This window comes from Notamacropus eugenii, chromosome 2, assembly GCF_028372415.1.
Source record: "Notamacropus eugenii isolate mMacEug1 chromosome 2, mMacEug1.pri_v2, whole genome shotgun sequence".
Taxonomy (NCBI): Eukaryota; Metazoa; Chordata; class Mammalia; order Diprotodontia; family Macropodidae; genus Notamacropus; species Notamacropus eugenii.
The window spans coordinates 201,186,428-201,474,785 of NC_092873.1; the positions used below are offsets into that span (position 1 = coordinate 201,186,428).

Here is a 288,358-nt window from a genome sequence, read left to right on the forward strand (position 1 = left end):
TAAATGTTTATTGTATTATTACCAATTCAAATAATTGATCAACCAGAATATCTTATTACCCAACCAGGTGAGATAACAGTTGTTACTGTAAAGGGTACTAATTTTTAAAAATAGTGTGTCTGTGTGCACACACACACAACTGCACATATTATTTGACCCGGGAGAAATTACTCCAGGTCAAAGAAATACATTACTATCCCAGGGATATTTCCCTGGTCAAAGCCATACAATGATATTCCAATTATATATCTATATCTGTATGTAGATATAGAGCATCTATTGTTATTACTGTCTTTCTATCCTGTTTAAATTTGACAGAGTTGCTGGCTGATATTATGTTCCCCAAAGGAAAAGAAAACAGCCAGCTCCTTTCCTAGTTCATTGGGAGACTGGATAGAGTAAAACAGAAAGAAAAATACCCATAGGGTTTTTGGCATACATACACATTGCTTCAGTAAATTGGGGCTTATATGTTGAGATGTTTGAAATACTACATTATGAAGGGTTTGGCTCCTTTGGAGCTGCTTGTTTATAGATTTTCTGTCAGTTGAACAGGAATAGATACTAGAATGAGGATCTTCTCTAATGAGGCTGAAACCCAACACTCACATTATCTACATTAAAAAAAAAATTACTGCTTTTGAGTGGAGCCTTGTTCACAATCTGGAGTAAATGTAATATTTTTCAAAAGATTGAATCACAGAAATTAACTGCAAAGAAATCAACAATAAAAAGTCATATGAAGCACTTATTCTATTTTTAAAATGACCATATTTCTTCATACAGAAATCAAAAGCAAAAACTAAAAGTTTTCTATTTCTATTCCCTTTTTAAAAGAATAATTCAGTTAAAGCAAACTTTTGCAAAATGGTTTATTTTGCTCACACTAACCTGTCTTTAGAATTCATACTATGGTGTGTTGGAAAATGGAAGAAATGATCCAGTTGGCAACAAATACAGTGCATTTAAAAAAATTTGAACAAAATCCACAAATTAAAAACACTAATGAGTTACAATAAAATCTACTGCAACTCTAAGTAGAATGAGGTCAACATGGGATGATAATAGCTCTGTTGATCTTTATTTAGATTACAATGTGAGTGAAGTATTTTAAAAGACATTTTACCAAATAATGATAGACCCGCATCAGAGGAGGCTGTCACAGTTATAAGATTCATCTCGGGTGAACAGACAAACTAGATTAACATAAAATTGGAAAGAAAAAAAAAAGTTGTTTTAATAATTAATTTATTATGGCTTTTTGCAACATGGCAAAATATTACAGCTTAAAGCAGACATCATCTCCTCATAGAGGAGGAAAAATTTTTTTTGCAGTCAAATTAAAATTATAGTAAACAGGTCACCTTAAACCTCAAGACCCACTTATTCAGTTTGGAAGAAGTGACTCAACAGCCTCATAAATTCTAGAGATGGTGAATTTCTTTTTTTTCTTCTTTTTGAGTGGCTCAGTTGGTTGGATGGATCGAAGACGTAATGAAGAATTGAAGTCCAATTACAAATATTTCCCATAAAACATAATGGACTGCAAAACAATTTGTTTAGAACTCAGAAGAACCACACCAATTATAATAAAAGTTTGCAATGTGCCTGGAATAAAAGAAAGGGAACTCTTAAGGTGTGTAGAGAAATTAAAGGAATGCAGCACAACAATGAGTTCAGAATCTTTTTTTATTTGTGATTTTCTTCCACCTCCTGATTATTCTTGCGGAGAACTGGTAGAAGATGAGCCTCAGTGTTAAAAATCCAATGTTCCAGTGGCAGGAGATCATCATCAGAAAACAGCAAATAGAGATATCTGGCAAGAGAAACCCAGTTGTATTAGAACTGTATTAGAGGACTCACATCATGTAGCAAAGAGAACAAATCAATTAATTAAATAAGTCTTTATTAGAGATCTCCAATGAGTCAGGAACTGTGCTAGATATTGTACATAAGGACAAAAATGGAATAGCGTCTGCCCTCCAAGAGTTTACATTCCATTGAGGGTGAAAAATATGTTCATTCTCAAGTAAATACAAAATACATACAAAATAAAGACAAAGAAGCTGAAATGGAGTCAATTGCACTGTTAAAACTCATTGACCTGCAAGATGCCAAAAAAAAAAAAATTAGAAGAAATAAGCAATTGAAGTGATATAAAAAAAAATTTGTATTTTGTATCACCAACATTTTGTATTCATGATGTAAGGAAATAATGAAGGTCATGTAAATGAGTTTAAAAGAGTGTAAAGTTAGAATAAACCTTTGCAGAAATTACAGGATCTCATTCATGTTTTACATACACTAAAAAAATGAGTGGACTAGAAGAAAGATTAAAAAAAATAAAGTATAAATTTCCTTTTTCTTTAAAATGTTGTATTCAGTGATGTACCAAACTGCCAAAAATTTATTGCATAGAGCTGGAAAAAATAATGCAAAAATTCATCTGGAAGAACAAAAGGTCAAGAATATCAAGGAATCAATGAAAAGATTTGAAAGAAGATATTCTAGTAGTACCAAATCTCAAACTGTATTACAAAGTGATAATTAGCAAAAAAAATTTGGCACTGGCTAAGTAATACAGTAGTAAATCAGTGGAATAAGTTAGGTATGCAATACACAGTAATAATCATAATATCCTAGTGTTTGATAAAGGCAAAGATCCAAGCTTTTGGGACAAGTACTCACTATTTGACAAAAACTGTTGGGAAAACTACAAAGCAGTTTGGCAGAAAATAGGTACAGATAGATGTCTCACACCACATATCAAGAGAAAGTCAAAATGGGCAACTGATTTAGACATAAATAGTGGTATCGTAAGCAAATGAGGGGAGCATGGGATAGTTTACCTGTCAGATCTATGGATAAGGGAAGAACTTATGAAAAAACATGAGATAAACAACATTACAGGGTATAAGATGGATAATTTTGATTTACATTAAATTAAAAAGTATTTGTACAAATGAAAAGAATGTGGCCAAGATTAGAGGGAAAACAGAACATTGAGAGTTTTTTTATAGCAAGTTTCTCTAAGAAAGGTCTCATTTATTTAATATACAGCAAACTGACTCAAATTTATAAGAACACAAGTCATTCCCCAAATGATAAATGGTCAAAGGATATGAACAGGCAGTTTTCAGAAGAAGAAATCAAAGCTATCTATAATCATAAGAACAAATGCTCTAAATCACTACTGATTGGAGAAATGCAAATTAAAACAGCTCTGAGGTACCACATCACACCTATCAGGTTGGTTAATATGAGAAAAAAGGAAAATGACAAATGTTAGAGGGGGATATGGAAAAAAATGGGACATGAATACACTGTTGGTGCAGTTGTGAACTTCATTGTGAACTTCAACCATTTTGGAGTGTAATTTGGAAGTATGCCCAAAGGGATATAAAACTGTGCATAACGTTTGACCTAGAAATACCACTACTAGATTTGTATCTCAACGAGATTAAAGAAAAAAGGAAAAGGATGTGTGTGTGTGTGTGTGTGTGTGTGTGTGTGTGTGTGTGTGCGTGTGTGTGTGTGTATGTCTAAAACAAAGCTTCTAGAATATGGAAATTTAGGGGATGCCTATCAACTGGGGAATGGCTGAACAAGTTGTTGCAATGGAATACTATTGTATTATAAGAAATGATGAGTAGGATAGTTTCAGAAAAACCTGGGAAGACTTACATGAACTATGCAAAGTGAGGTAAGCAGAACCATGAGAACATTGTATACAGTGATAGCAATATTGTACAATAATCAGTTCTGAATGACTAAGCTAGATATTTTTTAGCAATACAAGGATCCAAGACATTATTGAAGGATTCCAGAGAAAGAACTGATGGAATCTGAATGTTACATTTTTTTTGTTTTTATTTTTTAAATCTGTTTTTTTTTTTTGCAACATGACTAATAGGGAAATAGGCAGCTAGGTGGTGCAGGGGATAGAGTATAGAACCTGCAGTCAGGTAGACTCATCTTCCTGAGTTCATATCTGTTATTAGATACTAGCTATGTGACCTTGGGCAAGTCACTTAACCCTGTTTGCCTCAGTTTCTTCATCTCTCAAGTGAGCTGGAGAATGAAGTGGCAAGCCACTCCCGAAGCTTTGCCAAGAAAACCCCTAATGTCATCTTGAAGAGTCAGACACCACTGAAAATTACTCAACAAAGATGTTGTTTTGCATGACTATACATGAATAATCTATAGCAAATTGCTTGCCTTTTCAAGGAGGGGTTAGAGGAGGGAGGGAGAAAGAGAATTGGGGACTAAAAACTTTAAAAAATTGTTTTTTACATGCAGTCTTAAAATATAAAATAAAAAAATTAAAACATTGAAGGGCACTTTTCTAGAAGGTGAGGTGTGGTGTTTTTCCCTCTAAAGACTACAGAAATTTATCTGAAATATTAATTTTCCTTGTTTTCCTGATATTGAGATTTGTTTCACTGACTTACACAACCAATGGGTTCAAAGTAAAATTTTCATTTACCATTAACTGAATCTAAAATATTATTTTTTAATTTTAATAATACCATTTTTCTGACAAAGACTTTAGTGCCTGTAAATTGTTGTGGGAAAAGTTCTTCTAGTTGTGATAAAATTTCCAGAAATCTAGTAGATTTTTTTTCCACAGCAAGAAAGAAATATCACCTTCTAGGGAATTCGCAAACACTAATTCATCCTAACGAGGTGTCCAAAAGATAAATGGGTATGATGCTCATACCTTGCCTTTCTATTTCAGATTTCTTCATCTTTTCTTGGGTGTTAGGGTTGATTAAGTGAGAAAGGGAGAGCCTTCTACTCTACTCTTAGGTTTCTTGTACAGAGTTTTGAATTCTGCTTGTCTCTTTCTTGGTTCTATGACTCTTAGTATAGCATCTCTCTCTCTCTCCCAGGGAACCAGAGATGACAGCAGGACTTTGATTAATAACTGGATTTATTTGTCTTGCTGTAAAATAGGGTTACTGGCATTTCAAATACTGTTGGTTGCAGTGAATGATTAAAGGATTACAAGACTTAAAATAAGATGGATTCTCAAATCAAAGGGAAAGATAAAAAAATTGACAATGCTCTCTGGTAAAAAGCTGCTATCTTGCAATCTCTAGAGACCATGCCTCATCTCCTTCTTGCTTTGAGAATTGTAATCAAATCCATGCTACCATTGCTACAAGCAAAGGATTTGACCACCAAAAGCTTTATGGGTCCACTCAATATCTCTGTGACTCTTCAGACCAAAATTCCCTTCTTTGAACACTATTTTCCATATGTTATCTCTTCTTATTGGAACGAATCCTTGAGGTCAAGGACCATCTCACCTTTGTATTTGTGTCCCTAGTGCCCAATAATGGGGTCTGGCAAATAGAGGCATTTATTAAATGTTTTAAAATTGATTGATTCTTTCATTCATTCTCAGGACAAACACAAATATGGATTCTCCTACCTATACTTTCCAGTAATTTAAGTCTCTTAGACAAGAACATGCAGGAATCCACACAGTTTATACAAGCAGTAAGAATAGCACAGAATACTAAAACTGGTATCACAATCTTAAATCCCTGATTCAACTTCAGATTATCATTCTTGAGGAGCACTTAAAGAACTCTCCTATGAATTTTGAATCAGCAGAACCATGCAACTGGTACAATAATAACTGGAGTCAGCACGATTCTGATGTTGTTACTTATATGCTGAACTCCAAGCCAATATTTTTCTTGTCCTTATGTATTGGTTATGAGATGCTGTTTCTTTGCATTTTTGGTATAATTTCCTATCCCCAAATAAATAACAATTTTCCTGTTGGGAAAAGGATGTGCCAACAGGATGGCATGAGTATTCTGGTCTATCTGTCAAGTTAAATTTTTCTTTTTAAATTACCAATTGCCATTATAGTTTGTGAATGAATTTCTTATTTGTTTGGTAAGCTGAAATCAATTCAGTAGAGTGCAATCATTCCTCAGTCAAATGACAGACTGTGGACATGTAGTGACTCCACCAAAACGTATATAGCAATCCTAAGAGGACTCACTCAAAATAGCCACTTGCCTTAGCTCAATTTATTAAAGAAGTTTATCTGACATAGCTGATGTTTCCATTACATTTTATTGGCTAATTTTTTGAGAACAGTTTGGCTCATGTGTGTATATATATGGGCATGTTGTTCTAAATCACTGAAAAGGCTTAATGTGGTTATTCTGGATGGAATTTATCATGTTCTGCAGGTCTATAACTTATAGACTATAACAGGTCTATAACTCTAGAGAAGTCCTTGACTTTTCTAGAAATGGGAAAGCTAAATTACTCTTGGTTGGATTAGTAATTACCAGGTTCAACCAACTAGCCAACTTTGGACTGGGTGTGCTGTAGAACATTAGGTTATGCTGTCTAGATAATGATGATTAGATCTTAGCTCCAGGATATTGCAATCCAGTTTAAGCATTTCTTGTCCATGATGTGCAAAAGCACTAGGAATACATGAATGTGAATAAGAAATGGTCCTCGACCTCAAGAAGCTTATAATTCAACAAAATGAGTAAGGCAGAAACACAAATAAATATGTTAGAGTACGGTAAATGTTATGAGATTAGAGAACAGAAATGTTATCTAGGCCCTGGGAGTTTCATGAAGGAGCTATCACTTGTGTTGAGTCATAAAGACTGGAGACACTTTTAATATGTAGATATAGAGAAAAGTACATTCCATGCCTCAGGGAGTAGTCTGAGCAAAGACAAGGAGGTAGGAAAGATGAGTGAATGATGGGCAACAGCATAAGATAATACTAGAAAGTATGTTTCCAATAGGTTAATGAGGATGGATGATATTTAATGGTACATTTTTTTTAGAACATGGGAAAGAAAAAATCAGAGCTGTGCATTAGGAAGGTTTTTCTGATGCTAGTTTGGAGGACAGACATTGTAGAAAGGGTTACTCTTGAGAAGACTAATACAATAGCATGGATGAGAAATAATGAAGATAAATTTAAATTCCAACATAGATGTTAGAAACAAAAAGAATGTGAGAGATATTCTGAATTTAGAACTGAGGGAACTTTGAAAGTGAAATTGTATATAGGTTCTGAGAAGAGATTATTGATATTCAAAGACCAAATAAATATATTCGAGTAGCCACTGCATACAAGGTACTGTGGCAGAACAAAGTTTAAATGATGCTAAAGGCTCTGCCCTCAAAGAGCAAACGATCTACTAGAAGAAAATACCAACACAAATATTATGAGTATGGGTGACTGGGACAATGCTGATATATTTGGCAGAAATAGGGAAGCTATGGAGAAGAAAACTATTTAGAGAAAGATGATTAATTCTGATTTGAAACAGTGAATCTGAGGTGCCAGTGGAACTTCTAGTGGAAGATATTTAACAAGCAGATGGAAATGCAGGTTTGGAGTTCAAGGGAAGAGGCTAGAAATCTTATTTTTTTTTTAATCATTTGCATAGTGGTAAGATCTAGAACCATGGAAGTAGATGAGATTGAAAAAGAAAGAATACACATACGGAGGAGGGCAGAGAATAGACCCTTCAGGAAAAAGGGGTTTGATTCTGGCATTTAAGAGTCATAAAGAGGAACAAGAATTAGGAAAGAAGACAAGGAAGGAATGGAAAACTGATCACTAGCAAAAATAGAAGATATAAGAGTCAAGAAGGATGAGGAGCTCTGAGGTCAAAGGATATCAACAAGTTGATAATGAAGTTACTAAGAACAAGACTGGCGCGAAAAAGAAGAAAGACTGCCATCACAAAATAATTGATGAATACTGATAGTGTGCCTTGGAGATCAGTATACGACAGTGATGAAGTTGGAGAGTATCCTTAGAACACATTTGGGAAGAGGTTTTTAGTGGAAGGATAAATTCTATAAGGAACCAAAAGCACATCCTTTCTTCCTGGTCTATTAAATTGGGGAGAGGGAGACAAAAGTTGTCATTATGTGACTTGAGAGATACTGTGTTCCAAGGGAAGACCATGTTTCAGTTAATTGAGTTAATTAATTCAGTTAATGTGAGATGGATGGAATGAAAGTAGAAAATATTAAGGATGGTAGAGGGAAATTTTTTTTATCTATACTAGAATAGATCTTCTAAAAGGTACAGTAGAAAGGGATAACATAAGAATAGAAGAGAATCAAGACCAGAAAAGGATAAAGCTCAGCTGGATAGGGTTATTAGGAGGACAGGAAAAAGTGACAGAGGAGTTAATATTTATACCCAAGGTGGTAATTTTGGATGACAGGAATTTATTTAGAAAAGCAGGAGTCTGGGAGGTAGGTTGGAGGGATAGGTTAATGAAAGGGATGAGTAACAAGGAGGAAGAATTAATTAATGAATATGTTTCTGGAATTAATGAACCCTGAGATTCCAAACAGAAGAGTGGTAAGACATAATTTAGGTGGAGCAGTTTTCATGTAGACTAGGGATCCCTGGTGAATTCCTTGGAGCCTAGATCAAAAGTAATGAGGTGGGAAGGAGGAAAGAATGGGCAGAGAAGCTCTAGTATTAACCTCCATAAACTGGATTCTCCAACTGATTCAGACTCCAGACAAAACTCTCAACACATTACACCTTTTTAACAGGAATACAGAATTTTCTAAAAGTCAATTTAAATCCATTTTGTTAAGTTTAAAAGAGCAGCTATTTTTTACCATTAATAAGAAAGCCATACTATTGCAATCATACCTTGCTTTATCTTTCTTAATGATAAATAAGCATCTATAAAGATAACTTGTCAAGCTACCTTATATTAATAAATTAATTTTGGAATGTATTTTACTTACTTTAGGGTCTCTGCCAAGAAGAAACTCTGCTGCACATCATCATAATTTTCTTGCTTTAGATAAACGTCCCTGAGGCCAGAATAGCCTCCATCTACCCGGCAGTGTTTTTCCAGTGCCTACATTTGAAAGGGAAAAAAATATCACTCACATTTAAGCAAATGAACTTTCATTAATTTTTATTATTAGCTTGCCAGTTCCAAATCTAATTACAATTCAAGTGAAATGAGAATCTCTTGTCACCAGGTTTTCAATAAGAATTAAAAAATGCAAACCAAAAAAGCTAAGCAGTCTTAGAAGTTTGGCTTAAAATATGACAATGTATACCATCCTATATAAGACGCATACTTAGGGATTGGTCTATAGATTCAAGGAACATTCTCAGGATGGCGTTTCTCAGGATTAAGGGCACTATCAATGTGTGGATGCATTTTCACTATAGCTAGGTATATAGGACATAGATTTCTTATACAAATAAAAGATATGAAAGAACAAACATTCTGGTTCTGCAGACTTACTTGTTTAGGGGAGTGAGTGTGGTATAATAGGAGAGAGACTGCTGCAGTAGAATTCAGAAGGCCTGAGTTTAAAATCTACCTCTGCTACTTGTAATGTGACACTAAGTCATGTCATTGAAGCCAAATGGGGTTTTGTTGTTGTTTATTCTTTGTTTTCAAAGAGGACCAATGACATTGCTGGGGTGAAGTCTTGACTTGGGTGTGAACTGGGTTTGAGTAAGAGCTGTGAAAAGACATGAGCTTCAACTCTCTCCTCCAGTCAAAATCAAAATCTGGGAGCCAGAAAAAATCAAGACAACTGATGATGGTCCAGGATGCAGTGAGAGACTTTGGCTTTTTAAAATTAAGATCTTTTCCAGGAGGCAATACCCATTCAATGACAAAAGGCTAGGTAAGAATTGAGACCAAAGATAACCCAATATACCATCACAAAAATAGCAATCTAGGAGGGGAAGATTCTGAGTTTCTGAGCAGAATAGAAAATAATTGCTATTTATACTCTAAGTCATCAAAAGCAGCATAGGCTAGGGGCTGAAGCTACTATTGGCCATTCAGTGAAAGTTAGAGAGATTTAGGTTTAAAGGCTAGGCAGGTAGCTCCATTTGAAATATAATGGGTTTGTTTAAAAGTCTGTTTTTTTTCAGAGCTATATTTCAAGAAATCATAAATGAAAACTGCACTGGACAAAAAGTCAATTGTCCAAGTTTTGTAAACCTTAAAGTACCATACAAGTTACTATTAAGTCAACTAAACCTCAGTTTCTCCATGTATAAAATGATTAAAATACTTGAGCTAGCTACCTTATAGGAATGCTGTGAGAAAAGTGATATGCAAGATTAAAAAAGCTACATAAGAGAAGTGAGTCCCAGTTTGACCTTTCAGCCATATCAACAAGTCAAACAGTCCCTCTGGGCTTCAGTTTCCAACTCTGGAAAATAAGGCAATTATATTATCTCTTTTTCTCCAAGTTTTATATATATAATACATATATGCATACACACATATATTCATATATATGTATACATTCATACACACACACATTTTTTTTCTCTCCATAAAGTTCCTTTGTTTTTGAATTGGTCTCTCTATTACGAAGCTCCTAATTTGTGACAATGCCTTAACAATTACCAGTCTTGATTACTAGCTATAACTCTGTTTATCTACGTAGACCAGTCAACAATGTGGGAACAGAAAGGTGATTGTAGATAAGAGATGGAAAGCTTCATCTTTACAGACACGAAGATTCCAGGCCCCCACAAATATCTAAACTAGCAGGATCCATTAGATGAGGTTATAAAAAGCTATAACACTGCAAATCATAAACAGGAAAAGCTGACTAAGACACAGCAGGAACATCTCACACCAATAAACAGAAAGTGCCCTTTGCAAAAAAGTAGCAACTTTTCCAATTTCATACTTAATTTTAGGGATGTGGACTGGACTTGTGATTTTCCAGTTCAGGGAATTTTCTACCAATTTAGGATGGCACTTTTTTGGAAAATATAGTCTTAGAGAAGTGCATAGAGCACTGAGAGATTCAGGAATTTGCTCAGAATCATATAAGCAGAGGCAGGAAATGAACCCAGGTATTCTTGGCTTTGAAGCTAAGTAGAGAGTCTACTACAGCATTCCACTTCTCAATTTAATTTAAGGATAATTTACAATTATATTCTAGTTCCTCTTTTCTCTGAGGTAATCTGCAGATGGCATTTACAATATTAAAAATAGCAAACATTTATATAGCGTTTACTGTGCTAAGTGCTCTACAGCTATTATCTCATGATCTTCACAATAACCCTGGGAGGGAGGCGATAAAATTATTCCTTTTTGCAGATGAGGAAGCTGAGACAAACAGAGGTTGAGAAGATTTGCCTATGGTCACATAGCTACTAGGTTTCTGAGATTAGGTATGAACATTATTATTCATTACTATTATTAGACAATGGGTAAGCAAGCCCTGGGCAGAGAAGATCATAAGGTGGGCCAGTATCCAGAAAAAAGGACTTCAATTTCTGATATGTTCTTGGAACAATGCTTTCTGATGCTTGGAAGAAGCAAAGGTTTTACCGGACAGTTCGATGAGTATTGTAATTGTAATTGTAATTGTAATGTGATCATTACTCAATAGTGCTTGCAGGTGAACTCATCCATGCTTAGAGGTGGAAGATGCAGAGTGAGTGGTGGGGATGTAGCAGCTTATGGGAATGACTATATAGGCCACCAATTGGAGAGAGATGTTAATGTTACAACTATCTAGTTATAATGAAGGCTCTGGAAATAGGAACTTGGAGAATGTAAAATTAGGGTGTGAGACTAAAACTCATTAAGCTTTGCACGAGATACATTACTTTGTGTAGTGACTATGTTTTCTTCCACCCAAAATTTCCTTGTTAAGCAGATATGTTTGTATTTATACAAGGGACTTTAAGCCTGGAATCCAGCATATCATCTTAATTTCACAGTCAAATAAAACATTTTCACTGTACATAGACTGTAACATCAGTAATCTGGTTTTAATTTTTAAAATATGGCAGAAGGACAACACTAAAACATCAGTATTTCCAACTAGAAGGCAGAAAACTTTAAAAATTATAAAAAAATGAAAATTGTATTTTATTTTGAAGGTTTTAGGTCAAGTTATGTTCATTTTCAGTTTGTTCATAATGCTTGTCTTTTATTTCAGATGTGCATGTCCAATCTAATGAGAACAAGGAATCAATAGAACTAGTTATAAGGGGAATAAAAAAGTTCTAATACTGAAGATGATTTGTTTGCAGAAAACTATCCCAGGGAAGAAAGGGTGCCATACCAATGCCAGTTACGGTTGCCAAACACAAAGTTGTTTTTTTTTTTAAACTAAGAGTGAAACTCCTGCTTGAAAAGATCCTGATGCTCCTGATTTGTAAAGAAACACAGGCAGCCATAAATTCTTATTTGGGTTACCCAATACCCTACACAGTGAAGAAATCAGAGAGCCTGAATGGCGTAGAAATAAGGTAGCAAGAACTGCATTTTGAAAGAATGTGGGAGTTGAAGTTGTAGGATATAGGTTCAAATCTCAGTTCTGACACTATCTGTGTGTAGTGTCATGTAGTGTTATGTCACTTTTCTGTGTCTTAGTTCTTTCATCTGTTAAACAAGAGGATTGGACTGGATGACTTCTTAGGTGTCTTCCAGATCTTAATCCATCAGCCTAGGCATTTTTTTATACACTAATGCTAAAGGAGAGAGGAAAAATAACATTGGACTCCTTGCTGAATGAGGTTTGTTACTTTAAAGGGAATCTATAAAGGAAATTAGGATATGTACATATACCACTGAGAAAGATGCCTCAGGCTTAATGGTTTCCTTCTTGAAAATCCTTGGGTGAGTTTAAGCCATCACTTCTACTACTATTGAAACTTAAGGACTAGGAGAGTTTATCAGGTCCGTATCAATCTGAGTGTCAAAGAGCTAAAAGCAGATGTTGGAGGAATAACTGGGGGCATATTCTGAAGAAACCGATGCTTAGGTGTTGCTCTTAACTTTCTTGGGTATTTTGCTAGACTCTGGAGTTTTCGGGGGGTGGGGTGGGCTGGGGTAGAGAAAGCAGCTCAACTTGGCCTCAACTCAGGGGACAATATGCTTTCCTCCTCAGAATAAGCTGATCACTTGAAATCTCAATAATGAAGAATGACTCAGATTTGGATACTCTGCACATTCTTAACTTCCCCTCAGTTGTCTTTTCCCTCTGGTTGAAGGGAAAGGCATTAACTTCTTCCCAAACCCGTCCCAAACCTTCCTGGCAACTCCACTTTTCATCAACAATTCTTCTGGGTTTGCTTTAACTCCATAGAGAACATCGCCCTACCCACAACTTGGTTTTCAGCTTCCTTTTGTGTATTGTCTCCCCCTATTAGACTGTATGGTCTTTGAGTGCAGGGACTCTTGCTTTTTCTTATTTCTCTCAACTCACTTCTCCCTAGTGACTGGAACATAGTAAGTGTTTATTAAATATTTATTGATTTTTTTTAAGTGTGGGGAGAAAGAACACAGAATGTTTACTAAAGATTAAAACAATTTAAAAAACCATTATTTATTGGGAGAAGGGAAAGAGAAGGACATGAACCATGTGAAGAAAGTCCCTGAGAAAAAGAAAGAGAAGTTAGAGTGGACAGTTGGGTCTGGGACAGGTAGTCAGCAGTCACTGGCTCAGGTCATATCTGTCATCTCAACTAAGTCTATGAGAACTGAGCAGAAGGAGGGCACCTTAGGTGCAGAATAAGAAGGAAGGACCAAAAGTTAACCCAGGAGACCTTTGAAAAGAGCAGTTTGGCTAGGTCAGGGGGACATGACCAGGGGGGCCTAGCTTTATGATTCTGGGTAAAGGCCCAAATAACAGATGGTAGATGGAGCAAGAGCTGTCCATTATAAGTGGTTAAGGGATTTGCCTTAGGTAATCCAATCAGGAATAGAGAGTATGGGTGCAGGAGGAAAGAAGAATTAAGTGGCTCAGTGGATAGAGCAGCAGACCTGGAGTCAGGAATATCTGAGTTCAAATGTGACTTCAAGCACTTAATAGCTGTGTGACGGTGGGCAAATCACTTAATCCTTTTTCCCTTAGTTCATCATCTGCCAAATGAGCTGGAGAGGGAAATGGCAAACTCTAGTATCTTTGCTAAGAAAACCCTACACGGGGTCACAAAAAGTTGGACACAATGAAAATGACTGAACAACATCACTGAGCTCTTTAGGAGGGAGGTTAAAGATCTGAAGTGTCGAATAAAAAAGCTTGGGAGACCAAATCGGACGTTTAAAAATTTTTTTTTTATTTAGACAGTCATAGGACACGGTGTTAGATACATGGTCAGCGAATATGTGGAAAGGCATACATGGCCAATACAGGGTATTAGGTCTATAGCCCTTTGGAAAGGTCAATGTAGAATATTTGCACCAGCCTGGTTTCCTACCCCCTGGAACTCAGGGCTGAGAGTTTTGTTAAATGAATTCCCTAGCTAAGAGAACAAGAACTCATATATGTAATAGAATGGGATCAATGGATCAATCTGGAAAGAAGACAAGAGAGAGCTAAAAAAATACATATAGTTCTCTGTAGCTGGCATTTAGGACTAGGGTTAACTCATAAGGCAGCTATAATTTGTGAACCTTCTTTAATTTGCTAAAAATTTCTCTTCTTCAGACATACGACATTACTAGTAGCTAGCAATTATATAATACTTGTAGGTTTGCACATTTGTTATCTCATTTGATCCTCACAACTCTGTAAAGGTACTGTAATTATCTTCATTTTACAGATAAGGAACCTGAGTTGAAAGAGGCCCAAGTCATAGCTAGTTATCACAAATTTAAGAAACTTTGCATGATAGTGAGTTTTACGTAGATAGTGGCAGCAAGCACGCTAAATCCTTGGGTTTGCTGATGGAGAAAGAAAAAGTGGCATCATGCAGGGGTCTTGGGTCACTGGACACTCGACAGATTAAAAAAAATTTTTTTGCACTTCTTCATATGCATGAAAAACTAAGTAGTACCTTAGCTACAGATTAATCAAAGTACAAATAATATAGGGCAAAGGTGTTAAACATGTGGCCCATAAAATTCCCAAGTATGGCTCAGACATGACTAAAATACAACTGGGAAATATTTAACAAAATAAATTGAGGTACAATAAAACATAGATAAATAATGTTAACATATGGTTTTCTAAACCAGAAATCATTATGTATAGTTTAGGGCCCCATGTTTCCATATGAGTTTGACACCATTGGTGTTGAGAGAGTATTTTAAAGTGAAACTGGGGGAAAAAGTAGGTATGGCACCAGGAAAAAGTAGGTATGGCATCAGGAAAGATTCTTAAAGTTCCTTGGTATTTCCTGGCATGTTTATGTTTTAAAAATAGAAATAACAACCTGGAAAAAACTGCATGAATGAGACAGAGTAAAAAAAGCAGAACCATGAGAAGAATGTAGAATGACCATAATAATGTAGGTGAGTAGTGATAATGATGAAAAAAGTCTGTCACTAAATGTTTTTTAAAAATATTCAGAGGAGATTCAGAACAGTTGTAGACAGACAAACAGGGCAGTTGGTGTTATCATGCTAAATGTAACAGATATTTAAAAACAACAACAAAAGAAATTGATTTAATATGTAAGCTTTTTTGTGTTCACTGTTTATGGAAATATTCATGTTTGCCAAATTCACAACAAAAAAAATTACAAAATGCAACATGAATATATAGAAGTTAAAATGAAGACATTACCTCAACAGCTTCCCAGGCCCATTTTCTGTACTTTGGATCATGAGTTAATCTCCACATGTACATATAGGTCTCAATCACTTCAGGTCTCAAGATGTAGTATTTTTCACTCTGCCTTGTAGCAATGGCTTCCACTCCACCATCAAATCTGAAAGCTTCTGGTCCCAGTTTCATTGCTAAAGAACATAAATGAAAACAACAACGGCTAGTTAATACACTGGATTTTAGTTTTACAACTTAAATGATCTCAGAGATTTTCTTGGCTATAATCAAGAAAAAGCAAAATGAAAACTCTGAAACTACTCAGGTACGCACAATTCCATAAATTCCATTCAATACTGACTATGTACCCTAGCTGAAGTTAGTCATAAGTATATTTTAGAAAATGGCAAAAAATCCCTCACAAAACCCAAACCCAATTCACTTTCCACACATTCATTCATCATACGTTTATTGAGTATCCACTATATGCAAGGTACTGTGAAGTATTGTATCCCAGCTAGCTTAACGTCAGATTAGAGCCTGAGAATTCTGACTGACTGTGACCAAAGCAAATTATTTCTATTGCCTGTGTTTCAATTCCCTTCTATCTAAAACGAAGATAGTACTACTGACAGAAGCGGTTGCTTGGCTTCGTGGAAAGAACACTGAACTTGCCATCAGAAAACCTGGATTTGAGGCCAAGTTTTGTCACTGACTAACATACAACTATGGTGCACAAGGCACTTTAAAGACTCAGTTTCCTCACCTGCAAAATAAGTTTAATAATACTTATATTTCCCCCATGGAATTGTTGTGAGGAATATGCTCTGTAGACTATAAAAGCATGATATGAAAGTGAGTTTATGGAGATTAATGGAAGACTGCAATATTTATTAACCCAGTGTCAAATGTGACATGTATAACAATTTTATTAATATTAAAACTTAAAAGATGGGAAAGTATTATATAATTAACTCTTCAGTTATCTCTCTTTTATGCTTAATGGTGTTGACATATTTAGGGAGAATAACTTAGAATCTCCACTGAAATCCTATTCTGATTCTGTGTCATTGTTTGAGAGAGATCTGGGTTCTTCTCAAAGTCTGTTCTCTTCCAGTGAAAAAAAGTATAACCAAAAGCTAAGCTAGAAAGGCTTTCCGTCTGGGTCCAGTATTGTCTGTTGTTCAAGGACCAAAAAGCTAATTTCAGAGAAGCTCATTACCGAGAGTTTACCCTACAAATGAGTTTTCTTTTCTGTCAGAGCAGAGAACAAAGATTGCCTACTAAGGCAGGGAGAGGTTTTGATCAACATTAATGAAGGGAGCGAGTGAGTACATAGATCTAAGAAATCAAACATCTTTGAAGCTCTAAAGTATGAATAACAACACCTAAAAATTCTATTAGTATACTTAAAAACAACAATGAAACAGTTAATATTTCTTATACTTAAGCAAAGCCACATAAGAGGAATTGAAAGAAAGAGAAACATGGTACTTACCAGTACGGTTATATGATTCATAACATGTACGGGCAATTTCAGCACCAAGTTCAATGTGATGCTGTGTTAGCTCTGGAGAAGCACAGGCTGCACCAAGTGCAAACATGCCTCCAGCAAAACAAGTCAGGTGACCCATTTTGTGTTCTAAAAGGCCACCTTTCCACTCTGCAATGTAGGTCAGACCACCACTGGATTTCCGGATTAAATGAGTCTCAATGGCCTAAGGAGGAGATTTCATTTTAAATTTTAAAAAATTTCACTTTAAACCTTTGACCACTTTCCCACTTACATGAATAACTAACAATCTCCAGGATTTAAAAAAAAAAGTACTGATCGGTTACTTTTGGTCCTTATGATTTTTTTTGGATTCCAATGCAGCTATAATATCCAGTTTAGTCAGCAACACATCATAGAGAGTTGTCTGAGGCACACAGAAATTATGACTTGTCCATTATCCTAAAGCTGGCTTGAGAGTCAAAAGCTGGATTTGAACCCAGATTTTCCTGAGTACATACCTAGTCCATTTACAACACCAAACTATTTCTGTGATACTAACAAAAGAATTTTAAAAACATGATCTGAAATTTTATATTACTAGTTTACTTTGTTTACAGTCAAAGGCGGCCAGAATACGGTGGGAATGCAGCCAAAGCTATGAGTTCAATCCTAGTTAATTTTGCTCTGCTCCTCATCTATAGATGGGCTCCATTCCTGATCCCTGAGGTGACCTGATCTCAGTGGTTTTCTAAGGAGACCCATTGATCATAGGGAGGTGTGTGTGTGTGTGTGTGTAGGGGGGAGATGGGACCAATGAAGAATTGCGATGGAGCAGTGCACAACCATCCCCATAGCTAGGAAAAAAAAGAAAAAATACTTAATGGACAGGTCTTCCTAGTGGTAGCTCAGTAGCATCTTCTTTGTATGTGAAATACAGTATGATATCATTACAATGAGAAAAAAGAATTTAGAATGTTTCCATGTATAGTTTTTACATGTAATCATGGTTTTTTTAAAAATAAACTTTGAGTTAAATTTCTTAACAGGAATATTTTGAGTTTAAAAGTAAATTAAATAAACTGTCCTAGCAGGCACTGCTTCTTTTTTGTCTTATATTCCCAGTGTCTAGCACAGTGATTGGCATGGTAGGCATACACATAAATGACCTCTTGAGTGATGGACTCATTTATCTATCCATTTTTTGTTTATTTATTAATTTATCTACTTATGTATTTATTCTGAACTTGACACCCCCCCATGAACATTTCCATATACAAAGAATAGAAAAAGAGCATTCTGTGTGTCAGTCAATAAACACCTATTACATGCCTATTTCATGCCAGACATTATGCTAAACTCTGAGGATTAAAGAGTCAAAAGACAGTTCCTTGTCCTCAAAGAGATTACAGTCCAACGGGGGAAGACAACAAGTAAACAAATATGCATGAACAAACTATATACAGAATGAACAGGAAGGAAATAAGAGAGGAAAAGCACTAGAATTAAAAGATTTTGGGAAAGATTTCCTATAAAAGATGTGATTTTAATGGGAACTTGAAGCCAGGGAAGACAGTAGCTGGATATAAAGAGCATTCCAGGCATGGGGGACATGAATCTTATTATGCATAGTTTTACATTTAAGTATGCACAAAATATACACAAGGGGAGGGGAGGAAATTAACATATGGGATCCGGAAAGACATCACGTAGGAGGTGACATCTGAGTTGGGCTGGGCCTTATAAGGGGAGGAGATGAGGAAGTACATTTCAGTCATGGGGAGCAGACTGGAGCAGCCAGTGCAAAGGCATGGAATGGGAGACAACTGTTCTGTGAGAGGAATAGCGAACAGGCGAGCTTGGCTACAATAGAGAACGCATGAAAGGTGGAATGTATACTAAACCTGGGAGGTTGGAGTTAGGTTGTCAAAAGCTTTAAATGTTGAGATCTTGTATCTGACATGAGTTCATAGGCAGCAATTCCCATGTCCAGAAAGCACCTCCTCACTTCTGTCTTTCATAATTATTATATTCCATTAAGTCTCAGCTCAAAAGCCTACATTCTATGATCCCTTCTGCTCCCCCCCCCCATCAATTTGTTGTTACTTTCTTTTCAAATTACTTTATATTTATTTTTGTCACATAATTCCTTATATTTAAGTTTCATATAGTATCATCAAAATAGACTGTAAGATCTTTGAAGTCAAGGACTTTTTGTTTTTTTGTCTCTGTATTCCTACCTCATGGCAAACTACCTAGAACAAAAGATCAATCATTTGGAGCTGAAGGGGCTAATAGAGGTCATCAAGTTCAATCGCTTCATTTTACAGAGAAGGAAATTGGACATTGAAGAGGCTGAGTGACCTGTCTAAAGTCATACCCATAGTAAGTAAGTATTCAAACACAGGTCTTCTGACTCCCAATTAACAACTTTTCCCATTTATATTTACAGTACTTTTTGTATGTTCAATTGAAATAAGACCTTAGAGAGAGAAAAAGGAAAAAAAGAATCCATGTTCTTAAGGAGGGCAAAATATTGTATAAGAAAAAAATATACACACATATATATGTGTATATGTGCATAGGTGTATGTACACATAAAATTTTTACAACAAAGTGTCTTGAAAGTCAAAAGGGAGAGAGCACATCAGAAGCATGGGCTGAGAGGTAATTAAGAAAGATTTCACAGGGTAGGGAGATTAGAGTTGGGCCTTAAGAATGGATAAGAAACGGGAAAGCAGTGATTGGGTTGAGGATTGGAGAGGTGACATCAGAGATGTTTGGAAGAGCATGAGTAAAAGGCACAGAGCTGGAAGTGTGTGGAGTTGTGCTTCCTGAGTTAGTGTATGGTTAGAAATGAGGAATAATGATGAAATAAGGGTGAAGGAAGGCTGAAACCTGAAAGCGAGGCTAAGAAGCGTGAACATTATTTGGGGAGTCATTGAAGTGGATGGCTGTGATCAGAGCTATGAATTTAGAGAAGTAGACTGGAGGCACGACTTTGCCCATGGTAAGTAGGTAATTAATACTTGTTTAAAAGTGTGAATTGAATTTTTATTTATGGTCATTCAATCAATAAATGCTTATAAAAGACCTATAGTGTTTCAAATATTGTGCTAGGCTCTGGCAACAGACCCCAAAACAAAACACTCTTGGCTCTCTAGGAAATTACATTTAATGACAGGAGACAACACAAACATATATTAAGTGGATCCAAAATATATACAATGTAATTTAGAGGCAGCGACACTTAGAGGAAGGGATCAGGAAATGCCTCATGCAGGAGGAGCTTGAGTTGAGCTTTGGCAACCTAAGAAGAAGTTAGGAGGTAGGGCATTCTACACATGCATAGAGGTATGGAAAGAGAAGATGGAATGTTTTTATAAAGGTGAAGGCTGTTTATTATGTATCTTTGGATCCATTTTCTTCATACTGCATTTAAGTTGATTAAAATGGAATTGAGTTCATAACCAAGACTGGGTAGACACATAGCAAACTTATTCAATATTTCCTATTCCCCAACATTTTTATGTATGCCAAATCATAAGTAAAATCAAAATGGCAGTGACTGAATGAATAATGCTTATGCTCATGAACTGTGGTTATTCCAATTTTATAGTGGGCTTAGTATTACATTAATATTTCATAGTCTCTTGATATAATGGAACATCTTGGTTGTTTACACTGCTCACAGCACAAACTGCAATAAAGTCCTTCAAGCAGAGACTTGTTCATCATCCAAGAAATTATTCTTTCTACATAGCAATATTAATTGCTTCAGCATGGATAGAGAGGCATTCTTGCCCTGTGATAGGTCCTCAATAAAGTCCTATGCTATTTATGTCATGATTCTGATCAAGTTACCAGGTCCCAAATCACATGACACCATATTTAGTTTCACAATGGAATAATTTTGTGTAGCCACAGTATGAATTATTTGGGTCATCCTATCATGAAGGTGATTCTGAGTTCTCCAAGTCTAAGGCAGAAGAACACAAATTGTGCTTTTAGCTAGGTTCACCTAGGGTCTGGCAACAGTCTATGTTGCCTGGGGATCAGCTTAGCCAAATCTGGAAAGGCTCAGCACCTGATGGTTGGCTAACTACATGATTTCTTCTTCTGACCATACTGACAAATGTAACAGGTAAAAATACAAAATGGCCCGTGGTTCTGGGTGGTTCCCTCCCACTTCTGCAGCGAGGATGGGGGGATAGTAGAAAATGGTGGTAAGGGCCTATGAACAAAATACAGCCAAAAAGAGAGACAAATAAATAGTCATTACTGATTCCTCATACATTACGCATAAAAACTATAGGGAATTTATTTCAAATAAACAGATATCGTGTTTTTTTGTGAATGCATACTATTGTCTCCAGGGCAAAGGTTTTTAACCAGGGGTCCCATGTGTCTTGGAATGGGAAAAAAAAATCCCTTTTATCCTGTATCCATTATATGTGTACGTAATTGTTGTGAGCTTCTTGATGGAAGGGACTATTTTGCTTTTATATCCCCAGTGCTTAGCAAAGTTTCTTACACATTTACTAAGCAAATTAGAGACTGACTTCATTACTCTTTGGTTTCCTTTTTAATCCTTTGTATCTTGTTTTATGCATTTAAAATATTATTTTGTGAAGGGATTCATAAGCTTCATCAGACTGCCAAAGGGGTCCATGACACATGAAAAGGCTAAGAACCCTGCTCTAGCATAAAACACAAGCTCTTTTTTTTAACCACTTAATTCTTTCCAATATGCCTCAAGGCTATCTTTTCAGGCACCAATAATCAATCTAATGATTAAGTATGTACTATATGTCTGTGCAAAACAAGTGCTGTGCTATATTGTAGATTTCCTCCCTTCATGTACCCTATAGACCTCCCCATACACCCTATCTACCATCTTTATATCTTAAAATCACCAGCTTCTTTCTAAATTTTGGCTCAATTGCAACCTTCTACAGAGGACTTCCTAATCCTACAGTTATTAAAATCCATCCTCCAGTCCTACCACATGACTTTTTATTTACTCTGTATATAATTTAGATTTATGTATAAACATCATTTCTCTCGAGTAGAATGTAAGCTTCTCAAGGGCAACATATATTTTTGTCTTTGTACCCCTTTGTGCCTAGCCCAGTTCTCCCCATATAAATACTTAATAAATTATCATTGAACGAATGTCGTATTTTAAAATTTCTGAATGTGGTGATTAAGAATAAAGAGTTGTATGTGTTTTCTTTCTGAAGCACCATTCAGTGAATGTTTTCAATAACTGACATAGAGCCATACATGTCATGCCGATAATGCCAGTAAGGTGGCAAGGAAAGATAGTATTCAGAGGACAGCAAGTTTAAGGCTGCAGGAAATGTATCAAAATAAGCAAAACAAAACAAATGGTTGTGGGACCAAGCAATTTGCTAAATTTTCTTTTGAAACTGTGGCTAGTAAAATTCTGGGAAATCTGATCCAATTTCTTTTCCTACACTTGCACTCTGAACACCAGAAAACTCTAAATCTAATTCGTCTAAGGCTAATTCTTTCTATTATATTTTTGCCCAACAGAATTTTAGGTGTATGTCATTTTGACAATGATCACTGTATGCTATAAATGCAATTCGGTACCACTTCTGTTAAGACAATTGCTGCTTTTCAAAAGTAGGAGCTTAATTATCATAGTTTTGCTTCCTAAGTAGAATATCTAATGGACAGAGAACTTGCTTCAACTGTTAAGAGAAACAGGAAATACTTTTGTGTGATTTCTTCTTAACAAGTTTTTCCTGTCAATGAGTTCTCTAAAGACAATGAATTATAAACTATGGGTTACAATTCTGGCAATTTGGAACAAATTTTCCTCTAAAAGAACATTTCATCAGGTGCCTTTATTAGAACATCAACACAACTCAATTTAGAATATTCAAGCAGGCTACCACCAGAATAATTAGAATGTGGCATAAAGGAAACCACAGGAATTGGCAATATGTGAGATTCTGTATCAGTGGTTCCCCAAAGTAATTCACTAATAATAAAGCCTTTAATTAGTAAGGTACGATGGGTTATCTTTTTCTGTTTTTCATTAGTGTCTAAAAGGCAAACATCATTATACAAAGAAAGGTTCTAGATAGTAACTCTCAGGGTCTGTGAACTTTAATGGAAAAAAATTTACATTCTTTTTTTTTTTTTTACTAAGCTCTAAACTGAAATTTATCATTTTTTTCAATTATTTAAAAATGTTATTTTCAGAAGGCACCCATGACACAAAAAGATTACAAACCCCTGTTCTAGATTAAAATCTGGCACCTTAAAACTTCAAGAAGAGAAGGACCAGGACAATCTTCATGGTCATGTAGCTGGATCCTGTGTTCATTAGGTCTTTGGTAAATCTTGATGAATGATTTCTTGTGATACAGATTCTAACTCTAGTCCTGCAGGTTCAAACTTGTTCTTGGACCAAAAAGTTGCTTTTTTCTGGTTAATCTAAGATGAGCTCAGTTATTCATTAGGCTTGGGATATAACCACCAAACTGGATGCTCTTGTTTTATTTTTATAAAGTTATGCTGTATCTGGCACATGGTAGGTGCTTAATAAAAATGTTTACTGACTAACTAACATATCAGAAAGTTGACAGCCAATCCATATAATTAACTCACAAGGGCAAGTTTTAGTGACACCAGATTGGATCATGTAGACACTTAACCGTGTTTTCTCACTAGGCTGCTTAGAGACAGTGTTAAAACAATGGCTACTCAGTCTTAATTATGTATTCAGTTTTACTTTAGTCAAATTACCACTTTTCCCCTACAAAGTTTCTCCCTTTGAATTTTAAAATTATTCAAGGCTTGAGGAATTCATACTCAACTGATCAATATTTATATAGTACCTAAAAGATGCCTAGCACCATTTTACTGCATTAGGAATAATAAACATATTCAAAATTGTGATAATTACTGACATGATAACCATTTTGTGATTATAACCTAGGAATAGTTAACATTTTGATAGAGTTTTATTAGAGCTCAGGGTCTGCAAAGTCTTTCCATACATAACTTCATTTGATGTGGGTAACTTTACAAGTTGTAAGATAAGTCTTACTCACTTTATACAATAGATAAATCCTTTAGTTATATGTGAATTCTTATTTTTTTGTAAATTAAATGATTTCCCTTTTGACTTTATAATTCCAAGACCATTAGATCATTTCTTATTTATTTTTGTATTTCCTACAAAGCCACTTAAAGACCATTGAAAAAGCCAGCAAACATTCCCTAAATGCATGTTAAGTTGAATTTTCAATTGATCTTTAATTGGCAGTGATTCCTTGTAGTTTAGCTTTAAACTTCCCTGGCCATCTCTATTGGCCTCAGGGAAGGAGACTCACATTCACTTCCATCTGTGAACAAGAATTTAAATGCAATAAGAATCTCTCTTTCTAAAGAGTCTGAAGGTGAATCCTTTTATAAAATCATGCTTTTCTAATGTAAACAAATTTGCCTTTATCAATTTGAAAAAATTTAGATTTTTATATACAGATTTTCTTCAAGTGGCAAAGTACTTGCTAGCTTTCAAAATGGACGTAGCTATCACTCTTAAACTTTTTAGACAGTCATTAGATTAATCTTCAATCTTAGAGGACTTTATCCATTCAGTGAACATAGGATCAAAATTCAGTTTCTTCTGAATTTTAATTGCGGCTTGGTAATAGAAAAAACCTTTTATCCATAAAACAAGACTATCTCTATGTCCAGGCATGCAAATTTTAGTTGAGATTTGAAATGTACTAAAAATCTTAACTGTTCTAAGACTAAATATTTTAAATATTATTATTCTAGTTATAAATTGACCTCTACTTCAATGACAACATTCTGTAACTCACAAGTATATAATTTTACTTTTTAAAAGAGCAGGTTTAGCAGAAACATTAGAGGTTAGAATTGTATGGCAAGATGATTTAAACACCGGGCTTACCTGAACGGCTGCAAAATACATTTTCTTAGCTTCTAAATCTGTCTTGTCTGACATTAGCCATGCCTTCAGCAAATATTCATAAAAGCTATCTCCTAGTCCTCCAACTGACACATGATCTGAAAAGACAGGGAAGTAAAGAATTTTATAGTGATGCAAATTTCAATTCAGGAAATATACCACAAGTTGTCAGGAACAAGAATACCAGATCCTACATGAATATTCTAAGATGAAAAACTGTGACTGTCAACTAACACAATATATTATTATCAGAACTGTAACTCATTACCATGATGTTTTTCTAAATGCAAACTTGGAGCTAGCAGCAACTTAAAAACAATCTTGTTCTTAGTACTCTATATGAAAAAAAAAAAATAACCAGCATCTCCTCAGCCTATTCCCAAATTAAATTTGTGCCTGCTAAAAAAAAATCTGAGTCACACCTAAAGTCCATAGTTTAGGGTGTCCTTTGGGAAGGGAATTTCTGCTGCCATTGCTTAACTTGTGGAAATAAAACAACCAATATTGCTGTCCTTTTTCTGCAGGTAAACCCTTATTTCAAATGTATTTAATTGTTCTATACTATGTTTTAGTGGATTCTTCCTACAAGAATGAATGAGGATTTGTCATCAAGAGAAGGATTACTGGTAGGCTGTTCTACTTCCATAGCTAGGTGGCACAGTGGATAGAGAACTGAGCAGGAAGAGCAGAGTTTAAATCCAACCTCAGACACTTACTAGCTGACTGAGCATACCCTGTTTGCCTCAATTTCCTCCCCTGTAAAATGAGCTGGAGAAGGAAATGGCAAACTACTCCAACAGCTCCAGGTTACCTATGGGGGAAACTTTTACTATTTATAAAAACAAATGTTTTGGTTGTTGACTTGAAACTCATTCTTTTACTATTAGTTTTGTCTGTTCCCCCACTATAAAAATTATCCATTTAAGTATCACCCTTGCAATAAATAGGTATACTGATCAGCTGAGGATAACTTAACTTTGAAATATTAAAACATTTTATTAAATCTTTCCTGTGAAATGCTCTGCTTCTTGACTGGAGGAGCTGGTTATATGGAACAAGTAAATGAATATTAAAGTGCCATTACCCAAGTTACCAAAACTTATAATCAACTTTATGTAAGGACCATGTCTACAAAAATGAAAATATGACTTCTGGGGAAGACTTATATTTTCACTTAGTCGAAAGATAGTTTTGGTGACTGAGAATCCAAAATAGTGTTAAATTTTTAGAAGTCTGTTTTCAATACTGGAAGATTTGTTTCTGAATAATAGCTTGAACTGACCTTTAAAGTTTACTAAATTAATCACCATAGAAATCCCTGACATTTGCAAACTAAACAGCCTAACCACAATCTCATCAATAATAAGTCCTGCTATTATAAACATTATTTTAAGAGACAAATCCAATTGATGCACGTTAAAGCAAATCACAGTCCAGTTACTGTCAGAACAACAAGAACCAAATGAATTTACAGGAACAATGGCTGTGGTCCAGTTCTGTACTTCCTGAGCACAGCAATGGTAGTTAAAAACTACCAAGTCAGAAGCTTGACTTTTTTCACTCTTGGAGTAATGCTCCTGAGACTACTACAACCTAGTCTGAGCATTACTTATAGTAATAGTAAGTATTGCTCATGCGCGTGCGCGCACACACGCATACACACACACAAAATATAAACACATAGCAAGTATCTTGATATGCAAGAACAGAAAAAAGGATTATATATGAAATTTAATCTCTACCATGTGCCATTTAAAAAAAGTTTATCACTCAACACAATAGTATCAACTATGTTCTGCTTGTCTACCATGTGACTTTTTTTATGTTCTCCTCTGTATTGTCATTGATTTTTATTAAAACTTTTGTTTTTACATTTTCCCCCTTGTATCTCTCCTTTATGTCCCCTCCCATAGAGCTACTCCTTATAACCAAAAACAAAAGAGGAAGAAAAGAAGTAAATGTTCCGCCAAACCAATCAATCAATGTACTGAAAGTGCTCACCTGATGCATTTAGGGATTAAAACAAAAAAGGAGTGGCTATATGATCTGAAGAGAGAAATCCCTTAAATCATTTTGGAAATTACCATGGTTAGTTTCTCCTTCTCGTTCAACCATGAACATCCTTATATTTGTAGAGAATTAATCACAGTGATAGAAACAGGAAAAAGTAAGAGGCTGTCTTTTTGGTAATTCAATAAACTGTAGAATCTTCTTCTATTCTGCATTTGGTTGATTGTTTTTGTAGACAATGTTTCTGTGTAAACATATTAGTGGACTTAGAAGATAACTCACTGATCCTATCAATGAGAAAGGATTGCCTATTTCTAGAAGGAACATCAATTTTTATGCCCAAATTCACTAAATTGGTACTCTAAGAGCGTGAAAGTTAATGTCCTTCACAGAATGGAGTAATTTATTCTTTCCTGATAGGATCAGGCTCCATAAAATTACTCTTAAGCATGGGGTGAGTATTTGAGGATAGGGGTTCCTAATACCTCAGAGAAAAGACTGTGATTGAAATGGATTTTTAAAAAGAGATAATATAATATTTTCATCTTTCTACTTCTGCTTGATTTATGTAGACTCTTTGTAGTCCTAAATATATTTGCCAACTGTTTTATTCTTTAAAAATTTTGGGGGGTATATTTTAAAATATAGTCAATGGATACTTTTTAATTAATTTACTTACTTGGTTATCTATTTAAGTTAGCAGAAATACACTGCTCTGAAGTTAATATTGTTAATATAACTCATCATGAATACTATGTATTTCTCTTTAGTTATTGGTGAAAGAACAGTCTGTTCCCATGTTATTAAAAAAAATGAGCAAATAAATGTAGTAAGATAGATTTACACACAAGAAAAGGGGAAGGGACCTGTGTATTCCATTTTCAATTCATATTCTTCTGTATGTCAGATTCTCTAATGAAGAGTATTCATTATGTCAGACAAGAGAGTGACAATTATTCTGTCAATAGGTATAGAGCCTCTTATCGTGGGCATCAAAGGCAAGAAATTAATCTAGAATATTAGTGACAGGCACTTAGTGATATCTCAGAATAACGAAAAAAGAAAAGGAGGAAAATGCTAAAAAAAGTAGAAATAAAACTCATAAGAAAACAAACCAAGGAGACAGAATAAATATTTAATAAACTAAGGAATACTGCAAAAAGACAACCTCCTTCACAAAATCCTTAATAACTAAGCATGAAGCACATTCATCCTTTATTTCATTTTGTTCATGGGAAATCCAACCTACTAAGGTTGTGATCTGAATTTTTTTTTAATGAGGGGGAGGGAAAGGAGCAGAGCTCAAAGGAAGTTAATAATATAAAGGGAAGAGAAAAATCAGTCCCTTCTGATTGACCTCTCCTTTTCTGAAACCTGAAATTTGCATAACAGCATTGACCATTAATTATTAAACATTAAAAATTCAGGAAGTGGGCATATAACTTTATAACTTGGCTTTTCCTTTTTCATAAGGTAATATGAATTTTAAAAATCCCATTTAGACTACAAGGTTCATAAACATCCAAATCTGTGGCTTCTCCACATTCCTCTGAACATTTTAACCATTTACAGGCTTTTTCTATCACCCACTTTCTAGATCTACCCATGTTAGTCATAGTAGGAGATAAAAATAATTACAAAAATACATGTTTTTGACTTACGTTGACCCCACTGTCCACTACTGGGATTTAGATAGTTGGGGTAAAGGCCTTGTGGTTTATCCAGTGTGTTCAGAACATTTCGAATTCCAAACACCTAAAACAGAAGATAAAAATTTTAGAATGCCTGAGCTTTGGAGATGGAAGAGATTTTATAGATCATAGGGAAACTAAGATCTCAAGAGATAAAATGACTTGCCCAAAGGGCAAGGCTGAGCCTCTCCTGACTTACCATCTAGTGCTTTTTCCAGTACTCAGGTTTTTATTTAAAAGTAAATTGAACTTTTGCATTTTTTTAGGGAAAAAAATCATTTAAGTAGCATAGAATAACAAAGATTAAGCCTTTGGTTCCTTCTTATTTATCAATTCAAATGTCTTAATGACAACATTGTTCCAAAAAAAAGTTAACTATCAATTTTTTTTGCATGGTTCTTATTCCTATTACAAAGAAGACTTTATTGTGGTACTTTTTTTTTTTTTTGAGAAAAGAAGATACTAATAAGCAATTGAGCTGAAACAGCCAGTTTATTTATTAGCAAGGGCAATAACTATCATATCATCTAACATTGACTTAGAATCTCCACATAAATCAACTGTGAGCTTTACACTTCAAGGTTAATGAAAGACTAGGTTTTCTATCATATGCCAACTTAATACAAAGTCCTTTCATAGATGCAATTGTCTCAGGGCAGACAGCACAATCATCTGTACTCTATGAAACTAACAACATCATGTTATATATAATAAACTGTAATGTGTGCAGCTATTTTCCCTCATGAAATTACTGTGCACAGTCTGTGTATTAATTTAATTTATTTTCTCCTAAACAAACATACATTCCTTAAGAGCAGGGACTGTTTTATTTTTGTTTTTATATATTTAGAAAACAGCAAACAGAAGGGGTGTGTGTGTGTGTGTGTGTGTGTGTGTGTGTGTGTGTGTGTGTGTGTGTGTGTTTGTGTGTGTGTGTGTAATATTGATGACTCATTCTATAGTCACTAAAACTCTCATATAATTTTCTAATGTTTGTTTAACTATGGTTCTGTCATTTTGTGGTCATAAAGCCAATTTTTTAAAAACTCAAATGAAAGATTTTTATTGAACATATTGAGGGTGCTTGACTTGGAACCAGGTAGAAGCTCAAATTTAGTTTCAAACACTTAACTGACTGTGTGACCCTGGGAAAGTCATTTAACCTCTGTTGGCATTAGGTCCCTCAATCGTAAAATAAGGATAATAGTAGCACCTACCTCACAGGGTTGTTGTGAGGATCAGATAAGATAAATATTAACAAAAACACCTGGCACAGTGCCTCGCTCAAAGTAGGTACGGTAAAAGTGAATATTTTATTCCTTCTCTCCCCTTATTAGATTCAGCCCGATGTACTAGGCTTTCAAAATCTTTCTGGATCTTTAATTTGTTGTCCAGTATATTTTAATCACCCTCCAGACTCCCAACTTTGTGTCATCTGAAAAATCTGCCATCTGAAAACTGAGGTATTGCCCTTTTCTCAGTTCAAAACAGTGTCAGGCACTGTGCTAAAGGCTAAGGTTATAAAGAAAAACAAGACAGTCATTATTTTCAAAAAGTTTACATCCTACTGGAAGTTACTGCTGTAATACCTCTCCCACTGAGTCTACAAAAGCTGTGGGATATCATTGACTTGTGGACCAGAAATCATATCTAACCAGTCTTTCAGGAATCAAGGGTGTATAGGTCATATGGGTCAGGTGACCCAAATTCATGAAGAAGAATTTCTTACTACCTCATTATTTAAATGAGATATCAACTTCCTTTGGACAATTTTTGTTCTGTCCCTTCCAGTTCAAAGGTAATTCTTGTCAGAGAAAACAGAAAATGCAAGGCATTTTGCTGTACAAATGGCAAAATTTACATATGGCATAATCATCAGAATCTGGCTTTAGAGTTGGGAAACCTGAGTTCAAATTCTGATTTTGACACAATGGCTACGTGACTTCTTGCAATATCCCAAGAAGGCTTCAACCATTACCTTCATTTTATCAGAGACTAAGCCTCCATTCTTGGCTTTCAATGGTGGCACAGGCCTGTTGGACTAGGGAGTCAGGAAGACCCAAGTTCAAATCCTAACTCAGACACTTAATAGGTGTGTGAACCTGAGCAAGTCAGTTAATCTCTCAGCCTCCCTTTCCTTATCTGTAAAGTGGGAATTATTCAAAGGATTATTGTGAAGATGAACTGAGACACTACATGCAAAGCACTTTACAAACCTTAAAGAACTATATAAATGCTAGTTATCCCAATGATGATTTCCTAAAGTCTCTTACCATTCCTTCTTTTTATTCCTTCCACATTCCGGGTCTCCTTTTTAATATATCTTCTCAAATTGCAATGCAAGCTTCTTGAAGGAGTGATATGTCTATCTATCTGTCCGTCCGTCCGTCCATCTGTCCATCCATCCATCCATCCGTCGATCCATTGATCCATCGATCCATCCATCCATCCATCCATCCATCCATCCATCCATCCATCCATCCATCCATCTATCCATCCTCCCATCCCCACAGATAAGTTTTTTAACCTCTCTGAGTCTCAGTTCCCTTCATGGTAAAATAAAATAGGGATACAAAAATACACACCACACATAACCTACCACACAAAATTGTTGTGAGAAAAACTCTTTGAAAGCCATGTGAAAGTAGTTTATTATTATTTTTCTATACTACATTATTACTTTTCAAATGGCTTTTATGTTCTTTTCCTTTCCACACACACCCTGCTCCCACTCCCAGATCTCCATAATAATTTTATGACGTATATGGGGAATTTTTATTATCCTCATTTGACAGATGAGGAAATTGTAGTAGAAAAGCTAAGTGATTTGCCTCAGGTCACATAGGTAATTAGAGGCAGATCCAGTCTTCTGATTCTTGGAACAATACTCTTCCTAGAATTTCACTATCTAGGAATCACTAATCTTGATTCTAGGAAACAGGACGTCTTAACTAAAATCTAGTCCCATAGCAAACACCTGGTAGACATATCTACCTAGATGTCTCCCATTTCATGCTCAATATGTTAAAAATAGAATACATTTCTCCCAGTTTCCTGTTCCAAACTTATTCTTCTTCCAAAAAATCCCTATTTGTTTTTTTTAACAGTTTTTATAGATATCTTTAAAAAAATATCACATAGATTTCCATCTTTATCCCTCTTCTCTTTCCTTGCCAGACAGCTATCTGTTATAATCAAAAATTTCCCTTTTCTTTTGAGGTTACCACTGTACTTTCAGTGACCCAGGTTTGCAAATTTAGGGCCATCTGCAACTCATCCCCCCACATTCAATCAGTTGTTGTTGTTGTGTTCATCCTTTGTTGCCAAAGAAGACCATGCCATCAGAAAAATAATGACATGACTCGCACTTGACTTTGCTTTGATTGAGGGAGGGCTGTGCAGGTCACCAGCCTCACTTCTCCTCCAGAGCCATCTGAATCCAGTGACTAGATACTCATCAGGATGACTGAAGATGATCCAGGATGCCCTGGGAGATCAGTTGTAAAACCTCCTTAGATCTACCTTCACAGAATCTCTTTCATCCAACTCCTATCTATTCACAACACCATTACTCCTATTCAAGTCTTCATCATACCACCACCTGGCCTACTAAAGTAACCTCCAAATTGGTCTTCACGCTTCTAGTCTTTGCCCTTTCCAATGCATCTTCTACATAGCTGGCAAAATAATTTTCTTGGGGTACAGTTCTAGCTCCCTCACTCCCCTTCTCCAAAATCTCGAGTGGCTGTTCACTCCCTGTAGGATAAAATGAAACTCTTTACTCTGGCATTTGAAATCCTTTGCTAGCTAGTTCCAACCCATCTTTCTAGCCTTATTTTTTATTACTTGCCCTGACACTCACTCTACAGGCTCAGCCAAAATGACTTACTTGCTATTTCTCAAACTCAACACTATCTCCTATCTGTGCTTTGCACAAATTGACCTCTAGACCTTGAATATCTTCCCTCCTCACCGTCTCCTTTTAATGACTCCCTAATATCCTTCAAGTTCAGCTCAGATGCCAATCTGTACACTCAAGCTGTAAATGCTCTGTCCTTATTCAAATGACCATGTATATAGATACTTGTGGGATTTGGACCCAGGGCGTATTATCTTGAAGCCTAGAGCTTGGTTTATTATACCATGCTGTCTCCTCCCTCAAATTACAGTTAATTCAGCAGGGTAACTGGTCAAAGTTGTACTGGCAGGACAGGACAGGTTATTTGGTAAGCCTCTAAATCCATTCTCTTAACTCTTCTTGCTCTAGGGAAGAGGTCTTAATCTTTTTTTGTGTTGCAAACCCTTTCACAGTCTGCTGAAACCTACAGAACTCATCTCAGAATGATGTTTTTGATGCATAAAATAAAATGTACAGGATTACAAAGGAAACTAAATGTTACCAAATTAAGCAATGTAACTTTTTTTCCCATGCAAATTTATGGATCCCCTGAGATCTCCCCATGCTGGAGGTCTGTGGGCCCCACGTTAAGAGTCCTTGCTCTGAGAGGTTTGCTGGTGTTATGCAAGAGAAGCAGAAGTCCAAGATCTTTGGAAAATTCTTGTGCTTCCCAAAGAAACAAAAAAAACTTCTCACAAGAAACTGAGGGCTGAGCAACCAAAAATATCATATTGGTGAGTGCTAATTAAGTAATTCCTATTTATTTCCAAAATGTGTGTCTCTGCTTTGTGGAAATCAAAAGAATCACAGAATTTCAGAGTTACAAGGGACCTTGGTGACTGTCCAGTCCAAGCCATACCCAAAAGGCATCCTGACAACAATATACCTGACAAACACCCAGATCTGAGAGATGGAGTATCTTATTCTTGGAACAACCAGAGGGCCACAGTGACTGGAACAAAGAATACATGGCGGGTAGTAAGGTATAAGACAAAATTTGGAAATGTAATGGAGGATAGGGATGTGGGGAAGAGTTTATGAAGATCTTTGAATGCTAAAAGGAAGATTTTGTATTTGATTCTGGAGATCACAGATAGGCTTCCCTTGTCCAGTTTAGACATCCTCAGTTTTTTTAGTCCATCATCATTGTGCAGGACATAAACTTTTTTTTTTAAAGAACAGGATACATAACAATGCCCAAAATTCTAGGAAAAATTTGTTTCTAGAGTTTGTTGCTTTTGAAAGACAGGTTTTGCTGGGGATTCTCACCTTTTCAGCAAAGACTGGATTCCCAGATAAATGGCTCAAATGTACAAACTCCAAATGTAAGGTTCCAAATTCTGCCAGAATACTGCTTCCTCCAGATGCCCAAGGCCAATTTCGACCAATTCCACTAAAGAAAGAGAAGGAAGGAAGGGCATTTTAGGAACTACTAATTCCAGTATTCACGATTCTAGTAAAGCTAAAAGAAGTTGAATTAATTTATTCAGTTATCTATAAATGTGCAAATACACAAACATTTGGGATATGCTTTAACATGGTTATTAGCAGGATGTAGAGTGACATTTTCTTTACTTGTCATCTACAAGTCACATCAGAGCTTTATCTCCTTTCTCAAAGATAAAACATAGCCAGTGGGGCTAATAAAATCCGACAGCGTAGTCTAATCCTCATTGTTAGTGAGCCAGCAACTCATTTAGAAGGTGCAGGTGGTTCTTCTCTTGTGATGTGATGTCTAAAACCAAGCAGAGTTTTTAAAAATTTTAATTAAATTTAGGTTGCTTTTGGCCCAAACATGAAGTGGAACTTTAGAGACAAGATTGAAAAAGAAGAACTTTGTGGTTGGCTGAATTTCAAAGCTCGGTAATTTGACATGAGCCTATTACCACAAGAAAAGCTTCTTGTCAGATCAAGGTACGTTTTTCAAATACTAACTTCTTGTGTTGTTTTGTTTCCAACATTAGCCTCCCCCCCATTTCTTCTTAACAACCATTTTGCTTTTTGTAGTTTCTCAGTTCCTGGGTGATTGAGTTTATTCACAATAATCCAGACAATATCACCTACATGACTTGTGTGCAAACATGTATACGTGTGTATAAATATATACATAATTTGAGGCAAAAGCTTTTTGAAGTCAAAAGCTAAGGAATAAAAACATCAGTGATTATCATGTCACTCATGTTTTACTCCCCAAGCAGGAATTAAAAGGACATTAAAAAAAAAAAGTCAGCGAATTTTTGTTTTAGAGACATTGTCAAAATCTTTGGGAATTTCAATATATGCCTAACTACCATAAATAAAGAATGGACACATCTGAATGTATCTTAACAGGATTATATATAATTCCTTTGAGTGTTTGAGTGATTATAAAACAATTGTGTTGGGCATTTATTTTAAGGTTTACTTTTCAAAATGTAGCTATCAAAAAGTTCAGGTAGCTAGGTGATGCAGTAGATAAAAGTGCCAGGCCTACAGCCAGGAAGATTCATTTTCCCAAGTTCAAACCTAGCCTGAGACACTAGCTGACTGACCCTGGGCAAATCACTTAACCCTGCCTGCTTCAGTTTCCTACTCTGTAAAATGAGCTGGATAAGGAAATGGCAAACCACTCCAGTATCTCTGCCAAGAAAACCCCAGATGGGGTCATGAAGAATTAGGCATAACTAAACAACTAAAAATAAAAATGTCCACATTTTATTAATACACCAAAATTGTTTATGAAAAGTAATTAAGAGGAACTTTATAAGATAGCATGATGATATAAAATGAGTGTAAACAGATAAAAGTTAAAAATCATCAATTTGCTTATCTAGAAGATAATTAAATTTTTAAAAATCTGACCTTTGGGGGGGGGGGGGTTGTTTTTGATGCTATTTAACCTTTTGCCCATTTCACTGCTTGTTACCATATGCTACTGGGCCTCAGTTTACATGTCTCTAAAACCAGGGAACAAAACTAGATAACTTCAAAGGTTCCTACTAGTTTTCAATCCTAGTCCTAGAAAATGATTCTATTCCAGAAATGTTATAGTTTAAGCATTTAAACAACCTATGTTTGTCTTTTGTAACAGTGAATGAATAAGAAAGTTAACTTATTTCTGCTCATTTTAGAGTAGTTATTTCTATCCCTGTATCAATAATAAGTGAAGCTGGTCTTTACTTTGTTTTCATCTACATAGATATAACTCTCATATCCTTACCACACATTTCTGTTAAACCCCATCCAAATAATCTTTCCTTCTATTTTTCCACTTTACATTAGGCTAAAATCACAAATATCTAAATGTCTAGAGGAAAGTAATTCAATAATTCACTCCCCACTCCCCCAAACAGATCTAAATGCAAATCAAACAAAAAGTAAAGAAAATCACAAATATCTGCTTCCCAGAAAGTAATTCAATATTTTGCCCTCCCCCTCCAAAAAAATCCAAATATCAATCAAGCAACAAGTACAGAGGTAAAAAAGGGCAGAATTCTATATATTATATTTTAATCTATTTTAGGTTCATTCCTTAATTTCAATTAGGTGCTGGAAACACGGGTCAATTCTTATTATCATGGCTGACTCACATAATAGAAGAATCTAAATGGGGACTTGCAAATTGTATTGACATATGACAAATGTCACAATATAATTAAGCAGAGGGGATTATAAAATGTCATTTCTTGATAATACTCATTATTTCTTATTTACCTTTACTCTCCCTTTTTTTCTACCAAGCAGACTACAGCCTAGCAGGAAGCCCTTTCTAACCGAAATATTTAAATTTCTCCAACCTGACAAGCTATTAGATCAAATTCATCAAGCTTTATAGGAACAAATTTCAGACTGGAGGCTCATGTTACATTTAGTAAAGTGGTAAAGAGTGTTTTAAGCGAGGAGGCAGAGTACATAAGCAGTACAACTTTCTAACACTTTATGAATCTGTGTTTCTCAGTGTGATTTCACAAATTTACTTGAAGTACAGGGAATCCCTAGATCATATAGATCCAGAAAGGGAATAAGGTCAGTGACTGGTACAGAGAACCCTCTACCAATGCAGGCTGGCACCTTCTCTGCCAACTGCTGTCTCTGAGATGTTAATGTCTTGTCTAAGGTCACAAAGCATGCCTCAGGATAGCACTGAGGCTGGCTCTCTATCCACTACCATGTGAAATACTCATATAAAAGTGCAACTAAGAAAATATACACTAAAGTCCAACATAAATGATGTTTATATTATTCAGGGTATCAGTTTCTCTCCAATATTATGAATATTAAATCTTTAAAAATCACTTAATTATACTAAGAGGAAGTGGGGCACAGTGGGTAGAACTAGCCGCAGATTCAGCAAATTTGGACTTACTAACACACTAGTTGTGTGATCCTGTGCAAATTGCATTAGAAGGAGTTTCCCCACAAAGAGTTCCCTATATATCAATGAAATCATAGGTCTAGACCAAAAGAAAAAAGAAACCCTAAAATAATTTCCATTTTTTGGCAGGGCATGGGGGGGCATGTATCTTCGTGTCATATCTCTTTAGTTAGTTCGTTAATGAAATTCTATTATATGGTTTCCTATTTTCTCTGGGGGGCAGCTAAGTGGTGCAGCGGATGGAATGCCAGGATTGGAGTCAGGAAGACTCATCTTCTTGAGTTTGAGCTCAGCCTCAGACATTTAGTAGCTATGTGACCTTGGGCAAGTCACTTAACCCTGTCTGTCTCTGTTTCTTCATTTGTAAAATGAACCAGGGAAGGAAATGGCAAACCACTCCAGTATCTCTGCCAAGAAACCCCAAATGGGGTCATGAAGAGTCAGACATGACTGAAAAATGACTGAACAACTATTTTCTCCAGTAGCAAATACAAAATGCTCTCTTTAGCACTGGAAATCTGTCCTACTCTAGCCTCCTCCAGATTTCTTACACTTTACTTCCTGACACGTACTCTGATTCAGCAACACTGGCTTCCTTGCTGTCCCAAGAACAAGACACTCCTATCTCTCAAGCTCTGGGCTTTCTCTCTGGCCATGCCTGGAAGGCTCTCCATCCTCTGCTCTCAGACTGCTGACTTCCTTGGCTTCCTTTAAGTCCCAACGAAAATCTCACTTTCTATAGGAAGCCTTCCCCAATGATTGATTCCAAAGCTTTTGCTCTGCTAATTATTTATCCTGTGTATAGTTTGCTCCGTATACATTTGTTTGCATGTTGTCTGAAAGGTAGGGGCTATCTTTTGCCTCTTTTTGCATTCCCAGTACTTAGCACAGAGAAGGCACTTAATAAATTTTATTAATTATTTGTCAGGTGCCATACTAATAGCTCTCTTTCGGCTTATTTGAAAAAGAAGGAAAAGAAGGATATTTTTTCATTCCTTTTAAGAGATCTATGCATTAATGATATTTAAGATGAGCTTAATTAAGGTCACGATTCCAGGATACTGCTTACTAACAGCAATACTGCTGAGGAGAACAGAGCAGAGCTTATAATTCATACTGTTATAATTATAATGGTTGGGCTTATCATTACAGCCTTAATTTTTGCACGTAGGTACAGTACAATCCAGCAGTTAGCTAAAAAGCAACACTTTTGAAACAACACAGTTGTCCCACCACAAAAATGGAAGCAAAGGGAATGGGCAAGGAAGTATTTCGAGTTCTTCCTTGTACTTGACTACAGTGTCCTTGGTCAGAGAAAGAGGCAGTAATGGTGACTAAGTGTGCCCCACTGGTCTAAGCTACATAAGCAATGTTTTTTTTCCTAAAGCTGTGAGGGGCTGGTAGATCCCTAAGGACTCATTACATGGCTGTGGTTTTAATTAGAAAAAAGCCAAGCAGGTTTCTCTTCTTGTTTTATTAGTAGTGAGATTCATCCCTGGCTTTCTTGCAGTTGGCACAAAGGGAAGCCTTTCTCATCTGTAAAATGAGGGTAATTGGCATCAATAATCTTTGTGGTCTTCTTTTAGTTTGAAATTCAAAAGTTCTATCTATATCCAAGGACATGGGAGAAAAAAAAAACCCACCAGGTCTACAAATTCTGCCTTTCTCTATTCTCTGGAATTCCATACAGAGAGATAGATCATGGACATTGAAGTGATGTTCTGGGATAAACAGAAATTGGTGTTGTTTAGTCATTTCTGTCACGCCTGCCTCTTCATGACCCCATTTGGAGTTTTCTTAGCAAAGATACTGAAATAGTTTGCCATTTCTTTCTCCTTTTACAGATGAGAAAACTGAGGCAAACAGGGTTACACAACTACTAAGTATCTGAGGCCAGATTGGAACTCAGGAAGATAGTCTTCCAGACTCCAGGCCTGGCACTCTATCCACTGCACCAACTAGCTACAGGGGAATGCTCTATGCCCTGGAGCTGGGGTTCCTGGGGGTCCTGCCACATCCAAGACAAAGCACTGTAATTATATGGAATTCTAAGGGAAACATGGATAGTTTTTTCAAAGGGAACTTCAGAGTTACCTAACTACAAGTTTTTGTTTATTGCTTTTATCTGTTCTGAAAAATCAAAATTTGACATAGGCAGTTGTGATATATCTAGGATATCTTTCTTGTAAAGGATAGCTTTATTGTACTGGACATCTTACAAACACTTAGCATGCTTTTGGAAAATATTTTGACAAAAGAATAATGCTTTTACGTGAAGCCCATTTATACGTACTTCCTCTCACAAGCTTTATAAACAAACTTGTTAAGTGGTTGTTCCTAAGGCACTGGACTTTGACCTCCTTTCTTAGGCTTTCCCTCCCACCTGGAATGCTTTCCTTCTTGACCTTGGCCTACTTCCTTTATTGCCAAGTAGAGGCCTTCCCTGATCTCCCCAGTTGTGAATACTTCCTCTTTCAATTCTCAAATTCTTTTGTTTTTATTTTGTTGTAAACTTAGTTCAACTCCTTTATTTTACAGATTCGATTGGAACCCAGGTTTGTCTAGCACTACTTCCATTATATCATGTTTTTCCTCATGTTGCTGTTCCACCTCACCCCATGGTAAGATGCAAGTTCCTTGTGTGCAGACACTGTCTGGTATTTATTTGTCTTTGTATCCCCAATGCTTCACATGATATCTGGCCTTAATAAATGATTCGTGAATTTTCACAAATACATATTAATGTAAACAATAATATAAAATAAGTATATTTTGTATGAAATATAATATAACAATAAACAATATAATAATATAAAATAGTATATTACTTTTCATATACATGATCTCTTGACCACAGCATCAACCCTGGGAGGTACAGGATGTTATTTCCCCCATGTTAAAGGTGACCAAATTGAGGCAAGATGCCCTGTCCAAAGTCAGACATAGAATCAGAACTAGATAGAGCTGGGCTTGAATTCTAGCTCTGTCACTATTCTCATGTGTAAAGTGAACATGTTGAATTACATAATCTCTATAAGATTATTTATAATTCCCTACTTCTATTTAAGGGCAGTTAATTGGTGAATTGGATAGAATGCTGGGCCTGGAGTCAGGAAAACATCTTCCTGAGTTCCAATCTGGTCTCTCAAACTTACTAGCTGTTGGAACCTGGGCAAGTCATTTAACCCTGTTTGCCTCAGTTTCCTCATCTGTAAAGTGAGTTGGAGAAGAAAATGGCAAAATTGCTCCAGTACCTTTGCCAAGAAAATCCCAAATGGGGTCACAAAGAATTGGACATGATTGAAATGACTAAAGAATAGCAAGAAAATTTCTGCTTAAAGTTACACCTTGACTTTTTACTCACTCCCACTCCATATGGCCAATCAGTTGCTAAATTTTGTCATTTCTACATCTACAACATTTCTCATACTGTATCCTGTTTTCTACTCACTCAGCCACCACCTTCAGGTCCTCATTACCTTTCACCAGAAATATTGCAATAGCTTCTTAATTGGTCTCCCTGCCTCAAGTGCTTCCCCATTCTCCACCCAGATGCCAAAGTGATTTTCCTTAAACAAAAGTTTGACTACATCATTCCCCTACTCAATAAAGTTCAGTGGCTCTCTAGTACCTGGAAGATAAAATTTAAGTTCAGTTTCCTTTTTGAAGTTTGTCACAATCTAGCCTCACCCTACATTTTATCTCTTCTCATATTATACAATCCAACCAAATTGGCCTTCTCAGGGCTTTTCACATATGGCACCCCCTTTGCCATCTCTGTGCTGTTGCGTTGGCCATGTGCCCCTCTGTCCTGCCCCAGCCTAGAATAATCTACCTCTGTCTCTGACTCACTTCAGCCTCACAGACTACAGCTCTCTTTCTTCAAGGTGCAGTTCAAACGCTGGTGCCCCCTCCCCTCAAATAACTCATATTGATTTTGTATTGATTCTATATAAATGTACATGTTTCTTTTGCTAGAAAATAAGCTCCTTCTGAGGAGGGGTTGTTTACTTTTTTGTATTTGTATCCCCTAATACAGTGTCTGGCACATGGGAGGTACTTCTTCAATGCTTGTGGATTGATGCATGAGTTCCTATAAATCCTATACATAGAAATAGCCTATATACAATGTTGCAGGTTTCAGAGCTAAGAAAGCTAAAGGCCGAAGACACTAAATATCTCACTCAAGGCCTTACAAGTAGTAAGTAGCATCACTGGGATTTGAATCTGGGTCTTCTGACTCAAAATGCAGTCAAAAAGACTCAAAATATGCAACCTCCCCAAGATCTTTGTTGCAAGATCAAATTCTAAGAACATGAGGCCTTCAAAGGAAGATTCTATTGACTATTTTCAAAAGGCATGCATTCTACCTCAAATGAGGTCAATGTGGGAATATTTCCATAAACAGCAATATATATCATCTAGGTAGCTGTCAAGAGTTTTGTTTAAAGAATCTGGAAAAGAACCTAAAACTTTCTTGTCATCCTATATTCACCCACCCACTCTCCAGTTCTGCCATTTTTCACTGAAGGATTTTGTGGCTTTTTTTAAAAATCATAAATGTTTTCTACATTTCTTTGGTTTTATGTATCACCAAACTGAGGGCAATGACTGGTTGGTACTGACAACACATATAATGAAATAAAAATAACTTACTGTCAGATTTTGACACTGACAAAAAGATACTGTCTTAAAAAAGAGTGAGCTGGTGAGTCTTTGACTAACAGCATGCATACCACTTTGTCTCCTTAATTACAGCATCCATTGCTTATCTGTATAATTAGCAATGTGAAAACTTGGCTTGGGGATAATAGGGTAGACATACTGTTTGGACTCCTGAGAACAGAAACGGAATTAAGAGCAGTGGGTAGAAATGAGAGGCAGAAAGATTTTGGCTTAATGTTAACAAAAATATCCTAACAATTAAGAGGTGTCTGAAAATAGAATGGGCACAAAGTTCTTTAACAACAGGAGTCATTCAAGCTGATGCTGGACCAGTTACGATGCTGTAGACTGGATTCACTTCAGATGGGGATTAGATTAGATCTTCTGACGTCAAAAGGCTTGGCATACTATTAGTAACACATTATCATATATTTATATTCCAATAAAAGGAAGGATGCACAATTAGTTGCTGACCTCTGAATGTATATAAGCAGGCATTACATATTTTCTCCAGTCTGGAGAATGTTTAACAGATCATGAGGAATTTAATTATGGAATTAATAGTCATTTTATTAGCTTCATGGTCCCATGGACACTGGTAATTCCTTTCTTTCCCTTTAGAGTTCACCAGTGACTAATGTACATGAGAGTTGTCCTAAAGGTTGTTTTGAATACTCTCAATTGACAAATTATAAATAATATACCTAACTTTACTTTGGTGACAGTACTAGTTGCCAAGTATAAAGACACCTAAAATGCTATGGGTGAAGAATTTTTAAATGAGACATGCTATTTAAAAAGTAATCTGACTAACACATAAATACTGCATTACAAAAGAATAATGGACTTGATTAGAAATTATTTTCATTTTACTGCTCACCAATTCTTAAAAAAGGGAAATCATTTAATAATGAATTCCCTCTCCTCCCTACGAGTTCTTGACTAAATAAAAGATCAGTAAATAAACTTCTTTCAGGTTTAGAGTCCAGACTATACTATGTTCTGGAAATCCATAAAGGAATCTGGTTTAAAACAGAAAAATTGTATATATGCATAATAGACTAAACTCTTGCTTATCTACACAATAGATGAGAAGCACATTTATATACTTCCAAAGAGCAGTTAAGCCAAAGTTCTTTATTGTTTTAGAATGCAACAGGGAGGAATTAGAAACCTTATGAATAACAGTTCTATGAATTCTTTTCTTAAGGACAATGAAATAACACACTTTCTTCTTTGTTGATATGCATTTAATAAATTCAGTTGCAATTAAACAGTTTTTGTTTTTCCACAACTAGATGATTTCTAAAGTCCCTTTTTTAAATTTCTAAGATTTTACATCTTAATTTCCTAAAACCAGTATTTCATAAAAGGAGAGACTCAGCAAGTATTTTCAAAATTAGTGCCTTTAATCAACAAAAAAATACCTGTATTAAATAATTAGCATTTGGAAAATGTGGAAATAGAAGCATAATTAGTTAATTAATAAAAAAGTTCTTCACTGTGGGCATTTGTTGAACTTCAGATTTTTGCATCATCTACATACATATGTTTGACTAAATCTTCTTTAAAGATTTAGGTTTATGAGTTATTTCAGCCTAAAGTAGAGGACTACTGGTTGAAATAATTAGAGAAGTTTCATAGAGGGTGTAGCATTTGAGCTGAACCTTGAAAAATGGAGTAGGATTTTGACAGGTAGAACTTTTTTTGGTGAGAGGAGAGGGCAATGGGCAGGGTTAGGGATTTTATGAGTAAGAACATCACAAGCTCAGATGTGGAGGTGAGAAAACATAAGGTATGTCCAAGAATATCACTGTTGTTCTGGAACTTAAGAGGTATACTATGAACTATCGTTAGAAAAGCATATTGATAATGGAATGCATTGAATGTAGTCAATGGGAAACTACTGAAAGTTTCTGAGTATGAAAGTGGCATGAACAAAGATTAACTGGGCAGTGAATACTGAATAATCTAGCACAGGCAGAGTACACAGGCATTGGGGAGATCAATACTCCTAAATATTATTCAAAATTTAATACTTTGAACATAAAACTAAGTTATATTAACCTTAATTTACTAAGAATATTATAGTTGAGCATGGTCAGGAAGACTGGCTTCTCAGTGATCAGGATCTATGAATAACCAAGATCCTAAAAAATAATGATTTCTCTTTTAGGATTTAATAAGAATCTACCCATCCAAAAGAAGCCAGGAATGAATTAAAAACCATAGGTTACATTTCACAATAGTAGATATTTTGAGCTGGGTCCCTTAAAATAAAAGGAACAAATGCAGCACAAGATGGTATAATTTACTTGTGATAAGAATTAGTGGGCTCTGGGACACTTCCAGCAAATATGGGAGAAAAGCCACAACAGCTTTCCTTACTACATGTCCTTGACTTTTATTTTGTGGCTGGTGGCTGACTACTCAGTTCTGTAAAACTATAACTGGCAGCTAAAAACTCTAAAAATTGATGATGGGGAAGGGGAATAGTAAAAATAAAGGAAGGAGAGAATGTGAAACATCCAACCTATAATGACAGGCATGTGTACTCTTCTTAAAAGAAAAGTATGATGTGTTATTATAATTACTTATTAAGCAAAGAATCATTCAACTGAACAAGAAAAGCTAAAATCCTCTAAGTCCCCACCCACCATTCATAGATCCATAACTTAACAAGATCAAAAGAATTTCAAATATCCTTAAGTCCAATGTCAACATTTTAAAGATTAATAGGAAACTGAGAGGTCAAGTGGAAAGTATAACATGTACTTCTAATCTGGTTAGTACCAATGAAATAGGACCCATTGTAAAATTCATCATTCATTGCCTCTGCCATGTAAACTAGTTTTCTTCCCTTAAAAAGGCAATGAAACCCTCCTTATGCCTTAACTGGTCTAGGGAACTAAGGCTCAAATTGTGGGCATATCTTTCTTATCATGTAAAATCCCAATGAATGATAATTAGCACTCCTCCCTTGCTACATATTATTGTTACATACACCCTTCTGACTGGAAGGCCAAAAAGTACAAGGACAAGGTGACATATGCCCAACTGAACCAACATTGTATCTTTTCTGGTAGTCCAATAATTTTAAAATGATCTCTTCTGGATCCATTTTTCAGGTCAGTTGTTTTTCCAATGAGATATTTCACACGGTCTTCCATTTTTTCATTCTTTTGGTTCTGCTTCATAATTTCTTGATTTCTCATAAAGTTATTAGTTTCCACTTGCTCCATTCTAATTTATAAGGAATTATTTTCTTCTGTGAGCTTTTGTATCTCGTTTTCCACTTGGCCCATTCTGCTTTTTGAGGCATTCTTCTCCTCATTGGCTTTTTGAACTTCTTTTGCCACTTGGGTTAGTCTATTTTTAAGTATTTTGTGTTTTAAGTATTTTGTGTGTGTTGTTTTTGGTTTTCTTTAGCATGCTATTGACTCATTTTTTCATGATTTTCTTGTATCACTTTCATTTCTCTTCCCAATTTTTCCTTTACTTCTCTTACTTGATTTTTATAATCCTTTTTGAGCTCTTCCATGGCCTGAGACCAATTCATATTTTTCTTGAAGGCTCTGACTTTGTTGTCTTCTGGTTATATGTTTTGATCTTCCTTGTCACCAAAGTAAGATTCTATAGTCCAATTATTTTCCTGCTGTTTGCTCATTTTCCCAGACAATTTCTTGACTTATGAGCTCTTTGTTAAGGTAGTACTCTGCTTCCAGTGTGGAGGGTGTACTGTTCCAAGGTTTAGGGGTTGTGTGCAGCTCTTTTCATAGATACATCTTGGGACCTGTAAATTTTCAGTTTTTCCAAAGTGCTATCATCAAAGGAGAGGTGTTTACTCCTCTCCTGACTTGTGTGTGACCACAAGCACTCTTCTGCCTTGGAACTGTGAGGAGGATTCACTCTCCACTACCACCACAAGCTCCCCGACACCACGCTCCTCCTTGCCCCAGGACTTTGACCCAGATCCAAGCAGGATAAAGCAAGAGAATCCTGCCTCAGTGCTAGCAAAAAGTTCCCTGCAATCCACCTCTGATCAGCTGCTCAATCCCCCCTTTGTTTGTGAGCCAAGAGGTCTGGAAGCAGCTACTGCTGCCAGTGCCTCCACCACCTGGGGGCTGGGGCTGGACCACACTCCTCTCTCACACAGTTCTGACAGACCTTTCCTACTGACCTTCTAAGTTGTCTTTGGTGTTTGTGGATTGAGAACTCTGGAAACTGCCACAACTGCCAATGATTCAGCCCCCTGAGGCCTTTTCCACCTCGGAGGTGCTGGCGTGGACCTCATTGTATTGTGTTCTTTCAGACTGGTGCAACAGACCTTTCCTGTCAACCTTCCAGGGTGTCTTGGGCTGGAAATTTGTTTCACTCTGTCATTTTGTGGGTTCTATAGTTCTAGAATTTGTCTAGAGTAATTTTTTACAGCTATTTGGAGGGGCTTAGGGGAGAGCTCAAACAAGTCCCTGCTTTTACTCTGCCATCTGTATCTTTTATGAATATCATTTCCAAGTTCCTGCTGAGTAAGCAATTTTTGCTAAATATTATATGGTCTCTGAGTATTTCATTTTGCTCTGATCTTAAACCTGAATCACTGGACTGGCCTGACTTTAGGCCTAGTACAGAACAAACAACTCGCTCAAGATCACATAGCTAATAAATAGCAGAGTTAAGACTTAAACGCTGATCTCTCAATTCTGAGCATAGGGCTCTTTTCATCATATCAGATTTCCTTCTCAATTTCTCAGTAGCATCCTTAAATAGAACATTTTCAATATTAAAGGAATAAAAGTACTTCATAGTATGTTGCTTTGTCATATCTTCTATGTGGTTGTTTAACCTTTTAGAGAATTATTTCCTTCATTTTTCTCAACTGAGTTGTGGGTAGTTGAGAGGTCTGCCTAGCATAGTAAATAATAAATATTTAAGCTGATATAGACATAAAGGGAGTCACTTGATATGTGCCTCTCAATCTCATGCCAATTTAGTTCATAATGAATTCATATCTGACATTTTGGTTTAATGGGGCACACACAAATAAGAGGTTAACAGCCACTCCACAGCCTTCAAAATTATACCAGGTAGGTAAAAAAGTTCATCATATATCCTTCCAAAACAAATTGTTCTACAATATTTAGAAAACATCCTAAAAATGCTAATTTATTTACAGTCAAAATAATTTAATAAAGTTGGTCACAGAAACAGTCTACTGGCTGCTTTTCTTATAATGGGCAATAGCCTCTAATCTGTCAAGAATACTCTTGTTACTGATAATATAATAAACATTCAATTTGTCTCAAAATTAAACTTTTAACATTTTTAAAACAAAATGTGAACAATCAACAATGTGTAATTAACATGCAAACAACACTCAGCAGCCTACTAATGCTGACATTAACAAAAATAATACTTTCAAATCTCCTAACTGCTCCAACTTTGTTAGAATTGAGTACTAAACCCCTTGAGAAAATGCTGAGATTAAATGACTGTAAAGGCAAAAATATCATTTGTGGTTTCTAATTCAGGCTAATATTTTAGATCAATATCAGTGCTTTGTATCAATTCTAACAGTGTTCAAAGGCAAAATGTATGCTTGCCAAAAGGACTACTTTATGGAGAACTTGCATGGCACATGGTGGCCAGAAGAAACGATACAAGAAACGATCAAAGTCTCTCTCAAGAACTTTGGATTTGACTGTGCAACATGAGAGACACTGGCACAGGACCGCTCAGCCTGGCGTGTCCACATCAGAAAGGGTGCTGTGCTCTTTGAGCAAAGCAGAATTGAGATAGCACAAAGTAAACGCAGGATGTGCAAATTTGAGATATCCACCCCAAATATTCAAACAGACTATCTGTGCCCAACCTGTGGTAGAGCTTTCTGAGCTCATACTGGTCTGATCAGCCACAGTTGGACACACTGAAATTTCACTTCACAATGGGGATGTCATTTTGGTCCTCTTTGAAGACTAAGGACAACAACCAATGAACCAACCAACCAACCAATGGTGGAAAGAGCAAGACCATACTTTGAGATAAAGAATTATGAGTATTCTTCTTTTCAAAGAATAAAGAAGTGACTTCCTTCTGGCCAAAAAGAAAGATCTCGTTCCCAGCTGTACCTGAATCCATCCAACTGTCATAGGACCACAGAGGTATAGATTTAAAGATACAAGGGAACTTATCCCCATATAAAATCTCTGAATCTGAGATCCACAGAGGTAAAGTTATTTGTCCATGGGTTACACAGATTGTAAATGGCAGAACCAGGATTCTTCTGACTACAAATCCAGTACTCTTTCCTGTAGATCATGTTGCCCCCTTGAACTAAAGGTTATTTAATACTGTCATTGCTGTCAAATAGCCAACAAACATTCTCTAGCAACTTGAGCTTGAGTATCTGAATGTTCATCAAGAGTCAAGGATTGGACTTCAACTGGGATCCTGAACTGACGTATTCTGTGAATTAAGGGTGACTCAGAGCAATAAGGAATCCTGGTTGATTGAGTTACTTGATCATTCAAATAATATCAGAATAAGGGTTAAAGGACACAATCATTCTTCTTCCTGTGGTAGAGTCTGTCCCTGGACAGACTCAGAGGCACCTGACCTGGAGATAAGGAATACAAGAGTAAGAGTCAGCCTTTCCAGAAGTCAGTTGTTCCATTCTCAGATAGGATAGTCATGAAATGGATCTGGTCTATAAGATGTCAATGTTATCAACTGGTGTTTTCTGGTGTTCTCTAATTTGGAGCTGCATCAGAAAAAAATGTCCTTATTCTAGTTTCGATAAACTTCTAAAAGAGTGTAGTCAGAAAGTTTGGGTAAAACTGGCTTTTATATTCATCTAACAGACGTTTTCTGGACAATGTATTGCCACTTCACTGTTAAGACTATTTGACAGTAGCTATATTAGCTATACACTGTCCAGACTCTTTGTCCTGGACATGCCCAAAATTCAGCATTAAAGACAAGCTAACTTCAAGCTAACTAAAGAAGCTAACTTCACTTGGGATAGTACTTAGGCAAGAAAACTGCAATGTGTGCTGGTAATTCAAAAAGTCAACATTAGAGTTTTTATAGCATCTAGTGACTTTCCATTTATCCTACAACTTTCTGAGTTTTTACAGAGATTTATATAGTTGCTTTTGTGATGGTTGCAGGGCTCATTGATTTTAAAAGTTTCTGAGACCCCTTGTGTAGTTATTTAGACTTGGATTCATTTATTAACTAACTACAAAGCATTGTTAACTCCAGGCTAATGAATCTGTTAAGTTATATACTTATTAAATATTACTTTTCTGCCCCACCCATTAAAATTTTTTAAAATTTATTTTGAAGTCTTACTGGTATGTTTTGTTTTTATTTTACATTTGCAGATTATTCACACTTTATGGGAAGTCTCTTGTAAAAAAGTAAAACAGTTAAGTAAAACTAATAATACAGTGACCACATCTAAACGTATATGCATTTTCATATACTTTTGAATAGCTTGTTTTTCTTCCCTTAAGAACTGTCTATTCATATACTTAGACCATTTATCAATTAGGGAATTATTCTTAACCTTATAAATTTATAATTAAAAGGGTTACCCATCCCTTGTAATGTAAATTATTATTAGTCCTTGCTGCTGAGGGGAAGCATTTTCTTCCTTCCCTGTGGGTTATGTTCTAGAATCTAGAGAATGGTGCTTGCTGGAAGGGTTACCTCCACATGAGTAGGTGGCTACTATTCTTATGTGTTAGTTGCACTTATATCCTAAGGGATCATTTCCTTATTTTTTGTCAATAATAGGAGCAATACTAGGCACTCTACTATCTTTCAATCCACTTTATGCTTGAGAAAACAAAGTAGCTTATAACTACCTCAAGTTAGTTCTGCCTTTAGTAAAGACCTCATTCTTAACCTGTATTAATATACTCTCAGCCATCCTACTTATTTTTCTTTTCATTAGGTAGAAAAGAAAGAAAATGGTGACATTATGATCAGAAGCTCCGGACCTGAGTTCTAGTTCTAAAATATATTAGCTGTGTAATTTCAGACAAGTCCCTCTAACTTCCCTGAGCTGCAATTCCTTCAGATATGTAATATGGATAATACTTGCACTACCAAGAGGGGCAACTGAGATGGAAGAGCTATTGTAAGCTTAAAAATGTTATAAATCAATTGTCACTTATTATCATCAGCTAAGTATACAAAGTCTCAGTTTTTCTAACAAAGCTGATTTAATAAAGTTTGCTATGAACAAGATTATTAAATGCATGTTAAAGTAAATGTGAAATATTCAGAAAGGATTATTTTATGATGAATTAGGCAAGTGCTAGGATTTCCCCCCTTTTTTCTCCTCCCTCCCCCACATTACTTTGGAACCCAAATTTTCTTTTAATAAATGTTAAGGACTGAATGTTAAATTCTGGCTAAAACTAGGATCTGATCAGAAATCTCTCCCCTAGCTTGGTCTTTAAATACTACTGTGTGGAATAAAAAAATCAATATTATTTTATGTTATAGTCGAAATGATTTAGTGGAGAAAGAACTGATCTTGAAGCCAGGAAGACCTTGGTTCAATCAAGTCTTAACTTTAACACCTATAAGCTTAGTGCTCTAGGCAAGTTGCAGAGAAGGGCTAACCTGAACTGGAAGAGGGAGTTTGCTTGGGAGTGCCCTAGACCAATGTGATCATAGGTCTACTACCAATGTTGGAAGAATGAAATTGGGCATTAGAAGAACTGGATTCAAATCTTGGGTCTTTTATCTACTGGTTGCAACTTTGGGCAAATCGCAATTTCCCTAGACTTTCATTTCATCTGTAAACTGAAGGGATGGAACTGGAAATTCCTTTGAAGTTCTACATTCTTTCACAATAGGATGATCAAACAAATTAAGTATTTTCCAGGTGTTCCTAATACTTTCATCCCCTCCATGATCACTACCACACACAAAACTGTACCTCAACAACATGGAAACTTGGCTTTACAGAAAATTTAAATTAGGGGTAAACTACAGTTATCATATGATTCCTTTAAGGAGAAAAAACTTGGGAAATATAAAATAATGCTTTATTTAGGAGTTTTTACGAACACATTTAATGCGTAAAAACAATCTATCTCTAGTCTTAATCTCTATGTCTCATAAAGTTTCCTGAAAATGAAATTTTATTCTACAAAGCAGCAACATTTAGAAAATGCAGGCAAAAGAAAAAACATCCAGTTTTTCTGACCTCTGACACAGATATATTCTAAGAGAAAGGGAATGACTCAAAAAGCTCAAGTCAGAGACCAGCTTTTGCTTGCACTGATTCGTCACGTCCAGATTCCTTTAGGGTATTCTCAATGCCTGAAGCTTCCCTAAGGCCTCAAGCTGCTGGATCATCTTGTACAGGAATAAGAGAACATGAACAGGCAAGATTTTAATACACTCTCTCTCTCTCTGTCTCTTTTCCCCTCCCCACTCCCTCCCTCCCTTCCTCTTTGTCTCTCCTACCCCCTTCCAAATCTTCTGGATAGCTCCCTAAAAAATAACTTTCCATAAAATGGTACCCCCTCAAAAAAAATCTCCCCTGAGGGATCCCTGGAATCCCTTGATAGTGAAAGTGGTGGTGGAGTCCTTCCACATCCTGTCTAGGTTTTAAACAATATCTTCTCTTTTCAACTAGGGCAGATTTCCAAGGGAGGCTAAGGATCAAAAGATCTCATGCTAACAAGGTTGTTTGATCCCTTAACTGTGTGGGCTAAAAGCTTTTTCATTACAAATGTCCAAACTCCTTCCAGCCCCAGAGTTTTAAAGAGGCACTGTTTCCTTAATAAATCAAATGAAAGACATTCAGTACATTTTAGAAGTTATTTAGATGTTCACTTTGATTTCTAAACTCAGAGATTATTATATTCAGCTACATGCTAAATAAATCAAATTGTATAACTAAATTAAACTTGTTGACTATTGATATTAATTCTTGAAGTTACCCGGAAGATCACTGTGTGATCATTACTTATTGATTGATCATTGGAATATTAGTGCCTTGATAATTTGACTGAAGAAAATTATGCCCTTAGTATCAGTAAAAACAAAATAAACTGACGTAATTACTTGCAATCCTACTAATATTTCACCTCTGAGTTTTGTTGAATAAAATGATTACACAACAAAAATGTCACAGGAGTGCAGAATTTCATATAAGGTCAAATCAGTTACCTCTAAGTACAGATATCAAATATCTTTACATTAGTATTAGCAGAGTTTGAGGTAATTAGTCTTTCAATTGGTAGCTAAACATGGATGACCAAAGTTTTGTGGTTATAAAAGAAACCTCTGGTCTTAAGAAAGGTTTTGACTCCAGAAATGAGAAAATGGATTTTCTCTATTTTTGGACAAAATATATAGGTAACTGAGAATGTAAAAAGATATTAAGAATTTAAACACACATGTAGAATCAGGAGATATTAAAACCTTATAAAATATAGAGAACAAATTGAAATATGAAGATGATTTGAAAATCTGCTTGTAATAATTCATTTAAATATTTATAAATGCCTATTGTGTGACAAGAATTGTACCAGGTGCTGACAGAAAGACTCTCTGCCTTCCCAGAGTTTACATTCTACTCATACAATAAGCTGCAATAAATTGAAATGAGGTATCACATGTAGAATGGTCCATGTTTAATAGAGGAGGAATTTCTTAAAGCCTTAGAAATTAAGATCCAGGACCAAAAATTCATTCAATTTAATAAGGCTGTAAATGGTAATATGTGCTTTCAATCAAGAATGGGTGGGAATTTAGTACTAGTTCTGTCCTTATGGTGGTATATGTGTATTTCCTTTTTGTCTTAGTAACTCAGAGAAATATACCTTCAGTTTCACAAGTTTGATTAAAAAATGATGCTGAAAAGCTGGATCTTAACCACAAAGTCAAATGTTTACAAAAATAATGAAATTTTGAACAGAATGAGAAGGAAATAAGATTTTTGAGGCATGTGACTTAGGCAACAAAAAGCTAACTGAAAATAGAACTGAAATACTTTTACAGGTAGGGAATAATTTGGAAGAAATACTAGAATAACAAGGAAAATGCTGCTGAATGTTTTCAAAGTGATTACTATGGAAAGTTCTTCTAGAAGATATGCATCATTTTATTAGATATGAAACTGAAGTGGTTTAAGTGAAATTCTTTGTACCATTTATTTTTCTAATATGTCATAACATTTAAAAATAAAAAAAAATTTTCTCTAAGAGTCCATTATTTTTATTCACTCATCTCATCGATAATGTTTTAGTATAACATAAATGATTTAGGTCTATAATAGAGCTAAAATTTTAGCACCGACTACAAAAACCTAGAAGATAAAAGAGAATAAACTATTTTTTCATGAAGTTTTGATATCAAATAGATTAAAATACAGAATTGGAAAAATGAAACAAAAAAAAGTGTGCAACTCATTAGAGCTAAATGATTTAGTGGAGAGTCCTGGTCTGGAATCAGGAAGACCTGAGTTGAAATCTGGACTCAGACACTTATTACATGTGTGTCCCTGGGCAAGTTACTTAATCTTTGTTTGTCTCAATTTCCTCATCTATAAAATGAGGATAATTATAGCACCTGCCTCCCAGCATTTCTGGAAGGATCAAATGAAATAACAATTGGAAAGTGCTTAGCATGGTGACTGGCACATAGGTGCTTTATAAATTTCAGTGACTGTTATTATTCTTATTATTATAGTTAGTGTCAATATTTTAAAATATAAAAAAACCCAGTAATTGGACTAGTAGGCTGGTCATGTTATGAATACCATGTATGAATTATAAATCTTTTTAAATATGAGATTTATACTAAAATTAATTTGAAATATTTAAGTAGTACAGTAAACATTTTCCCAGTACAGTGCTTTAATCATCTGGCTAAACTTGATTTTGTGTGCATTTTAACTAAAATTCTTTTAGTTTTAGAAGACTATATGAGTCCAGAATTGAAACAGAAAACAGACTTGATTGCCTTTGGGAAGTAAGGCATGATCTCAAGCTGCTTCCTGTTTTGAAAGGGCATTAAAAAAAAACACTAGAACTGTACACAAGAAGTAGTAAAAAAAATGCCATTTTGGAGATGTACACTTGGAAAAGAAGGTAGACTGGTTACACAGCTAGAGCAAAGGATGCCATGCACAGTCCTGGTACCTTGGAAGTACACAAGAAGTGTCATAAATGACATCAAGTATATGTATAACCATAAAAGGAGGTGATATAGTAAGAAGTTAACAGATGGCAAACCTGAGTGTTATACCAGTGCCCATAAAATGTTAAAAGACCTATTGGAAGGCCTCCAATAAGTTAGGTAGTGCATCTGTGGAGATGTTTATAGAAGGGTATAGACACAAATCACCACAAGATGACAGGACAAGGATAGCTTATAACTTGTATAAATGGAGGTAGTATTGATGTTCGAGCATTAATTGATGATATCACAGATCACCAAAGCACTGAGATAGAAAGTTGTAATAATTCCTCTATATCTCATTTTGTATGGGTTTTAACTAGCTTTATTTTAGGACTTAGACACAATGATTTATATGTAATTGGAAACACCTGACTGGCAACACATCTAGCCTTTTAAAAAAATTCCATTAATATTTACAGATGGCTTTTTAGTCTAATCTTTGAAACAATTAGGGACTTCACTCTCGCCCTAAGATTTTACTGTCCTTTTTATGTAATTATTTTTTTTTTCACATTCTTACTCTAGAGAAAGGTACACAGAAAGAACTGGGAAGGACTTTCAATCAATCTAACCTATTCATTTTACAAAAAGGCATAGACAGGTGAAGTGACTTAACCAAAGTCATTTTGTTAGTTAGGAACATAGCCTGACTTCGTGATTTCTATTTTTGCCCACTACACATTCCCTGGCCTTAACAACTTATAGTCTAATTTAAACTTAATTGGGTAAAAAATGGAAAGCCATTAAAGGTTTTTGGACAGGAAAAGAGGAAGAGGATGGTGAGAAAAGGAGTCTAGAAATAAGCCTATGAAGAAAGATGAAAGAAAATAATATTATTTAGAATAGAAAAAAAAGGTTCAGCAGCAAGTAGGTTACTGTATTAATAATATAGCTCCTTCCCCTGCTTCCTAGTATTGACTGATTTGAGACAATTTCTCTACAAGGAAAATGATCCCAAGTTCAAATTTATTTTATCTGTAAGCCATTAAGAGAGCTTAACAAAGCCTTGAAGAGGTTATATAATAACCTACAGTGTGAGAAATGCATTTGAAATTTTTTAGAAGCTTGTTCGTTTCAAAATAAGCAAATGCTGATGGGTGCATTGTTAATATGCAATACAACTCCATATTGTACTTTACAGAAAATATAATGATGATAAAATATTCAATGATGAAGGAAGAAGAATCAAATAAGAGGGGGTATTTTTTGATTAAAAATAAATATATTTCAAGAACTCTATTATAAAAAATTTAATGCAGCAGAAGCCACAAATGGACAGACTGAAGCAAATTTCCAGTCCAGGACAATCTGGATCAACAGGATCAACAGGAAGGGTCTATTCCATGGGCTGGGATCAGAGCACAGTTTGGCATGGACAGAACTGGAGTAGGCCTTAGGGAACTGAACTGCTGGCAGCTGCTGTTGTTTCCAGAACAATGATGAATTTATATATATGTGTGTGTGTGCGCGCACACACACATACATATAATAATTGGCTGTTAAATGCTAAGATCAGTGGTGCATACTACATAGCCTTTGATGACTTCTAAATATTTTTAAAAACTAAAATCCATGAAAACTTTTTATTTCGCTTGCTATATTACAACTGAACATAGTAACCACCTAAATTGCCAAAACAACACATCATTTTATAGGACAATTTCCCCTCCCTCAAATCACACCAAGAAAAATTAGGCACAAAAAGATTCCTTTATTTCTAAAGTATTTTAGCAGAATATTTAATGATAGAATTGGAAATTTATCACATTTCCTATGATTTTGATTTTTGGTAAGATAATAATAACCAGAATTTATATACTCCTTTAATGATTGCAAAGTACTTTTCATTTGATTCTCACAACAATCTTTGGATGTAGATTCTATTACACTATTTCATTTTACAGATGAGGAAACTGAGGCTGAGAGACATTAATTGACTTGCCCAGTGTTACACAGTTAGTAAGTGTCAAGAGGCAGCATTCAAACTCAATACTTCTTGATTCCAAGTCCAACACTATGCACTGTGACACCCAGCAGCCTATATGATGCTCAGAGGTTTCATTTCAAAGAATTTTGAAGAATCTAAAAATTAGGCCATATTAAGCGGCTCATGGTCTTGTAGGAATAATGACTTTGAATAAAACCTAGTTTAAATTACTCTAGAGCAGGGGGCTCAGTCTGGGATATGGGATATATAGATTCCCAAGAGGTCTGAATGTGTGTGTTTGTCCTTCGCTGACAAAGAAGATCATGCCATCAGAGAAATGATGACATGACTTGCACTTGACTTTGTTTTTTGAGTGAAGGAGGGCTGTGGAGGTCACCAGCCTCACTTCTCCTCCAGAACCATTTGAATCCAGTGACTAGATATTCATCAGGATGACTGGAGATGATCCAGGATGAGGCAATTGGGGTTAAGTGACTTGCCCAAGGTCACACAGCTAGTGCGTGTCAAGCATCTGAGGTGAGATTTGAACTCAGGTCCTTCTGACTCTTGCACTGGTGCTCTATCCACTGCACCACCTAACTGCCCCCCCCCATAACTGCCCCCCCCCAAGGGGTGTGAATAAATTTTAGGGAGTCTCTTATATATCTTCATTTTTTTTTTTTTTTACAAACTCCTGAATCTCCTTTAATTATGCATTTTAAAACAAACATTATTTACATTTTTTGCACAAGAGGATGGTCTAGAGATTTCATCAGACTGCCAAAGGGGCAGTCTATGACACACAAAAAGGTATATAGTAGGAGGTATGGCATGGTGATCATGGAAGGTTTTGAATTACAGAATTTAAGTATTGCTCAAAATGCAACACTAAGACTAGAACACTGTAAAAATATAGTATTGTATAGTTAAGTTTAAACACATTATTCTCAATAGACTTTATCAGATCATCAAAGAAGTCTATGACACAAAAAAAGGCTAAGAACCTCTGTCCTAGAGACTTGTAAAAAGTCCTATTACCAAAAATTTTATTCTTAATGACAAATGACTTCTTCATTGTATAAATATCATTTTTCAACACCTTTCCTAATACACTAATACTGAAAAATTGAGTTCTACAAATAGAATGAAAGTACTAAGGCATAACAAGAACTAATTCAAGAATAATTAAGCATGTAAGTGAATAATTTACATCTTAGGTTGACATAAGTTAAAGTTGTCAGCTTTAGCTTTTCTGCTAACTTTTGCAGAAAAAAATTTCCCCCACAACATTCACTTTCTTCTAGGATCACAAGGAAAATAAATTCATTTACTTATGAAAGAATTTGTAATCTAAAAATTAATTAATCCATGATTTAAAGTAATTTTAAAAGGTTATTTCTAATCATGTACTTTACAGAAGTTATAGTTTGTGCTTACTATATAAATTCTATTTGCTGAATCTTTTTTTCCAATATAAATGTCAAAATATCAAGTAAATTTAGTAAAAGACAGATGTGAGATTGACATTTCTTGAAGATGAAGATTTTTGTTTACTCATAGCAACTGCAAAACAAGCAATTAATCCACATCAGCTAATGGTATTTTGCCTAAGGGCCTCAAAACACTGAGCAGAATCAATGACCTTTCAGGATAAGGGAGTACAATAGAGACTAAGTATATCTGAAAGTAGGTTTCTCTTTGAAACAAATAAAAGTATTAATTACCAAGGCAACTATAACAGCTCAAACCTCTTTTAATTACTTTGACCCAATCATTCCTTTATTTGGTCTAGATCAAGGAACTTAAGGTGGAAGTCTGTGAACTTAAAAAAATACCTTTCAGTATAACTGGTTTCCTTTGTAATTCTATGTATTTTATGCACTTAAAAATATAATTCTGGGTGGAGCCAAGATGTTGGTGTAAAAGCAGGGACTTGCTAGAGCTCTCCTCCCAACCCCCTCGAAAAACAAAAATGACTCTAAATAAATTCTAGTGCAGCAGAAGCCACAAAAGGACAGACTGAAGCAAATTTCCAGCCCAAGACAATCTGAAAGATTGACAGGAAGCGTCTATCCCACTGGACTGGAATCAGAGCACAGTCTGGCATGGACAAAGCTGGAGCAGGCCTTAGGGAGCTGCTGTTGTTTCCAGACTTCTCAACCCACAAATGCCAAAGACAGCTTCGAAGGTCAGTGGGAAGGGTCTCTCAACTGGCAGTGAGAAGAGCATGGTCAGGCCCCAGCCTCATCCCCAGCCCCAGGATGGTGGCAGCCACATTCTCCAGAAGCACAAGCTGCTTCTGGAGCCCTACATTTAACAAAGAGCTCAAAAGTCAAGTAATTGGCTATGAAAATGAGCAAATGGGCGGAAAATAAACAGACTACAGATTCTTGGTGAAGAAGTATTTTCTTATGTCATTGGTGATGAGGAAGATCAAAAAACACAACCAGAAGAAATTGACAAAGTTAAAGTTTGTACATATGAATTCTCCAAGAAAAATATGAATTGGTCTCAGGCCACGGATGAACTCAAAAAGGATTTTGGAAATCAAGTAAGAGACGTAGAGGAAAAATTGGAAAGATAAATAAGAATGATGCAAGAAAATAAGAAAAACAAGTCAACAGATTGCTAAATAAAACCCCCCAAAATGTCGAAGAAAATAACACCTTTAAAATTAGACTAACCCAAATGGCAAAAGAGGTCCAAAAAGCCAATGAGGAGAAGAATGCATCAAAAAGGAGAATGGGCAAAATGGAAAAAACAGGTACAAAAGTTCACTGAAGACAATAATTCCTTCAAAATTAGAATGGAGCAAATGGAAGCTAATGACTTTATGAGAAATCAAGAAATTATAAAACAAAATCAAAAGAATGAAAAAATAGAAGAAAATGTGAAATATCTCATTGGAAGAACAACTGATCCAGAAAATAGATCCAGGAGACATAATTTAAAAATTATTAGACAACCTGAAAGCCATGATTAAAAAAAGAACCTAGGCATCATCTTTCAAGAAATTATCAAGGAAAACTGCCCTTATCTTTTGGAACCAGAGGGTAAAATAGAAATAGAAAGAATTTACCAATCATCTCCTAAATGAGATCCCAAAAGTAAAACACCTAGGAGTACTGTAGTCAAATTCCAGAGTTCCCAGGTCAAGGAGAAAATATTACAAGAAGTCAGAAGGAAACAATTTGAGTATTGTGGAAATACAATCAGGATAAGACAAGATTTAGCACTTCTACACTGAGGGATAGAAGGGCTTGGAATATGATATTCCAGAGGTCAAAGAAGGTAGGATTAAAAACACGAATCACCTACCCAGCAAAACTGAGTATAATACTTCAAAGAAAAAAATGGAACTTCAATGATATAGAGGACTTCCAAGCACTCTTACTGAAAAGACCAGAGCTGAATAGAAAATCTGACTTTCAAATACAAGAATCAAGAGAAGCATGAAAAGGTAAACAGGAAAGAAAAACCATAAGGGACTTATTAAAGTTGAACTGTATACATTCCTACATGAAAAGATGATATTTGTAACTCATGAGACCTTTCTCAGTATTAGGATGGTTGGAGGGAATATACGTGTGCGTGTATGTATGTATGTATGTATGTATGTATATACATATATATGTATATGTATGTGTGTGTGTATATATATATATACATATATATGTATGTAGAGAGAGACAAAGAGAAAGAGTGTACAGAGTGAGCTGAATATGAAGGGATGATATCTTAAAAAAAAAAATTAAGTGTTGAAAGGAATTAACCAGGAAAGAGAAAGGGAGAGGTAGAATGTAGTAAATCATCTCACATAAAAGAGGCAAGAAAGAGGTTTTACAACAGAGGGGAAGAAGAGAGGGAATAAGTGAACTTTTCTTACATTGGATTTGGCTTCAGGAGGGAATAACATATACACTCAATTGGGCACAGAAGTTTATCTTACCCCACATGAATGCAGGAGGGAAGGGGATAAGAAAGGAAGGATAATAGAGGGAATGGCAGATTGAGGTAAGAGGTAATTGGAACTAAACACTTGGTAGAGGAACAGGTCAAAGGTGAGAATAGAATAAATGGAGGGCGGGACAGGATAGAGGGAAATATAATTAGTCTTTCACAACATGACTTATGGAAGTGTTTTGTATGACTACATATGTATAATCTATATCAAATTGCTTGTCTTCTCAATGAGGGTGGATGAGAAGGGGGGAAGGGAGAAAATGTGGAACTCAAAGTTTTAAAAATGAATGTTAAAAATTATTTTTTCATGCAACTAGGAAATACAGGTAATGGGGGTATAGAAATTTATCTTGCCCTACAGGAAAATAGAAGGGAAGGGGATAAGAGGAGGGGTGAGTGATAGAAGGGAAGGTAGACTGGAGGAAAGGGTAATCAGAATACAAGCTGTCCTTGGGGTGGGGGAAGGGAAGAGATGGGGAGAAAATTTGAAATTCAAAATTTTGTGGAAGTGAATGTTGAAAACTGAAAATAAATTTTAAAAAATATGATTCTGAAGAAGGGTATAGACTCTTCAAAGGGTCCAGTACATAAAAAAGTTAAGAACAACTATGGTAGATTGGAATAACCAACTTTGCTGTTTTTATCAGCATTCACAGATATTTTTTATTTTTTAAATTTTTTAAAATTTTATTTTACTTTTAAATTTAATTTTTCTATATTTTTATTTTATTTTTCTATGTTTTCTAGATCTCTTGATCCACTTCATAATAAAACTAATAATCTAAAGATGCAAAGCCTTGTATTATATTAACTCATTAACCATAATATCATTAGTGAATGATTTAAAAAGATACTGGCATAGAAAACTGACATAAAGAATTTCTTTGCAAGGATTTAAGTAGCAATCATATTATCTCTATAAAAACCAAATTTAAAATCCTCTTGCAGCACAACTAGAAAAATGTATGTATAATCAATATTATTAGTATTTAAGACCAATCTGAAATGAATTAGAATCTATCTTATGTTACCATATAATACCATCACTGTAAAGGGTCAGAGGATAAAATATAAAATCAGGGTTTTCCCAGATTGTAGAGATGAATAGCATTTTGAAATTTGCTTTATAACATATGTATATATTTCCTGAGGCCTGAGCTCCTAAACATGTGTAGAGGAAGTACTAACAGTACTATGCACAGTGGTAATAATTATTCTTCTCCACTCAAAGTTAAAAACATGAATTTAAATGTCTGGAGTAATAAACAATTTCTGGATGGTTCGGATCTTGTTTTCACTATTCTCCAAAATTCAATTTCTCATTTCAGTACCCATTTTAGGGTTTTCCAATAACTTTAAAATAACCCTTCAGCTGTGCTGTTTCATTATGTACTTTCCTCTGGTGTCCCAGATGCTGACAGTTGCTATTAGGATTCTATTACTGTTTCACTACTTTGTGGCTGACCGTTTATTATAGAGGGAATACATTGACAAGGACTTTGAGAATTACAGACACGTGCATACACACTGTGCAGAACATATAAATATTCTTCACTCCAAAATCTATTATTCCTCAAGGCCAAGGCCAGCTTTATGTGTAGACTAAACAGGCAACTGCCTATAGAGTATGAATTCAAGGGTGCTAGGTGGGTCTCCTCTCAATATCTCTTCTAAGGTCTGTCATGATGCCTAAAATCCCACCATTACAGATGCATTCCTTTCAGTTTTCAAGAATACCATTAAAATTAAAATGCACCTAAGTGGATTATATATTAAACCCTTTTCTATTAGCCCCAGGGCAAGAATTAGGGGAGGAGACACTAGACTCAGGTAGGATACAGAAAGGGAGCAATGGGAGGGCACTAAAGATAAACTTTACGTACTTCCCAAAAGTCTGTAGGCCTGGAATAAGGCCTTCTAAAATAATGTGCTTTATAGATTTAGGAGTATGTAGGGTACCCTAAAGTTAATCTATTGACCTGAAGTCTCTGAAAGAACCAGTCTAATGTATAAGACCGATTAAAATGCAGCATCTACAATTTATGGAAACCATCACAGTCAAGTGAGAAATTGATTTTCAAGTTTTCATATGTTGGGATTTATTTTTCCTCATATTTTTGTTATGTACTTAAGCACAGTACCTGGGACACAAAATCATGGGACCACAGACTTAAGTAAGGGACCTCAGAGGTCATTAAGTTCAACCCCTTTATTGTGCAGCTGAAGAAAACGAGACAAACAAGTTAAGTAGTCTGCCCAAAATCACACAGTTAGGAAATATCTGAGGCAGAATTTGCACCTAAATCTTTCTGACTCAAAGTCCAGTGCCAAATACATTATTCCATGCATCTCTCAAGGCACTTAAGAAATTCTTATTGATTGACTTGTCTGGTTGGCTAGATACTAGAATCACAGAAAGTTATTTTCTATCCTTTAAAATGGTTTTTTAGAGAAAGTTTTCATGCCTTTCTAAACAGCACTTTCATCCAATAAAGAAGTATGGTTAAGTTAAACAAAGCAATATACTAACAAATTCTGGCAATACATAATGTGCCATTCTAAACAATATTTCTCCTCTGAGGGAACAGAGTGTCATTATAAGTCCCCTGAAATCAAAACTGATCACTGCATTAATCTGAATTCTAATGTCTTTTTGTGTGATATTCCTTGAAATTATGGTGATCAGTGTATCTCATTGTCTTGGTTCTATTTATTTCGCTCTGTATCAGCAATACCATCAAACTGTGGTCCTGGGACACCTTTACACTTAAAAATTATTAAAGACTACTAAACTTTTGTCTAGGTGGATTATGTTTATCAATATTTACCATATTGGAAACTAAATAAATAATATATATTAATTAAAATAACAATAAGCCTATTACATGTTAACATAATTAACATTTTAAATGAAAAAATAACTATATTATCCAAAACAAAAAAATTACTCAGAAGAGGGGCATTACTTTACATATTTTTACAAATCTCTGTATTGATGCTCAAAAGAAGACACCTGAATTCCCATATCTATTTCTGCTTTCTGTCTGTTGTGATGTTATTACACTGAAGTATATGAAGAACATCCACACATGTATGTAATTGAAAAGGAGTAGAAGTATCTTAAGAGAAAAATAACATTTTAGTATTATTATGAAAATTGTTTGGATGTTTTAGACCTATGATAAAGGTCTCAGGGACCCACAGGAGTCTTTGGATTGCATTTTTGAGAACTGAATTGAAAAACATGCTCCCCATTTTTTCTAAATTCCTCAAATTCATAATTTCTAATGGCATAAAAGCATTCTACTATACCCACACATGATGTTTCTTTTCTTTCCTTCACTGCTATATCTAAAGTGCTACAATGAATAGTTTGGTATATATGGAACTTTTCCCTCTGTCTTTGACATCCTTAATGTATATACTTCAGAGTAGAATGGATGGGTCCAAGGTGATGGCTAACTTACTTATAAAGAAACTATTTAGTTACTAGCTACAAAGTGTAAGACAAAGAGAATTATAAAGAATGAACAAGAACTACGAAATCCAATACTCTAAAATTACATTTTGAATTAATCAAATGTAATCATAACTAGTTTTATGCAATCATTAGGGAAAGTAGAATTTTAAGGAAACATTCTAAGTATTTTTACAGTATCCTCAGAATGAATTATACCATTTCTAAGATGAACTTAACCTATATTTAACCTACTTTTATATTAGGAAGGCAAAAATACATTTCTGCTTTAATTATGGAAAAATGCTAGTTGATAAAGCCATTATAGTAATTGCATTGGTTGTGTTTATTAATTTGTCACAATTAAGTCAATAAGAGCTTTACTAATGTCCTATTACTTGATTAGTTTTGAAAGTGATTATCTTAAGAACTCTACTTAATTGGAAGACTCTCAATTTGCAAGGTACATTAAACTCTCAGTAGCATCTTAAGATTATTCAGCATATGCAGGTCAATTACCAGTAATCACTGTTTTGTACAAATGTTCCATAAAAAAAAAACAAAACTACAGTATGACACTGACAAAAAGGAAAGGGGAGTTTTAATTAATATCGCTAAATTCCAATTGACATTTTCAGGATAAAAGAGCATCTCTAACATTTTTACATATGAAGCCTTCCTGAAACTGGTACTGTTGCTAAAAATCGAGCAAAGAGAAGCCAACAGCTCTCCACCTTACAGATGATGATAATTTGTCATGATTGCTAAAGCACCAAATTGTACTGCCTGTACTCATGCCCAGCTGCACATTAATTTCCAGATTAGTAAATTACAATTAATTCTCTTAGCATTGCTCTGTCACTTTTCTTCTAGTTAATAAAAGAGACCATAATCAATCACTGTTAATTCCATTTTGCAGAAAATATCTACAATAGACATTATTTCCAAATATGAATCATCACCAGCTGGAAATTCATTCACACATTGACAAGAATGATGACTTTTTTGGCATTGGTTGTAATATAAATGAAGTTTCTATTACTGTTTCATATCAACTTCCCAATTCTAATGTTCTCTGAGGCAAGGAGACTACACATACAAATTATATTCATAAGGTAACTTAAGAGCTGGGTTAATTATTATTCAGTCACCTATTGTAATAACTTCAGGCACTTTGTCAAGCTTTATTAATAAACTTTTACTATAAGAAATATTTGAAAAATTTGCTACATATTTGTAGCTTATTACCTTTTATGATAATTTTTTTCAATGGTAATAAAACTAAATAAATGATGCTTGGACTTTACTGTGGTTAAAAGACATTGCTATAACCACAGCATTCAATGTCATCTTTTTTATTATTTAATATTTTATTTTTCCCCAATTACATGTAAAAAGAATTTTAATGCTTTTTTTCAACTTTTGAGTTCCAAATTCTCTCCTTCCCTCCCTTCACCCCCATCACCATTAAGAAAGCAAGCAATTTGAAATAAGTTACATATGTGTAGTCTTCCAAAACACATTTCTATGTAAGTCATTCTGCGAAAGAAAATAGACATAAAAATCCCAAGAAAAATAAAGAAAAAATATCTTTGATTTGCATTTAGGCTCTTTCTATGAGTTCTTTCTCTGGAGATGGCAAGCACCTTCCATCATAAATCCTAACAAATTGTCTTGTATCACTGCACTGCTGAGATTAGCTGTTATTCGTAGTACATCATCATACAATATTGTTGTTAATGCGCACAGTGTTCTCCTGGTTCTGCTCATTTCACTTTGCATCAGTTCATGTGAGTCTTTCCATGTTTCTCTGTGAGCATTCTGTTCATCATTTCTTAAAGCCCAATAGTAATCCATCACAATCATATACAACAACTTGTTCAACCACTTCTCAATTGATGGACATCACCTCAATTTCCAATCTCTGCCACCACTAAAAGAACTGTTATAAATATTTTTGTACATATAGCTCCTTTTCCTTTTTGTTTTTTTCTCTTTGGGACACAGACCTAGTAGTGGCATTCCTTGATCAAAGAGTATGCATGGTTTTATAGCCCTTTTGGCATAATTCCAAATTGCCCTCCAGAATGGATGGCAGAACGGATGAATCAATATACAACTTCTCCAATAGTACATTAGTGCTTTAATTTTCCCACATTCCCTCCAAAATTTGTCATTTTCCTTCTGTGTCATATTACCCAAACTGACAGATACAAGGTAGTAGCTCAGAGTTGTTTTCATAAGCATTTCTCTCCTCAATAGTGATTTAGAGCATTTTTTATGACTACAGATAGCTTTAATTACTTTGTTTGAAAACAATCTGTTCATATTCTTTGACCATTTATGAACTGAGGAATGGTTCTTTAACTTGACTCAGTTTTCCATATTTTTGAGAAATAAAGTCCTTATGAGAGAAACTCATTGTAAACATTTTTTTCACAGTAATGATTACCAACTATATATTTCCCTCCATCCTATTCTCCCCGTTTATCCTACTCTCTCCTTTTATCCTGTCCATTCTCAAAAGTGTTTTGCTTCTGACTTTTCCTTCTCCCCAATTGCCTTCTCTTCTATCAGCTATACCCCCTTCCTCTAATCCCCTTCCCTTCCTGCTTTCCTGTATGGTAAGATATATTTCTATACCTAACTGAGTGTGTGTATTATTCCCTCCTTGAGCCAATTCTGATGAGATTAGGGTTCATGTGCTCTCCTCCCCACTTCCCCATTTTTCCTCTCCACTGTAAGCTCTCTTCTGGCCCTCTTTCATGTCAGCTAATTTATCCTATTCTATTTCTCCCTTTCCCAGTGAATTCTTCTTTCTCATTCCTTAATTTAAATTTTTTTAAAATACTCATACCATCACATCCAACTCCCACCTCTGCTTTCTGTCCATGTATGCCGCTTCCAACCGTCCTAATGAGAGAATTCTTAGGAATTCTATTTTCCTATATAGAAATACAACAGTTTGACCTTATCGAATCCCTTATGATTTCTCTTCCCTGTTTACCTTTTTATGATTCTTTTGTATCTTGTATCTGAAAGTCAAAATTCCTGTTCAGCCTTGATCTTTCCATCAGGAATGCTTGAAAATCCTCTTATTTCATTGAATGCCCATTTCTCCCTCTGAAGGATTATACCTGGTTTTTCTACATAGGTGATTCTTGGTTGTAATACTAGCTCTTTTGCCCTCCAGAATATTATATTCCATGCTCTCCAATCCTTAATGTAGAAGGTACTAAATCTTGTGTTATCTTGACTGTTGCTCTATGACACATGAATTGTTTCTTTTTGGCTGCTTGATTTGGAAGGTCTGGAATTTGGCTATAATATTCCTGGGGCTTTTCATTTTGGGATCTCCTTCAGGAGGTGATTGGTGGATTATATCAATTTCTGTCTTCCCCTCTGGTTCCAGAATATCAGGGCAGTTTTCCTTGATAATTTCTTGAAAGATGATGTATAGGCTCCTTTTTTTGAATTCTTACATTATCTCTCCTAGATTTATTTTCCTAAAATATTTCATATTGTCTTCTATTTTTTCATTCTTTTGATTGTGTTTGATTGTTTCATGATATTTCATAAAGTTACTGGCTTCCATATGCCCAATTCTAACTCTATTTTCTTCAGTAAGCTTTTGTACCTCCTTTTCCATTCAGTCAATTCTACTTTTTAAGGAGTTCTTTTCAGTGAATTTTTGTATATCTTTTTCCATTTCACCAATTCTGATTTTCAAGGTATTTTCTTCATTGAATTTTTGTGCCTCTTTTACCATTTGGCCTATTCTGGTTTATAAGGTGTTATTTTCTTCAGTATTTTTTGTAGCTCTTTCACCAAACTGTTGGCTCTCTTTTCTTGCATCACTCTCATTTCCCTTCCTAATTTTTCCTCTACTTGATTTTTCAAATCCTTTTTGAGCTCCTTCATGACTTGAGATCAATTCATAATTTGCTTTGAGGCCTTAGATGCAGAAATTTTGACTGTTATTTTCTGAGTGTGTTTTGGTCTTCCTTGTTACCATGGTAACTTTCTATAGCTGGAAATTTGTTGTTGTTTGCACATTTTCCAATCTATTTTCTGACTTTTAATTCTATCCTAACAAGGGGCTCTGCTTTCCAAGTGGAGGGAGCACTGTCCTACGTTTCAGGAATTTTGTGAAGCTTTTCTCAGAGGTAATTCTGGGGATCTGGTGGCCCTTCCATGGTGGAATAATCTAGGGCACAGTGTGGTTATTACTTTCCTATACTATGTACTAGTTTGTGAGTGACTACAAGCACTCTCTTCAACACTGGAACTATGAACAGGGTCCCTGCTCCCATATGGCAGCAAGCTCTGCTGTGCTAATGTTCCTCCTTGCATTGGGACAAACTGCAACCCAAATCCAAGTATTGGCAATCCAAGAGCATCCTGTTGCTGGTGCCAGCCAAGGGACCCCTGTAAATCTCCTTCTGACTCATTGTCTGACCTGTGGGCTGAGAGGTTTGGAAAGTGCCACTGGTTCAGTGGTTTCCAAGGCCTACTCCTGGTTTGCTGGGGCTGCATTCTTCTCTCACCCTGGTGCAAGAGACCTTTCCTGCTGATGTTCTAAGTTGCTTTGGGCTAGAAAAATGTTTCATTCTGTCTTTTTGTCTAGAAATTGTTCAGTCATTATTTAAACATATCTGGAGGGGCTTGGAAAGAGCCCAGGTGAGTCCCTGCCTTTACTCTATCATCTTGGTTACTCAGGAAGTTTTGTCTCAATGTAATCTTTTATATTCTTTTTGATATCTAACTTCTTGGTTTTAGCACTCAAATCACATTTATTCATTTGGTAGGAGCCACATAGTGGGCTCAAATACTTCTGTAAGAGTAGGTAAATATTCATATTTCTTAAATGTTTGGAAAAGGGGAAAAAGAGAGATAGAAATCACGCAAATATTCAATAGGAAAATACTCGTCATGGTCAATGTGTTCTTTTTGTCTATCTGTGCTTTTGAAAATGACATGGCTAAGCTGTATAGTTCATCCAGAAATCTTGGTTGACTGTTTGGATATTTAAACCAATTGGACAGTCAATATAAGTCCATTCATTTCATGCACCAAAGTACGGTCTGACATGTAATCACTGATGAAAAGTGGAGTTTGCAAGGATGATTGCTGGCACATTAAAAGTCTGTGGAAGCCAAGACTCAGAAAAGATGACTGTCATTGCTGATCCATGAGGTTGCTGGAGTGTATGCTTTGACTTGTTCCAAGCCTGAACTCTACATATAGGATAAATTGAGTATTGAGTCAAACTGCCAAAATCCATTAGCTTTTCAAAGCTGTAATATGATCTAGATTTTTTAAAAAAAATCTTGAATTATTTTTTCTTAAAATTCTGAGAGGAAATCTTCCTTTCTTGTTTAAGACAGGTTAGATGGCATCATTTTGGAAGGGCCCTTCCAATTCTCAAATTCTATGATTCTAAGTGGAAATTTCATAAATAGCCTACTGTATATTTCTGTCCTAATTCTCTTTGTGACAAAGAGAAGTCTCTTTGCAACACCTGGACTATTTGGGGGCCTGGCCTGGATACAGTTTGATAATGAGTGAAGAACTTCCACTTTATAAGCTTTAAGTAATTTTTAAGGGACTCACATAGACTTCTAAGACAACAAAATAAAAAATGGAATTGGCTAAACTTCTAGAAGGAGATTGCTCCTTATTTACACGTTATTGCAAGTTAAGACAAATAAAGTACACTACACTATCTCAAGGGTGCTTGCAACAAACATTCCTCAGTTGTGAATTGCAAACTAAGAGGTTTAATTAAGTCTGTTGCCCACTTTCCTAAACTTACTTGGAGCAGGGGGCTATGACTAACAGTGCAAGCAAACTCGGCAGTTATAGCTAGCTAGCATCTTCTAGCTATGTTTGGGTAGATATGGTTTCTTCCATCTATCACTGTGGCTTAGACTGCACTACAGTCGAGTGGAAATATTACAGGTTCCTTTAGCTTCCTCAAGTTCCAAACTCACAACATGTGAGTGATTGCAAAGTTTCCTTTGTTTGGAGTTGTTTTTATGTCAGACTTCATGAAAGGAGGCTGTAAAGTTTAAGTGCATACCGGTTTGCCACTCTTATTGTCCTACTTACAACAATTGATTCTGTTTAGCACATTATAGTTACTATGCCTGACACTGACTGTCATCTGAAGCTTCTTGAGGGGATTAAATGATCTCAAATGATGCCTCATTTCCCTCCTATTACTCCACTAGGAGTGATAACCACCATCTTTCTTTGTTTCTTCATTTGCTACTTCAGGTATGTGACCAGGTCATCAGTTCCTAACAATGAAGCCATTGTGACTGAAGTCAGTGTTTCATTTAGAAAGCTCTCCAGTATAAGAGTTACACTGAAGTGTTCATTAAAAATGTACCTGTTTGCCTCTGCATTGAGATGGACTTCAATTAGTTTCCATTCTTCCAAGATGAAAATAAAAGTTAGAGAAAATAAAATACCCAAGAAGTCATAAAATCTTAAAGGGTAATTAATGGTTGAAATTACTTGCTTTCAAAAGTAGTAGTAGACTGTTTAGTTAAAATTAAGTGGAAATTTTATATAATTATTTGGATATCAATAGTATTAGCGGCTTGACAAAAGTGATTTAGGATTAGGTATACTAGGACAAACAGAACTATACTGACATGGATTGTGGAGTTGTCTGCTATTTTGTGCAGTGAGAAGTAGTAGAACTGAATAAGCATTGGTGGGCTCAGTCAATTTCTAATAGAATTAAGGATTATCACATTCCCAACTGTTACATGAAAGTATTTTTTTCTATAATTAAAGACTGAGAGATCATCAATGCATAAGGAAATATTTTCACAAGCAGCCTAGAAGAAGAAAGCTTTCTAACAACTAAATCTCAAAGCAGAATGTACACTTTGGGGATATAGAGGCACTGATACAAAACCATATAGAGGATATGGCACATGGTAGATTCCCTAGGAGATTAGGGTCATGGTATATCCACTTAACGTTTCTAGGGAATATTGACTTGCTCCAGGTTCAAGAATACACACGCCAAAGTTCTGCTTTTGAAAAAGATTAAGACTTTGTTGTCTTTCTTTAGGCTGAAACCCCATAGGCTGAATGATCCTAATCTCTGTAACTGTAATAATGTATCCTTGAAAATTAAACTTTAAGATGCTCCATGAAAGGGATTTAATTAAATGTTAATAATGATGCTGGAATTCTAAGCTTAGAATCCATATCTTGTTATGAATAATTGCTGTTCATTCTTCATTTTTGAAGAGGACAAATGGTGATGTCTTGACTTGAGGATGAATTACATTTAAGCGAGACAGAGCTGCACAAAACTGTCAACCTCACTTTCTCTTTCAGAATCACTGAAATCCAGTGGCAAGACAAAAGTCAGGATGACTGGTGATGATGCACGACACAACGGGCAACTTTGGGGTCCTCAAAGTCTAAGTCCTAAGGACTCCATAGCACCTGCTTCAGCTGCCTTCATGGATGTTGCATTGTTTTTATACACCTATTCACCTGGAAGAAGTCTTCTCATCCTTGGGAAGTCTAGACATCCCCCTAACTCAACAATGGGTTTGAAATGTGTCAGTTGCCTCAGCTGAGATGGTTTAGTGGAGTGTGGCCACTGTGTATGCTAGATTCTTGGAGCCACCACTGAAAGCTGGGTGGTATAGCAAAGGAGGATGAGCAGCCCTGAAAAGGGTTCAGCAAGCTTTGTACGAATAATTATTACAACAATAAAGGAAACATGTCACGGTGAAAAGTTGGCATCAGAATCAAGAAGACTTCAGTTCAGGTCTTGCCATATGCTGGTGATATGATTCTGGGAAAAATCACTTAACCTATCAGTACTCTAGGAAGTACCAGTTCAATTTAATTCACTCCAAAGCTCCTTTGAATAAAAATATCATTCATTTTACAGAGGAATAGACCCAAGCCCAGGTGATTCTGGACCTGAATACGTCTAATCTTGAGGGAGGGAGGGCTGTGCAAGGGCACCAGCCTCACTTTGCCCTCCAGAGCCTTCTAGATCCAGTAGCCAGATATCAGTCAGGATGACTGGAGATGGCCCAGGATGCAATGAGAGACCCTGTCCCTTTTAGGCTAAGGACTTTTCAGGTACTCACTTAGAGTAAGGTAATGCTCATTCAGTGAACAGACATCTTTAAGAAGTGAGTCAAGAGATGAACCCTTTAATTAGGAAAAAACAATCAAGCTGGGAGGAGAAGACCCTCAGGGTTGCTCTTCCAAAGAGAAACAGTTACCACTAACATTCACTCTAAGCCAGGAGGTTCCAAAATATAGCCATTAAGTGGAGCTTAGGCAGGGACCTATTGTGGTCCAATCTATGAGCTTCAAAGTGAACTGGGTTTAAGGTTTGGAGAAAGACAGACAGAAAGAAAGACAGAAAGACAAAAAGGAAGGAAGGAAGGAAGGAAAAAAGAAAGAAAGGGAGGGAGGGAGGGAGGAAGGAAGGAAGAAAGAAAGAAAAATCTAGTTAGTAAACCCCAAGTTAACTAGGCACTTTCTGGTCATCAAAATTTACCTTTCTTTGGAGAGGACAAGAAGAAGGAGATGACGACCTCAATTACTCAGCTGGCTGGGTCCCCATTCATGCAGCTTGGTCTACTCACAGGTTGTGTTTGTCCTTTGTTTTGGAACAGGACCATGACATCAGGAAAATGATGACATAACTTGCAGCTGAAAAGGGCCAAGGTCTCTCATTGCATCCTGGGCCACCTCCAGTCATTCTGATGAATATCAGGCCACTGGATCCAGATGGCTCAGGAGGAGAAAGTGAGGTTGGTGACCTTGCCCAGTCCTCCTTCACTTGGATCAAAGTCAACTGCAATTCATGTCATCATTTCCCTGATGTCATGGTCCCTTCGAAAATGAAAGACAAACACAAGTCTAGTCACAGCAATAAAGAAAAATGGTTAATATCTTTTTCATATTGCAAAACTATTGAAAATAATAGCACTAGTATATTTTGTAAATTTAGGTTGGACCAAATAAAGACAGACAGGTCATTTATCTTCTTTGTGCCTCAGTTTTCTCATATGCACAACAGGGATGAGATTCTTTGCTAGAGAAGCCCACTTCAATCTAGTAAGTGATCACTCAACAACACTAGGACAGTGAGAAATCCAAGAAACTTTCTTAAAATCTCATTAATTGAACTATTCCCCAAGGAAAAATCTTCCCCTTGAAGAAAAATGCTAGCTATAGAACATCTCCACTTAAATCCCCATTTCATTTAAAGTAAAGCCTTTTGCACTTTAATTACAATCAGAACCTTAATGTCCGGAGCAGAAGTATATTTAATGACACAGTTTAAACTTGGTTGGATGATTAGAGTAGCCAGTAAATAAAGTTACTTTTAAAAGTGGGAGATTAAAATCCAGTTGAAGGAGTTGTGCATAATTCATCAGCCTTGCAGACTAGCCAGTGTTTGAAATGGAAATTAGTCATTTACTAGCACATTCCATGAGCTGGACCAATAGGCAGCAAATATCAGAAAACTATTCAGCAAACTTAATAGAGCCACCAGGCATCTGTCAGTTCAGAACAATCCATAAAGAGAAACAAAGGACAGAGTGTTGTATTGAGAAGCCCAGCCTATTTATCAAGAAAAGACAGAGCAATAATTAGGAGAGCCCAAACACTATGTTGTATGATACACATGAATAATGGGAAAGTTAACTATAGTATTTTAAATTGAGGACTCACTTTGGGAAAATCAAAGCCTAATAAGTCTACTCTATCTAGGCTTGAATCATATCGGGAAATAGGGAAATGATGAAATACTTAATTCACAACTCAGGAAGGTGATTTTTCTTCTCTAGGAAGGGTAAAAAAGTCATATTGGACTTCTCACTGATAGCAATAACAAGATCAAACCTCAAATGTTGGCATTTTCACTTAAACAAAGAAAATGTGTTCTATCAAAAATGAATCTATTAGCAAGTCACTGACTTTTTTTAACTAAAGAGATTTTTATATTTCTTATTCATCTTTACTCTGTAAATCTTATGAGCAATGAATATCATTCTAGCCATGTATTGTGCCTACCTGCCTACTATGCTACAGGTTATGTGATCAAGTCATTGATAAATAGTAAGCTATTAATAATGCCAGGCCTAGAGATGATAGTTTATTATAGATACAGATATAAAACTAATTTTATAATATTTTTTCAAAAACAGATTTGGAGTCTGAGGTTTCCAATATGGCCTGCGGCTCCTTGTATTTCATTCAATTGAACTCAACAATAGTCACGAAGTGCAAGCCGTGTACACAGAAAGACACTAGAGACTCCTAATTCTACTGGGGAAAAACAACAGGTACACAGAGTAATGTAATGTGAGGAGAGAACACTATCTACTGGAGGGGGTGGAAGGTAGGAATTAGGGAAGGCTACATGGAGAAGCTGGCATCAAAACTGAACCTTGAAGGAAGGTGAGGTATCTAAGAAGGAAGATGAAGGAATGCCCTTTGAGAAACAGATGAAGTTGATTAGGAAAGAGGAACTATTGACCAGGAAGCAGTTTGTTTGGAACAGAAAACTTATTTTTTAGTTAAAAAATTTATTTGACATTTTATTTTTACATCACCTTAATTCTATCCTTTCCTCCTCTCCTAATATCATACATATCATCACTTGGAACAAAGACTAAAAAAGAAAGAAAATCAGCAGGTCAGCAAAATGAACTAATATATCAACAAATTATGATATTCCTAACACCTAAATACGATATTCCACAAGCATTCCTTCCATCTCCCTTCAAACAACGGAAGTAGGTATAATTTTCAATGCTTCCCCAAGAACAAATTTGTTTCTTATGTTGACACATTGCAGAACTGAAAATTATTTCATTAAGATTGGCAAAGTAAGATGGAGTCACATCATCTTCATGTTGTACAAATATTGAGATTCAGTTTATATTTGACTCCGGATACCTAACTCTCCATAATTTGGGAATAATGTTTTCTCCCAATTATATCACAGGCATCACTTTCAATTCAATTCAACAAGCATTTGTTAAGTACTTGCTACATATACGAAATAGGCAGCTAGGTGGCACGGTGGATAGAGTGCTGGCCCTATGGTAAGGAATACCTGAGTTTAAATCTGGCCTCAGAAATTCACTAGCTGTTTTTCCTTGGGAAAGTTACTTAACCCTGTTTGCCTCAGTTTCCTCATCTGTAAAAATGAGCTGGAAAAAGAAATGGCAAACCACTCCAGTATCATTGCCACAAACATCTCAAATGGTGTCATGAAGAATCAGAAATGACCGAAACAACCAAATGACAGCAATCTATAAGAAACTGTCTTACAGTAAGTAGGGATCTGACCTGAAAAGGCAAAAACTAGCAAACAAACCATTTGTAGAACCCAAGGAACTTGAAAAATGCTTATGGAATACAAAGACACGCACAAATATAAAGTATATATGGAGCGATTTTGGGGGGGAGGGGAGGACACCAATAATTGGGTTTAGAAAAGGCGGAATCAAGAAAGCTCTTATGTAGAAGGGAGTGGTTAAGTTGAACCTGGAAAGGAGCTACATCTATAAGTGGAAATGTGTAAAAAAATGCATTTCAGGCATAGAGGACAGCTTGCAAAAATACATGGTGGCTGGAGATAGAATATCCTGTAGGCCAAGTAGGACAGACCACAAAGTGCAGGAGAGGGAAACAATGTGAAACAAATCTGGAAAGATATCCTGGAGCTGGGCAGTGAGGGTTCTAACTTCCAGTGGGGGGGGTTTTAAATTTTATCCTAGAGGCAGTAGGAAACCACTGAAAATTCTTGGACAGAGGAGTGACAATTCATGCTTTACATAGATAAGCGGAGGATGAACTAGAGAGGGTAGTGACCAAAAGCAGGCCAAGCAATTCAGAGGCCACTGCAATGGTTCAGGCCAAGAGATGACAAAGTTTTGAATTAGGGTAATTAATATATCAATGAAGAAAAGGGATGGGTGCAAGCAATTTTAAAGTAGTAAACTTGTTAAGACCTGGAAATGATTGGGGGATAGGGAAGAAAGAAGGCTGCATTCCTGGTTGATTTAGAAGGATGGTAGTACCCTCAACAGAAATAGAGAAGTTGGGAGGATAAGAGAGCTTTGGAGAAAAGACAGAGGTTCATTTTAGACATACTGAATTTGAGATACCTATTTCCAGGTGGATGTGTCTAGCAGATTAGTGATGCAGTACTGGTACACATTGAAAAGTCACCTAAATACAGATAACTGAATCCAAGGAGGCTTTCTCTGGGAATGTGCCTGTGAAAACGGATAAATGTTATGGAGCAATAGTTCTGGGGGATGCTATTATCTGAATTGTTAATTTCACACAACACATATTATATTGCTATTTATCTTATGTCTTTGCTGATGGGCAATGTGGTACAATGGAACACTGGCATAGAAGTGAGAACAGAGTTTTTAGTTCTGACTATGTCATTAACTAGCCATATGGCCATGAAGAACACTATCACTCTAGGCCTCAGTTTGTTCATCTGTAAAATGAAGCCAATTGAACTGTTGCTTATGCTTGTATAAGCAAAGGCTTTAGAGTGTTTCCCTCACAACAGCCCAGTAAGATTACAAATTTTTACCTTCACAAGTATAAGTTCCTTAAAGGCAGGGTCTATGTCTTATACCATATTCATTTGACTAATAGTAATGAAATACCTACTTTGCAAGTCACTGCATTTAGGATCTGGGCTAAAAGAAAGAAAAATATGACTTGGTCATTAGAGTAATCAAGACTTGTCAATTCACACGATTTAGGATGACAGATTTAGAGAGCTGGAAGGGTACTTTGAAGTTATCCTGTCTAATCTACTCAAATTATAGGTAAGGAAACTGAAGCTAAGGGAAATTAAATGACTCATCACACAGGTATTTAGTGGCAGAGGAGAGATTGAAGTTCAGGGGCCCTGACTGAATCCATTACTTGCTTCTACTGCACCATGCTCCTTCCTTTCTTCTACAGCAGGGCCATAGCCCTATCTCAGATCTTTGAATGATCTCATTCATGTATTTTCCTCATACATAAAATACCACTGACCTCACAGGAGTGTTATGAGAAAAGCACTTTATGAGCCCTGAAGTATAAAACATGTAAAATAAAAGGGGTTGGACAAGATCTTAGATCCCTTTCAGTTCTAAAGCAAAAACACTGCATGCCAACCACCCTAGACCCCCAGATGATGAAATTACAATCATCCTTATGGATTTTACTGTTAAGAATGGGCATGTAGAGTTGTCACAAACATCCTGTGTTGACACTATTATTTCTGTTCTAGTATTAGGAATTTAGTATTTAGTGAAACCATTGCCTTCCTTGGTAAGTTAAAATGTTCCAGCTACAGATTTACTGCTTTCAATATTTTCCCATATTAACTTTTCTTTTGGCAAAAAGAGCATTTGTTATTTATCATATTATTTAAGAAGATAAATGAGTTTCATGGTCAGAAGTAGAGTACTCTAGATGTGAATATCTCAATGGCTGAGGGGAAAGGAATTTTGTTAGATATATATTACAATTAAATTTACCATTGACTGCTATGTGATTTGGATGTCACTTTATTTAAGCAAAAAGGAGTGGAACAAAAGATGGAAAATTTATCAAAATTAATAATAGCTACCACCTGAGCTCTCCCAATTTCCCCTCCAAGCAACTCTAAAATAACACCTCAAAGAGAATTCTAGAGCAACAGAAGAAACAAAAGGTAAAGCAACAAAATAATTTTCTAGCCCAAGATAACTTAAATTGGCAGGAAACGTCTGTTTCACTGAGGATGGGATGGGGGGGGAAAATAGTTGGATCTGCAAAGCCTGGCAAGCTACTAGCAGGTCTTGGGGGCAGCAGCATAAGCTTTGGGAGTTCTCAGTTCACAGATGGTAAAGGGGAGATCAGAAAACTGATCAGACAGTCCCAGGGTGAAGAGGGATGCTAGCATGCTACTGCTTCTGATCGCAGCAACTGGGGACTCTGATCACAGTTTCAAGGTGAAGAGTACAGGGTAGTAGGGGCCCTGGTTTCAGGTCCAAGGCAGAAAGGAGCACTAACACTTGTGACTGCAGGAGAGTAGGAACCCAAGACATAATATCAGGTCATAAGGAACAAAAGCACTTATAGATGCAGGGGAGCAGGGACTCTGGTCACAGTTTCTGGGTGAGGAAGAGTACTTATGCTTGCTCACAGACTAGAGCACAGGCCAGGCAAATAGTGACCAGACCTCTTCTTAGACTGCACCACCTTGGAAGAACTGAAAACTTAAAGAACTAGCTCTGAAAACACAGTACATCATCAAACATTGAAAATAATTTTATTTGCATTATGATCTGAAAAGGGTGGATTTAATATTTCTGCTTACCACCCCCCCCATTCATCTAAATTAACTGATACCACCCTTCTCCTTAAAGGATTAATAAACTAATGAAAAGGAGGAGATTCCTTTGTTTAACCAGAAGGAAGGGGAATGATTCCATTGTTGATTTTTTTCTATTTGCAAGGTTTCTGTGCTCTAATATCTGGTCATTTTTGTGAAAGTGCCATGTACAACTGAACAAAAGGTATACTCCTTTCTATTCCCATTCAGTTTTCTCCAGAATTCTATCAGAGTTAACTTTTCTAAAACTCTTATTCATTTCCTTAACTTCTTTCTTGTTTATTTTATGGTTAGATCCTTTCCATTTTATCTGGATCCCTTCCCTCCAAAGTAAGTACACACAAGAACAAACCAAAACATCTTGCAGGAGCATGTTTATAGCTAGGTAAGCACTAAAATCAAGTGTGGTCAACATGATGTACATGATGTACAGACAGAGAAAAGTTTGGAAACATGGAGGTTAATATTGTCTGTTGCTATGAAAAAGCAAGAGATCTGAAGAGGTCATACTATATTTTACATTTTTTTAAAATGAGGGGGTTTGTTCGAAGGGGGTCAATGGATAATAGCAAGTTTTTTCACGAGCCTCTTTCATGCTTACATAGTGTAACCTCTGAGCATAGTTCCAAATAGCTTTCTAGAATGACTGAACCAATTCAGTAATTCAAGCTGTAATAACAGTGCATTAGTGTTCTTGTTTTTCTGCAGCTTCTTCAACAACTGTAACTGGTTTTTTCCTCTTTCTATCTTTTCCAGTCTAATGGGTGTGAGATAGAACCTCAAAATTGCTTTAATTGTTATTTCTCTGTTAGTGATTTGGAGTATTTTTCCATGTACAGTATAATCTTTGAAGTTCAATTTAATATCATAGAGTTCAGAGATTTAGAGGTGAAAGGGGCCATCCAGTCTAACTTTTTCATTTTACAGATGAGGAATCTGAGGCCCAGGGAGATTAAGTGACTAGACCTAAGGACATACAGGTGGTAAATAATAAAGGCAGAACTAGAATTCCAAAGGTAGTGCCCCTTCCAGTAACATGCAGTCTCTCAGGATCCCTTGCTGGAGATGGAGAAGGGTTGCAGATGTGCTGTTTGAGCCAGCACAGCAGACATTTTAGGACTTCCCCTCTCAAGCGAAGAACAAGTCCTGATATATCATGTTATGAAATTCTTGATACAGCAGCACTTCAGTTAAAGGGGATTCAACTGCATGAACCACTAGGCCGGTATAGGTAGACTACAGTATATTATTTCTTTCAACCCATCAATATGTGAAAAAAGACTATCTGAAGGAAAACTCAACTGAGTGATAATCAATATCCTTTATGTCTGAAGAAAAGCAGATTCTTGCATGAAATATTTAGGATGAAACATATGTTCTGAAGAAATCTATGTTAAAATTTAATGTGCATCAAAACAGCCTATTTAAAAAAAGCTTTGATTTGATGCTTTTAAACGGACAATGCTGATAAATTTATGCAGGTACATTTTTGTGTATACATGTACATACATATATATGCTATTATTGTAAAAGCAAGACCACAGGTATAAGGCTACACATTGCTTTCATATTTTGTTGGAATGGGGTTAGCTGGGAAAGCTAAGAGAAAAAGGTTAATCAAATGACTGCTCAAACAACCAGAGATAATCAAATTACTCCCAACAGGAATAACGAGAAGTAGGGTTCCTTAGGTCTTCAGTCCAGGCCTCCTTAGAGCTTGCTTACAGACTGAATAACCAACACTCCCCACCTTTTTCATGGGCAGAATTACTTTCCTTCTAGAGTGAGGGGACAGAGCAACCAGAAAAGCTGTATCAACTCAAGAATCTATTCAACCTTGGAGGTTTTCATGGGCTTGTGAACTAATCCTTTCTCCTAGGTTCAGCTGCAGACTGGATGGTCTCAAGGGAACCTTCTAAAACATAAGCTGCTCGAAGACTGATATCCATCTACTGGCAAGAATGTTTTCATTGTGTAATACATTCTGTCATGCAGCTTAAATTCATGACAAAATGTTCTAGGTCCACTGATAAGTGGATACAGAACCTTTTCTGTTGAGCAAAACAATGACAATATGATGTTTCTTTGTAAATATAGAAACTATTCCTCTGACCTAATGTTCACAAGGCACATACTTAAAATTGATTTTCTCATAGTGCTTAGAAAACAATGACCTCTATTTGCTGGTCTTAATTGTGACCAATGACAAATATTTGTGAGATGGCTAAGCAGAATAGTAAAGCTAATCAGCCTGTAAAAGGTTAGAGTATAAACCCCCAAACTATATCCAAATGAATTAATCACCCCCGGACTCAATAAGTCATCCTCCTATTAATGTGACTATGTAAATTAAAAATTTTACCTCTTCAAATTCAGTAATGCCCAAGGTATTCCAGAGGGAGTATGAAATGCAGGAAGTAATTTTTCTCCAAGTTCCACTGCTTTCCTTCGAAATATCTGAAAAGTTAAAACAGTTCAATAAACTATAAGTCAAAGTAAAATGATAAAATGTACCATACTACTGGGCCTTAATTAAAACTTAAAAAAGAAAAGGGAAGTAGAAAAGCATCTAGATATTCTTTGTGGTCCTCCACAAAAAGTCCTACTCTGATGCTTGCTTCACTAAGATACGGTGAAGATTCTGGTTGCTTGTTGGCTGTTAGTAGATCTAAATCCTGCAACCCTAGAACAGTAAAAGTCTGTATGTTTGTCATTCAAAGAATACCCTAAACACCATAGCTAAATCTGAAGAGGTCCATTATTCAAGGGCTGTCCACCAATTTTTTTCATCCACAGCAACTCATGAAGTCTCTTCACTAGGGCATGGAAATTATGAACTGAATGATGGACAGAACACTATGAGGTATGAAATCCTAGATCCTAGAAGTCTTATAGAATGGTTATATCCAGAAATCAGTTCCATCTATGCATTCTTGTTTTCCCTTCTTCTTTTGAAAGGGAGTGGGACTGAAGCCTAGAGGATAATCAAAGAAGAGCAGTAAGAACTTGGCCAGTTTTTCAGGGACTCATCAAGGAACCTGGCAAAGCAATTTTCCATGTCTTTCCCCATAAGCAGGGGTAACTGGGTTCCTGTTTTCTAATCATATTCTATTCTTTCCTTTTTCAATCAATTCTGTAGTTAACAAAGTTGGCAATGTGGCTTGTAGATTAAAGAACATGGTGTTTCCAGAATCCCATTCCTGTGAAATCTAGCTCACATTTTATAAGTGGGAATCAAAAGGAAAACAGAGACTTTCTGACAGAGTCCTACCTGTATGTAAAGTAATAAACACATTAACAGTTGTCTGAGCACTTTTTGTAATATCAAAGAAATAAAAATAAAGCAAATGTACATCAACTAAGGAACAGATAGATGAATTTTGGCGCATGAACACTATAGAATATACTACTGTATGAAATGCTGAATAAGATTACAGAGAAACAGAGGTAAAACTTAAAAGGATTGATACAAAGAAATAATAAGGATCAGGAAAACAATATTCATTACAACTACTACAATATAAATTGAAAGAATAACAATAACAAAACTGAACACAGTTATTATAAAGATCAAGCCTAGGCTCAAAGAAAAGATGTAAAATGACCAAGTCTTTTTGCTTTACAAAGGTGGGGATATGAGTGTGGAAGACTGCATAGGCTGTCAAGTTCAGATGATGTTTTGGTTAGGTTTGTGAAACTGCTTTGTCCCATCCTCCCTCCCCCGATCCTCAACTCTTCTTTATTCTTTGTTAGAAGGTATGGCTGCCTATCTGGGAAAGGAAGAGAGGAGGGAAATAAATATAAAAGAATATTTTATATATAAAATTTAAAAACAGAAAAACAGAATCAAGACCAGTTGTCTGACTGGTCTTGAATTACACCTTAAATCTCCTTCAACCTAGAAAACGTCCTCAATATTCTGATGGTGACTTGCTGACTATCCTCTCTGGCAAATGTACAGGGGGATGGTAAGGAGGAAGGCTGGCTTGGGCATTGCGAGGTTGCTCACTGGTTAGGTAACTTTGACTAAGTCCCTTCACTTCTCTTGGCCTTCCTTTCTTCTGCTGCAAAGTGAGAAGGGTGAACTAGAATTTAGGGGTAGAGAATCTGCTGGCTCGAGGCCACATGTGGCCTTCTAGATCCTTGGGTGATGCATTTTGACTGAGTCTGAGTTTAACAGAAGAAATCTTTTTATTAAGAGGATTTCTTCTGTGAAGCTTGAGTAGAATCTAATGGGCCAGAATTCACCTAGATTGCTTCCCCAAGATTGCTTCCCCAGTTGGGTGGGGTCAAAACCAAGTTGAGGAGAAGTTAAAATTCAGTCTCATTATCAGTTCTATTCTTCAGAGACTGATTTGACCTAGTAGAGAATGAGCAAATAAATAAGAAGGGGGAAGAAAACCTGGATCTCCCCAATATCAACAATTTGTTATTTAATAATCATTTCTCTCAGTATATATGTATACCTTGATCCAACACTGCTCTCTTTCACCTTCAACATTTCATGACTAATTCTAGAAGAGGGAAGTATCTGGAAAAATCTATTGCCCCCTTCCCTCCTAGGAGTCAAAGTCAGAAACTTGTCCAATAATAACTGATTTATTTTTTGCTTCTCTAGTCCTTGCTCAAATTAAAGTTCAAATACTATTTTAAAAAAACAGCTGAAATATGAGCACAAATATATATAAATTCAAATTTACACATGACTTCTAAAAAGTACCCCCCATTTTTCTTCATCCTTGAAAGTCATCTCCCTAGGAATCTGCAACACTATATCATCTCCATCTATTTCTTCTTTGTGCCCTTTATAGGCTTCCCCTTTCTGTTACCACTCTCTATTAATGGGCATTTGCCAAATCATTGGATCATAGGATAAAACCATAAGGCTAAGTAGTGAAATGTCTATTCTTTTTTTACTTACTCTCTCACCCTTAGAGAGATGATCCATTTCATTTCACATTTCTAATTTAGTACCCCACCTGACTTCTACTTTAATTCAAACAAACATTAAATGCCTACTATGCATGAAGTGCTAGAGTGGTTACTAGGGATACAAAGACAAAATAAACACAGCTTCTGTACTCAAAAAGTTAATATAACAGAGTCTATAATCAAAGAGGTTCAAATCTCCACCAGGCTATATTGAACAAATACACTTGATTTTTTTTTTAACCATCATAACATCTCTCACCTATGTTGCTTTCCCTTCCCTGTTTTCCACCCTGTTGTGGGCACTCATCATCTCATGACTGTAATATTGCAATAGTTTACTGATCTCTCTGTCACAAGACTCTCCCTATTTTAGTTCATCCTCCACTAAGCTGTCAAAGTGATATGACCAGGTCTGACCAGTTTGCTCTCCTACTCAATAAACTCCAGTGATTTCCTATTATTTCTAGCGCCAAATATAAAATCCTCTGCTTGACATTTAAAGCCCTTTATAACCTGGCTCCATCCTACCTTTCCAGTCTTTTTACACCTGACAACCCACTGTGTATTCTGTGATCAGTGACACTGACCTCCTTGCTCTTCCTTGGACAAGACACTCCATCTTCTGACCCTGGACATATTTACTGGCTATCCCTCCATACCTGGGATGTTCTCCCTCTTCATTTGTCTTCTGGTTTTCTTCAAGTCTCAGCTAAAATCCCCCCTTGCACCTTACAGGGAGTTTTTTCCAATTTCCTTTAATTCTACTTCCACCCATCTATTGATGATTTCCAATTTATCCTGGACATACCTTGTTTGTACATAGTTGTTTGCATGTTCTCTCCCCTATTAGACCATGTAGTCCTTGTGAGTAGGGACTATCTTTTACCTTTCTCTGTATCCCTACTGATTAGCACAATTCCTGAAACACATTGGCTACTTGACTAACGTTTAGTGACTCATACCTCACTTCATACTTTTCCCCTTTAACTTCACTGACCTAGTCAACAACTGTTCCATTCTCTCAGTCAAGCAGGCTTGAAATCTCTGAATAAGTTTTAACTAATCCTTCTCCATCATTCCCTGTTTCCAATCATTCATCAAGGCTACTCACTTTTCCTTGGAAATAACTGTGGTAATACATTATTTGCTTTGCAATTTCATTGTCACAGCTTCCGGTCAAGTGTCCCAAACCTACACCTAGCTCAATCTGTTCTATTACTATTTGCTTTTACTTCTACCAGGGTGAAAGGCTTTAGCTCCTCCCTGATCTATTCAAATATTAACTATCCTTTAGGGCCCAGGAGAACTTCAACTACTACTGAGCATCATTTCTAACTTCTGCCTCTTAAAAAACTTTACTTCCTCCAAACTCAGCTCATGTGCCATCTCCTAGAGGAGTCCTTTCCTGCTTCTCATAAATGCAAGTAAAACACCTTCACCCTCCTCCCCTATTTTCTTGTATTTATTTTACATTTATTTTATGGAAGAAAAAAATGCCAAACTTATTGGGTGACTAAAATGGCATCTCTCATATCTATGTCTTATATTTACTCTGGGAAGGGTTTTCTGGACAACCATCCGACAGACTTTTTAGAATCATCAGTTGCATTTGAGGTTGGACCTCTCATTTGTATTCCAAGTTAAGTCCAGTAATTAGATTTCTATGTCAGAACGATACTCTACTGGTTCACTTAAACATAGCAGAAGACTGCATATTGGCTATGTAATCCAAACCCTATTCTGCTATTCAGCTCCAATGTCACCATCATCGTCGCTGACATTTATGTAATGCTTACTATGTGCCAGGCACTGCCCTAAGGGCTTTATATTATCTTATTTTAATCCTCCCAGCAACCCAGTGAGGTGTGTTATTATGATCCTCATTTTACAGGTGAGGAAACTGAGGCTATAAGAGGCTAAATCATTAGTCCAGGGTCACACAACTAGTAAGGGTCTAAGCCCAGATTTGAACTCAAGTTTTTTTTTCTCTTTACTCTGGTTCCTCAGCTTATTTAACATACAATCTGTGGACCTGCTAGTAGGTGAGATTCCACTCTAGAAAACCCTGGTTAAGAAATTCCTCAACAACTTACATATATAGTAAAGTCATTCCCACTCACAGAGTATAAATTCCTTGAAGGCAGGGTTTGGTTCACTTTCATCTTTGCATCCCCAACAACTAGCTTTGTGTTCAGCATTGGTGAGACACTTAACAAAAGCCTACCGATTCATTTCTGGGAGAACTAGTAGTAAATTGGTCCACTCAATTCAACAATTGACTACTGCTTTGTAGTACTCATCTCTGCCCCCAAACTTTAGATTTCTATGCCTTAATTAACTTGGAGTAATTAATCAGTTGCTAAATGTCTCTACCGATTTATCTAACAAGTCATAAATGGTTGCTTCACATTTTTATCCAAAGGCATTGCATCAGTTGTACAGTCCAGTACAGAATGAGCTTTTGGACCTTGGCATTACCAACCACTCTACAACCATAGCATTATCATCTTATGTAGACTAGTTGTTCAATGAGTGTACTGAATTTATTTCCCACTGCTTTAGGCTTCTTACCTACAGTGGTCAATATTTCTTCTGTCTCCATTGCATAGTATAACTGTTACAATACCTTTGGATGAAAATGTTAAGCAACCATTTATAACTTACTAGATGAATCAACAGATGTAAAGTTGACCCACTTTTGGTCCTTAACTTTTGGTTTGGGAGGTAACATGCATACTATACAGAGGGTACCCAGAAAGGACTTTCTTTTTCTTATTTGTATTCCCAGCACTTAGCCAGGCATATAGTAGGCACTTGGTATTCAATTTATATCCTGGTTTTTGACACATATCAACTCTGTCACCAAAAGCTTAATGTAACCTCTCAGTGCCTCAAAAACCTCTATAGGACTTTAAGCTCCAGATGAGTTCTTAATCTGCCTTGGTGAAAGGAATTTCTGTACCAGGAGTTCCCTACATTGATGAAATCATAGGTTTGGAGCAACAGAAAAGTTAACTTTATTACTGCTTCAAGAGAGTAATACTGTCCCTGTTTCAGCAGAGTGAACAGAGATGATTTCCCACAGGGAACAACCTAAATTCTCTAAGAGATGAATATTTTTCAACCTAAAGGGGAAAATATTTAACATATTTCCAAATTATTCTACTATACTTAGTGCTATGAAGGTAATCAGGGAGACGAGAAATATACCATAAATGTGCATATAGAATAATACAGCCAGGACTAACACATATGACATAATGTACAGAATTACAAAGTTCATATTACAAATAGTGCACTAACCTGTATGCAGGCCTGTTTTTTACTTTCAGCTGGCAAGCTAGAGAAACTAGTGCTCAAATTCAAATGCCTGATCTCCTGGCCAAATACATTAAAATGCTTTACAAATATGAGCACAGCTGTGTGAAGCATTATACACTTTGCCATCGGACTCTTCTTCTATCAATTTGTGAGGCAAATGACTATTTTTGGTGGGGGACAAAGGTAGAGATAAGGGTAATCAGGGGAACATGGAAGGACAAACAAATGGTAGAGAAATACAGCTTTTTAATGCCTTTATAATAACTCTTAGATGTCTGTAGACCTGTAGTAGCAACAAGATTGTAAGTGATAGGTAGGTATAAACCATTGTTTTAGTATCTCAGATTGAATTTAATTATCTTCAAAAATATTTAATTTCCTCCCAGAGGCTTTGTATAAGGAAGAATAGCTGACTCCATACACAATCCAAATCAGAAGTACCTTCTAATCAAAAAGTGAAAAATATGATGAAATAACCCCCGTAATAATTTTCCAGGCATATCTTAGGATCATTTAATAAGGGGCCTCATATGAATTGATGTTCTTGAAATTGCATCCATAAGTTATCCTTAAATAACAGAATGAGGAATATGGAGGCAAAAGCACTGGATTTGGACCTGAATTTGAATCCCAGTGCACAACTTAGTATTTGTATGACCTTGGAGAACTTATTTCTCATTTGTGAAATGGGAGGACAGAAACAGATGATCTCTCTAGTCTTGTCCAGTCTCTAAGTTCTATGACCCTATAAATATTGTTTCTAACTTTTACTGGTATTTTTTATGTCTTTTAAGAATTGTTCACATTTAAAAATCCATCAAATGAAATACATCTAGCTCTTCACATTATGTTCACAGATAGAACTAGACAAGGCACTAAATAAGACATACTGCTGTCTTTGATTTACGCAATTGCTGCTCTCAGGAGACCTATGAATAAATATTTAAATGCTGGAGCAAGGAGTAAGAAAAGGAGAAATGGACAAGGACACTTGTTTTAAACAGAAATTTTTTCAGTACAAGTGACATACGTTTTAAGTTTGAATGGATCATCAGATACCAAAGTTTCTGTTGAATTGGTCATTCTGATCATATAGCCAATATATGTCCAAAGGTAAGACTTGATCCCAAATTATCCTGGCTCCAAGACCAGTTCTCTACTCACTATGTCTTACTGCCTCTCCACAAAAACTATAGATTATTAACATAAAACTTGGCTATGATAGAAGGTGCCTGCTTTTATTTTAAATTATATTCAATATTGTTTTTCTTCAAGTTTTAGCCATGATTTTACTTATTATGCTGTACCTAAAGTTGGCGGAACCATTCATTCACTGTGTGTTTATCAATGGCTAAGAGGATGAATTCCCCTAAATATTATATGTGACACATAAACATTTACAATAAAAGTTTCACATGCTGAAAATTTAGTACTGGAGAGAAATGATTCATATGTCAACACAAGTTAAGTAATAATAAGTGTATCAATTTAAACTAACTCTTAAAGTGTAAATCATAATGGTTCTGCAGCCTGTGGCTCATTGGCTGGCATTAACTTGATTGATGGTATCTTTAAAAATTTCCATTTAAAAATAAGAGGATTTTAAGTATCATATTATCCAAATGTCACATTACATAACTAACACTGCATCTGTTTTCAATACGTGAGCCTTTTGCTCTTCTATGGGACCATAAACATCAATAAACGAATGCCTTGTTTTGTTAAGAATCAGCACTAGATTACTAAGATATTACACAATTACACACTCTTCTTATTAGGGAAGAGTTTCTAAAAGTACTAATCAAATGGAAAAAATAAATTAAGAAGATTTTTCTTTGTTTCTAATCCAAATACACACACTGATGAACCAATACTGAAAAGAACCTATCCATTTCCCTTTTTGAGGGCAATGCTAAAGCTGCTAAGTATCTGATAATTTAAATGCTTGCAAAGATATTCCACAAACACATTTCAATATAACTTAAACATGTTTTCCAGAGAAAAGTCTTTTCTAGACTTATGATCTTATTCTTGTATATCTACCTAAACAACCAACATTAGCAGTTTGCCTTAAAATTATAGGACCTGAAAGGTTATTTAGTTCAACCCCTTAATCTTACAGAAGAGGAAACTGAGGCATAGTAAGGTTCAATGGTTTACTGAAAATTACTGCAGTAGTGGCAGTGCTGGGATTTGAAACCTGGTTCCCTAACTCCCATTGTACCACAGTGCCTTTCCTTCTCAGCTTCTTCAGGTAAAGCTATAAAAAATTTTAAAAAGAAAACTGCACCATTTTACAAATACTTAGGAAATAACTGTATGGCAACTTTTTAAAAACACCATCTGTCTACTAAAAGAAATAAATGAGTATATGGCACTCTTTTCAGATATTAGATATATGATCCTGGGAAAGTCACTTAACCTCTGTTTGTCTCAACTTTCTCATCTGTAAAATGGGTACAAGACCACTTATTTCCAAGGTTATTGTGAAGATCAAATGAGATATCTGTAAATCACTTTGCCAATCTTAAAGTGCTATGTAATGTTATTTATAATATTAATATCAGAAATTAAGCAGGTTTGGCTCCTGCTCTCTACACTCTTAAATTCTAAAATGGGAAAAAAAAATGCATTCATATAGAGAAGACAACCATAGATATAGGTATGTGCATTAAAGGAAGCATTGGTAAAGATTTCTGAAGTGAGCATAAGGCCTTAGAAAACTTCCCTAGCTTCAGACTTTGGACAAGTCACTTTGCCTAGGCAATTTTGGTTTCTTTTTCTGTAAAATGGGGACAATAATCCTGCATACTTTCAAAGGAATATGATTTAGAAGCCTTTAAAACTATTTTAAGTGTTATCATGTGTTGGCAGGACATCAAAATACAAAGAAGTTAGATGTGCCAACCTTCAGTGCCCTGAATTATTATTTAGTGTCATTCAAAACCAAGTGAAAAGTGGACACCCATTGACAAGGGCCTTATTAAGAAAAGAGACTTCCACATAATAGTGAAAAAATACTGGAGTGGTTTGCCATTTCCTTTTCCAACTCATTTTACAGATGAGGAAATTAAGGCAAACAGGGTTAAGTGACTTGCCCAGGGTCACACAGTTATTCGGTGTCTGAGGCTGGATTTGAACTCAGGTGCTCTATCCACTGTGCTATTTAGTTGTCCGCAGTACATTCACATTGATTGCCTTTTATAAATGCCAGCTAGGTGGCACAATGGCTAGAGCACTAGGCTTAGAATCAAGAAGACTCATCTTCCTGAGTTCAAACCCAGCTCCAGACACTTACTGGCTGTATGACTCTGGGCAAATCACTTAACCCTGTTCACCTCAGTTCCTCATCTTTAGTATCTTTGCCAAGAAAACCCCAAATGGGGTCAGGAAGAGTCAGACATGACTGAAACAACTGAACAGCAACAAATACTCTACGATTAACTCAGAAGAGAGTTCCCTGGGTAGCCACGTTGACTTCTTTCTTTACATGCTTCCCCACTTTCTTCTTTCAGTGAGGTAATTTGTGATGATACAAATAGAATTTCTTTTTTAGAGCCTCAAAGTCTTCCTGAGGCCACTGGATTATAAACAAATCCTCTCTGAATTCTTTCTTTACTTTTCTAAGGTTTAGGCTATGTTTTACTTGCTACCAGGACCTCTAAACTGCTGTAACTGTTTCCTCCTAAGATCTTTTCTTTTCCACCCCTTATCAGTTATTCCTTTTGGGTCAAAATTAAATCTAGATTAGTAGTTTCATTCTGAGAAGAAATTGTCAGTAAGGCAAATTACAAATGTATCAGATGCTCTGCTTTTAGTGGAATGAGACTTTCAGCAGATGGGCAGACATTTGGAAGTTATCCATCATGACTATAGCTTGCCCTGTGCCAGTTTTGTGATCTCCATTAGAAAAGAATCATCCATATCTCTAGGCAGTTTATTCTATATACCCACAACAACAGGATTTCTATTTTTCTCTCCTTTTATTTCAGGAAATACTCTATACCACATTTCTGCTTTCAACCTTGTGAATTACCATTACAGTTTAGAGAGGCCTTATAATGCTACTCCTTTATTAGCTCTTGCTCAATCTGGGCAATTTATCCTTCCCACAATTAATCTTCTTGAGACACAGACATGCCCATTTCATTTACCTGTGTAGAAATCTTCAGCGGCTCTCTATTACATCTAGGATAAAATATAAACTGTTCATAAAACAAGAAATTATTGCATTCCAGTCACCAGTCCCATTTCAGTGAAATCTCTGAGATATTCAAGTCTTTTAACATTTCAGATTCATTATTCATACTCTGTATGTTATTCTATGTATACTTCTGAAGAAATTATTGTTGCTCCTGACCCTTTCACTCATTCATTCATTCACCAAATATTTTCTACATGCCTAATATGTATAAGATAACCTGCTAGGCTCGGTGGAGGATAGAAAGATAAGTGAGATATTGTCCCTGTCCTCAAGGAGTTAATAAATCATTTATTCATTCATGCAACAATAATTTATCAAGCACCTAATATGTACAATATACTGCACCTTGAATAATGTAAGACACATTGTAATTTGTGAATTTTGCTTGGAATACAAAGACAAAAATAGACTCTACTTTCAAGAACCTTTTGTTCTGCAGAAGGAAACAACAGGCATACAAAAAATATAAATAGGTAGGAAGCAATATAAGCTGGGGACTGGGGTGGCGGTGGTCTTCTAACATCTTGGTGGATCATGAAAGGACTTATGTAGGGGGTGATACTTGACCCAAGCATATATTATATGAGTTCCTAACATGATTTGTGAAGTTACTGTCAGCCTCATTTCGGATAATTTCCAATAGTGACATCCTCAAATCCCTTTGGTTGTAACTGCATGGGTACATAGGCTAAATTCAACAGGGATGCAAAGGGTGTGGGGCCAAATACTGTGGCATATAGTTTTGCCATCTTCATTTCTGGGTGATGCTATTACACAAGGGAATAAGATGTCATTTTTTAACGAAAGCTTTTATGAAAGATAATACGAAGATAAGCAACTGAGATTTTGAGAGTTTTAGAGGAAGTTAGTTGGTTGTTTTTTTGTTTTCAGCGAGGACCAATGACATCACACTCTTGACCTGAGTGTGAAATGGATTTCGGTGAAGCAGAGTTGCACAAAGTCATCAGCCTCACTGTCTCTTCCAGTCATCAAAGTCCAGTGGCAAGACAAACGTTAAGATGACCAGTGATGGCCTGGGATGCAGTAGATGAACTTGGCATCTTTGATGTCTGCTTCAAAAGGTCACAGGAACAAATCATTTTCATCTGCTGTTCCACTGAGGGAAGTCTTCACATGCTTGGGGTAAACATCCCCCCAAATCACTGACAGATTTGAGGCCCATCAGTTACCTTCAACCTGGTTTAGCCTGTCTGCTGAGATGCTTTTTTGTTTTTTATTTTTAACAAGGGTGTGGCTTGAAGGCAGAGATGAAAGATGAATGCCAGGCAGACACTAAAGGTGGATAAGCAGCGCCCAAAAGGATTTGGAAAGCTCTCACACCAGAGGTGCCACTCATCCTTGAACATCTCATACACCAGAGTAAATGTACTGACTCCAGTCAGTAAACATTTATAAGTACCTACTATAAGCCAGGCACTAGGCTAAGAGTTATGGATATAAAAAGGCAAAAGACAGTTTTTTCCTCTAAAGGAGGTCACAGTCAAATGAAGGAGAAAGTATGCAAAATAAAAAGCTCTATAGTAATAATAATAGCTTGCATTTATATAGCACCTTAAGGATTATACTGTGCTTTACTATTTTTTTTTCATTTTATGCTCACAGCAAATCAGGTAGGTAGGTGGTATTATTATCTCCATTTTAAAGATGAGGAAACTGAGACAGAGACAGATTAAGTGACTTATTGAAGTAGGGGTGTCGGACAGCTAACAATTCAATGAGCTACCTAGTTGGTTTTCCTTATACATAAGAAAAATCAGTGATAATCAACAGAGGAAAAAGACACTAGAATTAAGGAGAATCAGGAAAAAGGCATTCGGGAGAAAGTGGATTAGCTGAGACTTGATGTAACACAGGAAAGCCAGGAGACAGAAATAAGGACAGAGATCAGGAAGTGAGTATGGGTGAAACCCTCATACTATTTTCTATACAACCTAGGTAAATGGTACATATATAACAATAACAACATGGTAGGGAAAATGACCAGAACCAAGAACATGGAAAGTTTTAGGACACAGTTGATTTTGTTTTGTTAAAGATTAGGAGGTGGTACCAATTCCAAAGTGCAAGTAACATGAACAAAACATGTTTAAAAGCAGCCCTCCCTCCCCTAAAAAAAGAAAGTATTTAAAAATAAAAGCAAAGTTTAATTGCCATTGAAAAATTCAAATTCTTCTACAAAATCAGAATGTGCTTATTCTTGCAGTGATGAATCAGGAAATATTTTTTCTCAGAATCCATTGATTGTAAAGCACTGCGCTAAGTGTTGACAACATCCTACTAGCCCCTCTTTCTTAATATGTTAGATATTAATGCTAGATATTAGATCTAATTAGTTCTTAAAAGTCCCATCTAAATTTTATATTCTTGGTTCCACAAATAATGTAACCTTCTCTCAAAAGTAATTAATAATGAAAAATTCAGAAAAATCAATCACATATAGACATTTTAAAACCTAGAATACACTTCCCAGAAAATATTCTAAGCATTATTCTGTATCCATGTACTTTAGGTTGTCTTACTGAAGGTTTGTTTTGAATATAACTCTTTGGAATGGAGAAATCCTCTTACTATTAACAGTATGAAGCTTTTTAAACTGCTTTTGATAATCCAAAGTCCATAGAGCTTGATTTGAGACTGCTGAATGGATTTTAGCCCCATCTGTTTTCTTAAGCTCTGTGCCCTCTCATTTGCATATTTACTGGGAATAATATTGACTTCCACCTAACTTTTAATAGATATAGTGGTAAATAAACAAGCTTTTAAAGGGGAGATCTATAGATAGACCATAATGAAGGAAATTCAATTATCACAAAGTAAGGTAATTTTCTTCATGAAACAGATGTTGAAAAGAAAATTTTTTTAAAGGTGACTTTGAAGATTTTACAAGCTAGTAAACTACTCATTTGAATACGATGACTTAAGAGACACCTTAACTCACCTGCTGGTCGCTCAGCAACTCAAAAAAATTCAGGGAGCTAAATTCACATACTACTGGTATTTAAGAAGGAGCTGACTGAAAAATGAGACCCAGAAAAAAAAAAACACAACAGTTGACAGGGAAGCAATTATGGGAATTTAATAGTTCTGAGATTGAAACTCAAGCTTGTGTACACAAGAATATTTAAGTACAGGCATACCCTGCCTAATCTTGTTAATAGTTCTCAACAAAGAATAGTTAGCTCTTAAGAAACAAAGATAGAAATGGGAGGGCAGGCTGACTGAATTGAGGTTTTGGGGGTTTAGCTGCTAGCTCGGATGATCATTCCCCATCTAATTTCTATCTTGGTCAAGCTACCAGAAGATTACATGACAGGAAACTGTTATATAGAGAATACCTAAATAAAAATCTTGATATAAAATTCTGCAATATTTCTCAATAAACTGAAGAAAAAAATGACAAAAGGGATAACATATTAACACTAATTCAGTGTGTTTGTTACAAAAATGTTGCTATTCTTTCTAGTAGCTATATCCACTTGGAGAGGAGAGCATGCATTCCTGAGATTGCATTTTAAAGTAGACTGCTACAACACAAAATCATGGTTGTGAAAAGAGATTAATTAATAAGATGCTGGAACCTCTGAGGCCATCTAGTCCATCCCCATCATTTATAGATGAAAAAGCTAAGAACGAGGGAAGTGACTTGTCCAAGATTACAGTCAGTGGCAGAACCAGGACTTAAGCTTCTATTGCTTTAACTTGCAAGTTAGTGATCTAGCAACGACTGTTCCACAGGACATTATCCTCATCTGCTTGAATAGTGAAGGGACCACCAAAGGCATAGGTAAGGGTATCAGGAAGTAAAGCCATGCCATTACTACATAGGCAGTGACAGAGCTGGTGGCGCAGCAAAAAGTGATGTCTCAGACTGCCTATGATACAGGTACAACAAGTCTTATTATTTGAAGTGGTTCTTTATAGACCACAGCGATAGGGTAACACCACAGTAAAGATCGGGGAGCATGTCATATTACTGGCACATCCTATTTACTTAGCTAGATGGAGAAGGATCACAACCGTTTGCCTCTCTGTGGGAACTAGAACATGAAATGGTTCAAATCAGCACAGACTGGAAAAAGAACTTTCTAGTCTAAAACTTGAGTAGTATCCCCCTGGTATTTCAAATGAGGGGCAGGGGAGGGGAGGGCAAGGAGCAATGACAAGGGTTTCTCCCAGCAATTCAAAATAGTTGCTCTTGCCACAGATAAACTGACGGTTATCTGTATTTGACCCACCTTTGTTCACATTCTGTTAACTGACATGTTGTCTCTACCTTCTTATTTAGCCTTTCTGCTTCTTGATCTGACTCTCTGCTAAAATCTCTCTCCCTTCTCAGGAGATTGGCTGATTCTGAATATTTTGTCCTCTAGTTCCTGATACTGGAAAGCCTTGTTCCATCATCCCACTGGTACAATTGTCATCTGTCCTCTTCTCATATACTCTGGGGTCAGTTAATCTTCAGTAGAGGGTAGTTGGAGCCAAGTGGTAGAACAGAGTAATTAAATTTAATTATTTAAATAATCCACTGTTCATTTCTGATGTTGCTGCTAGGTTTTATGATATATAGTTAGAACCTAAGCTTTCTTCCTTTTCTATTCTAAGTGAAGAAAATAGAAAAAGTAAATAATAGGTATCTATATGCCAAGTTTTTATTCAGAGTCTGCAATAACTCATTAAAGTGGTGTCAACATTTGCCAGATTTATGAGCAATTCCTAAGTGCTTTTTGGACTTCTCTAATTACATAAAAGCATACCAATTCTATTGTTATAACTACAATTCATGTCTGTTAATACAACTATAATATTTTAGGTTCATTTTGACTGATGACTTATCACTTTTATTTTTTTTTAATATTCCCTTATTGGAAAATGTTTCAAGAACGGAAAGGATTATCATGCAGAGACTCTGTTACTTTTTTTTTCACATGGGACTGGGAATTTCTATATCATTTGGTGCTCTCATTCTCCACGAGTTTGACTTTAACTTGAAAGAACTGAATGCAGACCTTAGTAAGGACAATATATGATCTCAACTGCACATCTGCATAGGACCAAGAACCTTTTACACTGCACCTGACACTAAGATCATTCTGAAATGGAAAGAGATGAAAACTAATAGGACATCAAGGAACTTAATATTCTAATGGCTTTACTGTCTATGTTCTCAGAGGAATAAAAAGCACTGTGGTTAACCAAAAAGGAAGAAGAAAAAGGGAAGGAGAAAATAGGGAGGAAAGCAACAAGGACAATTCAACAAGCACAACAATAAATAATAAAAGAAACTAGCAGAGACCAAAATCAGATGTTCATAGGATGAGGTGCTTTTGTCCCATCTGTAGAGAGTTACTCTCTGGAGATGATTTTATATCCTACTACCTTTATCTAGCTACAGAAGGCAGGCATTTTATCCACCTGTGCAACATTCCATAGCCCATTAAATATAAAACAGAAGCATGATAGTACTTGTCCTAGCACTGTTTCTATCCAAACCCTGATGAGAACTAGTAGTAGTATTAACACCTCACATGTATAGCGTACCATAGTCACAAAATGCCTTCTTATACATTATTTTAGTTTCTGTGCTTCTTGCAACATAAGAACATTTTGGGGAAAAGACAGAAAAGTTCTTCTCATTAACAGAGGGGTGGGAGGGCCAGGATTGTGGACCATCCTTTACGTTCTAAGACTCAGCCACTTTGTTGCTCCATTTTACATAACTGTTTTTCTTTTTTGTTTTTGTTATATAGTTTATAATAGTGTATGTAGAGGAATTAGGAAATTATTCTGATGTAAAAAAAAAGCCATCAATAAGACATTAAAAGAAAAAGTCAGGAAAGACTTGATCACTTTTAAAAAACTAAATCATGCATTTTCAATCACAATTTGCCGTTATTAATGAATACAGAAATACTTTTGAGGATTTGAGGAGTTCTGGGTTTTTGATAGAAATAACATCGTTTTGCTTTGTTTTTTGGGACCTAGCGGTGGAGGATTATGAGTTTTTAAAATCGTTTCTGGGTCATTGTATTTGGAATAAGGTGTGAAGAGAAATGCAGATAAAACAAAAATGGAGAAAAATGATGTTCAAGATACCAGTGGCACTAGCATCAACTCACCTAATAAAGTACTTTAATGCAAAACCAAAGAGATGACTCTTGAGGAATCCACAGTTCCCCACTGGAGAGAGAACCTACCATTTCCATTTGCAAACTAAGGAGTATATTCCTCTCTGCTGGTACTCACATGAGAAAAATAGTAGGGTAGAGATAAGGTTCTGTGATGAAAGGAACCCTGGACTGTGATCCAAAAGACTTGGACTCCATTCTCAGATCTGTGCCATTATGGGAACTTGGGCAAGCCAATCAGTTGTTTTAAATTTCCCATATATCTCCTCCCTCATCTGTTTCCTGAATGCATGTACATAACCCTAATACAGAACCTGTGAGAATATATTGAGATAATACAAGTAAAGGCCCCAGACTGGATTCTATGTACTTCTGTTAGGTGAATTTATGTTAGGTTAATCAAGGTTGAAAATCATGCAAATTTGATTTTCATTTCCTATATTAGAAAAGATAGATGTTTAAAGTTCAATTTAAATGATCAGTCAACTATCATCTCAGACCATTAAACAACACTGTTTTTAATAAAATTATTTTGTTTGTTGCTCAAATAAATGAATATATGTAATTGAATACTGTGCTGTATTTTGGTTTTTCAGATCAACTGCAACAACTTGCATGTAACAAGTACATTCAAGAAAATTAAATTAGAAAGCCCCTAATAACTAGCTGTCACATTAAGTCATAGATCAAAATAAAATTCAAAATATTAGTGTAAGTAATCTCAAATCGTAAGTCATGGATATGTGGTCTAAAGAAGTCATTAAAATAAAAATGAGCATAGGCATGTGGAATACATCTACTTCAGATCAGGTAACAAACAGTACCCATCTCTCCTCTTATATCTGGACTGTTCAATTTTTCTCTTTCCTTTATCCTTGACCTTTTTCTATCAGAAATACAGATAAAAGAACATGAAAGAAGAATGAGTTAGAAAAAAGTGAAGTTGGCACTCCTAATGAGTGTTCTTTGAGGATGGAGGAACAGTAGTTAGTCCCAGAACAGAAGTCATTATGGAGGTGGTGACAATAGGTATATATGTGTGTAGTATGTGGAATCTGAGGAGTGAAAAAAAAATAAACACACCTCTTTTCTTGGATCTGGTTCATGCAAAGCATGTACCCTGAAGCCTAAATAGTATTGGATGCTCTTAGAGAATAATATACACTGCAGGTTTTATAAGATTTATTTCCTCAAAATATGTGAATAGGGGTGATATCCAAGGAATAGAAAGCCATTTTGGGAAACAGTAGCTAGGATACTGGATCCTGGCCCAGAATTTGCTAATCAAGTATAATTCATATCTCATTCCTTTACCCTTCCTACTGAAGTTAGGAAGGTAAATTTCATTTATCTAAGAGCTTAGAGTAGTTGCTACTCCCCATATGTTTCTGACATGACCAGACCCATTATCTCCTTATTTGAGGATTTTGATCTCTCTGATCACTACCCTCAAAGCACTAAATCAGATCCCAAATCAGATGAAGGAGTGATCTGATCATATGTATAAATGAATTGTGGAATTCCAGTCAGGTCCATTAGCATCTTATTACTAGGAACTCTGGAGATCAAGTTTTCTTATGGGTGACAAAAATTTTCAGTAATTTTCAAACCAAATGGAAATAGAGAATCCATGTTTACACAGATAAATATAGATCATAATCCCCTAGTTATGGTGTATGATTTTTGTCATTTTAAATGATGAGAAATGATAGTGATTTTTATATCAGTGAAATAAAGGTGTTTTAAAATCTATTCCATGTGTTCCTATATTCCTTTTCAATTGTGATTAGTTACACTTACAAATAATTATGGAATATCAATATGTTGCAGTTTTAGGTCATTAGCCATGGAAATTTAATTCCAAATACCACCAGCATTACAGTTTCCAATCATCATCTTTTACCAAACTAAACCTTTTTTAATTAAAATACTAAATACTGAGCAAATCATGTTCTCTGTATAGAAAAATTTCAATAATAAATAGAAAAAGCTTTTTGCTAACCTTGCTAAATAGGGTTATTTGTTTAAAGCATGTATTAGGATTACTCTAAGCTCCAAGACATTGTAGTGACAGACATTAATATAAAATGCAATAAGGAAATATTTAAGAAATTGTAGTGATAGACATTAATATAAAATACAATAAGGAAATATTTAACACCATTAATAGGATGCTATACAAATTATAGCCTTCCAAATGATCAATTAGCATACATTTGTCATTTAATATGCCTAAAAAGCTTCAGTAAGACTGTTTCCCCAAAATGACTATGGGAAAAACAAATTAAATGATATCATCCTTTTTCAAATTTAGCTTTTACACCTTTTCTTTCATGCAGAGAATTTTACAAGAACTGTAACAAGTAATTTCAAATATGTAATCCTATTTTAAAGATTTACAAAACAATCTCATTTTTAGTTTTGATTTAATATTTTCATAAACTCATCTTTAACATATGCCACAGACATGACAATGTGACAGACTGACAAAATTTGACAAAGCTCACAAATGACAAAATCTAGTAATTGCCACAAAAAAGGTTAATAGAAAAGCAATCTGAGGGGATTTCTGTAATGGAGATTAAAAAAAAAAATCACTGGAGGTTCAGAAGGCTATCTTGAAACCCATTTCTCTGTTGCTTAATTGTACATTTAAGTACAAATGACTCAACTAAAATGGAAAAAAATGAAACTAAAACAGTAGTAGGCAAGTACCAGGTGAGGATTGGGGCTGGAGAAAAGGAAATGCAGCTGGGAAGGAATGATGTTGGCCTAGAATCATGCCAGCCTTCCTTACCCTCCCTCTTTCAGATAATGGATTTATTTCTCATTCCTCTAGAATAGATTAATGGCACCTGCATATGTAAATATATAATTATTCCTCCCAATTAGGTTTCCATATTTAAAAAAAAAGGTTCTACAAATACACACACGTTCTAGTCGCAAAACTACTGAACCTGGGATTTGAGAAAAGAGCCTAGCAGTCCTGTCAGATCAATTCCTCTCTGTAACATCCCACAAGTAGTCATCCAGATTTTGCTTAAACATTGGAACTCACTATCAGATACAGAGGCAGCTGGGTGGTCTAGTAGATAGTGTTGGACTTGGAGTCAGGAAACCTGAGTTCAAATTGTGCCTCAAATCCTTACTAGTTTTGTGACCCTGGGACAATCATTTAACCCTCTCAGTTTCTCAGTTTCCTCATCTGTAAAGTGGAGATAATAGGGTTGTTATGGGGACTCGATAAGATATGTAAAGCACTTTGCAAACTGTAAAGCATGATATAAATGCTGTTATAATAAATACAAATGACATTAATATCCAGAATAATTTATTAGCATTATTCAGTTTTTTGACATGTTTAAATTGTCATAAAGATTTTCATTATATCAAATCAAAATCTGCCTCTCTAGTCCTAGTTTTTCCCTCTAGGACTATACAGAATAACTATCTTTTTCATACAACAGACCTTCACATACTTAAGACTAACTATCGAGTCCCTCTTTCCCAATGTCCAGACTTCACTTTTCTGGGCTAATGAAACAAGTATTTTTAATTTTTTAAAACCATTTCTCATGGCATGATTTTGAGTACCATCATCATTCTGGTTTCCCTCTGGGTATGTGTCATACAGGACTAAGCATAATTCTCTAAATGTGGACTGATCAGTTCAGATTACAGGTAGGACAATCATTTCTATGTTGTGTACAAAGTACTTTTATTAATTTAATTAATTCAAGTCAACTAAATCTTCAGATCTTTTCCACATGAAATTCTAATTGTCTTCTTTCTTCATAAATCTTGTGTTTATACCCTTAATTTCCAAAATCTGCATACAGAACTTTATAATTATTAAATGTCATCTTATTGATATAGGTATGCAAATGTAATTCTTTTGCTTATACATGGATAATGAGAACCTGTTTTTCTTCTACTTATACCAAGATAAAAAACTTGCAAGCTATGGAAAAAGACAACTCCTCATCATTATTTCCTAATTAGTATCCCCTCCATTCAGGGTACAGAGAGGAATGCTAGATAGTCACTGAAGATTATTTGCTAGAAGTACTATGGCTTCTGTAGAAAGGAAAGCCAGAACCATTGGGAAGCAACTTAAATATTCCTTTGCAAAAGTAACGCCCAAGCCAGATAAAATAGGAAGAACTCTTTAAGCAGAAATTTTTCAATACAAAACAATGTATTATTTTTATAGGTATGAATTTTTTAAAAATTAGCTTGTTAGGAATACAATTCATCAACTTCAGCAAAAAGAAAGGAAAACGAACAAAACGTAAAGTTGCAGGGGTCAAGAAATGTTTTAAATTGAGGAGGGAGATTATTATTAGGAAATAATTTTTTACTCATAAAATGGATAGGCTAGTGTCCAATTATTGTGCTTCTTGCTTTGTTGAACAACAGAGACACTTGTTACTGTTCTAGCTCTGATGAATAATTTCTCTCTCAACACTGGAGAAAATGTTTAGCTTTCCATTTTATTTGTCATGTGACATGGAACCCTCAATTTTTGTAAATAACCAGGTCACTGTAACAATCTTGACAAAAATATTTTATATAAAATCAGTGGAACTCAAGGGATACTTGCTTATGAGTTCTGAAGGACCTATGAATCTCATTTTTTTAACCAAATCTCATTTTTTAACCGAAAAAAGGGATAGACTCACCAAACACAACTTAATAGGAAAAAAAGTAACAAAAGGGAAAATCATGCCTAAGGAATTCATTAGAGCTCTTTGAGGTAATCAGTAGGCAAGTATATATCTACGCAAATCTTAAAAATGCCTCTCTGAGAGGGTTCTACAACAAAAGGCCATGGCAAAAATTGAACCACTGTTGAATATGGCAATATAAAGGATAGAGTTACTAAGGGATCAGTACTGGGATCCATTTGATTTAGAATCTTTCTAAGTGATCTGGAAAGCAATGAAGAGCTAAACCCTTCACTATAAGCCCTTAATTTCTGTAAAGCTAGGATTACATGTTTTACATTATTTGGTCATCATTATAAAGGTAACTCAAACCAAAAAAAATAATATATTGATTGAAACTGGCATACCCTAAGCAAACATGGTTAAAAGAAAATCTCTCTTTTCTGGGGACTTTTAACAGAGGGAAAATGTAAACTTTAGGAAAATAGTTTATTAGGATTCCAGTTTTATAGCAATAGTAATAAACATTATACTGACAGCACTGAATTAAACAACAATAGACAGAACCTTTCAAAGGCAGGAAAAGAGAGATGTTATTTCAGGTTGCAGTGTAATAAATGGAGAATTGTACTCTCACCATCGGTTCCATTCTTTACATTCCTTCCAATCAATTCCTTTACTTATCTGAACTGGAGCTTCAGGCCAGAAGGCACTTCTAAGGCTTAGCTCCTTTGAGCACTAAAGCCTGCCCACTAAGGAATGCTGAGTGAGGACTATATGTTGATAAATAAGGTGCCAATTAGATGCACCTGGTGACGCAGTGGATAGGACATTCAGCTTGGAGTCAGGAAGACCTGAGTATAAATCTGGCCTCAAACACTTACAAGCTGCATAGCTGCATTATCCTGGGTAAGTCACTTAACCTCTGTCTGCCTTGGGTTTTCTCAACAATAACCTGCAAACAATGCTGTGAGAGCTAAATGAGATTATATCTACAAAAGGTATTTACCACAGTGCCCTGAACACAGAAGACACTATATAAACATTTATTTCTTTTCCTATCATTCTCCCAAAAACTCACTAACAATTTGTATTGTTACCTCTTTCTTCCTAAGCACCACCTTCTTCCCCTGGTTATATGTATCAAACATTTCTAAGAAATAAGAGCACATGATAAGAAATTCCATGCAAATTGGTGCAACTGTGTTTCATACAGAGGAAATGGAATGGGTTACCATAAAACATACAAAGTGTAGAAAAATGCAAATCACAGTAAATGTAATTTATTCCATTTTACTGCAACTTGAACTGTTTTGTCCTCTCTCTTTTTCTTTTCCTCTCTCTTTACCCCTTCCATATTTACACACACACACACTCACACACACACACACACACACACACACACACACACACACTTACTCTTCTTTATCTTACCTCTTCTCCAGTGAGATAGTAAGCTGAGAGAAGTCCACCAACAAAACGTATATTCACTTCAAAAACTGAAATTTCAGCATTCTAAGGGAAAAAATACACAAATTTAAACAAAGAAAACTATACAGCTTTGTTATTTGCTTTGTCCTGGCATGACAGCTACTAATGATTTTTTTTATATGGGATAATATAAAAATAATTTACAAGTCTATTGCTCTGAAGGTGAAAAAATCTACTTAAATGAATCAAAATACAATATTTTTAAAAGTCCCAAATCACATTATTTCCAATAGCAATCTATCTTATGAAATACATCTGTTGATGATACTTCTCTGTTAAGGAGATTTAACAGAGCCAGCAATTTTACTTTCCATTTTGTACATTTCCCTAAATCAGTTGCTTACTTTTTATTTAGAAAAGCCTCTTTCAAATTCAGAAGCCTGAGATTTTGGCTCCAGGATCAGAATTATTCTAATATTCTATTCATATAAAATTAAGCAACTTTTCTCCACCATTCTTTATCCATTTAACAATCTGCTTACGTTTTTAAGTATTGTCTACTAATTCTAATGGAAGTTCAAACTTTTCATTAAAAGAAAAAACAACTTTAGTTAACTTTTCTTAAGACTTGCTAACCTTAACTTATAAGCATAGGGTTTTTTTTCTCTATTACTATCTGTCACTTTTCTTTGCATATACTGACAGGCAGGTTCATATATAAGAAAACATACAGGTAGATGTCAAACTCATTGAGATTAGCAATATGTTCCCAAAAAAACAACAGAAATAATTTTTAAATATATTCAACAACTAAGTAATTATAAAAAGAAATTTCTAAATTTATATAGAGGAGAGATCTATCAGGTCAGAGTTAAGCAAAAGAATTATGGAATAAGGCTCTCTAGTAGACTTTATTTAATGGTTTTATCATTTGCAATGAAGACTACTTAGAATCTGATTAAGAGTATAATATATAAGAATAATTTTTCTTTAAGGTGTATCATGGGTTAAGAACCCATATGAATAGTTTGTGAAAGCTTTTAATATTATGAAATTCTACATAGAAAAAGAAGCTGCAATGAATTTGTGTTTGTTCTTCTAAATATATGATTTTAATGAACATTTTAAACTATTTTAGTAGAAGACGTTTAGCATTCCTGTGCATAATATGAGAGCATGCCATTGAATAATGATGCTTAGAGAACCGCCTAATTCTGTAGCTCATTTTCATACTCCCAGTACAAAGTAGCCAGACAAAAAGTAGGCTTTCAATACTGAATTTATGAATATGTACTATAAAAAAATTCTGGACTAAAACTACAAAATTTAAAATTTGGTTTGTCTCTACTTTTAAAAATCCAAAAGCTGGGACAATACATAAGTTCTAAAGATTCTATTACACACACAGATGTTATGAATGTATGTGTGACTGATTTCCTATCTAGAAATCAGAACTTTTTTCCCTCCAGATCAGGAAAGAAAAATAAAATTCCCTTTTCTTCTGATAAAATTAGAGTGCCTCTGTCTGATTTCAGGTTGGAGAACCTGTTTTCTCCTGACTTTATAAATGAAGGAAAAGATGACCTTATCTAAAAATCACTTGGTTAATATGTCAGTGGCAGACCCTGGAACTGAAAATAGGAAAGTAGTAACCAGCTCTTTAAAGTGAACTAGGGTCTATTAGATAAATTAAAGAACTAAATATAGCCCTAGAAAAGGAAACTCCAATTCCTAGAAGAAAAAAAAAATTTACTTCTTTCCAAAAACAAGATTCAAGAGGGATTGCCCTAGTTACTTGCCTTTCTCTTTTGGTCCCATGAAGCAAACGAAAAAGGGGAAAGATTATGGAGATTGATGAGGAAATTCATAAAATATTTTTAGAGAAAAGGTCCTTGGAATCCAGATTAAGATCTGGATGTAACTTGAGGGATCATAAATAATCCAGAATAATATTCTAGAATACTCCAGCATGGAAGAAGGCACACGTAAAGTGGGAAGACAGCTGAATTTGGTGTCAGAGAACCTGGATTTTAATGTCATATCTATCACTTACCTACCTCTGAGATCTTTCTGTCTCAGTTTCCTTGTTTAGAAAGTGAAAGAGGTGCACAGGTTGGACAAGATTCTAATCTTATTTATGATCCACCCTCTGCATTTATGGATGGGAAAACTAAGATAATTAAAATGATTTGTCTAAAGTCATTTCCCTAGGTAGTGGAATATAATATAGATGTCTTCAACCTGACATATAGGGAAAGAATGCTAAATCTGGTGACAGGAGAGTTGGGCTCATTCCACTATACTGCTCTAAGAACTGCTCTTTGTTATTGTTCCACTCTGGTAGATTTCCCACTGGTAGATTTTCCTAGTGTGGAAATTCCCTCCACTGGTTTAGGTCAGCAAATGTAATTACAATTTTAGAAAGCTGTCTGAGAGGAGACTGACTTGCCATGGTTGGCTAGATATCATGGGTCAGAGCCAGATCATGAACTCAGGTTTCCCTCACTCCCAGAGTTGACTCACAATTCACTATGACACTGTGCCTCTCAAGAACTAACTAAATTAATTAATTAAAATTAATAAAAACTTACTAATAAAACTAAGAAAAAATATCAAACAAAACCTTAGTAAGAATAATGTAAATTTTCTGACAGCATCCAAATTAGCAAAAAAAATAAAATTAACAGAAATTTGTAAACCTGAGTTCTAACTGACTGATACAAAATGACACCAAATCCTCCAAAAGGGAAGCAACATATAAGTTTTGGTGTCATAATGAAATATATAGCCTTAGTTTTCAATTGAGATTTTCCTTTCCTGAATATTATTTTTTAGAAATAATATATATTTAGTATTGTACATTATTAGCACAACATTCATAATTACAAGATGCTTCTTTAATCACTCTATCACAGATGATGAAATAGACCCTCAAAGGTTAAATAACTTACCCAAAGTCACAACAGTAAGTGTTAGACTCAGGACTTCTGATTCCAAACTCAGTGATCTTTCTCTTATTCTGTGAAATGTTAGTAAATATCTAAATGTTTCAAGTAAATACAGTGATTTGTCCCAGTGAAATAAATGCAAGTAATTTGAGACAGTTGTGCTAATTCTTTGAAGCAACTGTACAAACCCCTATACTTATTTAAACTTATTACCAGAATACTTCAAATCATATGATCTGTTATTTTATCACTGTAGGTTATGATACAGATCATAACCTAAATATTTAGCAGGAAATCATAACCACTTTCCACTATATAGGAAAGAATACAGGTTTGGAGTCAGAAGACTTGAATTCTGATCATGTCACTAGTTGCACGACCATGAGTCAGTCACCTGACTTTTCTGAGCCTCAGCTTCTTTATCTGTAAAATGAGGTGTTTTTTTTTTTTTTTAAAAGCAGCAGCAAGACTGCTGTAGAAAGAATACTTTGTAAGCTTTAAAGTGCAATAAAAATGGAAGTTGTAATTGTGAATTGCTGGAGTTTAAAGTAAACACTCACCAGATGATCACTTTTTTGGTGATGAGTCTGTCTACAAGTCATATTGGTCCACCATATAACTGGCGGGTTGGTAGGCCTGTTTTCAGAGCCTTTTAGTTAGGTAGGACATGCCATAGCTGGCACTCTATGAACATAATCTTTGAATATCCCCATGTGCATCTATGAGTCAAAATAATTTTTATTATCCTCACAAATCTAATATAGCAACCAAAGCACTCTGTAGGATGTACAAAATCACAAACATGGCCATCAGTTGCTTGGAGAATTTACTAAACCAAAAACTTTTTATTGATAGGCAATAGCATAAACAAGTAATTTTAGGAATGAAATCTTCCTTTTCTCTACACTATAGCAATTTTATCTAAATGTCTATTTTCTGTTCAACCACATAATTTTTAGTTATCCTTTATACAGAAATAACTAAATCACTAAGAGTTGTGATGCCTTTAAATAACTACAGATCCTCTGTTATTTCTCCATGTTGGCACAATAGTGTATCAGATCAATATCATGCTGAATAATTATCTCAAAGTCCATAAAGAAAGAAGATTTGTATTCATGTTTCTTTACTTCACTAAATCTGTGACTTAATTGATATGAGTACTCATTCCATTGATGGATATAGAAATCCATCCACAGCTTTCATATTCTGCATAATTCTTGCCTTTGTTTTCCTGCTAGTTAGTCCCTAGAGGATCTAGTCAAGGTACAAGGTATAAGGCTTATTTCATTCTGGGGAAAGCAATGTAGCTCTCAGGCTGTGTATCTACAGCCTCACTATCTCTTCGAATCATGTGTCCACATTTCCCTTACACTCAAATTATTCAGTCGATATTTATTAGGCACCTACTATGTGCCTGGCACTGTACTAAATGCTGAGGTTACAAAAAGAGGCAAAAGACAATCCCTGCACTCAAGGAACTCACAATCTAATGGGGAGACAGCAAACAGACTAATTTGTACAAATAGCCTACATAACAGGCTAATTAGAAAATAATTAACAGAAGGAAGGGATTAGAAAGACTTTCAGTAAAAGGTGGGTTTCTAGTTAGGACTTAAAGGAAGCCAAGGAAGTTAGTAGGCAAAGATGAGGAAGAAGAGCATTCCAGGAATAGGGGAGGGTCAGAGAAAATGCCCGGAGCTGCGACATGGGAGTATTCTGTCTGTGGAAAAGCCAGGCCATTGTCAGTAGATTGTAGAGTATATGGTGGGAGAGTAAGTTGTAAGAAGACTGGAAAAGTGGGAAGGTCCTACCTAATGAATGGCTTTGAATGTCAAGGAGAGGACTTTGTATTTGATCCTGGAGGTGATAGGGAACCACCAGAGTTTACTGAGTAGGGAAGTGACATAGTTGGACTTGTGAGGGGAACCACTTTAGTAGTTTAATGGTTTGGGGGGATGGACTTGAGGAAGGTACTACCATTTTGCCTAGGACATATTAAATGTCTGTTGATTAACTGACTGCTTTCAGATGTGCAAAAAATATAAAACCACTAGTAGTGTATTTGTGTCTCTTTTTAAAGGATGGATTTTTATGTTGGAGAAGAGCTTATAATTATTAAAAAGCACCAGGCAGTTTCTCACATGCAATCTAGCTTACTTTTTCTTCCTATAATTTGTTCATGTGCAATGTCTGTTTAGATATATAAATGTACTAACTCAATAGACCGGCCACTAAACTACATATCATAATCTGGACAACGGGCATTTTTAGCCATTTGTCCTTTATATGATCGGACTGGTAGGCTAATCTTTTTTTAAAGTAACCATAGTTCTCACTGAAGAGGCCCTATATTGTTCTGGAATTCAAAAACAATATTTATTTCATTTTGCACACCTTTTCCTCTCCTATAATTGTACAGTTATATATACTCATCTCTTTATATGTAACCTCAGTGCTTAAAACTGTTTCCTAACATTTCCTTTCAACAACTTAAAAGGCTTTGAATAAATAATTTAATGTTACTATTCCAGTTAAACTAAAATTTAATTCAACATTTATTATATCCACTTATGCACAAAATTTAGTCATTCAAATATTGCCTTTATACTATAAATAAATGGTGATACGGTGGCACAATGGTTAGAGCATTAGACTTGGAATCAGGAAGACTCCAGTTCAAATCTTGCCTCAGACATTTCCTAGTTGTGTGACCTTGGACAAGATGCTTAACCTCCATCAGTTTCAATTTTCTTATCTGTAAAGTGGGGTTAATAGCACTTTCCTCTCAGGGTTCTTGTAAATGTCAAAGGAGATAATATTTGCAAAGTGCTTTGAAAACCTTAAGGTGGTATATTGTTATTATTACTATTATTTATATCCATAAGGAAAACTAGCATAATGTATTTTGGAGGAAAGGCATTAAAGGAAAGGAGGAAGAATTCAACAAAAATCATAATGGTAACATCCAAACAACTGTAGGATTTTTCTTATTATTAATATACAGTTAAGAAGGAGGCATAGTGGTAATACAGAGTTCTGAGTCTAGAATCAGGAAGATTTGGATTCGAATCTAGGCCCTTGGACTTATTGACTTGTGGTCTGGGACAAAACACTTAACCTTTGCACCTCAAACAACTCCTTAGGTGAGAAGTAGCAGAGAAGTACCCACATCTGCACTGATAAAGTCACAAGACTTTTCAAGTAATCGTGGGTAATATGCCTTATTAAAAATGCCCTACCTTAACACATGGGAGAGCTAGGACAGAATTTTCCAGCCTAAACTGTACTGTGGAGAATTTAAATTTGGCTACAGATTCATGAATAGGGATTAGAAGCAAAGGAAAGAGAAGTGGAGATAAGTAAAGGACTGAGTTTAGGGGGCACAGAACAGGGAGAATGTTTATGTAAATTTATTGGTTTTAAGAAACAAACAACTTTGGTAGAAAAAGTTTTGTGGATCATTAAAAAATGTTTCTAGACTAGTCAATGAAGTAATATTATATCCCCATACAGGTTTGTTAAGATGAATTAATCTCTAATTAGTAAAATGTATGAAGAAAATATTTTAGAGCAAACATTTTTGGAATCTCCCCTCTACCTCCACTATAAGATAGTTGTGCCAAACTATGGTGACAAAAAACAAATTACAAGGAATCAAGTGAATCAAAGTGTTTGGTTTTACCTTCTTTTCCTTCCCCCTTTCAGTGAGTAGTCACCCTATGGTGCTTAGTAGGGGAAGAGTTTGGGTTGGCATAATAAATACTGAAATGGCTAATAAAAAAGGTCTTCAGTCTGAGGTTAGCTCAAAGTGTATTGAATTGGATGTTAGAATATTTAACTAGCATTTGTTAAGCACCTATTACTATTACTTTTCATCTAATGTTGGATCTTAGGAGTAGAAGAGTATGTAGTAGGAAAAGTTATAAATAACAAACAATAATAAATAATAACCAATAAATTCAAAGAGATAGCACAGAATAGTGAAAATAACTCAGGACTGCCTCAGGCAAATCAGCTGTCCCTCTGAGCTTCAGTTTCCTCATTTGTAAGATGGGGGAAGGAAGTGGAATGAGATGTTCTATGACTTCTTCCAGCTCTAAGACCTATGTTCCTAGGAATAAATTTTCTAAAATAGCACTGTCCTCACCATCACCATCACCATCACCATCACCATCACCATCATCATCACCACCACCACCACCACCACCACCACCACCACCACCACCACCATCACATCACCATCACCATCACCATCATCATCACTACTAGCATTTATAAAGCACCTTAAGGTTTGCAAAGTGCTTCACATCTCATCTATTTTGATCACTCAAATGTTCAAAAACATTAAACAGCTTTCTACTGCCTACAAAGTAAGGTCTAAACCCAGCCTGATAGATAACCTTTTCCACAATCTGGTTCCAATCTACTTTTCCAACCTTATGGGGTATCTTCAGGGACACCATTTCAATGTTCCTTTCATTGTTCTTTTTCCATACTATTGCTCATAACAGTCAGAAATGTGTACACTATTTTCCTCAATCATCTCTCTCTCCCTTTCACTGCTAAATTTCTCATCTACATCCATTGCCTCTGTTTTATTACTTTCACCTCCTCCTCAACCCACAGCAATTTGTGTTCTTTCTTCAACACTCTATGGAAATTAGTTTCTCAGAGATCATCTATAGATTCCTTATTACCAAATCCAACATGTTTTTGAAGTTCTCAACCTACTTAACCTCCCTGTATCATCTGCTGACCACTACAAAGAATCATGGAGTTCTAGAATTGAAAAAGATGTCAATAGTCATTTAGCCCAATTCATATCCAAAAAAAAATCTCCACAATACCAACTAGGTGGTACCCTCAGACATGTACTAGCTGTGTGGCCTTAGGCAAGTCACTTAATCCTGTCTCCCTCAGTTCCTCATCTGTAAAATGAGCTGGAGAAGGAAATGGTAAATCAGTTTGGTATCTTTGCCAAGAAAACCACAAATGGGGTCATGATATGTTAGATGCTACTGAAATGACTAAACTACAACAACTATACCATACTTTTTGGTTCCTCCAACCTCTGCTTGAGGACATCCATTATCTTCCAAGGCAGACTAATCTTCTTTGGAGAGCTCTTTTAGGAAGTTTTTCCTGACATTAAGTCTAAATGAGGTAGCTAGGTGGGACAGTGGATAGTGTGAGACTCTGAACAAGGAAGACCTGAGTCCATATACTGCATCAGACAATGACTGTATGACAATGGGCAAGTTGCTTAACCTTTTATAATCTGGTTTCATCAGCTATAGCACCCACCTACCTCACAGGGGTGTTGTGAGAATCAATTGTGATAATATGTTGACAGGCCAGAGAAAGAGAACAAGTCTAACCTTTCTTCCACATGACAATCATTCACACACTTGACGACAAGTACCATGTTGCCCCTGAATCTTCTCTTCTAAAGGATGGACACACCCAGTCCTTTCCACTGAGCATCAGATGTCATGTATATAAGGCCCTTACAACAACATCCTCTCTTCTTCTGGACAGTTCCCAGCTTACCAATCATTCTTAAACTATGGTTTGCAGAAATGAATATAATACTCCTAGATGTATGGTCTGATTAGGACAGAGTACACAAGAAACATAGCCTTCGTAATGCAGCTTGAAAGCTGCAATTGCTTCTTTTGTGGCCATATCATACCACTGACCTACTGAACTTGTGGTTCACTAAAATTCCTAGATCTTTCTCAGACTATCTAACAATGCTATACAACCACTATTCCCTATGAAAATCATTTTTTAAACTCAATTGCAAAGTTCTATACTCATTCTTAACTGAATTTTCTCTTAATAGATTCAGCATGCAGATAGAAAACTGTCCTCGGAACCAAGAATACCTAGACTCAAGTCCTGACATACTGGCTAAAAGACTCTGGGCCACTCACTTAATCTCTTTGTGGTCTGGACAGTTCTCTAAGAATGTGATCTGCAGAGAAGGTGCACCTTTGTCTACTATTGATAAAGAGAGTGTTTTCCTCAAGGGTTTTCTATACCCATGAAACCAAAGTTCCAGTCCTTATCCCTATCTGTATCTTTAGATTTAGCCTAATGCTCTGGCCTGTCAAGAACTTTTTGATTCTAGCTCTACCATTCAGTATGCGAGCTTATAATTCCCAGCTCTGAGTTATCTGAAAGTGGATATGCATGCCACACAAGCCTTTATTTAAGTTAGGATTAAAAATGTTAAACAACTCTGGGCAATTTATGGACTTCTGGTTAAGACTGCTGGGTTAAAGGTCATATAGGACCCATTCTCCCAATCTATCATCCCAGCAATGATAAAGAAGATCAGATTGAACAATGACCAACGAGATCAGATTGAACAACAACCAAGGAATCTAAAAAGAAATATCAGTAAGCATCTTCAACCAACTCAGGACTGCACAAGAAAAGATAACCAGAAGTTGTGGACATTGAAACCGGGGTAGGAAACCAGAAATACACCAATGGTGAAGCCTAATTCATTGCCCTGAGGAATGGAAGAACAAAAAGCATTCCTCTGGTCCAGCATCTTGATTAAGGAAGTCCTAAGGGGCACAGACAACCCAGTGCCCTTATGAAATAAGCCCTAGGGAGGAGAGAAGACCACTCAGAATTTGCCTGGGAAGTCCTAGAGCAGTTGAAAATGGCTACATTCCATGGAAGCCCAAGGAGGACTAAAGTCACAGCAGTTCGACACAAAAGACCATGCAACACCTTGATCAAAGAAGATCCAAGGAAGACAGACTACTGCAGTACCCTAAGCAGATAGAGTCAATTGCAGAGTTCTGATTGGGGATGATGAAACCTGCCAACATTCTGAGCACACGCACAACAAGGGAAAAGGAAGTTGGTGGCATCAACTCAGGAAAGAGTGGTCAGAAAAAATAGAGCATGATAATCTCATCTAAGACTGCAGGAGGTGGCAGAGCCTGGTCCTAGAACAAAATTCCAAATGAGAAAATGAGTCTGGAATATAAATAAATAAAAGAAGGCATCCAAAATAATGGAAATATTAGTCAACAACTGCCCATGAAAATGAAAAAATGCCATAGAAGAGAGTAACTCTACAACAATTATAAGGAGAACCTTGCAAGGGGAAAAAATGATTTAGCCAAAGGAATATAAGAGTACTTATAAGAGTACAAGCAAGAGATAAGAAATGAAATAATATCTCTTGAGCAAAAATTAATAGGACAATAAAATACTTCAGAACAGAAGGTAAAAAATCTTATACAAATAAGTGGCAGACTTCCTAAAAACTAAACCAGACCAAAAAGAAATAAATAATTTCACAAGACAATAAGAAATATGAGAATAAGAAAAAAACTGAAAAAAATACAAGAAAATGTAGGGTATTCAGCATCAAAAACAACAGACCCAGAAAAAAAAATTTGAACAGAGACATTTTAAGAATCATCAGATACGTTAAAAACCATGTCCAACTCCATCTCCCATTAAATTTTTCAAAAACTTATGAAAATTGCCCAGATTTATTAGAAACCAGAGAACAATGTGGCTATAGGAAGGATTCACTCAAAGAAACTCTAAAATGAAAAGTCCTAGAAGAGCTGTAATCAAATAATTTCAGGTCAAATAAAAAATATGGCAAGCAGCTAGAAAGAATAAAAACAGATCTGACTGAGTAAAAACTTTGAAATGAAAACAGAGAAGTCATGAGAAACATAGGAAAGTAATGCATTTCACTAACTGAAAAGAAGAAAATTGTCCTTCAGAATCCTAATGACTTCAAGTGAAAAAGTGAACTAAATAAGAAATTGAGGGATTGAGGGCAGTTTTCCTTTTTAAGGAGGTAGTCTTGAGAGACAAAAAAGAGAAGGAAAAAGACAGAGAAGAAATGAGGAAAAGGAGGAATTACTATTCCTCACAGTTGGACTGTATAAGAAGATTACATTAAAATAGATGGAATAGGAGATCTTTGGGTATCACATGTACTTCAGTCACAGCTAAGTCAGAAAAAGGAGGGTTGAAAACATACAGATAGCCATACCTCCACTCATCTCCACCACCTACCCTCATACCCATATGCATAAGGTTTGGTTTATAAAACATTCAACTAAACAGGAAAATAGGCAGAGAAAGAGGAGATTTTAAGAGGGATGAGAATAATGACAAGCAAAATAAACTTTATCTTTAGGAGAGTGGATTGAAAGGATGGGATTACGGGAAGCAAAGAAAGCATAAGAACCAATGATGAGGAATAAGTGAGAAAAAGAGTAGGAGAAATAAGGTGGAAGCACACTGCTTTAATCAAAGATCACTAGTGTTGATCACAATCCTTTCCTTTTACCACCTTCTCTAATATAAAGGTAGGGGGAAATATGATGTAGGAAATAATTAGCAATCAGAAATATAAATGTGAATGGGATGAACTCACTCAGAAAATAGAAAACGAAAGAGGATAATGGAATGAATTAGAAAGTAGGGCCCCAAAATAAGCTGCTTACCAAAAAAAATCACACTTGAAACTTAACAATTTACAAAGAATTAAACTGAGGAACTGGAGATGAATTTATATTTCAGGGGAACTAATATAAGCCAAGATAAAATCATAATCTCAGACAAGGCAACAGTAAAAGTAAACTTGTTTAAAAGAGAAAAACAGAGAAATTACATTATATTTAAAGGCTCCTGCTGCCAATGAAATAATAAAAATACATAATCTCAAATGGCATATCATCTAAATTCATAAACGAAAAGCTAATTAAATTAAACGTAGAAACAGACAGCAACTTGATAACAGTTAGGGACTACAATGTACAATTAAGGGCTGAATAGAACATGCTAGCTTTCCAGTGATTAATGAATGGGAATAAAAAGGGATATAAATATTGCAGCTAAGCATAGAATCTTTATAAAAATTGACTATATACTAAGGCAAATCAACCTCATACCTAAATGCAGAAAATCAGAAATATTAAACACACAAAAAATCAACAAAGGGCTTTTGAACAAAGGATTTATAAATTATGTGGAGATGAGAATTAAATCCTAAAAAATCAACTGATCAAAGAACAAGTCATAGAAACAATACATAATTTCATCAAAGAAAATAACAACATTGAGACAACATACCAAAACTTTTGGAATGCAGCCAAAGTAGTCCTGACAGGAAAATTAATCTCTAAACACCAATATTCACAACAGAGAGAAAGAAGAGATCAATGATTGAGCATGAAACTAAAACAAACTACAAAAGCAACAAATCAAAAATCTCTAACAGAAGAAGTTTGAAAATCAAAGAAAACAATAAAGTTGAAATAAAAACCATTGAATTGAGAAATAAAACTAGGAGTTAGTTTTCTAAAAAATTTTTAAAAAATAGCTAAATGTTGTGAATCCAATGTAAAAAGAGAAAACCAAATTATCAGTATCAAAAATAAAAATCAGCATTCACAACAAATAAAGGAAACTATTAGAATCTATTTGCCAACAAAACAGCAAATGAAATGGGTTAGTATTTAAAAAAAAATAAAGTGCCCAGAATAGTACAAAAAGAGAATTTAAATAACTCAATCTCAGAAAAAAAAAGTGAATAAGTTATGAATGAATTCCCATTTTTTTTTAAAAAAAGGACCTGATATATATATATATATATATATATATATATATATATATATATATATATATATATATATATATATACAAGTGAATTCTAAGTAACATTCAGAGAACAATTAATTCTAATACTATAGGAACTATTTGCAAAAATAGAAAAAGAAAGGATCCTACCAATCTCCTTTTATGATACAAATATGGTCTTGATACCTAAACCAGGGAGAGACAAAGAGAGAAAGAAAACCATATACCAATATCCCTAATGAATACCAATGCAGAAATATTGAATAAAACTTGGATTAATACTGATATTGCATGATTGGTTTCACAATAAGAAAAATATAAACATAACAGACCATATTAATAACAAAAACAATAAAAATCCCAAGATTGTATCTGCAGATGAAAAAGAAGCCCTTTTGTCAAAATACAATATCCATTACCAAGAAAAACATTAAAAGCATAGGAATAAAATGAACCTTTTAAAATGTGAAAATAGTATCTCTCTAAAACTAAGACTGAGCATTACATGCAGTGGAAAAAGCATAAGTCTTTGCAATAAAAGGGATAAAGTAAGAATTTTCATTATCACCATTACTATTTGATATAGTTCTATAAAAGCTTACAAAACAAGTAAGACAAAAAAAAGAAACTGAGGGAATAAGCATGCTAAAAGAGGAAAGAAAATGATCACGGTATTCTTAGAGAATCTTGGAGATTCAACTAAGAAATTAATTAGAATGAACAGATTCAGCAAAGCAGCAGGATGTAAAATGAACCCAGAGAAATCTTCATCCTTTCAGTATATTACCAACATAAATCAACAAGAAAAGCTAGAAAAAGAAATTGCATTCATTGACTACCGAATGAATACAATTGGTAGGTCTAACTACTGAAACATACACAAGATTTCTATGGCTACATCTACAAAGCACTCTTTACAGAAATAAAGATATGCCTAAATAATTGAAAACATTATTAACTGATCATGGTTGTGCTAGGCTAACATAATAAAAATGACAATACTATCTAAATTAATTTACTCCATAACAATCAAACTACCAAAGGATTACTCTGTAGATAGAATTTTTTTTTTTTAAAAATCCACCTGGAAGAGCAAAAGATCAGAATTTCAAGAGCCACAATTTTAAAGAGTGGAAACGAAGCAGACTTAACACTCCCAGATTTCAAACTGTACTGCCGTACTGTGGTTATCAAAATAATTTAGTACTGGTTAAAAAAAGAGAAAAGGTAATCACTGGGACAAATTAAGAACAATATTTAGAAGTAAATAGATATAGTGGAATAGTGTTTTATAAAACCAAAGATGACCTCCACTGGTGGAAAAACTCACTAGTTGACAAAACTGCTGGGAAAACTGGGAAGCTGCCTGGTAGAATTTAAGGTTAGATCAACTTTTTACACCATCTTGGAATGGCTTAGTGAATATGGCACTGCACCTTAAGTCAGGAACCTGTGAATCTGAATCCTGCCTCAGATACTGACAAGTTATGTGACCTTCACGATCTTCAAGGTTCTGTTCTTGTTCATCTTTTCTTCTTTCCATGTATTCTCTCCCTTGGAAATCCCATTCATTTCCTCAGCTTCAACTATCTCCCCTATGCAAATAACTCCCAAGTATTTATCTAGCCGTGACTTGGCTAGTCTCCCAAGTGATTCTTTGACTCTTCTTCCTTATCTATTTCTCATAATTAAGTTTTCACCAATTTTTATTGATTCTGTTCCAATATCATTTCTCAAATCCATTACCATCTTTCTATTCAACCATTATAAGACTTCAGTACAGGTTCTCATTATCACCTGCCTGAACTATTTCAATAATCTCCTAACTGGTCTTTCTACCTCCATTCTTATCCCTCCAATCTATGTTTCATTCTACTGATGTACTTATCTTCCTGATATATCTATTTAGCCATACAACTCTCTCCTTTGGTAAAAAAATCTTCAGTGGCTTCCAACTGCCTAACAAGTAAAGGGTAGACTTTTTTGTCAGGCATTCAGGTCTTCCACAATCTGACAACATACTATATTTCTAGCTTTATCTCATCATAAATATTTTAACCTAACTGATCCCCAAACATTTCCATGTCAGGCAGTAAGATATAATGAATAGAAGAGGAAGTAAGAAAAGTTCCAAATCCAAATCTAATCTCAGATAAATTTATGATCAAGGGTACGTCATTTAATTTCTCTGGGTTTCTAAATGAGGCAGTCTGACATGATGGTCTCACAGTACCTTCCAGATCTAAATCTATAATTCCATTATACTTTGCTTATGCTTTTCCCCGTGCCTGGAATTTCCTCTTTTTCCCACTTCACTGAACTTTTAAAGCCTAACTCATGTTCTTGCCCACCTGAGGGCTTTCCTTTGCTAATCATATCAGCTGTCTTCCTCCTTATACCTCACACGATACTTTGCTCTACAGCTCTCTTGGAGAGATCATACCTTGAGAGCAGGGACTTTTATTTCCTAGCATCTTGCCCAATACTCCTTCAGAAACAGATGCTTAGTAAGCATTTGTTGAATGAACAAATTGATAAATGCTTGGAGAGGCAGCATGGCAATAGGGGAAAGACTGTAGGGTAATTCTAAAATTAGGAAACAGGTCCTAGTTCTGAATTCTTAGTTACTCTATGTGACCTTGGGGAAGTTATTTAACTTGATCCTCAGTTTTCCAAAGAATAAAATGGGGTTAATAATAGATTTCTATCTACCTCACAAGGTTATTGTGAAGGATAAATGAAATACATAATGTATGCTTTGTAACTGTAAAACCTTTGATCTGATAAAATATCATATATGGACGAGATGCTATAATTAAATAAGTCCTATTCTTCCTTCAAGACCTAAGTCAAATCTCACTTCCTTAGTAAACCTTTCCTTCCTGATCATCCCAATCTGAAATAATCTCTCCCTTTTTCTTATAACCCCATGATACTTTATGATATCTTTTCCATTGTTATCCTGATTTTTGTGTTTGTCTTTTAATGTCAAATTCCTAGGTTAGGGCATGTTTTCACATAGACCAGAGATTTTTTGTACCATGGACTCCCTTGGGCAATCTGGTAAAATCCAAGCACATTCAACAGCCATTTACGTAGTACTTTAAGGCTTATACCATGTTTTACATGTCATCTCATCTGATCCTCTCAACAATTTTGGTCATATTAGTACTATTATATTCCCATTTTATAGATGAAGAGACTGGGGCTGAGACGTTGAGTGATTTGCTTAGGGTCACACAACTAGTCAATAGGCAGGATATGGACACAGGTCTTCCTGCTTCCGAGACCAGACTTCTATCCACTATGCCACTTAGCGGTCTCATGCTACGTAAACTCCTATATTACAAAGATGACTGAAAGAAATTATTTCTCTCTTGTATTTAATAACTAACTGTTGGATCAGAACTAAGTTTTTTCTCCTTTTCTACTTCCTCCTCTAGAAATCAACCAATGTGGGAAATCTTTCTTAAAGATTTACCCAGGTCAAGATCTAATCACACAGTAAAAGAAGTTTTAAGTTGGGACTGAGATGATTCCTTCTCATCGTGGGAAAAATGTTGATTCACCTTTTGTCAGACAGGCGATATGGAAATTAATAGGTCTCTGACCAAGATTTGGGTGATTCAAGTCCTATATCCCAAGATTTCCATTTTAATAATATAGCTCAACCCCTCATAACAGTCATTCTCCTTAATCAATCAGAGTTGATTGCCACTCTCAGGAACATACTTCCAAGGGCATATAAACTGTGAGCCCTCTGCCATGAGGGGTCTTTGGTTTAAAAGAGATAGTCAAATGACCATCCTTTTATTAATAAACATGTTGGAATTATTAATAAAATGATTAAGTTACCAAGAAATTATGTCAAGTTTTTTAAATGCCACATAACCAGTTATATTATAATATCATTATCAAACTATTGAAAACAAAAAGCCCATGGGCCCCAGGTTAAGAACTTCTGATCTACATTGTAAAGTTTCTGAGGACAGGGCAGTGTCATATTAATTTTTATTCTTTATACTGTATAATATGTAGTGTCTTGTATGTAGCAAGAACTCAAAAAATAACTACTGATTCATTTTTCTATGAAAGGGACGGATGGAGAAAGCTGAAAGAGGAACTCACAGTTATTGAGGGCATAAACCTTGAAAAGCTATTATGAATAGAGAGACAGATTGGGAATAGGAACACAGACATGAAAGGGAAGCTAGTTAATCATAATTAACATTAACCACTATACTTAGCCTCAATTGACCATTCTCTAGTACAGAATTCATTATAGCACAGACCTTGAATCTGTCCTCCAATTTCGGATTTCACTGATGAAAGATGCTGTAAAACTATCTCACCTACTCCCAGGTACAAATCATTCTTATGAATTTAAGTACCTCTAGAAGTCATTTGAACTATGTCCTATTGATAATGCAAATATAGTCTGCTTATTATGTGGAAACAAGACTCCTCTTCTCCAGCTACTAATTTCTCTGTTCTTATAATTTCCCCTTCTTTGAACTGGATTGATGACTTGGAAACCTCTCTTGGAATTAATAGGAGGATGTTCAATTGCCAGGACAAATTTTAATTATTGAGAAGAAGTTTTTGTTCCTAATCTTTCAGAACAAAGTTTGCATTCAATTTAGAATACACATTATGTTCTTTCTGCATTTCATGTGAGCCTTCTGGTTAACCAGGAGAATTGACTGTGAAACCATCTCTCCTACTCCCAGGTACAAATTATTCCTAGGATTTTAAGCAATTTTTGAAGTTATTTGAACTTTGTACTAATGATAATGCAAAAAGTTTGGTTATTACTGTATAACTGAATCTCAATGAATTTTAGTTATTGGCAGCATAAACCAATGAAGAGCATTTATTATATGCATTTACTTTATCTATGAGAAACTAAATTTGCCAAAACAATCCTTCTTGTTCAAATGTCCCTTTACAGTAAAAAAAATAGACAAATTCAATTATATTCTAATACAATTCCCATTTTTATTTCTGCTAAAAATTTTAACATTTGCAAACCAAAAAGAAAAGTGTTTGTCTATGTAATAACAAATTTTCATTAAAAAAACCACATTTATATCTCGCTTCTTATGCCTGTTTTTAATAAAGAAATCTTATTCTTTTGGATAAAAATTCATTTTTAACATAATCTATATTTTTGGGGGTGGAGGAGATGGAAATCACACTGTAAGAGTATTTGAAGTTTTAACAACAAACAGTATTTCAGTTGTAATAAAAAAGATCTAGAAAATGCTACTTAACTTTGAACTAGCTTTATAAATTAAGGGGGAAATTCAGGATTAACTTGTTTGGAAAGTACTTATACATTACAGCAGAAAAAAGAAACAACAAAACTATTATCTATCCCGCTGAAAAGTTATTCAAAAGGGAACCTCACAAGTTTGTTACAGACCAAACAAATATGCTTTCGTTCGTTCACAATTTCTCAAACATATGAAGAGGTAGCTATACTAGCAGGTAGAGTAGTGGTAACTGCCTTCCAATATAATCTGGCAAGGGCCTTTGCCGTCTCTCCAAGGCCTAATACCATGTCAGGAGGCCAGGTCACTTTGCTTCCTCTCTGGCCAGTGTGGTTTTCCCTCTAAATTAGGGAATCAAAGGGCAAGTACCATCTTCATAAGAATGCCCTCAAAGCTAGATAAAACTACATTCAAGTAAACATCACAATACAGTAATTACTCCCCCCCTCCCCCCCCCAACTATTCTTCATTATCTTGTTTCTGGAAGCTGGAAGCTGCTATGTGTATTGGAGTAAATTACGTAGCAGATTTGGGGAATATTTTAATAATGATGACAGTTAGCATTTGTATATGGCTTTAATTTTTACAAAGCATTTTGCATATGATCTCATTGCTATCCTCCAACAGTCCTGTACAATAAGAGCTATTATTAGCTCTGTTTTAGAGGCAAGGAAATTGAGGCTGAGAGGTCTTGATTTACTCAGGGTCACATGGCTGGTAAGTGATTAGAAGGGGTTTTGAACATAGGACTTCCTCACTTTGAGTGCAGCACTGTATTCACTGCACTATCTAGCTACACTTATGACCAGCTTAGTCTTTAATAAGGAAATTATATATTATGGGTAAAAGAAAGTCTTTTGATTTTATTTCATGGTTATTTTCATTAGGCTAATTTCTTAGATATGATTTGACTTTAATACTTCTAGTTTCAGTTGCGATTTTATTTCATCAGTGCTAAAATTTTGATCTACTGGTGTTACTTTCGTTTCATCTTTTTTCTCCCTTGGTAAAGGCAAAGTTTAGTTTATTTATGAATGTAATATACTTAGTTTACCCCAAAGTATGCATAAGTCTGGGGGAAGTAGGGAAGGAAGGCTCAGAACTGCAACTTTCCTATTTGAGAATGGACCAATTTGAGAAAGATTATATTATAAGAACTGCACTATGATTTGTTACTGCTAGGGTGTAGTATAACACCGTAGCTACTTTACTGCAAAATATCAGCTCATGTTTTAAGGGTAGAATTAACAAATAATTATGCTAACTTGTATTTAACTTACCACATTAAAATCTAAATTTTTTTCAACCCATTCTTTTGCCTCCTTGAATTCATCTTTCATTTCCATTATAAAGAGAGTATCTAGGGCGTCTACTATTGTTGCTCCTTGGATGTTGCCTGAAAATAAGAGAAAATTATTTATTTAATAAAGTGTGGTTTACAGATACAGCTAACAATCTGACTGTGCCTTCAAAATAAAAGTCTCTTTAGTCAACAACACCCATTCAGATCAGTTAGTGACTAATATTAACAACATAATGAAATCCTTTCAAGTGAATAGATGTTAATTTTGAATTAAAAAACTCTAATGCTTCATGATCACATTTTAAAATTCTCTTATACTACCAAAGTATATGTGTATGTATAGATATGCACATATATACATACATATATATATACATATATATATACATATACATATATATATATATATACACATACATACATGTATAGGTCACATACCAAAATTGAAACAATAGCATATATAACAAGATAGAATTGGAAACATGCTTACCATTTTACCATATGTAAAATAAAATAAACTTCTCCAAATTTACTTTCTGATTTGTCTACACTAAACAAATATTGGCCCTCAAACAAATTCAAATTATATAATTAAAAACCAAAAGAAATTGTATGAAACCATACTGGTACATTATAATATGCATTCTGAGTATAATTTGACCTAAATTGCATAGTGTTAGATGGTAAGATCACAAATCTGGAGCTGGAAGCAAACTCATTTAGTCTAACCTCCTTCATTTTACAGATGAGAAAACTGAGACCCATGGGGCTGTCACATATCGTATTGGATTTGAGCAACACAGGTTTTTAACTCCAAAAGCAGATTTCTTTCCATTTTAAAGGACTGAATTCTGAACCAACTTCTTCATCTTACAGATGAAATTGAGTCCCAGACAGCTTAAATGACCTACCCAAGGTCTCTGAGGTACTAAGTGGGAGAAACAATTCTGATTCCAAATCCAGTACTCCCTCCCCGCACCCCCATTCACCCTGCTCTGAGACACAAGTACTAAAGCAAAATGAGATTTATTCAATAGAGAATAAATGAACCAATTTGGGAATGAGGAAAAAAAAGAATTAACCTATTTCTACCTCTTGTGCCTTGAACAAGGTCAGTACATTCATTCCCATGTAAACTTTGTAAAAAAATAGAACGTAGTCCATGCTCAAATAATTGCGCCAATAGATTAGAACACAGCAGAGAAAATCAACAATAGTTTCCCAGTAATACAATATCATTTCCAAGAAGTATAAAATGGTACACATTTTATGCAAAAATGACCCTTAATACTGATTATCAGGAATTGCTTATTTATGAAGAATTATGTCAGATTAGAAAAAGAACAAGTATTTTTATTCTACAGTGTAATGGAAAAGAGACTACAAATTCTTATTCTAATGCAGGGCCCAAAGTATGGATCATCAGTATTCTGGAGAACCAAGAGCTGCATTTATCAATGTTAGACTCCAAATGGGAATTCACAGGTAAACCTTCACAAAGCAAATACCAAGAAATTAGTACAAGAAAATGCTAATCGTACAATTTAAAGCCTTCCACATCCAGAGAAAGAACTATGGAATTTGATCACAGAATGAAGCAGATCATTTTCTTTTGTATTATGTTTTGGTTTGTTTTATGATTTCTCCCATTCATTTTAATTCTTCTGTGCAACATGACTAAGGTGAAAATGTATTTAATAGGAATGTATGAGTAGAACCTAAATAAAATTGCATGCCATCTCAGGGAGGGAGTGGAGAGGTAGGGGGGAAGGAGGGGAAGGGAGGGGAAAAAAAATCTAAGCTATATGGAAGTGATTGTACAACACTGTAAACAAATAAAATAATAAAAAAAATTAAAAATGTTTCACAACCAAAAATTCACTGATCAATTTTAAATCTAATCTAAAGGAAAAAAGCAATTGGCAGAACACCTTTGATGAAATACACCTTAAAGCCTAATTTTTTGCATTTTGCCAATTTTATTTTAAAATATGACTGGGGGGGTATACTGGTACAAAAAGAAAAATAGCTTCAAAACAGGAATTTATCAACTACCAGTTTTACTGAAATATCAATTATAAAGTGGTTAAGGCCTTTTAAAGTAATGTTTTGATTTTCTAGTTTCAATTCAAATGCAAATATCTGGTCTCTGCTTTGCAGTACTGGCTGACGAGAGAAATTTTTGTGGTAAGAAATACCATTACTTCTTTTCATTTTTAGGAAGCATTTAGAAAATTTAAGTACATTAAATTTAGCTGAGGTGTTAGTGGTAGCTACTAGCAATCATAGTAATAATAAGCAATTCATATGGCACTTTGAGGTTTGTAAAGCACTTTACAAAAATCATGTTATTTTATCCTCATAGCAATCCTGGGAGGTAGGTGCTATTATTTATGTCCATTTTACAGATAAGGAAACAGGCACATAAGGACTAAATAACTTTCTCAGAGTCACACAACCAGTAAGAATCTGAGGCCAAACGGTGTTTTGTCCACTCTGAAACTAGCTGCCTCATGTTATCATTCTTAAAATTGTCTTAATGAAATGACCAGATTTCTTTCCCACAGAAGAGGCTTGGACACAGAAGGAAAAAGTAGCTTGTCATGGGTTTATGCTGATGCTGATGGAAGTCTGAAATTAGAATCCATTTTTAAGTATATGTCTCTATGTAGAGGGAGATATTTTAATCTGTGTACGTATTATGGGAATCAAAGTTGGCACAATGGAACAGTCAGTTTGGAGTCAGATGTCCTTGGTTCTAAAACCCTACTATGGTACTCTCTGCTACCTTTGTGATTCTGGGTGTGTGCACCTATTTAGGCCTTAATTTTCATCTGTAAAATGAAAGGGTTGGACTAGATGATTTCTTAAATCCCACCTGGCTCTAAAGCTAATGAACCATCCCCCCAGTAGAGTGAGGTTAGAATCCCTATCTTAACTAACTTTGAGGATCTCAGGTTCTTAGCATAAAGCTTTGCACACAGTATGCAAATAATAAATGTAAAACTGGTCTGAAATTGTTGTTACACTCTAACTGGTTGAGAATAACCTTGAGGAGAAAAAGCTACTAAAAAGTTTCATGATTTTGAAATTATTTAACTGTGCTCTAAAAAGCTATTTTGAAAGTCAATTCTCGGAACAACCTACAGTTATGCAGATAATCATTTCCTAAGAATCTACATAGTAAAGAGCTTGTTGTTTTTCCCATTTCTGTTAGGTAAAGGAGTCTCTTAACATAATTTTGCTATTCTCTGATTAAAGTTAAGAACAGCTTCACAGAAACAATAATAAAATATATAACGACTGTAAAAACTAAAATTTTACAGTGTTTTATAACAAGTAAGGCTAAGGTATTAGGATAGTCACCCTACATGTCCAACCTTAATTTGAAGATAAAGTGATAAGTACTGTGGGAGAATTGTATTTTCTTTCCTCAAATTAAATTATTACTATTATTAAAAACAGTAAGTTATCTTGCATATTCTACAATATACTTTCACAGAGCAAAGCTAAAGCTATTTCATGTCTATGCAAATTAAATAAGTAGGGGAAAAGTATAATGTTTCTCAGGATCAATAAATATCTAAATAAATAAATATTCCTCATTACAAAATTAGAAAGAAACAAAAAGATCTTTTGAATAAGGAACTTGGTAAAATGCAACCAATTTTAAGCTTAGTAAAAGACCAAAGTAGTATTAGAAATTTTAGATTCTTAAAAATTATTCAATAAGTAAAAAAAATATTCAAAGAAATAATATTCTTAAGCAATCAAAATTTTTCATTTTGACAAATTTCTATACAAACCAACTTGGGAAAGAGATATGTTAAAAGCTCAGGGACAAATCATTTAGGGTTCCAATTTAATTGAATCTGTAAGCATTATAATTTGAGTATGTTAAAGCCCTAAGATGATCAGGAACAATCAAACATTTCAGTAGTGAACTGAGTTCAGTAACACTGAGTAAAGTATTATGCCCTTTTATCATGATGATCTTTGAGACATTTATTCCAGTAATATATCTTAGGGCACAGATCAATGACATTCCCAACTCTCGGTGCTACTAATAAGATTAAGTAATATTAATTCCAATAAAGCCTATGGCAGAAGCTAAAAAGAAAAAAGAAGGGGAAAGAAAAGAGAATGTGTATGAAAAATAAAGAGCAAAAGAGGAGGAAAAGAAAGATAGATGAAAAACAAAATGACAAAGGATAATGAATGGGAAAGATCCAAGAGAAATGACTTCAGGTGTTCAGTGACACCAAAACCACAGATCTTGGATATGATGGAATACATAATGGAAATTAAGAGCCTTCACAGAGGAAAGCTTATAAGCCTACTTTGTAAATCAATTCGCTGTCGTATCTCCTTCCTAGACTCTAAGATTCTCTAAGATAAGGGACTCTCATCTAAACTTTGCACTGCCTTGGGTTTATCGTTATTGACTTTAAATTTCCCGTCATGGAAAGAACAGTAGATTTCCAGTCAGAGTACTCAGATCTGCTGCTTACCACATGTGACATTGGACAATTCATGTAACCAGTCCACACTTAAGTTTCTTCATTTGGAAAATGAGGGGGTTGGACTGAGATGTATTTGACCCCTAAATTCTATGACCCTGAGTACTTTGATTTCCATTAGGTGTAAAAGAAAATCTTTTTAAAAAATGAGTGTTAAAAAAGTACTGCAGTACATATGTTATTTAGTTGTTGAGTGGTAGAGAGATATTGGTGTGGTTTGCCATTTCCTTCTCCAGCTTGTTTTACAGATGAGGAAACCGAAGCAAACAGGGATAATGACTTACCCCATGTCACACAACTTTTAAGTGTCTAAGGCCAGATTTGAACTCACAAAGATGAGTCTTCCTGACTCCTGATTTGACACTCTATCCACTACACCACCAGACTGTCCCACAGTATTACATATATACATACATATATAGAGATATGTATATACATACATATAACATATGTATTATATGTTATATATATTTATGATACATAAATATGTATTTATATTTGTAATACATATATATCTATTTATAATACATATATTGATATAAATATATGTAATATATATATATATGAGAGATCACACAGTAATATCCTGGTAAACTGTGATGAATAGATTTGAATGATAACACAAAATGAATTAATTGGGCTATACAAGGCTTCATTTGAAAATACATAATACACAGTCTATTGTTGGCTTGTGTGTTCCTTTGTGTTAATTTCATTGTAAGTCAAACACTATGACAATATGTATGCACACTTTGTAAAAACTCATGTAAAATAGGTTTTCAAACATAAACTGATGATCTATTTTATAAATAATCCTTAAAAAAACCAAAGTAGTACTTCAACAAAAGAATTTGGATGGTTTGTCTCTCAAAATTAATTACGTTAATAAAGAATTGTGACCTGTTTAAAGTTCTATAAGATTTGATTCTCTGCTGACTAAAGAAATTTTCCTTTGTCCATCAAGGGACCATGCAAAGAGCCACTGCCTACTTGGAGGCTAATTTGATTTTAGATTAAAAAGGAACATACTCAACTTCCAGAGACCCTGTATTTTGAATGAATTGTATATTCAATTTCCTGGTTTAAGAAACCAAAGAATAACCCACCCCTCAAACCCACCACCTCAAGGCCTTTATCCTTTTTTCTCCCCAGAGTTCTCTTGGGAAGTAAACAAGGAAAAGTAGCTCTGGAGAATGAGGGAAGAAATAAGGGAGAAGGGGAAAGGGAGAAGAGATGATCACCTTAGCATAAAATAAATACTACAATACCATCTGATCATGTTTTCAGAGCACAAACCATAGGGGACCACATTTACTTCATAGTACAACTAAAATTTATGGAGAAACATAAGTATAACAATCCTCAATCTCTTCTGTTGATGCTAGACAGAACAAGGTCAATTGGTGCATCTAGGAATTGAACCTATTACCTTGGCCACATAATCAGGTAGCCTAGTCTAGTGGAAAGACTAGACAGAAGTCTCTCAATTGTCTATCACTAGCTGGATACTCTTGAGTGAATCACTTAAATCTATGCTTTAACTTCTTAATCCATGAACTAGCAATAATTATTATTTACTTCCCTATAAGAATGAAATTAAATAAAGCATATGAAAGTCCTTAGAAAATGTAAAGGTGCTACATAAATGTAACATGAGTAAGGTAAATAACTGAGGCCTACTTTCTCTTGCAATACAGAAGCTAATAATAGGTAGAAACATATAAGACAACATAAACACATCTGATCGGCTACATCGACTATTCATGTAAGATAAAGCCACCTCTTATGGTCAAATTAGACATAGCTACTAATACCACTGCCAACAAACTTTATTAACTTAATATATCTATAATAAATTTTGAATCCTTACTTATGTTTGTTATCAGTAACCCTATAGGTGTACAGAATTACAGGTAATGTTGAGTTGAGGAAGAGTCACTATCTAAGTACCAAAGTACATACTACTTACCAAATAAACTACTTGAATGTCCTTTTTTTGATATAGGTTTCAGTTCATTTAATCCCCAGGCATAAAGTTTATAATTATTCCAAGCATGTTTCATCATCTGAGGGAGAAGAAAAATGAAAACAGGGTTATAATTCATACTTAATAGTTTTTTTTAATATATATGCAATTTTGCCATTTATTGTATATCAAAAAGTGAGTAAATAATTAAGTAAAAATTCACTCCTTAAACATATAATGAGATACTTCCAGGTTTCCAATGTTTACTAAAAGAATCTCACCACCATGAATAAAAACTATAGCTTTTTCTTTAGTCTTTTTAGTTTAAACTCCTCTGATCTTTTTGCCATCCTCATCCATCCTTTCTGGCAGTCTCAGAGGAAGAGTTAGTTGACTCTCTACTTTCCCAAAAGTAAATCCTCTACCAACCTCTTCTATAACCAGGTGTGCCAATCATATTACCTTTCCTTCATATTTCTCATGCACATAAAATCTCTCATTCTGAGTCCTTTCTTTAAACCTCAAAATGTATCTTCAATTCTTAATTATCTCACCAGTATCAAGGAGAAAGGGAAACTTCCCTTGATCCTATGAATATCTCAAGTCATCATCCCATTTCTTTTCTCTGCCTCTCTCAAAAATTTCTGTTCTGAAAAATAATATTCTGAACTCACTGTCTCTACTTTTTAAAAAATCACCCACTCAGTCCTTAACCACTTGTAATTTGACCTACAAATCTACTGTTCCACTGGAACTCTCCAAGATAATATTGAGCTCCCTATCAGCAAGTAAAATCCCTTTTTTTCTGACTTCATCCTCTTTGACCCTTCTAGTCTGGTCTAATTGTCTATTCTGTCTCCTTGTTTTTCTCTCTGATCACTCTCTTCTTTCTCTTCTCTTTGGCTTCTGAGTATGGGTATTCCCCAAGGAGCTTATTGTTTATATTATTAGCTACAAGAACCTATATTTCCATCTCAATGTTGCATTAGCACCTCAAACTCAATATGTTTAAAACTGAACTCATCATCTTTCCCCCTAAACTTGTCCCTCTCCCTGCTTTCTCAATTTTAGTTCACAGCACCACCACATTCCCATTTTCCTAATAATATGGTCATCTTTGACTGTTCCCTCTTTTCTCCCCCTAAAGATCCAGTTGCTAAATTCTATCATTTCTACTTCTCCCCTTCTTCCTCTTTCCCCCGTCCTACTATGATCACCATACTCAAGGCCTTCATTTCTTCCTACTTAGACTACTAAAATGTTTCCCTAAATGGTCTTCCTGCCTAAAGTAGCCCTAGCTTTCTTCAATCCATCTCTCACCTTGCTATCCCAGTAATCTTTTTAAATGACCACTAAAATCACATTAGTCCTTTATTTAAAAAAATAATGACCAACCTACCACGGCTCTCAATTGCCTTCTGAATAAAGTATAAACTCCTGAATGTTATTCAGTGCTCTCCATAAGTGAGTTCTAACCTACATGTCCAAGCTCAGATCTAACTTGTTTGGCATCATTTTATGCTATCTCTTTATGTATTTATGCATTCCAAGCAAACAAAACTACTCTTTGCCTTCATTTCCAACCTGCTCTCTTATCTCCACCCTCTGTGATCTCCTCCCAAGAAAGAAAGCTTTGAAGATTAAATTTACCTCTTGTACCCTTCTAACAGATCCAAGAACTACCAGTGGCAATGGCCAGACTCAGAAAAGTTACCGATAAAGTACCTGTTTTAGTCTTCCCGTACATTCAAACATTCAAGTGAGAACAGAGCTAGGTCCCAATTAATGCAAATAACTGATCCTCTTAAGTTGTTGCATTATCTGAATTTGTACTACTGGAAGTTATAATCATTCAAAATATAGCAATTGGTTCAACCCCAATGGAAATATTCAATGAAAAAATTTAAAAATAAGAATAAAGACTTAATTAAATAATATTGAGCTCTGAAGGGGAGAGCCCCCAGAACTATCTAATCTCAAACATCAGTCTATTATAGATAATTTCACTACTAGAATGAATCCAAAACTCCAAAAAAGGAATTATTAAACTAGTAATATGCCCCTGAATATCCTCAAAATGGATTCAGACAACAGGAAAAGTCTGAGCTTCATTTATTTCATTATGCAGGAAAACAAACTGCCATACAAATCTGCCACAGCTAAATTCAAAAGCAGTTCGACAAAAAAAAGGCAAAAGAATTTAATGTAGAGACAAGTGTTCTTTTAAAGTAAGTTGAAGGAGAAAAATAGCAATTAGGTCTCAATTTCTACTCCTGCCAGAACACCTTCTATCTTCCCACTTTCCTTTTGGCAATGGAGAGGCTAAGTTCTGAAGACCAGCTGTACTTCCATACTCTGACTCCTCTCTACTACTTTTGTTTCAGGAAATTGAGTGGAAAGTGATCTTTAAAATAAAGAAGCAAAGTACAGGGTGGGGTAAGAGAATCAATTTTGCTTACATAATGCTAGAGTTTTGAATATGATGCATCTCCAACTCTTCAAATTTTATTTAAAGCTCTGAAAGCTAAAGCAAGGAAAAATGTCAAGGTTTAAAAAGCCTGACAGTGCTTTCTATTACATTTTATCAGAAATCATTCAAATGTCATAAAAAATTAACTTTTCAAGAATATCAGGTAAAAACTTCCAAACAAAACATTCTTTGGGGATCATACTATCAACATTCTTCCTTTCAATCTTTTTCATGCTAGATATAAACACACACGAAATAACAACCTAAGGAATTTATTACTACTCCTCCAAACTCTCACTTATCAATTATGTCTATTTCCAGTGTGATGTGAGCACAAAATGAAACCTGACCAACACCACTACTCTAATCTCAAGCATCAGCCTATTATAGATAATTTTGCCACTAGAATGCAATATCTCCAACTTAAGGGATTATCAAACTTACATTATGACCCTGAATATTACAAGTAAATGGATTTCAGCAACAGGAAGTCTGAGCTTCATTTCTTTCTTTCTTCATGAATAAAAATTGCCATATAAATCTGCCCCAGCTAAATTCAAAAGCAATCCAACAACAAAAAAGTCAAAAGAATTTCCTCACATTTTAACTATTACAACTCTATGAGTATGAGAAAAATTGAGACTGATTTATGTTCTAAATGCCAATATCCACCATGAACACCTTCTAATACCTCAACTTCCTCAACTTTCAAATGATTCCACTTCAGGCATCTATAAAAGCCCTACCAAACTATAAACCTCTGAGGACCCTGAAATCCTTCTCTCATCTAATTGCAAAGTTGAAAGGAACTTTGGAGGTCATCTCTTTTAACTCCCTTATTTTAAAGATGATACCCTTCAGGCGTAAAGTAACTCTCCCAAGGACATATAGCATGTAGTAATGGAATCAAAGCTGGAATGCATGTAAGAAATGGAACTATGGGACCAAGTCCTATGCTCTTTCTTTCCCTTATGTCATATTGTCTTCTTCTATTGGGTCATTGATGGTGCAATGAATAAAGTGATGGTCCTGGAGTCAAGAAAACCTTGGTTCAAATTCAGCCTTAGTATTTATTAGGTGTATGGCACCCTGGACAAAAAAGTCATTTAATTTCCATCAGCTTCAGTTTCCTCAACCGGGAAACATAACAGCATCTATCCCAAGGTTGTTGTGAGGATCAAATGAAATGTTTGTAAAGTACTCAGCACAGTGTCTGACACACGGTAAGTGCTATGCAAATGCTATTACTATTAATAGCTTTCTACCAGTCTTGCTTCTTATGCCTACTGAGCCATTTGTTCTTGGTTCTCATCTCAACCTGTAATCCCTCAGTTCTTCTTCAGTCTCCCATCCCTCACCCCCATTCTACCCTTACCCATGCCCCTATCCAGCCACCTCAGCAAAACTTCCTTCAGTGAAACAAGGTAAGCTCCCTGGGGGCCGGAATTGTTTCATTTATCTCTTTGTATCTAGCATTTAGCACAGGACTTAGCAAATATCTGGTGCATACCATAGTAGATTATTGAAAAATGCTTGTTAATCTATTTAGACTGATTTTAAAATCTTTTGTGCCCCTGTCTTTATGTTCGATCTGCCTTTCCAGTCCTCAAAACTAGGCAAACTGTACAATTCACTCTTTACTATTTTCTGGTTTACAATGACAACAATTTTTTAAAAATTCAATTGTATAAAGAGAATTTTTTTAGAATAGAACATTAAAGTCTTTTGCTTTAGACTGAGCTCAGTACATTATGTTCTAATGCAAAATAACTGTCAGTGATGGGGGACCCAAGGAAATACATCATTCTATTAAGAAATAATAAGATGAGAAGGCTCTGGGCTTTCCAAATTGTTGGTGTTCTCTTTGACCACAGAAACCAAGATAGGTACTGCCATCTGCATTTCTATTTCCTTTGGAAGGAATTGTTGTTTCAGTTACATCTGACTCTTCATAACCCCATTTGGGGTTTTGTTGGCAAAGACACTGAAGTGGTCTGACATTTCCTTCTCCAGTTCTTTTTACAGATGAGGAAGCTAAGGCAAACAGTTAAGTGACTTGACTTACCTAGAGTCCCATAGCCAGTAAGTATCTGAGGCCAGACTGGAACTCAGGAAGATCAGTCTTCCTGATTTGAGGCCTAGGACTCTATTCACCATGCAGACTCAAATCATTAATAAATTTAGTTACTTTTATGCTTTGAAAGAGTTAGGCCAATACTTTAAATCCTCCAATGGATCTGTTTCTTGTGGATCTGAATATCCCTTCTAACAATGCAGATAACAACCCATCCATGTCTAGTTATTATGATAAATTCTTTGTCCATGTTCTCCCACAAGTGGCCCACTCAACATGCCAGAAACTTTCCTCAATTTCTATTACAGTCTTGGTTTTTACCAAGGGAGTACTTGGGTTGTCCACATTTCAACTGTTGCCCTCACCACATGAATATATTTTTACGATTACATCTTTTACTCCTGTTCTAGTTCAAAGTTCCTCATTGATTATGCAGTTATCCTTCTGCACTGTAACTTTCCCCACTGTGGCTTTGATATATCATGGGTTGGCATAAGAAATTAAATGGGATTTTTTGGGGGAATTTTGTGGAAGCTGCAGATGATATTCAAAGGCCTGTTGCACATGACAGAGAAAAAGTATAGGAACTCAGAAACGCAGAAAATACACGTATAGTATTGTATAATGTAAATTATTTTATCTTTCAACACCATAATAATTCAGACTTCTTCTATACAATGAAAAGAGTGCCAAAAAAATTCATGTGGATTTTCCAGATCAAAGGGGCATCACATTCCTAACCCTCAAAATATGGAAGGGATAACTATATTATAGCCAGTTCACACTAACCATGTGACTCTCTTCTGTGTTCCGAATTATAACTATTTTTAATTCTTGAGATACTTCCTTCAATTGAAGAATCACTGCATTCTTTAATATCACTTTTAAATAATGCAAATATTTTCAGAGAAAAATGCAGTAGTTTAAAAGGGTAATTAACTTAGAAATTTTTAAGTACTTAGAAATTTTCTTAAATATACCAGGAATTTATATTTTTTTAGAAGTAAAAATGGAGTCTTCTAACTACATAAAAAAAGCAACTGATTAAAAAATGTTTTGAAGGAGGAAAGAGATATGAGTTCTATTACTTAATTTTAAGCACAACTAATTTCTAAATATTCGACTATTATATAAAAGTTAGGTTTGATTTTAAAATGAGTTTACATTTATTAAAGAATAAACAGTTTCTATGAGAAAATTGAAATTTTATTTTACTTATTATGGTGTATTATCACTTTACTCAGAGAAGATGTGAAATCCTCAAGTGGCTTATATAACAAGGTGTTACGGAATATTATGGAATTTGTCTAAATTCTTGATTACTTGTAATGGAATGTCTATATGCTGTATTGCCAGAACTGGTTTCACATAGACACTATTAAAATGAAGAGTCAGCGCATACCCTATATTTTCAGCATACTTTTATCAGTTATAAGTTGATAAAAGATTACTATATTTTAATAAATTCACTATTTCATACCAGCTATAACTCTGCTTATAGAATACTGAGCTTGTTCTACAGTAGGTTAAATTAAATTATTAATAGGTTCCTATACTCATTATGTTTGCAATACTACTTTGGATGGATACAGGGACAGACACACACACACACACACGAGCGCGCATGCGCCTCTCTTCTGAACACTCAAGGGCTGTTGCTTCCCCCCCCCACTTCAGTATTTTGAGAAGCTACTATAAATACGATGGCGCTTTCTAAAACATGCTCTGCCAGAGCAAAAGCTGGGGTCCTGTAATCGACCCCTACACAACTTTATCATAGAAAGTATCCGAAATATCTCTTTATAGCACAGTGACACTTCAAACTTATCCTCTCTTTCAATTCTTACAGCATTTATCATTTATCCTATTGGCTTGATACACACAGACTTTTGCTATCTCTTCCACTGTTGTCTGAGATTTTATTTCATTGGAACACAGAATATCAGAACTGGAAGGGCCCTAGTCAAAATCTCTTCTAATTTATAGACAAAGAAATTGAAGTTTACAAAAATTAGGTGATTAGCTCAAGGTCACACACTGGTACCCACATCCTTTTGCTCTAATTATAGGACTGATTCCACTGTACCATGACCTTTTTTGTGTAGTTTACAAAACAACTGTTTTATATATTGTTTTTCCAAATATAATGTATGCTTCTTGAAGGAGAGCATTGTGTCTGAAACTTCTTTTTGTATTTCACACAGTCCTTCACACATGGTGGACTTGTAATAGATACTAGCTGGATTCACTTTAATTTTATTATTATTCAGTTGTTTTCAGTTGTGTGTGACTCTGTGACCCTATTTGAGGTTTCCTTGGCAAAGACATTGGAGTGGTTTGCCATTTCCTTCTTCAGTTCATTTTACAAATGAGGCAAACAGTTAGGTGACTTGACTTGACTTGCCCAGGGGCACACAGCTAGTGTCTGAGGCCAGATTTGAACTCAGGAAGATCAGTCTTCACAAACTCCAGGTTTGGCATTTACTGTGCCACCTTGCTGCCCTCACTTTAACACATTTATTACTTTAATACATTTTAATACTTGTAAAGTATTAAGGTATTTTTAGTACTTTAGCACATTTATTAACCACCTTATACGTACAAAGGACCTTTCTAGGTGCTAGTGATTCAAAGACAAAGACAAAAACAAAACGAAATAATTCTTGCCCTTAAGGAGTTCACATTCTACTAAGCGGATAAAACATGTATAACAATGCATGAATAAAAGTAAAGCTTTTTGAAGAATGAGAGCTTTATTAAACACCTTGGGGAAAGAGAGAGAGGGTATTAGGAAAGGCAAAATAGAAAAGTGACATGTCTGCTAAGTCGTGAAGGAAGAGAAGAATTCAAATACAGATGAAGCAGAAGTGCATTTGAGGTGGGGGGAATGCATTATGTGACTTCATGGAAGAAGGATATGGCTTGTGAAGCTTATGGAGCAGTCAGAGTTTAGCTGGAAGGGTAAATGTATGAAGATGTAAAACAAGCCTGAAAAGGTAAACTGTTGTTTACCAAATTGTGCAGGGCCTTAAATGTCAGCCTAAAGAATTTATAGTTTATCTTAGAGGGAATAGGAAATGGTTTATGAATGGTGGGGTGGGGGGAGGCAAGTGTATTTTTGGGAGATTACAGTAGAGGGTGGATGGCAGAGAACAGTGATTGGAAACTGAAAAACCAAGTAAGAAGCTTTTATAATAGTCCAAATAAAGGGTGATGATGGCCATGTTGAGTAGAAATAGGCATTTATTAAGCCCCTACTACATGATAGGCACTGTGGAAAGCATTTTATAAATGTTACTTCATCGGATGCTCACAATAACCCTGTGAGGTAGATACATCTCACAGTTGAAGAAAATGAGGCAAACAGAGGTTGCACCCAGGGTCACAACACAAATGTATATGATACTACATTTCAACTCAGGTCTTCCTGACTCTCAATCATCTATTCCCTCCACTGTGCCACCTAGCTCATCATCTAAAGAATTTTGTTGAGGTAGAACTGATAGATATCAGTCACTAATTGGATATGGGTGGTAAGGAAGCCAGAGTCAAGGAGGCCACCAAGATTACAAACTTGAGTTACTGGGAAGATGGCACTGCTCTCAACAGAAAAAAATTGGGAAATTTAAAAGAGATTTAAAGATGATGTTTTAAATTATTAATCAATTTGATAAGCATATATTAAGTTCCTACTACATGTGAACACACTGATAGAGAACGCACAGAGGAAATGAAAAAAAAAAACAATCCCCACATTCAGGGAGTTTGCATAGTAAAAAGGAGAGAGAATTTAAAAACAGATAAATACAAATACCATATATTTTTGACGAGGGAGAGAGTACTATCAATCAGAGAGATTAGGGAAGGCTTCTGGTCAAGAGGTTCTACCTGGGCTAAGTCTTGAAGGAAGCTAAGGATTTTTAAGGGCAGAGGGGAGGAGGGGCCACAGCCTGGGGAAAGGCAGAGAAATAGGAAATGAAATGCTGAGCTCAGGGAAAGCAAGTAGAATAGAGAATGCATGAGGGAGAATAATATGAACTACAGAGAGGAAGGCAGGAGTCTATAATATGAAAGGCTTTATATGCCAAGCTAAGGAGTTGATATTTTATCCCACAAGTGATAGTGACATGTTGAAGATTCTGGAGCATATGAGTGACAATAGTCAGACCTGTAATTTAGAACAATTATTTTGGCAGTTGTGTGGAGGATGGATTAGACAAGGGGGAAAAGTGGAAATGGAATCCAATTAGAAGGCTATTGCCATAAGTGTATCTGAAAAGGTGATAGGGACCTGAAATAGGGTAGAGGCCTTGTAAATAGCAAAAATGGGAGAATTGTCATGAAAACTGAGAAGACACTTGGTTTATGTATTTATTATGTATACGTCACATCCCCTTACTTGAATGTGACTCTATGAGAGCTGAGACCTTATCTTAGATAACTTTTATGTCATCCTTCCCTCACTCCCTCACACTTGAGAAAATGAGATTAAATTTTGATATAATAAGGTCAATGTGACTTGAGGCTTAGCAGGAATTAAAATGGTGGTCCCTATTGCGGATACTATGAAATTTGGTTTATCCTAAAAAAGAAAAGTTTATTTCATTACAGGCCAATATCACCATGTTTATCAAGTGTCACTTTTCAGAACAATCATCAATTTTTCACCTTCTCTTCCTTAAACCATCCATTTTAAGGTTTATGATAAAATAACATGAAGTCAAATTGTTTGTTTTCCATTATTTCTAATTCTTTGTGAATTGGTCTTTATGCTTTTAATAAAAAAATGTGATTTGAAAGGGATTTGTTTTCAGGTTTGTCAATACAAATAAGAAACTAATACTTTTTATTTGTAGTTTTATTGTTTCTTGTTATTAGGTTTTACAAAGAAATAGTATGTAAAGAAAACAGTAGTCAGTGAGAGAACTGACTTGAATTTTACAAAACTGAGAATAAGCCAAGAATATTTATTTTGTTAACATGGTTTCTTTAAAACAAAACCAAACCAGTCTTGGGGTAACTCTATGGGGTTGCAGATGCAAAGGGGTTTTTGTCAGGTAAAAGTATTTCCTTTCAAATTAAAATGGAAAAATCACAGTTTTTAACTAAATTATGAATTACAATTTTAAAGTTTTATTATATGACAGAATTTTAAAAATATGTTGGTTTATAAAATGTATAATTATATAGATGAAAATAGATTTTTAAAAGTAGGGTTATTATTGATGCTATTAGGGCAGCTATGTGGTGTGGTAGATAGAGAGCCAGCCTGGAGTCTGGAAGATCTGTGCTCAAATCAAACCTCAGAGTCTAGGAGTCTAGACTGAAGTCTCGAGGTCACATATGGCCTTCTATGTCCTTGGGTGCAGCCTTTTGACTGACTCCAAGTTTTACAGAGCAAATCCTTTTATTAAGGGGATTTGTTCTGTGAAGCACTTGAGGACCTACAGGGTCATATGTGGCCTCAGGACCACAGGTTCCCTACCCCTGGGGGCTGTGTGACCCTGGATAAGTCACTTTACCCTATCTGTTTCAGTTTTCTAGTCCATAAAATGAACTAGAGAAGGAAATGGCAAACCACTCTAGTATCTTAGTCAAGAAAACACCAAATGGGGTCATGAAGAGTTGAATACAACTGACTTGACTGAACACCAAAATGTTTAATTAATTGCTGATAATAAGTACTATTGTTCTTTATTATAATGCCTGGCAAATTATTCATATGAATATTTGAACCATCTTTAAAAAATGATCTTAATTGAAGCTATCTACCTTTAAACTTCATTAGTTGAGTATATCTGAATAGACTGCATGATGAAAGTAGCTAAGTGGCTTTCAAAATGTGACCCAGTTTGTTTTTTTTTACCCCCTTTATCACAATGGATTAGAAAGTAACCTCTATTTTAGTTGAACAAATACTGGGTTTGGAGAGGATCTGAGTTAAACACTGGCTCTATTAATTACTTACTATGTGTGAGACTGCGCAAATCATTTAAGCTCTCCTAGTTTAAGTTTCTTCACCTATAAAATAAATGAGTTGGAGTACATGGTCTCTAAATTAACTTCTAGTTATAAATTTTATGATTCTTTAACTCTTCAAATATGATACTAGCAATGAAGTGTCATAAATGGACATTTTCTTATGATAAGCCAGGTGAGAGAAGTAATAATATAAATAAAAAGTTATCTTTAATTTACTCTGAATATTCGTTTCTTATACTCACACACAAATATGATGGTTTTCAGAAGAAATTAAATATACAAATATATTTTAATTACATATATACCTATATTATATATATATATATATATATATATCAAATGACTATTATTTTCTATTTCCAATTATGTAAATTTCTTTATTTTGGGTTACCAAAAAAAAAAATCCAAATTTTTTGAATGAATGGTTGATGTTTAATAGTTCATGTTTTAGAAATATGACAAATAAAAATTTCAAGCAATCTTCTTTTTTCTTGAAAATGATATTGGTAGGAGATAGAAAGTAAACTATTCAGGCAGAAAAGCAGAACTTAATTCTGACCATAATTGTCTTTTTGATGCCTTAGAGTGAGGGAAAGGTGGAGGAAGGGGGAACATATAATATCATGTAGATGTGTAAAAAAAGATTTGTGCTATATATGATGCTTATTTTAAGACCTCAAATTTCCTTCTCTCACTCTCCTTTCTACTAATTTATAAAGATATAAAATTTTCTTCAGTTAGATATTCTGTAAGGATGTCTTCTAATCTTTAGTCTTGACTTTATAGAAGTTGGACTTTTGTTGCCAACAGAACACCCTAATAACTTAGCCTTGTTGGCTATTGTAAAAGACATATTGCTCAATATAACATTTAAAATTTCTATGGTACTCTTGCTCAGTACTCTAAATTGATCCCAAACTGGCAACATCATACTTTTTACTAAACCATCTAAAAAATATTCCTGCATTGATTTTTTCATGGTTCTCTCTACTAAAATTTCATTAGATCTCTGTCATTTTATTATCCCTGGTAAACTCAATTATTGTAAACTGTATGTGAAATATCTTTTTTAGAAGTAATAAGTTATACTTAGCATTCACAAATTATATTTCAATACTTCAACAGACCCACGGTTTCATCAGTATATATACTCTTCTACTGATCAAGACTGCAACTCCTTGAAGGAGTTCACAGAGGAATAAGTCCTAGCTCTATCACTGCTTGTGTGACCTTGGGCAAGTCATTTACCTCTCTGTGCTTCAGTCTCCTCATATGTCAAATGTGGGCTGTGGGCTTTATGGTCTCTGAGTTTCCTTTCAGCTCAAATCTATGATACTATGATTCATTGTTAGCAGTGTTTGTGAATTTCTGTGGCTTAAAAAAATTGTCCATTGGAGATCAACCCTCTGGTGATAGGTTTCTCTGAACTTGGACATGCTCAATCTACCTAACAATCACAAAATTATTTTACAAGACCTGTTCTGCAAAACTTTTCATTTTGGGAAGACCTGTTGGAGATTGTATCTATTGGCATGGCCTTTTAGAACCTGGGATCAATGCTATGCTATAATAAAACATTACTAAAGCCATCAGCCACACACCTTACAAGTCATTTTATGGATTTATAATTATAGGCATGCTTTACTAACTATAATTTATCTATATTGGACTTGCAAATGTATCTCTAGTTTTCTAATAGACACATGAAATCAGTTTAGGCTTGATTTTTATTTCCAAAGAGAAATAATTTGTGTTGTCATTTCTAGCCATCTTAGGTAACTAATATACAAAAATTTTTTAAAATGCTAAATTTAGTCACAGCTAGAGCATGGAGTAGCTAGGTGGCATGGTGGACAGTGTCACAGCCCAACCTAGAGTCAGGAAGACCTGAGTTCAAATGTGACTTAGTAAGTACCAACTGTGTGACCCTGATAACTCACCTAATCCATTTGCTTCGGTTTCCTCAATTGCAAAATGAGGATTATAACAGCACCTACCTTCCAAAATTTTTGTGAGAATCAAATGCTGACATATGCATGCGAGCACTATATAGATGTTAGCTATTATTATTATGATTATTATAATTTTGACATATGCATGCGAGCACTATATAGATGTTAGCTATTATTATTATGATTATTATAATTTATGGTACATTTCTATATTGTGTCAGTTTCACTAATTACCTTCATTTTTCTTTGTGGTATGGAGGAAAAAGAGCTAAGCTTGATGCCACAGGACCTTGGTTTGAATCTAATTTTATTATCCATAAAATCTTTGGCAAGTCACTTACCTGCTTTAGACCTCAGTTTCCTCATCTGTAAAATGAGTAGCTTGAACTAGATGACCACTAATGTCTCTTTCAACTCTAAATCTATGACCCTATGCCCTAATTATGTCATGGCTCACCACCAAATCTGGAAGAAGGCAAAACATTGAAACTCTTAAAAAATATGATAGCAAAACTTCCCTCAACCCAGTTGTCAAATCCTATAATGTTCACTTCTATCCTGACTCATTGATCTCCTATTCCCTACAACACCATCCAGACTTTCACTGCCACCTGCCTAGACTATTTGAATCATTCTTTTGTTACTCTAGCTCATCGTTCATAAATACCGCTGGATTAAATTTTTTTAAGATACTATTCTGATTATGTCACTCTTCTAATTCACAGTCTCTCCCATTCCCTATAGAATAAAGTCCAAATTCCTTAGCTTGGCATTCAAAATCCTCTGCAATCTGGTGTCACCATATCCTTAGGCTATAGCCTTCACAAAATCCATATGGGACTATTCTCTATGCTCCACACTTATATTACACCATCTCTCTGCCTTTGTCCATGCTGCTTTCTCTCTGCTTGGAATGCCCTCTCTTCTCATTCTCCATCCCTGACTGTTGAAATTATTCTTATCCCATAATACCTTTGAAGTAAGCCTTAATTATCACATCTTCCATGAATCCTTCACTGGCCATCTCAGTCTTTATAAATCAGAAAGCACTTGGGGGGAAAAGCACTTGGCTTATATGTCTTATATTTTATTATTATATCCTACTTTGCTATTCTATCTCATGTAACCTTGGCATGTACCTTTCTATATTCCTTGGCATTCCCCCTCACCACATGGACCTAACATAGTACTCTGCACACAAGAAACATGTATTACATGTTCACTGCAATTTGTGAAAGATAGTACTATCTGCTTTATAGATGAGGGGGAAAGCATCAAAAGCTTCCCTGGGCGGGGAGGGGGAGCAGGGCACATAGTATGTGACCTGACTTAGTTCTTTTGACTCCAATTCCATTATTGCTTCCATTGATTTACTCTAGGCCTCCTAGTACAGTTGAAGCACTTGACAGAGTTCCACTCATTCATTAATATGGACCACCTATTTATCATTCACAGCAGTTATGCATCCTCCCCAAATCTCACAGTTAAAAATACTTTTGTGTATAAAAAATAATTTCCTTAGTCTCATTTATAAGACATGATACCATCCCATTATGTCTAGGATATTCATTTGTCCTGGCTTCCATAGTATTATTTTAAGTTTAGGCCTTAATGATTTATGACATTACAACTCCTTCAAGTAGATCTTACCTTTTGTGCCTTACGTGAAGTGCCTAAGAAGCCCTATTTTTGTTTACTGAAGTGACTGTTTTATAAACAATACAATATTAGTGGATGTTATTTCCTCTTCCTCTTCCCTTGGTCATTCCATGGCTCATGAATACTCTTGCCAGATGGAAAGCAGGTAAAGGGGAATTAGTTCATTTTGTTACATAGTTAATTTAGGGAAGCAATGACATGGAGAGTGTAAAATAGCAGCCAATACCACCAACATTTGTTTCAATTTGTCTGGTACCATATGCTATAAATGGTTCTGGGAGAAAGGATTTTGACTTTCATAATTCTGTTTTAAACAAGAAGTTACTGTTAAAAATGAATTTGCTTTCTTTGATCACAGCTGACTGGAAAGGGTAGTTGGGAAGCATGCTAAAGTGGCTGTGTGAAGCTAGCCTTGAAGTACAAATTTTATGTAAGGAGATGGAAACTTGTAGCAAAATTGAAACTCAATAATCTCCTCTGGATTTCATTTATCCATTTCCCTCATTGCCTTTTAAGTGTTTCAATAGAGTAACAGGTAAAAGGTTTTCTTTGTAAAGTTTAAAATTCTATCTCTTGATATGGAGGGAGGGGGCAGGTAACAGAAATAAATTAAGACATCTGAATTGAAATGTAGTTATGAATTACTGACTTTTGAATACCAATTACTTATTATCTCTTTATTCTGAGTAGTAAACACACAGATTTAGGTTCAATGTAAAGAACAACTTTCTAAAAATAAAAGCTATTCAAAAGTGGAACATCCTGCCTTAGGAGGAAGTAGACTACGAATTCCTAGAATTTTTTAAGCAAAAAGCTGGATGATCACTTGTCAAGTATGCTACAGAAGAGATTTCTATTCAGGCATCAGTAGAAGTAAATGATCTTGGAAGCAACTTCTAATTTCAAGATCTTGTGATTTTATAATTCTTAAAATGGGGGGAAAAAATCACAAAAGGGATATGGTGGAAACCAATAGAAGCTAATTTTCCACCTATACCTACATGACAGAGAGCCAAGAATAATGAGTAAAAACAGTAATTTAATAAAAACTAAAATAAAATTTCTCTGTAATGATGAAAAATGCTTCCCTTCCACTAGCAGAAAGGTGTTGGACATGGGTAGGGGAGGACACATTTGGTCACTTTGTCAGTTGCCCTTCCTTAACTGGTTTTCTTTGTTACAAGAAAGAGTTTAATGGAGAGTATATCAGGTAATAACTGATGCAAAAAGCAAAAGGAATAAAACATATTTGAAAATTTCCCTATGCTGACTAATTTTTTCTTCTTATGGTAGTTAAGCTTTTGGACCCTCCTCCCTTTTTAAAAAGAACAGGCAGTTCCAGCAATGAGCCAAGAGAGGGGGAAGAGTCCAACCTTCCTGTTGGCAATTACAGTAGACCTCATTTTTGTTCTTTCAGAAAAAAAGGATTCCTATCACCTAACCATCATTTGTTTCAGTCAGACAAGTCTTCACCATCCCTCAGATGGCATATTAATCTTTGCCTGCTCTTTCTTCTACTTACATAAAATACTATTTCCCTTCTTTTCACCTACCCCAAACTCTTTTCATGTCTTGCTGAACTCCTAGCTTCTTCATGAAAACTTTCCCAACTATGGCAGTCTGCAGTGCTCTTTCTCTTCCAAACACCTGAAACACATGTAGTTTGAACCACACCATCTAATATTTAGGTATATCCCAGATTATAACGTTTTCTAATTATAGGTTTCGTCTTCTCCAACCAGATCAAAAGTTCTTGGAAATGGTACAATGTCTTATAATTTTCTTGTATCCCTTGACAGTGATGGACATGTGTTAGGTGCAAAATAAACACCTCTTAATTAAGGAAGGCTTCTCAGGGAGCTTTGGTTACTTATTTCACTTGTCAATAGCAGGATGAAATTTTTATCGAGTGGCCTAAGCACTTACATTCCTCTATGTGTTTTACTTACGAAGTTTTTTTTCCTTTTCATTACAAGCAACTTATATACATATTTCAGTACTTCAAAGAAATGATTTCATTGATGTTTATATCTCTCCTCTAGGGGAATTCAAACATTTCATACAACATTGACTTCTATAACTTGGTACATTCGGAAGTTTCAGTGGCCAAAAAATCCTGTGAACCCTTCCACATTTAACTAAGCTGGTCTTTGGAAAACTGTCCAGTAATGGGCCCCTACCAGCTTGACTGTATCTATCAGATCTTGTGCTCTGCTGGAACTCCATACCTCTAATAACCCAGGTTGAACTCCATGCCAGTAAGAGGTATTATAGTAGGATTTTAGTAGAAGATTTTGTAAAGGAAAAGACTGGATGTACTTGTTGTAGCCATCTATTCAATGACGCAAATTTCATAAAATCTGTGACTATATTACTATGGACAAAAGAAGGCCTTGTTTTAGTGTGATGTGTGATAAGCAATTAAGTAACTAGATTGGTGACTTTTTTTTCACAGGTAATGAGTATTCTACGGGTCTTACACTCAACCAGAGATATAGTTCCATCAAATGTCTGGAAAACTGAAGTCCTGAAACACTGCTATAGCATGCCTCTGTATCATTCTCATGACGTTTACCAAACTTATCCATTGCCTCTTTCTGTGCAGGTGGTCTCTAGTATACTTTGAGGACAACATGGTTCTGCTTCTATTATCCTTCATCTATGTGCTCTTCACCATTCTTCTCCTATTAGGTCCCTAGATTTTTCTCACACAAGTTCAGATTCTCAATACAAAAGGCTATTCTGAGGTCTCCTTAATACTTTTTTAACTATGCCATTTATTGTTTTTTTAAAAAAATTTTTTTATTACAAACTTAATCCTCAATAAGGCATATATCCTTCTAGAAAAGGTGTTCTTAACTTGGGGTTGCATGAACTTGAAATACATGTGTGTGTTTGTAATTATTTCAACACAGTCAATTTCCTTTGTAATTCTATGTATTTTATTTTGTGCATTTAAAAAAATTCTCAAAAGGGATCCATAGACATCATCAGATGACCAAAGGAGTCCATGACACAAAAATGGCTAAGAATCCCTGTTCTAGAACCATATTCTATTCAGGCTTTATTTATCCCAACAAGAATCAGTGAAGTCAAATATGCTACTCTGCACTTGAATTTCTAGTTCATCTTGCTTCTTACCAGTATTGTGTGCGCTTGTATATATACTCTAAACCTACAGGTTTTAATATTATATCTTTCTTAAAGAGCTTGTCACATGTGGACTTGGTATCTTTACTGAAAGTTCTCTTCTAACACTGTAGTTACTTTCTATGGTATCTAGCTAGGTAGCTTTACATACATAATTTTCTCCCTTCCCCTTGCTTTTCAGTTTAAAGCCCTTTTTGACAGATTTGTAAGACTCCAAGCAGATATGTTCTTCCTCCCATTAAGTATATTCTACTGCTGGCCAAAACCTGTTATTCCTACATTGTATATTTGTTTGCTCATTTTTCCTGCCTCCTTCTAGATTTTTTTTTTCTAAAGGTTGGTCTCTGCTCACTTCTAAAGATGGGAGAAGGGAATGTGTCTGAGCTTCTATCTTTTATACCATTTTGCTGCTTCCACAGCTCACACTGGGGGCCCATATGTTTTTGGTGCTCTCAAAGTGGGGTGTTCTGGGGAAACATCTATTCACTACTCTCCCACTCTGTGCTCTGCAAGTTCCTGACCCAGGTTTGGGTCTATTGAGTTCTGTGTGGTTAAGTTTCTATAGATTGCTACTGGACTCAGTCACTATTAGCCTGATGGAGTGTTCTGCAGGTCCAGAGTGAATGAACGACTATCTCCTTCCTTGGTTTTGGTCTCCTGCCCTGGTTTATTCCACTGAAGGCTTATGTGTGGGCCTAAATGTTAGAACTGAGCCCCCACTCTATTCTTGGGCTCAGAGGCACCCAGTTATGTGTCTGAAACTTGTTCCTTGATCCTCACATAGGTAGGTTATCTGCTCCCTCATCTCCACCTCATAACTGTGACCTGGGACTGGATAATGGGTAACAGAACTTCCAGATGGTACTTATTTCTGCTTCCAAGGAGACAAGGGTCCCCTAGGATTTCTTTCTGCCCAGTGTTTTCTGCCCTGGTGTTCAGTCCCTGTACCTTCCGTGGGTATTTTCATTCTGCCATCTTGATTCTACTCCATCATTCCCATATTTTAAACTGTGGTCCCAAAATCCAAATCCCATTCTCAGACATCATCTTGATAACTAGCTATCCACTTAGAAAACCTTTGTCTGTGATAGACAGCAGTGAAGAAAACACTTAGGTTTTCTAGGTCTATACCTTCCTGGCCAGGAATTTATAATTGCTAGTGATGGTTTTTTTTTCTAGATTTCTTCTGGCAAAATTTTTTGTGCCCACATAAATCACTAAAAGTGGGCAGATAATCCACAAATTTTTCTCATTAAAGTTGTCAAGTAGTCAATTATATTCAGGATTTAAGAATGTTAAAATTATTATGGGAAGATGCCAGAGAGGTAGAATGTTGTAACAAGAAAAAAAACCCCACTGGATATGAGGTCAGAGAACCTAAACTGGAATCCTGGCCCTGTCACTTACCAATTGTGTAACCTTGGGCAAATCATTTAATATTTCATGGCTTTAATTTCATCATCTGTAAAATTGAGGCTGAGTGACTACTCAGCCTTTAATGTCCCTTCCAACTCAAAATATAACATGATGGCTAGCCTTTAGCACTTGTGTAAACTGTGCCTGTTGTGAGGCCTCTTCAGCTCCTTTGATCTTGGCAATATCACTAACAGGGCATCTAGGTGGATAGAACACTAGTTCTGGAATCAGGAAGACTTATTTTCCTGAGTTCAAATCCAGCCTCAAACACTTCCTAGTTGTATGACCCTGGGCAAGTCACTTAACCCTGTATGCCTCAGTTTCCTCATCTATAAAATGAGCCAGAAAAGGAAAAGGCAAACCACTACAGTATCCTTGCCAAGAAAACCCCAAGCTGGGTCACAAAGAGTTGGACACTATTGAAATGACTGAACAACAACAATTATTGACAGATAATAAAACTAAAAGAAAAAAACTAAAAGGTAAAGAGTGGTATTCTTGTCTTACCTAGTTCCTGTAGGAATATTTTCCCAGTGGGTATTAGCATAGGGGAAGGAAGGAATTTCTATCATGGACATAGTTGGGCAAGACTGTCTTCATCCAAATATGTAGACCTTTAGGCATCATGCAGATTGGCTTGAGGGACATAACTTTCTGTTCATATAATGGAGTTAGAGTCACAACTTTTCAACCCATTACTTTTGCTGGCAGGGCTTCAAACTCGGATAGGAAAAAGCAGGTAAAAGCTGAATCCCTCGTCACATATCCTTAATTTAAGAGATAATCTATTCTTTCTCCTGGAAAAAAAATTGTTCCCCCCCACTTTATACTTTAGACAAAAAATTTTTTTTCACAATATTCTTAGAAATCTTTGATTACTAGGTTTTAAAATAAGACACTTGAGCAAGATTCAGTTAAAATATACAGAAAGACTTAACTAGTTTCTGTTAGGCAAATTAATTTTTTATGTAGTTGACCAATGAAGCAACTAAGTCCTGAGTGTTACTGCTATTGACAGAAGAGATTCTCTATTCTAACAGCATGAGATCAGTGGAAATGAGCTGGACTTTCTCCAAATAGTTGAAGGGTGCCAATTACATTTAGAGCTAATCCTTGGTAATCACAGTGTTTGGGATAAAGTAGTTATTACTATTGTACCAGTTCCAGAGATGGTTACAAACACAAACTTGTGAAGCTTAACAAAATATTTTTAAAAATGCAACTATGTTGTAACGTGCCTTTCTCAGTTTCCAGCCCTAATTGGAAATGCACAGCAGATATGATTCATATCTAAAGTTCTTCAGTGCCTGCATTTAAATGAAGTTTCTGATAGTTTTACTTCATATCTGCATAAAAAATTGCAAGATGCTGGTGTATAAAGTAGTCCCAATGGAAAACTAAAACAATTATAATTCCTCATAGCAATTAACTTTCTTTCCCTTTGTCTAAACTTGTTTAAAGCTTCCATTTTGCGAGAAAAAATTAGTGCATGATGGGGAAGAAAGGCAGGGGAAGATATTTTTTACTTATGTATACCACTATCAATCTGATATTGTCAAGAATATTAAAGTTTTAAACCTTAAAAAAACCATGCTTTTTCTATGAATTATGTCAATGATCATCATATGAAACTCCTAATCAAAACTATCAAATTATGATTTTTGTGCCTCCATAGTCATAAATCCAGTCAGAATCTATGATTCTCTGACTTATGCCATACAAAGTAAATAAGCTCTCCTTCAAAGGAGGTCCCTCAATTACACACTACCCTTCATTTTTGACACCCACCAAGACATATTTACAGAAAACCATGGGAGTGCAAAGGATAGAGTAACCATGGCATAAAAATCTCACCTTCAGGATCACTCATGTTATTAAGTCTGGCCACATGTTGCTGCCATCCTTTTCTATTTTATGAAACACCTAAAGTTGGTGGTTGTGAAAGTGGAACTAAGCAAGATTGACTTCATAGTCAGATAGATCAGATAGATCAAAAATGAAATTCAACTAGCTATTTTTATAATAATTTTCTTTGAGGGTATATTTTATATTTGTCTCTCTTACTTGCCTGTCCATGAAAGGTGGACACAAGCTGTTAGATGAGCCACTCATACTGTATCTTTATTTAAGAAAGTCAAGAAATGAGAGGCACAGAGATGACAGAGTCAGAATTGACACTATCCCTCCATGAACAAATCATGAAAACAATATCCACTTTAAGAATTGTATTTCTTTCATACCACCACTTTATATGCCACCACTTCATATGATTGTACACATTTGCGCAAATATACATATATGCCAATAAGGGTGATGAAGGGATACATTCAGCTTAACAGTTTGAAATAAGAGGATGAGGAGGTGCACAAAGGAAACTGCTACATAAAGAATGTCATCAATGGCTATCATCCTTACTAGTTGCTTTTGATGTAGAAAGGCTCAGTATTCTTCTAAGCTTATGCCCCAGAATATATCTCAAACCCAAAGGGATGTTCTAGAGACTCTGGAACTAGAAAGGGAATACTGTTTTTCCTTCCACATTGCAACTTTATCCATCAAGGTTCAATCTATCATAGGTTGGCAAAAGAAATTAAATGGGAATTTTTGGAGAGTTTTGTGAAAGCTGCAGATGACACACAAAGGCCAGCAGATGACACATACAAAGTTTAGAAAATCAGAAATGCATAAAACATATGTATAGTATTGTATAATATAAACATATTTTTATCTTTTAATACCATAATATTTCAGACTTCTGCTCTGCTATGAAGGGAGGGCCAAAAAATTTTCTACAGATTTTCTAGATTGAGGGGGTGCTGTATTCCTCTACCCCCACAAAGTGGAAGGTATAACTGTATAGTTGTTTTTATTTATTATTACCATTATTCTATCCCAGATAAGGGAAAAAATGATTTCAAGTAGTACAAGTGCTGAGATACATTAAATAAAATCCCATCAACTTTAGAAATCAAAATCAGGATGCCCCATTGCTTTTTAGAGTTTTTCATTAAAATATTTCTATTGTTCTTTTTAAGACCCTAAACTAAAAGCCAGAGATTCAAGAAACAAGCGGCAGCTTACACTACCTAAGCAAAGATATATAAGGAAGCAAAACAACTTAGCTAAAGTAAAATATTTGTTTCTACACTGCTAAGAAGAAAAATGGGAAAAATTTTCTAACTCCTAAAATCAGTTTCCTTATGATCCCTAGGCCAAAGTTGAAGCAGGACTCCTTAAAAAAATCCATCATTATAAAAATAAAATATTTGTCATCGCTGAACTATATCTAGTAAACATTAAACACATTTCATTTTTTTAAGTGTAATTAGATTTTTTGCTACTCTTTGCTTCATTGAGTCTTTACAAACTGTGAGAATGTAAGTTTTCCCCCACTGACACAAGTATATATGTGCATTAGTGCTTAAAAGTGTGTTATGAAACATTAATTTCTCATTTTCAGTGGAATTCATGATAAAAATAAGCTTAAAAGTCCATGAATTTAGATGTAACCTGCTAAAATCCATTAGGGCAAAAGCAAACCAGAACTATTTTTTTCCTCTGAGATGTGTACAATGGAAGAGAGAAAGCACAAAGAACAAGCTTTTAGGCATCAACATTTATTCCATGTGAATGTTACACTTATTCAATTCAACATCTCATCATATCATCATATACATAATCCTAGGCCAGCTGATATCTCTCATGATTCCCACTATGATATGCAAGTCTTCTGTCCTACCTGTGCCACTGTGGCCCCCAGGGCATAAAAAATCCCAGGTAATAAGCATGTTCACTAAAGTTTAGCCCATATCTTTCACCATGCTTTCAACCTACTGTGTCTGATAGGTCAAAGGGGCATGGAGGAATACAACCCAATAATAGTTAAATGAATGATAGGTGTAGAGAAGTAAGCAGGACAATCTTAGGCAAAATTTCAAAAATATATATCTAGTGTCCTCCTTAATTACTTTTTATCTTCCTCAACCTTTTTGTAGTCCATCCTTTTCCCACCTACCTTTCCCTTCCTTTGCCAGCTGTCCCCAGAAGTCCAGTGTCCTAATACTGTCCTCTAGATATCTGATCCAACTGGTATTCTATTTAGACCTACCTGTCAGCAAGAATATCATGCTCCAAAATCAGGTTCCATCTCTTTCTCTCTAAAAAAGGTTCATACCTTTAATACTAGGTTGGAAGGTAATTAAATTAAATCAATCTGCCTCTCTTCTCTCTAAGCTTTCCATACACTTATTGTTAGATAGGAAAGCAATTTGGTTAAATCAATCCACATTAAATTTAAATAATTGAAGGCCATACTCAACACATTGTTAGTCCAAAAGAATAGAGTTCTACTTGGTAAGATGGAAAAAAGATTCTTGAAATTAAGAGAGGCAGCATTTCCATAAGTCACACCACTCAATCTACTCTGAACTCTTTATGAAGCAGGAAAGAAAAAGGAATTATATATAGTTGACAGTCCCCTTTCTCTATTAGTGAACTCCATTAGACCTGTGGAACTTGCCTCTTAAAAGCTGAGACCTTCAGCAGCACTGAATAAATCAAAAGTGAAACAGGTAAAATTTCTCTTTGGGACTGTCAGCTTTCACTGACATTTATGCTTAATTACCATGCAAATCAACAATGGGTATACCTATTTAACAAATGTACATTAAATTAATTTGATTAAAAGTTTTATTTGGTCACAACAATAAACAATAAGCTTTGTTAAAGTTGTTTAATTTTAATATGTCATTTAGTACAGTTTTAATATCTGTTGTTAATTTAGCACAATAAAAAAATTAGATGGAATCTTGGTCACTCCTTCCTTCTAACTGAAAACTAATACTTTGTGGAGTATTAAAGTAGTAATTAATGGAAACAACCATTTACCATGTAAGCTACCACTGTGTTTTTAACTATTGAGTGGTTATCATATTTTTTTGATCTGGACCCTGTCCAAGAAGCTCTTTAGTGTTCTAGGTCTTGAAGCACAATGTCATCCATAAACAGGAGTATTTGGAAGATGTCATCAACTTTACAAAAAATTCCTTTTCAATTTATTCACTGTGCTTTATCTGTTCCATAATAGTGGTAGACACATACAGTGATCACATCTCCTTGATTTATGCCTTAACTGATATTAATGATAGATATAAGAAAAGCCAAGTGTGTAAAAAATGCCTGTTGTTCAGATGATGCTAAATGGAACTTGTCCATCAATGTGTATGTATAGAAATATGTCAACATATGTATGTTTGTGTACATGTACATAGGTGCATTTGTATATGTATATATGTATGCTATATCTGTCTTGATGTATATCTACATATATACATATACACATGTACACACACACACATATACTACTCTGGGCAAAGATTAGGGACTGAATTAAACAGGATAAAGAAAACTGGATTGCCTTTGATAATTTGTACAACTTCTTTAATAACCTCAAACTTCTTTCAGCAACAAACATCCACTCAAAAAAAAAAAACCCAAACCCAGTACTTTAACAGCTGGTGGACGGTACCTGCGAGTTGTGCAATGTTAGTCTCCAAAAAAAAACCCTAAAAATTACCATCACTCAAATGGCAATGGAGAAGAGAATGGTATGAACAAAATTTAACAGAGTAGAGCATGGATCTATGAAGAAGATTGCCTCTGATTGCCTGACAAAAATCGATCCACCAGATCCCTTGGAGAAGGAAATGGCAAGCCACTTCAATATCTTTGCCAAGAAAACCCCAAATGGGATCATGAAGGGTTGGACACGATTGAGAAATGACTGAAAATGGTATTCTCACCATCAGAAGAAAGCAAGGAGTCTTCCTCACAGCTCCTCCCCCATCCCCACTCCCTCAGCACGCTAAGTAGACTCTGTGGTAAATTTATGGGAGGACATGAGCAACAGTTACAGTCTGGGCGAGCTGACTGATAGGTTTCATTCTGTATTTCTGCAAGCATGTTGCACATGAGTGATCCAATTTTGTGTTCTCCATTAAAAGTTGATAATAATAGTAGCTAACATTTACATAGTCCTTACTATGTGCCTAGCACTCTGCTAAGCACTTTACAATTATTACAACCACCCTAGGAGGTTTACAGTTGAGTAAACTGGGACAGAAATTAAATGACCTGTCCAGGGCCACACTGCCAGTATATGTCTGAGGTCACATTTGAACTCAGGTCTTCCTGACTTCAGGCTTAGCACTCTATCCACTGCACCAGGTAGCTGCAATAGGAAACTTAATTTTAGGTAAAATCATCTAATGCTCAGCTATTTGATTTGTCTATTATCATCTAACTGATTTGATACATTTTTGTTACCTTACTGAGCTTTTAGCTAAAGAATTTAAAGTACCCCATATCATGGGACTTAATACTTCTTGGACTGGGGATAAACTAAACTAGGAAAAAGAACTTGACTATAGGCTACATTGTTTCAAAGATTTGAGGTAGGTTCTCAAATAAATCTTTATGAGCAAAGGAATCAACAGACTAGAGACAAAAATGATACTATTGCTTCTACTTGCAAAGAAATTTAGAATGTAGACTTTCCAGAGCATGCTGCTAAAGAGATTACAATTGTACTTCTGAGCCTCAAAATGTTAATGTTACATAGAGGAAAACCAACCAATTTGTATTCTTGGCTTGACCTAGATAAAATGAAAGTGCTATAGGTCATGAGAAGAGACTGCTGGAACTCAAGGTATCTATCCATCTTGATGCCTCATTAATAATAGCATCTTATTTTTATATCAAGGATAGATCATTACTATCTTCTCTGGTGGGGCCAATCTTCCACACATTCTACACCTACATTCTACGTCATCCAGCAGACAAACATGTTTGTCAAAGCCTATGCTGCTTTAATATTAAACTGATGAAAATAAAAGCCTTCCCTTCCACTCTTAGAATTCATTGATTCCAAGATCATTACGATACCCAACATTTTACATGAAGAGTCAAAAGTGAAAAATAGTCAGTATACGACCTCAAATGCATTAAAAATGGTTAAAATGCACCAAAAATAGTTAAAAGGAGGTATTTAAATATAAAACCTTCAGAATGAATGAACAGATCACAATTATTTCCAGGTGCTTCTAAATATATAGCAATGAAACAGTAAGGCAAAATAATTCACTCCACTTCTACCAGAGATCTTAAATGGGTTCTAAAGTACTTCCTTATATAAAATGATACATATTACTTAGTACCTAAAAGAGCCATATCAGGTGGGTGTGATGAAGATTGTACTAAACATCCCAGAATGACTGGACCCTGAAAGTGAGTGCACATTGGGAGAAATTCCCATACCTCCATTTTCTATGAGACTGTATGCCTGAAATACTTGTTGAACGTTTCCTTAGGTGATAAAGGCAACAATAGAGAAGAAAAGAAGTCACCATGAGACCTGAATGAAGCACATCCAGGACTACAATGGTGTTGTCACAAAGTCCAAGACTACTGTTCTTGAATCCCCACAGGACAAAAGGGTTAGGCACTCAGGCTACAGTAAGTTGACAAAACCAGCACAGACTCTGAGAAGAGATCCAAGTACTCTGTTGAAGCTGGCCAACCTTCATTCAGTGTGACAAGGAGGGAACACTATTCCTAGCATACTATTATTGGAATTGGGAAGGAAGGTAGGGATGTTGAAATGTTTGTTTTAAAAACTGGTTTGCGACTGAGTGTCAATAAGTATTTTATTATTTCAATACATGATTCCACCATTATCTGTTAGTAAGGAACAAATTCAATTCAACTGACCTTCAGAAGTTCCCAGGAAACTGGGGAGGAAGGGAATCAGATGAGATGAGTTATGATTACCACCCATAAAACATCTTCACATTGAGTTCTTAATCCATATGAATCTAGAGCCAAGTCATATGTGGGTTACATTGGAAGACAAACAAGATCTTTTAAAACAAAACTAACAGAGAAGGGCATAGTACTGTATGTACACTACTACCCAGAGATATACAAGAATAACGCCCACAACACTGGAATTCATGGCAAGTCAATTACACTTTATCAAGCAAAATTTTATGAAAAGATTTTTGAAGGTTTCCAAAATGAGCAGGGAAGGTTTATTTATCAAAACTCAGAGGCAAGCCATTTTAGGTAGCTAATGAGATTTGAAAGAGCATGAAAATGTGGTCATTGTTGTTGTCTCCATTGTGAGATTTTAATGTAAGTCTCTAAGCCATAAAAATTCACAAATTCCTGACACAAGTAGTTTTTCTATAACTCATTTAATCATTTTTTCTTGGAAAAATTAAAGTTTTCATGGTACAGTTTGATAGAACATGAGATTTGAAGTCAGGAAGACCTCAGTTCAAATTCTGGTCCTTCCACTTGCTAGTTATGTGACCCTAAGCAAAAGACATTTAACCTTTGCGACTCAATTTTCTTATCTGTAAAACAAAGTAATTTAATATGGCCTCTTATGTGCCTTCCTGCTCTAAATTTATGATTCTAGGAAATAGTCAAAATATGCAAGAATGCTGATATGAAACTACTTCTTCAGTAATAGTCTTGCAGCTGTTGCTTTCTTAGCAGACTTGATAGTTGCCTGTGCTCAGAGCCAGGATTAGAAATCAAGTTGCTCCAAACTCAAAGTTTAATAGTCTTCCTACAGTTCCATAACACAGTAGAAAGATATTGTAACATATTCTGAAAAGCTGACTTGCTGGGCAGTCAGTCTGATATAATTTTATTTTGTCAGTCTTCCAAATATGGCACAAGCTCACTTTTGTCTAACTTGAATGGATCAGAAAACTACCGATGCATTTCTTTGCTTTTTCTTTCAGACATTTACAGTACTGTTGCAAGAATAAGTTAAATAATTCATTCTTAAGTAAAAGACTGTGAAATTTTTTTTTTTTAAGCTGAGAACATCTGGGTATTAATTTCTCATCACAAATTATAAAATTTCATGGTTGGAATGGTCTTTTCTCAAGAAATGAAAACTAGAGAACTCCAGGAAGTCTTTAACTTAGAGCAATTCAAGATTACCTCTTCAGTATACTTTGAATACCTAAGGCACATACAAACGAACCTTCTTTATTGTGCCAACTCCCTCATGTGCTCCAAATAACAACCTTGGCCTTAGAGCTCTCTTTCCTTCCCCATAGTCCCTTGGCTCTCTTCTAACTGTCTCTCTTCTGAGGGTCCTCTGTCTAATGGAGATAAGGTTAAGCTAAGGTTCTTGAAACTTGAAGGAAACAAGGAAGGTAGGGGTTGGAGGAAGGTAACCAGACTAGGGTAGAATATCCTGCGACTATAAAGTAAGGAAGTCAGATTTATTGTGTGACTAGTATATCATCTGAAAGAAATTCCAGAAAAGTAATTTCAGAACATTTTGAACAAATATATAGGGGCATCTTGCCAAGGGTATAATTCTGATGGACAGCCCTTATTTGAAAGTAAAACAAGGGCAAAGAAGAATGTCAAATCAATATAAAATGTTATTTAATATAACAACATTTATTTATACAAAGTCTGTATAAACATACACATAAGTTTGTTTACAAAAATCAGTCACTTAGTCACATGGTTCATTCTGCACTTTAAAATCACTGATAAAAGAAAAATAGTGTTCTAGGGGTGGCTACAGACCTCTATTGTAAAGTTCAAAATACAAGACTTGTTGAAAATGATGGAAAGACTTGATCTTGTGGATTTAGGTTCAAATTGTGCTGTGTCTTTGTGTTGGAATACCATTTAGCTAAAGTTTTGAGGCATTTTCATATTGTTAAGCAACAAGACAGTAGAGGAATTGAGGCATGAAAAACTTTAGTGCAAATATGGTGGGGTCACGCATTTTAAAAATAGGTATGTTTTTCATAATATCAAGATGCAAGGTAGTATCTAGTGCTGATTACATGGAAGCTCAAGAAAGCAGAAAGACTATTAAAAAGTCAGCAAGATAAACATGATCTCTAAAGCCTTTGCTAACTAGAGGAAAATTTTCAATGACAGAAGGGCAGCAAAAGAAATATTCCAAATAAGATTCTCAGAAAGCTACAGTATTCCTATCTTCCCCAAAGTTTCTTCTGATTGGGCAAGTGTTCCCAAAGAAACTTTGGAATTCCATACCATGCTGAAGTGTGGTGTCCTTCACCTTCCAATTTGTTACAATAAAAATGAACAGAATAACAAAATAAAATGACATTTAATATAATAATGAGTACTGTTATATGAAATATTTCATATCATTATTTTCTTGCATTGCTCAATATCTTTACAGAGAAATGGAGATAAATGCACTTTAGAAAGCTCTATATTAAATAGCTGTATCATTTGTAATTGATTAAATGTTTGTTTATTTGTATCATTAAATGTTTTATATCCAGTATCATTTATATTAGTTAAATGTCTGCTTATCACACTTTCCATTGTAACACTTCCTATGGCAAACCAAGTTTGGCTTACTTTTGTTTTGGTCTCTTTTCCCAGCAATCTAATCTGGTGTGAGGGCTTGATAACTGGTATGAAATCCTAATGATACTCATGTGGATATACTTTTAATTTAAATAATTTAGAACTGTGAAATATGGCAAAAATGTTGCTTTAAGTTTCTTTTTGAATGCAAAAGGGGTTGCTTTCCTAAAGGGTACTGGGGGAAGTGAGTAAAGATGAAGCTAAAGCAGGTAACACCCTCCTGAAATATTCTTCTCTCCTCTCCCATTTAAAAAAAAATCAAGATACATTTTTCCCATGCCTCAAATTTCTGATACTACTTATGGCTGAAGAATACTATAATAATAGATTTAGAGCTGGAAGAGGAAGTCATGTAGTCCAACACTCTCATTTTAGAGATAAGGAAAGGGAGAGCCAAATGACTTGGCCAAAGTCACACGTGTACTAAGTATTAGATGTAGGATTAGAACCCAGGTCCTCTGATGAGACAGCAGCTAGGTGGTGCAGTGGATAAATTGCTGGACATGGTGTCAGGAAAACTTATCTTCCTGAGTTAAAATATAGCCTCAAACACTTACTAGCTGTGTGACCCTGAGGAAGTCCCTTACCCCTGTTTGCCTCTTTTTCCTCATCTGTAAATGAACTGGGGAAGGAAACAGCAAACCATTCCAGTACCTTTGCCAAGAAAATACTGAATGAGTTCATGAAGACATGACTAAAACAACTGAACAACCACTACCACCTCTGATGGAAAAGTCAGTTTTTTTTCCACTGTACCATGATGATTCTGTTTCTAAACAATGATCTTAGGTTTTAATATAGGGTTTGATCTACTTCCCTTCTTATCCGTCCTTTTCCTGTGAATTTGGAATGAAAAAGATTATTCTAGGCATTCTTAATCTGACATCTCTAATCTTGAGGATTTTAAAATAAATGTTTTGATATTTGCATTTCAACAGAATTGGTTTCCTTTGTAATCCTTGGTATTTTATTTTGTGCATTTAAAAACATTATTGTGAGAAGCACCCCATAAGCTTCACAGTGCCAAAGGAGTACACAGAATGAAAATAAATTTAACAACTCTTGGATTAGAATGATGATGGGGAGCAATCCAAGATAAAATGCCTCAAAGATTACTAAAGATTGCCAAAGTGCAATGGGAAATAAATATCTAGATGTTAACATAATTTGACACATTAGAAAGAAAATATTAGGCAAAAGATTATGTGAATAAACTCCAAAATTCTGCTTTCTGCTCAAATGTAAAACAAGATTTTTAAAAAAAGAGCAGTAGTTGGCGTGACTATGTTGTGAGACAAAATAAAAAGGAATTCTTACTTTATTGGGGAAAGAAATAAGGAGCTCAGATTTAGTTGAGAGGCTTAGCCTGATATGTTAAGTACTTCCTTTTATTTGACCTAAACTTGTATGCTTAAGGCATCAAGATAGTTCCAGCACAATAATTCATAGCTTAGTAGAACTACTGGGAACAGTCTTTGATGCTTTAAACACACAGACTGAGGAAAAATTAAAATGACTTTATATATCAGGTTAAACTTTTGGAAGTTGCTGCCTCAAGGACAAGCATAGTAAACTGTACAGAGTGCTAGATCAAGAGGGGAGGAAGGAAAGAATTAGACATTTATTAAATATCAGTAGATGTTTATTAGTAGATGCACAAAGTATTGTGCAGGGCACTGTGCTAAATGCTTTTTTATAAGTATTTTCTTAATCCTCACAATAACCCTGACAGGCAGATGTTGTTATTATCTCCATTTTACAGGTGGGGAAACTGAGGCAAACAGCAGTTAAATGACTTGCTCAGAGTCACACAGCTAGTATCTATGGCCAGATTTGAACTCAGGTCTTCCTCCATCTCAGTGCAAAGCTCTGTCCACTTTGCCACCTGGGATCAAATCTGATCTCTTACAACTTACTACCTATAAGACTTTGGACAAGTCACAACTTCAGTTCTCCCACCTAAAAATTAGGGAAGTTTAGCCAGTTGGCTTTGAGGTCACTTTCAACTCTACGCCTATGATCCTTTCAGTTCTAATTAATACCCTATTCAGAGACCAGGGAAAAGTAAAGAATGAAAAGGACAACTGCTGCTTCAACACTAGTAGACAAAAATGGAATTAGATCCATTCATTATGAATGGCTAATGACAATGATGTGAGTTATCAACAGGTTAATGGATAAATTTCTTTAAAGTTTTTTAGAAAGTCATTTAACAAGGGAAGGGAATCTGTTGTTGAAAAAAATCGGGAAGTGTTACAGTTATGTTTAAGGAAAACGACTCTAATATGTCTAATTTTTTTGTGCCACTTTTTAATTTTTTCTGAAGACAGTGCACTTGACAGTGACATAGATAAGCAAAGCAGTCTAACTTTGAAAGTATAGCAATAATCTCCTTCCTTTGCTGGTCTGATTTACTACATTTATATCAGTTCTTAAAAGCACTGGGTGCAAAATACTTCTATGTCCAGAAGAACTGGCAATACTGGTGATAGAAAAACTAGGAATCATCTAGATATTATTTTTCAAGTTACCTTAGAGGAATTCTGCTCAGCAATCATGTAAATAACCAACATCTCCTCTGGAAGTCCTGTATGACTGTGAGTGTGTGTGTGTGTGTGTGTGTGTGTGTGTGTGTGTGTGTGTGTGTGCATGTTTGTCTTGCGCCAGGTAGGACACAGAAACTTAACTGCCTGGATCCAATAGACATCTGGAATTTATGTCCAAGAGTCTTCTAACAGAGAATATATAGCTCAGATGTAACCAGTCTGAGAGTAATTACAGTCAACTCTTCATTACTCAGAAGCCCATAATCTAATTTGTGAGTTATCCATAATCCTTACTTCCCTTGTTACCTTTCTGCTGCTTTCCTTGTAGATATTAACACCTGCATATGTTAGCAGGCAAAATAAAAATGTCAATAAGACTTTTTTTTAAAGCTATAAAAAGAAGAGAAAACTGGTGCCTGAAATATAAGGTTTCCAAAATGCTGTGGACTTCATTCAGTTTTGAAATCATAGACAATTCAAAGTTGGCTATGAGTAATTGTGTTTAAGGAGAAATTACCCATTTCCTTTGCAAACAATAATACATAAATCCAGAAGTCTTTCTAGTAAGGAATCTCATATCTCTATAGACTGACAATACTTTGCAAAATCATGGCTCACCCAATTCTTCAAAAGTTCCTTAAGTACTTCTGGGTGAAAGGATAGTTTTTAATTTCATTTACCTTAGAAAGAGCAAGAATGCAATTCTCCAAATCACAGGTGGGTGGAGAACTATAACCACAGTAGCAAAAAGCAGACATAGCCACACAGTTGTACTAAACAGAATAATATTAAAGAAGCATTAACAAGATACAGCAAACACTAAGAAAATCCTTTAATTTGAAATTATAGATTTACATCTCTGCAACTTACTATATTACACACTGTGCTTTACTGTGGATTAGTGCCATATACCAAATCCAGATATTTGTTCTCGTGATTTAATGCATGTTAGATAGAATTTTAGAGATTTTAAAAATCAAAAACTTCTTTTGAATTGATTGTTTTTGACAACGAGAAAAAAACGTCAAATTTTACAAAGCTAAATTCAAAACAGTTATCTTTAGGGCAGCAGTAGAATTTCCCATAGGAGAGAGAAAAAACCCCCAAATTCTCACCAGGCCTAATCAGTTACAGGTCTAAAACATATTGTGTTAATTAATGTTCTCAGTTTTCAAAAATTTTTGGTTTTAAATCTAATCTGCAAAGAATTTTTTAAAAACCTTGGTATTACCGAGTGAGAGACATATACCTTTGAAATTCAGTGATATAGTGAGTGGGAATTTAAATATCATTGCTCCATTTAAGATTAATTCAAGTAAAATATTCTTCAGGTCTTCTGACCATCTAAAATTGAAACATTCTGACACTAGAAACAAACTTATCAGAAATTTATATAGTTCTTCATTTTCAAGTCTCTATCTCCAGGTATAAACTAAATTGCTTACAAAAAAATATTAAGAACAGATGTAACATGAATTACAGACAAATTTTAAACTCGATTTTCTAGTTCTCTCCAATTATATTTTGAAATGTGCAGTGAATCACATATGGAAACTGTTCAAATCTGCAGCACTTTTATTAATTATCAAATTGACAGAACGCGTGTCAAGTGACATCTCAGCTTGATCTTGTAATAAAAGCAACACATGAGTGGTAACTAGACTAGCTTTATAAATCTGACTAAAACATTTTAGCTTTGTCTTCTCACCCCTGCCATTAGTATTTCCTTCTCCCCTTCCATGTTTTCCAGAGCTCCTTTCTTCAAACCCTCCCAAACAAAAGAACACCTTCAGATTACTAAGGAATATTACAAGATCAGCATTAAGTAGCATATGCTAATAATAATCAGAAACTTTTGAAAACCTACTTCTATATACTTCTTAAAGGGCTGAGTATCCCTTGTGTAGGAATTGCTACAAAAAGGTAAAAGGACTTCTATTTCCTTAATAGGAGAAGCAAGGATAGTAGCAAAAGTAATAGGAAGGAAAGGACACAGTGGTAAATGTGAGCCAGAAGGGTAAGATGGTAACTAAATAGGCCATGTGTCTCTTTCCTTACATAAAATGACCTTGTATGATCCAACTTGCTATCTGATTCTCCTCTTCCACAAAATTCCTTACTTGTTAATCCTATCCAGTATCTGGACTCTTAATCATAATAGCTAAAATATCTCATGAGTAAGTAGCTTGATAAATTGGTAATGAGTAAATTGTTTGTTCTCCTCAGAAATATTCTGAAATTTATTTTGGTTTTAACTCATCAAGTAACATTTATATATTGAGCACCAACCATAGTGCTAGGTTCTCTTTATTATTCAGTTGTTTCAACCATTTTTGACTCTTTGTTATCCTATTTGGGACTTTCTTGGCAAAGATACTGGAGTGGTTTGCCATTTCCTTCTTCGGTTCATTTTAGAGATGAGGAAACTAAGGCAAACAGGGTTAAGTGACTTTCCCAAAGTCACATAGCCAGTCAGTGTCTGAGGCAGGATTTAAACTCAGGAAGATGAATCTTCCTGACTCCAGGCCCAAAAAGTTTTCAACTTCGCCACCTAGCAGCCCTGAGTTCTCTGGGGGGTTGTTAATGGTTGGCAGGAGAAGATAAGTGCTACTTATAAGATACATACATATATAAACAAAATAGAAGAAATATGTTGTTTAAAGGACTGACACATGGCATAAACAGTGATACTGGATTTCAGGATTTAGAAGTCTCTAAGGGCTGGTGACATCAAGAAAAATGTCATGAGAAAAGGCAGCATATGACATGATCCTTAAAAGAGGGACAAAATTTTACCAGGTGAAAGAATAGCAAGGCATTAGAGGTCTGATTGACAGGCATGCAGGAGACATGGGGGTGGAGACTAATGTGAGCAAAATGAAAACTCAAAACACAAAGCACAAATGTAAGGGACAGTGAAGAGGCCCATTTCACAAAAATGTAGTGGGAAAACACTGGGAGATAATTTGACTAAATGTTTTGACACCTACATTATGAAGGGCCTTGAATGAAAGGCTGAGGAGTTTGAACCTTATTCTATAAGCAACAGATCATGACTGAAGGCTGTGGAGTGGGTAAATGACCTAAGGAAAATGACATTTCAGGAAAATTAACTCAGTAGCCATGTACCGAATAAAATAGAGCAGATAGCAAAAAACTATCTGTAGGGTTTGTATTTTTCAATATTATATAAGGTTGAATATTCTTGGGTATGTTATTGACACTGTTTATGGAAAATAACACTTCCATGAAATCTAGTATTAAACTAGAAATCAGAACAACTTTTTTCTTCTAGTTTAAGATAATACAACTTTCTACAAGAGAAATTATTTTTAGCCACTGTGTACTCCAATAGAAAATGTTATACCATCTGTATTTATCTGCTTTTTGGAGATATTGTAAGAATGATAATGGCTATGAATTTTTACCTTTTCTGTAAGTTCTGAAAGACTCATATTCTGTAAGTTCCTGATTGCTAAAATGTCAATATAACAGAAAGCATGATGAATCTTGACAAATGCATTCCACAATATCATACCACATCACAGACTAAAGGGATTTATTTATGCACTAACTCTAGAGTAACAAAAACAATACACTGATTCCAACATAACTAGGCACAACAGTACTATAACAGATCCAAAAAACATCTTCCAATATAATGACCTTAGAAAATGATACATTTATTTCACCAGTGTTGCCACTGCTCAAAACCTTTGTGCACACCTTCTCTGAAGTTACTTTTACAGTTAGTTTTACAAGTCACACTTCTCATCATGTAAACACTCATCATTTTTAGCTAAAGATGATATTGCCCAACTTGAATACACCTCTTATTCACCAAATTTGGCTTTGAAGGACTTCTGATATTTCAAAATATCTACCTTCAAAAGATAAAGATTTTTACCATTGAAATTTTTTTTTAAAGGATTACAGGCTTTAAGGTACATGGTATTTTTTCTTCAAACGATAAAAATCAGTGGTGTAGGGAAAGGATTCTCAGTTTTTCAATCTATAATCTACTTTATAAGACCATTCACTTGCAATAGCACAAGATTTCTTCAACTTCTTTTGTGTTATAGATCCCTTTGGCATTCTGGTGAAGCCTATGGATTCCCCACAATAATGTTTAAATGAAATACACACTTCCACACATTTATATAGGTAGGATTACAAAAGAAACCAAAGGTAAGTGAAAAATAAAGATATAATATTTTTTCTCATTCAAGTTCACGTACCCTCCTTGAAATCTATTTGCATATACCAGATTAAGGATCCCTGTCATGATTTAAATCACTATCTTTGAATCCTAGCCTTTCCTTTTTTGCTTCAAAATTACAAGGAGGAATTCCATGAAGGTATTCAACACTAGAGGCATCCTTGGAATAAAAGATTTCTTTGAAGGACATTTATTGTTGAACAAATATTTTATTGTTAATTTTAAAATTCATTCAACAAATATGAAGTAAATCCTATTACAAGGGATTGTGTTAGGCACAGTGGGGGATGCAACACTATCCCACCCTGCCCTTTACCACCATAAATCACAGTCTATCAAAGACTATGAGAAGACAGAAAACACAAGAAATTATTTATTTTAGAAACTAGAGATCAAGAGAAGTGGTTCTTGTTTAAAGCAGTTTTATTACTTGTTAAATATTTAGCAAATGACATTTGTTCTTTGACTTGCCATAGTTCCTTTTAACAAGAGCCAATAAATCACCTGCATAGTCAGTACAAATTACTTTAATTTTTGAGGTCTTTAAGGGACATTAAAAGATTAAGTAATCGCTAGGAAGATTAAATAATTAAGACTAACAAAAGATTCTTCAATAATTCATTAAGTATATGCCAATTATAAAGTGAAGGTGATTACAGAGAGCTGGCCTCAAAGCCACAAAGACCTTGGTTCAAGTTCTGCCTCTGACATATACTTGCCGTATGATTTCTGGGTAAGTCAACTTTTCAGTGCCATTGGAAGAACAAGTGCTGACCTATTGTTAGTAAAGGAAGTTTTCTTACTTGGGAGTTCCCTAAACTATGAAATCAAAATCTAGTCCCCTATCTCAATTGTAAAATACCTTTTTCAATGTGTGCAGTAGTAAAGATACATCTTTACACATACGCTACAAAATTTACTGACCCAAGAAGATAAACCTATAAGAGTGCATTACAAAAGTATTTCTAATTATGAGATTAAAGCCAACAGTTTACTAGATATAGGATGTTTTGAACCTCACTACTTGGCTAGTAAAATACCTCTCAAAAATTACTATCACCTCAAATCACCATTTATAAAAATAATATACCAATTTCTTATCAACAGTTATTTATGATCATAAGGCAGTCTTCTAAGCCAAATTTAAATAGTGTTGGCAGACTTTTACAAACTAACCAAGGTTCAAGTATAAATAAACTTTGAAATATGTAGCTATGTACTATCTGAAGCAGCATGAATGAAAATACCCGCTTTTTAAAAGAAAGTTGCACAAAATCCCAACTTCATAAATGAAAGTCATTTTTTTCCTTCATGTTAACAAAACAAAAATCTTCCCAGATCTCAGTTAATCTCAATTCCTAACATTAAAAAAATGTTATTATTCATTGTATTGGTCTCAGCCCTTCCAACATGAAGAAAATCATCTTTGCAGTGAAATGTCCACTCTCTTCTAAGTAAATTTTCCTTGGTACTCATCTGTTTTACAGATTTGTACTTTCTAACACTATTTAAATTACCCTTTCTGAATTCTATCTTATATAACTTTTTCCACACCCAGAACTACTATCTAAAGTGTTTACAGAGGCAATTTTAAGCAGAATCTACATTGTCTTCAGGAATATCAGAATAGACCAAAATCTGCGGCCATTTTGACTAGAATGCTATCTTCTCTTACAGACTTCAACTCCAACACAGGCTGCAGATTGAGTTCTGGATAGCAAACTGTTATAATTATGTAATTTTTACTAATGTGAACAAAATTATTTTATCTGGTTTTATTTTCCCATCCTTTTTGGTAAGCCTCCAGAGGTCATTTCAGGTTAAAATGTCCTTCGATCAATCTTTGTCCAATTTTTTTTAAAGATTAAAATAAAAAGCTTAATAAGCTATTTTAGCTAAAACAATCAAACAAACAAACTTTCAAGCCTTGTTAGTCAGCATGAGAACAGTCACCACCAGGGTAAATGGGTGTGTTCAGCAGAATGGTATATCTAAGGTAAAAACATATTTATAGCAGGAAAAAAAAGGATTGAACCTTTTATCAGAGCACTGAAGGTATCATGAGAATGGATGAGTTGAAAGTGTATACAGTAGAATAACTATAAAGATACTTTATATCCTCTAGGAAAAAGTTAGCTACTTGTACAATAATACCTCTGAGACTGAGTCATTATGAATATCTGAGGCTACACTCCTTTAAAGATCAAAACTTTTTAAACTAAACATTCTAGAAAGAACTGTCATTATTTTGGACATCTACTGTATAGTGTTTTAATACAGTGATGTCCTCAAAGCTTATTGAGATAGGTAGGACTATTTGACTCCCCTACACTGCCTTCAGACTGCACTGCTTTTTGATTCCTGGCATCTGCTTTTGAAAAAGTTTTTTCCTGTTTCCTCCCTTAGTGTTAAGATGTCAGCTTTTCTTTTTTGCTACTTTCATCATGCCTACTTATATCAATTCTAAAGGCTCAGAAACCAGATGAGTAACCTTGTTAGCAGGTTGTGTTAAATAAGAATAAATAAGTTGTAAATGGCTATTCTTTCAAAAAGATCCATGAACTTTAGTTCTACAGATTATGAAAACTATTTTGGTTGCTTAGGATCTCCATTCTCAACCCCTTTTTAATAAGTTTGCTTCCTAGTTCTTGGTTGCATTCTATAAGGGTGACTTACCAGAGAGTGAATAGGTTCATGACAGGTAAGGTATTACTATAATCAGACAACAAAAGAAGGAACAAAGTAGGAGTAACTAGGTAAATGTTTGCATAACACATACACTGACCTAAGAATTCGGCAGGAATAAAATAGGTAATCATAGGAACACAGTTGGAAAGGACTTCAAAGGACATCTGGTCCAATCTCGTCATTTTATCATTGAGCGAACTGAGGCTCATGGAGATCAAATGATTTAACCAAACAAGAAAGTGAAGTCCATAAATAAAAAATGTGGTCTTCTGTTCTAGGAAAATTTGATTTGAAAAGTAATATGCTATTGATCCACCTCTATATAACCTATATAAATGGCACTGGCACAAGCAGTCCCCAATTTTTACTCACCCCTTTTAAACTGCCTTCCTGAACCAATCACTTGTCAACATACACATGCCATTGAACCCCAAACACCACCCCCCTAGTCACAGTACAGTTGTACCTCTCTTACAGCTTCATAAACCCCCTTTGGAGAGTCATTTTTTTGTGGTTTCCTTCCCTCTGCAAGGTTGATCTTAGTATTTGTAATGTTAATGAGAGTTAAAGATCTTTCTCACTCATTAATGGACCTGCCCATTAAGGGAAGCTTCATTAGAGGAGATTTGTTTTGTAGGAAGGCCCACCTTTTGTTCATTTCTAATGAAGTACTGGGTCTCAAGGGTCATGATGCTTTCTGGCTCTGAAAAGTGTATACATACTCTGAGGTGAGATTTTGTTTTGGGGCTTACTCACTGGAAATGTTTGTTTGGTAAAATGAGACTCTGGGTAGCTGCTAAGGGCCTCCCCGCTCCCCCTCTTCAAAAATCCAGATCTGGGTGCTTCTCTTAATGGTCAGACAGTTGGATCTGTCTGTTGATCTATGATGTATGTATTGTTTGTGGTCAGACAGTTGGAAGCCCTGTCTGTTGGTCTTTACTTCTCTGAAGTTCAGGGTGTTGACTTTTCCCTCTGAACTAAGTGAATGATACATATGTGCATTCGCATTTTACAGATGAGGAAACAGAGCCTCAGGGAGGCTAAGTGATTTGTTTAAAGTCACACAGATACCAACATCAGAGGTGGGATCTGAAACCAGGTTTTCTAACTATAAGGCCATACTTTTTTTTTAACAGTCTATGCTGCAATTCCACTGAATAACAAAATTAGAATTTTCACAAATACTTTAACATCACATGCAAAATATATACCACCTTCATTTAAGTTTCCCATAATTTTTAATCTACTTTCTTCCTCATCCCCCAAATACAAGTTCCTAGAACACGGAGGCCTCTTTCATTTCAGACTTCCCATCTCTGTCACTTGACATAGTGCTTGCATATAGTATATCACTCAAATGATTCCACCATTGAACTTCTAATTCTTAGACTTAAATTAGAGTCACATTTTAAAATGTAAGTACTTGGATAAAACCCCTCCTCTAAGGAAGCTCTATAGATTGGAAAATTCTGCATCATTCAGAGAAAGTGAGTTTATTTCCAAGTGGAATACTGCATGTTTCAAGAAGGTAACAATAAAATGCTGCAACACAGCACTTACTAGCTCCTCTTGAATCGACCTTCATTCTCTATGGCTCTTCATTTTGCCAGAAGTGGCTTTCAAGGATTAGGAGTCATACCCATGTTCAAAGAGAGGCAGAAGCATGAGTTTTTAACTCAGATATATGCTGCGTTACAGTAGAAAGACAGCTGGTTAAAATTTACTACATGTGTGATCTTAGGCAAGTCATTTAAACTCTGAGGGTCCCTGTTTCCTTATCTCCAACATAAGGGATACTGAATTACTTGGCCACTGTGTGTACTGGGCAATTATAAATTAAATGGCGTAATGTTTGTAAAGCACTTTATAAATGCTTGTTCCCTTCATCTACATACTGTCTAACCTAGATCTGTGGTGTTAAGATTTAACTTCTACGATTAACTGATCATACTGTTTTGATCCTAAAAAAATACAACTTGATAAAAAAATTATTAAAAAATTGAAAAAAATCAAACTCTAATATATATTACATACAAACTAAGAAACATTCTCATAAAGTGAATTGATCTTATGCCCTAACAAAATTCTAAACCCTGAAATCAAATTCTTAATTCTCCTTTAAAATAATCTTCGAGTTTTATAGCTATTTGGTTATCATGCCATTTACAGTTTATCATCAAAACCATTTTGATGTAACCCTTATTGGTGAATGGTGCTATGCTAGGCACTATATAAAACAAGTTAAATAGAAAGCCTTCTAAGAGATGACAGCTTTTTAAAACAGAGTACTAGTAATAAAACTATGTTACTGGTATAAAGTATCACAGCCTGCTTTTATATTAAATTTATTAACAGTTAAATAGGTGCGTCTTGGCAACAAGACCAAAAGCTTCAGATCAGTCCTCCCTTTATATACTTTAAAAGAGATCATTCTTGCATCTAAAGGCTTCTCATCATCAACAAATAACTAACTGCATTGAGGGTACAGACATGAACTTGTTTATGTCTCATACATAATCTAAGATGCTGGGCACCGAATACTAAAAAATGCAGAAAGGATGAAGAGAAAAGTCAAAGCAGAGATTCATTAGTTCTATGTCAAAGTATCAGTGAGAGTAGCAGAAAGAGAACAAAAGTTTGAAAGGTTTAAGTTTAGCCATCTAACCAGAAAAGCCAAATTTTTCTTTCCTTCTTTTTTACACACATTATTGGTTTCAATTTAACATGGCTTTTTTAGTTTATCAAGAAATACTTTACCCTTGGACATCTGGCTGAACAAGATTAGTTGGGGTGCCAAGATCTAGTTCTTGATACTTGTCTCTAAATATTGAAGACCTACTGTTTATTCCTATAAACTATTTTACAACATGAAATAAGATTAAAATAAAATCCCACAAATTTATTCAGAAATGGTATGTAGGCACTAAAAAGCATGTAGGCACTGAAGTGTTAAGGGAATAACTGCACTGATCCATTTCAAGAGAAATTCTCTTTTTAGGGCTAATTAAGACCTTATGATTGAAAAAAATAAGAACAGGAATTCAACTGAGCAAAGAAGAACATGCATAACTTTCAATATGATCCAGTAAAGCTGCACCTGGCCCTGACCCATTTTTTTTCTGCTGTAACAACACCCTTTCAGCAGCACTGAATAGCTATTATTGACATTTAAATGTCTATAAGCACATGATTGCTGACAGCACTATTTCAGCCCTTACCAACTGGAAGCTTACTTTCTAAAGAGTATCTTCAAACTTACGATCATGTAATACACACACACACACACACACACACAAAATATTTTGTGGATAGTTCCAGCTTGTTTTTTTATTTGTTATTATTAGGGTTTTTTCCTTCCATTTTTTTTCTTTGGAAGACTATGGAGGAGAGTTGTTTTCAGAAATGGTTGAATCCATTCTTCCTAGTTGTATCATTCTGCATGGTCAGGATAGTAATTAAGTGTCACTGAATAAGTGGTCAGTAAGATCTAAGGAGGAGACTAAGTATACAGTGTTCTAAGAAGAAATAGAGTCCATAATAAGGCAAAAGAAACCAAGAGCAGGTTTACTTGACTTGCCAACAGCTTTAATAAAATTCATTTATTATAAGCTGTACAAATAAATCACATGACAAATGGACTTATTGTAGCTGCAGGATGGAGGCAGCTCAGTTAGATACCTCACCTCTTCACCACCTCCTCAAATTCAGTTTTGATTCCCTGTGAAAAAATAAATAGTGCAAGCTTGCTTGCTCGCTCACTCTTGCGCTCTCTCTCAATCTCTCTCCCCCCTCTTCTGTCTCTCTCAACTTTTCTTATTATACTTGAGTTAATTTTTATGGAAAAATCTCCATTCTTTCTCCCACACCTCAACTTTAGATGTGTGTAAGAAAATAAATCTTTGGAAATAATTAGAATTAAAGGCTTTTATGATAATTTTAAAGCACTTTGATTCTCCAAAAAGAGGGGCAAGGGCAGGAACCAAAAACTCATTTAGCCTGGGGAAGTTTAAAACTATACTTCAAAAGCACACCTTTGAAGAGGGTAAGCCAAATAGAAGAAATTGAAAAGGTGCCACCACATAGTAAAAAGCACTACTGGGATTCATACATAGATTCTAGGACTGAGTCTATCCTTAACTTACTATTCTAAGTTTGGGCAATAATGTCTCTGTGCCTCAGTTTTGTGATTTGTAAAATGAAGCAGTCTAACTGGACTTTAGGATTTGGAGTTGGAAAGGGTTTTAGAAATGAGCTCTAAGGTTTGGTCCGGATGAAAAATTCTATAGTTCTATTTTGGAGGAATATCACTGGAAAGAATCAGTAATAAAACATTTCTCTTGATCATGAACATCCATCCACCTTACAGAATTTTAGTTATTCAGTACAGAATTTACTAAAAAAAATGTAAATGCAAAGGAATTTAGAAAATCCCCCTTTATGACAGAGATTCGACCTTGTATTGTTGTAGATGCAAACTTGTTGCATAATACTTGGCTTCCTCCCCTAAGAATACATCAGAACCGTCAAAGGGCTCCAAGTATGTATTTTTGTAAACATTCAAATAATGACTACACAGGCAATCTCTTCAAGTCTTAAAGTTGTACTTTCAGTTAATATGCACAGGATGCCACCTGGCACAACACTGCCACATCACTGAAGGTTGCAGTGTTTGTCAGTTGGCTGTTGAAACAGGAGGCTCCACTTGACAAACCCTTCAAGGCTACAACTAAGCTTATCTGGCTCGTTTTTTGCACTTCCACTATTTGGGGGGGGGGGAGGGAATACCCTGTTCTCCTTCATATCTATTCACTTTATAATAGCCTAAAGGAAGCTTACCTACTCATCTAGGTTTTTTTATTTTTTATTTTTATGTTTTGGTATCTTCGCTCATATTCATCAAAGAACGTAAAAGATTAAACCTCTGACCTAAACTGGCCCGGTTGTACCATGTTTTCAGGTTACCAAACACAGTCATTTCCAGGAAATTCCTTACGTTGTTACTTCACCTGGGAGAGTGGGAAGAATGAATCTTCCCCTTCCTCAATAGATTTCAGCCTTTCATTCAGCTTAAGAGTTTGAAATGACTGCTGGTTTCCCTTGGGAAAAAATAACAGACTATCCAAGAATTGAATCTCCTTTATGGCATCTCTACCCGATCACTCACCTCTTTGATCTTTGCCCTCTTCTGACGGATTTCTGGGTCGGTGGGCTCCCGTCCTAGAGCCCCGATGGGAGGGCGGAAGTCTAGGTGAGGCAGTCCACCGGCATTCCCTTTATTGAGCAGTTTGTCTTGGAGAACTTGCTCCTTCTCCTGGAGAATATCTCTCTGAATCTCCTCGGGCAACTTCTGCAGGGTCTCCTTGGCCTCTCTCAAGGCTCTCTCGTGGTCTTCTCGAATCTTGGCCAAATTGTCCGCAGCAGCTGCGGCCGCGGCAGCAGCCGCTGCCCTCTCACCTTCGCTCCCCTCTTCCCCCTTGCCCTCCGCATTGAAGCCGCCCAAGCCAAGCCCCTGCTTGTGGTCGGAAGCTGGCTGGAGAGCCGAGTTGGAGTGGAAGAAGACCCCACTGAGCAGCTTCGAAGAATCGGGCAGGAAGAAGATCGCCCCAAAGCAGAGCGTGATGAAGGCGCTGAACACCAGCAGCAAGACGAACTTCTCGGTCAGACGGAAAGCACCCGGCCCGGCTACCTTCCTGATGCCCAAGCCGCCACTACCGCCGCCGCCCCCACCTCCCAGCCCACCCCCGGGGGGGCTGCTGAATAGGGGCAACAGGCCCCCCATCGGCATCTCTCCGCGAGACCCTGGGGACGCTCGGTGGCCCTGCTCTCCTCGGCGTGCAGCCCCAAACTTCACCCCTCTGCAGCCCGGCTGTCAGGGGCTCCGGGTCCAAGTCCCTGGCATCCAGAGCCTGATAATGTTCCCGCTGGGCTGTAGATCCTCAACCGGTGGGGAGCAGAGTGGGGGAAACAACTTCCCCGCCCCCTCTCTTCTTTCCGGAGGGGGTCTCCAGGGAAGCTCTTACTGCCCACCCACACTGCACAGGAGGCTCCTCTGATTGCAGCTGCTGCAAGGAGAGAAAGCAGAAAAGGAGAATTATTTGGATAAAGTTTCCGGTGGGTCCCCGCCCCACTGGGGCCCCCACCTCCTGGCAAGGCTCCGGGTGCCGCCCTCGCTGCCCCCTCCTCGGTGCTGAGGTGGAGTTTTTAGGTCCTACACCTTGGACTCGGTGTCCTGCACACACCTGGGTGGCAGCAGGGGCTGGGATGAGACCGGACACCTTCCCCCCACAGCAGGCACAGCCAACTCTAAAGCTTAGAGGGGCGCGGCCAAGGGCTAGTCAACTTCGGCCGCGCACCGTGCTCATCATTCCTGCTGCCCCCACAGCGGTGTCGGCGGCGGCTGCAGCGGCTGCTGCTTTGGCTGTCCTGGCCGCCGCTCTCCTGGGCGGGCTGGCAGGCGCTCCTGTGAGCCGTAACGCACGCTGGCTATTCCTCGGCTGCCGGGTTTCCACTAAAGCAACTCCCGGGCTCAGGGCTATCGGAAATGAGGGCGGTGACGCGCCGCCGAGAGTGGCAGCTCTTCCCGGCCAATCCCCCGCCGCCCGGGGCCCGGTGGAGGGCGCACGGACACAACGAAGGGAGGGGCAGGGCGGGGCTGGGCCACAGGAGGGAGCCCCGCGCCAAGGTGGGAGGGGGCGAGGGGAAAAAGGGGCGGGGAATTTACGGGAAGCTCGGCCTCCTGGGGGCTGGAGGCTGGGGGTCTACGGGGCGCGGCGGAACCCCAGGGGGAGGGGAGAGGAAACACCGGCGACCTCGTGGTGGGAAGGGGGAAGAGCTGGGGGCTCGAGGAGCTGGGCAGTGCAGGGTAGTGAGGAGTGGGTAGCTCGGGATATGCAAAGGAAGGGAGGGAAGGAGAGAGGAAGGGTGCTGTTTGTTTATACAAAGTACTAGGCTTGGCCATCTGGTGACCCTGGAGGTTAAATAAGCACCCAAGGCAGTGAGCCCTAATCAGACGGGGCAGGAGTCAAGGTCCGGGAGTTGATCCTTACTGGCCTTGGCGCTGGGATTTTCTTGCACAGTTTTTCCGCAAGTTCACCCTGTTGAGGCCCCCGAGGGAGGTGGGCACAGTTACCTACATACCATTTGGTGGCCCCTGTACCGAGGCTGGGCGCCTGTGCCTCGGCTGAGGGGAAGGGAGTTGTCCTGTGGGGGGCAATGGAGTCAGTGTGGGAGAGGGAGTTCGTACTTTAATAATGATTCAAAGTTAGTTTCATTCAATTAATTACCCTTTTTAAAAAGAAACACTGAGGAGGTCCAGTACAAAGTGCTTCGGTACTAGATGTACCTACAGTGTCCCCTCCTTTCCCCCAGTAGAAGAATATTTTAGGGTTTTTCTTTTCCAAAGGAAGAGCGTGCTTGCAGCTTACAAATTTCCGAGCTGTCTTGGTAGTCTCCTTACATCGTTTTCCCATTTACAGTAGAAAAGCTCCGTGGTTGTTGACTTTTCACTTTTAAAAAAGTAGAAGTTATTTTTCTCCTCTAAGATTCCAAAATTCATTTAGCCCGTTCGAGTTAACAAACATGGTCAAATTTTCCACACGAAAGGAAGTTAACAGTGCCCTAGTTAAAAGCAATAAATGAGATACTTGGGTTGAAACTTTTTTAAAAAAATCTTTAACTTTAGAGTAGGTTCGATGAAGAAAGAATACAGAGGTTGATTCATGACAATCATTTCCTAAAATGTGGTCTTCATTTCCCTGATCTTGAACAAATGGCCAGATTATTAGTAACAGAAAATTTTCACACCTCCTCATTTTTGAAAGCAAGCAACTTTGTAGCTAAACCACCCTGCCCAGGAAATAAACAATTTTATTCTTGTTACTGTTACTTTCTGTTTGTCCTCAGACCAAAGTAAATGCCGGCATTTTTGAAGATGCCTAAAAATTCAGTAGTTTTGACAATGATCAAATATGAGAAATTTAAAAATTGAAGCTGAAAGTGTAATTAATTGTAGGATTGATATCTGGTATTAACTTGTTTTATCTTATTTTTAGAACCTAATTGTGTTCCATTGTAGACTAATTTTATTTCCTTTGAGTTACACGTTCTCTTTAAGGTAGGAAATCATTGTTTGGGAAGGTATACTCTAAGTCTATGGCATTCTGATACCTGCTATGAAATTCTACATCCAGAAGAGTGCAGTATGCCCAAACAGGGTAATATTGTTCAAGAGGGATAAAAAAAGAGAAAAAAACAAATTTTTTTTTGTTAAAAAAATTAGAATTAGTCACTAAAAGACAAATATTGTTTTGAGCAATTCTTATGAAACACTGGTGCCCTGAAAAGTTTGTTTCATGGTGCTTCCAACATCAGTTTGCCAATTCATTTATCTTCTACACTGTCATAAAATATAGTATACTGCTTACCCTGGAATGCAATGTCTGTAAACAGTATTTTGGGATGTCATTCATTATCTTAGCAATTTTTAGAAGGAACTTCAAAATGCTAAAAATTTTATTTATTATCAAATAAGATTTTCTCTCAAATCCATCCTGAAGTTGAGAAAAGATGCCAAGTCTTAACTATTTCTACTAGTATTTAAATTACTGCTGTTATGCAAAGAACATGAGGTATTATTTCATGTAGTACTGCAGTGTGTAGAGCGGGCATTAAAATTCATTGTAAAGTGTAGAAAAGATTCAGGAATGACAGTTTTTCTATCAATCTGAATTTTTATTTAAGAAAATATTTATATATATATATATGTCACTTGATCCTCTTTGCCTCAATGTCCTCATCTGTAAAATGATCTAGAGAGGGAAATGGCTAACCACTCCAGTGTCCTCACGAAGAAAACCTCATCTGGGGTCATGAAGAGTTGGAGACAACTTAAGACAACTGAACATATGTACAATTTAAAGTACTGACTGTATTCAGCCGAGTTCACCTTTATGTTGTGTTTTTAAAACTTCTAAAAATTATATGTAACACTTTTTCAAAGATAGAACATTCTGGCTTCATTGGCTTGTTAGAAAATAAATTAGTATGAATAGTTGTATACTAGGCTTTGGCATTGTCAGAGGTGATATAAAAGGGAGAAACCAACAGGACGATAACATTTGGGGAAGATATTTGGAAAGATACTTCCTCAGCTACTGAATCAAATCCAGTTATAGATTTATAGAAACTTATGTTTTACCTCAGACAGACTTTTTGTTTTGGAGGAAACTGAGGACCTAAGAAGTTAAATGACTTAGCTACCATCACATGACTTACTAGCAGCAGAGCTCAAATCCCCTTACCCAAAGGTATGAAGGAGTTTTGGAAAATACCATTCACTTGTCAAAACAAGTAGTTTATACTATTCGAGGCAAGTGGAAAGGAATAACCGCCAGTGTAACCTCCTTGGAAGATTTTAGGATTTAGAGCCAAAGTAAATTTTAGAGATCCTCAAGTCCAATACCTCTCATTTTGCAGATTAGGTAACTGAGTCCCAGAAAGGGTAAGTGACTTTCCCAAGGTCATATAGGTTTTACCTTTCAGAATTAGACTTTAAACCCAGTTCATTAAACTACAAATCCAGTTCTTATCTATATCACATTGCTTCTTCGGGTTCCTAAAAATGCTTGTACAGTTTCTCTATTTAAAAAAGAGTCTGGATAGGGAAAGGAAATGTGTTCATTCATTCACAAAGCTAGGTACATTTAAAGGATTTATTCAGATGAAAAAACTATTAACAGATTTCTCCAAGTTTTTCTTAATTCTTTAATGATTTAGATCACCTAGTGTCATAATGGAAGCTTATATTTATAAAGCATCAAGTACTTTTCTTACAACAACCCTAAGAGGTAGAAATTGAAAGAATCATTGCCCCCATTTTATAGATAGGGAAACTGAAGCTATGGGAGCAGAAGTTATTTGTCTAAGATCCACAGAGTTAGGAAATGGCAGAACTCAGACTCAAAGTTAAGTCTTTTGATTCCAAGTCTATTGCTTTTTCCATCATATTTAACATTAATAAACTGATTTAACTTATGGTCTGCAAGTTTTACATGAACAAAACAAAATATAACAATGATTATATGTGTATATATATGTATACATATATGTAGCTTTCTTTTTCTAGTACTTGGGCAATTATTTTGATAGCAATGATATATGGATTGCTTCAAGGCAGATTTTGAATAAAATTTTCAAAAAACTGAAGGAAAATTTTCGTTACATTACATGTTTTCAGATAACCCTCCATGTAAAAGCTGATCCTAAAATGGTGGGGTAGACTTTATTTTTTAAACAAAATTTTTACTGATGTCTCTTTTTAAAAATATCACCCAAAATTCCCCTAGAATCTCTCCCCATTTTTACCCCCTCCCTGAGAACCATCCTATATAACAAAACCTTTTTTTAAAGAATATAAAATTTTTGGGGAATGTTTAGAAATGGTTCATTTCTCAATATCATAACTAATCTAAATGATTAAACATGGTTAAAACACATAGATCATTAACTATTGCATTAAAGATTCAAAAACTGAGGTAGCGTAGGATCTTTTCACAGCAGTCTCTCTAAAGTATGTCCTCAAATTTCAGGTCTATACCATGATATGAATTGCTTTCAAAATTTAATTTCCAAAAATTACAATACCTAAATACTTCACATTAGAGCACTGTGAAGAGCAATTTTGATTTTGTGTAGAAAACATGTCTGTGTAGAACAAAATTTTAAGTCTCTAAGTATAAAAATAAATTTCAAGCCAAAATGTTATTGACTTTTGCTTAAGTCTTATTAATAAGTTCACAAACATCCACAGTCAAACTGAAAACTTTTATATAATACTAGTAATGTTTGCATTCAGATAAATGTCTTAGCATTATTGGCCATTCCTTCTCCCCTCCTCTGGAAACATATTTATGTGGAACAGATTCAGTAACAGATTTAATATTTAGTACTCTATCTGATATGGTCTGATGTAGACCAAGAAAAGCCTGATCAGTGTTTTTTCTGTTCCAGACATCCTTCTGCTAAAAGATCTGCTTTTATTTGGATAATAATTTCATCATTACCCCAGTCCTCAATTTAAAAGTGAATTGTGTTTCAAAATTTCATTTTTTAATTCAGCTATTTAGATTTCTTTACATATTTATTTCTCTGAAGAATGGTGGTTAAGTTCCTAGGCTACCCCACAAAATTTTATTTGTGATAATGAAAAATGACATTAAAAATGGAACCTTGTGTAGTGGAAAAAATGTTGGAGTTGAGGTCAGGAAAGATATGATTTCAAATCCTTCCCCTATCACTTGCTAGTTGTGTAAACCTCAGTAAATCATTTAAATTCCTTCATCTTATTTTCTTCATCTGTTACACAAGAAGTAAAACCTACGGTACTTATCTCACAGAGTTATTCTGTAGTTCAAAAAAATCATGCATGGAAAACAATTTGCATGCTTTAAAGTGTCTTTAAATGTTAGTTATCATTATTAGTTATCATTACTCATTAATTAGTAAGTGAACAAATTGAACAAAATAAGATTATAGCCATTATGAAGGCATGGGGTGAGAGATAGAATGCTATATAGGAATAATGGCAAAAAGGCCAATTTGACTGGACAATAGTGTGTGGGAAGAGGCATAGAGTGTGGTAAGGTTTGGAAAGTTAGAGTCTGTGTTTGATCCTAGGGGATAATAGGGACATAGATTCTTATAGGGATTCTAAAGAGGAAAGCTGGCTATTGGAGGTTGTGGACCCACAGAACTAAAAGGGCCTTTAGAAAAAAATTGAAAAGAAAAGAACTGATAAACAGATGTATAGAGTGATTGTGTATACACACACACACACACACACATGTGCAAATATTTGTATGTAATGGTAGCCATGGAGGGGGGAGGGAAAAATTTACATGATAACTTTGTTATATAATTAAAAGGAATAGAAAGTTGTACACAATAGATTTGTAGTTTCACGCATAATTATTATTATTCTGTGTTATGGGGAAGTTCATTTCATTCTATACATTTTAAACTAAATAAAAACTTAAAAAAATTCTAAACCAACTTCATCTGACGGGTAAAGAAACATCCAGAGAGATTTCCTAGGGTTACAGTGCTCATTAATAGCAAAGCCAGGATAAAACACAAACAAATATCCTGGTTTCTGATCCAATGCTTTTGCTTCTACACCATGAGTCTTGGTGGTACTGGTTCCTTGTCATGCCTAGTCTCACTTGAGATTTATACCTTTATTTTTCATTGATGCTGGTCTTTCCCTGGCACTACTCCCACTTGCCAAGCTTGATTAGCTGGGGGAGGGATTTAGTCTAAAAAATGAAAGATATGGGGGAGGCAGAGGTTTTCTTGAGGTAATAAGGAGAGCTAGAAGAAAAAAGCAAGAACCAAGAGGTTAAGGGGATATGTATGGGTAATTTTAAGAAAAAAATTACCCAAAGTATGGTTAATTGAGCTATAAAAGAGGAAAATGGGTGACTATGGAGTTTAAACTATATCAGTCATATGGAAGGAGAAAAACGGTACTTTCAATGAAAAGCACAGTAGGTCTGGGAAGCAGCCTAACACACAGGAACAACTTTGCAACCTTTTTACTTGGAATCTTCCCAGGGGCACTCCTACCCTGACAGATTTGAAGCAATTGTTAGGATGGGGTTCAGACTGATGGCATGAGCTTTTTCACTAGAGTCTGCAGTGATTTAGACAGGGTATTTAGGAAAGTTAAGGGAAAAGGAGAGGCAGTACCATTCAGGAGATATAGAAATGATGTCAAGGGCAGAAGTTCTCATTTCCAGGTTGACTTTTTTCTTTCATGCTTGTAGGATGATTCTAGGCAAATTACTTAACTTCCCATTGCCTCTAGTGATTCTCTAAGACTAGATGATTCTGATCTGTGGGAGAGTAAATTTCACAGGGGGATCTCCCTAACTGGTGAAAGGACAGGTCTGATTTTGTTTGTTTTTTTAAAGGGGAAGGTAAAAAGCCAGACTATCCTTGATCAGATCAGCTTGACTCTGGGGAATGTATGAGTAGAGTACAGACAGTACTCAGGTGAGGTTGCATGTGCAGTGGGATAGTGTGAGAGAAACATTTTAGGCACTGGATATGTTCCTGTTCTGTAGGGTTAGATGTACTCTCCAGGTTACCTTCCCTTTAAGAACAGTGCCAGAGGAGAAGTGGCATTCATATTCCTGAGGTATTACATATATATTTCTATCTGCAATAGACTGTTGTTTGGGAACCAGGACATCTGCACCTGGAGAAAGGGACAGTGATGAATGAAGGAAAACAAATTTAAGTCTTACTATATTATACATCTTTGCTAAGCCTTGGTGTACAAATACAAAAGTAAAGACAGACTGGATCTGCAGGAGTTCACTCTCTAATGGGAAGCAAAAACACCTACAGGGAAAGTGGTGGCTAAGGATGGGGCATTTTTGTTTGGTAGAAGAGGTTTACAAATCAAGTTTTCCTAACCCAGAGGGTTACTTATGTGCTGCGATCTAATAAAAACTTTTCGTTACTAAAAGAAAAATTTCCCTTCACTAGCATTAATATATTTATTAAACTTTTAAGAAGGGAATTAAGTGTTTCCCCCCTCCCTCAAAGAATAATTCTGTTACAGTCTCTACCAAAATATACGAAAATATAGCCCTCTAAATGTGCTATCAGACACCCATGTTTAGTCTATATTCATCACAACCAATTCTCTTTGAGTCATCTCCATGCTTATGTAGTTTGGACATGCCACCCTCTTCCTCCATCCAGGTTCCCTCTTTGAATGGACTTGTGCTTGCTCTTCCATACTAGAAGTTTGAGGTGATTTCTACTAATTGAAACCCACCTACTGAGTGACACTTTCCTATCAATGCACACAATACTTTGAGGAAGAGTGGGCACAAAGCTACAGAAAGCAAGTTTTGATGCACATGATTAGGGAAACCCATGTGTCTGATGCAACTCACATCTCTAGACTCTAGGCCTTGATGTCCTCTATCGTTTTAGGGAACAATCTGTACCATGTGTCACCTGCTGGGTGAAACTGCTCCTTTTTTGACTTCTGATGTCTCAGCTTCTATAAGCAGATTCACTTGTCAGCTTCCGCTTTTTAAATCCTTGGCTTTTCCTCCTCTACCACAAATTAGAGCTTTCTCACATGTAGTGACCTATCTCTATGTTAGTTTGAGAAACCGAAAATCCACATTTCTGTCAGCTTTGATACAATATATAATTTTCCCATAGTCCTCAAACAGTTCTTTGATTTAGTTGCTCAGCAATAAACTTCAAAGTCCTAAAAACAATCTTAGGTAAATTAGCTTCTAGGAAGCAAAGCACTTTAAAGTCTTCTTTACCACCAGTCAGTAAATACCTTTTCCTGTAAGGATCCACTTCACTTAGGTCTTCTCAGAATTACCTGTTTATTTCTTCAAGACACTTTTATCTGAGGGACAACTTTTTTTTCATGGTCCTCTCAGAATTATTTCCTCAAGCTGATTTTCTTTGTATTTTTCACATAAATGTCCCATTTCTGATACTTTCAGTAAACAAAAGTGCTCACACAAGAAAGTAGTGTTACCTAACACCCCAAATCCCAAGTTGCTTGATAAATCATATCAAATATGTACCATTCAGCATATTTTTATAACATACTATCTTGGAATTTTTTCCCAGGGGAAAAATTCATGGAAATCACAAAAAAGGAAAAAGTACTAGAGGAGCTGTCAGACCATTATATTTCTGTGTTCTTCCCATGTTCCAATTCCCTGGAATTGTTCACTTTGTAAGAACAGTAGAAGCTTGTTTATCTCAAGATTAAAGGAACAACCCTAACAATGTGATTTAGTTTCTATAGTTTAAACATGTTACCTAATTGCACCTGCCATAGAATTGAAAATATTGGAAAACTTCCAGCTGCAAATGTATTTCTTCTACTTTCCTCTCAATATTTCTGTTTGCACTGCTTTCTCAGTTGTGCTAGCACCTTCTTCTCTCCATTCTGTCTCTCCCCACTAAAAACCATTTGTTATTATCAAAAACCTAGTATGTTATTTTTTTTTAAAAAATCATATTTGATGTGTTACAAAAGTTCTATAACCTAATTTAAATTTTTGTAAAGGAAAATGAAACCAAACAAGCATTTTTTCTCATTTAAAAGAAATCCATAGCAGCATAATATGTAGATTCCAAATATATTACCAAACAAATACGTTGTCTACATTGTATATTTAAAAAATTTTCCTAAACATTCTGGCAGAAGTATGTAAAGAAGTTACCTAAACAAGACTACAAGACAATGTGAAGGAGTTTCCTAAGCATAATAGAGTGTGTACTATGGTTAGTCACTGCTCAAACTGAAGAAGTTCTTTTGTTGACTGAGTTGAATCATAGGATGTTAGCCATGGGTCAAAGGCAACTGACAGGGAAACAAGGAGCATCTTGGCATCAAATGGTTAAAGTATAAGCCATACCTTTTGTGGGTTTTAAAAGCAAGAGTTGGCTCTGAAGAGAATATATGAGCTTTCCTTTCTGCCATTTGCTTCTTGGAGAGTATAACAAGGTAGGAAGAAGGGGATTTCTCTCTCCTCTTTCTTCCACTGATAATGCCCTCTTAGTAGCAGAGGCATATAGCAACATCCAATGGAGAGGACACAAGTTGCAGAGTGATGTTGGCAGAAAGGGTTAAAAGTCTGCTACCTGAAACATTTATCTTATTTGGGAGATGGAGGCCATATGTTAAAGACTCTTGTTAGTCTTATGGTTCTGTGTTTTGTTTTGCTTTTTGAAAATGTGTCTTCCTATGTCACCCCAGCTGGAAGTATAGCTGCCACTCATGGGCCCAGTCTTATTAATGATCTTGGGGTCTCACCATATTACTGCTGGACTTACTGTACACATCAGATTTGTTTTAACCCTTCTGTAGCTAAGAACTCCCTAGCTTAAGCAGTCCACCAACTCATATTCACCTAGTAGCAGGGATTATAGGCATAGGCCACCATGTCCTACTTTGGTTCTTTTTGAAAGAACCTAGCAGTATCTTAGACCAGAATACTGGGATTTAAGCTGAGGCCAAAGTTGGAAACAGTGAAGACCACAAACTTCAGGGTCATGTGTCCCACCTAGCAGACAGAGAAGCTCCCATAGGGAGCAGTTTAAGGATCAGGCAGTTAGGAGGCACAGTGGATACGGTGCTGAGCCTGGAGTCAGCAAGAAATGAGTTCAAAGCCAAATTCAGATTCCTACTGGCTGGGTGATCTTGGGTAAGTCATTTAACCTCTGATTGCTATACTTTCCTCATCTGTAAAAATGGAGATAGTAATGGCACCTACCTTCCAGGATAGTTGTGAGAATCTAATGTGATAATGCTTGTAAAGTACTTAACACAGTGCCTGGCAGATAGTAGGTGCTGTATATATGTTGACTATCATTATTATTACGCAAGAAGTCATTAGATTACTGGTGTTATACAGTTCTGCCCATGTCACCTCTCTACTCAGTAAACTCTAGTGACTTCCTATTATCTTCAAGATAAAATATGAAATCCTTTGGTATTTAAAGCTCTTTTCAATCTGGCCCCTTTTTATCATTTTTCCATTAAAACTACTTTATTCCCTCTTGTGTACTTTCTAGTGATGCTTAACTGCCTTTCTTTGGTCACACACAACCTTGAACCTCCCAACTCCTTGCCTTTGCCCCGGCTTTCCCACAGTCCTAAAATCCTCTCTCTCTGCATTTTGGTTTCCTTACAAATTCACCTCAAATTTCATCTTCTACAGCAGGCCTTTCCTGGAACCCCCAGATGCTTGTGCCTCCCCAGAGAATAACTTCTGTCTACTGTGCATACACAATATACACAGTCTTGCTGTGTTTACTTCACTTTGCATCAGTTCATACAAATCTTCCTAGGTTTTCCAGAAAATTTTTCCTTCGTAATTTCTCATAATGTATTTGATGACATTTATATATCATTGTTCCCCAGTTCCCAAACTGATAGGCACCCCCTTGGTCTCTAATTCTTTGCTATCATAAAAAGAGCTGCTATAAATATTTATCTATAAATGTTATATATAGTAACATATATGACAATATAACACACATATCTATATATCATTATACACACACACACACACACACATATACACACACATTCTCTTCTACTTTCTTTGACAGCTTTGGATTAAAGACCCAATAGTAGTATTACTGGATAGAAGGTTTTATAGCTTTATAACTTTGGGGGCATAGTTACAAACTTATTTCCAGAATGACTGGACAGTTTTACCAATTTATCAACTAATGTATCTCTTTTACCACCAACACATCAGCATTTGTAATTTTCCTTCCCCCTTCTAGGGAGACTTTCCAGTCCAAGGGATATGAGGTGGTAATAGAGTTGTTTTCATTTCACTTTCTCTATTATCAGTGATTTGGGACTTATTTTCATATCACTATTGATAGCTTTGATTTCTTCCTCTGAAAACTGCCTGTTCATATCCTTTGGCCATTTATAATTGGGGAACGCATCTTATTTTAATACATTTTAATCAATTCTCTATATATCTTAGAAATCTTTTTATCAGAGAAATTTTGGCAAAGATTCCCCACTCACCATTTACTTATTTCTTTTCTAGTTATAACTGCATTGGTTTTATTTGTGCAAAACCTTTTAAATTTTATGTCAATAGAAGTATCCATTTTATCTTCTGTGATCCTTTCTCTTTCTTGTTTGGTCATGAACTCTTACCTTATTCATAGATCTCACAAATAATTTCTTCCTTGCTCCTTAACTTGCTTATAATTTTACCCTTTGTTCTAAGTCATTTACCTGTTTCCTTGATAAATGGTATGAGATGTTGATATATGTCTAATTTCTGCCATACAGGTTTCCAGTTTCCCTAATAGTTTTTTTGGTCAAATGATGAGTTATTTCCCAATAGCTGGGACTTTGGGTTTGTCAAACACTAGGCTACTGTCTTTGTTTGCTTCTATGTATTGCATAATTAATCTGTTCCACTAATCAATAAATTTCTCTACCATTGGCAAATTATTTTTGATGATTACTGCTAGAAAAAATAGTTAGAGATCTAATACTACTAGGCCCCCTTCCTTCTCACTGTTTTTTTCGTTAATTTCTTTGAGATTGTTGACATTTTTTCCCCCTGATGAAATTCAGTATAATTTTTTGCACTATAAAGTAATCCTTAGAATTGTATTATCCCCTCCATGATCCTATTGTCTTTCTTTTGACTTGTATTTATGTCATACTTTAGACAGTGCCTAGAACATAGTAAGTACTTAATAAATAATTGCTATCTGTCTCGCTGCCAATCAGACCATCAACTTCTTAGGATAAAGGTCCAAATTAGTAAAAGGCTACAATAACAATAATTTAAAAATATATGGCATACAGTTGAAATAACTTAATCTTTACCTATTTAAAATGGTTGATAAGGAAAAAAGGATAATACACACCAAAATATATAAACTCTGATCATTATAGTTTTGTTCTTATGTTTTACTAGTATAATGCAATTGCCACAATGAGGATTCCAAGATCACCAGAAAGTGCCGTAGTCAACAAATGTTAGACTTACAGTGAGAGATGGTGTTCAAAGTTAATATTGGTTAAGAATATAAACTTGTTTGTGAGATTTTAAGAATGAGGATGATGGATGATTATGAGCAGTTTTTCCTCATAAAGCAGAGAAAAGCAGTGAAGGGCAAATTCTGTTTAAAGAAATCTTGGGGAAAGTAAAACCAAAATGGAGGAGTAAAGGTGGGGACTCACCTGAGCTCTCCCAAATTCTTCTCCAAGTAACTTTAAAATAATGATCCCAAACAAAGTTAGGAGCAGCAGAGCTAACAAAAGGATGAGATGAAACAATTTTCCAGTCCAAGACAACTTATAAGGTCTGTAAGAAAGTTCTGTTTCACTGGGGAGAGAGTGGATGGCAACCAAGCACAGGTCAAGCCCTAGGAAGCCAGCAACAGGCCTTTGGAATGGCTCCTGGGGCTTTCAGGCAATAGAGAGTAAGGAAGTCAGACAACTGAACAGAAAGAGATTACAGGGGACTCTTGACTGGCACTTGATGCAAGACTCTCCTGCATTGCCTATACTTGGTTTCAGGTTGTAATCTTAGGGTGAGAAGGAGCACTAGAGAGCAGGGACCTTGGTCATAGTTCCAGGGTAGAAAAGAGTAACTGGTTGCTCATAGACAAGAGTGCAGAACAGGACAGCAGTGATCACAGCCATCCTTAAATCATGCCACCTAGGAAGAATTGAAAATTTACAGAACCTCTACCCCTCTGAACTATCTCAGAAAATAGAAACACCAAAAAACTTGATCCTTGGGACAGTGCCCCTTTCACCCCAGGAGCAGGACCTAACTTTCATAAAGTTAAGTGTCAAGAAATAGTCTTGGAAAATGGGCAAGCAACAACAACAACAACAAAAACCTAACCAGAGAAAATTATTGTGGTGATGGGGAAGATCAACACAAACTCAGAGGACAGTAAAGTCAAAATTGATACATCAAAAGCATCAAAGAAAAGTGTGAATTGGTCTCAGACCCAAAACAGAATTCCTGGAATAGCTCAAAAATGATTTTTAAAAACAAATAAGAGAGGGAAAAAATTGAGAAAAGAAATGAGAGTGATGCAAAAAAATAATGAGAAAAGATTCAATAGCTTAGTAAAGGAGGCACCAAAGAATACTGAAGAAAAGAACATCTTGAAAAACAGAATAAGCCAAATGATAAAAGAGGCACAAAAATCCACTGAAGAAAAGAATTCCTTAAAAAGAAGAAATGACTAAATGGAAAAAGATACACAAAAATTCACTGATGAAAAGAACTTAAAAAGTAGAATTGGCCAAATGAAAAGATAGGCACAAAAGTTAACTGAAGAAAATAATTCCTTAAAAAGTAGAATTGGGTGAGTGGAAGCTAATGACTCCATGGGACATCAAGAAACAAACAAACAAAAAAGTCAAAAGAAGGAAAAAAATTGAATAAAATGTGAAATATTACATTAAAAATACAACCAACCTGGAAAATAGGTTGAAGAGAGATTTGAGAACTATTGGACTATCTGAAAGTTATGATTTTTAAAAAAAAAATCCTTAAGACATTTAATACCTTTGGTGGTTGGTTTTTTCAAACAGACAGAAAGCTGACATGATTATGTACAGTTCACCAAAGGGAAATGAACACAGTAACATAGCTAAGGGTTGCAAATATGTCCCAATCTTCAAATAAATCTTGCAATATGACTGGTCTTGTGCTATGAATGGATGTGAATAGGGAGATAAGCCATCTACTTCAAGAAGGTTCAGATGATATTTCACCTGGGAGTGAGAGCTATGATTATTTTTTTAAAAGAGCCTAGTTCTCATATTTAAAGAAGTTTTCATGGAAAATTGCTCTGATAGTCTACAACTAGAGAGTAAATTAGAATTTGAAATAATCTACTCATCACCTCTTAAAATATATCACCAAATGAAAACTCCCAGGAATATTATAGCTAAATTCCAGGGCTCCCAGCTAAAGGAGAAAATATTGCAAGCAGGTGGAAAAAACAATTCAAATATTGTGGAATCACCCTTTGAATAACATAAGATTTAACAGTTTCTACATTAAAGGCTCAGAGGGCTTGGAATATGATATTCCATGGGTCAAAGGAGCTAGGATTACAATCAAGAATTCCCTATCCAAGAAAACAGTCTAATCCTTCAGAGTGAAAAAAAGTTTGAATATTTAATGAAATAGAGGACTTGCAAGCATTCCTGATGAAAAGACTACAGTTGAATAGAAAATTTGATGTTCAATACAAGACTTAAAAGAAGCATAAAAAGGTAAACACAAAAAAGGAAAATCATAAGAGATTTAATAAGGTTAAGCTGTTTATATCCCTGTATGGGAAAATGATACTTATAATTCCAGTGAACTTTATCACTATTAGGGCAAGAAGAAGGAGTGTCCATTGACAAAAGGCATGGGTGTGAGTTAACTGAAATGAGATGATATCCACATAAGTAAAACTAAGGGATGAGAAAGAAGGATACATTGGGAGAAAGAGGAAGGGAAAGGTGGAATAAGGGTAAATTGTTTCACATAAAAGAGGTGCAAAAGAGTTTTGACAGTGGAAAAGTGTTTGTGGGATGGTGGCAGGCAATGCTTAAACCTTACACTCATTGGAATTGGCTCAAAAAGGGAATAACGTTCACTTGGTTGAGTAAAAAGTCTATCTTGTTCTACAAGGAAGTAAGAGGAGAGAGGGATAAAGGCAGGTGCTGTTAAAAAAGAGCAGATTAGGAGAGGTTGTAACCAGAAGCAAAACATTTTCGAGGAGGGACAGTGAAAGGAGAGAGAAAGATAAGGGCAAAATTAGGATGGACAAAAATTCACAGTAATCATAACTATGAATGTTAATGGAATTAACTCACCCACAAAATGGAAGTGGATAGCAAAATGTATTTAAAAAACACAATCCTACAATATATAGTATTGTTTACAAGAAGCACACTCAAAACAGAGAAACACACACAGAGTAAAGGTAAGGGGCTGGCACAGAATCTATTATGCTTCAGATGAAGTAAAAGAAAAGCAAGGGCAACAATCATGATTTCAACAAAGCAAAAAAAAAATAGATCTAATTAAAAGAGAAAAGCAGGGAAGCCACATTTTGCTAAACACACCGTAGACAATGGAGTAATATTAATACTCAACCTATATGCACTAAATGGTATAGTATTCAAATTCTTAAAGGAAAAGTTAAATGAGTTACAGGAGGAAATAGTAAAACTATACTAGTGTATAGATGAATCAAAGCTAGATGAATCTAACAAAAAAAAACAAGAAAAATTAAGGAGATGAACATAATTTTTAAAAATTTAGATATGATAGGTCTCTGGAAAAAAATGAATGGGAATAGAAAAGAATATATCTTTTTCTAAGTGATATATGGCACTTACAGAAAAACTGACCATATATTACAGCATAAAACCTCACAACCAAATGCAGCTAAGCAAAAATATTAACTATATCCTTTTCACATTCAATAAAGGGCCATGCAGATATAGATTAAATACTAGTTAGAAAGTAAATGATTTAATCCCAAAGAATGGGTCAAAGAACAAATCACAGAAACAATGAATAATTTCATTAATAAGAATGACATCAACGAGAGAACATACTAAAATTATGTGATGCTGCCTGTGTAGTACTCAGGGGAAAATTTATATCTCTAAGCACATATCAATAAAACAGAGAAAGCGCAGATCAATAAATTGGGCATGCAACTAAGAAAACTAGATGAAGAACAAATGAAAAATCGCCAATTTAAAACCATCAGCAAACATTACCTGTAATGGGGATAAGCCAGAGGGCTTCAGGGACAGGGGTGAAGCAAGGATGTCCATTATCACCTCTATTGGTGGAGTTGTGAACTGACCCAACCACTACAAACTATATAATTGAACTATGCCCAAAGGGCTATAAAACTGTGCATACCCTTTGACCCAACAATAACCACTACTAGGTCTATATCATAAAGAGATCAAAGATGAAGAAAAAGGACCTGTATGTACAAATATATTTTGCAGTAGCAACGAATTGGAAATGGAGAGGATGCTCATCAATAGGGGAATGGCTGAACAAGTTGTGGTATATGGTTGTGATAGAATACAATTGCATTACAAGAAATGATGAGCAGTATGCTTTCAGAAAAACCTGGAAAGACTTACATGAACCGATGCACAGTGAGGTTAGCAGAACTGGGAGAACGTTATGCACAATAACAACTATATTGTACGATGATTGACAGTGAATAATTTAGCTATTCTCAGTAATACAAGAATCCAAGACAATTCCAAAGGATTTATGATGACAAATGTTATCTACCTTCAGAAAAAAAACCAAACTGATGAGTCTAAATGCAGATAGAAGCATACTTTTTTTTAAAAAAAAACTTTCTTTTTCTTGCCTTTTTTGGTCTGTTTTTTTTTTTTCACAATATGACTAAGATGGAAATTTGTTTTGCAAGACTGCACATGTATAACCTTCTCAACGAGGGAGCAGTGAAGGGAAAGGGAAAAGGAGAGAATTTGGAATTCAAATTTTTAAAAACAAAAGTTTAAATTATCTTTACATGTAATTGGAAAAATAAAATATATAAAAAAACAGGAAATCATGACAAGATATCCAAGTATTAAAGTCATCATGAGAATATTTAAGGATAGAAACTGAAGAAGAAAAAATGGGGAAAAAATCTGTAAAGATTTTTAAAATATAACAAAATTTTTTTTCACTGGCAAGGATAATAGAGCTTCCACACTTAAACTCTAACAGTCCTAGAAGTACTTAGAGAGACACAGAAATAGCACTAACAAAGAATAATGATAGGAAAAACAGTTGGGTTGGATAATATGTACCAAGAGGAAAATTGTATTGGAGTCAAAACAATTGTGAGGACATTCAAAGAACGATCTATGTGTAGGAGGAAAGGTTAACAAGGACATGAAAGAAATATTTTGAACCTTATTCATTTACTTTCTCCTTGTGGAAGGATCAGAATTCCCTCCATTTCCTTACGGTAGGGTTAAGTTTTCCTTAAAATGCAACAAAGCTCTTCCAAGGACGGTTTGGTTCTTTTCTCTTCCTTGATTAAATTTGATCATATAAGGTCATAAAAGTTCCATCCACATGGAGTTAAGGCCCCTCCAACTTGGTTGATATCTGAAGACTACCCAAGTCACTATGCTCAGCTGAACAAACTCATTTCCATATGAAGATGAGGGAGGCTGTCAACTATAGAAGCTAAGGAGCCACTGTAACATCTTTGTTCTGTCATGGCAAAGTAAATCTCCTTTTGTTAATAGTTTAATGACAAGAGCATATCATTTCATCTCAAAATTAAAACTGAATTAATAGGTTGATGGTGTCAAAAAATACAGAAGTATTTTGAGATTGATCTATATTCAAGTTGGGGATATCCTAGTGAAGGTATTAATGGGGAACAGAAAAGCTTTTACAAGTAATGTTCTTCAATGGATCATATCTCTACCATTTATATTTGACTGAAAGATATAGTTAATGGGAGAGCTGATGTTTTTATTGTATGTTGATAACAAAAAAAAATTTGATTTGGAGGAAAAGAATGCTTTTTAAAAGGTTTTCTTCCAACAATGTATCTGTCATCCCTATATCAAAACCATTCAATATGTATTGAAAGATATACTAATGGAAATTAGGACCCTCTGATCCTAATCATCAAATGAGGCAAAAAGTAAAGTTGTTCATCACCATGATGGAGGAGATCCAGCACAGAGACCAAGGTGCAAAGGTTCCCTGTAGATGGGAAGATTCTCCAGATGTTCTTATTTGTATTTGATGTTATACTCTTTGCACCAAGCTTTAGAGCCTTCTAATAAAACATAACCATTCAAAAGAGTTTGACCCATCCATCTATACAGGAATGACCAGGTAGATGATAAATGTCTATTGAGCAGATCATGACATGCAGTGGTAAGTCAGTCAGTAAGCATTTGCTAAGTACCTATTATCTTGAAGGCACTATGCTAAGCACTGGAAATAGGAGCTACATATGGGATGAACAGGAAATAATCAGCAGAGGGAAGGTACCAGGGATTGGGAAAGGTTTCTTGTAATAGGTGCTATTTTATCTAGGCCTTGAAGGAAGCCAGGAAGTGAAAAGGTAGAGAGGAGAAGGGAGAGAAATTCAGGGATATGGGACAACTGGAGAAAATGCCTGAAGCCAAGAGGAGTGTCTTGTTTGGGGAACAACAAAGAGGTCAGTGTCAGTGGATCAAAAAATACATATGGAATTTAAGGTGTAAGAAGACTGGAAAGGTATATGTGGGGAGGTATGGAGAATTATGTTGTAAAGGGCTTTGAATGCCAGTCAGGGGATTTTATATTTAGTGCTGGAGGTGATAAGTAGCCACTGGAGTTTACTGAGTGTGTGTATGTGTGTGTGCACATGTGTGCACACATGTGCACAAGTATGTGCGTGACATGGTTGGATCTATGCTTTAGGAAAATTCCTTTGGTGGCTGAATGGAGGATGGACTGAAGTAGGAAGACTTGTGGCAGGCAGACCAACTGGCAGGCTACGAAATAGTTGAGGCATGAGGAGATGAAGGCCTGTGCTAGGGTGGTGGCATTTCAGAGGAGAGAAAGGGGCATGTTTGAGAGATGTTGGAGGGTGATAAACAGTGAGGATTTGAGAGTGATACTTAGGTTTTGAGCTTGGGGGACTGGAAGAATGGTGATACCCTTGACAGTCATAGGGAAGTTTGTAAGGAGGAGAAAGATAATGAGTTCAGTTCTGGACGTGCTGAGTTTAAGGTGAATATACAGCAGGAGATGTGTAGTTCTGAGGTCAGTAGAGAGGTTAGGGCTGGATAAGTAGATATATAATTATCAGGATAGACATGACAATTAATTGCAGGAGCTGGTGAGATCACCAAATAAAGTATCACAGAGGAAGAAGTTAAGAAGATCTAAAACAGATTTGGACATTTGTAGGCATGATGTAGGTTATTGTTGCTGCTAGTCCTTCATTCCCAAAAGGACCAATGACATCAACAGAGTGATGACTTGCAAGTGAATTAGACCTAAGTGAGGCTGGGCTGTGCAAAGTCAGCAGCCTCACTCTTTCCTCCAGTCATTGGTGTCCAGTGGCAAGACATGGGTCAGGACGATTGGTGATGGCCCCAGAAGGAGTGGGAGACCTTGCCTTTTCATGCTAAGGTCTTTCCCAGGTCTCAGTTTGTCTGATGTCAGTGATTAAAGGCTGGGTAAGAATTGAGGTAAAAGGTTTAGTTTTCCTTCACAAAAGAATCAGTCTGGAAAGGGAAGACCCCAAGAATTTCTGGCCAGAATAGTTGCTCTTTATGCTCACTCTGAGCCACAAAACCCAATTAGCAAGTGAAGCTTAGATTGGGACCTATTATTGGCCAATCAGTCAATTTTTAAGGCATAGTCAAGTAGTCCATTTGAATCATAATCAGTTTCATCGAAGTCTGGTGTGGACCAAGACCCAGTGAAGGAGTCTAAAATGGAGTGGTCAGATAGGAAGAGTACCAGGAGAGAGTGGTGTCCTGAAAATGTAAAGAGAAGAGAGTATAAGGAGTGTTGAGGTTTCATGATGTGTTGTGGTGGAACCTTCTCAAAGAATTCAGTCAGACCACCTCTAATTCAAGTACAGGCATTTGTTGAGAATGATGCCTTTCATGAAGCCGGCTAAGTTCCAAGAGGAACCAGCAACTTCAGAGAAAACAAGATGGATTTTTATAGGGTAGAGATGCAATTACATAACAGAAGTTTACATAGAATATAGGAATATGATTAATATTAAGAAGGAAGGAGGAGTTTCATAAGGGACTAGGTAATGGAGGAGGTTTGGTTTGGTGGTTAACCATTCTGGTCATGCTGCCCTCCAATTAGTTATCTATTGTGGTCCTGTCTTGGGCTAGATGGATGATGTGATTGTGATTGACTACAAGAACACACCTGTTTGTGGGGGTCATGGCTGGGTAGAGGTAGTGGCTGGGTTCCCATGTCTGCTGTTTCTGTGAGAACTATGAGTTTCAGGGACACACCTGTTGTTCTATGAGCAGTGAGGCAATATGAAGAAGTCATGACATTGGTGGGGTGGGGAAGAGGAAGGAGGAAGGGACTACGTAGGTACAGAAGACCTGTAATGAAGTTAGACTACTGGGGCTAAGGGCAGCTCTGTTAGGACTCGATCAAGAAAAAAGGGGTGATTTTTTGATCAGAGGCTACAGAGAGGTCAAGAAGGATGAAGACTGAGAAAAGTCCATTAAATCTGCCAATTAGGAGATTATTGGTAATTCTGGAGAAAGCAGACTCACTTATGGTAAGGTTGGAAACTACAATGTATAGAAGAGAATGAGAAGAGAGAATGCAGAGGGACTTATTGTAGTCAGCTTTCCCAAGGAAAATAGGCACAAAGGGCAGAAGAAGTAAATGGGATGATAGCAGGAATGGAAGGATGATCTGAGGGTTTTTTTGAGGATAGGGAAGATGCAGGCATGTTTGTAGGCAGTAAGGAAGCAACTACTAGACAAGGAGAGATCGAATAAAAGTGAAAGTTGGGATGATAGAGGGGACAGTCTGCTAGAGCAGACAGGATGGAATGGTGTTGTTTGTGTAGTTAGAGGAGTTTGCTTTGGTAAAGGGAAGGGTTACTTCATAAGAGACAGGGTGGAAGGAGGAGATAGTTGCAGTAGATATCTGAGTGATACCATATGAGGAGAAGTGACAAAGAGGAAGCTCTATCAGAGGTTCCCAAACTTACTTGGCCTACACCATGTTTTCAAAAAAATTACTCAAGGTTAATACTCAAGTTTAGCCCTTATTTTTATTCAATGCCCCCCTAGTAGCACCTGAGGCTACTACCAACTCCCTTAACCTGCCCATCCTCTCTCATAGTTCCAGCACCCTCCAGGAAATCTAACCTTTTTTTTTTTTGGTAAAATATGAAGCAAGGTTCTAAGTTGAGGTGGGGAAAGGGAAGCCATGAGAGGTTTGGGAGACTGTGAAGTATGGGATAGTAAGTTGAAAAGGTCAGCGTAGAAAGATTACCTAGTAGAGGTGAAGATTTGTTGAGGTTATATAACATAAATTCATAGTGGATTGACCCATTTAGAACAGTTGTATAATTTTCTTGACCTTAATTCATTAGAATATGTGTAAGAGCAAAGGCAGTGAGTGGTGGGAAGGGTATAAGACTGAGGCTTGGCAGGGCACAATTGATGATACAATAAAGGGACTCAAGAAGAAGTTTAGAGTCGAACTGGTTACCAAGGGCCAAGATAGGGGAAAGGAGGAGATAATAGTCAGTGCAGGGGTGATGGACTGGGAGAGAATTGAGAGAATGATGGAATGTTGGCCCTATATGGACAAAAAGTAAGGTTAGTTATGGGAAGGCAGAAGACAGGTAGAAAGCCATTAGATTGAAAACAGATAAGAGAATTTCAGAGTTTTAGAGCATAGAAATGGTGCTTTTGTGGGTGATGGCAAGATCAAGAGTATGACCATCTTTGTGTGTGATTTAGGTGGGATGAAGGAGTAGGTCAGTGGGAAATGAGTAGGTTTAGAAACTGGGAGATTAGGGTGATTGAGGGAGTATCAATAAATATGTTAAGTCCCCTAGTATTAGGGTAAGTGTTGAGGAAGAGATTATGAGCCAGGTACTAAATTCCTTGAGGAAGGAAAGGGGGCAGGAGACTTGAAGGTCTGTAGATAACAACTGGGTAGAAGGTATAGACTGTGTGGATCTCAAAGAAGAGATTATTGAATGATGGTGGCAGGGGGACAATGTCAGTGGAGAACAAGAAGTATGCCAATACTCCTAACTCAACCAGTGTGTGGAGGAGAATTCGAGTGAAAGAGCAGTCAGTGCTGAAATTATTGTTTGTTGTTCATCCTTTGCTCTTCAAGGAGAGGACCAATGACAGCATGGTGATGGCTTGACTTGCAAGTGAATTGGATTTAAATGAGGCAGAACTGTGCAGAGTACTGAATAGAGTGACCCTGGAGGCTGGGGCATGGAATAGGGGAGGGAGGAAAACTAGATCTCAGTAATTGCCAGAAAAATGGAAGGGTGGGAAAGTAAAAGATTTAAAATGAAAGCAAGCTTGTTTCCTATAATACAAGTGGGATTGATAACCTATCAGTTTGTATGTCTGAGACAGACAATACAAATGAATGAGTTTGGCCCAAAGTTAAACAGGAGGATGGGAAAACGGCCTGACTGAAAGAACCTGTAACTCTTTTAATGACTCCAAGCTTCTCAAGGAAACAAAGGTAACTTTTAAATGCCATTATTCTACCACTGTTACTATATGTCTGCAAGACATGGAGCTGCATGATCTCTGAAGAATTGAAAGATGAATAAGTACAGAGATAATGAATGTAAAAGATATCCTCAGGCAAATGCATGATAGGAAGAACAGATGGGCAAAGGAGAGAGATTACAAATGAATAGCTAAAGCACTCCACTGGTATCATCTTGATAGTAGAAGAAATCTTGGAAGGTCTCCAGCATGTTTTGTAGACCCTCGGTGGTAAACAAATGGGAGAATATATTTGCACGGGATGAGTAGGAATATAGAGTAATTTGCACCATTTGAGGAAATATCCAAATATGAAATCATAAATCTACATGAGTATTTCAGAATTCTTTTGTTTTCTAATATTGGAAACCCCTTCCCCCCAAACTAAACGCCTGTTTGACAGCAAAAAAAAAAAAATGTTAACTTGGATAATCATTAAGATCCATTTCTTACTTTTGATCTCAGAATGTAGAAGGGGAAAAATGTTCTTTCTCCTTTCTCTTATTCTACTTCCCTTTCCCTTGTCAGATTTGGAAAGATGATTTTGCTATGTTGATTCTGTAACAAAATCTAATCTTCAAATACTGGTATTTTTTCTCCTTGTACTAATGTTTTTCATTTGCCTCCTTTGTAGTTTTTGCCTTTTTTTTTTTGGTTGGCAGTTACCTTTCCCCCTCCACTTAGGATAAATTGACTCATAAGGCTTCTAGATCCTTTGAAGATGGTTTTAAAAATATTAAGCCACTTCCCAAGTAACAATCTTTGCTGCTAAACTCTAAAAAGCAATTTTTGATCTTTCCCCTATATGATCTATTAAGATAGTTTGACCAGTCATGTGAACAGTTTACCCCACTTCCTTATAACACCCTCCTCTGTTTCCGTAAGACTTACTGTTTACATATCACCTTTAGCAAACAGAGAATTTGGAAATCTTGAAATGGAAGGATGAAGTTTTCTATTTTGAGTAGTTTGTAATCTCATTTATGTGGAAACTGGAAACAATGGAAAAAATGAGTCAGAATATAATGATAATTGAAGTGATTCTGTACTATTTTCATCCCTTTATTTTCTTTTCTTAGCATCAGCAAAAGAATGAAAAATGTCTGGCATTCTTGTAGTAAGAACTTTTTTTTTTATTACACTTCTGTAAACCAAAAATCTGCTTTTCTAGGGAGGTCAGTTTGAAGGTGTTGTTTGTTTATTAATGAAATAAAGCCTAGCAACTTCAATGAAAGTATTAGCGTAATCGACATTGTTTGGGAAAGTATTCAGATGTTGGACATTAATTTTATGGCATTAACCTCTGTTATTGTGTTCTGTGCTATTCTCTGCAATCTTTTACCAGGTGGTTGGGGGTGGGGATAGAGTTTTTTTTCTCCATAGGAAGCTAACTTTTCCATCCGGGATCAAAGCATGACCTTGATCTCATTAATCAAATACTCTGACCTTGGCCTGATTAGCATGATGCTTTATGCAACTGCTGCTAAAGAGCACAAATATGAGATTATATATGGCTTTATGAAAAAAAACAAACACTGCTTCACAGGAACACTGAGCCACTGAAGTCTTAAGAATAATAATAGCTGTCATTTCAGAGAACCTTGCATACAGCCTCTTACTCTAACATTCCCTTTTTTCCTCACTACATGCCTTTCTCCTTTTTCCAACTTCCAACCTTCCTTTCCCACAGAATGGGATTAGTTTCCCTTAAACCTTTAGTTGCTTATATGCATAGGATCCTCAGAAGAGGAAATATTTTCTTTTGGAAAGTTTTGGAATTTGGAAAATTTCTTTTGGAAATTTTATATTAGAAATCCTGTCTCTGCAAGATACTTTATATTTTTGTGATGTTGGACAAATCACCTTACCTTGTTGATCCTCAGCTTTCTCATCTGTTAAATGAGGAGTTTGGACTGGATGACCCCCAAGTTCCCTTCTAATTCAAAATTTATGATCTTATATTTAGGTCTATTGGCTTTGTTAATACTGCTCTGGAGGTTATTATTTGTTCCACTTAAATTCCCTTGTGTGCTTTCTGTAACAGCTTCTGTATGTATATCTATATCTAATAGCCATCTATATAGAAGGTAGACAGTGCTAAGGAAAAGATGACTATTACTACCAACAACATTTCAACAGTTTTGCATTCTTTCTTTTTGCTTTCCTTTCTGTGTAATTTTTTCTCTCTTTTTCTCCATTTTATTTCCCCTTTCTATCGTAGTGTTTGAAAGTGCTATATCATTGAGAGTTTTGTATACACTGGAAAATTCTCTAAGACCATTATATCCTTCAAATAAATCACTTGCCATAAAGAAATCTATACATGCTTTCGCATTCAGAAGTATGGATTGAGTCGAAGTCTTGTTGCCAGTGGTGTTGGGTTTATATTCTCCCTTGAGTAAGAGGAAGCTACTTTGTAGCCTTCACTTTCCATAATGTAGAATGGATAGCAGAAATAACAATGGATTCTGAGTCAGAAGGACCTACATGGGTATGAATCCCACTTGTGACACTTGCTAATTATTTGCCCATGCCTTGGTTTTCTCATCTATAAAATGGAGGATAATCAGAACATCAAATTCCTCAAAGGACTGTTGTGGAGATCAAATGAAATAATGTATGTAAAAGCCCTTTCTATACCTTCAAGTGTTATTTGATTGTTATCTATTACTAGTCAAGTCACTTAACTGTTTACCTCAGTTTTCTCATATGCACATTGAGCTACAGAAGGAAATGGCAAACCGCTCCAATATCTTTGCCAAGAAAACCCCAAATGGGGTCATGGAGAGTTGGACACAATGACAACAATTCAACAACCATCACAATGCTCTTTCTCTTCTCTCTCTATATTTATCTTTTAAAAGGTGGTGCACACTTGTTATCCTAGCTCCTGGGGTAGTTGAGGATGGTGAATCTCTTGAGCCCTTGGGTTCTGAGATGCAGTGGACTAAGGCCAGAGCTTCTTAAACTTTTTCCACTGGTGACCCCTTTTCCCTTTTAGGGAGCTTTTGTTGGCATTACATGGCCTGAGAACATGTGCAGCGCAAAGTGCACATACTTTGTTTTCAGAACCAAGGCTGAAGTGAAGTTGCACCATACAACATGGGCAAGCACTGCCAAAACACCTTGGGTTCATTACATATTTGATTTTTAATTAATTTTTGGTTGCTCCACATGTAAAAACCTTTTACTATTGCCAAATTTTTCTTTACTCCGTATGGGGTCAAGACCCATAGTTTAAGAAGTACTAGCTAAGCTGATCAATCAAGGTGTCTACACTAAATTTGGTGTCAATATGATGAGTCTCCAGGAGAGAGGTTACCAGGTTGCCCAGGTCAGAAGTGGTGCAGATCAATGCTCCTGTGCTGATAATAGTGGGATTAGACCCAAGGGCTGCTGTACTTCTGGCCTGGTTGAGGTGAGCAAACCCAGTAGAATGGGGCCCAGGGCAAGTCAACTTATTAACCCTAAATGCAAGGTTGCTCACCTGTACTTCATCACTGTCTCCAGTATCTTATTGTCCTGTAAGATCAAATCAGTTCTAAGACTCTCACTTCCTCAATTCCTCCTGCCCCTTGGGCCTCTTTCTCTGATTGGAGAGAGGGGAAGGTGGATTAAAGGGAGGGTAGGACAGATGCCTTGTCCTTTCCCATCTGGCTTCAGGACTGTTCCTTGCCTCTGCACCAGGTGCCCTCCTTCTCCTTCTCCCTTTCCTCTTCAGCTTCTTCTTATGTATCATCTTCCTCCATTAGATTATGGGACAGGGATTGTCTTTTGTCTTTCTTTGTGAGCTTGACGTGGTAGATGCTTAATAAATGTTTATTGATTCACTGTCAGAGAGGCAAGTGTAAAAGAAGCAACTCAGTAGCATGTTACCTTGCCTAGTGAGAGTAAATGGTGACTTTAACCTCTGACACTATTCAAGAGTTACTTGAAATGAATGGCTATTATAATTCCCTACTCAGAATATGAATGGAGTCAGGAAGTTTTTATTCACTTATTAAGCAAATTAATTTCTTGATTTGTCCTATCCTGCTCCAAGAGTCTGGCTAAACTGAGAGGTGGTTTTACCTAAGGGTGGAACTGGGAAATATTGGAATGCCGTGTTTGCTGTTACTAGTATCCTCTTGATTTTTACAATGCTTTTACTAATGTAAGTAAACTGTCATTTAACCATGACTTTAGGTATGAATGAGTGAAATAACATTGGATTTGGAAAGAATAGGGTGGCTTGGTGGGTTGGGGTTGAGCTTATGAACTTCATATGCTTTGTAAGGGGTCTTTTTCCTGGCTAGTTCCAAGAAATTACATGAAATATAGACAAACAACTAAGAACCTTGAATCATTTTGTGTACTATTATATCTTTGGTTAAAAGTAAGTAGGTTAATTCACAAAACACAACACTAATCAGTTTTATGTGATTCTATGTTAAGATTAATTTCTTCAAGAAACATTTCCTGAGCACAGCACTGTGTTTAGGGACTGAAGAGGAATACAAAAGATGAATGTCAGAACTGTTGTCCTCAAATAGGTTGATATATAAGAGAGTATGTCAGGCTTAGATCCCAAGATGTTTGTCCACATGAGATTTATCTTGAACAAACTCAGATATCTGGCCATTTTATATATTAAATGTACTGACCTTGATGTTAGTACACCTATCCTGTCATTGAAGAGGTAGCTATAGAAGTGCAAAAGAATAAAATGTTGTTTTCACTTTGGTTTTGCTTTGCATTAGTTCCACATTAAATAAGGCCCTGGCAATCCATTTTGTGTTGTTTACTTCAGTAGGAAGCAGGCTGAATGTTTATTCAACTTAGTTGTAATTTCCAAATGATCCTAAATCTTCCATAGATAGGTATAATTTTAACTTAAATTCTCGATCAGGGTGGTCACTGAGTATTTGTTGAATGAATGATTAAGAACTTGGTAAAGATAGACTATCTATAAAACAAAATTGGATTAAAATAACAGAACATGTAAGAGTGGGGTCCAAACCTCCTCATCCTTTTTAGCCATATTTATTTACCAGAGGCAGCCAGTAAAACAGTAGATAGAGCACTGGGTCTACTATCAAGAATCCTGAGATCAAATTTGACCTCAGACATTCCAGTTTATCTAAGGACTTTTTGTAGTTAGTTGAAGGTCTTTGATTTATTGAACAGAAGTATGCAGGCCTTATTTACAGTTCTGATTTGATTTATTCAATCAAGATTGAATGGTCTCCCTTAATAAACACATTAAGCCTAAATGGGTAAGGTGACAATCTCATAACACAAATATGTATTAGAAAGGAAAGTCATAATTTCTAACACATCAGTGACATTTTTATCCATCAAAGGCATCCTGAAAATGTAGAAAGAAGGTAGGGTTTGAAGTCAGGAAAGACTTGAGTTCAAATTTTGGCTTAAACAGTTACAAGCTCCTTGACCATAAGAAAATTATTCAACATCTCTCTACCTCACTCTCTTCATCCCTATCTCACAAGGAAGTTATAAAGAAAGCACTTTGTAAACCTTAACTTTTGTTAACTTATGAAGATATTAGCTATTATTTTTATTTATGTCTTCAGATCACTCCTGAGAACCATAAAATAGAATTTTGTCATATATTTGAATTCAGAGCTAAATTGAAACAATTCAATTTTAATATGGTTGGACAAGAAAAAGAAAACATATCCAAGATCTAACTTTTCCCAGTTCTTCCCCTTAGACAATAAGTATTGGTGGTCAGAATTTAATTTGGTCAGATATTATAATGATTCTTTCTCCCACTTTTGATCTGCATAAAAGGAAACTGAAAAGTGCACTAACAGCAAACTTTAACTTTAGTTACAGTAACAATAACTGACTGTAGTGAGTTGGTGACTTGTAATAGTTTTTAAAAAATTTTTTTATAGAACATAACAATTTCAGTAGACAATTGGATATCTGCCTGAATACTTGTTGAGACTATCCTCCACTTGTTATATTTTCCAGGAGGTAAGGAAGGAATCTTAAACCTTATTCTAATACTCCACTGTGATATAGAGGTCACTTGGGGTTCTTGAAGTCTGTTCCAGCAAAAGCACAAGTTCTGCTGAAAAAGCTGCAAGTGTAGTTTGGTGAAAGATGAGGTATCTGTTTTCTGAGGATTAGGGCAGTTTAGTTTGTACAAACTCTTCATCAAATTGCCCACAGAGTATTGACTTTTTCTGCAACTCTTAAAGCCTTTCTACTAGATGTTAGAGAGGTTGTGATGTATTTCAGAGGAAAGAGTGCCCACATGGATATGATCAGGGATCTTAATGTTTTGATAGAAGGAAGAGGACAATAGTAACCTAGCATCCTGAAATTCTGCTTAGTCACCTGGCATCATGATTTTTTTGCTAGGTCTTTGTTTAGCAACCCTAGCTTTCAGTTTTTTCCAGTAATAAGGTCACCAGAAACATGATGGATAGCTGAAATCAAAACAAAGCCCCAAGACCTTATTTTTATCATTACCTTCAGTCTCTTTCGAATAGACTCTTTTCTAGAACTATTGTTATGCTGAATATTGAACTGATTTAGTTCCATATCCTTTTGGTTCCCCTGTCCATTCTCTTTGGCCAAAAGGAGAAGATGATCAAGAAGAAGAAAAGGAAGATTAATAAAATAGATGCAAGAAAATCCACAAACGAATGATCTCCCTTCAAATAATCACAAAATTTTCATTTGATCATTTGAGTCCTAACATTCATGGATGAATATGAAACCCAAGTTCTTTAATTTTGTTTGGAGTTTCTCTGCTTTTGTAATTGAGTCTCATGGCATACTGTACAAACATTATTTAGTTGTATTGTCTGTTTCCTGGGTGAAGTGTCATGAAAAAAAGCCACGAAATACATACATACAGAAAGACTGATCGTCATTCTTAATCTAATCTAGTAGCAATCTATTTTCATGTTTAATGAATACATTGGAATTTGAGGGGTTTTTTCTAAACTCTAAAATGTAGGAATGTGACCTGGTATTCTCTTATTTATTTTCTCTTGTTATTGACTTTTCTGGTGAATGTGATTCCCTCTCCTTGTGTCCCAGACTGGTCTCCAGATTTTTTTCCCCTTCTTGATTCAACACAACATAGTTGCTTTCCTAGTATCAGGTTCTGGTGAATGCAAATATAATGGATGGATGATTTTGCTGAGAAATGAATTGCACTTAAAAGCTATTAAAAATGCATTCTACATTTGCTAACTATAACTTTTCATCCATTGTCTGGAAAATTACATATTAAAATACCTATGATCTAGGTTTTTTTTTATCTTGGTAACCTTAACCTGAAAATTAGTTGTAATTAAATTGACAAACATTTATTGTAAGAGAAAGATCATTACTGACAGAAAGAAATGAGGGGTCAGTTCATGCAGAAGGTAGCATTTAAATTGCATTTTATTTTTAAAATAGCATTTTAGTTTTTCAATTATATGTAAAAACAATTTTTAGCATCAATTTTTATAAAATTTTGAATTTGAAATATTTCTTCTTCCTCCTCCTTTCCTCTTCCTAGAATGGTAAACATTTTGATATAGTTTATATTATGTTGAATTGCACTTTAGAAGATGGATATGACTTCAAAGGTCAGTCAGTAAGTCAATAAATATTTATTAAGCACCTACTGTGTGGAGACACTGTGCTAAGTAAGCACTGAAGAATACAAATACAAATTTGAAAAGATAGCCTCTGCACCCCTTCCCCCCCAAACCTTACAAATTTAAGAGTGGATGGGTGGGAGATAGTACACAAAAAGATGAAAAGTCAGAGGTTGAATGGGAGGAACTGGGAGAAACTGGAGTCCTAGAGCTCATGGTCCTCCAGTCAGAGGGTCCAATCAGAGGGCTAGAGGGTAGATAATAAGATTATTTCTCAGTGACAGTTTCCTGGGAAGGAAGCCATGATGGTATATTAGAAAGCACCCTAACAAACACAGGATGGCCTGCTAGCACAGATTCTTTGATCTGCTTTTAAAGGAAAGATTGCTCAAAAAGGGGTTAACAATCCTACTTCTAATTATATTCACTAGTTCAGAGAAAACATCAGCACCCTGAACTTAGAGAAAATACAATCAGAGAAAACAGCACAAAGACCAACAGACAGAGCTCCAACTGTCTGAGTAAAGTGTTATACACTTTATATACATCATACTGGATAGAGGGACGAGTTCAGAGGGCTCTGAACATACGACTACTCAGAGTCTTGACCAGGAAATCAAAAGATCTTTCTCAGAAGTGAACTTCCAAAGCAAAATACCAACCTCCCAGTATATATAATTTTCAACTAATAGGCTCAAAAGGCATTACAATCCATGTGACTCAGCATAACTCTGAATTATCAGGGTTCAAAGGAGATTACTCTTTCAGATGTTTTCAATGAACCTGGGAAAGTGAACTCCAGAAAGAAAACAATAACAACCACAAAATCCCACTTTTGCTTGTGCTTACAGATGAAGAAGCACAGAAAAGTTCATAAATACAGTAGTGAGTGAAGAAAGGGGAGAAAATGGTGGGAAAGTGTGAAGAAAGAGAGGGGAACCACATTTCGGTCATACTGAATCATGAGAGCAAAGGCATAAGATAGAAAATTCAAGGTGTTTTTGGAAAGTAGAAAGTGGTTCAGTTTGACTAGACTATAGAGTGCATTAAGGCTAAAAAGGTAGAGTGGTAGCATTTTACCATTGTGTAAGACATTAAATGACAGTCAAATGAGAAGGCTATAGGACCTCACTGAAGATTTTTGAGTGGGGGAATGAAATGAGTACCTCTATGCATACATAAATTATTCTGACATTTACATGATTGACAGATAGAAGCATGGAAGACTGTTGGGAGAGTTTAGGTGGGTAATATTAAGGGCATGTATTGAGGTGGTGGCAGAAGGAAAAAAGAGAGGATGGATATGAGAGATATTTCAGAGGTAGAATTGAAAGTTCTTAGCAACTGATTAGATATGGAAAGTGAAGGAGAATTATAGATCCTAAAATTTTGGAAGTGGAACATTGTTGTAACCTAGGTGTTATTCTCCAGTCTTTACTGTTTTTCATCTCCTTATCCATCTGTTGCCAAGGCCTATTGATTTTACCTTTGCAACATCTCTCAAATATACCCCTCCTTTCCCCCTCTGATACTGCCCCTATCCTTGTGCAAGGCCTTCATCTTTCCACAAATGGACTATTGCAATAATCTGCCACAAAACTCTTTCTACTGTAGTCTATGTTCCATTCATCTGCCAAAGTGATACTTCTAAAGTGTAAATCCAACCACATTATTCCCCTACTTAATACACTATAGTGGTTCTCTATTACCTCCAGTATCAAGAATAAAATCCTCTAATTCTCATTCAAAGTCTTTTGTAACCTAACCTCCCTTTTCCCCTATGTATACCTTTCTAGTCTTCTTATACCTTATGCCTCTCTGTAATCCAGGAACAGTGACTTCTTACTGTTTCTTGAATAGGACACCTCATTTCCCTGCTCTGGGTATTTTCTGTGACTGTCTCTTATGCCTTGAATGCTTTCCTCCTCATCTCTGCCTCCTGATTTCCTAGTGTCCAAGTCCAAGTTAAAATCCCACTCTCCACCAGAAGTCTTTCCTAATCCCTCTTAATTCTAGGGTCTCTTCTCTGTTAATTATTTCCTATTCATCCTCTATATATCTTGATAATGCATAGTTGTTTTCATGTTGTGTTCCCAAATTAGATTTTGAGCTCCTTGTGGACAGGGATTGACTTTTGCCTTTCTTTGTACCTCAGTGCTTAGTATATTTCCTGATACACAGCCAGTGCTTAATAAGTACTTATTGATTGACTGGAAGGGACCTCAGAGACCGTCTAGTACATCTCAGTCATTTTACAAAGGAGAAAATTAAGGTCCAGGGAGATAAAGTGAACTGTCCAAGGTCACAAAAATAGTTAAGTGGTAGTGGAAGGATTTTAAGTCTGATCCTTTGACTCCAGAGACAGTACATCAGTTTTCCAGTGAAGAGTCAATTATAATATCAATCTTTTAAACCTAATAAGCTGCCAAATCATCTACAATCAGTCAGCCTTTAGGGGAGGTAACGGTTGAAGAAATGGGAATGTTTAAGATTGTCAAATGATGGTGTAGAGAAAGAGAAGGCCAAGGATGTAACCTTAATGAACACTTGCCTTTAGGGATAGAGGAGAATATAAGACAGAGAAGGAAGGACTAGAGATGTAGGAGAACCAGGGGAATGTGGTACCTCTGAAATCAAGGGAAGAAAATTATGTAGTAATAAGGAATAGTCAATAGTGTCAAATGTTGACAAGAGGTCAGGGAATATGAGGACCCAGAAGAAGAAATGAGGAAGGGAGGAAAGGAGGGAAGCAGAGAGAGAGACAAAAGAGAGAGCAAGAGTGAGAGAGCATGATAGAGAGAGAAAGAGAGACAGTGAGAGTGAGAGAGAGAGAGAGCGAGAGCGAGAGCGAGAGAGAGAGAGAGAGAAAGAGAGAGAGAGAGAGAGAGAGAGAGAGGGAGATCACAGACTTTTAAAGCAAAGACCTAGAGGATCCTAGAAATGGAGGCAACGACTCAGGGATACTTTTTTTGTTACCATAAAAGTAAGTTCTCTGATTCCGTGATCTTGATAGTAGGTGAAATCCTATTACAGTATGTCAATGTGAATTTTAAATGAAAATAGTCAATACAGCAAAATTGAGATCTTTAATCAGGGCGAGTGAGATACAGTTCAGGGTGCCACACAGCAAATGCTGGGATACCAGTGGGGGTGGGGAGATGCTAGGAATAATGTTTATATTGAGTACTAAGGGAGAGAGAATGGCTAGGCTCCTGGTGGGGGAAGTTAGGCATCTCAGAGTGTCACAAAATAACATGCTTTAGGTAACGAGCAAAAGTCCATAAAGAAAGCTTGGGAATATCTGGAGAGAAAAGTTTGGGAGATCTACAAAGTAATTAGAGGCTGGAAGTGATGAAATCTGGTCATTCTCAAGCAATTCATTGGCCTAGGAAAGTAAGCCAGGGCACTCTCAGTCAGTTCTTAGTCAACTGTGTTTGTCAAATATTTCCCTTTAGAAATTATTATAGTACTTTGAATAGGATGATAACATAAATAAAACTTTATTCAGAGAAGCCAATAATAGCCACAAGAGTTAAAAAGAAATTTCAAAGAGTTGCAACAATGTTAAATTTCAACTATGCCAAGATAATGAGAAAAAAGGATTCCTACAAAGAATACTGAGTTTTGAGGAGTGGTAGAGAGGATTTAGGGAAATCTTGCTTAGGATACCTTAAAGTTTTTTGGTTAAGCAATATAAAGTTATCAATTATTAACTATTGGGGATAGAAATCTTGTGGAGACAGGAAATGATTTAGAAAAGTTGCTGTGGAAAATATCATTGTGATTAATTTTAAAAATATCATACCAGTCATGATTGGATGCTTTCTACTTTTAGTATTTTGTAGTAGTGTGGGGTAAATATTTTTCCTATATAAACTTCATTATCTTTAATAAATATACCTCATCAATATATTTCAGTGCACTAAGCATTTAAATAACAATGCTAAGCACTGAGGACACAAAGAAAGGCAAAAATGGTTCCTTCCCTAACACAACTCACTTTCTAATGCGGAAGACAAACATGAAAATAGCTAGGTACGTAGAAGACATATACACAGTAAATAGAAAGTAGTCAAAGAGGGGAAGGGATCAGCAGCTGGAGGAGCTAAGAAAGGCCTCCTACAGAATGCTGGATTTGAGCTAAGTCTTAAATGAAGCCAAGAAACTAAGAGATAGAAGTGAGAAAGGAGAATTCCAGGCTTGAAAGTCTCTGGAGGAGTGTTAAGTGTAGAACAAGTAGAAAGGTACAAAGAGGCCAGGTTGCGAAGAGATTTTAAAAGTCAAATGGAGAACTTTATATTTGACCTTTGAAGTAATAGAGAACTTCTGAGTTTATTGAGAGTGGGGCCATGGTTAGACCTATATTTTAGGAAATCATTTTAGAAGCTAAGTGGATTGGAGTGGGGAGACACGTCAAAGAGATCCATTAGAAGACTATCGAAATCGTCCAGGCAACATATGAAGAAGGCCTAAACTAGGGTGGCAACTGTTGTAGTAAAGAGAAAGGATGGACAATTATCCCTTCCACATCTCAATTTTCCCCATTGTGATTTTGATATACTGTAGGTCAGCATAAGAAATTAAATGGGAATTTTTTGGGAGTTTTGTGGAAGCTGCAGACAACATGTGAAAGCCAGCAGATGACACAGAAAAAGTTTAGAAATTCAGAAATGCATAAAATATATGTATAGCATTGTATAATATAGCCTATAACCAAATACTTAACCCAAACTTTATAAGGTACTGTAAACATACCATAAAAGAAAAAGAAAAATATCTGGTATAAAAAAAATTTTTAGACATATTTACCATATTGTATGTGTGGGAAATGCCCCTAACTCCCAAGATGTGGAAGGGATAATTGTATACAAGAGATCTTGAGAAGGTGATAATGACAAGATATTGGATGAATGACAAGAATGAGAGTAAAGCAGTGAATATGGCATTTAGGTTACTGGGAAGATGATGGTACCCTTGATAATAATAGGAAGTTTGAAGGAACAGGGGAATGCTAAGTTTCAGGCACCTGTGGGACATCCAGTTTGATATATTTAAAAGATGGTTGGTAGAACCAGAGCACAGGAGAAAGCCTGAGGCCAGGGAATCATTTGCATAGAGATAATAATTGAACTCCTGAAAACCAATGTGATCACCAGGTGAGATAGTATAACTGTAAAAGACAAGTGGGCCAAAGACAGAGCCTGAGTGATCATGCATAGTTAATTTGCATGACATAGATGAAGGGTGGTTTGAATAATTGGGAAGTTAATGTATTTGAGGAAGTCTCAATATGTATACTGAAGTCCTCTAATTTGAAGGATAGAATTATGGTAGAAAGATTATAAGCCAGGCAATAAACTAATTAAGAAGAAGGAAAGAATGTCGTGGGGGAAAGGGATAAGGAGTTGATAATCTGGTTTGGGAGATAGATTTGGGTAGCATGAACCTCAAAGGAAAAGAGTTTGCTAAGTGTTGGTGATAAAACTGGAGTCTGGAAGAGGGAATGGAGAATAAGGAGTATTCAGACTCTCCCCACCTCCATCAGTGAATCGGAGTTATGGATGAAAGAGCAACTGATGCTGAAGAATATAGGGATGGAAGCAGTGCCATTAGAAGGAATCCAGGTCTTAGTGAGTTCCATAAAATGGCAGAGAAACAAAGAGATCTGAGATGAAATGAAATTTGTTATTTATGGAGCAGAAATTCTAGAGTGGAAGTAGTAGGCAGATTTGGACAAAGACATTGAGGGGATAGAAATGAGAGGATTAGGAATAAGGGAGTGGACAGTTGGGAATGAGTACCAGGTTTTCTGCACTGGTAGCCAGGGGTTCAAACTCACTGGGACTGGGAGAATATAAAGGTGTGGGAGTATATTAACCACTGAGATGTGAATCAGGCAGTGTATCTGTGGTTGAAGAGAGATCAATTGAGAGGAGGCAGGTAAATTGATGGTTCAAGAGCCTAGTTAAATTTCCTGGAGCTAAGATCCAAGGAAAGTAACAGATTCTTATACAAGGCAGTAGCCTAGGTCCACCTGAAGAGGAAAATCTTGTTTGCTTGCTAATTTTTGAAACTGGGCTAACTTGATAATTAGTTTTTCATGGCCTACTTTTTGTAAATTAGGAAGATTTTTTAAAAACTCAAATCATCAAGAGAAATCTAACTTATGGTTGGTTTATTTCTGTTTACAAAACTATAAAATGGATTTGCTTTGCCTTCCTAACTGATCTATGGACTTCCTATTATTACATAATACTTTGAAACTCACAACTATCCTGACCTAGTACAGGGATGTAAATATTCCACCCTCCTTTAATTTGATTGGTTGGCAAGGTTGCACCCCATTCCAATCACACATAGTCACCCTGCCACCTTCAAATTACTGAATCTGCCAGTCAGTCACTGTAGACATTGCAAAACTGATTAAATTGTTCTAGAGAGACTTTGGATGACTAGGGACTATTGATGAACATTTATAACTTTGCTGAGTATTGTAAAAATTAATTATTATTGTCCTATAGAATTTGTTAGATATACTTATAACAGGTAATGGAAACACAGTTGATTTGTTAGGATTGTTCTGTCTGAGAGTTTTTGACTGATGTATCAAAATTGATAGGGGCCTACATACTTTTGATAAGCCAGATAATTTGGCTTTTAATTTCTTTTTTTTTGTATGTATACTTCTTTAGTCTCCAATAGCTGAAAGAATAAAATATTACACTGGCTACTTAAGGTGGGAAAGACCAGGCCATATAATAGGCTAGAAGAAAAGAAAGACTAAATGGCTATTTTGAGAATAATGGCACCGCTACCACAGAGTTCTAATTCTAGCCCTAACTTGGTGCTAATGCAAAGGCAGTAAGGGTGGATATAGCAACGAGATCACACACACACACGTGCATGCACACACATACACACACATGCAGACACACACATGCACACATACACACACATACACACACGTGTATACATAATCTTCAGAGAAACTTATAGTAATAGACTTAGAGTCAAAAAGTAAAAATAAAACTGCTAGAGACCCTGAAACACACTTAACACATGGCACAATTTTATCTATGTTTGACCTTGTATTTAGTCATAACCAGTTTAAGGTAACTTGAGTTTGTCCTAGTTAATTGAAACTTAGAGGCAATTTAAAGCACTTAAATTAATTGGAGAAAAAAATGGATTTTGCAAGAAGCTCTCTGATGGTAATCACTTCTTCCCTAGGTACTTTCTGTGCCCCAACTGAGTTCACTTCTCTTCCCCAAATGAATTTGTCTTAAAGAGTTGATTCAAGAGTCCAGTGTGTGATGCTTGTCTCAGAGCTAAGAAAACATGCTCTACCTGTACTGATGCTTTTCTTTCTAGTTGTGGAATGAATCAACAGGTTGCAGCATTTTCCTAATGTACAAACTATTATAAGGCCTTCAGGGTATTCTGATCTCAGATTTCCATTGGGGGAAAAATCCTCCTTGCCTACACACTGAGGCTAATGACCTAGAAAAAAGATCTGGCCTTAGGTATCATTGGTGCTGCTACAGTATATCTGACATGATTTTGCTACCTAAGTGCTAGGCAGTTGAAGTGTCAGTTTGCTAAAAGAGAAAACTTTTTCCTCTTTCCTTGAAAAAAGAAAGTACTATTACATTGGCCCCAGTGCTTTTCTCTCTACCTAACTTAGTCTTTATTGAAGGGGAAAAGTATTTAGGGAAGGTAGATAGGTACGGGGTGGCTTCTGTATCTTCTGGGCCTGAGTGTCCCCTTATTACAAGGGAGAGAAGAAACCTTTCGTACATATGTTTGTATATGCACATACATACATATACATACAAATAATATATGTACAAATACATATGTTCATGTATTTTGTTGAGCATTTGGACATTCTAAATACCATTAGGATCTTTAGAACTAAATATATAATGCTGTAGGTTAAAAAACGTATTGAAATAACAGAGTTCCTGAATCACATTTATCTAATATGGGTACTTCTTTGTCTTGTCTAAAACAAATGATTGAATATGGAATTAATATCTGTAGAAATTTATCCACAGTATCAAGTCCTATGTTAATTTTATCTCCAGCTTCATAGGAACATAGATTTAGACCTGAAAGGAGCAGTAGAGCGAATCTATTCCAACCCTACTATTTTATGGTAAGGGAAATTAAATTCCATAGAGATTGTGACTCATTCAAGATTATACAGATAGCAAGGGGTAGAACCAGGAGTTGAATCCATGTCCGCAGACTCCAAATCTACTTCTTTTTCCATTTCAGACACTTTCTACCCTTTTATAATGAGTCAGCATGAGGTATTGTTTCCTATCAGTAAGGAATAGACAACTGATTTACTACACAGGATACAGGAAAGACTTGTGAATTTCCACTTTACAGGGGAAAAAGAAATTAAAGTTAAATAAACAAATTCCATCAGACCTGTGCTTGTGTGACAACTGTTAGAAATTTAAATTTAAATGAATGCATCCTTTAGAGCTAGAAAAAACTTTGATAAAATTTCAAAAACAAAACTTAAGCTTTAAATCACTTTCATTCAATTTGTTAGAATATTTAGTAAACCTGGTTAACATTAACTTACAATATTGGTGTTCTCTTTTCTGGAAACTAGCCTTAAGGTAAACATATTGGTTGTGCCAATAAAATGCCAGCTTAGTGTTAACCCTATTAACAACCTGTCTGGCAGCTGTTTGTCTCCCTTTTGTGACTGCGGGATAGGCTGCCAGGAAGTCAAATCTTGCTAACTCTTTCCCTGTGGAGGAAGCCCAATGTATTAGAAAAGAATGTAGTTTCCAAAATAAAGCATTTGAACAACATGAAAAGGTTCAGGGAGGCAATGGCTAGGAGACTAGATCATATTTTGTTAGGTTTTGTGAAAAAGAAGCTGGGACATAAATTTAAACTATGGTCCCTCAAGTCAAATATTTTATGGTCTTTCCTCTGACCTACAATTCTCAGAAATGCCCTAGTCATACATCCTGGCCAAGTCCATAAGTACTGTATGGACAGCTTCAGTGACAGATGTGCCTATGATTAGAAACTTTTTTTTGGTAGATCATCTAACCCTGTGTAATGAATGACAAGACAAGGATTGAAAAGGAAAAAAAGGTGAACATAGAAGTTTGTAAGCATTTTTTAAAACCACTCAAGGTAAGAGGGAAGTGGAACTTCTAGGACCATGTTTCTACTGGTAACTAGAAGTAGTAGGGGCCTGAGGTGGGAATGGTGGGTTTAATGGGAAAGCGCCTCATCCACTGACTCTTTTTTTCTTTCACCTGTTCTGTAACTAATGTTTCAGTCCTGTTCTTGACTTTTATGAAAAAGAAACCAATTATTATGTGGCTGACAAAACATTCCTGGTCAGAAAAGAAAAAAATATGGAATTGATATCAATAATAATTTCCTGAGGAGCTAGAACTAAGGATTGCCCTTGGCTAGCAATATGCTTCTTCCTCTTCCATCTCATTTGACTTTGAGGTCTTCTGGTGCAATAGAGGAGAAAGAAAGTCATGGCAATTTGACAAATGGAATGGATCTAAGTGCTATGAGTTGCATGGTTTTGAGAATATTAAATCTGACCCTGTAACCTTTCTTTGACTCTTTTTCTCTCCTCTCACTTCCCTTTGGTTTGCCCTTGGAGCCTCTTCTAAGCACTCTCCTCTTTCTCTCATGTTTTCTTCTAATTTTCTTTTAATGAGAGGCATCATAGAGTAGGGAACAGAGAAACAGTGGAAAAGACCTGAGTTCAAACTCTGCCTCTGATATATATTGGTTGTGAAAACTTGGGCAAGTCACTTAACCTCTTGGTATCCTAGGAAACTCTCTCAGACTATGAGTTGCAGAAAAGATGCACTTTCTATCTCTCCTTCATTGGTAGAGGGAGTTATCTCATTTAGAATTCCCTATACCAATGAAATCATAAGTCTAGTTGTTATCTTTTTGTTAATGTAGGAGGTTGTAGGGCTCTCCTGTAAACTTTCTTTTGGAAGGATTAACATCTTGCCAAGGTTAAGTTTTTGGTAACAATTTTGACAAAATTAACCTCCCCCAAAACACCCTTTGTTCTGATGTGGATATCTATTAGATGAGGCATAAATTCACCTTGTCCTAGATCAAGACTACTTAACCTTTTTGTTTATTTGCTTGCCTGTTTATATTATGGGCCCCATCCATGGTTTTTAAGTGTATAAAATACAGTACATAGATTTACCTAGGAAAGTAATTATATGTATGCATGTGTGTGTATATATGTATATATATAAACACATACCATATGGTGGTGATTGTGGTTGTTGTCCTTCGTTTTCAAAGAAGACCAAAATGACATTACTATGCTAGAGTCAAGGGGGTCTGACTGTGGGTGATCAGACCAATATGAGCTCAGAATGCCCTAGCACAGGCCAGGCACAAATAATCCATGTGGACATTTAGGGTGGATTCTCTAAATTTGTGTTTCCTTTGAGCTGTTTCAATTTTGCTTTGCTCCTAGAGCAAAGTGTCAGTGTCTCCCGTGTGTATACACACACATACACACACACACATATACACAGAGTGTTCTTAAACTGGGGTCAGTGAACTTGTTTTTTTAAAATGTGTGTAATATACATATATGTATACATATGCATACTATATGCAAAGATATAGATAGTATGTGTGTGTGTGTGTGTGCGTGTGTGTGTGATTTTTAGGTATGAAGTGTTTTTTGTTCCCCTCTGTCTCCTACTGAATATGACTCTTTGGGGTTTTTAAAAAATTCTCTCTCGTCCATCTCTTGCCTCCTTTTTTTCTTTTCCACTGCTCTTTTTCTGTGTACTGTAGCCCATAGACTACACCTAAAAGATGCTAAATATCAAAATGAAAATCAACAGGTTTGATTTTTAAAATTCAGATTATTTCTGTACAATAAGCCTAGATGTTAGTTTATAGAGAACTAACTGACTTTAGAGGAAGAAAGACCTTGTTTCAAGTGCTACCTCTGCCATGCTAGCCATATGACCTCAGAAAAATCAACTTTAAGTGCTGCACTTCTCGAAGTCTATAAGTAACAGAAAAAATACTAAACAGCATTTGGCAAAGTGCCTAAGCTAGATCTTGTTACACTGAGGGAAAAAATAAAATGATATATTTTTAAATAATATATAATATAATAAATATATAATTAATAATATATAATAAAATAATAATAAAAATAGTAATAACAACTAATTTTTACATAGTGCTTTAAGTTTTGCAGAGTGCTTTACATGTATTACCTAATTTGATAGTCAGGAGAAAACAATTATATTGAAATATATTTATGTGTGTGTATGTACCCCCCCAAAACAGTGTTCGTAACAGGGGTCTGTGAACTTGTTTTTGCAATGTGTGTACATGCATGTATAACCTGTATCAGATTGCTTGCCATCTTAAGGAGGAAGAAAAAAATTGAAACTTAAAATTTTATAAAAATGAATGGTGAAAACTATCTTTGTGTATAATTAGAAAAAATAAAATACCATTTACCAAAAAAAAGCAAATTTCTTGAGAGAAGGAGATATTTTGTGTTTTGTCACAGTACCTGACACTAAGGAGGTGCTTAATAAATGTTTGTTGATTTGTTGGGGAAAAAAGTGTGTGTATTTATATATACATACACACATAACATACATACATATATACATATACATGTGCACACACACACATGCACTATATCCCTACCTGTTTGCCTTTGAGGTAGGTGCTATTATTATCTCTTCTTTACAGATGAGGAAACTGAGGCACAGAGAGATTTAAGTTATCTACACAGGAATACATGTCTAGTAAGTGGTTGAAGAAAGATTTGAATCTGAGGCTTTCTTTCATCAAGTTCACTACTCTAGTCACCATATAAAGTTGACTCTTTAATTCTTCCATTTTCATCTGCTTGTTTATCAGGGAGGTACAGGTTTTTTATTTAGTCGGGTCTAAAGTATCATTTAGATGACTTTTTTTGTCATATCTCAAGAAGGAAAAAAAGAACCTCTCTTTGGGAAAAAATATGTAAATGATAATAGATGACCATATTTATAATGAAAATTGCACAGCAACATGTTTGGAAATGTGCCCAAGTCAGAGTATCAGATATTTGTGAATTCCACTTTCTTTGCCCTGGTATATAATTCAAATATTTAATAAGCATTTATGAAGTGACTATTTTGTAACTAGCATTCTAAATGTTAAGGGTAAAAAGACTGAAAGTGAGCTTAAATTCTATAATACAGGCTAGAACAATTTCTTATTTATTGTTGTTATATTTCAATTTATCTTACATGATTTTGATTAGTAAGTTTCCCTAATTTGTAAACTCAGGAGATGGACCAGCACAAAAACATTTCCCTGAAAAGAAGTAATTTTGTTTTGTTTTCTTTCTATTATTTTCATTCCAAATTTAGCAAAATTGTATTCAGTGAATATTTTTTCCACATGGTTGTTGATAGCTTCTGTTTTTCCTTCTGAGAACTGTTTATTCATATCCTTTGATCATTTATCCACTGGAGAATGGCTCTTGTTCTTTAAATTTGAATCGGTTCCTCATATGCCTTGATATGAGACCTTTATCAGAGAAATCTGCTTTGAAGATTTTTTTTCCTCCTAATTAATTTTTTAAATAGAGTCTTTATAAGTAAACTTAATCCATAATCAGTTGGTAAGTGCATTGTTATATGCCAGTCATTGTGCTAGGTTTTGGTGATACAGTGACAAAAAAGTAACTTTTTTTTGGCCCTCAATGACTGGGATACTTTCTATCAGGAGAAACATGTACATATTGAATATGTACAACACATATAAGTGGTTGTTGTTTGTTGTTAGTCATCCTTTGTTTTTGAAGGGGATCAGTGACATGATGGATGATGTATTGATTTGTGCATGAATTGGATTTAAGTGTGGCAGAGTTGTACAGTCATCAGCCTCACTCTCTCTTCCAGTATCACTGAAGTTCAATGGCATGACAAAAGTCAAGATTCCTGGCAGTAGTCTGGCATGCAGTGGATGATCTTGGTGTCTTTGTTGTCTGACTAGGCTCTAAGTATCCCAAAGTAACTGCTTTGGCCATCTTCATAGCCGTTGGAACACCTACTCCCCCTGGGGGAAGTCTTCACATGCTTGGGATAGACAACCCCTTAACTCACCAAGCTATACTACATTTGAGGTCTGTTGATTAGCCACAACCCTGGTTTGACCTGTCTGTCAAGATAGTTTTAATTGGGTGTGGTTACTGTGCATACTATAGCTTCTTGGAGTCACAGGTGAGAATTGAGTGAGAAGGTGGATATATGTGACATATATAAACAAAGAAAATAAAAGGTAATATGGAGGTAGACAGTAGCAGAAGGAAGAAGCAGGAAAAAAAATCATGCAAAAGGAGAAACTTGAATTAAGTTTTGAAGAGAACTACAGACTCTAAGAGAAAGAATTAAGGAGGCACTGCATTCCAGACATGGCAGACAGGCGTATTAAGGTTTGGAGAGGATGTATGGCATGTTTGCCTGAGGAACAGCAAGGATAGTTTGACTAGAATATAGACTACTTAAAAGTAATTTTTCAAAGCTTTCAGACAACTCCTCCCACCACCCTCACTCCCTTTATGTTCAGAATTGATCTCAAAGGCAAAAATCACAAGTGCAAATTTCTGTATGCCAAGCTGTGTTAAAGAACTATAATCTGATCCAGGTGATAATGGTGTCCCAATTCTTCTCTTTGGCATTTAAAACCTTAGGAATATGGAGAGTGTGGGCTGTGTCTTCCAGTAAACCCAAGCACATCCAGCCTATGTTCTATGTTTGCTTATGTTTGAAGTCTTTTGAAATTTGTCTTCAGCCTACCTTTGCAGTAATTAGATGTTACTCCCCTACACGCATTCTTTGTTTTGACCACACTGGTCTGGCTGTTTCTCATCCATTGCATTCTGCACTACATTCCATTTCCTGTCACCATGCTCATGACTAGAATATACTCCTTTCTCATCTCTGCCTCTTAGGATTCCTAGGAGCCTTTATAGATCTGCTCAAACATTGTCTCCTATGTCAGGCTTTTCCTGATCTTCCCAACTGTTAATACCTCAACCACTCAAATTAACTTGTATTTACTTTGTATATGCTTCTATGTATAATTATGGTTACCTCCATAGAGTGTAAGTTCCTTAAGGGCAGGGATTGTTTAATTTTTGTATTTGTATCTCTATTGCCTTGTATAGTGTCAAAGTACACAGTAGGCACTTGGTAGATGCTTGTTGATTGATAGATTCAGAGACAGGTTTTTATTCTTCAAACTTTTCCTGATTACATGAATAATAGTGATAGTACCAACTCCATAAGTATTAAGCATAGACCACCAAATGACAATTTTTCATTGATGAATGCAATTGACCTCTAACCAGTGAGCTATTGGGAAAGATTCCATATGGCTCTAGAAATCTTCAAACTAATACTATCTCTTCAGTGGATATGGGATGTTTGATGTCTTGGCTTTGAAATTTCGTTCTTCCATGCTAGATCAAAGCTCATTCTTTCTACCTTAGGGATTCTTGCAAAATGTGTGCTTGGAGAATAGCAGTATCTTTAATGAATGAAATGGTCAACAATTCTGTGATATTTTATCTGGTATAATTTGTTTATGTCTCTAATAAAATATTTGTGATATTTTATCTGTTAGTGAACAAATGTGATGAGGTTGTTTGTAATTATGTTACCAAATCAGTTATTGTCATGTTTGGTGGCGCTTTTTTTTTTTGCCTTTTTACATAGCTAGTATCTTTTGAGTCAAATTGTTGTTGTTCAGTCATTTCAGTCATGGCTGACTTTTCATGGCTCCGTTTGAGGTTTTCTTGGCAGAGATACTGGTGTGGTTTGCCATTTTCTTCTCTAGCTCATTTTATAGATGAGGAAACTGAGGCAAACAGGGTTAAATAACTTGTCCAGGGTCACATAGCTAGTAAATATCTGAGGCTGGATTTGAACTCAGGTCTTCTTGGTTCCAAGTCCAGCGCTCTATCCATTGTTTCACCTAGCTGCCTTTGAGTCGACTATATCTATACAAATTTCAAAAGCCTCTGAGTTAGGGTATTTCATTACTATTCAAATGTCTGAGTTTAACTTTCAATACCTTTGGCAGCAGAGATAGCTGCCATGCTTTCATTCTGCCTTTTAAAACTGCATTTAAAAAAATTGTCCTTGTCCTAGAAACTTGTTCCTGTTTTGTTTTGGTTTTTCTTTTGGGGGCCTGGGGCTAGGAATGGAACACATAAACAATTTTTGCCCTGGAACCAAACAATCAATCAACCGGTCAATAAACAAGCACTTAAAGTTATTTTTATTAAATTAGAAAATATTTATTTGCCCTCTTCCACAATCTCCCTTCCCATTCGGGGAAAAAGGAAACAAAAGACTTATAAGAAATATGCACGGTCAGGCAAATCAAATTCCTGCAGTGGCCATTTAAAAGTTGTCTTATTCTGTCTTTATCCATTACCTTTCTGTGAGGAGGTGGGTAGCATTCTTTATCCCTTGTCCTCTGGAATCATGTTGGTTTTTGCACTGATCTTAGTCTTTCAAAGTTAAACAAACACTTAGAATCTACTTATGTGTTAAGCACTGTACTAGATGAGGAAGATACAAGGACAATGAAGCAACTAGTTTCCTAATTTCCCTTCTTGATCTGTAAAATGGAAAAAATAACACCTGAATTTGGAGCCCCCCTCGAGTGTTGTTGTGAGGATCAAATGAGGTAATGTAGGTTAAGTGCATTGCAAAACTTAAAATATTGAATAGATTTGTTATATTCCCCTTCTCTAACCTTGAATGTTGTGTGACACATTAAATTCTTCCACTAAAAACTGGGCCTTAAGTAGCATAGAATCCTGCCTTGATTGCCAAAGTCACCCTTAAGTACAATTATGAAATGAGCTTGGATTGCCGCTTCAGTCCTTTCTGTTGTGCTTACCTCAGCAATCTTTCTAGTGGCTTTATGCTGTCTCCTTGATTTCTCAGAACTTTCCACTTCAATGTTCCAGGCAGCACGCATATTCTGATAATATTCTTCCTCTTTCCCATTGTGAAAATTCCTATTTTGACTAAGTCCTGATGCCAGATGGTGAGTGGAAGAGGAGAGCTACTAGGCAACTCAATCGTAGTCAGATGTGCTAATGACTAAGAGGAAACTTATTATCCTCAAGGATATTTGTCATTTAAAGGAAGACCCTTGGAGAGGGTAACACCCAAATTAATTCATCTGACCTGAAGATATTTCAAGCTTGTATGGATGAGATTTTTAGTGTGTTTGTAGTTCTGGTACTAATCAAATCACTCTACACAGGAACATGTTTACAGTATGATCTACGGAGGCAAAATGGTTTAGTGTAATCAGTATGTAACTTGAAGTCTAGAAGACTTGGGCATAAATATTTGCTTTGACACTTCTAGCTGTACGGCTCAGAGCAAGTAACTTAACCTCTCTAAGCATCAGTGTCTCTCTTAATCACCCTAATCATCTTTAAAGTGTAATGGCAGCACCTACCTTTGCTGGGTGGTTATGAGGATCAAATGAGATAATGTTTGATAAGTAGTATGTAAATGTCAAATATTAGTCACCTGTGAACAAGGCTTTTCCAGTCCATGTTTGTGTTTGTACATATGAATGAAATTAATTATTTTACCTAATTCAAACTGAATGTGTTCCTTATTGAAGTTATAATCTTGCTCCTACTGTCAACAGCATGACCGTTCAGCCCATCCTTCTTGTTGAAAACCTTTTGTTAGTTTTGATTATTCCCTCTTTCTTATCTTCTGAATCCAATTGGTTGTCAAGTCTTGTGGCTTTTACTACCTCAAAATCTCTTGCAATGTTCTCTACCTTGTATTCCCACTGCCACCACCCTACTCAGATACTACTAAATAAGGCTGTTTAGACCACTGCAATGGCCTCCTAACCAGTTTTCCAGCTTCTCTTTTCTCCTTACTTCTATTACATTTCTGATAACCAATGCCAATTGACCAACAAGGAGCTGTCAGAGAAGTGTGTGTTCGAAGAGGAGTTAGGATAGTAACTTAATGAGAAAGAACTAGTGTGTTCCATTAGTACGCAGGCAATGTGAAAAGATCTCAGAGAAGGTCTCTGAGGTTATTGAGTACTATAAGACTTACCTGAGTACCAGATAAAAATCATAGAACTAGAGCATGAAGGAACTTCAAAGGTCATCTAGTCCAACTTCTTTATTCTACAGATGAGTAAATTAAGGCCAGTTAAGTGACTGATCCATGGTGACACAGATAATAAGTGTTTGAAGCCAGATCCTCTGAGTCCAGAGGCAATGCTTTTTCTATAGTATTATATTGCCTCTGTTAAATGGGTCAAGAAGGCATGTATGCAGAGGTGTGCCAGAGCCTCCTTGCACTGGCTTAGGAAAGATTGTTAAATTTTCACTCTGAACATGTATACTTCAGAAATCAGTAAATGCTACAAATCAAGATTTTGTTGATTGTGGAGACATAAGAAAGTGATGAAGAAAATGTTAGTAATGCCAATAAAACTTAAAAATGTGTTATCCTTTATTCCTCCCTCCCCCAGAAAGCCTATAGTTAAACATGGGTCATTATCTGCACCATTTTAGGGAAACCTATATGAATCACTTCACAGATTCACAGAGCAATGAAGTTAATTGTGTATGTCTCACATGCACTTAAGACTAAAAACACCATAAAGGTGCTTATACCCTACCTTTGGCAAACTGGCAAAACAAGCCATTCAAATAAAACAAAACCAAAATTATCAAAGTTTTTTCACCAGATTTATTGATTTGTTTTCAGTTTTCAACAATCACTTCTATAAGTTCCAAATTTTCTCTCCCTCCCTCTCCTTTCCCTCCCCAAGAGGGCATGCAATCTTATATGGGCTCTACATATGCATTCCTATTAAACACATTTTTACATTAGTCATGTTGCACAGAAGAATTAAAATGAATGGGAGAAATAATGAGAAGATGAGAAAGTAGTCTGCTTCATTCTGTGTTCTGACTCCATAGTTCCTTCTCTGAATGTGGATGGCATTTTGCATCACGAGTCCTTTGGAAATGTTTTAGGTCCAATTGAAGTGTTTTTTTAAACAATATTACCAGTCCAGTGAATTCCAGTTGCATAATAGAGATAAAAAAGGAAGTATAAAAATAAGGGGAAAATTGGAATAAAGTTTAATTTTTAATTCTATGAATGAGAGAAAATATGAGGAATTAGATAGATGGGCATGAATATATCTAAAACATTATGCACAACCAAAATACTTAAAAATAAAGATGCATTGGGGCAAACATTTATAGCAACTGACAGATAAAAACTTGTTATCTAAAGATGTGTAAGAAATGTTAAAAAGTCACAGAAATGCCCAACTGAAAAAGGCTAACTGGTAAAATAATATAAACAGTATTCAAAAGATGAAGCATAGATTATTAATAATCATTTGAAAAAAGTTTGACCTCACTAATAAGTAATAAGATCCAAATAAGTTTAACTTTGAGGTATCACCTTACACATCAAATTTGTAAAAAAAAATTACAAATGATAAAGCTCTATGCTTGCAGAGTTGTAGTGAAAGAGGTACATTGGTTCATTGCTGGTAGAATTGCAAATATCTAGAATATTTTTGGAAAGAAAGCTGGCAATATCTAATAAAAGTTACAAAAAAAAATCATACCCTTTGACCCAATAATTCCACTCTTGTGAATATAGTCTGAAAATGAAAAAAAAAAAAAGAGCAAAAAAATCCCTGTCTCTTTAAAACATTTTGATAGTAGTAGCATATGTAATTGCAAAAATATGACAGCAGTCTAAACAAACAACAGTGAATACTGGCTAAATAGATTGTGGTATATTAATATAATGGAGTATTGTAATTAAATTAAGATCAACAAATATGAGGGACATAAATAAATCTGTAAAGACTTGGGTGTAATAATGCAAAAGCAAGAAAGAAGTAGAAGAGAATGCATATTAATTACCTCCATGTCAGAGGAAAATAAATAAGAATGAAAGGACAAAATAATTCTGATGGGGACTTATAGGGAATGACTAAAAATGTTACGATACTTTATAAATTAAAACCAATTAGCTTAAATGTAAGTAGTCACTATGCACATTTAATTTGTTGTACTATTGTTTAGGCAGCTAGGTTTCACCTTCCTGAGTACAAATCTGGCCTCTGATGCTTTCTAGCTGTGTGACCCTGGGCAAGTCACTTAACCCTATTTGCCTCAGTTTCCTTATCTGTAAAATGAGCTGGAGAAGAAAATGGCAAACCACTTTAGTATTTTTGCCAAGAAAACCCCAACGGGATCATATCAGCAAGAGTTGGACATGACTGAAACAATTTAACAATTGCAACCTATCCCAGAATGTAGTTTTTGAAAGTTACTAAGATACACAAAATTATAAGTCAAATATTAAAAACTCTTTTTGTGTATAGGTTTTACTTTGTAAGGTCAATCAAAATAATAAGAGCGCTTGTACTTTTGTAACTATTATACAATAATTTCTTCATGTGAAAATATATTCACTTAAACTATTTGGAAATGAATCAAAAATAAAAATAATCTGGGTTAATATTGAATGGCTACTTAATTTTATTATAGCATGGTGCTAATGAGACCAAGATTATAGTTATAGATTCATATAATGTAATATATATATATATAATATAGATTCATATAATAGTTACCTTCGTTTGTTCCAAGGCTGTGGAACAGAGACTATGTTCCTAGTCTTGGATAGTCATCTTGAGAATTCATTCCCTTGGTTACCTGGAGCAGGCGCCAAGGAGTTGGAGTATGAATAATATTGTTGCTGTTAAGTACTTCAGCTTTGTCCAACTCTTTGTGACCCCATGGATCATAGTGCTCATGGAGTTTTCTTGGCAAAGACACCAAAGTGTTTTTCCATTTTCTTCTCCAGTGGATTAAGGCTGTCACTTTGAATTTAAAGGAAAACAGTCAATACAACAAAATTGAGATCTTTAATCAGGGCAAGAGAATTGCAGTTCAGGATGCCACACAGCAAGTTCTGGAGTACTGGGAACAGGGTTTATATAGGATACTAAGGCAAAGAGAATGGCTAGGTGGTCAGTGGGAGGGGGTAGGCATCTCACAGTTTCACAAGGTAAATTGTTTTGCATAACAAGCAAAAGTCCATAAAGAAAGATGGGGAATTTCTCTGGAGGGGAGATTTGGGATGTCTACAAAAAAATCAGTGACTGGTAGTGACCAAGTCTGGTCAACCCTAAACAATTCGCTGGAATAGAGACCAGGGCAGCTTCAGTCAGTTCTTAGTCAATTGTGTTTGCCCAAGGTTACAGCTAGTGAATATGTGAGGCCAGATGAGGTCTTGTTGATTTTAGGTCCAGAGCTCTATACACTGAGCCATGTAGCTGCCTCTAGAGAGTATGAATGGAGTGTTATAAATCCATTATTGCTATTTTGAAAAGTATTCAAAAGGCTTGCAATACACACACACACACACACACATATATATGTATACATGTATGTATACATACATATATATGTATGCACATTTGTAGTCCTATTTTTATATATAAAGAATAGTACATATATTAAATATCTAGGAGAGCTGGTTGTGGTTTGGAGAAAGAGTGGTGGTTTGGAAATTGGAACATCATTGGGTTTAGACCCAGAAGAACTGAATTCAAGTTCTGATGCTCCTATTTACTAGTACTGTTGACTGTGGACACCTCACTTCACCTTACAATTTATTTGGTTCCTCCATGTGTAAAATGTATTATCTACCTCAAAGGGTAGTTGTGAAGAAAGTGTTTTGTAAAACAGAAAACAACTATATAAATGGGAACTTTTATTATGGTAAGGGACATAGTATGTACACAATTCTTTCAACTCCGGAAGTTAAAATGCTAAGGGAAGAAGACAGCTTAACTTATATTCTCCCCCTTCCCCTTCTCTTTGTAAATATTTAAAAGGATGTTTTGGCAACAATGAATTACCTAGTAATTCTCAACACTACTTAAAGAGGGAGAGAATTGAAAGGAAGCTAAATTGTGAGTATTTTGTTTAAATTGTGCATTAGTATTTTAAGGGTAAAATTCACCAACAGACAGCCCATTTTACAATTACAAGTTCATTTTCTATTATCAGCCTCTGGGCTATAATTAGGAGATTGCATGTGTAGGCTCTCTTACAGTAAATAGCAGAAAGAGGTACTGGGTTAAATTTTGAAGGATGATTTCCTGGCAAATAGTACTTGAATTATGCTCAAAATGAAAACAAGCTGTATTGAAATTTGATATGGTCTAGTCACAGAAACTGAAGAGGGTTGGTACCAATCCTGAGATCTCTCTCCTTCTCTCTCTTTCTCCCCATCTCTCTCTCTCTCTCTCTCTCTCTCTCTTTCTCTCTTCTCTCTCTCTCTCTCTCTCTCTCTCTCTCTCTCTCTCTCTCTCTCTCTCTCTCTCTCTCTCTCTCTCTCTCTCTTTCTCTCTCTCCTTCTCTCTCTGTTTTCCCACCTCTCTCTCTCTCTTTCTCTCTCTCTCTCTCTCTCTCTCTCTCTCTCTCTCTCTCTCTCTCTCTCTCTCTCCCTCTCTCACACACACACACACACACACACACACACACACACACAGCATTTTGTTGGCCATGTTTGTATTATTTGGTGTCAGTGTTACTGTAAGCAATTGCTTGTTATTTGAAATTGTCATTTGTCTTTTGGAAGAATGGACCAGATTTTTAAAAAGCACAAAATACACTGAACAAATTTATTTAGAGTAATGAACAGTTAAATCTTTATGGGAGGAGCGTATAACTTTCTACCTTTAATTATTCAGAATTATCACATAATTATCCAAAATTGGGTCCTTAGTAGACTTAAAATAAAACAACAAGGTTATTTGACAGCTAGGTAGAATGGTGCATTGAGCATGAAACTTGGAGTTAGGAAGACCTGAGTTCAAATCCTACTTCAGATACTTATTTATTAAGTGACCTTGGTCAAGTCCCTTCACCTTTCTGTGCCTCAGTTTTATCTATTAATTAATATGGCTATAGTACCTATCTCACAGGGTTGTTGAGAGGATCAAATGAGTTGCCATATGTAAGTGCTTTGCAAACTTTCAAGTACTATAAAGTAACCATTGTTTTTATCATTATAACAAAAATACAGTTGAATCCTGTTAAACATAACTTCATATACAATCTGGATGAAATGATAACCTCTGAAATAGAACAGTTTAACAGAGTGAAAACCTTCTGTGACTCAATTTACCCATTATGGCAGAGGATCATAGGGTTAGATTTGGAAGGGACCTTTGAGACCGTCTGGTCTGATACACTCATTTTGCATATTTAACTGGGGCCCACGAAGGTTAAATGATAGTCCAAGTTCTCAGTTAAAATAGAGGTATGTTTTGGACCCAGGTCACCAGATTGTAAACCAATGTGCTTTCTGGTTATCTCCTCATCATACTGCTATTTGTCCTTCATTTTCAAAGAGGATTAATGACATCATGGATGATGTCTTGACTTGATTGTGAATTGGACGTAAGTGAGGCAGAATTGCACAAAATCATCAGCTCACTCTCTTTTTTAGTCATTGAAGTCCAATGGCAAGACAAAAGTTAGGATGCCCTGCAACAGCCTGGGATGCAGTGGATAACCTTGGTGTCTACTGTATCTACCTAGAGGCCTATTCACTGAATGGCAGTTACCTCACTCAAAGTGAGAACCTGAAAAGATCTTAGCCTAAAATGACCAGGGTATCCCAATGCATCCTGGGCCATCTCCAGTCATTCTGATGGATATCTGGCCACTGGACCAGATGACTCCGGAGGAGAAAGTGAGGTTGGTGACCTTGCACAGCCCTCCTTTACTCAAAACAAAGTCAACTTCAAGTCATATCACCATTTCCTTGATGTCATGGTTCTCTTTGAGAACAAAGGACAGACACAACAACTCAACCAAGCTCTAAGCACTCCTCAGAGCTCCTTCATATGCCTTCATGAACATTGGAACAAATTGTTCTTATCCATCCATTCCTCTGGGGGAAGTCTTCACATGCATGGAGTAGACCAATGCATTTGAAGCCTGTTTCTTACCCCGAGCTTGGTCTGGCCTATCTGCCAAGAAGGTTTTGCTGGGGCATGGCTGCTTGGCATGCTACAGCTTCTGGGAACCACAGGTGAGAGTTGGGTGAAAGGTGGATACCAGAGGTAGATGAGCAGTCCTGAAAAGGGCTGGGCAAGCCTAGCACTTCCTCATTATGTTGCTTACACTCTGGCCATCATCCTCATTTCGCTACAAGTAAGATGCTGTTTGTGAATCACCCAGCTCTAATCCTTCTCTTAACTGGAATGGGGCCTTCATGCCACTTCCCAGTCACCTCCACATTTTTTTCAGAGATGGCCTATTCTTGCTTTAAAAAAAAAAAAACTTTTCTGAAGCTTTCAGAATTTTGCTTAATGTGATATAATTAAAACATTTTCAATATATTTACAGTGCAGGGCTCTCAAGTACCTGGGTGCAAAGAAGAGTCTATAAAAACATGATTGGAATCAGAGGAGAAAAATTCCTTACTCATCCTCCCTCTCCCATTCATTCTTTGTTTCCTGAAGCTGTTCATTTATTTATTTATTTGCAAATATAGTACAGCAGCTAGATAGGTACCAGTGGGGTAAACAGGCTTTTGAAATCACCCATGAACTCTCCTTGAATTTTCCTACTTGATCAAGTCCCTGACATTCATTCACCTGAGGCTATAATCCTCTCAACTGACCTTTCACAGTCTAAACCCATCTCCCAATTCTCTATTACCCCTAACCTAGCCCAGCCCTTCATTACCTCTGGATCTCCTCTATTTTCCACCCTTCATCCTATCTAGATCCCATTCTCTTTGTCCAGGCATTCTACCTCCAGTCACCCCAGCCACTCCCATCAAGATCCTCCCTAGACCCCTTTTCCAGTTGCCCCAGGACTACTTGGTCACTCCTAGATCCTTCCCACAGTCTTTCTGTATATGATTCATGCTGTTTCCATTAAAGCATGCAGATCCAATCTAGCCTGCTTGTTAATACAAGCATCACCAAATCCTTAGGAGTCTAGCCAATATGGTGGGTTTTTAGAATGATGCCCACCTTTTTTATTGATGTTTTAGTAAACCTTGGTTTTCTTTGGCTGAAAAAAAGGTTTGGGTCAAATTCATTTAGGCAGGATCCACATGTCGCTATTTTGGGGTCCCAGCACACCTAAATCTCAACTAGTTTGAGGCCTCAGAGGCTGACAGACTTTGCCAATTACTGTTCTTTATTTGCTCTGGGTCCATTGTTCTGAAGTTGCCTGCCTCTTCAAAAGGGAAATAGGGTTCCCTGTACTTCAAATCCATCCCCACCTTGGATTCCAGAAGAACAATTTTATTCATTATTTATTTACTTTTGCTGTGGTCTAAGGGGTTTCCAGCATGAGAAGGGAGGAAATAAATAAAGTAAATTAACATATCCAGACTACAAGCGTGAATCAGCTGTTCAACAGGGAGTTTTATTCCCATACAGAAAAAGGAAGACTAAGCGATGATCATAGAATGAATGCAATCATTTGAGAGCCTCGTATTCAAGTCTCATTGGGACAATTGCAACAGGGATGCTTATTAACTACTTAACATTTCATCTCTATTGACTACAGCCTGATCATACTAAGGGACTCATTCTTTTAATGATCTCTGTTTCTGTAGTAACTCACTTCCCTTCAGCTAATCTACCTCTGTTGCTCTTAATGTCACCACTACTTTGACAGCTGCTATCTCTCTCTGATCAGGTGCCTGGGAGGAGAGAACACCAGTTGCCTTTGGAGATCTCATGCAGTGCCTGTACCAAAGGGAAGAGCTCACAAACGCGAGGCACCTCATCCAAACACAAACTTGCCTAGGAAGCCATGAATTGCATGACTTGAAGCCTGGTGGGAGTTAAGCCATCCCCTCTGGAGCTCAGAGAGTCTTTGTTATGCTTCAAGGCCAGTAGGAAGAAAAGCCTTGAGGGGCAGGGATTGCTCTGTATTTCCACAACTACCAAGTTCCAGCTCTGCTTCCAATTACGTTATTACGGCCAATAGGAAGCAGTCAGGGTTTGTCAGCACCTGATCTAAAATGGGGGTGGGGAGTGGTGTTTGAGGGAAGAGCCCTTCCATCAGGTATTCATAAAGGAATCTTTATGAATCTCTATCTTTCCCATGTAGTTCTAAGGCTACATAATGCCCCCAAAGTGATTAAAAATGAAATCTTAAAAGCTTCTATAAGTCATACCTTTTAATCTAACTGATCTCAAATTTGGATTTGACTTTTTCCCTAAGCTGATTATACATGAATGAAATGACCAGATATATTAGCACCATGTAGACAAAGCCTCAAAGTATTATTGGGTATACATTGTTGCGAGTGTATGAAGGTAGCAGCAGCTTTCACACTGTGGCAAACAGTCATAGTAGCTGGGGAAATTGCTATTTGCACTTGGTAATAATTTTGCCCTTACGTGGGATTATTACTTTTTTCAAATGTCTTTAAAGTTCTGTTTTATGATCAAAAAGTACCTAAGCAGCTTAGTTTATTCCCATGAATCTAGATAAGTGCAGTGAATAGAGTGCTGGGCCTGAAGTTATCTTCCTGAGTTCAAATCTGACCTCGGATACTAGCTGTGTGACCCTGGGTAAGGCACTTAATCATGTTTGAATCAGTTTCCTTATCTGTAAAATGAATTGGAAAAGGAGATGGCAAGCCACTCTAGTATTTCTGCCAAGAAAACCCCAAATAGGGCACAACTGAAATAAGTGAACAACCTAGAGGTAGCTGGGAATAGCAGAAAGTGCTAGACTAGGAGTTAGAAGACCTCAGTTTGAGACTGACAGCTAGGTGGGGCAGTGGAAGCAGGAGGACCTGAGTTCAAATCCAGCCATAAATACTTACTAGCTATGTGACCTTGGGCACATAGAAGGAAATGGCGAACCACTTCAGTATCTTTGCCAAGAAAACACCAAATGAGGTCCTGAAGAGTTAGACATGACTACTCAATTAAACAATAACAATTTGGTGTAGTGCCATTGCGATTTTCATAGCGCCTATGGTAGCCATGAATATGTTGGTGCAATTCCAAATCACGAAATACCACAGACTCTCCACATGGAAGACAGGACCAAAACATTTATTCAGATACCAGAAAGCTGAATCCATCATAGTAACAAAAATCAATACACAATAACAATGCAGAAGGTAATACCAGCCCCAAGCCTTTCCCCTGCTAGGCTTCCCAAAAACCAGCTCCATTAAACAAATCACAAGCAGGCTTCCTTTAAACAAAATGCCCTTCTTATACTCACAGCCAGCTGCAGGCTTGCCTTCTTTCTTCAGTTCTGACTGCTCTCTCACTAATTTAGCCTCAGTTCTGCTCCAGCTCCACCTCTTCCTGTTCTACCCATTCAGCAAATTCCTCCACCATAGACTCCATGTGACTCAGACTCATGTGACCAAGGCTTCCATGTAACCCAAGGCAGGTCACATGGGCCTATTAATGAATACGAAAGATCTTCTCATTTTAAAATAGCATTACACTTGGGCACTTACTCACTGTGTGATTCTGGCAAATTCTTATCTTCTCTGAGCCTCACTACCTACCTCATGACTTGTCACCCAACTCTCACCTGTCGCTCCAAGAAGTTGTAACATGTGCAGTGGCCATATCCAATCAATCCATTAATAAACATTTATTAAGTACCTTGTATGTGCCAGGCACTTTGTTAAGTTCTGAGGATGCAAAAGAAGACAAAAGATGATTCCTGACCTCAAGGAGCTTGTGATCAAATAGAGACAACATGTAAACAAATAAAGACTAAGCAAATAACAATCCTTTCAGTTACTGTGGTTTACCCATAGTCACATAGTGGGTCCAAAATAGAACTTGAACCCAAGACTTCTTGATTGCAAGGCTTGTCTTCTGAAATTTATACCATGGTGCTTTTTGAGCTATTATTACTGAATAATGACTTATTGAGTAGCTCCATTAGTTTATAGATTTTTAAAAATAGGATTTAGCACTGAAAGGAAACTTTGAGACCATTTAATTCCACTTCTATGTTTTATACATGAAGAAGGCCCAGAGAGGATAGTTACTTGACCAAGAAAAAAAATCTGATACAAACTAGACATCAGTTTTCTTTTGTAGTAGCAAAGAACTGAAAACAAAATTTATGCTCATCAGTTGGAGAATGACTGAAAAACCTGTGGTATACGAATGTTAGAAATGTTGAATACGAGGAATTCTTTAAAACCCCCCCACTAGATTTGTATGACCTGATACCAAGCGAAGGAATCAGAAATAGACGAACATGACTACAATAAAAGTGAAAAGTAACCAAAAGAAAGGAAACTGAGTACTTGTAATAACCAACCTTCTGGAAACAAGCTAATGAAACATAGTTCCCTCTCTAGGTAGAGTGGCAAGAGAATGTTTCATGCGTTGTCAGAATCCATTGCTTATTTAAGTATATATATTTATATGTAGTATATAAAGTATGTAATATATGTTATGCGTTTATATATAAATACATATTTATGTATAAATTATACAAGTTTCTGTAAGTATTTTCCTTTGTTAAAAGGGAGGATTTAATCCTGGCAGGAGTGGGGAGGCTATATCCAGAAATGTTTCTGTTGTCAAAACCAAAGGCACTCCTAAAAAATCTTTATTTTAAAAGTGATTTGCTCAGGCAGGTCACACACATAGCAGAGCTACGATTTGAATCGATTAGGCACTCTGCTAAGTACTGGAATATAAGAATAAAATACTCTCTACATGCCATGAGCTTCTATTCTAGTGGGGAAAAATATCCAGCATAAGTATAAAGTTAAGAAATGCAAATACATACAAAGTCGTTATATGTAAGGTAGTCTGGGAGGAAACTAGGAATGGGGGACGTTAGGGAGGGCTTTATGCAGAAGATGATACCTGAACTGGGTCTTAAAGGAAGAGAGTCCCTGAGGTAGGAGGCAAAGGGAATGTATTACAGGCATATGTGGACAACTGGTACAAAGGCACTGAGAGAAGAATCCTGTGTGAGGAACAGAGAAGTTCCTTTGACAGCAAAGTCAGTACACATTAATCCCAGCTCCACTTGCTTTACCAGGCAAACAGAAAACCATGTCAAAAAGTTTTGTAAATAAACTCTCATGTGGTGAGAACTGCTGGAACTGTTGTTCAAATATCATCCTAAATGTTTTCCTTTTCCTTTCTGATGTAGGTCGTGGTTTCAGAGCTTAGCATTCCAATCACAGTCACTGTAACTTGCTCTTTGTGGGAATCCCTGCAGCAGTTGAGGAATGTGTCAGTTTGGCATTTTGTTTCAGAGTCTGGGAAAATTTATTATTATTATTTTAACTATTAGCCTTGGCTGCCTTTGGTCAGTTAAAGACTTAAAGATCTTATCTCTGTTGTCTTAAACTCTCGAATATTTGGGCCCAAAGTACTTAGTAGCAGACATCCTTTTGTTTTCTGTTTGTTGAAACTCTTGTGGTCATCCAGTGGAGGTTATTGATGTAATAACTAGATGGAAGGAGGCTCATTGGATAAATTACTAATGAACACAATAAAAAAAATTCTAACCTGTGGTTGGCTTTTTTTTTTATTATTTTTTTTGGATTGGGGTAGAACAGCCTGTCTTGGCAGGATAACAATTGCTATGGTGAAGAGAAAACATCCAGTTTTAAAGACTTGACTGTCAGGAAAGCTAAAGCATACAAAACTCCTCTACTATTAATTTTTAAATCCATTGACCAAGTATCCTCATTCCTTCCAATGCTTTCGGCATGGCCAAAGAGGTATGCTAGTCAGGCTCAGCATTTTAAGGGACATAGAAAAAGCCTCATGCTAAGCTGATCTAACCAAAAGGTCCGTTGATTAACAAAGAAACATGGAGATATATTCACTCATATAGGAAAGAGTCAAGAAAGCATAGATACATCACTACTACCATCTGGTTCCCTGTCATTGTCTGGTGAGGGACTAATGAGGGCCCACAAGTAACTTCTAATTCTATGTAGACACCATGATCCTCTTTGGGAACGAAGCACAGACAGTCACAGCAACAGATAATAATAATCTGACCACAAAATGGGTTGTTCACACACCTTAGGACTTTGTACCAAGATAGAGAAAGGCCAGAGTCCCTTCTAACTGTAATAATCTTAAGAGATTAGGTAAGGCTTAAACACAAGGGCTGGTAGAAATCCTTTGGAACCAGGAGTTACATTCAAATATTCATCAATGACTTTTCAGGTCTTTATCCATTTCTCCTACTCTGGACAAAAGTGTCTATCTGGTCAATGTCAAGGAGAGAGTGTTTTGCAGCAATACAGACCCTCCTATTCCAGCATCTCTGTAATCTCATCCTATAGTATAAGTTCTAGGGACAGTTAGGTGTCACAGTGGATAAAGTACTGGGCTCATCTTCCTGAGTTCAAATACAGCCTCAGACACTTACTAGCTGTGTGACCCTGGGAAAGTCACTTAACCCAATTTGCCTCAGTTTTCTCATCTGTAAAATGTGAAGGACATGGCAAACCACTCCAGTATCATTGCCAAGAAAACCCCAAAGGGAGTACAAAGAGTCAGATGTGACTGAAAATGATTGAACAAGTGTGAGTTCTATGAAAATTATTATTTAAAAAATGATATTTTTTCTAGTTATGTGGAAAGATAATTTTCAACATTTATTTTTGTGAAATTTTGAGTTCCAAATTTTTCCCTCCCTCCCCTTTCCCTTTCCCAAGACAGCAAACAATTTCAAATAAGTTATACATGTACAATCATGTTAAACATATTTCCACATTAGTCATGTTGTGAAAGAAAAATCAGAACAAAAGGGAAAAAAGGTGAGAAAGAAAAAAAAACAACAGAAAAGTGAAAACAGTGTGCTTTGATCTGCATTCAGATTCCATAGTTCTTTCTCTGGGTATGGTTAGCACTTTTCATTGAGTCTTTCCATCACTGTATAGCTGAGAAGAGCTAAACCTATCATAGTTAATCACTGCACAATGCTGTGTACAATGTTCTAGTTCTACTCACCTCACTCAGCATCAATTCATGTTAAGTCTTTCCAAGTTTTTCTGAAATCTGCCTGCTTGTTGTTTCTTATTGCACAATAGTATTCTGTTACATTCATATACCACAACTTGGTTAGCCATTTCTCAAGTGATGATCTTCCTCTCAATTTCCAATTCTTTGCTACCACATAAAGAGCTGCTATAAATATTTTTGTACATGTGGGTCCTTTTCCCTTTTTTATGATCTCTTTGGGATACAGACTTGGTAGTGGTGTTGCTGGATATGTATAATTTGATTGCCTTTTGGGCACAGTTCCAAACTGCTCTCCAGAATGATTGGATCAGTTCACAACTCCACCAGCAATGCATTAGTGTTCCAATTTTCCCACATCTTTTCTAACATTTATCACTTTCCTTTTCTGTTTTATTAGCCAATCTGATCGGTGATACCTCAGAGTTATTTTAATTTGCATTTCTCTAATCAGTAGTGATTTAGAGCATTTTTTTCATATGATTATAGATAATTTTAATTTCTTCCTCTGAAAACTGCCTGTTCATATCCTTTGGCCTTTTATCAATTGGGGAACAATTTGTAATCTTATAAATTTGACTCAGTTCTCTATACATTTCAGAAATGAGGCCTTTATCAGAAACACTGACTGTAAAAATTGTTTCCCAGATTTCTGCTTTCCTTCTAATCTTGGTTGCATTGATTTTGTTTGTGCAAAACCTTTTTAATTTAATGTAATTGAAATTATCTATTTTGCATTCATGTAAAATTATTAAATAACATAGTTCAATGGATCCTTGACTATCATTTTGGGAGTTAGGGAAAATAAATTTTTCCAACTTCATAGCAGCAGCATAAGAGAATAATTTGGGGATTACAAGGGGAAGGAAGCAAGAGTCAGGAGATTTTTGTGCATTTCAACATTACATGAAAACTAAGCACATTTTCCTTTCTCTTTGATTTAATCTTTGATCTTTACCTTATTAGTTTACATATTTGGAATAATCTTTTGACATTTGTTATTCTTCAATCAGTAACATTTCTTTTTGATTTTTTTCTCCTTAAAAATGTAAGTTTAAGGAAGATCTTTCTGAGGGAAGATACTCATGAAAAGATGTAGTTTGGAGGAAAGTTGCTTTTAAATACTGAATAAATAATTATTTTGATGATACTTCTCAGGTTTCTAAAGCTACCTTATACATAACAACAGGATTTTAGAAAGCAAAAACCAAGTTGCTGGAGGTGATAGGAAGAACGCTAGATAACCCTCCTTCATATAGTAGATGTGTATATTGAAACAGAACAAAAGAAATGTAGGATGTGCGGATTTGGCGTATCCACCCCAAATATCCACACAGACTATCTGTGCCAATTTGTGGCAGAGCATTTCAAGCTCATATTAGTCTGATCAGCCACAGTCAGCACATTGACACTTGACTTTATCATGGTGATATCATTTTGGTCCTCTTCAAGAACAAAGGACAACAACCATATGCGTGTGTGTGTATATATGTGTGTGTGTATATGTGTATGTGTATATGTGTATGTATGTCTATGTAACTATAGCTGTTAGATCAGTGACTGCTCAGTATGGCTCTTGGAACATTCTTTCCTAAACTGTGGCTCCCAAATTAACCATAGGAGGAGGTAACCATTAATGTTCCCTTTCATTTCTTAAAGTTTCTGTGTGAGCAGCAAACTAGGGAATCAGAAAGAAGTGCGATGATAAAATAATGAGACTGGCTTTCATGGTATTGATTTGTGGGCTCAGCTTCATTACATTCATAACTTTATCATAATTGAAACATGAAAATAATATGTCACATTGTCAATGCTATACATAATCACCATTATGGGACATGACAATTAGGCACTGGTGATTAGCAGTTCATATAAATAATTAAAATTAGTATTACTTTCACTTAATTGAGCCCTATTTTTAGTTTTTCTCTTCTTTTCTTCCATATTGTGGTAATACTTCAGTCAATGAATACTCTAAGAGAGAGTTCTGTTTTATGAAGTTAGCCATCTTAAAAAACAAACAAAAAATAATCATTAATAACTCAAAATAATACAGCCTGCATTTGCAGCTACATAACAAAAATATTCCTGTAAAAAGCTATTTCTCTGTACCCAATTAAGGGTAAACAGGGTTTATCTTAGGTAAAATTTTGAAGTCAGTGGTTTGCCTCCTCTCCTAGCTTTTCTACACACTCTTTTGCCCTTCTCCTTGATAACATATTCTCTTACTTCAACTACTCCATGCTTGCTTCTTTTCTTTGCTCTATCTCAATTATCAAATGTTCCTTTCTTCTTTCTTTTTTCCCTCCCTCCCTTCCTTCCTTTTCCTTCCTTGGTCCATTCTTTCCCTTCTTCCCTCTTTCCTTCCTTCCTTCCTTCCTTCCTTCCTTCCTTCCTTCCTTCCTTCCTTCCTTCCTTCCTTCCTTCTTTCCTTCTCTCCTTCCTTTCTTCCTTCCTTCCATATTCACTATTCTTCTCAATGCTGAGAGAGATGAAAATGATTTTTTTAACCTGGCCTTTTACCCTCAAGGAGTTTATAATTCAGTGCTAGAATACATGTACAAGCATATAATAACATACAGTAGAAATAAAATGATATGATAACTATTAAGTAGAATAAACACTAATAAAATTTACTGATAAAGAATAAATCTAATGAGTAACTTTCCAGGATGACCTGTTAGGTGGGGTGTAGCTAGTTGTCTGGGTGATTCTCTAATACATTAAGGGACAGACTCAGCTTCACTGCCTAGTTATAGCTGCTGGGGAATGATGGGGGAGAAATTGTCGTGTTCGTTTGTCACCAGTTACTTTCAAAATCTCAATCTTCAGGCTAACAGGATCACAAATGAAAAGCCAGAAGGGACCACAGAGATCTTTCAGTTATATTTGCCAACAGTTTTCTCCTTCTAGATTTCCTTTCCACTCTCCTAATGCATAAAATGGATCCCCTGATCTTATCCCAATTATTCTCTTCTCCCTCTGCTACAAGACCACAATTTTTTTTGGGGGGCACATACTTTAGTCATTATCATTTGAATTAGTACTAGTTTAATTTCAAATGGCTGGAAGAGTGGAAGAGGATAAGAAGACACTCCTCAATCATCTTCACAGTCAAGGGGGAAGACATGGAGAGTAGATGAATTCATAAGGTCCCAGCCACATACCCATATAGTTTAAGAAAGGGAAAGGCTGTTAGCATGTTATTGTTTAGGAAAAGGAAATACATAGCATGTTAGAAATAAATTCCACAAAGAGATGTAGACAGAGCCAGTGCTATCTTCTAAAAACCCTGCAGTAATGTCTGAATCCTAACGTGAAATCTAGGCCTGTTGTTTCTTTCTCTTTTGTAAAAAGTCAGCTATAAAGCAACGTACTATGAGGAAAAACAAAACAAAATAAAACAAAACAATTCTGCTTCATCCTTCTTGCAGCTTCAAGTCCTAGCGACTAGGCAATTGTTTTTGAGTGAGGGAGAGCTGTGCAATGTCACCAGCCTCACTTCTCCTCCCATCATTTCTCCGATGGCACGGTCTTCTTCAGCAATGAAGGATGAACACAACAAAGTAGACGCAGCTGCCTGAACGGGGACCCCGCTAGCTGGGCAATTCAGTTTCTCCTCTTCTGTCTGTCTCCCCCTCCCCTTCTTTTTCCTCTCCTTAGGAAGGTAAATTTGCATGATCAGAAGATGCCCAGTTAACTTGGATTTTACTGGCTAGATTCCCTCCCCTAGCCTACTTTCCCATCCCCTCTCCTCCCCTCCTTTCCCCATCCTTTCCCTTCCCTTCCTTTCTCAAAACCTTAAACCTACTACACTCTGAAACTCATACATTGGAGGACACTAGGTCCCTGCCTAAGGGCTCTCTTCTAGACCTTCCTGGAGAGTGATTATCAATAGTAATGGTTGCTGTTTCCCCCTCCTGTCCTGATGTCATTTTTTTCTATGCCTCATTAAAGGAGCCATCCCCTGGCTACTTCTTAAACAGGCCTATTCAGTGAACGGGAGTTACCTTACCCGAAGTGAGTTCCTGAATAGACCTTGGTCTAAAGGGGCCAAGGTCTCCCATTGCATCCTGGATCATCTCCAGTCATCCTGATGAATATCTGGTCACTGGATTCAGACGGCTCTGGAGGAGAAGTGAGGCTGTGACCTGCATAGCCCTCCCTCACTCAAAGCAAAGTCAAATGTAAGTCATGTCATCATTTCTCTGATGGCATGGTCTTCTTCGGTAACCAAGCTCAAACACAACAACAACTGGGCAGCTGGGGAAATAATGACTTCCATGAATGGGTCATTAATCTATCTTGAGGTCTTTGACTGTCGAGGTATGGTTACCATAGCATTACCACCTAGAAACATACTAAAACTACCAGAGCCTGAACTTGCTCATGAGTATGCCTGGTGCTTAAAAGTATAATTAGTGAGTGATTTTTCTTATTCTAATGTCTCTTATTTGATATCCTGAAAAACTTCACTGCATTTGCATGTCATACTACTTATACCTCTGGTTTTGAAGTTTTTGGAAAATTTTTTTTGGCAAAAAAACATTAAAATTAAAAAAAAACTTTACTAAAGGCATTACTAGATTTAAAATTACTATCAATGTTGAAGATAAAGACTCAATTTCCCAACAACTGGATATCTTCTTTCTGTCTTCAGGCTGTGTGTATGTGTATGGGTGGGTGGGGGTGGTGGTGGCATCTTTACACAGCCTTACAAGGACAAAGGGCATAAAAGCTTGGACTTGGTAACCACCAAAGTGCTTTTCAATTTTAAAGTCTGTGATTTTGTGACTAATTGTGAAGGAAAATACAGAATATTCCCTTTTCTTTGAGAACCTTAGTCCCCATTGGATACTTGCTACAGTTTCACCCCCACTGCATAGTCACCTGGAAAGACATATATTGCCTTTTTTTTAGGGGTTTTTGCTGATGTCAGATATAATCTGACATTGTATCTGATGCCTTTCTAGAAATCAAGTAGCAGCAAGTAGCAAATGGTGATTTGTGATATATTCAGGTTCTGTTGAGAGAAATACCTGGGAGCAAGTTTTCAGTGGAGTAGGCTTCCAGAAATCTTCAAATTCAATTTCTCTGGTTGAGAAATACACATGACTTTGCACATGTGAACACACATAGAATTTGCTTTTTCTGTGCCAATTAAGGTCTATAGTGAAACATTTTGTTTTGCGGCACTATACATTATGGCTTAGAAAATTCATTTCACTTCAGTTGTTGTCATTTAAAATAATATATTTTCATGTGACTAGAAAATTTGATGAGGATGTACCATATTATATATGGTATATATATATATGTCTATCATATTAATTATATATATCTACCATATTAATGGTAATAGCAGTGTTGGAGGAAAGAAGATGTTAAATGACTGGGAGTATGTAAGAGTAATAAGGAAATTTAAGAATAATAAGGAAGAGAGGAAGGTTGGCAGGGGAGAAGAGTTCAGTTTTGGATATGTTGAGTTTAAGCTGTCCACAAGACATTTGAGATGCTCAATACATAGTTTGAGATGGAAGACTGGAGGTCTGCAGAGAAGTTATTGCTGGATAAGTCGATTTGAAAATTATCAGCATTGAGATAAAAATTGAATCCATGGGAACTGGTGAAATTGTTAGGTAAAATAGGATAGAAGGAGAAGAGAAGAGGGCCCAGTAGAGAAGCAAAAACACATAAACAGTTATCCCTTCCACATATCTATGTAAAATTTTTTGGTCCTCACTTCATACCAGAGAAGAAGTCTGAATTTGTCCTTTTTCTTTTAAGAGGTGTTTATAGTACCTTATTATAAAATTTGGGTTAAGAATTTGATCATTGGCACATTTTATATATTTCTGAGTTTCTAAACTTTTTCTGTGTCATCTTCGGATCTTCATGTCAGCTACAGTTTCTGCAAAATTCTCCTCTAATTCCCATTTACAGTAATTTTTATGCCAACCTGCTTTATATTGAAACTGTGATGGGGAAAGTCACGATGTGAAAGGGTAAACTATAACTACATATAACTGCATATAACTCAGGTACCCCTTTCACAGTTCAAGAATTGCTTGTCACCCCTAAGATAGGGATTCTTAACCTTTTTCAAAAAACGTGTCATAGAGCACTTTGGCGGTCTGATGACTCCTGTGTCCCTGTTCTCAGAATAATGTTTTTAAATGCCTCAAATAAAAAACAACCTAGGATTACCAATGATATGGAAATACTTATCAGAAATTAGACAAAAAACGTTCATAGACACCAGGAAGAATCTCTGGCTTAAAGTATAAAAAGACTTGCCAGGTACCACATAGACACAGTTTCTTTGTACATCTGATGCAAATTCTTCCTCTCCTGTAATCATAACCAACGTTTTTATATCAGTTTACATGTGCTAGCTAATTTGATGCTCACAACAGCCATGATAGATTGGGGCTGTCAACATTATTAGCTTTGCTTTACAAACAAGGAAACTGGCTCAGGGAGTTTTAGCAATTTGCCCAGAATAGCTAGAAAGTGTCTGAAGCAGAATTTGAACTCGTGTCTCAGTTCACTCTGAGTTTAGCATCTTATCCACTATGCCATAATTGCCAAATACTGGTCACTTATTAAAATCAATGTACAATCTATATGTAATGATTTATATCTATTCTGGAGATGCTGTTGATTTCCTTGTTCCTAGAAATGGCATGGGAAAAAAAAGGAAAACCATAGTTCATAAATTAAGACCCTCTAAATTTTCTCCTTTTTTCTTTTAGCATATATTTTAATAAGAAGAGCTATTTCAGAAGGTGAAATGTTGCTACTTATTGATGGAGTATATATTTGAAAGGGTGTCCATTTATGATCTCCATGCCTGGGGGAGGGAGGAATGGTGGATTTTTCTAGCTATGGAAAAATGGTAGAATGTTTTTTAGCTGACAGGTAATATAGCTTAAATCATGTAAACCTGTAAATGATAATGTCCAATTTGTTTTTAGTTGGAAAAAAGGTTCGATGTGTTCCTCCTGCACCAGAGGGAGAATGTCTGTGATTAATTACTAATACGATATTGTGCTGTCTTGCACTGATGTTTTTGTTCTGCTGGAGGTAAAAGGGAGGGGAACCCCTGCAACCTAGAATGACATGTCTCCTTTAAACTGAGATTTTTCTTTACAGAGACATGTTCAAAGTAGAAAATAAGCTGAAGTATCTTTTATATTGCCACTGATCTCTGAAACAGCCGTGAGACACTTTTAACTTAAGTGACTGGACAATTACTTGGACTAGAAGTCATGTAGACACTAACCTTGACAGAATTAGACATAATCTTTTCCAAAGGATATAGCGTGTTCAAGGAATTTCTCTGCAGCATTAGGCACAAATGTGTTTTTGTTCTACATCAGGCCTTTTAACCTCCCTGCTCACCTATTTTCACTGGGTTCAGATGTTTTACGTTTATTTGTTTGCTTTATGCTTTGTAGTTTGATTCCTCAGCTCCTTGCTCACCATAATTCAGGTCAGTAAGACATTATGTGCTAGTATTCTGTACATGTGTAATTCTCTTAAGAGCATTCTTCTTAGCTGTTTTAGATGGTTATTTTAGAGAGGACTAACACAACATCACTTCTTGAGCTATCATAAGTTTTATGGAATAAAAGTCTTCATTCAGCTCAGTTCTCTCCAGCTCTCAATTTGGAGAATAGTACAAAGTTATTGTACAGTCCCAGCCTGAGCCTTTGTCTTACACTGAGGTGATTCAATTAGTCCCCTGTATGAACTGCTAATTGTGATCTGGATCCTTGCAGTGACTGATTGCCCTTCCTCAGAATGCTCATACGTGAGTGCACTCACACCCACAACCCTGTTCCCCTAAGGATCTACCTGACATGAGCTGAAAGGATCAGACATTGTGCTCAGAAAAATACCAGGTTAGTATATTTTCTAGTTTTTTCTCCCAATTGATACAAACATGTCCAAGTTGAGTTCTGTAAACTAGAAACTGCGCAAGTATATTGCAATTTAATATATTATGGATACTTGGGGGAGCAGGTAAGGGGACAGAGGAACTTTCTTGACTACCTAAGTGTTGTTCATGCCCACCCTTAAATGATTTATTTATAACAAACTCTGCAATGGCAATGCATTTCTGGAATAATGAAGTCAAAGAGCAACAAATTAAAGGCATACTGAAATTGGTATTATTATCAGTACTCAATTAATTCAACAAATATTTATTGTTCCTACTATGTGTAAGTAACTGTGCTAAGCTAAGGGCTGGTTAATCACAGACAAAGAAAAAACCCAACCTGAACCACTCCTGCTCTCAGGGAGCTTAAATTCTTTCATGGAAAAGTTTTAACTATGGCTGATTCTCTTGTCCAGGCAGACTATTGCAAATCCCTTCAGAATGGTCTTGATCTTGGGATACTTTTGGAAGTTTATTAGGAGGTTGAACTGTGTGTCCCTCTCCTCCTCCTCTATGTCTTCCACTTTTTACACTGCTGAGTGACTGTGCCTAGGGTTACCCAGCCTGTGCAAGAGTCTAACAGTGTAGGAGTGAGTGGCAATATAGCTGAGTGGACACAGTGCTAGCTGCCATGTTAGCTCGGGCAAGACTTTCTTTTTTAATGTGTTCACTTTGAGAGAAGGAAGAAAACAAGCATGTATTAAGTACCTACTATGTGTCAGGCAGTGTGCTGAGAACTCTACACATATCTCTTTGATCTTCACAGTAAGGGGAAGAAGGAGAGTGTAGGTGCTATTATTATAATTCCTATTTTACAGTTGAGGAAATAAGTGGATGGATATTGTGTGACTTGCCCAGGGTCATATAGCCAATAAATGTCTGAGATTCAATTTGAACTTGGATCTTCCTCTTTCCTGGTCCAGGGCTCTATCCACTGTACCACTATTTGCTTCTTTGTTCCTATGAAAGGGGGCAAATTAAAATTCTTTTCTTCCAGGTGCATCAAGCAGCATTTCTGCCCAGAAACAGGGTGGAGGCAGGCTTTCCTCCCTTTCATTTATTCCTAATAGTACACAATGCTTTTTTCTTTCTGGCATGCAACAGGACCCATTAAGTCCTCACAGATATAAAGCACCATGAGGAATATAATTTCACAGAATCACAATGTTGGGATGAGACCAGAACTTAAACTTAAAAGACTTGAATCCCAGCTTTCATAGAATTTTAGCTCTAGTGGTAGAAGGACCCTTAAAGCTATTTATTCCAACCTACCCATTTAACAAATATGGAATAGGAGACCCAGGGATTTGAAGTAACTTTGCTGAGGTCACACACGTTGCAAGGGTCAGAAGGTGGGATTTGAAACCTGGTCCACTGATTACAGAGGCAGTGCTTTTTCCAGTGTACCAGACTGGTACAGTACTCCTTACTAACTGTGTGATCTTGGGCAAGTCACTTTCCTTCTCTGGACCTCAGTTTTCTCATATGTAAAATGAGATTAGATTAAGTGATGTCTAAAGTCCCTGTCAGCCTATGATTCTATGCTGATCCTATGATCTCAGAGATCACCTGATCCAGTTTCTTGTGTGAAGAGGAATTCCCTCTACAACCTACCTGACCATCAGTGATCCAGTTTTTGCTTGATGATCTCAAGTGAGGGAGATTGCACTATGTTCTTTGGATAACTCTGATCACTAGAAAGTGTTTCCTAACATTAAGCCCCAATTTACCTCTTTGCAACTTCTATCTACTGTTCTTTTGTTTTGCCTGCTGAGGCCAAGCAGTCACATCGCCCTTTCATGTGTCAGCCTTTCTATGCCATTCTCTGTCTTCTCTTCTCCAGACTAAACACCAACATTTTCTTCATTGAATCTCCTATGACATGAATTCGAGGTCCTTCACTGTTTTGATTACTTTCTTTTGGACTCTCTCCACAGACACGTACCTTCCTAAAATGTGATGCCTAGGGGTAAACACAATACCTTGGATTCCATATTTCATGACAAGAAAACAGACATCCTCTGCCATGAATTGCTTTGTATACAGAAGGAAGGTAGGTGGCACTGTGGAGAGTATGGAGTCTCCAGTCTCACATGTGCAATAGCTATGTGACTCTGAGTAAGTCATTTAACCTCAGTGTGCCTCAGTTCCCTCAACTGTAAAGTGAGGATAACAATAGCATCCGTCTCATAGGGTTGTTGGGAGGATCCAATGAGATATTCGTAAAACTCTCAGCATAGTACCAGACACAAAGTAGGCACTTAATACATGTTTATTCCCTTCCCCTCCTATATAGTTTATATTTAGTTATCTGGGAATTGCCATTTCTTTATTTTTTTTATGTTACCTACATCACTCAATGTATCCCTTGCCAACTCTCCAAATTTGAGATTTTTCTTATTTTGGTATTTTTACAGTCTTAAGGAAACAGACACAGACTTACTACTATTTACTACATTGAGAACCATCAAGTGAAATGCACTGCTAGCAGTATTATTACAAATATGACCTTCAACACAAATAATCATTATGAGATCACTGACCAAACAGCGTATTTTTTTCTTGGGATTGGAGAACTGTTAAGTTAATATATAGGGCAGATGAGTACTGAAACCATTTATTTTTGTAAGATAACATTACAAAGTCCACTAATAGCTAGATGACTAGATGCCTTATTTGTAGACATTTCCATCAAAGACAAAAACACATGAAATTATGTCATTTTCAGTTATCAGATTAATTTTAATATTTGAAAGACCTTTGTTCAAAAGAGTAATTGTTTATGTCTAAAGCCCCTAATTGGTTCCAAAGGGGTCAACTTATTTCATTATAATTTCAAAGGAGATAGGAAGATGAATTGCCTCTCTCTTCCCCTACACATGGCAGAGAAAGGCATTAGAACTCCCAAGTTACCCTAGTAAGGCCAGGATTTCAGCAGAAGCCCAGACACAGCCATGCAGTAGTATAGAAAGGATACAGGGCCAGCAATATTTAGGTACCATTAACCTTTCAAGAAGATTCTAAGACCGACACCCCTCCCCACTCTCCCTCCAAGAAACTGTCTTTCTGACTTCCTTGCCTTTGCACAAATTGTGACCTACCCTTGGGATGCTCCACTTCCTCATCTCTGACTTTTGGAATCCCTAGCTCCATTAAAGGCAGAGTTCAATGACCACATTCCTCATAAAACCTTTCCTGATCCTGTCCCAGTGCTTCCACTGAAATTAACTCCTTCACCCCTAAAATATATTTGGTTTTACTTTGCATATATGGGCCCTGGGCAAGTCACTTGACTTGACTAGTATTCTAGGTAACTCTCTAAGGCTATCCTTTGCAGAGAAGACACTATCTGCAGTGGAAGAGGGGGTTGCCCTCTACCCGTGAAATCAGAGATGTACTCCCTCTCAATTTTTCTTTCTCTGTTTTTCTTCATCTATTAACATGTTGTTTCTCTCAGGTAGAATGTACACTCTATGAGGTCAGGAACTGATACCATTTTTGTCATTGTAATTCCATTGATTAATGAATGCTTTATTGCATTGTTGTATTCCATGATTTAAATACACTTAAATGGCAGATGGATAAAGACTGACTACGTCCCAGCTATGATGTGTAATTGGATACACAGTCCATTGAATTAGTTTATTGGTGGGGAATAACAAAACCTAGAATTGAATAGAAGGGAGTGGTTAAATGGATGGAGTTGGAAATTGTGTAGTGGTCCCAGGTTACATCCTGTTAAGAGAACCTGTTCTTCAAAACCTGTCTTCTTCCAATGGTGTGTGCATGTGTGTGCGTGTGTGTGTGTGTGTGTGTGTGTTTGTGTAATATTTTCTCTTTTTCTTCAGAGGGGATTACTTAGACATGTTGGAAGTACAGGAGGAAGGGAATGAGCTATTATCATACTGAAGAGGAACAAAAAGGTCCCTACCATTGGAATGCTTTGGGCTGACAACCAGAACAGTTCAAGTAGGGGATGATTTGGAAGGAGCTGATTTTGGCTTGTGCTTTGTATTGCCACAGGGCACACTCAGAAATGACCCTGAGCAGAGGAAAAGGCTATGCTAATCTGTCCCCACTTACCAAGAAGTAAAAAAGAGAATTTCATAGAAGTAGAATGGTTTCAAGGGAATGTGGCTGAAATACTACTATGACAACTATTGAAGTATGCTGAGGCAATCTAAGATCAATGATTTCATTAATGCAAAGCATTTTAAAAAAAACATTTATAGATGGTGTGGTAGGTAAAATGCTGGCACAGGGTTCAGAAAACAATTCCGTTGAAATATTGTAAAGAAAAATGTACTTGTAAGTGATTGCTTTGTGAACAATACCAAGAAGAATTGGCCTAACATAAGGACATAATATCTATTGTATTTGATATCTTCAAAGTGTGCCGGTATGTTGCAATGCTTCTTCAACTTGATGGGTATCTGTTGGAAGTCCCTTTCTGCCAAAAACAGAACACCAATAAAGTCTTGACTTCCCTGGCTGACAATTAGCTTTCCTAAGTGGTAGAGGAAGCAAGAATTGGAGGAAGGAGAAGATTCCTGTTGCTCCAATCTAGACATCAGTCTGACCAATAAGAAGGAGCTGGTTGGTGAAATAGAAGTTAGTGGAACCTTGGGAGAAATTGTGTTATTTTTTAAATTAATAATAGCTATGGAAAGAAGCACTGGGCACAGTCAGACATATTCTCTAGATTTTAGGAAAATACAAAAAAAGTTTCATGAAATGATCTGTGGGGCTTCTTTGGGAGATTTTTAAATGTATATTGATAAGATCATAAAATTATTATTTTAGAATTAGAAACAACATCAGACCTCCATCTAACATAATCCCCTTTTCCATCACAGATGAGGAAACTGAGGTCCAGTGAATTCAAATGACCTGTCCAAGACCACACAAGAAGTAAATAGTAAAGCTAAGATGTAACCTGAGGCCCCATAACTCTAAATTCATCAATCTTTTATTTTACCTAGTTTTAAGAGATACTATAGAAAACTTATCCCTGCCTTGGTAGATCTGTTCTACTGCATAAATTCAAAATACAACATTAAAGCTTTCCTACTTGTTGTACTCTCTTTCTATCCACATTTATGCATTTTAAGAGATGCTCCAATGATCCTCTTCTTTGAACGAAACAACCCTACCCAATAACCTTATTTCCCCCCAATTATACCCCCCAAAAGAAAGAAAAACAAAGCCTTTGTAATGAAAAAAAAATCCACACCTTTAGTTAAGCAAAGCAAATTCCCACATTGGTTGTATCCAAAAATGTATGTTTCATTCTGCACATTGAGCTTGCCATTTCTCTGTTAGGAAGTGGGTAGCATGCTTAATCATTGGTCTTCTGGAATTGTATTTGGTTGTTAAATTGATCAGTTTTAAAGTTTTTTAAAGTTCTTTTTCTTTATAGTGTCATTGTATAAATATACATTGAGGTTTTATTCGCTTCACTCATACAAGTCTGGCAAGTCTTCCCAGGTTTTTCTAAAACCATTCCTTTCATCATTTCTTGTACTACAATAATATTTCATTATGTTAATATAACATAATTTGTTCAGGCATTCCTAATTGATGGTTGCTGCCTTTATGATGCCCCCCAAATGGATATTTTTCTACAACAAAAAGAGCCACTATAAATATTTTTGTGCCTCTGGATTCTTCTTTGTTTAATCTCCTTGGAGCATAAGCTTAGTAGTGCTTACTACAGTCTCAATGTTTTTTCCTCTCTACCTCCCACCCCTAATTAGTCTGCTGGTGCTGGCACAGCCTTTTTCCTACTCTCTTGTAAAGGTGGGTTAGGTCCCAGAACATAGCTCTCTGTGCTACCAGTGAGCTGCATTTATACATTTATACATACCCACACATATACTTCTTACCAGTGGGAACTCATCCATAGGAATGTTTTCACATTAATAATTGCTGGTTGTTTATTTTCCAGGAAACTTAATTTTTTATTTTTTCAAAAAGCATTGAAATTTTTTAGCATTCATTTTGAAGCTGTGCTGTGTGGTTTGGGGGGTAGATACTATTTGCCATTATAAAGAAAAGTCCATTTATTTTTCTAGTATTTTTAACCAGTGTTGAATTTTGTCAAAAGATTTTCAGCATATATTGATATAATGATGTAATTTTTATTGTTTTTGTTAATAATTTGACAGACTCTGGATTTCTTTCCACATCATCAGTCAGGAGTTGATGACAGAAGACAGATACTCCACTTAAGCTTAGATTTTTATCTTCATTGTGGTCACTATGTCTAGTTGCGTCTGTCTAGGGGGCTAAGGAATAAATTAAATTCATATAGCTTGGGAAGCTCTTTTTGTCCTTGGATAGTAACCTGACCCTGTTGAAATTTAATTCATTTAATCTACCCTCCTGCAAAGTCACTGTTGTCACAATTAGGGCAGCTATGGGAGCAAGAAGGCTGGGGCTACTATTGATACCCTGGATGATGGACAATCATTTCTTCTGCTCTCAAATTTTCCACTGGCATCATTTAAAAGTATTGAAGAGTCCTTGGAAAAATCACTCAGAAATAACTTTGAGAGACTCAGAACTCAAGACCAAAGAAGTGACAAGTCACCACTTTATTATCATCCTCTAATGATGAAGCATAACTCCTTACCTCTTTAGCAGAGAGGTGATGTACAGGATTGGACATGCATTCTCAGACGTAGCCAGTGTGGTTTTTTGTTTTGTTTTGTTTTGCTTGGCTATAATGAAAGATTTCTACTTCGTGGTCAGGGGTGGTGGATTAGTAGGTGTGATTGATGTAAATATAGTCAATAAAACATTTTAAAAATGCACAGAAAATAAAATGAATACAGAAAGGGATCCAGCAATTTTGTTATTACTTTGTTAAAATTAACATATGCATATATGCATTTTTTTTAAAACTTGCAATGCAGAAGTTCACAGTTTCTTATTTTTTTAAAAAAAAGAAAAAATCCTCCTCAGGTAACTAGACACCTCAGAGCTTCATAACTAAACCGGAACTCACCTGGCTGGCATGCTGCTACATTGTCAATGCACTTAGCAGTCTTTCCTCACCCTATGCTGCTGTCACTTCTCTTTCCCAATGCCATTCCACTCACTTATCGGGAACTTGCTGCCAACAATTAGGAGAATGTGTGCCCCTCCCTCTCTTAAGCAGCTGAGCAAACCACTGAGACAAAGCTATTCTAGAGTATCAACAAGGCAGAAATGAATTGTATGCTTTGAAATTGTTGGGGTTCGCAGGTACCCCAAAATGTTGGGTTGGACCAGAATGACGAGGAATAGATGTATGGATTCCAGTGTCTCAGACTGTCTCCAAGTTAAAGAAGGGTATTTATTGGGGTGATACACCTAGTGGGCCTGCTTCCTGTGGGAGACAGAGCACTGAAGCAGATTATATGTACCATTTGACAGAATAGGGGCAAAGTTAGCAGGAAAAGGGGAAGAAGATCACTGCTCCAGAATGTCACATAATCCATACCGATAAGCAAAAGGAACAGGAAAGTGGGAAGGGGAGCACTGCTCTGGAACGTATGGAATGTCAGGTAGTGGGAGGTGCTTTGTGAATGCATAAAGATAAGCCCACTGTGGGGGGCTTCTTGAGGTCAGATTATGTTCTATGAGCATTTTCTGCATCCTCTCTCTTATCTCACATCCCACCTGCCTTATCTGCCTTGAACACTCTATCTACCTCATCATTTTAAGATATGGGGGCTTAGGGATTTGGGGAGAGATGAGGGAGAAAGAGTATGGAAGGACCAGTGATGGGGAAAAGGTGAGGAAGATGCATGGATAACTTAGGTGGTTGTTTGATTTGAAAAACCAAAACTACAACCAAGATGAAATTAAGTGGAGTGCTGGCTTGGCTTGTGGACTAGAGGTTCCAATAGCTTAAGTAAAATGGAAAGAAGAAGCTTGATATAGAGGTTAGACAGTGGGCTTCTGAATCATGGTGACGTGGGTTCAAGTTTTGCTCTGAAAAAGACTGGTTGAATGACCCTGGCTAAGTCTCTAGGACTACAAATTGAAAAACAGTGGCTGGTTTGCCCTGGGAAAGATACTTTTTTTTTTTTTTATCCCCTGTGGGAGCTTATTATACTGCACAAGATGCTTAGAAATAAAATAAAACAAAATGCAACCTTATACAACCTTCAATGAAGCAAAATAAATGACAGCATAGCTGTTATGATATGGGAAAGACGTTGGAGTAGAAATTGGGAGACCTGGGTTATCTTCCTGGCTCTGCTCCTAACTAGCTGAATGACTCTGGGCAAGTCACTTTCTGGGCCTCAGTTTCCTCAACTGTAAGTGGAGGCTGAGCTATATAATTTTTGAGGAGTTCTGAGAGCTTGCTTATAGGTTTTAAGGTTTAGAAAGCATTTTGCACATACTACCTGATATGAGGTAGATGTTATTATGTATAAGGAGACTGCATTTCAGAAAAGTTATATAGTTTTCCCCATGTCAGTTTGTTAAGTTCCTTCCTTCCTTCTTTTCTTTCTTCTTATCTTTTCCTCTCCCTCCTTCCATCCTTTCTTTTCTTTCCTTTTAGTATTCAACATTCACTTTTATAAGACTGAGTTCCAAATTTTTCCCCTTCCCTTGTCTACCTTTCCAAGAAGGCATGCAATCTAATATAAGCATATTAAACATATTTCCACATAACTAGTAAGTTTCTGAGGTAGGATTTGAATTTGGACTTTCTAACTCCAGGTCTAGTACTCTGTCCACTTTCCATGTTGCCTATGGTTCTATAGCTATCTTCAGATATTTGAAAGGCTGCACTGTGGTAGACATTCATTGTTACTTCAGAGTAGAACTAGAACCAGTGGATATAAGGTACGCAGAGGTAGATTTCAGGCTAATAGAAGGAAAACTTTATAACTGGAACTGTCTGAGAACAGTGGTGAATATTCTATGAAGCTGTGAGTTCAGTTCCATTTGGCAGCCACTGTCAAGTACCTACTGTGTCCAATGCTTTGAACTTCTCCCCGAGGATACAAGAAAAACAATGATGTACTTCTTGCCTGCCGGGAACTTACAGGCTAATCTATAGGATATACTAGTTACACAAATAAATATAATACAAAGCAGAATGTGAAAAGCACAAAGATGTCCAGGCAATGTATTATGAGGAATTTGAGGAAGGAAAGAACATCTCCTGCTGCAGGGATTAAACAGAGGCCTGATGACCATGTGTCATTGATGTTGCATGGGGCATTCCTGAAACGGGGTGGGAAGGTTGAACCAGGTGATGTCTAAGATTCTTTCTACTGCTAAGATTCTGTGGTTTTGTGTCTCTCTATAAAACCCAGGGCATCTAATATTACTTGGATATATATGGCTCTGAGGATGCTTAACTTCTTACAATCTGGCTTTCTGACCTTACCATTCTGCAAAAACTGCTCTCTCCAAAATTACTGTGGGAAATGAATACTTCTCTTATGTTCAATAACTAATTACTGTATTAGGACCAAATTTTTTCCCCTTTTCTATTTCCTCATTCAGAAACCAACCAGTGTGAGAAATCTCTTTTTTAAAGATTTACTCAGGGGGGCGGAGCCAAGATGGCGGAGTTGAAAGACGCACATACACATAGCTCCCAACCCACAACCCATAGAACGGCTACAGGGAAGTAACTCACAGCGAATTCTGCACCCAGAGGCCACGGAATATTGGAGCGAGGGAGATTTCTGTTCCGGAGAGACCTGCAAACCTCTCGCGGGGGGTCCTTCACACTGCGGACTGGGTGCCGGGACTGGGAGCTGAGTGCAGCCCTGCCGCTGCCTCGGCACCTAGAGGAAAAGATCCAAGTGGGCTTCAGGGACGGGATCTCCAGTGGCCACGCGGGTCCCTCCACCCACAGAGGGACCTGCAAACCTCTCACAAAAGGTCCGTCGCGCTGCAGACGCGGAGCCCAGCCCAGACCTGCCGCGGCTGCGGCACTGAGAGATACAGATCCGAGCAGGCTTCAGGGACGGGATCTCCAGCGGCCGCACAAGTCCCTCCACCCACAGGTGACGGGGGTTGGTGAGAGAGTCTCTTTGGCGGGTTGAGAGGGGAGTGGGGTGCCCCCATAACTCAGGCCCCCCCCCGGGAGGTAGAAGCTGAGAGGCGGCTGCAGACCGGGGCTCCCCAAGGGGGCAGGAGCCTGGATCCATTGTGGAAGGTCTGTGCATAAACCCCCTGAGGGAACTGAGCCTGAGAGGCGGCCCTGCCCCCACCTGAGCATCTGAACTTAATCTTACACTGAATAGCAGCCCTGCCCCCGCCCAAAGCCCTGAGGCTGGAAGCAACATTTGAATCTCAGACCCCAAACACTGGCTGGGAGGATCAGGAGGTGAGGTGGGTGTGAGGAGAATATTCAGAGGTCAAGTCACTGGCTGGGAAAATGCCCAGAAAAGGGAAAAGAAATAAGACTATGGAAGACTACTTTCTTGGTGAACAGGCATTTCCTCCCTTCCTTTCTGATGAGGAAGAACAATGCTTACCATCAGGCAAAGACACAGAAATCAAGGCTTCTGTGTCCCAGCCCACCCAATGGGCTCAGGCCATGGAAGGGCTCAAAAAGAATTTTGAAAATCAAGTTAGAGAGGTAGAGGAAAAGCTGGGAAGAGAAATGAGAGACTTGAAGTCAAAGCATGAACAGCAGATCAGCTCCCTGCTAAAGGAGACCCAAAAAAATGTTGAAGAAATTAACACCTTGAAAACTAGCCTAACTCAATTGGCAAAAGAGGTTCAAAAAGCCAATGAGGAGAAGAATGCTTTCAAAAGCAGAATTACCCAAATGGAAAAGGAGATTGAAAAGCTCACTGAAGAAAATAGTTCTTTCCAAATTAGAATGGCACAGATGGAGGCTAATGACTTTATGCAAAACCAAGAAATCACAGAACAAAGAGAGAGGAATGGAAAAATGGAAGATAATGTGAAATATCTCATTGGAAAAACAACTGACCTGGAAAATAGATCCAGGAGAGACAATTTAAAAATTATGGGACTGCCTGAAAGCCATGATCAAAAGAAGAGCCTAGACATCATCTTTCATGAAATTATCAAGGAAAACTGCCCTGAGATTCTAGAACCAGAGGGCAAAATAAATATTCAAGGAATCCACAGAACACCACCTGAAAGAGATCCAAAAAGAGAAACTCCTAGGAACATTGTGGCCAAATTCCAGAGTTCCCAGGTCAAGGAGAAAATATTGCAAGCAGCTAGAAAGAAACAATTCAAGTATTGTGGAAATACAATCAGGATAACACAAGATCTAGCAGCCTCTACATTAAGGGATCGAAGGGCATGGAATAGGATATTCCAGAAGTCAAAGGAACTAGGACTAAAACCAAGAATCACCTACCCAGCAAAACTGAGTATAATACTTCAGGGGAAAAATTGGTCTTTCAATGAAATAGAAGATTTTCAAGTATTCTTGATGAAAAAACCAGAGCTGAAAAGAAAATTTGACTTTCAAACACAAGAATGAAGAGAACCATGAAAAGTGAACAGCAAAGAGAAGTCATAAAGGACTTACTAAAGCTGAACTGTTTACATTCCTACATGGAAAGACAATATTTGTAACTCTTGAAATATTTCAGTACCTGGGTACTGGGTGGGATTACACACACACACATGCACACACGCACACATACATAGAGACAGAGTGCACAGAGTGAATTGAAGAGGATGGGATCACATCGTAAAAAAAAAAAATGAAATCAAGCAGTGAGAGAGAAATATATTGGGAGGAGAAAGGGAGAAATTGAATGGGGCAAATTATCTCTCATAAAAGAGGCAAGCAAAAGACTCATTAGTGGAGGGATAAAGAGGGGAGGTGAGAGAAAAACATGAAGTCTACTCTCATCACATTCCACTAAAGGAAAGAATAAAATGCACACTCATTTTGGTATGAAAACCTATCTCACAATACAGGAAAGTGGGGGATAAGGGGACAAGCAGGGTTGGGGGGATGATAGAAGGGGGGGATGATAGAAGGGAGGTCATGGGGAGGAGAGTGCAATTTGAGGTCGACACTCATGGGGAGGGATAGGATCAAAAGAGAATAGAAGTAATGGGGGACAGGATAGGATGGAGGGAAATATAGTTAGTCCTATACAACACAACTATTATGGAAGTCATTTGCAAAACTACACAGATTTGGCCTGTATTGAATTGCTTGCCTTCCAAAGGGAAGGGGTGGAGAGGGAGGGAGGTAAAGAAGTTGGAACTCAAAGTGTTAGGAACGACTGTCGAGTAATGTTCTTGCCACTAGGAAATAAGAAATACAGGTAAAGGGGTATAGAAAGCTATCTGGCCCTACAGGACAAAAGAGAAGATGGAGACAAGGGCAGAGAGGGATGATAGAAGAGAGAGCAGATTGGTCATAGGGGCAATTAGAATGCTTGGTGTTTGGGGGGGAGGGGATAAAAGGGGAGAAAATTTGTAACCCAAAATTTTGTGAAAATGAATGTTAAAAGCTAAATAAATAAATTTAATTTAATAAATAAATTAATAAATAAATAAATTAAAAAAAAAAAAAAGATATACCCAGACCAAGATCTAATCAGACAGTAAAAGAAATTCTAAGTTTAGGCTAAATGGCTGCATTCCTGCTACTTGTATTTGCTCAGACAGGTCTGGGGAAAGGTGGATTCTCCCTGTTGTCAAGACAGGTGATACGGAAACCGATGTCTCTTTGATTAAGATTTGAATGACCTAAGTCAGGTACCCTAAGATAAGCCCATGTGCTATTTGATTAACTGATCAGAGGTAATTAGGCATTCTTTAGGAATACCTCCTCTTTGAAGGACATATAAACTATGACCCCACTGCCATTAGGGTGTTTGGTCTAAGAGAGATGGCCAAATGACCATCTTTCTATTAATAACCTGCTGGCCTTATAAATAAAATTATTAAATCACCCAGAAACTATATCTCTCAAATTTTTTAATCATTACATTACTAGTGATACATTAGATGGCGAATTCAATGGCCTTTTCTCTATCCTCATTCTTGACCTCTCTGCAGCCTTTGGCATTGTTGATCACTCTCTTCTCTTTAGTCATGTAGGACACCCGTCTCTCCTGGTTCTACTGATGGGGTGTTACCTTCTACAGGAACCCTTTCCCAATCCCTCTTAATTCCAGTTCGCTCCCTCTGTTAATTATTTTCTATTTATCTTGTATACAGCTTGCTTTGTCTATATTTGTTTACATGTTGTCTCTCCTATTTGATTGTAAGCTCCTTGAAGACAGTGAATGTCTTTTGCCTCTTTTTGTATCCTCGGTGCTTAATAAAGTACCTGGTTACATACTGGGTGCTTAATATTTATTAATTGATTAAATGGAACATTGCACAAAAGAAAAATCACTAGAGAATGTTGTGAAATTACAAACTACAATATATAAGCTATATTGAATTGCTTGCTGTCTTGGGGAGGGGGGAAGGAAAATTTGGAATTCAAAATCTTATAAAAAATAAATGTTGAAAACTGTCTTTACATGTATTTGGAAAAAAAATGAAATCTATTAAGTGGAAATAAATAAATAAATAAATATGCCACAAACTAAAGAAGGGAAGAAAACCAATTATAATGTACAAATATGGATCCAAAGATATGAAAAGACATCACCACCCCAGCCCTCTGAAGGAATAGAAAGTCTGTGAGTATTTTATATGGCACATATTTTCAGACTTTTTTGATGTGTTGATTAGCTTTACTGGATTCTTTTTCTTAAAATATAATTTGTTATATAAATGGCTCTCTGTAAAGGTACAGGAGGAAGGATATTGGGGAAGGTTTGGGTAATTAAAAGAAGACCATTTTTTTTTAAAGAAAAGGCATAGAGATGTAAGATGGGGAGTTGTGTATGAGGAATAGAGAGAAGGTTGGATTGCTGAGTACAGGAAAACTCACCCAAGGAGACTGCAAAGATAATTAGGGGTCAGGTTGTGAAAGACTTTAGAAGGTTTTAAATGGAGTTTATTTATAATGTAAGCAATGGGGAACCACTGGAGTTTATTGAATTGGAAATGACATGGTTAGATTTTCACTTCAGAAAAATCATTTTGGCAGCAGTGTATAGGATGAACCTGAATGGGGACAAACTTAAGGCAGTAATTCCCCACCTTTCCTCCCAAAATTCAAGGCTCAGCTCAGGTACTACTTCTAATATGGAGCCTTTCCATTCCATATGTTATCAGTGCTTTATGTCTTCTCAAATTATTTTATGTTTACTTATGCCTAGGAGATTCTAAGCTCCTTGAAGGCAAGGACTGCTTTGTTTTTGTCTTTGTATCCTTAGCACTTAGATGATTTGTACAAGTAGATGTTTAATAAATGTCTGTCAATTTTTTAAAAAACATTTATTGGTAACTTTTGAGAAGACAGTCTTTTCATGATACCATGTTGTTGGATAAGAACCCATGTCCCTACATGTGAGACGGCCCATTCCATCATACTCTGCTCTGAAAGACTGGTCTCAAGCAACTAGAGGTTAAAGAGCTAAAATATTCAAAAATTATAGGGCCTGTGCTACAAATCCCTCACTCCACTCCTCCCATTCAGATTCTGTTTGCTCCTAGAAACTATAACAAACTTTTAGAGTTGGAAGTATTCTTCAAAGATGGTCTGTTCCAATTGTCTCTTTAATTGAAATTTCTATTCATAGAATTTTCAGGTGGTTGAAATATTGTTACTCCCGTTTCAGAGGTGAAACAACTGAGGCTTAGATAATTTAAGTGATTTGCCTAAGGTTGTATAGCTAAGAAATGAGGATGGTATTGGTGAGGGGCACCACAGCAAAGGTCTTTTGTTTCTAAATGCAGTCCTCTTTCTCTTACTTTACACTGCCTGTCAAGAATTATAGGATTGGATTTAGAGCTGGTAGGGACCTCACATTTCATAGAGTTTACAGATGAGAAAATAGTAGTTCAGAGGTGGCAAGTGATTTATCCAAGGTCACGCAGTTAGTAAGTTTTTGAGGAGAAATATGAATCTAGACTTCCTTCCTTCAACTCTAGCACGTTGTTCACCAAACCAAGAAGCCAGTGTGGCCACTGGAACAGAGGCTTCCCATTGCTTTTATGATTATATTAAACCTCTCTCTTCAGTTTTTAAATCCTTTACATCCTGACCACTCCCTGTCTTTCCAGCCTCATTGGGTGGTACTTTTTGCACTCAGCAATCCAGCCAAATTGACCTTCTGTCTTACTCACACATAACTCTCAATCTCTTATCTTGTATCTTATCTTCATTCTAAGCTACTTCCTTTCTTTAAAAAAAAAGTTATTGATGGCTCCCTTTTTTTTACATCACCAATTTCCTCCAGTATTCTTCCCCCCTGCACCCTTACAGAGAGTCCATCCTACACAAAAAAATAGTATTTTTAAAGACAAAAAAATCATCAAAACTGATCAGTACATAAAAAAAGTATGAAAATATATGCAATATACTACACTCATCAATCTTCCACATCTACAGTGGAATAAGGTGGGGGGGAGGGAGGATGTCTTTTCATATCTCTTCTTTGGAGTCATGTTTATTCTTCATAATTTCACAACATTCAAAATGGGAGACAAGGTTCATTTTACATAGAGCAGAAGTAGGAGCCAGTGACGTTGTAGCCAGATGAATCCTGAAAAAGAGGAATGGCAAAACTGGTCCTAAGACATTTGTTAAATATGTAGCTACATCGGGGTTATGCTCATAGAATCCCAGACATGGATCTACTGAGCCAGAATGACATGTAATATTATTTTTGTTTCTTTCTTCCAAATCCTGGTCATGCTCAGTCTATATTCTCAGGAGTGGAGAAAGAAGATACAGACCAGCTGCTTTCCTCACTCAGCCAAGCTGGAGGTACTCTCCCATACTCCAACTGCCAGATGCCAAACCTGTCCTTTCTCTTTCCTTAGGTAGCTCAGTGGTACAAGGGGATAGAGCACTTGCCTTGGAATCAGGAAGATATGAGTGCAATCTGCCCTCAAATACTTACTAGCTGTGTGACACTGGACAAGTCACCTCACCTCTGTCTGCCTTAGTTTCCTTAACTGTAATATGGAGATAATAGCAGTAACAAACTCCCAGGGTTGTTATAAAGATCAACTGAGATAATATTTGTTTACAAAAAAGGGGGGTTGGCATAGTGCCCAGCACATGATTGGTGCGATATAAATGCTTATACCCTTCTCCTCCTTTCTTTGCCAACCTTTCTATGCTCTCCATTTCTCATTTTAAGCTACTTCCTTCTTTAACCTCATATAAAGGAACACCTGAACTCCCTGTTTTCATAACAAGGAAAAGACAAACAAGGAAACTAAACAACCTCCCCACTCCCAAACCTGATATATTATTGTAATATAATGGCAGGAGGAAAAAATTTGTACAGAAGCCAGTCAGATCCAATGTAGTTCTCCTAGCAGTTGGAACTGGCTTGACTACCAGATGTATAACACTAACTCTGTGTATGTAAAGTTCTAAATGGGTATGATAAAGAAGAGAAGAACCCTATTTAGTGTCACATATAACCCTAGTGAGTGAGGTTAGAGGAAGGAAAGCATGTGGATTATTTTGTAAAGGAGAGGCCATATAAATTTTATGGAAGAGTAAAGATGCTCTGGCTGGTGGTGTGATAGGCAAGCCTGGAAACTGAGTTCTATATTGTCCAGATAAAAGAAATACATTGGAGCATAGGATATGGAGCTAGAAAGAACCTTAGGAATCATTTACCCTAACTCTTTCATTTTTCAAATGAGGAAACTGAGACCCAGAGAGCTTTGCACAAGCCTCTGATTCCAAATCTGGTGTTCCTCCCACTCTAGTATACCACTGAGGATTCTCTGGTGGAGTAGTAGAAAGGGTGCTTAGTAAAAGCGTAGATTATTGGAGTTAGGGAGCATGGTTTTAGACTGTGATGCCCCATTGAACCAATATGCCTCTGTCCATTCCCTCAAACCCTCTGGAAAATTTTGTAAATGAGAACTCCAAGTACTATGTGAAAATTTTCTCCTCTGTCCTATCAGTTCTGTAATGGGGCAAATCTGCATATTGGATCACAGACTGCGTAACAAAAGATAATTATATTACAGTTAAGTAAATGAGGATAAATTGAGTTCCTCAGAAGAAAACTGCTTTATACACTGAAAGTATTGTGATTAGTTCTCAGGAATGGGATCTGCAAAGAAAAAGAGATAATGCTGCAGGAAAAAAAAATATGCTGGAGTTGTTTTTTAAGCAGCTTATACAGTGAATCCTATTGGAGCAGTGAGTCAGAAGACCTGGGTTCAAGTCTTGACTCTGACACTGATTAGCTGTTTCACTGTGGGCAAGTCACAGTCTCTATGATCCTCAAGTAGATTGGATTGTATATTTATTGAATTGAATTTTAAAGTACAATTTTGTGGCTCAAATCTTTCTCCCCTACTGATTTTTACTTTGTTCATTGTTCAATTGCAAACTCTAAAAGGACAGGGCTCAGGTCTTAATTATATTTATACTCCTATATCCCAGACTTAACAACATCCTCTGCACATAATAGGTACTTTATGTTTGTTGATGAATATGCCAGAGATTAACATCTGAAAACTATAAAATTTGGTCCAAAGACGAGCTTAGAAGATTAGAATTCTATTTCTTCTTAACTCTGCTTTCTTCCTCATCAATCTTTTTAAAAATTCTATGACTGACAGTTTAACTGGTTGCTTCTCTTGATTCATTGACCTAGACATCACTTTCCTCACTCCCTTTTCCTGGATTTCCCTAGTCTTCTACCCTTCAAACCCCATTTCCCATAAGGCAAACTTTAAAAGAGACCTTTGGCCTAACTTTTTACCTTGACTTTGCCCTCTCCCCATCACCACTAAAGTAGCTGTGCCCTCCCTCCCCCCCCCCCCCCACGAGGGACTTCCTTCCTTCTACCAGACGACTCCTAACTCAAACACACCCCTTACATTTTCCGTTCCCTCACAACTGCTCCTTTCAATGTAAGAATTCTTTCTCTTGTTTTTGAATTTATATATTTTTTAAATTAACATGCATTTATTTTCTTCCCCTTGTACCTTCCCCCAATTGAAAAAAAAGTCCAACAACAAATGCTAAATCCTCATAATAAATATATGTAGTCAAACAAAACAAATTCGTCACTGGCCATTTTCAAAAACATGCCTCATTGTGAACTTTGAGTCTATCGCCTCTCAGTCTGACAGTGGGTAGCATGCTTCATCCTTGGCCCTCTGCTTAGGCAGGCATTGATCAGAGCTCTTACATCTTTCAAAGGTGTTTGTCTTTTTAATGTTGTTGTTATCATATAACTGTTCTTCTAGGTTCTGCCCATTTTGCTTTGCATGAGTTTATATAAATCTTCCCAGGCTGCTCTGAAACTGTCTCCTTAATAATAATATTCCATTATATTCCCCTACCATAATTTATTTAGCCAGTTTCCAACTGATTGCCAACCTTTCAGAGTCAAGGTCTTTTCTACCGCAAAAAAGGGCTGTTGTAAATATTTCTACACATATGAGTCCCTTGGTCACTTTGGATATAGGCTTTGTAGGGGTATAGATGAATGAAAGGTTATACACAGTTCATGGAGGTTGGGGGCACAATTCCAAATTGTTTGGGATCAATTCATAGAGCAACAACAGTAGATTGGCCTGCTTACTGTCCTGCAGTCCATTTAACATTTGTCATTTTCCTTTTTTTGTCAACTTAGTTACTTTAATTTGCATTTTTCTAATTATTAATAATTTGGAGCATTTTTTCATGTGGCCATGGATAAGTGGGAATTCTTGCTTTGAAAAATGCCCCAAATGCAAGAATTCTTAACCTACAATAGATTTATTTTATGTAGGTCTGCTCCTGCCAGATTTAAGGATTAAAGAACAACTGACTTCAGGAAAGACTTAAGGCAGGAAGGGAAGAAGGAATAAATTGTCTTTTGAGTAAACTGTTAATCCTGGAATTTAGATTGCAAAGCACATTCTGAAATACTAATAGCTTATATTTATACAGTGCTTTAAGTTATGCAAAGTGCTTTTCTCACCCTAGAATTGTGAACAAGGTTTTATCCTTATTTTACAGAAGCAGAAACTAAGCATCAGAGAAGTAAAATGACTTATGCTTGGTCATAACCGAGTCAAGACTTTCATAAGTCTTCTGATTCCAAGCCCAACTGCTACACTGGGCTGCCACTAAATCTTCTCAGACCTGATCAAAATTCCATAAATGGGAATTTCAGGTCACGTATAACAATTTTATTTGTTGTCATCTGAATTCCATGATGTTGAGATTTTGCATTTAGGTCATAGATTGCATAGCCAATCACTCGATGAACTCAATTCATTAAGCATGCCTTGAATAGTACACACTGGTCACTGTGCCAAATACTGGGGATATTGATTATTATAACTGGAAGAGTAAGGCAAAGACACTTGCATAAAGCTCTTGTTTGGTGGACAATGACTGTCCAGTGTCTTGGCCTGTGTAAAAGACAATAAAAAAGCTGCCATGGGAGAGCTTGGGAGAGGAGAGATCATTCATTGGTCTTTTGGCTCCCAGCTTCCAGAGAGGAGACTTGGATTTCAGATTTATTTCAAGGGGAAATTCTCTGAATTTTGCGCTGGGGATAAGAACATGACTGAGGTGCAATCTGCTCTACATGCTGGCTTTGTACCAGAGTCCTTCTCTCTCTTCAAGGGACCTTCTTCCTAAGAGAACCTGGAACTGTGTATTTTCTTTCTCAAAGCTGGAAGCCAGAAGACCAAGATATCTCCTCTCTTCAATGCTCAATAACTCCACAACAGCTTCAGGCCTGAAGCACTAAGCAATTTTTCTCCACCATTGAACATTTAAGCATTTAAATTACTTTGTAGAAGAAAAAAATGAAACCAACCTTGACCCTTGACCTCTACCTGTATTATGGCCAAGTAAAAATGTCAGAAACTGAGGGCCTCTGAAGAAAGCTTCTATGTACATTCACAATATAGTAATTGGTAGTAGGATTTCAACAGGCACAAAAGAAGGGAAAAAGAATGATTGGGGAACTATAAAAGCAGGAAGTCAGGGAAGTGAGAATGAATGCTGAGATCTCCAGAGCCATTAGATGAATGAGTACATATTGGGAACTGTGGGAGCTAAAATGAATTAGAAATCTTTTGATTACAGATGCAGAGCAGGAAGGGGGCCTTAAATGCTATCTAGTCTAACCTTATCTTTTTTACAGATAAGGAAACTGAGGTCCAAAGAAGAAAAGGGACTTGTTCAAAATCACATAGGTAATAAATGGATTAGCTAGGATTCAAATCCAGTTAATTTGACCTCAAATCCTTCATCCTTCTCTTTGTGTTAGGTTGGATAACATCAACCTGAATTTAAATGAAAACAGTCAATACAACAAAATTGAGGTCTTTAATCACAGTAAGTGAGCTGCAATTTACAACTCACAACAAGTTCTGGGGTACCCAAGGAGGGGGCTGGGAACAGGGTTTATATAGGGTACTAAGGCAGAGAGAATGACTAGGCTGAAGATGGGAGGGGTTAGGCACCTCACTAGGTAAACTGTTTTGCATAACAAACTAACGTCCATAAAGAAAGTTTGGGAATCTCTGGAGGGGAGAGTTTGGGAGATTTGTAAAATAATCTGAGGCTGGGAGTAACTAAATCTGGTCAGCCCCAGGCAATTCATTGGCCTGGGAAGGAGGTCTGCTTCTGTCTGTTCTTAGTCTACCCTGCTTGTCAATAAATTGACTGGGTGAGTGGTTGGTGGTAGAGGGGCATGTGAATGTCTAAACACTTCCCCTCTTTGGGTCTTAGTCTTCTCATCTATAAAATAAGGAAGCTGGTCTAAATGGTCCTATTCACCTCTAATCTTCTAATAGTCTGTGACTCTGAGTGACTTTGACCAAAGATTTACCTGGGCAATATGTACCGCTAAAAAGTCAGTTGATATTTCTTGTAACATGGCCCTCCTATTCACTCACACCTGAAAAAATGCTAACCTACAATAGGTAGGGAGAACTTTGTTTTCCCTCAAATGTATTTACTTCCCCGACAGCATGATTCAAGCCTGCTAACAGGTGAGCTGTTTGCACTTCAGAAATTTACAGTTCCAGTTAGGATATTTTTGATGGAATTTGGTATACTCTTTGCAATGCAGCCAGCTGATTCATACTCTCTCCTGAAGGTTATGAGTCTCCATGTGACATTGGGAAGTATAGGTCTGAGCCATTAAAAGAGAAGTGTGTAAAATGCAGTCTGGCTCTATAGGAGTTACAAGAGCTTAAAGTATTTCATTTTATTCCATGTCTTTAGTTATATTTGAAGCTTTTTAGTACCAGTAGTTCTTTTTTACTCCCCTTCACTTTTGATGAAATGGCTGTCTACTGCGTTCAAACAAGCAAAAAACCCCTCAAACACACATACAGTTACAGCACAAAGTGATACCAGGTAACTGTTAGTAGATGGAAGCTTTTTTTTTTTTTTTTTTTTAGGTGTAGACCAGGGATAAGGAACCTGTGGCCTAGAGGCCATATGTGGCTTTCTATATCCTTACATACAGAATCTGTAAAATTTGGATTCATTCAAAAGGCCACACCGAAGGATCTAAAAGGCCACAGGTTTCCTACCCCTGGTTTAGACCTATGATTTCATTAGTGTTTTGGAATTCGCAGTTGGGAAACACTTGTCCACAGATGCAGATCAGCAACTGGTTTGTACCCAAATCATAGAGAGTTATCTTGGAGCGTGGAAAGGTTCTGTCCTTGTCCTATAGGAAGCACGTATCAAATCTAGGCTTGAATCCAGGCCCTCCTGACTTCAAGGCCCTTGATATATTAATCAATAAGCATTTAATAAGTGCCTACCCTGGGGGTACAAGGACAAAGATGGAAAAATTCATGCTCTTTAGAAATTTATGTTCTAACAGAAGAGAGAATATGTTCATATGTAGATAGCTAAACATTACCTACAAAACTAATATATGAGTATTTTGGAAGGGTGGGCACTAGTAGCTGGGAGGATCAGGAAAGACTTCATGTAGAAAGTGGTGACTGAGCTAAATTTTGAAGGGACCCATGTATATGTATGCATGTATGCATGTATGTGTATTTTAAAAATTCTAGACCTTAACAAATAAAATTTTTCTTTACAGTTTTAGAGTTTAAATAAGTTATCTGGTGTATGTATTCTAATTTAAGGATCACAAATAAAATATTGACTGTCCCCAGTGCCTGAGAAGTGGGTTAGTATAAAAGCATCATCAATGATTACGAAGGAAATATGACTCTACCATGATGGGAGTAAGTTACCTGGAATTTTCTGAGGTGGGATGTACAACAAGGCAAGTCTTTTCTGAAGTTTGGCTGATTATAGGTTCTCATCAACTATATAAATGCCAAATGAATTATGGAGAATGAATGCAATGCACTGTGGCTAGACTATAATGAGATGATGGATTTGAAGAATTCAGAGAAACATAAGAAAATTTACATGAAGTAAAAGAAAAGTGAAAGTAAATAAAATAAATAAAGAAAGAAATATATTAAAGAAAAGTGAAGTAAATAAAATGAGGAAAACATTATGCATGATGAGTAGAACATGCAAATGGCAAGAAGGAAAAAAAAACCTGAATGGATTTGACCAAGCTTGATTCCCAAGAACAGTTAATAAAATGCATTTCCCTCTTCTCTTTGCAGAGGTGGGAGGTTATATAAATATATATATGAGGAATATAAAATATACTGCCATGTCTTGAGGAGCCCCAGTCGTGCTGCTTAATTTCCTTAATCTGCTCCACCTTCATACCAGTTGCTTGCCTCTGGCTGGTAATATCCTATCCTCTCCTCATTTTCCCTGCCCTTTCTATCTCCCTTTTGTATTTTGTCTTCCTCTAATAGAATGTAAGCTGTCTGAGAATAAGGACTGTCTTGTTTTTGTGTTTTTGTACCTCTAGCACTTAACACAATGCCTGGCACATAGTAAGAGTTTAATAAATGTTTTAGCTATCCATCCATCTCTCTGCCTGCCTGTCTCTTCATCCAAACGTTAATAATAATGACAATGTTTAGCATTTATGTAGTGCTCTAAGGTTTACAAAATACAAATATTTCATTTTATCCTTGCAAACGATTTCGAGAGGTGTGTTATTATTATCCCAATTTTATAGATTAAGAAGCTGAAGGAGACAGAGTTTAAGTGATTTACTCAAGGTCACGTAGCTGGCAGGACTGAAACTCAGGTCTGCTTGACTCCATTTCTAACTCTTTTTATCTATGTATCTGTATCTGTGTATGTATGTATATATGTATCTATCTATCTAGCCTACTAGACTATTGATAAGTTGGTTGGTTTTACCGAACTCCTTTTTTTCCCTCTTTCTTTTGAAATATTTCTTAAAAGGATAACTTGCTAGGTTAAGGAGGAAGAGATTTATTTGGAAATCAGATAACAAAAAAGAAAAGTTATCAATAAAAATTTAAAAAAAATTAAAATTTGCTTCTGTATGTATGTATATTTGAATTAATTGCCATCAGAACTTCACTCACTCACTGCCAAAAACTAACCAAATATAATTGATGAATGTTGAAAGTCCTTTAAGATACTTAGATGAAAAGGGCTTTACAGTTTGCAGAAATTTCTGGATTAACAATGGTTATAACATTTTCATTGCTGTGTCGATCTATGAATCTGTGAATTCTCTGGTATAGGGAATTCAGAGTGAAGGAACTGCTTGTACCAATGCAGATTGGCAACTGTTCTTCAACTTATTGACTTAGAAAGTTGTCTACAGCAGTGAGACGTCCCTTGACTTGTCCAGGTTCACACAGTCAGTATATGTCAGAGGTGAGACTTCAACCCAGGTTTTCTTGTCTCTGATTCCAGCTTTTTATCACTATATTACATTGTCTTTCCATAAAATCATGGAACCAGAGAATTCCAGAGTTGGAAGGGACCTCAAGTGTTATGTTGTATAACCATTAGTTAAAGTATGAAACCTGTTTACAGTATTCGTGATTATGCAGCCTCCACTTGAAGATCTCTAATAATGGGAAAACTCACTATTCCTGGTGGCATCTCATTCCATTTTTGGACAGCTCCAATTGTTAAAATGCATATGTTGAGTCATCTTTTTACTTCTATCAGTTCCACCATTAAGGACTAGGTAGAATCAATCTAACTTTTCCTCTAAATGAAAAAAAAAGTAAATATTGGAAGAACAATTACCACCTCTCCTAAATCTTCTAACTAAATATTCCAAGTCCTTCAACTCATAATTGTAAGGCATCGTAAGGCACACTGTTCTGACTCTTTTCCTCTCGTTCATTAATCAGTGACCCTCCTAAAACTTGCTAAAAACAGACACCTCCAGGTATGATTATAGAGTGATCTGCTTTCCTCCTTTCTCCCCCTACTCCAACTGCACCTGCAGACATCATGGGCTTTGGAGACACTTGAAAGTCTTCAGTATCTTAACAACTTTCTGGTGAACAAGAGCTGTAGAGAAGATTATGTACCATCACGGGCTGACACTGCAATATTTGAACCAGTCTCAGGTTTACTATCTATCATCTTGTACCATGTTCTCTGTTAATATAACCATGTTAAGTCTTACACGAAACAAAAGGCAAGCTTGCCAGGAATAAACAAAGCTTTCAACAAGTAGGGGTCTGCTGCTGTAAGAGATACTGTGGTTGAGCTACATATGGCAAAGATGATATTGATCTTGGGATCTGAGGAAGAGGAAAGAGAAGCAAAGAAACTAAGAGAAATATGTCTTGCTCAGTATAAATCAAAGAAATTTAAAAAAACCCCAAATGATGCAATTGTTGTGAAATCTTTGCTCTTACTGGACATAAAATCAGAGGATAATGAGACAGATGTGTATGGCAAAATTGGAGGAATGTATCAGAAACATTTGGGCATAAAGATTGGTCTGGGAATTTTCTAAACTAGTTCCAGTGGGGAATGGCATAAAGAAAACTTCAAACACAATATGTAGTCAGAGGTGACAAAATTGGAACTGATATGCTAGAGGAATCCATGGATGTTGCTACTTTCAGTAATATCTAAATTTGCCATCCTTGAAAAAATACATTTAAATAAAAGTATTTACAAGCAATACTACCTTATGATTCTCTGATTTTCTTAATATCAGAGTTAGATAGTCTCATTCTATTTTCATACTCTAATAGGCAATTTTAAAATTTATTACCTTCATTTCCTTCAATCAAACCACTTTTCCAGCCTACATGATTTCCTATTTTCTATAGAATCCATGTCCAGACTTTATTTTGTCATTCAAACACCTTAATAATTTTCCTCCTTATTCTCTTAGAAAAAAAGAGAGAGTACAACAGAACTTAGTAAGTCATTCTGGACATTGTTCTTCTCTTAATACAACATAAGTTCCAATTAGCTCTCCTTTTTTTTTCTCTCTTTTTTTTTTTTACTACAACATTATACTTCTGACTCATATTAAACTTACACTTTTAAAATCCCACTTTCCACACATAAATTGCTGTCACATCTCATATCCCCTAATGTGGATTTGCACAGTTAATTTTTTTGAACCCAATTGGTAAACTTAAAATTTTGACATTAATTTTGATTGCAGTCACTTCAGTGTCTGTGACAGCATTTAAAGTCTTTCCTGGTACTGGTTATGCCACAAATCATATATGCTATTTTTGTCAACCTTGTCATTGAAATTTGATAAATATATGTTAGATGAATTCTTCCAAGTCATGATGAGAATAAAGCTTGGAGAACAAATTATGGTCTTCTGGGTGTAATGAAAGATTATTGTGACTTAAGCAGTGATGAACAGGAAGAAATCAGGGAAGCTAGAACAAATGTGTACGAACTGATGCAGCACAAAATAAGCAAAGTCAGGAGAAGAATTTATTGGAATCATAGTAGTATAAAGGAAAGCAAGCCTCAGAGATGTCAAAGCTCTGCGCATTGCTATATCCAACCAGTCAGGACTTCAGCGGACTTCTTATTCTCATCAGAGAAGTGAAGAAACAGGTACAGAATCAATCAACAGTCAATAAACCTTTTTAAAGCACCTTCTAGTTCCAGGCATTGTGCTAGACTCAGAGCACACAGAGACAAAAGTGAAACAGTTCTTGTTCTGGAGGAAGTTACGTTCTATTGCGGGAAACAGCCTGAGCTTGTAAAAGAATATCTGAACTATGTGAGGTTTATAATATCAGTCATGACTAATGTGTTTAATTGTTTCATTGTTATGAAGAATGGTTTTATTGTGTGAGTACGGTTCTTGGAAAATAACAGTGATATAAAAAATATGTCAACAAAGCATTTACTAAAAAATAAAAAATAATGCCCAGGATGATAATGTTATTTTCTGAAGACTGGTAAAATTAAATTTTGTTGATTTCTTTTAGAAAGGAAATCCTGTGTCAGATCATAGTGTGAGGACATTTGAGAGGAGATAGTTACCCACAAATCATAGACAGCCTACATAAAGTCTGCTCATTTGTTTTAGCATTATAACAACAAGGAAGGACTGCATTACACTCAGAATATATATCATGCAATATATGTATATAATATACATATTTGTAAACACACATTTGTATATAAAATATATCATATAAATTTACCTGTATATACATCAGTACATATAAAAGTATATATGTATACCTATATACATATATGTGCATATATTATGAGTTTATATATACATATATGTATGTATATTCTGGGTTTGTATTCCCCTGTTATTGCAATGCTAAAATATGCATAGCTATATCTGTATCTGCATATGTATTTAGGAATAACTGTATATTATATATGTAAATGTTTCCTATTTATTTATGAGCACAAATAACTTAAAACAAACCCAATTTAAAAATTTTTACATAAATGATGACAAATCTGTTGGGATTATGTAAACAAGAAATAAATTTAAGAGGCAACAAAGCTACTCAATTTGAGAACTTAATTTGTGCCTGTTCACTAAAAGCCATATTGTGTGTTGACTAAAAAATGTAAGCTTCCTTTCTCAGATCTCTCATGCTACATTTTTTTAAACCTCTGCAATGCAATTAATCAGTTTTTAACTTGCATTATTGTTATTTATGTTCATGTTTCTCCTTCCTACTAAATCACAAGGTCCTTGAGGGCAGGGACTATGTAATTTTTTTTCATTTTTGTATGTCTGGGGCCTGCACAGTGTGTTGCAATAGTATACACTCATTAATTGTTTGTTGAGTTGAATTAAACATTGGGTTTTGATTAACTTACTCTGAGCATTTTGTTTTTTACCACTAATCATTTTACCATTACCATTAGGTTAGAGTTTTTTTCTTTTTTTATTGCTCTGACCTCAGAAACTTTCACAAAGATCCTGTTCTAATTCCTCACTGTCATATGGACATGATTGTGTGTTCTCAAGGACTGCCCCAGTGGGGCATAAACTCTGGCAGATTTCACTATGCATGAGAGTCTCTGCTGATGACTCTCTACATCTGTAGCCTGAGAATGATCTGGTCGAACACAGAAAGCATCATCACCAGACCTTAGTCATGAAGCAGGCAACTCTTAAGCAAAGGGAATCTATGAAATGACTAAAAATTTAAAAAAATGATTCTCAGTCCTATGTAGACTCTCTCTGTTTGGAGTTCAAAGCCTTTTAAAATCCCCTTTTTCGTTTTCTTTCCCTTAACCAGTAAAGCAGAAAATCCATTGACACTGGCCTCCTTCCCTTTCCTCAGATGAGACATTCTATCTCTTGACTCTGGGCATTTTCAGTGGCTGGTTTCCAGATGTGGAATACACCCCCTCCTCATTTCTGCCTCCTGGCTTTCTTGGTTTCCTTCAAGTGTAAAATAAAATCTCATCTTCTACAGGAAGATTAATTCTGGTGCCTTCCCTTTGTTGACTAATTTCTATTTATCCTGTATATAGCTAGTTTGTAGGTAGTTGTTTGGATGTTGTCTCTGGAATTCTAAGCTCCTGGAGGGAAGGGGCTGCCTTTGTTTTTCTTAATACCCTTGGTGCTTAAAACAGTACCTAGCATGTACTAGATGCTTAGTAAATGTTTATTGATGGAGTGCTGATAAATCACAGTGTTTATGCTACTTAAACCTCAAATACTTAAATGGATCAAGTGATCTCATTGGAGTAGATATTCTATTTGATGAATAGAATGGAATCCCACCCATCCTGTGGGATTCTTGTCCATATCTTCTCATAAATTACAGATTTCTCCTCTAAGAGATTAACTATTAACTAACTAATTAATTAATTAAACCACTTAAAAGAGTTTAGCATGATGATCCACATAAGATTTGTTTATTTTCCAGATTATGCCATCAAGTTAGATGAATAAATTACAGAGCACATAAATTACTCTCTCTGTTTGCCTCCCTCTCTCTCCCTTCCCCTCCCTGTAGTAGCAATAACACTAGCACACAGGGCAGGCTGCTAGCACAGGTTCTTTGATCTGCTTTTCTAAAGGAAAGAAAGCTTCAAAGGGGTTAAGAAATCTTACTTTAAACATATATGTCATTCACTAGTTCAGGGTAAAGGTCAGCACCCTGAATGTGGAGAAAATACAAGCAGAGAAACATAGAGAAATTAGCACAGGGATTCAACAAACAGGGCTCTAACTGTCTGAATAACTATCTATATACGCCACTAGACAGGAAGAACACCAACATCTGAGTAGTTGGAGGGTCTTAAGAAACAGCTTCTCAGAGTCCTGTCCAAGGAATCGAAAGGTCCTTCTCATAAGTGAGCCCCCAAAGCAAAATACGAACTTCCTAGTATATATATATATATTTATATTTTTTTTTCTTTTTTTTCAACTAATAGGCTTAGAACCAGAAGGCATCACAACCCCCATAACTCATCATAGCTATAAATTATCTCCTAAGCTTGCAAAACTGAACTCCAAAAAATAAATAACAAAACTCCTATCTTGCTTGTACTTATACTCCATTCTCCCTGTTCATCTCTACATACAGGCATGTACACACACACACACACACACACTCTTAGATAAATCTTAGTCATTGCAGATAGACAATAAATTGTGCTCAAACAAGAGGAGAAGAGTGGGTTGGATTACTTTAGAAAGTTATAGAACTCATTTAAACTAGTAGTGTCAAATTCAAATAGAAACACAAACCACCAAACCATATATAAGGATCCCTGCAGACCGTATATTGACTTAGAAAACCATTTAGTAACATTATCTACCTTTTATTGTATTTTTATTTTGTCAGATATTTCCCAATTACATTTTTATCTGGTTTGGCCACATTCAGGAATATTGTGGGTCACTGCATGTTTGATGTCTTCGATTTAGACTATTTACAAAGGTTAATTTAATTGTTGGTACTATAAATGTGAAATATTTGTTCAATGGTCATTGAGTTTATGCACTACTGGAGAGACCAGATGATATCCATATTGATGATCGTGCTGTGAATGAAACCAGAAGACATAAAGAAGTTGCATCTAAAAGGAAACATGATTTACAGATTCTCCTCAAAGAAGCAACTGAAGAACTTGGTGCATCTGTATAAAGGCAACAGAAAACATCACTTCAGAAGATAATTGGCCATTTTCCTCACAATTTTCATAAGCACACAGATTACCTTGAAGATAATTCATACCTTAACATTTGTTGCTGAGGATAAAGTATAGAAATTACATGAGGAAACTGACAAAATCCTTCAAATCCCATCAACATATACTTGATATCCATTAACCTCAATATGGCAGTTCCCAAAGGAAAAAATGGGGAAAACTGCTGGAAAATACAGTCTAGGTATAAGGAATGAGAGATGATAAGATCTTGTAGACTGCCCAGAAGCCTGGTGTCTACATATCATGAACATTTTCTTGAACAAGAGAGTAAGGAGGTACTGATATAACATTAACAAAAAAATGGAATTGACTATCTTAAAAGGTAGGAAACAACTAGTTAATGGTAGTTGAAGTCTTTTAACTTATGGCTCAGAATTGAAGTTTTGAGTTTACAAGGATCATATTAAGTATCAGAGATTAATTTAATGTGCTTGATTTTCCTACCTACAGCATACTGCTTAGAACAGCAAGGCATGAGTCAGGATAGACACCTCAAAATTGTACTACCTAATTTACAATGTCTGGTTTTGTAAAATCTTGTTTTCTTTCTTTCTACAGTATAAGCTGATATACTCGTAGGCATAAGACAGGACAGATTATGGTTACACCATACAGCTTAAGTTTGGGGGCCTTGTTTGGGATTGTTGTTTTGGGCCTAATCTACCCTTACCAGTATCATCTGAGTTAGAGAGACTCTTGTAATCACCAAGATAGGCAAGAGCCTAGAACATTGGGAGCTGGGGTTACGTGATCTCAAGAACCACCCAGTTAAGAGAGGTCTGGATCCTAACAAAGGACTATTAATTTTTTAATGGGAGGAGGCTGTTATGTATGGTCTGTGAAGAGAATACCAGCAGAAGGACTTTATATACTGCTGTGAACTATCTGGAGGAGGAGCTGTCACATAAAGTATCAGGGAAGATATCTGTTGAGGAAGAAAAAGGTAATGCTTCTGTGACATTGTAAGAGCTGCTTGATAGTCTGAGCCCTCCCTAGTTCCCTAGAATGAAACCCAAAATTTAGGGTGATAGACCCAAAGGCACTTTAGTGTAATTTTTAGGGAATGCAAATTTGTATTTGAGGGGAGGAGGGAGGAAAGAATATTCATTCGTTGTTCTGGGGCCTCATTTGTTCCAATTAATTAAAGCTTTGTTTTGGCATTGATGTTGTCTCCGTATAAAGGTGTGAGATTCTCTTGACAAGTTTAATTCCTTTGTAAAGTATGAATTCCTTGTCTCATCCTGGCTTATCTCATTGACTAAAATAAAGATGATTTCATTTAGTGCCAGGGTGTTATTGAAGAAGTCATGCTACACTAACCTAATTTCTTGTTTTCCTTTGACAGGGTTACTTGACTGATATATGGGGAGAATCCAACAGCTTCACTTAGATTTAGGCAAGGCATCTGCTAGAGTTTCTTATTATATCCTTAATGAACAGATGGAGAGAGGTGCCTCAATGCTATTAGAATTAGGTGAATTTGGAATGAATTGAATAGCTAGACTTAAAGAGTGGTGACAGTTAGAGAAATTAATGTCAACTTTGAAGAAAGTATATAGTGGAGTGACCCAGGAATCTGTTTTTGGCCTTATTCTTAGTCACTATTTTTACAAATGACTTATATGGAGATGTAGAAAATAAGATTGTAGGATCATAGATCTAGAACCTGAAGGAATCTTAGAAGTCCCCTAGTCCAGATCCCTCAGTTTACGGATGAGAAAGCTGAAACTCATAGAAGGTGATTTGTCCAAGGTTACATAGGTATTAAATGGCCAAGCTGAGATTTGAAGTTTCGTCCTGACTCCAAATCCAGCATTTTCATTTCTGTAACATGATGTCTTTTTGATGATATGCTTATAAAATTTGTGTAAAACACAAATCTGGGAGTGAAATTAAAATTTTGGCTGACAATCAAAATCCAAAAAAAATTTTACAGACTAGAATGATGGGCCTCATCTTAGGAGATAAAATTTAATAGATATTAAATACAAAGTCCTTCATTTGGGTTGAAATATCAACTGCAGAGTTTCAGGACATGAGATGAAGCTGGAAAACTATGTGAAAGGGCCTGGACATTTTTGTGGGCTCCAAATCAACAATGTAGCGTGGCCACCAAAACTCAAAAATATCTAATGTAATTGTAGGCTGCAGTAATAGAAATATATTGGCCAGAAAAAGAGAAATTAGTTATAATAGACTCTGACTTGGCCAAACCACATCCAGAATACTGTGTTCAGTCCTGGGCACCACATCTTAGGAAGGACATTGACAGGCCCATAGATCATAGAGAAGAGAGTGATCATGATGATAAATAGATTTGAATGGGATAGCATTCAAAGATTAGTTGAAGGAACTGGAGATATTTAGTTTGGAAGAGAGCAAACTTAGTTGTGATGAGACTTGATAGTCATGCATTAGTAGCTTTATAGTTTCATAAATTTATCATTATGAAAGGGTCTTAGAAGTTATCAAGTCCACCTTTCTCATTTTTTTCAGATGAGGAAACTAAGGCTCCAAGAGGTTAAGTGACAACCGTGATTCCACAGCTAGTATCTGAGGCAAGATTTAGACTTAGTTTTTCTTGATTCCAAGTTCAGCACCCCATCCAGATAATTGAATGACTATCCTGCTTTTCAGTGGGATTAGACAAATTAGTGGGCCCAGAATTCTAGCAGTAGTGGCTGGAAGTTGCAATGAAGCAGATTTAAATATGTTATAAGGGAAAATGCCCTAATAAGCAGAATTGTACAGAAGTGGAATAGTTTCCCTCAGGATGCAGTGTTCATGTTCACTGGAAGTCTTCAGGCAGCTGATGGCCACTTGATGGGAATGTTGATACAATTTCTATTTATGTGGTTTAGAGTTAGAAGTTATTTAGAAATTTCCCTCATTTTACAACAAAGTAACAAAGGCCCAGAAATGTTAAATGGCTTAAAGTTACACTGCCAATAAGTGATACAGCCAGGATTTGAATCCAGCTTTTCTGACTCCTAATTCAGTGCTCTTTCCACTAAACGATACTGCTTCCTACAGAATTCAGATAGAGGTTGAACCAAGGGACTTTTGCGTTCTCTTCCAAGGAATTCTGAGAGTCTGTTTTGCATGGATTACAGAGTTCTAACCTGAGGAACTTTCCTGTTCATGAGGCACCTATAATGCTGAGCTTCTTGGTCTCATTTCTTTTAGTAGGGCTCTGCTGAAGGAAGACTCTTTCCTATCTGACCCCCAAAGATTTCTCCTCTGGGTTTGATAATGCCCTGACTGACTTGGCCATTATTTCTTATGTCCTTCTTCAAGTCACCAAGTAAACCTGTACTATGTGTCAGGCACCCTGTTAAACCTTGGTGATACAAAGAAAGACAGAAAAGAATTTTTGCTCTCAAGGAGCTCACAGTCAAATGACAGTCTTTGAAAGCCCTATCCTTGGCTCCTTGGATGAGAAAAGCAAAAAAAAAAAAAAAAAAAAATCAATTTCACAGTGGTTTGCTTTGAGCCTGCTGTAGGTCTTAGTGGTTCTTAACCTTAGGAGCCCTCTCATGCTCTTAAATGCATTTCCTTTTGGTCTGGTTGATTTGACTGAAGCAAATCCATTAGCTACTAATTGAGGCTGGTTCAACCCTCATAGTGAGGGTCAGTTAGTTCCACTGGTATTTAATTCAGTTGAACAATTCAATGAGCATTTATCAAGTGTTTGCTACCTTCAGAGCAGGAGGAGTATGGAGTAGTGGAGAGAGATGTAATCTCAGAATTCAGACCACCTTGAGATTCCATTTCTGACACATACCGTCTGGGTGACGCTGGTCAGATTACACACTTCAGGCAACTGTTGTTCAGTCTCTTTTCAGTCCTTTCCAACTCTGTAACCTCATTTGGGGTTTTCTTGGCAAAGATACTGGAGTGATTTGCCATTTCCTTCTCCAGCTCATTTTATAGATGAGGATACTGAGGCAAACAGGGTTAAATGACTTGCCCAGGGTCACACAGCTAGTAAGTGTCTGAAGCCAGATTTGAATTTAGGAAGATGAGTCTTCAGGACTCCAGACCCTGCATTCTATCCCGGTGGATTCTAACTCTAAATCTGTACTAGTAGGTACTGACTTTCTGCATAGATTGTGGGAGTTTCTCCTTTGTGAATCTACTGTATCAATGAAATCACTTGGTAGGTAGGTAGTGGTAGGAAACAGAAGATTCAGATAAACCAAGGTACCTTGCCCTTAGGGAATTTACAGTCTAGGAGTGATATAAGTCACACACAAACACACAAATAACTAATAAAAATGGAACATGATTAATCCCTAAGAGAAAAGCAAAAAAAAAAAAAAGTGCTTCTGCTGAAGGCTAGATCTGGGTCTAATTCCTGTAAGTTTTCATAGGCTTTGAAAGCTATGCACCTCTAGGGCCAGTGATGGTAACTTCCTGGAGCTTGCCTTCATTTCAACAACATCCTTCAAAAACTAGGAACTGACTAGTTTTTCTTTCTTTTTAAAAACTTTCATGCCTACTAGACCTCAACTCAATTTCCAGCTTCTGTTCTGAAGGCTATCTCTGGTTTTTAGCTCATTTGCAGAACTGAGGTGACAGGTTCTCTGGGCTCAGATTACTAGCCCTCCTCATTATTTTCACTTCTGTGGATGAGTCATTTCTCAGATACCCTCCCAGGGAAGTGACTTTCCCAGAATGTTATCATTACTTAAGAAAATAACTTCAAAACCCACTTTTCACATACAGTAATAAAAACCAAGAAATTTTCCATCAACCGTAAGTGAAAAATCACTGTCATATCCTTCTGTCAAATTTAACTACAGATGCTAAAAGTTTTTGAGTTTCAGGAATTGATTCCCTTAAAGGAAAAAGAATAGTATAGTTGAAGATCAAGGGTCAGAAGGAGCAGGTGACAGTCATGCAGACAGGGCAATTGGTCACCATTAGGTAGTAAAAAGGGCTAGCTAGTTATGACAATATGGTTCAAATTATGGTTCTGACACTTGTTAATTGGGTGACTATGGGCAAATCATTTAATCTCTTTGAACCTCAACTTCTTCCTTTATAAAACAGGGATGATATGTATTTTATGCACATTCTTTTAATTGTTGTTATTATTATATGTAAATGACAGGGAGCAATCCACACAGTGGGAGTTGCTTCTTTGATATTGAGACTAACTCCTTTCTGCACTTCTTGAGTCATAGTTCCATCTTTACCTCAAACTGTGGCAACAGTATGACATTGTAGAAGGCCACTATATCCCCTATATCATGCTTCATCTATCTAGACAGTGCCCACCTCCCTCCACCTCACACCAGTGTCTAGACAGTGTGTGAATCTTGCCATCTGGCCATCTGCAACAAAACCCCTATATGTACCTCCAGAAACTCTGAACCCCCCCCCCCCCCCCCAAGGGGTGGGAATGCAGTTGGAGTGAGGACTTAATCCACTCAATTTGTTGACTTGCCTCAGCAACTGGTCAGCCCCTGACCAATCATGCCCTAGAATACTAGGGCCTATCAGTCTTACCATCAGCCCTTGGTTCTGCTGCCTCCAGGGCTCTACTCAACCTTCTTTTTCCCACTTCTTTCTCACAGAACAAGACTCAAATCTACACACTACTGGAAAGAGTTTGGCATTCCAAGGTCCTATGGCTCTAGTTATAATTTCTGTGACTGTCTATAGTAGAGAGAAGCTTCCTTTCCTGGCTACCACTCTCAAATCTATGTGTTGTATCCTTCTGTTTAATGTAAGCTGCTGAAGACCAACACAAAAGGATTGTCTTGCTTTTCTATTTATATCTCCAGTATCTAGCACAGTGCTTTGAAAACTCTAAGTACTTATGAAATTCTTGTTAATTGATTGATAATCTCCTTTCTTTACCTTTCAGGAGGAAATCTTTCTGGGCAAATGCTTATTAGTTTAAAATACCTGATCCTGTATTTTAGTGAAGGACTAGGCTCAGGTAGCTTATATTTCCAGGAAGCTGGGATTGGGGTACCCAGTTGGAGGGGGTTGCTCTAGATTGGGAAGTTTCTTTAGTTGAGAGGTCAATTAGTAAATTTAACACAATTGTTAGTACCTTCCTACTCCTAACCCCCACCCCCTTGTCTTTGTATATTTTTGCACTTACTTCTTTATGTTCTCTTTCGAACAGACTATAAGGTAACAAGAACATGAAGTAATTATTAGTGCTTACTATGTACTGAGCAAAGGCCTGAGATACAAAAAAGGGCAAAAACAATCCCTGTTCTCAAGAAGTTCACAGTCTAACGATGGAGACAACATGCAAGCAACTCTGTACAAATCAGATACATAGAGGACAAACTGGGGATAATCTAAAAGGGAAAGAGCATGCATTAAGGGGGATTGGGAAAGATTTCTAGAAGGAGGGACTTTAGCTGAGATATCAAGTAAGACAGGGAAGCTAGGAGGCAAAGACGAAGAGGGAGAGAGTCCCAGGGCAGAATCTGTTTTGGTTTGTCTTTGTACTCTCAGTGTCTAAAACAAGGTAAGAACTTAATAAATATTTATTGAATGGAATCCATTTGAATAATTATCAGTTTATGGCTAAAGTTCTACTTGTCTTCAGATACCCCACCACAGTCCAGTTGCTGCAGCTGCCAGACGAGGGATTGACATCCTCTACTAGAGCACATTAATGTTCCATTAGTTCAGAAATGTTTTAGGCAGGGAGAAGACAGTATCAATAAAAATCTGTAAAAGAGGGTTAAATGAGGAATGAATGGAACCCCCATTACAGGATGGAGCACTCATTTCCTTATCACTTAACAATTCTGATAGATATGTTGGTGCAGTGGATTGAGATGAAAGGACCAAAAAGAAGGATAGTTCTGAAGTCAGAGAGAATGGAGGAAGCCTCTAGGGGTGGCCAAAAATCCCTGAACTCTGCAGCTGATTGGAAGCCTGTCTCCTAGGTTGTGTCACTACTCTTTATTACTTTCTAAGCTATTGCCTGATAGATTTTAAAGCCTGAAGGGGCTTTAGAGGATTATCTCTTTCTACTCTCACTTTACAGATGAGGACACTGAGGTGTGATTTTCCCAAAATTACACAGACAGAAAAGTGACAAAGCCAGGATTTAGACCTAGCTCCTCTGGCTTTTGATTCAACACACTTTCTGCAGCAAAGTCTCCTGATTCAGCCTTCTTTTGTTTTTTACTTATTTTTATTTATTTCATTAAATATTTCCCAATTGCATGTAAAGTTTTTAAATAATCATGAAAAAAACCGACTTCCAAATTGTCTCTCTCCCTTGTTCTCTTTCTCCCTCCTTGAGAAGGCAATTAATTTTATATCTTTTATAATATGTAGTCATGTAAAATATATTTTTAGCTGTGTTACCAAAGAAAACACAAACAAAACAATTAAAATAAAGTAAAAAATAATATGCTTCAATCTGTATTTAGAGCTCATCAGTTCTCTGTCTAGAGGTGAAAGGCATTTTAACATGGGTCCTTTGGAATTGTCTTGGGTTATTGTCTTGATCAGAGTAGCTAAGTCTTTCACAGTTAATAGTCCTTACAATATTGTTGTTACTGTACACAGTGTTCTCCTGGTTCTGCTCATGTCACTTTGCATCAGTTCATATAAATCTTTCCAAGTTTTTCTGAAACAATCTTGCTTGTCATTTCTTGGAGCACAATAGTATTCCATCTCAATCAAACCTCACAAACCATTCAGCCATCCCCCAACTGAAGGCTGGCCCATTAAAGTATATTCTCTGTTCCAACTGATCTTGTACCTTGATGTCAGATTAATTTTCATAAAGTCTAGTCTTAATCATGGTCATTTCTACCATCTTCAATAACCTTCAATGCTTTACACACATAATAAAATATGCCTGTTTAGCCTGGCATTCAAAACCCTCCATGATTTGAGCTTAATGTCCTCTCTCCTCGAAAATCTGGCATACTAGAAAGAGCCTGTATAGAGAGAGAGAAAATCTTAATTGGAATCCTGACTCTTTTACTTAACAACCTGTGTTAAGTTATTTAACCTCTCTGGGGTACCATTTTTGACATCTTTAAAATGAGGAATTTGAATTAGGTAACTTATTTCAAAGGTTCTTTCTAGTTGTAAATCTATGATTTTATTACCTTTTTTTACATAACACTATGCCAGGGGTTCTTTGGGGCTACAATGAATCTGTGGACCAGTAAACTTGGATGGGGAAAAAAATTCTCTATTTTTATTATCCTCTAATTGAAGGTTAGCATTACCTTCAAGTATTTAAAAGTATTCTGAGACGGGGTCCATGGACTTCACCAGACTGCCAAAAAGTATCCAACATTAAAAAAAAAAAAATTAAGAGCTATGCTATTCACTCCAGCCAATCTGGATTTTTTTTTTTGCCATGCCTTGAAGATTTCTCTTATTTTCTTGCTTCCATAACTTTGATCACATTCTTTCTTCTTTCTGGAATGGCCCCGTCCCAAACAATGGCTGCGACAATAACTCACATTTAAGCTCTACTTTAGCTAATTCCTGTTCACTCTCCAGGACCTAGGTCAAATGCCACCTCTTCAATCAAACCCATCTGATTTCTTCTTTGGTTAGAAGTATCCTGCCCTGCTTCTGAACTCTTGGAGTACTTTATTTTGGGCTCTGTTATTGTACTGTCATTGTTTTTTTGTCTCATTGCCCCTAATAAATTTACTTCCATGAAGGATGTTACCAAGTCTTATTGTGTCCTTATGGTGCCCAGCACTGGGCAAAGAATAGTTGTCGAATGAATGACTTTGATCAGAAGAGTAAGAGCTCAGAGATTGTTTGTTCGTACCCTCTCATTTTAAACACAAGGAAACTAAAGCTCAGAAAGGTTCACTCACTTGCTCACAGTCACTCCTGTGGATTTCAGCTTTTATATTTACAAAATGAAAACATTTGCTACTTATTCACCTGGTTTAGTACAGTTTGAATAGATATCATTTACTACTTTTAATTTCTTGCAAAATAGAACTGAGATCTATGAATATAAAGTATTAAGTGCTCTGCCTCTGACCTCCAAAATAACCTTTACTATTTAACATTACTTTAGTATTTCCTTTCTGAAATGTTAAAGTTATGATAAACATGACATAAATGATGAGCAAGAGGAAGAAGAGAAGGAACAAATATTAATTGAAAGCCTGCTATGCGTCAGACACTGTACTAAGTGCTTTACAAGTATTATTTTCATGTAATCCTCATAACCGCTCTGTGAGGTAGGTGCTATTATTAATTTATAGATGAGGATACTGAATCAGATAGAAGTTAAATGACTTGCTCAAGGCTATACAAATAGTAAGGATCTGAGGCCTAGTTTGAACTTAGATCTTTCTGACTCTAGGCTCAGTGCTCCAACCATTGGGCCACCTAGCTGCCTCTATGATGGAGCAGTATGATGTAGGAGCTAGAGTGCTAGACTTGAAGTAAGGAAAATCAAGATTCAAATCCTGCCTCTGATATTTCTTATATGTCATATTACTTAACTTTTCTGAGCCTTAGGCAACTAAAAACTATTCTATCTGTCTGTCTGTCTATCTCTCTATCTATCTATCTATCCATCTATCCATACACACAGAGACAAACACACCCACTAACATATATGTGTATATATACATACATATGTATATATGTGGGTATGTGTATGTATTTATCTATCTCTCTTTATTATCCATATAGGTCAGGACAGCTGCCATACTGTTAAAATCATGAGTCCTAGTTGTACTGATAAAAAAGCTTAGAAATTTTAATTCCATCATAAAACTTCAAGGAAGTAAGTTGAGAAAATGAAAATGAGATTTCTTAGCAAATAACTTTTATGACTTTGATATTAGAATTCTTTCAGATAAGTGCTGTATATTTATGAAGTTAAATAGGAAGATATGTATAGAGAAGGCAATATATACCACTGAGTTTCATATTATTTGAAAATATTATTTCATTATGACTTATTCTTTCATGTATTTCTTTTTATACAAACACCCAAATGGGCTATACATATACAGTGGGTGTATGAGACAAGAATGAAACTGGAGGAAGATACAATTGAAAGCCCCAAAGGACCTCCCATTTTGTGTACTGAATGCAAAGGAGGAAAGCAATGGGATAAAATGGGCTAGTGTGATAAAACCACAAGGACCAACCCCTCATATAGAGGTCTCTCCACATTTTTGGCTAGTTATCAAAAATAATAATTAAGAGAATTCTCCTTTTAGGATGCACATTATAGTTCTGTATTACTCCAGAAATGGATATACAATTTATAGCTCTCTCCACCTGTTGTTTAGAGAGCCAATCTACTTAATTAGAGTGTGATAATTCTGAGGGTACAAACTCAATATAGGAAATGTAGTGTGGTTTAATGGAATGATCCTTGAATTTTAAGTCTAAGAAACTAGATTCAAATCCTGACTCTCTTGCCTGTTCAGCCTTGGGTAAGTCATTCAACTTTTCTGTTCTTTAGAGACTTCATCTGTGAAAAGGAGACCTTGTACCATATCAGGAGATCTTATCCTTCTTTGTATAATGGACTCCTCCTCAGGATAATGTTTTTAAATAATTTAAAGAAATACTAAAGTTCAGTTAGAGGTTAGTGAAAATAAAGATGTAATTTTCCCCCATTCAAGTCCAAGGCTGCACTATAATCTATCTACAGACTCCAGGTTAAGAAACCCTAAACCAGATGATCTCTAACCTTCCTTCTAGTTTTAAATGCTATGGTTTATAATCTATTTACAAGCACATAGTTTAGCTATAGCGTCCAGTTTGTCTCAGCTTAATGCATGTCTAATTTCTCAGTTCAAAACTGCTTACCCCCTAAACAACTTGGTAACTGAAGAATATGAGAAAACAAAGCCTTTTCTGACTGAGTTCCTCCTCTAACACTAGATCTGGTAGCTTCTTCTCCTGAACCCTGTGTTTATTAGCTCTTTGAATTCCTCAATTCTCTAAGCCCCAGAGTCTGGGTAAAATTAAACTAAGTCTTTTGATCTTTGATCCCAGCCTTTGTCAGAAGCATAGGTCACTTTGTGCCTCTAGGGCTACTCCTCCTTACTTTGCAGAGACTATATAAGGAGCTCAGAAAATTTCACATTCAGATAAATGGTATAAACTAAATCTGAAGAACAACTTTTCATCCTTGCTTCCCAGTTGTGGCATCACTGTGTGGGGGCGCTAGGACACAGAATGTAGTGACTTCCTGGACAAAGAAACTTTCCTCACACCAAACTTTAATGTACATTGATTCTCTTGACCTTAACAAAATCAGATACATAAAATTACTGTGGTTTCCAAGTTTCTGAAATTCCCTTTTATCTATCACTTTGGGCAAATCACTTTATCTTCTGGGTCTCAGTTTCCTTATCTGTAAAATGAGTGGGCTGGGTAGAAGGGTGTAATGGAAAAAGTGCATTTGGAGTCAGAAGACATGAGTTTGGAGTTTAGATGCACCCTCTGCCACATGCTACCTCTCTGACCTTGGGCTAGACATTTAGCCATCCTGATTCTTGTTTTCTGAGAATAAAATAAAGGAATTGAACTAGATTTTTCTCTTATATGGCCCCTTCCATCTCTCTCTCTCTCTGTCTTTCTCTCTCTCTCTTTCTCTTTCTCTCTCTCTCTCTCTCTCTCTCTCTCTCCCGTTCTGTTTCCCTCTCTTTCTCCCTCTTCTTCCATTTCCCACATATATACTTGTGCACTCAGTCACTCACACATACACACCTACATCTCATTCACATTTCCTTCCTTGTCTTCCTTTATACAGTCTGGAGCTGCTTTCCACCACTTATGATTGATGAGATCACCAACACTGAAAATAATAAACCAGTGAACTAACTGATAGATGTCATACACATCCAATAATATGCAGTTGCTGGGAGAGTTGTATGTTGGTTGAGCCAGTATATTTGAGGAAATGGTCCAATAGGAATATTCCTTTAGGGTGTACCCAGAAACTTCTCTCACTATTAGTGTTTAGCTACGGCAGATGTCATCCTTAGCCTACGATAGCGTTCACTGATGCTCTCCTTTCTTATTTCCTGTTCCCATCTAGCATCTTTTCTTCCCTCTTCTTGCCCTGAGAATCATCATTTTCTAGGCTGATACTGTCTGTCCTTTAGACCTTTTTTTTTTGTCTCTGTCTTCTATCCCCTTTTTCCTTCTACCTGTCAATCAACTGCTGATCCATTAGCAAAGAGCATTTGGAAGCATCTCCATCCACACAGAACATCTCCACATACATGTGACTGAGGAGGGATTATTTATTACAGTCAGCAATATCAAAAGTTCAGATTAGTTAGTGAATAACAAAGTAGGGGATGGAATGCAGAATGAGAGGAATCATCAATTACAAGCACTAGGAGAGGTGAGGTTTAGTGCTTAGAGAAACCCAGGTAGTAAGCCTCTCTGGAGGACACCTTGACATTACTTTATTACTGGAGCTTTTTAAAAGTCCTGTAAATTACAAGTTATTGAGATAATGGTCTTATTTGGCTCATTGGAAAGGAGAAATCAATATAAAATTTTTGTCTATTGTAGCAGATATTCTTTAACACCTCAGCATTGATAGGGAAGTGTTCTTCATCATCACTTAAAATAAAAAATATAATGGCAGACTAAAATGCATACCCATAATTTTACTTTTTAAAAAATCCATAACTGATTTCACTAATATCTTCTAGTTACAATTAAAATTATAGGGTGTCTCAAAAGTACCTTAAATTTGTCATAGGAATAATTGGTTTTGTTTTAAAGCTTCAAAAGTTTAATTAACCCATTTTGACATCTTGGTTGTTGTAGCAACAAATGTTTCTTGAAACAGAGACAGCAAGGTACTTTATTAGTAAGGGTTCATTCAGGTGACAATCAGTTCTGCTAAAATGGTAGATACTTAGTATTTCAATCTACATATGTGACAGTTGGTATTTGAATCAAGCTAATTCACTAAAGTATTATTTGAAGTGCTTAGGATAAAATGCATTTTGATAATTTTTGTAACAGTATTCAGCAGTAATATATGTGTATATATTGCATGTGTTACTTTTAAGACCATGAACATTTTATAAATATAAGGCACATTTTATATACAACATATTACATATATAACACACCATTATCTTTTATTTTATACTATCTCTCTCTATATATATCTATTCCATATATGAATGTTCATGGTCTTAATAGTCAAATGCCATAATATCTTTGTTACATTTGGTGAGTGAAGAATTATATACACAGAACTGCAGACTGTTAGACGTGGAAAGGATTTTAAAAGATCATTTAGTTTAGCTCCCTCATTTTACAGATATAAAGAAACTGAGTCCGAGAGTGGTTATATAACTTACCCAAATTAACACACACCCAGATAACATCATAGAGCTCAGCCTTGAGCTCATATCTCTGGTTTCCTCTGTGCTGGGCTCTTTCCTTCATTCCATACAACTTTAGCTTAATTTGAGGAAATTATGTTCTTCACTGAAGGCCAAAGGCAGTTGCAAACCACGGTTCTCTGGAGAAGGGCATTTCTAACAAGGGCCTCAAATACTTTAATGGATCCTGAACTAATCAATGCAAGTATTTTTTCCAGAGATGAAGTTTACGATGCTATCATCTGATCTTCTGATCCTATATGCCTACTTGCCCCATCTTAATAGATTTTTGTCCACATTCTCTCCCAAAAATTCATCGTAAGTGATTTCCCCAATATGCTGGCAGCCTTCTTTACTTCCTCTTGACATCTGAAGGAGACCACTGCAAGTGTCTATATTTGTACAATGGCTATTCCCAGCTCTTGCCATGGTTTCCTTTTTGCTCATACATTCTTTGATGATATCTTTAATCAGTTTCTTCATTATTCCTGTTTTTTTAATATAGTATTTTACTTTTCCCCAGTTACATGTAAAAACAATTTTTAACAATTTTTAAAACCTTGAGTTCCAAATTTTCTTCCTTCCTTCCTCCCCTCTCTCCCCACTGAGAAGACAAGCAATTTGATACAAGTTATACATGTGTGGTCATGTAGAACATTTCCGTTATTAGTCATGTTGTAAAAGAAAACATATATTAGCCCCTTAAGAAAAATAGTAAAAAAATAGTATACTGTAATCTGTCTTCAGACACCATCAGTTCCTTCTCTGGGGATGGATAGCATTTTTCATCATAAGTCCTTCAGAGTTGTCTTAGCTTATTGTATTGCTGAGAACAGCTAGTCATTCACAGCTGTTCATTTTGCAGTACTGCTATTACTATGTACACAGTCCATTTCACTTTGCATCAGCTTATGTAAGTCTTTCCAGGTTTTTCTGAGAGCACCCTGCTCATCATTTCTTATAGCACAACAGTACTCCATCACAACCACAAAGCACAATTTGTTCAGCCATTCCTCAATTGATGGGCATCCCCTCAACTTCCAATTCTTTCCTGCCAGAAAAGAGCTGCTATAAATATTTTTATACATATAGGTTCTTTTCCTTTTTTAAAAACCTTTTTTTTCTTGGATACAGATCTAGTAGTGGTATTGCTAGGTCAAAGGGTATGCATGGTTTTATAACCCTTTGGGCACCTTATTCCTTGTTTATAATGTATTGTAACCTAATCATACCCACATCCTGCCTCTCCATTGCTCTTTGGATGACTTTCCATTTCAGTTTTTTATAGACTATAATGTTCTATAACTTTCAGTCATATGACTCCTTATTAACTACCATAGTAATTTTTAAATTTCAGGAAAATTAATAAAATTTCCCTAAATGAGAATTGTCTCATCCTGGTATCTGTGCCTACAACATATTGGCATTTAACATGGCAGCTAGATGGTGCAATGGATAGAGCACCTGCCCTGGAATCAGGAATACTTGAGTTCAAATATGGACACAGACACTTAGGTGTGTGATCTTGGGCAAGTCAACCCCACTTGTCTCAGTTCCTCATCTGTAAAATGAGTTGGAGAAGGAACTGGCAAATCACTGTAGTATCTTTGCCAAGAAAACTCCAAATGGAGTCATGGAGAGTCATTCATGACTGGAACAACTCAACAACAATAATGTCTGGAAATCTCTTACTCCCTGCATGACACATAGATATGTAACCCAGGATCTGCCCGTTAGCAGCTTATATTATAGTGAGTCATGACATATTTCACAATTTGTCAATTAATCAACCAACATTTCCCGAACATTATTTACTATGATCAAAGTGACATGTTGAGTGTAGTGGAAGATACAAGGAAGTCCCTGGCTCTAAGGAGTTTATGCCTTGGTTGAATTAATAAAACATCTCCTCGTCTTTTTAAAAAATCCAGTTTGGATATCAGCAAACCCATTCAATTCAGCAAGCATATATTAATTGCCTACTATTTGGAGACTGATTCACAAACTATTTGAAGGAGGAGGAAATGTCAAAGCTATGGAAAAAGAATTTTGATCCTTATTAATTTAAGTGGTCTCCCCCATTAGAATGTCAGTTCCTTGAGAATAAGGATTATCTTACTTTTCTATTTCTATCTCTAGTTCCCAGGACAGTGCTTTGAACATGCTTAATAAATGCTTCATTTATTTATTCATTCAAAATACTAGAAAAAGACAATCACCAGAACATATGCCATTGCCAACCATTGTACCTACTTTTCCATCTATAGAATTTTTTTTTCATGAGAGTAGTGTAAAAGCACATTGAGGACATTCTTGTTAAAGATCTTACTAGAAAAGAGAAAGTATTTTACAAGCAATGTTCTTGTAAACCATATCTTTACCATCACACATTTGACTGAAAGACAGGGAAAAATATAAAATTCAGCAATGTCTCTTATTTTTTATCTATATTAAGTTTTTGATTCAATAGAGAAAAGGGCTGCCTTAAAGGCTCTTATAACATGGCATCTCTCATGGTATCTCCTATACATATCAAAGTTATGACAATTCTTATAAATGACAGGTGAGGCACAAAACAGGGAGACATGTACTCCCCAAAGATATTCATTATTGTGATGGAGATCTAACACAAAGTCTAAGTGGAAGAGAGATCTAATTCAGTTGACTAACTTCCACAGATGTTGTTTGAAGGTGACATTGTGATGGCTGAACCATTTTTCATAGCACTGCAAAGCTTCATGGATAAGATCCATAACCATTCAAAAAAGTTTGATCTAAACATCTATGTAGGGAAAAATAATACTACATGGATGAAAAATGCCTACTGTCTAGACTATGACATACAGTCAGATGGACAGTTTCTAGAGCAGAGGTGGGGAACTTGTGGCCTCAAGGTCACATGTGGCCCTCTAGGTCCTCAAATGTAGCTCTTTGACTGAATCCAAACTTCACAGAACAAATCCTTTCATTTGGGATTTGTTCTGTGAGGTTTGGATTCAGTCAAAGGATGGGACCTGAGGATCTAAAGGGTCACATGTGACCTCAAGGCTTCAGGTTCCCTACCTGTGCTCTATAGTATGTCCAGATGTATACATATTCTGGACAGACAGGAGTTGGGCCCTCAATTAGAGAGGGAGCAAATGGCAGTGTGTGTTTGTCCTTCATTGCCAAAGAAGACCATGCCATCAGAGAAATAAAGACATGACTTGCACTTGACTTTGTTTTGAGTGAGGGAGGGCTGTGCAGGTCACCAGCCTCACTTCTCCTGCAGAGCCATCTGAATCCAGTGACCTGATATTCCTCAGGATGACTGGAGATAACCCAGGATGAGGCAGTTGGGGTTAAGTGACTTGCCCAAGGTCACACAGCTAGTGAGTGTCAAGTGTCTGAGATGAGATTTGAACTCAGGTCCTCCTGACTCCTGCACTGGTGCTCTGTCCACTGCATCACTTAGCTGCCCCCTTGAGGGAGCAAATAGGCCTATGAGAAATGGCAAAGTTTCTTCAAAAATCACAAACTTCTCTGTGAAACAAAGCTTCCTCACTCCCAACATCCTCATGTGCTCTCCCAGATCACCTTTCCTGATCTAGTTTTATTTTCCTTCCCTCTCAATCTTGATCCTGTAGATAAAAATAAACTATACTTAACTTTACTTGTGTTCTCCTAACTTGAATCCCTTGCCCCTTTGTCCTATCACTCTTCATTAATTGACAAATCCCAACCCTCAATTATGTCCGCCACTCACTTTTTTTTAACTTGTCTGCTTGTGCTTATGTTAGAGGAAGACACACAACTCTGTGTCTGGGTCCACTACAAATTTATCTAATGTCAAATGGACCCCCACTTTTATTATGCTCCCCACAGAAGTTCTTCTATACTTTTTCTTGTTTTTCCCTCCCTCTCAGCATAAGACTTTTTGATAGAGATAATAGAGATTGACTTAATTTCCTCCTTTTCCTTATTTTACAATTAAAAACCCCTTGATATCATCCCCTGTTCTCTACTCTCTTGATCTAGTCTCTAACAAAAAGATAGTTTTCCCTTTTGGTAAGGTCAACAGTCTGGTTTATGACCTAGATTTCATTTCCTCCCGTCCCTTCCAGCTTCTTGTCCCTTTCAATTTCCCCTTCTATAATTTTCAGTCTTCCTTTCTGATTCCTTCCCTGATGACTGAAAACATGCCAAAGTCTCCATTATTAATAAACCTTGATTTGATTCTACTTTCCCCTCAACTTATCTCTTGTCTCCTTTACATTAGCACACTTCTAGAAAAATT

The 288,358-nt window shown here is 36.2% G+C and overlaps 1 protein-coding gene and 1 pseudogene across 1 annotated transcript; one reads left to right on the plus strand and one right to left on the minus strand.

Annotated features, from left to right (window-relative positions):
* Positions 1-1,671: 1,671 nt before the first annotated feature.
* MAN1A1 (mannosidase alpha class 1A member 1) lies at positions 1,672-173,061 on the minus strand. The gene is made up of 13 exons (XM_072643165.1): positions 172,778-173,061; positions 171,703-172,600; positions 127,943-128,039; positions 121,431-121,546; positions 102,297-102,377; positions 79,955-80,049; positions 33,873-33,996; positions 28,676-28,769; positions 24,987-25,102; positions 17,033-17,252; positions 15,556-15,728; positions 8,782-8,897; positions 1,672-1,816 (listed from the first exon to the last, which is right to left on the minus strand). Exons 2-13 carry the CDS (start codon positions 172,321-172,323, stop codon positions 1,690-1,692), a joined length of 1,980 nt encoding a protein of 659 aa, XP_072499266.1. The 5' UTR covers positions 172,324-172,600; positions 172,778-173,061; the 3' UTR covers positions 1,672-1,689.
* A 92,476-nt stretch (positions 173,062-265,537) lies between these two features.
* On the plus strand, positions 265,538-266,203 carry LOC140523788 (elongation factor 1-beta pseudogene; annotated as a pseudogene).
* Positions 266,204-288,358: the final 22,155 nt, after the last annotated feature.

What these genes read in the sequence shown, in the direction of transcription:
- MAN1A1 (XM_072643165.1), bottom strand. Translation starts at nt 172,323, where the DNA reads ATGCCGATGGGGGGCCTGTTGCCCCTATTCAGCAGCCCCCCCGGGGGT. An exon ending in ATCCAGTCTTTGCTGAAAAG is followed by an intron (nt 28,770 to 33,872) that starts GTGAGAATCCCC and finishes CTTCTGTTTTAG; the next exon opens with GTGTTTGGAATTCGAAATGT. An exon ending in TGTATTTTGCAGCCGTTCAG is followed by an intron (nt 17,253 to 24,986) that starts GTAAGCCCGGTG and finishes TCTCCTCCTTAG; the next exon opens with GCCATTGAGACTCATTTAAT.